The sequence below is a fragment of the Theropithecus gelada genome, chromosome 11 (assembly GCF_003255815.1).
Source record: "Theropithecus gelada isolate Dixy chromosome 11, Tgel_1.0, whole genome shotgun sequence".
Classification (NCBI taxonomy): Eukaryota; Metazoa; Chordata; class Mammalia; order Primates; family Cercopithecidae; genus Theropithecus; species Theropithecus gelada.
The window spans coordinates 68,108,095-68,395,181 of NC_037679.1; the positions used below are offsets into that span (position 1 = coordinate 68,108,095).

At 46.4% G+C, this 287,087-nt stretch overlaps 3 protein-coding genes across 5 annotated transcripts; 2 read left to right on the forward strand and 1 right to left on the reverse strand.

The window, feature by feature from the left end:
• The first annotated feature begins 3,757 nt into the window (after positions 1-3,757).
• On the forward strand, positions 3,758-26,498 carry UNG (uracil DNA glycosylase). Of its 3 annotated transcripts, none has more exons than XM_025402172.1 (7): positions 3,758-3,983; positions 4,596-4,802; positions 5,356-5,451; positions 7,776-7,873; positions 8,861-8,949; positions 11,306-11,488; positions 25,317-26,498. In XM_025402172.1, the coding sequence occupies exons 1-7, from the start codon at positions 3,852-3,854 to the stop codon at positions 25,364-25,366; spliced, it is 855 nt and encodes a 284-aa protein (XP_025257957.1). In that variant the 5' UTR covers positions 3,758-3,851; the 3' UTR covers positions 25,367-26,498. The 3 variants fall into 3 exon arrangements, with proteins under 3 accessions (XP_025257957.1, XP_025257956.1, XP_025257955.1); XM_025402171.1 differs by having other exon boundaries at positions 11,306-11,484; positions 25,314-26,498; XM_025402170.1 differs by lacking the exon at positions 3,758-3,983 and having other exon boundaries at positions 4,299-4,802; positions 11,306-11,484; positions 25,314-26,498.
• Positions 26,499-31,969: 5,471 nt separating this feature from the next.
• On the forward strand, positions 31,970-190,508 carry ACACB (acetyl-CoA carboxylase beta). The gene is made up of 53 exons (XM_025402909.1): positions 31,970-32,079; positions 51,085-51,746; positions 80,206-80,338; positions 84,167-84,305; positions 88,171-88,280; positions 88,636-88,717; positions 90,486-90,584; positions 92,261-92,370; positions 92,484-92,594; positions 95,751-95,960; positions 96,582-96,752; positions 108,391-108,552; positions 110,242-110,405; positions 114,258-114,408; positions 114,492-114,595; positions 116,285-116,366; positions 119,040-119,185; positions 121,417-121,567; positions 123,251-123,385; positions 127,625-127,771; positions 130,037-130,225; positions 132,964-133,064; positions 136,587-136,675; positions 136,765-136,889; positions 142,508-142,621; positions 142,799-142,912; positions 143,840-143,929; positions 145,588-145,706; positions 150,893-151,030; positions 151,897-151,996; positions 152,087-152,194; positions 153,460-153,516; positions 153,757-153,798; positions 155,640-155,855; positions 158,190-158,345; positions 159,425-159,628; positions 160,783-160,938; positions 166,492-166,614; positions 167,038-167,307; positions 168,466-168,563; positions 170,857-170,977; positions 173,477-173,587; positions 174,460-174,603; positions 175,673-175,793; positions 177,597-177,693; positions 180,546-180,642; positions 181,254-181,389; positions 182,751-182,928; positions 184,612-184,724; positions 186,492-186,646; positions 187,338-187,508; positions 187,617-187,753; positions 188,503-190,508. The coding sequence occupies exons 2-53, from the start codon at positions 51,169-51,171 to the stop codon at positions 188,627-188,629; spliced, it is 7,302 nt and encodes a 2,433-aa protein (XP_025258694.1). The 5' UTR covers positions 31,970-32,079; positions 51,085-51,168; the 3' UTR covers positions 188,630-190,508.
• Positions 190,509-200,215: 9,707 nt separating this feature from the next.
• On the reverse strand, positions 200,216-231,454 carry FOXN4 (forkhead box N4). The gene is made up of 10 exons (XM_025402931.1): positions 231,359-231,454; positions 230,466-230,554; positions 212,491-212,636; positions 210,384-210,508; positions 210,172-210,282; positions 209,722-209,849; positions 208,985-209,081; positions 207,663-207,870; positions 203,619-204,011; positions 200,216-202,155 (listed from the first exon to the last, which is right to left on the reverse strand). Exons 2-10 carry the CDS (start codon positions 230,549-230,551, stop codon positions 201,896-201,898), a joined length of 1,554 nt encoding a protein of 517 aa, XP_025258716.1. The 5' UTR covers positions 230,552-230,554; positions 231,359-231,454; the 3' UTR covers positions 200,216-201,895.
• Between the last annotated feature and the right edge of the window lie 55,633 nt (positions 231,455-287,087).

The following is a 287,087-nucleotide window of genomic DNA, read 5'->3' on the forward strand; positions in this document are numbered from 1 at the left end:
TGCCTCATCTGTGAAGTGGGGACTACAGCACCTATGTCATGAGGGCGCCTGGGGAGATGACGGGATGCATGAGAAATGCCCTGTCCTCTAAATAAATGTTGGTTCCATTATTGCTCGTTTTTCTTGCTTTTTGATATTGTTCTTGTTTGTTTTGTTTTTTTGAGACAGGATCTCACTCTGTTGCCCAAGCTGGAATGCAATGGCATGATCATAGCTCACTGCAGCCTTGAACTCCTGGGTTCGAGCGATCCTCCTGTCTCAGCCTCTGGAGTAGCTGGGACTACAGGCACATCCCACCCCACACAGCTAATTTTTTTTTAAATGATTTTTAGTAGAGATGGGGTCTTGCTATGTTGCCCAGGCTGGTCTCAAACTCCTGGGCTCAAGTGATCCTCCCACCTGGGCCTGCCAGATTGTTGGGATTATAGGCGTGAGCCACCACAACTGGCTCCTAATTTTTATTTACTCTCTGTCTCCCCTCAGTGGAACGAAAGCTCCATGAGATCAGAGGCTTTGTTTTGACAGATTTCAACAAATGTACAATATTGTATGATCACCACCACAGTCAAGATCTAGGACAGTTCCATCCCTCCATAAAACTGCTCCAGCCTCTTATTGATCAACTTGCCGCATCACCCAGCCTCAGCAACCACTGATCCGTCTTCTCTCCCTATAGTTTTGCCTTTTCCAGAATTTCATATACATGGACTTGCCATGGTTTGAATATCTGTCCCTCCAAAAGCCGTGTTGAGATTTAATCCCCAATGTGGCAGTATTGAGAGGTGGGGCCTTGAAGACGCCATTGGGACATGAGAGTGCTGTCCTCATAAATGAATGACTAGATTAATGGACTCACAGGTTAATGGACTAATGGGTTACCATGGGAGTGGGATTAGTGGCTTTATAAAAGGAGAAAGAGAGACCTGAGCTAGCACACTCAGGCCCCTCGCGATGTGATGTCCTGCACAGCTTCGGGACTCAGCAGAGTCCCCACCAGCAAGAGGGTTTTCACCAGATGCAGCCCCTCAACACCTCGGACCTCTCAGCCTCTATGAGAAATACATTCCTTTTGTCAATAAATTACCTGGTTTCAGGTAATCTAAGAGACAGAAAACAGACTGAGACAGGAATCCTACAATATATAGCCTTTGTGGGACTTCTTTCACTTGAGCATATTGCTTTTGAGATTGATTTATGCCACCCTCCCTCACCTTTTTTTTGAGACAAGGTCTGGCTCTGTCGCCCAAGCTGGAGTGCAGTTGCACGACCTTGGCTCACTGCAACCTCCACTTCCCAGGCTCCACTCCCACCTCAGCCTCCCAAGTAGCTGGGACTACAGGCGTGCACCACTACAGCCAGCTAATTTTTGTATTTTTTGTAGAGATGGGTTTTTGCCATGTTGCCCAGGCTAGTCTCCATGGTCTTCAGCTGGTGAGCTGAAGCAATCCGCCTGCCTTGGCCTCCCAAACTGCTGGGATTGCAGTCATGAGCCACTGTGCCCAGTCATATACCCACACTTGTATCACTTATTTGTTCCTTTTTATTACTGGATGGAAGGGATGCCCCACGGGAGTAGGCCCCACATAGGGTTGTTTCTCTGGTTTTAGGCTACTATGAGTAAAATCACCATAAACATTCACATACAAGCTTTTGTGTGAATACAGATTTCCATCTCCCTTGGGTAAATGCTTAGGCGTGGGAGTGCTGGGTCACATGGTAAGTGTATGTTTACCTGTATACAAAACTGTGGAACTGTTTTTCAAAGTGGCTCTAAAGGCAAATGATTTTCAGCTTTGAGCCTCTCTCTCTCTTAGACTTCAGCTTCTCGTCCTAGGCACTGGGACACACCAGCAACAAGGAGCGAGTTCCTTTCTTCACTCAGGTTACATTTTGGGGATGGAGACAGAAACACACAAGGAAAGAATAAATAAAATGCTGTCTCTAAAGAAATTGTATAAAAAGAATAAATAAATAAGATGCTTTTGTATAGTACAGCAGTTATAGAGCGATGGGCTAGGAAGTGGGGCAGGAGGAGAAGACCTTTTCAGGGAAAGATCTTGAGCGGAGACCTGAGGCTTTCCAGGCAAGGGGATGGTGAGTGCAAGAGTGTACAGGCCACAGAGGGACAAGTTGGGTGTGTCCAGCAAATGTGCCGGGAGCTGGACTCAGTAGTGGGGGCTTCCGCCGGAGAGGAAGCAGCATTGAGACCTGGGTAGGAAGCTGGGGTTTATTCTAAGCCTATTTGAAAACCGTAGAAGGGTTTTAACCTGAGGATTGCCTTTTTTTCTTTTTCCTTTTTTTTGATTTTAGACAGGGTCTTGCTCTGTCGCCCAGGCTGGAGTGCAGTGACACGATCTCAGCTCACTGCAACTTCCGCCTCCTGGGTTCAAGTGATTCTCCTGCCTCAGCCTCCCGAGTAGCTGGGATTGCAAGTGCGTGCCACCATGCCTGGCTAATTTTTGTATTTTTAGTAGAGACGGGGTTTCACTATGTTTGCCAGGCTGGTCTCAAACTCCTGTGCTCAAGCGATAAGCCCCTGTAGGCTTCCCAAAGTGCTGGGATTACAGGCGTGAGCCACCGAGCTGGGCCGGGCCCGGAGTATTGTCATGATGTAAAAATCTCTCTCTAGAAAAGAGAACACCAGCTTCCCAGCTGGTCTTCTGTAGCCAGGAAATGCAAGAGCAGCAGTTGAATTTGAGATTTTCTTTGGAGAAAGAACCAAAAGGAGATATGGATGGTTTGGATGTGAGGGAAGGAAAGAGAATCCTAAGCATATTAGTAGTGGTGGGGAGGAGGTGCTGTACAGTGGTGTCATTTGGAGGACAAATCATTGGGGTTTAACCTCTGTGACTCGAAAGTCTCCCACAAGCCTGATACATTAGGCAAAATGTTTGTGCTAAGCCTTAGTTTATTGTCATAAAATAGGCCATGAAAATTGCGTGAGATAATGTATGTAACAGTTCAACAAATACTATTGGCAGGGCATGGTGGCTCACGCCTGTAATCCCAGCACTTCGGGAGGCCGAGGTGGGCAGATCATCTGAGGTCAGGAGTTCGAGACCAGACTGGCCAACATGGTGAAACCCTGTCTCTACTAAAAAATACAGAACTCAGCCGGCGTGCGCCTGTAATCTCAGCTACTGGGGAGGCTGAGGCATGAGAATCGCTTGAATCGGGGAAGCAGAGGTCACTCCAGCCTGGGTGACAGAGCGAGACTCTGTCTCAAAAACAAAACAAACACACACAAAAAATATAATAGTATTTGTTTGTTTCTGTTTTTGAGACGCCTCGGATTACAGTGCTGGGATTACAGACGTGAGCCGTCAAGCCCGGACAATACTATTATATTGTTCATTGCACTCCAACAACACCCTTAAGGGCCAGGTACTTTTTTTCCCTCCTATCCCCAGAGACAGGGTCTCGCTCTGTCGCCCAGGCTGGAGTGCAATGGCGCGATCAAAGCTCACTACAGCTCCGACCTTCTGGCCTCAAGCGATCCTCCCGCCTGAGCCTCCCAAAGCGCTAGGATTACAGGCGTGGGCCACCGCGCCCGGCCAGTCTTTTCTTCTTGCAGCTGAGCCTGGAGAGCCTTTCCAAAGGGCAGAGGTGGGTCGAGGGCATGAATGAATAGGCCCGCGGGCACCGTTGCACGCCCCACCTCCTCCCAGAGGCGTTGCACGCCAGGCCCTCCCGCACATGCGCACTGGGCCTTCCACTGCCCCCCCGCCCCCAGCAAAGCCCCCCGCTCGGAGCATGCGCGGGCCGCTTGGCGCCAATTGCTGACCGCCACAGCCAGGGCCAGCCTCGCAGGTTCCCGGGTGGTGCGCGTTCGCTGCCTCCTCGGCTCCGGGATGATCGGCCAGAAGACGCTCTACTCCTTCTTCTCCCCTAGCCCCGCCAGGAAGCGACGCGCCCCCAGCCCCGAGCCGGCCGTCCTGGGGACTGGCGTGGCGGCCGTGCCTGAGGAGAACAGAGATGCGGCGGTGAGGCGCGGCGTGGGGCCGGGACTGGGGGGGTGAAGAGGGAGGAAGGCGGTGGGTCCCGCCTGACTGAGGGCGTGCAGCAGCGCGCCTCTAACTCGGTAAACCCGGGCCCCGCTTTCCAAATAGCCTCCACGTGTTCAAAACAGCCGCCACTGTCCCCCATGGGCCGCCATGCTGAGGGATCAGCCAATGGGGACGCGCCTCGGCGCCCATGGCGCCAATCCGCGCGCCGCAGGCCTGCCTGGCTCGGTGCGCTGTCCAATCAGAGGGGAGAGGGGGCGGGACCCCAGAGGGAGTTTTTTTGCCGCGAAAAGGCCACGTGGGGGTGTGGGGGGCGGGTCTGGCGGGGCGGGGCACCTCGGTACTGCGTCCGCAGTCCTCCTGATGCTCCACGGGGCCGCTTCCCAGCCCCACTCCCCGCTCCGGTTTAGAATCGAATTCCCAATTCCCGGACTGGGCCCAGTCCTGGGCTCCTATTGTCCGATTTTGCTGCGACCTGCTCCACTAATGGGCGTCTTCTGCCTTGGGCCATGGGTGTTGGGCCAGAAGCTGCGGACTCCTGGGAAGCGGCCTCTGCAGCTCTTGAGCAGCCTCTGCGGGGACCCCTTGCAGGCCAACCCCCCCAAGAAGGCCCCGGCCGCGCAGGAGGAGCCCGGGACGCCGCCCTCCTCGCCGCTGAGTGCTGAGCAGTTGGACCGGATCCAGAGGAACAAGGCCGCGGCCCTGCTCAGACTTGCGGCCCGCAACGTGCCCGTGGGCTTTGGTGAGAGCTGGAAGAAGCACCTCAGCGGGGAGTTCGGAAAACCGTATTTTATCAAGGTAAATATGGAAATGCATCTTCCATAAGGGTAAATGTGGAGGCTTCCGGCCCTTTGTCTTGTTACTGCGCCGGTGAAGTTCATGTTTCCATAGGCTTAGGTTGTACCCCCTTCAACGTCCTTTACCCACAAAGGGGGTAAAAGAAAGCCATGATGTTTTAGTCTGCACCTTTATATTGGTTAAAGTTGTTAACGACCCATGAGATGGTATCATGGATTCATTTAAGTCACATAGTCTATTGTCCAGGAAAGGCTGGCATAGTAAAACCACCAACCATCCTGAATGAAACCTGGCTTGTGCTTTAAAAAGCCGGGAGGAGTGGCACTGTTAGGACCCAGCCCAGAAAAAAAGGCAGGGAATTGGCCCGATTGAACCACTTGGGGGAGCGGGGGGGAGGCACTGTTTTTGTTGGTTGTTTTTTAAAAGAATTTGGACATAAAACGTGACAAAGAACTAGTGATGTTCCAAATAACTTGCACTAGAAGCTTTCTTATTTAATTCTTATGGCTTCCAGCGAGAATCTGATTTTAAGTCTAGTTTATCTTTAAATCAGCTAATGGGATTTGTTGCAGAAGAAAGAAAGCATTACACTGTTTATCCACCCCCACACCAAGTCTTCACCTGGACCCAGATGTGTGACATAAGAGATGTAAGTACAACTTGATGATTTTTATTGGGAAGAAGGAGTCAACTAGTATTTTTAAATTAGGGACACTGGAGTTAAGCCACAGTCCATCATTCAGTAGTAAATAAAACACTGAAATTGTAAGGTTTGGCTGACTGTGTTTCAGCCTGTATTTACTCTTTTTAATGTTTACCACATGCTATTTTATGCGGCAAAAAGGAGAACTATGTACATCCCGTGCTCTTATTTCTTGTATTTTTTTAAAATCCTGAAACTAACCTCCCGCAGTGTTAGATACTATGGTGGTGATAAAGTTCAGACTGACACACAAAGCAGTTAAATCTTTTGCAGCTTGTTATAGTCAACCCCACCTTGACCTGACCACACTGCCTTATAGTTAGCACTTTCAAGCTCTTGATTTTCTGGCCTGAATAGTTTTGTGGTTCTGTTAACAGATCCCTTTGCTTTAGTTTGTCTTATATAACAGTTGCTGGTTGGCAGCTCTTATCCATCTCATGTTCAAAAGTCCGTGGGGCTGGGCACGGTGGCTCATGCCTGTAATCCCAGCACTTTGGGAGGCCAAAGTGGGAGGATCATTTGAGGTCAGGAGTTCAAGACCAGCCTGGCCAATGAAACCTGGTGTCTCCTAAAATACCAAAATTAGCCAGGCATGGTGGCGCATGCCTGTAATCCCAGCTACTTGGGAGGCTGAGGTGGGAGAATCGCGTGAGCCCAGGAGGCGGAGGTTGCAGTGAGCCGAGATCACACCACTGCACTCCAGCCTAGGGGACAGAGGCAGACCCTGTCTCAAAAAACAAAAACAAAAAACCGTGGCTCCTCACTGTTGAACTATGAAAACAGAGCAGCCCTCTTTAAATAGGGCCACGTCCTACCACTCAGCCTTACCTCCACCTCCCACTCTCCCACTCCAGAGTTGGACAGTGTGGCAAACCCCTTCCCACTTCTGTCTCTTCTTAAAAATCAAGTGGATACCTCTGTGGCACCTCCTTGAAGTCTGTTGCCTTCTACCTCTGTGATCCGGTTTTCCTCTGAGCTGCTACGATGCATTTAGCACCTGCTGACACTGGACTTTTAGGTTTCTTACCCGTTTTCCTCCCCCATTTTGTAAACTGGGGCAAGAATGTTGTGATTTAGTGAATATCTGTGAAATGACATAGAAGTGAAATAGGTGAATAAACCATCTCGATAAGGCAGCCACAGCTAATAGTTACAACATCTCATAAGTTTAAGAATTTAGAATCTAGCTCTTTGGTTTTGAAGCTAAATTAAATCCTGTTAAGATCAATACTAGTTTGCTTCTTGTTCGAATGCCCTATTCTGAATACCAGTGATCAGTATATACCGGGAATAAGGGAATATTTTGAGGGGATGCTCAGAAACCAGTTTCAAACCTACGAGGATCAGATGGGCCTGCAGGGCTTCTTGACAGCCCAGCACTGGGAGAGCTGTTTCACACGAGAGTAAGTTGGCATGGTGTGAACACCAAGGGGAGGGACAAGAGGTCCCCAAAAACCTCCTGGTCATGGGAACATCTGGAGCTGGATTCTGAAGGATAGAGTACGTCAGCTGTGGAGGCGCAGTGGCGCGATGGCTCACTGCACCCTCCGCCTCCTGGGTTCAAGCGATTCTCCTGCCTCAGCCTCCCGAGTAGCTGGGACTACAGGTGCGTGCCACCACACCCAGCTAATTTTTGTATTTTTAATAGAGATGGGGTTTCACCTTGTTGGCCAGATGGTTTCGATATCTTGACCTTGTGATCTGCCTGCCTCGGCCTTCCAAAGTGCTGGGATTACAGGTGTAAGCCACCGTTCCCGGCCCTGAATTGCTTTAATTCGTCAAAAAGTAACTGGGGGCTAGGCACAGTGGCTCATGCCTGTAATCCCAGCATTTTGGGAGGCCGAGGAGGGAGGATCCCTTGATCTCAGGAGTTTGAGACCAGCCTCAGCAACATAAGGGAGGCCCTCTCTCTACAAAAAAATTTTTTTAAAAATTAGGTGGGCATAGTGGTGCAGTCCTGTGGTCCCAGCTACTCTGGAGGCTCAGGTGGGAGGACCACTTGAGCCCAGGAGGGCGAGGCTGCCATGAGCTGTGATCGCACCACTGCACTTCAGTCTCAGCAACAGAGCAAAACCCTGTCTCAAAACATTTAAAAAGCAGCTAGGTACATATCTTTGCAAGTTTAAAATACGCTCTTCCTTTGACCAGCAACTCTTCTATTAGCAATGTATGCCATAGAAGTGTTTTGTTTTGTTTATGTTTGTTTGAGGCAAGGTCTGTGCTGCTTACATTACAGTATTGTTTAATTCCTGACCCCTGGTGGTTCACAGGTGAAGGTTGTCATCCTGGGACAGGATCCGTATCATGGACCTAATCAAGCTCACGGGCTCTGCTTTAGTGTTCAAAGGCCTGTTCCGCCTCCACCCAGGTACAGTTGCTTTACAGGTGACTGCAGTCCAGACGTGATTCCTTTCAGATGTGTACTTAGCATATTACAAGTGGGACTATCCGGGGCACTGTTCACTAGCCTTTAAGGAGGATTTCTCAACCTCAGCACCATTGACACTTGGGGCTGAGTCATTCTTTGTTGTGGAGGAGGAGGAGGAGTCCTGTGCTATTGCAGGATCTTGTGCCACATCCCTGGCCTTTACCACTGGATGCCAGGAGCAACCCCCAGCTTGTGACAATGAAAAATACGCAGACATTGCCAAAAGTCCCTTGGGGGGGGTGGCAAAATCACCCCTGGTTAAGAACCACTGCTTTGGGCCGGGCGTGGTGGCTCATGCCTATAATCCCAGCACTTTGGGAGACCGAGGTGGGTGGATCACGAGGTCAGGGGTTCGAGACCAGCCTGGCCAAGATGGTAAAACTCTGTTTCTACTAAAAATAAAAAAATTAGCTAGATGCGGTGGCGGGTGCCTGTAATCCCAGCTACTCAGGAGGCTGAGGCAGGAGAATCACTGGATTCCGGGAGGCAGAGGTTGCAGTGAGCCGAGATCCTGCTACTGCACTCTAGCCTGGGTGACAGAGCAAGACTCTGTCTCAAAAAAAAAAAAAAAAAAAAAAGAACCACTGCTTTGGAGGATTTGGTGTATAATATAATAAATACGCTAAGGACAGAAAACTGTCCCTGAGCAACAGTGGGGGTCTGGGCTATAACTGCTGGGTTGATTTACTTAGGTTTTCCAGAGTGCTGTTAAATCCAAGCACAGACTAAAGTAAAGGTCTTTGGCAGATTCACCTGTTAGAAGGAGGACTAGCATTGTTGATCTCATTAATTGGTGCCATATGTGCCAGTGTCCCTTCCAAGAGCTGGCTATAACCTCTAACCTTTCACATATGTCTTAGACATTACTAAGCTTTCAAAATTATGCTTAAGATTCTGTTTTTTGTTTTTCTTATGACTTGCTTTCAGTTTGGAGAACATTTATAAAGAGCTGTCTACAGACATAGAGGATTTTGTTCATCCTGGCCATGGAGATTTATCTGGATGGGCCAAGCAAGGTAAGCCAGCCACTGCTAGATTTTTGTTGTTTTTTTTTTTTTTTTTTTTTTTTGATTGAGACTGAGTCTCACTGTTGCCCAGGCTAGAGTGCAGTGGTGCGATCTCAGCTTACTGCAACCTCTGCCTCCCAGGTTCAGGTGATTCTCATGCCTCAGCCTCCTGAGTAGCTGGGACCACAGGCATGAGCCACCATACCTGGCAAATTTTGTAATGTATTTTTAGTAGAGACAGGGTTTCACTATGTTGGCCAGGCTGGTCTCGAACTCCTGACCTCAGGTGATCCGCCCGCCTCGGCTTCCCAAGGTGCTGGGATTACAGGCGTGAGCCACCACGCCCGGCCTGCTATATGTTTTTTAGACTGATACTGACAGTCTTTTCTGTCTTGCTTGTTTATATTTTTAAAGAGTTGTAATAAAGAACTAGAGAATGCTAATTAAATGACTAATTTATAGATGTGAAAAAGTCTGTTTTGGCTGGGTGCAGTGGATCACATCTGTAATCCCAGCACTTTGGGAGGCCAAGGCGGGTGGATCACGAGGTTAGGAGTTTTAAGACCAGCCTGGCCAACATGGTACAACCTCATCTCTACTAAAAATACAAAAATTAGTCTGGCATGGTGGTGAGCACCTGTAATCCCACCTACTCAGGAGGCTGAGGCAGAGAATTGCTTGAACCCTGGAGGCGGAGGTTGCAGTGAGCCGAGATCGCACCACTGCATCCCAGCCTGGGCTACCAGAGCAAGACTCCATCTCAAAAAAAAAAAAAAACAATCTGTTTTATCCTGCAGCCAGTTTTCTTTCTTTCTTTCTTTCTTTTTTTTTTTTTTTTTCTGTTTTTGAGACAGGGTCTCACTCTGTCACCCAGGCTGAAGTATGGTGGTGTGATCATGGCTCAGTGTAGTCTCAATCTCCCAGGCTCAAGTGATCCTCCCATCTCGGCCTCCCAGGTAACTGGGACCACAGGAGCCAGGAGCACACCACTATGCCCAGCTGAAAATTTTTTTTTTTTTTTTTTTGAGACGGAGTTTTGCTCTTGTTGCCCAGGCTGGAGTGCAATGGCGCGATCTTGGCTCACCGTTACCTCCGCCGCCTGAGTTCAAGGAATTCTCCTGCCACAGCCTCCCAAGTAGCTGGGATTACAGGCATGCACCACCACGCCTGGCTAATTTTGTATTCTTAGCAGAGATGGTGTTTCTCCATGTTAGTCAGGCTGGTCTCAAACTCCTGACCTCAGGTGAACCACCCGCCTTGGCCTCCCAAAGTGCTGGGATTACAGGTGTGAGCCACCACGCCCGGCCATGCCCGGCTGATTTTTATTTTATTTCATAGAGATGGAATCTCACTATGTTGCCCAAGCTAATCTTGAACTCCTGGCCTTGAGGTCCTTCCAGGGGCTATTATTATAGGCATGAGCCACAGTGCCTGTCCACTCGTATGTTAATTACAGTTTGCAAGACAAAGGTTTGTTCCTTGTTAATATTTTAAATTTATCCACCTCACTTTTGACTGCTCTGAAGGTGGCTGCAGTCTGCTCATTTTGACATTTGGATTGTTAATACCTATTTAGGAGATTTTTGTTTTTCTTTTAATTTTTTTCATTTTTTTTTCTTTCTTATTATTTCTTTACAGATGCATTTTTTTTCTGCTTATGTACTTTTTTTTTTTTTTTTGAGACGGAGTTTTGCTCTGTAGCCCGGGCTGGAGTGCAGTGGCCGGATCTCAGCTCACTGCAAGCTCCGCCTCCCGGGTTCCCGCCATTCTCCTGCCTCAGCCTCCGGAGTAGCTGGGACTACAGGCGCCCGCCACCTCGCCCGGCTAGTTTTTTGTATTTTTAGTAGAGACGGGGTTTCACCGGGGTAGCCAGGATGGTCTCGATCTCCTGACCTCGTGATCCACCTGTCTCGGCCTCCCAAAGTGCTGGGATTACAGGCTTGAGCCACCGCGCCCGGCCACTTTTTTTTTTTTTTAAACAAATTGTCTACAACCAGGATAAGGAAAGAATGTTTACTCTTTGGTTTCTTGCAATTTGATTTTCATTTCTATGAAACATTTTGTCCTGCTTTTTGTGTTCTGAGATTATTTAACATCACTTAAGATATTTTTTAGGACAGTCCATCATGATGAGGGATATTAAGGCATGTTCACTATAGTAAACTTGGAAGAAGCCGAAAAGGCAGCTATGAGAATAAAAGTCTCTCTAATCCTGCCCAGAGGGTGCGCTGGCCTTATGGCCTATTTCATTCTGCTACACTGGATCCCATCAAGCCCTGGTTTCATCATTGATTTAGCACCTGTTGCTGGGTATTGGGCTGATTTGCCTGAGCCTACATTTAACCTATTTCTCTGATGTGTGTAGGTGTTCTCCTACTCAACGCTGTCCTCACGGTTCGGGCCCATCAAGCCAACTCTCATAAGGAGAGAGGCTGGGAGCAATTCACTGATGCAGTTGTGTCCTGGCTAAATCAGAACTCAAATGGCCTTGTTTTCTTGCTCTGGGGCTCTTATGCTCAGAAGAAGGGCAGTGCCATCGATAGGGTATGTTTTGTTTTCTTTTTCTTTCTTTCTTTCTTTTTTTTTTAACACTATAAAAACAATGTGAAGAATTCTAGGAGTCTCTGCTGTGTTTGGTCCTGGAAAATCCATGTTATAAAATAACTTTTATTTTCCCTTAGGCCTGTTATAAGGGTTTCCCATTGAAAACAAAAATTTGGACAAATTACAGGAGTGATGAGTTGTGTATGAGGAAAGCAACTGGCCAACTTGTGACTGAACGCAGTTGGTGCCGTAGGCATGAACTTGGTGTCTACAAGATACAAGTCCCTGGGTACCATTCACTTAACAAGTGATGAATGAGGCATGTTTCTGGCTTCCAAGAAATTTGGGAGCATATAGAAAACACAAAGAATTCCACTCAATCACGAATTTAATTTGCCCATGAGAATACTATCAGTGATCGTTATTGTTTTGTTTCTGGGTTATTTTGTTTGTTTGTTTTTTAGATGGAGTCTCGCTCTGTCACCCAGGCTGGAGTGCAGTGGTGCGATTTTGGCTCACCGCAACCTCTGCCTCCTGAGTTTAAGCGATTCTGCCTCAGTCTCCTGAGTAGCTGGGATTATAGGCGCCTGCCACCACACCCGGCTAATTTTTTGGTATTTTTTAGTAGAGACGGGGTTTCACCATGTTGGCCAGGCTGGTTTTGTACTCCTGATTGCAAGTGATTCAGCCTCCAAAGTGTTAGGATTACAGGCATGACCCGCCACACCTGGCCTATCAATGATCATTATTAACCCTGAGGCCTAATTGCAGATACCCAACACAACCAAACCTGTGGCTCCCCTCCCTGCATCTTCCCCCATCTGCTACCTCCCTTTTTCCCCTTCTTTTACTGAAGCACTTCAATACCTGGTTGTGGAAATAGAGACCTAAAAGTCAGCCTTGAATCCTCCATTCCATCAGTAAATCCCATCAACTCTGCCTCCCAAAACACCCCAGTCCTACTGCTTCTCATTCGCCACTGCTGCCCCTCAGGCATGAGCCACCATCATCCTTCTCCAGGATAACCGTGATAGACTAGAGATGAAGGCTTGATGGAGAGCTGCAGAGTGGAGGAGGGAGAGATGGGGTGGGGAAAGGAGAGGAGCCAGGGGTGAGTGTTCATCCCTGGCAAATGGGAGAGACATTGGGTGGGGGAGAAATTATAGAATAAATGCTTCAATAATCGAAGGCAAGGGCTTAGCGGAGGTAACTGACAATAGCTTCTGGTGTATCAGCAGGAGGTAACGGGGGTATCAGAAATGCGCACATATATTCAACCCCTACCTTGTATGGGTACTAGGTTGAGCACTTGTTTTTTGAGATGGAGTCTCACTCTGTCACCCAGGCTGGAGTGCAGTGGCACTATCTCAGCTCACTGTAACCTCCGCCTCCTAGGTTCAAGCAATTCTCCTGCCTCAGCCTCCCAAGTAGCTAGGATTACAGTTGCCTGCCACCACACCCAGCTAATATTTTTTATGAGTGACCTAAGATCTGACTGGTATGAATTGCTAAGATGTAATGATCTGGGTATGTAAGAAGTATGTGTGAGAGTAATTGCCGATCTCTATCCCTTAGGGAGGTTACTCCAGTGTTGCTCCTCCCCAGTATTTTGGTAATCTTTAATCATGGCTTGGTCTGAAAGTAAACCGTTGTTAAAGTAGCTGGGTCATTAAAGCCAAATTGCATATCTCCAGGCCAGTGTCTCTCCTGATCTATAGAGTGCCTTCCTACTACTGCCCCATAAACATGCCAAATTCAACATCTTCCCAACGAAGTTTCTCCTTTTCTCATCCACGCTTTACTAAACTTGCTCCTCTTTACTCCCTAGCAGCAAAAAGCACCACCATCTGCCCAATTGTCCAGCCAGATCTGATTCCATTACTGACACCTGCCTACTTCTCTCCCCTTTTCTGTCCTTTTTTCCCCTCTTCCCATGTGCAGTCAGTCATTCATATCTGTGTTCTTTCTTCCCCCTCCAAATCTGTCCCTGCCTGACCACCTTTGCCTTCATTCAGGCCCTCACCTGATCTTGCCTGGAGGGTTCTGATGCTTTCTCCCTGGAAGGCCTTGCCTTAGACTGAAGATCTGATGTCAGGGGGGTGGGGGTGTGGCCCCCAACCAGCCTCCCAGACGTAACTGTATCCCTCTTTGCACTCCGATCTCCAGGCTGACCCATTCCCCTTTACTTTTTCACGGTGCCCCAGTTCCCTGCCTTTGCATATCCTGCTCGCTCTGCCCACTGTGTGGAGGTCATTTTCCTCTGGGATTCTTTAGAGCTCTGCAGGGCTGACATTTACAAGGGCCTGTGCTGCTTGGCGTGTGTGTTCAGCACTTGATGTGCATGACTTCTATCACACTCAGCACCTGTGATCCTCATTTGATTGGTCACAGTAACTTCATAAGCTGGGCGCTATTGTTATTCCCAGTCTACAGATGAAAGCTGAAACAGCTTAGAGTTGCAGCAACTTCCCTGTGGTACAGCTACTGAGTGGTAGAGGTAGACCTCGACCCTGGGCAGTCTGGCTCCAGGCTCTGTGCTCTTTTTTTTTTTTTTTTTTTTGAGACGGAGTCTGGCTCTGTCGCCCAGGCTGGAGTGCAGTGGCCGGATCTCAGCTCACTGCAAGCTCCGCCTCCCGGGTTCCCGCTATTCTCCTGCCTCAGCCTCCCTAGTAGCTGGGACTACAGGCACCGCCACCTCGCCCGGCTAGTTTTTTGTATTTTTAGTAGAGACGGGGTTTCACCGGGGTAGCCAGGATGGTCTCGATCTCCTGACCTCGTGATCCGCCCGTCTCGGCCTCCCAAAGTGCTGGGATTACAGGCTTGAGCCACCGTGCCCGGCCCAAGCTCTTTGCTCTTAACCACACTGGATTGCCTGACTTTAATCATCACCCCTCATCACCCCTCCTGGACTGAGCCCCTTGAAGGCAGGAGTGTTTTGAGAAACAGTGATTTGTTAGTTTTTATATACAGAAAAGAAGAGGAAAACAAAAATGGTCTATATCTCCCTGTTAAAATAACTACAGTTGACATTTTTAAAAAATCAAAGTGGTCATGTGCCACATAATGATGTTTTAGTCATAAACTGCATATATGATGATGGTCCCATAAGATTATAATAATATTGTGGCCAGATGTGGTGACTCATGCCTGTTATCCCAGCACTTTGGGAGGTCAAGGGAGTTTGAGACCAGCCTGGGCAACATGGTGAAACCCCGTCTCTACTAAAATACAAAAAATTAGCCAGGCGTGGTGGGGTGTGCCTGTAGTCCCAGCTACTTGGGAGGCTGAGGCAGGAGAATTGCTTGAACCTGGGAGGCGGAGGTTGCGGTTAGCTGAGATCATGCCACTGCACTTCAGCCTGGTGACAGAGTGAGACTCCATCTCAAAAATATATATATACACAATATTTTTTGCTGAGACCAGCTCAGTCAAGAAGACCCTAACCCAGCGGTGCTAGAGGAATTAAAGATACACACACGGAAATATAGAGGTGTGAAGTGGGAAATCAGGGGTAGCATAGCCTTCAGTGCTGAGAGCCGGGAACAGAGATATACCCACATATTTATTAACAGCAATTAGCAGTTAATAACCAGTCATTAGCATTGTTTCTATATCTATTAAATTAACTAAAAGTATCCCTTATGGGAGATGAAGGGATGGACTGAATTAAATGAATAGGTTGGGTTAGTTAACTGCAGCAGGAACACTCCATGAAGACACAGATTGTTCATGCTATTGTTTGTGGCTTAAGAATGCCTTTAAGCGGTTTTCCGCCCTGGGCAGGCCAGGTGTTCCTTGCCCTCATTCCAGTAAACCCACAACCTTCCAGCTTGGGTGTTAGGGCCGTTATGAACATTTCACAGTGCTGCAGAGATTTTGTTTATGGCCAGATTTTTGGGGGGCTTGCTTCCAACATGTCTCCCTTCTTTGATTTGCAAAGAGCTAAAAGCAAGGGCAGCTTTGTCACGGTGAGCTACTTCTCGCAGGAGTCAGGATCCGCATCTACAGACTATACAAAGGCAAACAACATAGGTTAAAAGCACAGTCATCATAGAAATCACAGAGCTTCCAAGTGTTTTTATCCATTTAAATGGGTTACTAGCTGCTAATCTGTCTGCAGCTCCTTTAAGGAGTCCAGTTCCTGGCATTAAGGTCAAGTGTGGCTGGGATACTTTAAATATTTGTTCTTTTAATTTTGCTATATCCAAAAACAAGTTTGTAGAGTGTCCTTCTAGATGTTTTTTTATTCTTTCCCAAATTTTGGTCTTTTTAAGGCATTAATAGTTTCCACAAATTCTTATGTTTAGCTCCTAGAGTGAGCCATATCATTTGAGGTTGAGGTGCCACTATACCGCCATGGTTCCAGATAATAGGAACTTTTGCATACTTCATATCATTTCTACCATCTGACCATTTTGTTCAGATCATCTGAACATAGTGTGGCCGTGGCACGCAGACCGAGAGGTTGGATTCAAGCTAAACATCCCCTTAGGGGACCAATTAATGATTTCGTAGAAATTGTTTAGCACCTCTGCCTCTTCTGCAAAGCAATCTTCCTAAACAAGTACGTTCATTTTTTCTAACTGGGTCCAATCCTGTTTGTAAATCGGTTTTTGAGGGCAGTATGCCTCAATTATAGGAGGAGATTTATTATGGTAAATAGTGAGATCAGAAAGCATGTGTAACTGTGTCAGAGTGATTGCATCCAGGCATTATTGCCAGCCCTTATTGAAGGAATACTCACGGCAGTGGTGATAACCTCTATCATAGCTACCATTAAATTATTCATTGTGACTGGTTGTCCTGCTTTCCTCAGGTTTTCTTCTGCCATCTGTGACAGCTTCTTGATCTGTCCCCAGGTGGGTGGCTGTGTTCGACAGGTGTTGCTCGTGACAGTTGGGGTCCTCCTCAGGTCAGCCTCAACATGGCTGCAACCGGGGGTCCTCGGGATCCTCCCGGAGTCTCTTCCTCGGCATCTGGCTCATGATAAAGTTTCAGGTGTCTTGATGTTATCCAAATCGGCTGTTGATTTTGGCCTGGAGAAATACAAGCATAACTTCTACACCAAGTTATTACTTTACCTGTTTCCCAACTTTTTGTTATCGGATCTCTCCACCAAATCAGTTGTTCTGTTTCTGTCTTTGCAGTTGGTTTCTGTAGATGCTGTTCAGCTGCTGATAACATCTGGCCTTTGGGAAGGCTCAAAAAATTTAAAGTTAATCATGCTAGGTTCAGTTGCATCCGTGGGATTCCATCATTGTTTCTCCCTTTCTGCTTTTGCAACTGCTGTTCTAGGAAGAGATTCATTCTTTACACTATGGCTTGTCCTTGAGAATTGTATGGGATACCAGTAATGTGTTTAATATTCCACATAGAGAAAAATGTAGCTAGAGTTTGGCTAGTATAGCCTGGGGCATTATCTTAAAACAAGTAGAAGCTGGAATGCCCATCACTGCAGAACACTGCAAAAGATGACATTTAACACAGGCAGAAGGCCCTCCTGTTTGGTATGTAGCCCAGACAAAGTGAGAAAAGGTGTCCACGCATGCATGTACGTAAGCTAGACTCCCAAAGGAGGGAACATGTGTGACATCCATTTGCCAAATAGAGTTAGGTTCCAGTCCTCGAGGATTAACTCCTCTTGTAAAAGATGAGGAATGTACCATTTGGCAAGTTGGGCATTGCTGAATAATAGCTTTAGCTTCTTTCCAGGTGATGCTGTATCTGCATTTGAGACCAGAGGCATTAACATGGGTAAACAGTGAAAGTGTCTGGCATTAGATATTGCAGTAGCAACAAGGCCGTTTGATTTCCTTCAGTCAAAGGTCTTGGAAGAGGTGTATGAGCCCTGATGTGAGTGATGTAAAAAGGGTGCGTTCTACTTCTAACTGCTGTTTGCAGTTGGGTAAATAAAGTCATCAGTTGTTCATCTGTATAAAATCGTAACTGAGAATTTTCAGTTAAGTGTGTGGAATGAACCACATATGAAGAATCAGAAATCACATTAATAGGCATATCAAAAACAGTCAATACCTCAGTTACAGCTACAAGCTCCGCTTTTTGAGCTGAAGTATAGGGCGTCTGAAAAACTTCCCTTTTGAGCCAGAATAAGAAGTTTTACCATTACTAGACCCATCTGTAAAAACATTCTCAGCACCTTCAATTGGTTTAAATTTGTTATTTTAGGGAGAATCCAATTAGTTAATTAAAAAACTGAAGCAGCTTCATTTTAGGAAAATGATTATCGAGAATACCCACAAAGTCAGCTAAATGGGTTTGCCAAGTAAGACTATTTATAAAAGCTTGCTGTATTTGTGCCTTCGTGAGAGGAACAATAATTTTTCCAGGATCATATCCATGTAATTTAACAATCTGAGTTCTCCCAATCCCTATCATAGTAGCGATTTGATCTAAATAAGGAGTTAGAGTCCGTGAATTAGTATGTGGAAGAAAAAGCCACTCTACTAAGTCCTCCTGTTCTTGGACAATAACACCAGAAGGTGAATGCTGAGTTAAAAAAATTAGCAAATCCAGAGTCTTCTCTGGATCTACTCTGTCTGAGCTTTATGGACTTGCTTCTCAATCAGTTGTTAACTCTGCCTTCGCCTCCTTTGTTAATTGCTGAGGGCTAGTGAGACTAGGATTTCCTCTAAGGATAGGAAACAGATTACTCATGGCTTAGGTAGGAATGCCTAGAGCAGTCGTATCCAATTAATATCCCCTAGTAATTTTTGAAAATCATTTAATGTTTTTAATTTATCCCTACATATGGTTACTTTCTGTGGCACAATGGTAGTGTCATTTACTAAGGTCCCCAAGTAGGAGTAAGGAGGAATAGTCTGAATTTTGTCAGGAGGTATAATTAAACCAGCGCAAGAAAGCCAGTTTTGCAAGTGATCTTGACATTGGAGTAATATTTCTCCAGTGGGGGCAGCACAAAGTATATCATCCATACAGTGAATAATGTAACACTGAAAATATTTTACTAGTCGGTTCAATTGCTTGCCCCACATAAGTCTGGCAAATAGACTGTTTAACATGCCCTGTGGCAACACTTTCCAATGATAAGCTTAGCTGGCCGCAGGTTGTTTACTGCAGGAATTGTAAATGCAAACGGTTCACAGTCTTGCTCAGCTAAAGGGATAGTAAAGAAACAGTCTTTTAAATCTATGACTAATAAAGGCCAATTTTTTGGAATTATAGCAGGAGAAGGCAATCCTGGCTGTAATGCTCCCATAGGTTGTACAACTGAATTGATGGCTTTTAAGTCAGTTAACATTCTCCATTTGCCTGATTTTTTTCTTAATTACGAAAGCTAGAGAATTCCGCGGGGAAAATGTTGGAGCCATGAGCCCATTTTTCTAACTGTTCAGCAACTAATTTCTCTAAAGCCTCCAGTTTTTCTTTACTTAGCAGCCATTGTTCTATCCATATTGGCTTATCTGTTAACCATTTTAAAGGTATAGGTTCTGGAGGCTTAACAATGGCCACCATCAAAAATTATTTCCTAATCTTTGGCGGGAACTTTGTTTTTCCGCTTGAAGCAGCTCTTCCAAACCTTGCAGATTTTTTTCTAGTCCCATACCAGGGACATACCCCATGTGATGCATTGTATGCTGACTTTGAGGGCTATGTAATTGTTCTGGAATTAGAACTTGTGCTCCCCATTGTTGTAATAAATCTCTTCTCCATAAATTCATAGGTACAGAAGTTATAATTGGTTGAATAGCACCAGTTTGTCCGTCGGGCTCCTCACAATGCAAAATATAACTACTTTTTTTTTTTTTTTTTTTTTTTGAGACGGAGTCTCGCTCTGCCGCCCAGGCTGGAGTGCAGTGGCCGGATCTCAGCTCACTGCAAGCTCCGCCTCCCGGGTTCACGCCATTCTCCTGCCTCAGCCTCCTGAGTAGCTGGGACTACAGGCGCCCGCCACCGCGCCCGGCTAGTTTTTTGTATTTTTTAGTAGAGACGGGGTTTCACCGTGTTAGCCAGGATGGTCTCGATCTCCTGACCTCGTGATCCGCCCGTCTCGGCCTCCCAAAGTGCTGGGATTACAGGCTTGAGCCACCGCGCCCGGCCAGTATAACTACTTTGATACACTTCAGCAGCTTTACCAACTCCAACTATGTTAAATTGAGCGGGTTGAATTGGCCACGTGGACGGCCAGTGCTGTAGAGAAATTATTGAAATGTCTGCTCCTGTATCTACCAAACCTTTAAATTTCTTCCCTTGGATAGTTATTTCCCAGGTAGGATGTTTATCAGTAATTTGACCCAGTAAGCTGCTTTGCTTTATTTGTGCTTCCAAATCCTCCTGTTCGTTTAATTTCACTTTTTCCCATTCCCACATATGGCAAAATCAGGAGCTGTGCTGTGCGCTCTCCTGGCTGTGCTTTCCAGAGAACAGAAGTAGATATAACAATTTGAATTTCCCCGTTATAATCTGAATCAGTGACTCCTGTATGTATTTGTACGTCTTTTAAACTCAAACTAGACCTTCCTAAAAGTAATTCTGTTGTCCCTGCTGGCAAGGGTCCACAGACTCCTGTTGGGACCTTTTGCGGGGGTTCCCCAGGCAGAAGGCTCCCAGCTCTTGTGCAGTATAAATCTACTGCGGCACTACCGGCTGTGGCAGGGGACAGACATTGTACAGGGGTGAGGGAATAGCCTGAGCTGGAAATGCCTCGGTTTAGAGCGGGGCCCAGGACGGGCCCCTTGTGGCATTTCCCGAAATTGGGTTCCCTTCCTTATCAAACTTAAAATGACACTGACTAGCCCAGTGTTTCCCTTTTTTACATTTTGGACATATTTCAGGCTCAACAGTTTTCTTTTTTTCCCTATATGGCGGCCTGACTCCCTGATTTTTTTTTTTTTTTTTTTGAGACGGAGTCTCGCTCTGCCGCCCAGGCTGGAGTGCTGTGGCCGGATCTCAGCTCACGGCAAGCTCCGCCTCCCGGGTTTACGCCATTCTCCTGCCTCAGCCTCCCGAGTAGCTGGGACTACAGGCGCCGGCCACCGCGCCCGGCTAGTTTTTTGTATTTTTTAGTAGAGACGGGGTTTCACCGCGTTAGCCAGGATGGTCTCGATCTCCTGACCTCGTGATCCGCCCGTCTCGGCCTCCCAAAGTGCTGGGATTACAGGCTTGAGCCACCGCGCCCGGCCAACTCCCTGATTTTATCTACATTCTTTTTTAGTATGACCATGCTTCCCAAGTTAAAACGAGCTCCAGGAAATGGAGTATTTCCTTTATCCACTGTCAGTCCTGCCATTGCCTGTGCCAACAAAGTGGCTCGATGCAGATTACCTCCAATACCATCACAGGCCTTGATATAATCAACTAAATGTGCTTTCCAAAACTCTGATAGGTCGCAGAGCAGCCTGGCAGTTGGGATTCGCATTGTCGAAAGCTAATAACTGCAACACTATATCCTGAGCAGCCGAATCTGCAATCATCTTTTTAAGAGACTCCTGTAACCGAGCTATAAAATCAACATACGGTTCCCTTGGTCCCTGTTTTATAGCACTAAAGGAAGGGTATTGTTTCCCACCTGAAGTGATTTTTTTCCCCAAGCTCTAATGCACACTCCCCTAAGCTGTTCTATGGCATCATCCTGCATGACCACTTGTGCATCTAAACCAGCCCAGCCACCGACTCCCAAAAGTTGGTCTGCAGTTATATTAATTTAAGGTTGGGCCTGGGCATTGCAAGCAGTCTGAATGGAAGCTTCATCTGCCCGCCAAGTTTTAAATTGTAAGAATTGAGCAGGAGTTAGACAAGCTCGAGTAAGAGCGTCCCAGTCAGTAGGAATCATCTGACTGGAAACAGCAACATTCTTTTAACAGTCCCATTACAAAAGGAGAACCTGGTCCGTACTGATTTGTTGCTTGTTTTAATTCTTTGAGTAATTTAAAAGGAAAAGGCTCAAATGTAGCTATAATATTTCCCTGTTGATCTGGGGTGTGTATTCTAACAGGGAATTGCCAAGCCTCTAAATCACCCTCTCGTCTAGCTTGCTGAATTCCTGCCTGAATAGAACTATGAGTGGTCGCTCGAGGAGCTGCTCGAACAGTCACTGGGGTGACTACTTTTCGCCCAGTGTCCTCCAGAAAAGAAAGATCTGGAGGGTCATTTTCTTCAAAATAATAATGAGGGGGTGCAGAAGGGTAGGAATGAACCGTTCCTTCCTTTGCCGCTTTAGCTTTAGCTGGCAAATAAACATGTTCTGTAACCTTCTCTGTTACTTCGCTATACTCTCCTTCCTCCTCCTCATTAGTGTGAAAAAGTTCCAAGGTGGAACGAACCAGACCGAATAACTGTCCCATTGTTACCCTGATGCTTCCGAGCTCCCCTTCTTGCCACGGGGATTGCTTTAAGAGTACTCGGGTGTCCTCCAGCTAGTTTTCCATTCCAACCATCGCTCTGGCAACCCTTTGACCTGGATACGAGCCCGCACGAATGGATGCCATTTGCCGAGACCAGCTCGGTTGGGGAGACCCTAACCCAGCGGTGCTAGAGGAATTAAAAACACACTGAAATATAGAGGTGTGAAGTGGGAAATCGGGTCTCACAGCCTTCAGACCTGGGAGCCCCGAACATCGATTTACCCACATATTTATTAACAGCAAACCAGTCATTAGCATTGTTTCTATAGATATTAAATTAACTAAAAGTATCTCTTATGGGAGATGAAGGGATGGACTGAATTAAATGAATAGATTGGGTTAGTTAACTGCAGCAGGAACACTCCCTGAAGACACAGATCGCTCATGCTATTGTTTATGGCTTAAGAATGCCTTTAAGCGGTTTTCCGCCCTGGGCAGGCCAGGTGTTCCTTGCCCTCATTCCAGTAAACCCACAACCTTCCAGCTTGTGTGTTAGGGCCATTATGGACATATCACAGTGCTGCAGAGATTTTGTTTATGGCCAATTTTGGGACGAGTTTATGGCCAGATTTTGTGGGGCTTGCTCCCAACAATTTTTACTGCATCTTTTCTATGTTTATACAGACAAATGCCTACCATTGTGTCACAACTGCCTATAGTATTCAGTACAGTAATGTGCTGCACAGGTTTGTAGACTAGGAGCAATAAGCTATACCATATAGCCTAGGTGCATAGTAGTAGGTTATCCCATTTGGGTTTGTGTAAAGACGCCCTATGGTGGACGGATAGCAGTGAAATTGCCTAACACACTTCTCAGAATGCATCCCTGACATTAGGTGATGTATGATTATTGCTTTTTTTTCTTTTGAGACAGGGTCTAGCTCTGTCTCAAATCTGCCAGGCTGGAATGCACTGACTCAATCTCAGCTCACTGCGGCCTCAACCTCCCAGGCTCAAGCAATCCTCCCACATTAGCCTTCTGAGTAGCCGGGACCACAAGCGTGAGCCACCACACCTGGCTAATTTTTGTATTGTTTTGTAGAGACAGGGTTTCACCATGTTACCCAGGCTGGTCTTGAACTCCAGGGCTTAAACGATCCTCCTGCTTCAGCCTCCCAAAATGCTGGGATTACAGGCATGAGCTACCACACCTGGCCACTGACTATTCCTTTTTTTTTTTTTGAGACAGAGTTTCACTCTTGTTGCCCAGGCTGAAGTGCAATGGCACGATCTCAGCTCACTACAACCTCCGCCTCCCGGGTTCAAGCGATTCTCCTGCCTCAGCCTCCTGAGTAGCTGGAATTACAGGCATGTGCCACCACGCCCAGCTAATTTTGTATTTTTAGTAGAGACGGTGTTTCTTCGTGTTGGTCAGGCTGGTGTTGAACTCCTGACCTCAGGTGATCCACCCACCTCAGCCTCCCAAAGTGCTGAGATTACAGGTGTGAGCCACCACGCCCAGCTGACTATTCCATTTTTGTGGCAAGATTTCTTTTTTTTTTTTTTTAATTCTTAGGAGCTGTAAGACTGTTCAGAGAGTTCAGAAAGACAGAAAGTGGAAAGTAAATGGCTTCCACTATTTCTCTTAAAGGAACTACTTAATACAATGTCTTGGGTATTTTTCTAAAGTTTTTTAAAAATGAAATTATTTTGTATTTTGTTCACTTGATAAATTTTGGAGGTCATCTCATCAGTATATTTATCTTCTACATGTTTTTCTAGGAGTCACGTGGTGTTACATTGTAAGAACTTTAGAAAAATACATTTAGCCAGTTTTATAACATTGAATTGTATACTAGGTTTTAGCTGACATAAGCAGTGTGTTAGTGAGTCCCTATATATGTTTCTATTTGTGTAGGTACAACTGGTCCCTGGCTTATGAAGTTTGACTTGATTTTTTTCAACTTTACAATGGTGTATAACCATACTTTGAGCACTCACACTTTTTTTCTTTCTTTAAGAGACAAGGTCTCTTGGCTGGGAGCAGTGGGTCACGCCTGTAATCCCAACACTTTGAGAGGCCAAGGTGGCGGATCACTTGAGCTCAGTGGTTTGAGAACAGCCTGGGCAACGTAGTAAGACCCTGTCTCTAAAAAACAAAAAATTAGCCTGGTGTGGTGGCATGCGCCTGTGGTCCTAGCTACTCAGGAGGCTGAGGTGGGAGAGTCACTTGAGCCTGGGAGGTGGAGGCTATAGTGAGCTGCGATCATGCCACTATACTCTATCCTGGGTGACAGAGTGAGACCCCATCTCAAAAAAAAAAAAAAAACAGATCTTGCTCTTGCTCTGTCACCCAGGTTGGAGTGCAGTGGCACGATTATAGCTCCTTGCAGCCTCAAACTCCTGGGCTCAAGTGATCCTCCCACCTCAGTCTCCTGTGTAGCTAGAACTACAGGTGTGTGCCATCACACTTGGCTAACTTTTCAATTTTTTTGTAGAGATGGGGTCTCGCTATGTTGCCTCAGTTGGTTGTAAACTCCTGGCCCCATGCAGTCCTCCTACCTTGGCACAGGGATTATAGGTGTGAGCCACCATGACTGGCCCCATCTATTTTTCACTTTCAGCACAGTGTTCAATGAGTTACATGAGGTACTAAACACTTCATTGTTAAAGAAGCTTTGTTTTGCCCAACTGTAGGCTAATGTAGGTGTTCTGAGCATGTTTAAGGTAGGGTAGGTTAAGCTATGATGTTCAGCAGATTGTATGTCATAAACATATCTTCAACTTAGGATATTTTCTACTTAGGATGCGTTTTCCAAGGTGTTAACCCAATCCATTGTGTTAATAAGTTGAGTTTATCTGTGTGTGTGTATGCATCATGGTGTCCTTTAGCAAATACAGTCTTAGCAGTGGAAATTGCTGGCTGTGTGATAGGGGCACTTGAAAATTGCATAGATAATCGCGAATTTGAAGGCAGAGGGTGGTCCTCTTTGCATCTCAGAGCCTAGCAAAGGTAGGGAGTTGCTCAACAAATGGACTAATGTTCTAATGCAAATGCTGAATGCTCCACTTTGGAAGGGAGAGAATTTAGAGGGCAAAGGGGAATTGCACAGGGTCTTAAAGTGCAACAGCCACAGTCCTTCCTTCCTTTAAAAAAAAAAAAGTCCCACCAGGTGCGTTGGCTCACGCCTGTAATCCCAGCACTTTGGGAGGCCAAGGCGAGCGGATCACGAGGTCAAGAGATCGAGACCATCCTGGCCAACCTGGTGAAACCCCATCTCTACTAAAAATACAAAAATGAGCTGGGTGTGGTGGCACGTGCCTGTAGTCCCAGCTACTTGGGAGGCTGAGGCAGGAGAATCGCTTGAACCTGGGAGGCAGAGGTTGCAGTGAGCCCAGATCACGCCACTGCACTCCAGCCTGGGGACAGAGCAAGACTCTGTCTCAAAAAAAAGAATTTTTTTTGAAGTTCCAAATCTGCCACCTTTTATTCTTGATCTTTTTCAGAAGCGGCACCATGTACTACAGACGGCTCATCCCTCCCCTTTGTCAGTGTATAGAGGGTTCTTTGGATGTAGACACTTTTCAAAGACCAATGAGCTGCTGCAGAAGTCTGGCAAGAAGCCCATCGACTGGAAGGAGCTGTGATCATCGGCTGAGGGTGGCCTTTGAGAAGCTGCTGTTAACGTATTTGTCAGTTACGAAGTTCCACTGAAAATTTTCCTATTAATTCTTAAGTACTCTGCATAAGGGGGAAAAGCTTCCAGAAAGCAGCCACAAACCAGGCTGTCCGGGAATGGCAGCTGTATCCAGCCACAAACAGCAAAGGCTACCCTTTGACCAAATGTCTTTCTCTGCAACATGGCTTTGGCCTAAAATACGCAAACTTTTCAGAAGACAGATGAGGTCAAATACTCAGTTGGCTGTCTCTATCTCCCTTGCCTTTATGGCGAAAGCGGGGAGATGTCCACCTTTCAGGCACAGCCCTAGCTTGGCGGCTGCTGCTCCTTGGTTTTGCCTGGTTAGACTTTCAGTGACAGATGTTGGAGTGTTTTTGCTTAGAAAGGTCCCCTTGTCTCAGCCCTGCAGGGCAGGCATGCCAGTTTCTGCCAGTTCCACTGCCCCCTTGATCTTTGAAGGAGTCCCCTTGATCTTTGAAGGATCTTTGAAGCATAAGGATGTTTTGCAGCTTTCCAGAATCTGGCCCAGAAATTAGGGCTCAATTTGCTGATTGTAGTAGAGGTTAAGATTGCTGTGAGTCTTATCAGATAAGGGGCCAAGAGAAGTAAACTGGGTCTTGTTATTCCTTGAGCGTTGGTGGAATAAGCAGTGGAATTTGAACAAGGAAGAGGAGAAAAGGGAATTTTGTCTTTATGGGTTAGGGATGATTTTCTCCTAGGGCTATCTCCAGGTGGGGTTTTTAAGGCAGCACAAACTGCCAAGTGCTGTTGTTTTAAGCGACTGAAATCACTTTGGGATATTTTTTTCTGCAACACTGGAAAGTTTTAGTTTTTTAAAAAGTACTCATGCAGATATATATATATATATTTTTTCCCAATCCTTTTTTTAAGAGACAGTCTTTATTGAGTCTGCACCTCCGTCTTTGACCTTGTTAGCAATGCTGTTTATGCTGTTAGTCGGGTTAGAGTTGGCCCTACGCGAGGTTTGTTAATAAAAGTTTGTTAAAAGTTTGTTTTGTGCAAGTGTCCTTTGTGGTCCGGGCCGGGGCATCCATGGACGTCCTTGGGCGGCCTTTGTCCTTGGCGCCTCCCAGGCTCCCCATAGCAACTATTGTCTGCAGGAGGGGCTGCCCTTGCCCCTCCTCCCCGCCCTGCGGCTCAGTGGAGCCGCCCAACTTTCCGCTGGCTGCAGTGAGCGCTGGGCCCAACCCCCGCCCTGGAGCAGGGCTCCAACTCCGAGCACCGTGGAGCGCCGGCTGCGATCAGTGGAGACACCAGAGGGGTAACTTCCGTCCTGAAGAAAGCATTTCTTCGGGGAACATGGCGTGCCTGTCGTGGCTACGTTCTGCCAAGCCCTGTGACGATCGAGGGGAGCCTCCTGCATCCCCCCCTCAAGCCGTGTTTCTAGACTCCGAGACATCTGGAACTCGGAAGTGAGGCCAGGGCTCCAGGACGACTCCCTGATGACGCACTGGCCCGCAGCCCAGGCTCAGGTAGTGGGGGCTGCCAGGATGACCTACGGGGTCCCCCAGTGTCCGAAGAAAGAAGCCACAAGTGTGCTTTTTTTTTTTCTTTTTCTTTTTTTTTTTTTTAAAGGGACTCTCGCTCTGTTGCTCAGGCTGGAGTACAGTGGCGTGATCTCGGCTCACGGCAACCTCTGCCTGCTGGGGTGAAGCGATCCTCCCACCTCCACCTCCCAAGTAGCTGGGATTACAAGCATGCACCACCACGCCCGGCTAATTTTTGTACTTTTAGTAGAGATGCTTCTAACTAAACGGGCAAGAAAGAATGCAGCCAGCCAGAACCTCAAGACTAGCAAATGCATTTCTTAAAAGGGCAGGGAGGGGAGACCCGATTTGTGCTTGAAAATACTGCTTCCTTTTCTTATCTTTGTAGGGAAGGGTTTATCATTCTTCATTTTGTGGTCAACAAGCAGGCTTTCACGGGAGGAGCATGCATGGTGGGATCTTCCTCTAAACAACAGTGGACTCCCTTATTCAAGGGAGAAGGGATGATTGTTCTACACCAGTTAGCTGTTCACACTTCTCTCTCTCCCGGAGCACTGCCGGTAGAGGGGAGCAGTGAGCTCCAAGTTTGCAGAAATAATTCGAAACACAATTACTTGGGTTTTAAATATATATACATAAAGTTCTATATAATATATACAAAAATTCTTTATATATATTCAATATATATGTATGTATATTGAACTTTAGTCATGTGACACTAAACAAAACAGCAGCTTAAGTGGTCCATGACCCTCCAAAAATTTAATTACTGATTGTTTAGAAACCAGGCAGCTCGGCCAGGTGTGGTGACTCACGCCTGTAATCCCAGCAGTTTGGGTGGCCGAGATGAGCGGATCACCCGAGGTCAGGAGTTCAAGCCTGACCAACATGGAAAAACCCCGTCTCCACTAAAAATACAAAATTAGCCAGGCATGGTGGCACGTGCCTGTAATCCCAACTACTTGGGAGACTGAGGCAGGAGAATCTCTTGAACCCGGGAGATTGCGCCATTGCACTCCAGACTGGGCAACAAGAGCACAAGAGTGAAACTCCATCTCAAAAACAAAACAAAACAAAACAAAAACAAAAAAACAGGCTACTCATTTTGATGAACTCTTCGCTATGTGGTAGTTGCTTTTTTCACGTGTCAAGTCTGCTATGTTCCTGCACTCAGTATGCAAAGATGCATAAAAGGCAGTCTTAGCCTTTTAGGTGAGGGGTTGGCAAATTTTCTGTGAAGGGTCAGATGGTAAATATTTGAGGGTTGGCAGTTACCCGTTCTCCGTGGGAACTGCTCAACAACTCACTGCAGAGAAAGCGGCCATGGGCAAAATGTACAGGAACGGGTGAGGCTGTGTTCCAATAAAACTTTATTATTTATGGACACTGAAATTTGTGTTTAATATGATTTTCATGTGTCATGAAATCTTTTTTTTTTTTTCTCCTAAGCATTTAACAAATGTGAAAACCACTCCTAGCCTGAGAGCTATCGGAAAACAGGCATCTGGAGCCATAGTCTGCAGACCCTCGTGTGCACTCACTGTCAGTGCAGTGGGAACAAAAAGCAACGGCTGGGACAGCCCAGGAAAGAAGAAATTTCCCACTGGAGGGAATGTCTCAGTAGATATTGAACTTCCCAGGCCACAAAGAGGAACAAGAGCACTCAACAGTGAGGAGCTGGCCTCTACAAAGCCAGGAGCCGCATGCTGGATATGGAGCTAGAAGGTTCCACGTGGCAAGGTTTGGGAGGCTTCTGAGAACCCGGCCTAACGATTGCTGTTGCCTCCCTTTTCAGGTGAGTTAGGGAGATCTCTGAAAGCTTTCGGAATTGGTAACACAAGGAAGTCATTTATTAGCAAATGTACTGGAAACGTCCAGTTATAAAATAATTAATTGTGTGAAAATCACTGCCTGCTTTTGATCTGTGTCCAGCAGGGCAAGGTCAGGGACTGTAAATTGTTTGCATTTTTTACAGATAGACTTTAGCATGTTGCCAGTATGCTTGTATTATTAGATAATATATCTCTCTGTTAAAATTCACTTTCTGCTTCAGTTTGCTCCTTATATAAAAGTCTTAGCAAAGGTGTTTGGTGGAGAAGCAAAGTTTTTGGCGTATGCGTGTGGTGTTGGCTTTTCATCCTTGCCAAACCTTCAAGATTTATAAGGAAAAACAGGTTGCAGGGAGGTGCTCTGGTTTACTTTGAAAAGACCCCATGTGCTGACTTGTGCTGACTCAAGCTGAGGAAAGCTAGAACATTCCTCTGCTGGAAATGGCCTCCTTATTAACAGTCCTTCTGACACTGTAATTTGGGTCTGATAACAGAAAGTTCCTTTGTAGTTTAACTCCGTGGGAACTTTTTTTTTTTTTTTTTTGAGATGGAGTCTCTGTGGCTTAGGATGGAGTGCAGTGACTCAGTCATGGCTCACTGCAGCCTCAACTTCCTGGGCTCAGGTGATCCTCCTGCCTCAGCCTCCTGAGCAGCTGGGACCACGGGTGTGCACCACCGTTCCTGGCTAAGTTTTTAATAGAAATGGGGTCTTGCTATGTTGCCCAGGCTAGGGAACCAATTTTTAAGTTTTTGAAATATGCTTGGAAATATAAATATTGGTGAGCAGAGCAGACCAGGAGATCAATAATTTTTGTTCTCTGCTTCTTAGTTGTGTATATAATATGTTCTTTTGTCTCTCTTAATGATGTTTGGGGTGAGGGTGTGGGAGACGAAGGTAGGGAGGCTTCCAACAAGAAGCTAGTGCTCCTCCAGCCTAGAGAAACTAAAACATACAAAAGCCAGACTCCATCCCTGGAAATTCTGATTTAATTGGTAGGGGAAGGCATCTGAATTCTCATAGAGGGTCTGGTTTGCAGCAGAACTGGTGATTTCTTTCCAGGTGCCTTGTTTTGTTAGACCATGTGGTCACTTAATAATTTTTTTTGGGCCAGGCACAGTGGCTCACACCTGTAATCCCAGTGCTTTAGGAGGCGAGGCAGGAAGATCGCTTTAGGCCAGGAGTTCAAGACCAACCTGGGCAACATAATGAGACCTTGTCTCTTAAAAAAAATTTTTCTTTTTTTAATTAAACAGAGGTGGTGTGTGCCTGTAGTTCTGGCTACTTGGGAAGCTGAGGCAGGAGGATCATTTGAGCCTAGTTCGAGGCTACAGTGAGCTATGATCATGCCACTGTACTCCATCCAGCCTGGGCAACAGAGCAAGTTCCTATTTCTAAAACAAAACAAAAAATGTAACTTGATACCTGTGACTTTCTGAAACTAAGAGCTGCTTGAAGAAATATATTTCTATTCCTGTTCTTGTGTTTGATGGAAAGTGTTTATTAATAACTTTGGTTTCAAACCTTCCAATTATATTCTAGAAAATACCTGTATCTTAAAGAAAGAGATAGTATCTAGGGAGAACTGAATCACTGCAGAGTTCTTCATCTGTACGTATGGGTATGTCTAGTCTTTTTGAATGTAATGAATTTCATGAGAAGGATATTAAGTGCTTATCATGAGTAAGCCCCTGCGCCAGAAGCTCAATCTAAATCATTTCATTTTCTCACCCATATGGTGAAGTAGCTGATCAGGACACTGAAGCTCAGCCATTTGCTCAAAGTCACGGCTAATGGAGGGAGGATTCCAACTCACATCAGCTTGATTTCAAAGCCTAATAGTCCTGCCACTGTCAACACCCTGCCTAGATCATGATGATTTGGAATCATTGGGAAAGATTTTTTTTTTCATGTCATAAAGTTAGAAGCCTAAGAATTTTTTTCAATGGAATTTTATTAAAATGTCCTTGAATCACAGATGGCTGTCCCTGGAAACATAGGTTTGTTTGAGAGTCACCTCTTTCGTTGTCTTAATAAATAGTCTAAGAGCCATCACAAGGGCTACTGTGGCTAGAGAACATATGACACGGGCCGGGCACTGTGCAGGCATTTGAGCCGCATTCCTTCACCCCCGGTTCCTGTAACATGTACCTGGTGCTGTGAGGTTACAGCTGATAACGCTGGGGTTTCCAGAGCACGTGCTTCCAAGTCCAGAGGAGAAAATCCCAAGAAGTCCAATATTCAATGGCCGTTCCTTACTGGAAAGTAAGCCCAGAAACGAAGTAGCTGTGAACAGGCTGCACCAGCCCCAGTAGCAATTTCCATTTAAACCTTTTTGCACAGATCCCGTGCTCAGCGCTCTCGCCAGTTTCTCCACTTGCTGTTTAGTAAGGCCATCCTTGTTGGCAGGAAGTGGGGCCACTGAACTGCTGTTCCCCCTTCCCTGTTGCCTGAGCACAATGTGCTCCTATGTGGTCTCCGCTTTCCTGCTGCCTAGTTGGCCGGGCTGCTCCAGTTGGGCCTTAGAGGCGACCTTTGTCCCACATGCCAGCCCTCCCCACGTTGCAGAACACTGTGTAACTGCAGTGTGTGCTGAATTTCCTCTTCTCTGCTCAACCCTAGCAAGAGCCAGTCGACCCTGAATGAGAATGTGGGAATGGAGCTGTTTTTTTCTTTTATCCCCACGTCTCAAGAAATTGGAAACATTCCATTAAGTGGCGTGATTCGAGAGAGTTTCGCCAAATCTTTTCAGGGGAGAGAAGCCAGGTGACCTGATAGCCATCGTCACCTTCCCATTCACGGTTTTCACCGGGGGCTTCTCAAATAACCAACACCTGTAGGCAGTTAATTTTCAGCATGTCACAGGAGGGCCCAAACGACTTTGTGCCTAACGCTTACGACAACATGGACTTTAGATTCCTCGTGGCTTCAATAGCGAAGAATTATGAAATAAAGCGAGTTATGGGATTAAAAAGCAGATAGCAGAACTCTCCCAGGAGTAGCCAGGGCTGCGCAAGTGGTTTGGCGTGGGGTCTTTCTTGTCTTTGCCCTGGGTTGTTGCTGCTTTGAAGGTTAAGTGCTCCAGGGATATTTTTAAACAGCAGGAGCTGGTTAATCTAAAAGTGACATTTGCAGTTCCCACAGTAAGCAGCTAGCAGGCTTAGATTCAGGCCCTCAGCAAACACGGAACCTGGAAAATGTAACCCTGAATGCACGGTTGGGAGGACATGGCAAGAGAAAAGCGGCAGGAAGAAAGTGGTAAGTCAGCTCACCCCTCCCCGGGGTCCCGGACCATTCTGCCAGTGTCCAGGTAAATTCGAACCTGTTGTATAGTGAGAGCAGACCCTGTACGAAGGCGTGCACTTGGGATCCCTGGGGAAAAATGACTCCTGTCATGTTTGAAGGAAGCTGATCAGATGACCTCGAAATGTAATGCAGATGAAAGAAAAGGGCCTTTCTTTGCTTCTGTAAATGGTGGTGTGGATCCCTGGACATGCTTCCATATAAGTTCCACAACGTTTTATGAACAGTTCTATGTTGTTTGGTTTTTTTGCCTCCAAAGCTACTGTCTTAAGGAATAATATTCTGTTTCTGTTTCCTCAAATGGTTTATTTATTTATTTATTTATTTATTTATTTATTTTAAAGCAGACTAATGGGCCAGGCGTGGTGGCTCATGCCTGTAATTCCAGCACTTTGGGAGGCTGAGGCAGGCAGATCACCTGAGGTCAGGAGTTTAGGAGCAGCCTGACGAACATGGAGAAACCCCGTCTCTACTAAAAATACAAAAAATTAGCCGGGTGTGGTGGCACATGCCTATAACCCCAGCTACTCAGGAGGCTGAGGTTAGGAGAATCGCTTGAACCCCGTGGGCGGAGATTGTCGTGAGCCAAGATCACGCCATTGCACTCTAGCCTGGGCAACAAGAGTGAAACACCATCACACACACATACAAAAAATAATAAATAAAGTGGACTAAGGCCAGGCACGGTGGCTCACGCCACCCAGCACTTTGGGAGACCGAGGCGGGCAGATCTCTTGAGGTCAGGAGTTCGAGACCAGCCTGGCCAACATGGCGAAACCCCATCTCTACTAAAAATATAAAAATAAGCCAGATGTGGTGGCGGGCGCCTGTAATCCCAGCTACTTGGGAGGCTGAGGCAGGAGAATTGCTTGAACCCAGGAGGTAGGGGTTGCAGTGAGCTAAAATCGCACCACTGCATTCCAGCCTGAGTGACAGAGCAAGACTCTGTCTCAAAAAAAAAAAAAAAGAAGAAGAAGAAAACGAGACTAACAGTAAAGCATTTGTAGTGGTCCTATATCCTATATTCCTAGGAAGACATGACTTTCTTTAAATTTTTAAAAAACGCATTGCAAAATAATATGCAAGTTAAAAGGTCATGCAGCACCGTGCAAAAGTCTCCTCGCTCTGTTGTTCCTGTCTAACCCTCCTCCTCCAGGTAGCCACTGTGCACATTTTGGTATACACCCCCTAGACCTTTTATTCTGTGCACTCACACTGTACACAACTATCTCCCTCATGTCTATTGTGATTACTTTTACTTTTTAATGTCAATGGGCATCCATATAGGTTGGGTGACCAACCATCCCAGTTTTCTCAGGACTGGGGAATTCCCGGGACACGGGACTTGCAATTTAAAAACTGAAAGTTGAGGATATCATTTTATAAATTGCATGATTCTGCTAACAGTGACGTGGAGTTCTTTACAAGATTTCTTTTTTTTTTTTTTTTTTGAGACTGAGTCTCGCTCTGTCGCCCAGGCTGGAGTGCTGTGGCCGGATCTCAGCTCACTGCAAGCTCTGCCTCCCGGGTTCCCGCCATTCTCCTGCCTCAGCCTCCCGAGTAGCTGGGACTACAGGCGCCCGCCACCTCGCCCGGCTAGTTTTTTGTATTTTTTAGTAGAGACGGAGTTTCACCGTGTTAGCCAGGATGGTCTCGATCTCCTGACCTCGTGATCCGCCCGTCTCGGCCTCCCAAAGTGCTGGGATTACAGGCTTGAGCCACCGCGCCCGGCCTTACAAGATTTCTTTTTATGACTTCTCCAAGTTTTAAGTGGAAAGACCCAGCCAATCCTAATTCATGTGATTTAGAGATGAAAATATCTCCAATCTGTAACTTTCTTTCAGAAGCTCTTCAGAGTTTTATTTGCTCCTGCTCAGGTGTTGTGTAAACTTGCTCATACTTTCAATACCTTTAGGTCTGAGACAGAAATTCGAGTATTACATTACATGAGATACCCAATCTTCGTGGGGAAATAAAAATTTTAATCTTTTGAAATCGAGGTTTCCTCAAAGTCTTATCCCAGTAGAAACTTTGGAATACCTTATTCTTTTTTTTTTGAGACAGAGTCTCGTCCTGTCACCCAGGCTGGAGTGCGGTGGCACGATCTCGGCTCACTGCAACCTCTGCTTCCCAGGTTCAACCAATTCCTCAGTCTCAGTCTCCCGAGTAGCTGGGATTGCAGGCAAGCACTACCACACCCAGCTAATTTTTTGTATTTTTAGTAGAGATGGGGTTTTGCCATGTTGGCCAGACTGGTCTGGAACTCCTGATCTCAGGTAATCTGCTCACCTTGGCCTCCCAAAGTGCTGGGATTACGGGCATGAGCCACTGCACCCAGCCTGGAATACCTTGTTCTTATGCTTCTTCTGAATTTGTGATTCAGTGACTTCTTACTTTAAAGTAGAGTTCACCTGTACCCAGGGAAACCAGGAAACACAGTTAGAAATCTTGCATTTGATCCGAAAAATGCATGCACATTTCACATTCAATCCTAATAGATCTCTCTGTTTGCAATGATAATAGTAAATTTATTACCGTAGAGTAAGGTGATTTTCTAGGAAGATAGACCGTGTTCATTTATTCCAGGAATCCGGGGATCTTTGTATCAGAGAATCCAGGCTGGGCACAGCAGAGAAACCAAGAGATTGATTATTGGGTAGTTGGCATACCCCAGGTATTCATAATTATGGAATCTCACATAATTCTGATGACAATCCTAGGAAGGAGGTTTTATTTATTCCATTCCACAGGCCAGGAAACCAAGGTTCAGAGAATTTCCATGATGGGCTCAGGCCAATCAGATAACAAATGGCAAAGCCTCCACCCACGTCTGCTGTACTCCAGAAGTCCTGCTTTCCGGGCTCATACCTTAGCCACTCCGACCCATGCTGGTCCCCCAGAAAACAACTACACATAGAAAAGGTCCCTTCAGACCAGACACAGTGGCTCATGCCTATAATCCCAGCACTCTGGGAGGCTGAGGAGACAGATCACTTGAGGTGAGACAGGGTCTTCGGCCAGGCGTGGTGACTCACATCTGTAATTCCAGCACTTTGGGAGGCCGAAGCAGGCAGATCACTTGAGGCCAGGAGTTTGAGACCAGCCTGGCCAACATGAAAAAACCCCATCTCTACAAAAAATACAAAAATTAGCCGAGCCTGGTGGCATGCACCTGTAATCCCAGCTACTCAGGAGGCTGAGGCAGGAAAATCTTTTGAACCTGGGAGGCAGAGGTTGCAGTGAGCGGAGATCGTGCCACTACACTCCAGCTTGGGTGACAAAATGAGACTCTGTCTCAAAAAAAAAGAGACAGGGTCTTGCTCTGTTGCCCAGGCTGGAGTGCAGTGGCACGATCTCGGCTCACTGCAGCCTCTACTACCCTGGGCTCCCATCTCAGCCTCCAGAGTAACTGGAACTACAGGGACATGCCACCATGCCTGGCTAATTTTTTTTTTTTTTTTTTTTTTAGGTAACAGGGTTTGCCATGTTGCTCGGGCTGGTCTTGAACTCTTGGGCTCAAGTGATCCTCCTGCCTTGGCCTCCCAAAGTGCTGGGATTACAGATGTGAGTCACTGTATCTGGCCGCCAGAGTATTTTCAAGCAATTCTCAGAGCCAGATATCACACTGTTTTCCCCATGATACATTAGCACACATCTCTAAAAGACATGAGGTTGGTTTTTTTTTTTTTAACCATTGCCATAATTATATCTATCTAATACAATGAATGATAATTCCTTAATCTAGTACCTAGTTCATGCTGACTGTCCTCCAGGTGTCTCAAAGATGTCTTTGAACGGTTTTATTCAAATCAGGACCCACAGGGGTTCTCTTAAGTCTCTTCTCATCTGTAATAATCAGCAACTCCCTTTATTAAATGCCAGTTACTTATTGAAACTGGGTCATTTGTCTCATAGAATTTTCCATATTCTGGATTTGGCTGATTGCATCTTCCAAGTGTCATCTAACATGTTCTTCTGCACCTATAAATAAGTACTAGGTCAAGAGGCTTGAATAAATTCAGGTGCAGATCATTGGCAGGAGTATTTTGAAAGTGTTTTTCTGTGTTTTCTCTTGCATCATGTCAAGAACATAAAGTTCAGTTATCCTACTTTTAGTGATGTTGGTTCATTAGTGAGTTTAGGGTATCAGTCTGACCTCCATCGTAAAGTTCCCTGTCACCCTCTTGCCAAATGACTTTACAAGCTGCTGCTGAGCAAAGCCCAGATTATTGTTTCATTACTGTAGTCATTTTCTACTTCCATCAGTCTTTCTGTGCTTATTAGCTCCTGTTGTTTTTCTTTGATGTTATTTCTGGGGTTTTGTTTTGGTTTGGTTTGGTTTGGTTTTTGAGACAGGGTCTCTCTCTGTCACCCAGGCTAGAGTGCAGTGACATGATCTTGGCTCACTGCAACCTCAACTTTTCAGTTTCAAGCGATCCTCCTGCTTCAGCCTCTTGAGTAGCTGGGACCACAGGTGCTCGCCACTATGCCTGGCTAATTTTATGTATTTTCGATATAGATGAGGTTTCACTATGTTGCCCATGCTGGTCTCAAACCTGAGCTCAAGCGATCCTCCCACCTTGGCCTTCCAAAGAGCTGGGATTACAGGCATGAGCCACTGTGCCCAGCCCAACTCTCATTGTTCTATACTACACGACTTTCCTCAACCATTTGCTTACCCTGAAATACAGTCCCTGAAAGGCAGAGTACATGGTTGATTATGTCCTTTTTTGGGGGGCGGAGGGCGGGGGGTAAGTCTATTTTCAAAGTAATGAGTGGCCTAGCAGCCATGAAAAGTATCAACGAGTTGTTTTTGTTTTGAGTGGTGTTACGACCTCATGGTTTTAAAAGATATTTTGATGTGTTTCAATCCACTGCAGTCATCATCCGTTTGCAGCCTCTTTTTGGCATGCCATGCCTCTGGAGGGTCCTTGTTTTCAGGCAGGAAGATATCTCAGCTCATCATGTACATTTCTGCCCCAGCCCTAGAATCAGCCATTTCTCCAAGGAGTCCTGGTTCCTTTCAGTGGGAAATGACTTCAGCAATTTCTGGAGGGATAATTCAAGTGATAGGCCTTTAGACAGCGGAGCATGTTTTCCATTGGAGGTGGAAAAATGGCTCCTCTTACTTTCCTTCAAGGCAGGGGCTGATCTGGAACCATTCAGGCCAGTTTTGCCTGAGATGTTAGATTCACCACATCAAGAATTTGATTTGAGCCAGGCATGTGGCTTATGCCTGTAATCCTAGCACTTTGGGAGGCAGAGGTGGGAAGATTGCTTAAGGACAGGAGTTCAAGACCAGCCTGGGCAACATAGAAAGACCCTGTCTCTACAAAATATAAAAAAAAATTGGCTAGGTGTCGTGGTGTGCACCTGTAGTCTCAGCTATTTGGGAGGCTAAAACAGGAGGATTGCTTGGTCCCAGGAGTTCGAGGCTGCAGCGAGTTATGCCTGTGCCACTGGACTCCAGCCTGGGTAACAGAGAGAAACCTTGTCTCTACACACACACACACACACACACACACACACACACACAAAAGAAGAAGAAGAAAGGAAAAAGAGCACTTACAGTGTACCAGGCATTGCGGATGGGCATCTTTCTGGGTCTGTATTCTCAGAGGGCCCTGGGAGACTCAATCATTTGAGTAATTTCCTGGCTGAGGGAGAAGCTGAAATGTATAGACTTCTCTTAAATATGTTTTGTTCCCTGAAGTTGTTCCAAAATCAGAGGCCTTGAATGCTGTACACCCAAACTCAACTCTAGGATGGAGTGGTTTGGGATTCGGCACAAAACCAGAGATGTAGTAATCTTTTGCTTACTCTAGCGGTACTGGCTGGGATTCACTGAAGACCCAGACGCTCTGACATGTAAGTTTGAGAACTGCTGACCCTCTTTGGGTGTCTTTTTCAGACTCCGATTCCACCAATCCAATAGGGTAGCCCATTAAACAATTGAATCAATGACCCGGTCACCTCCACCTATGACAAATCGAGCTTTAGAGTCAGGTAGCCCAGCGTTGAATGCCATGTATACCTTCAAGCGGTGTGACTTCGAACAAGTCACTCCACCTCTCTGGACATTGGATTCTCATGTGTGAAATGGGGTACGTGTAAACAAGATGCTTACAATGGAAGGCATTATTGGTATTATTCATTTTCAGAATAAAGCTCTTACTCAGGAGTTCAAGACTAGCCTGGGCAACAAAGTGAGATCCCGTCTCACATGCCTGTAGTCCCAGCTACTCTGGAGGCTGAAGTGGGAGGATGGCTTGAGCCTGGGAGGCAGAGTTTGCAGTGAGCCGAGATCACGCCACTGCACTCCGGTCTGGGTGACAGATCCTGAACCTGCCTCAAAAAAAAAAAAAAAAAAAAAAAAAAAAGAATAAAGCTGTTAGTATTTGCAGTCAGGGAGTGTCAGGGAGCAGACTCACTCCCTATATTCCTAGAGATGACAGTTACAATTATTTTGCTGTGCCCGAACATTCGTTCCTCTGGGATAAGGGAGCATGGTGTGTCACCAGTGCCATCAAGCACAGTTGCAGGGGAAGGTGAGGTTCTTGGATCACACCAGGGGGTGTGCCTTTTCAAGTCTTCCAGTTCGCAGGGAGGGTAGACCTCCCACCACTGCCACCTAAAAGTTGTCACATATCTTCTTCAGATGCAAAAATCTTAAAGGATCATCCTTCGCAACACAACTGATATGCTAATCACAGCTCCTGCTTTAGGAACTTTGGCAGAGTCCCCAAGAGTAAATTCTGCTTGAGATGTCCTGGTCCCTTGGCAGCCTGGTGAGCTCCTATTCAACCTTCAAAGTCCCAGTGCAGATGTCCTTTACTTTTTGCTCTCCCTCACGTCTGTCTTCAACCTGGAAGGTGTCTTCTCTGAACTGCCTTCTAGATGTGGCTTTTCTGAGATTCTAGCAATTAGATCTTTTTTTTTTTTTTTCTTTTTGAGACGGAGTCTTGCTGTGTCACCCAGACTGCAGTGAAGTGGCACAATCTCGGCTCACTGCAAACTCTGCCTCCCGGGTTCAAGTGATTCTCCTGCCTCAGCACCCCTAGTAGCTGGGATTACAGCTGCCTGCCACCATACCTGGTGAATTTTTTTGGTCTTTTTTTCTCTTTTTTTTTTTAGATGGAGTTTCACTCTTGTTGCCCAGGCTGGAGTGCAATGGAGCAATCTCGGCTCACTGCAACCTCCACCTCCTGGGTTTAAACGGTTCTCCTGCCTCAGCCTCCCAAGTAGCTGGGATTACAGGCATCCACCAACATACCCAACTAATTTTTTGTATTTTTAGTAGAGACGGGGTTTCACTATGGTGGCCAGGCTGGTCTTGAACTCCCAAACTCAAGTGATCTGCCTGCCTCAGCCTCCTAAAGTGCTGGAATTACAGGCATGAGCCACTGCACCCAGTCAGCAATTAGATTTTAATTTTTAAAGTTTTTCTTTATTTGGACAGAACATACCTATCTCCCCCAAAGCCTTTCCAAGAAGAAGAACCCAAAATCTAGAGAAGTATTTTTGTTGCTTTTTTTTTTTTAAAGCAGTAATAGATGGACTTTTTCCCCCCAATTTAATTAATTAATTTGTTTTCCAAGACAGGGGTCTCGTTATGTTACCCAGGCTGGTCCTGAACTCCCGGGCTCAAACAGTCCTCCCACCTTGGCCTCCCAAAACGTTGAGATTACGGGCATGAGCCACTGTGCCTGGTCAACTTAATAAATTATCAATTGACAAATAAACATTGCTTATTTCTTTGTGGCATTTTAAGTTCCTTAAGAATGGACACAGGCTGGGCACAGTGGCTCAGGCATGTAATCCCAACACTTTGGGAGGCCAAAGTGGGAGGATCACTTGAGGGAAGCCTGGGTGACAAAGCAAGACCCTTTCTTAATAAAAAATAAAAAAGAATGGACACAGACAGATTTAAAAACAAGCCCACAACTCAAAAACAGAGCAGTGACCCTGACAGTCACTTAGGATGTTTCCTGGAGTTTGTGGACAGAAATTCTGCACGTAGAGCAGGAGAGTGTGAGAATTAGGAGCTCAGGCTCCAAAGTGAGGCCACGTGGGTCTTAAAAGTGTGGGCTTAGGGAATGACTGAGCCTCGGTTTCCTCGCCTATGAAAGGAGCAGGACCCTGCATGTAAAGCTGTTAGCACAGTGGCTGTCATAGGCCACATACGTGCCAGCAACACAGAAAAACACTCACTGTGACGTACTAGGAATCACTTCCTCTTTCCTGCAAAACTCCCCAACATTTCCTTTCTTCCCTTCTTCAACCCCTATGTGGGCATTAAAAAAATAATCCTCTCCTGAAATAACCTAAAAAATGGTCTCCCTGGGCCCCCAAACATACCCAAAGTCCTTGGGAGCATCTTCATTGGATCAGGGAACAGATAGGATGTTAATTCAGCTTGGTCCATGCTGCTGAAAGCCCAGAGACTTCTCCCCTTTGGAAAAATGCCTGCCCCTGCAGGGCACCACCCCCTCCACCCCACAAAGCAGTTCCAGGCTGCAGGCCTGGGAAGCTGTCTTTGATGGTGGGATCTGCCTGTCCTGCCTGGGCTGGCCGATCCTTGGAGAGTGGCTCTGATACCTGACCAGGACAGACAGGTGCTGTGAACCAAATGTGAATCCTTTCTGTCCATGAGTGGAGGAAGATGCTCACAGCAGAAGCCGCACTCACCATCACCTGCCTGGTTCTTTCTGTTCGGTGCACCAGGAAGGGGAGGCTGTATTTGATGTTGAGTGACTACATGAATCTTGGTTGGTTCTCCCAATAAGGTAGGTGAGGCTGGGTATTTTGCCTCCTTTTCTAGATGAGGACACTGAGGTTTGGAGAGGGGAGGTGATTTGTTCAAGACCACAATGTCTATTGGTGGCAGAGTCCTGCAGCGGTGGCTCACACTGCCTGAGGTGCTCTGAGTGCAGATGGTGAATGCTGATGACTCAGATGTGTACAGCCCAACTGCACCCAGCACTGTACTCAGTGCCCCAGGGGGATGAACTCATTGAACTCTTAACAACCCAGCTATGATGTAGGTACCATCCTTATCCCCATTTTGCAGATGAGGAGACTGATGATCAGAGAGGGCGTTTAACTTGCCCAAGGCTTCCCCAGCTTATAAGTGGCAGAACCGACATGTGAACCCAGGTCAGTTTCCAGGGGACCGAGCAAGGTGCCCGGTGACAGTCGACTTTGGCTGCCAATCATGCGTCAATATAGTGGACGCACTGGCCTAGAGCCGAGGGTCTTGGTTGGTCTAAGTCTTTGGCTGTGTGGCTGATTGCACATGTGAACTCCTGGCCACCGTTTGCTCATCTACAAAACAAGCACACTGATTTGATGATCCTTGTGCTTTCCTGCATTCAGCTATAGGTTACAGCAGGTGGTTTTTGAGAAACTCTGATCTGTGACACCCCGGACCTGCAGGCTGAGTGCGGGTGAAGGCATCCGCCAGTCAGCCTCTTACGCCCTGGCAGCCACACTTGGCCTGTCCCCACCAGTTTAATTAATCTCTGAATTTGCAAAAGGACATCGTGCCACTTGCTGGAGGGCCCTTGACCACCCCCTCTTCGTCCCGATACTGTTGCTTCTCTTTCCTGCCTGGGCTGGCCTGTGTGTCCAGCTGACCATTCGTGCCCAATATGGCCAAACACAAGTTGTCCTGAGTCTCACCCTCTCTTCTGGTCAGGCGTCTGACAGATGAACCCCTTGGAATATCTGTCAATGTTGTTTTCCCGTCTACCCAGGGCTGTTGTGATTACAGGAGTGTTTAAAGCCTATTCTGGAGACGGAGAGTTAGGCAAGAGGGCCATTGCATGAGCAGCAAAGTAGGGCTAAGTGCAGTAATGTGGCAAGTCGGAGGGAGGTGGCCCTCGAGCCCATGAAGCCCCTGGGAGTGCAGATAGCCTCTTAACTACCTAAGCTTGAGGTCAGGAGAAGGCTGAGGGAGGACCTTTGAAATGGCTTAAATTTACGGGTGACAGATAAAGGCATGCTGCACTGACAACTTGGGTGAATGCTCACCCATGTCGGAGTGCTGGCCAGTCCAAGCCCCGCCCCCATGGCCTGATGCACGCCACCAGCCGCCTGCTGAAAGGTGACACTCTGCCAGCTGGGTTCCTTTAGTCACCCTGTGGGCGCCTGTCAGCCTTACTCAAGAATGGAGCTGGTGGCTGCATCCCCAGTGACGGTAAGTGGCAACAAGTGCTGGGGAGTTCATCTTGGTAGGAGGAAAGATCCAAGCATGGATGGGGATTGCTGGGTGCTGACATTCTGTCCCCTCTGTCCTTCAAAGACCTCTCAAGGCATGGGGATGTGTGTGCTGTCAGGGGATCTGGAAAACAGACTCCTGACTCCCGTCCTTGCCCTGCCCTTACCTGGTGACTGGCCAGCACTTACCGGGACTGAGCAGTTTCTTGTGTTCATTGTGGTGAAGGCGACGATCGCTCTTTCACCAGGCAGCTGTTGCTTGGGTTAGGTTTGCAAGACATAAAAATAGCTTTGTCTGGCATCTGGTTTTCAGGTCAGCTGGGCTATTTCAGCGAAGGGCAGCAGCCTGTCACGACAGCGTCCACAGAGTTTCACTGGAAGGGCTCCTCTGGCCTTTCCTGCTCATGGAATCAAACTGCACCATCAGTGCTCATTCTTCACCACGGCCCCCCGATCTGGCACTGTTAGTTTACATGTCGATCTGCGGCTGTGTCTTAAAGGTACACAGCCAGGTGTCTGTCTGCTTTTAGGATCATATCTACACACTCCTTGTACCACCTGCTGCCTTATGGAATTTACTTACCTTCACTGTGGTGGTGGGACAGTGGAAAAGGTACAAACAAGGGAAAGTTACTGATCCACAGTTTACCAGACTGTAAAATGGAAGTCAAATAATGACAATGGCAATAATAATGTCCATTGGGTTTTTCCTTTGTTTTCTTGAGATGGAGTCTCACTCTGTCACCCAGGCTAGAGTGCAGTGGTGTGATCTAAGCTCACTGCAGTCTCTGCCTCCTGGGTTCAAGTGATTCTCCTGCCTCAGCCTCCCAAGTAGCTGGGATTACAGGCGTGCGCCACCATGCCCAGCTAATTTTTGTATTTTTAGTAGAACGAGGTTTCACCTTGTTGGCCAGGCTGGTCTCAAACTTCTGACCTCAGGTGATCCCCCTGCCTCAGCCTCCCAAAGTGCTGGGAATACAGGTGTGAGCCATCACGCCCGGCCCCATGGGGGTGTTTTGAAGATTGGAGGGAGGTGGTGGTAAGGGTCTTGGAAGCTTGAAGACACTCCACAAATTTGATGGCTTATGTATATGGTTGCTATATAGGTACAGATGTTATTCAGAGAGCAACAGTGAGGTGAATAGGGTGAGAATTCATATCCCCATTTTATTTTATTTTATTAATTTATTTTTGTTGTTGTTGAGACAGAGTCTCGCTTTGTCGCCCAGACTAGAGTGCAGTGGCCGGATCTCAGCTCACTGCAAGCTCCACCTCCTGGGTTCACGCCATTCTCCTGCCTCAGCCTCCCGAGTAGCTGGGACTACAGACGCCCGCCACCTCGCCCGGCTAGGTTTTTGTATTTTTTAGTAGAGACGGGGTTTCATCGTGTTAGCCAGGATGGTCTCGATCTCCTGACCTTGTGATCCGCCCGTCTCGGCCTCCCAAAGTGCTGGGATTACAGGCTTGAGCCACCGCGCCCGGCCTGGTATCCCCATTTTATAAATGAGGAAACCGAGGCTCAGAGAGTCTCTTCAGTAGCTTTCTCAAACAGTTCCCCAATTCATCTCTGTGTATTCACTTGGGAAAAGTTCTTATGTGGGGTGATCTTTGGGTCCCACGTCATTACTCTGCAAAGAAAAAGGAAAGGCTTTGAGGTTTTTCATGTAGGTAATCCTGGCAAGGAAGGTTTGGGCTATTAGATCCAATGGAATACCAGATTGTAAAGGATTTGCAGAGTGAGAGAAGGGCTGAACTGGGGAGGAGAGCTGGCCACTGCATTCATCAGAGCCTCTGCTGTACAGCTTGCAGTTTCACCTGCCATCCCTCTATCACGTGGCATGCGTGTGTCTAACCATCTTGCCCATCGACTCATCCACTCACCTTCTCTCCCCACGCACCACCTACTCATTCTTCTGTCTGTAGTTAATCAGCCATCCATTTGTCCAGCCAGCCAGGATTTTCTAAGCAAGTTCCCGAAGAACTTACATCATGCAAAACTTGCGTAATTTGATTGGCTTTTCAACAGGAATCAATGTAAATAATATATTCTCACGCCTCATAATTCACAACTGTTGTAGCACATTTTTGTCTTGATGCTGCACATCTCTCTCTTTCTCTCTCTCTCTCTCTCTCTCTCTCGTTGCCCAGGCTGGAGTGCAGTGGGGTGATCTTGGCTCATTGCAACCTCCCCCTCCTGAGCTCAAGCAATTCTCCTGCCTCAGCCTCCTGAGTACCTGGGACTACAGGCACACACCACTGCCCATGGCTAATTTTTATGTTTTTTGTAGAGACGGGGTTTCGCCATGTTGCCCAAGCTGGTTGCAAACTCCTGAGCTCAAGAGATCTGCCCGCCTTGGCCTCTGAAAATGCTGAGGTTACAGGCATGAGCCACCGTGCCTGGCCTTGATGCTGTACTTTTCTAAGCAATAATTTAAATATTTTTTAACTGGGGTAGAGGGATGCCCACCCTATCTATTTTATGTACCTGCTGTTTCTTATATCTTACAATTTCAAATGTGCACATTTAAAATTTGCCTAAGATTGGTCATATTTGTATGAGTTGTTCTCCTCAGCCCTCTTTCAAAACTGTCATGGAGATACTTGGCTCATTCTCTTGGTGCTCCTGAATGCAGTTTCAGAAATGAGAACTTTAAAAATCAAAATTCCAGCTTGGTTCAAGACATTGGTTGGTGCTCAATGTGTGTGCGTGTGTATATATATATATATATATATATATATTTTTTTTTCATTTTTTCAGCACACAGTTTTTTTCATTTGTTTTGTTTTGTTTTGTTTTGTTTGAGACAGGATCTCACTTGGTTGCCCAGGCTGGAGTGCAGTGGTGCAATCATGGCTCACTGTAGTCTTGATGTCCCAGGCTCGAGTGAGCCTCCGGCCTTGGCCTCCCAAAGTGCTGGGATTACAGACGTAGCCATCACCCCCAGCTTGCACACAGTTTTTGAGCTCTTACTCTGTGCCAAGCACCAAGCTGGGTACAAGGATCCAAAATGAATGACACTTGGTCCATGTCCCCAAGGACCACCCAGTCGGTCAGGGAGAACAGACAACCAAACAAGCCATTTCCATGCCATGTTGTCTGTGTCACCATGATGGAAGTCTGTACCCACAGGTGGACTGCTAGGCCAGGATGGGCTGGGCAGAGAGCCCCAAGGGAGTGGACTACTTTCTAAAGCATTTGGCCACTGTGGCCAGTAGAGGGCGTGAGAGGGAGTGGCCACTCAGCAGGGGTCAGGTTTAGAGGGGCCCCGTATGCCCTTCTTTCCTGGGGAGGATGTAGGATTTAATCTGTTGGGCCTCTGGGGAAGCCAGGACAGCTTTTGCAACATTTTTGGCAATGTTCTCTGCCAGCTGTTAATTTCAAAATTTTTCCTGAGGGCATGTGTGAGCCAGCTGTTTCAGGACTCGGACCTTTGTTACAATTTTAAAGATTTTCTTGAGAATTTACTATGTGTAAGAGAAATAGTAATAGCATGAAATAGACTTTGTCCCCAGAGATTCCCGGCTCACCATTCAGAGGCAAAAGGAGACGGGAAGGCAGGGACTAGGCAGAGGGGTTGAGACCAGAGATTCACAACCAAAGGACAGTTTTGCCTCCCATGGGACATTTGTCAATGTCTGGAGATGTTTTGGTTGTCCCAGCTGATGGAGGTAGAAGCTACTGATATCAAACAGGCAGAGGTCAAGGGTGTTGCTCTACATAGTATAATGCACAGGACAGCCCCCACCACAAAGAATTTTCCAGCCCTAAATGTCAGTAGTGCCATGGTTGAGAAATCCTGGGTTAAGAACAAGGCATGGGCATCAGAAAGATAGCCATAGTACTGCTATGTATTTGTTTGAGTCGTTTTTAATTCTTTTGGGATATACCTTGGAGTGAGATTGCTGGATCACATGATAATTCTATGTTCAACTTTTTAAGGTACCACCAAACTCTTTTCCACAACAGCTCCACCATTTTAAATTCCTACTGGCAGTGGTTAAGAGTTCCAACTTCTGTACCTCTTCACCAACACTTGTTATTCTCTCTGTCTCTCTCCTTTGGGTTATAGCCATCCTAGTGCATGTAAAGTAGTATCTCACTGTGATTACATGATTTGCATTTTCCTGAAACCTAAGCATCTCGAATATCTTTTCATCTATTTATTGACCATTTGTATATCTTCATTGGAGCAACGTCTATCCAAGTCCTCTGTCCACTTAAAAATTGGGTTGTTTGTCTTTTTGTTGTTGAGTTTTAGGAATTCTTTATATATTCTGGACACTAGACTCTTATTAGATGTATGGTTTGCAAATGCTCCTCCCATTTGGTAGGTTATCTTTTCACTTTCTTGATAGCATCATATGATTCACGAAAGTTTTTAATCTTGATGAAGTCCAATTTACCTATTTTTTCTTATGTTGCTCATACTTGTGGTGTCATATCTAAGAACTGATTGCCAAATCCAAAGTCATGAAGATTTACTCCTATGTTTTCTTCTAAGAGGTTTATGGTTTTAGCTTTTATATTTAGGTCTTTGATCCATTTTGAGTTAATGATTTTATGTGGTATGAAGTAGGGGTCCAACTTTATTCTTGTGTGTGTGGAAATCCAGTTGTCCCAGCACCATGCGTTGAAGAGATGATTCTTTCTCCATTGGATGGTCTTGATATCCATGTCAAAAATAGATTGACCATAGATGTATAGGTTTCTATTCCATTGGTCTGTGTGTCTATCTTATGCTAAATACCATGCTGTTTTGTTTACTGTAGCTTTGTAGTAAGTTTTCAAATTGGGAAATGTGAATCCCCAAACTTACTTTTTAAGATTGTTTTGGCTGATTGGGGCCTCTTGAAATTCCATATGAATCTGTATATTCCATTGGATAATATGGACATCTTAACAATAAGTCTTCCAATCCATGAGCAAGGTATGTCTTTCCATTTATTTAATTCTTCTTTAATTTCTTTTAGTAATGTTTTGTAGTTTTCAGTGTACAGGTCTTTCACTTCTTTGGTTAAATTTATTTCTAGGTAGGAAACAGTGTGATAGGCAATAATAGAAAAAGGAAAAATTGAAATTAAACATATTTATTTCTAGATGTTTTATTCTTTTGAATGCTATTATAAATGGAATTGTTTTCCTAATTTCCTTTTCAGATTATTTACCACTGGTATATAGAAATACAACTATTTTTGTGTATTTACCTTGTATCCTGCAACTTTGCTTAATTATTTTTATTACCTCTACAATACCAAGGTTTTCTGTGTGTGTATTATCTGGCATTTTCTACATATAGGACCATGTAATCTGTGAATAGAGGTGGCTTTACTTCTTCCTTCCTAATTTGGATGTCTTTTATTTCATTTTATTGTCTAATTGCTTTGTCTAGAACTTCCAGTACAGTGTTGAATAGCATTGGTGAAAGTGGGCATCCTTGTCTTATTCCTGGGTAAAGCTATCAGTCTTTCCCCATTGAATATGATGTTAGCTGTGGATTTTTCATAAATGTACTTTATTATATTGCAGTTCCTTTCTGTTCCTAATTTTCTGAATGTTGTTATCATGAAAGAGTGTTGCATTTTGTCAAATGCTTTTCCTGCATCATTTGGGATGATCATGTGGTTTTTTTCTTTGTTCTATTAATGTGGCATGTTACATTGACATTGAGCCACCCTTGACTGACTTTTCTTAAAAAAAAAAAAAAAAAAAAAAAAGAAGAAGATTTTGAAAGGAAAAAACCTTTCTGACCCTGTGTACTACCTAGAAAATAGCCTTGGCAACATATCAGTAAATTCTGCTGCTGAAAGTGTGCAAGAAGTACTTGGATTGTTTAGTTCTGGGAAATATTGAGAACTTTTCCACTTCCCTTAAAAACATTGTGTTGAAATTTAAAAAGACAAAGCTTTATGGCTGGGCGCAGTGTCTCACGCCTGTAATCCTAGCACTTTGGGAGGCAGAGGAGGGCGGATCATTTGAGGTCAGGAGTCCGACACCAGCCGAGCCAACATGGTGAAACCCCATCTCTACAAAAAATACAAAAATTAGCCTGGCATGGTCATGGGCACCTGTAATCCAAGCTACTAGGGAGGCTGAGGCTCAAGAATCTCTTGAACCCAGGAGGCAGAGGTTGCAGTGGGCCGAGATTACGCCACTGCACTCCCACCTGGGCGACAGAGTGAGATTCTGACTCAAAAAAAAAGTTTTTTAGATACCAAATTGACCTGCTGAGCTTTGTGGTCCTGCTTTTGTAATGCTTCTAGTATATAATTGTGGCAAAATTGGTTCAGATATTTCAACACATAGACAGAGGTCCCATTAAAAATTTTTTTTTGAAATAGGGTCACACTGTGTTGTCCAGGCTGGAGTGCAGTGGTGGCATCTTGGCTCACTTCAACCTCCGCCTCCCAGGCTTTTCTTTTCTTTTTGAGACAAAGTCTCACTCTGTTGCCTGGGCTGGAGTGCAGCTGCATGATCTCGGCTCACTGTAACCTCCGCCTCCCACGTTCAAGTGATTTTCATGCCTCAGACTCCCGAGTAGCTGGAATTACAGGCACCCACCACCATGCCCAGCTAATTTTTGTATTTTTAGTAGAGACAGGGTTTCGCCATGTTAGCCAGGCTGGTCTCAAACTGCCAACCTCAGGTGATCTGCCTGTCTCAGCCTCCCAAAGTGCTGGGATTACAGGTATGAGCCACTGCGCTGGGCTCATTTTTAAAACAAGATTTCCTTTGAATAACAATGATCTATTCGTTAGTAGGGCAGAGTTAGGGTGACAGAAAGCGGTGTGGGTTAGAGATTGGAATACCTGAGTTCATTCTTTCAACACACACTTGTAAGCCCTTACCGCATACCAGGCAATGGTCTAGACCCTGGAACCGAAAACACTCCTGAGGCTTGTTGGGCTTCTATGCTAGTTGTAAGCATACCACACGCTGGGGATGATGGTGCCCTTCCTCCCTCCAGGGCCATGATGATGACTGACTATATGATAATAATACTAGAATGATGATGATGATGACAGAAGCAACAATTCCCTTTCATTTATAAAGTGGAATATAATTAAGAGTCTTTTTTAAAAAAAATAACAGCTTTGGCTGGGTGCAGTGGGTCACATCTGTAATCCTAGCACTTTAGGAAGCCAAGGACCACTTGAGGTCAGGAGTTAGAGAGCAGCCTGGTCAACATGGTGAAATTCTGTCTCTACAAAAATACAAAAATTAGCCAGGCATGGTGGTGCATGCCTGTAGCCCAAGCTACTCAGGAGGCTGAGGCAGGAGAATTGCTTGAACCCAGGAGGCAGAGATTGCAGCGAGCAGAGATTGCAGCACTGCACTCCAGCCTAGGCAGCAAAGCGAGACTCCATCTCAAAACAAAAAAACAAAAAAGCCCAGCTGTTTTGAGAGATAAGTCACATGGCATACAATCCACTCATGTAAAGGACAAGTCAATGTTTTTTAACTCTATTCATAGAGTTGTACAACCATCACCTCAATCTGCTTTAGAACATTTTCCTCATCCCAAACAGACACCCTACACCCTGTAGCCATCACCCCCATCCCACTAGGTCCTGGCAACCACTAATCTGTTTTCTGTCTCTCAAGATTGGCCTGTTCTGCACACTTCATATACTTGGAATCATATAACATGTGACCTTTTGTGATTGGCTTCTTTAACTTAGCAGTTTTTAAGGTTCATCCACATTGTAGCATGTATTGGGCCTTCAATTCTCTTTCTTTCTTCTTCTTTTTTTTTTTGAGATGGACTCTCACTCTCCTGCCCAGGCTGGGGTGCAGTGGCATGATCTGGGTTCACTGCAACCTCCGCCTCCCAGGTTCAAGCGATTCTCCTGCCTCAGCCTCCTGAGTAGCTGGGACTACAGGCGCCCGCCACCATGCCTGGCTAATTTTTTGTATTTTTAGTAGACAGGGTTTCACTGTCTTAGCCAGGATGGTCTCGATCTCCTGACCTCATGATCCACCTGCCTCGGCCTCCCAAAGTGCTGGGATTACAGGCGTGAGCTAACGTGCCTGGTCTTTTTTTTTTTGACAGACTGGAGTGTAGTAGTATGATCTCGGCTCACTGCAACCTCTACTTCCCGAGTTCAAGTGATTCTCATGCCTCAGCCTCCCGAATAGCTGCGATTACGCCACCAAGCCTGGCTAATTTTTGTATTTTTAGTAGAGATGGGGTTTCGCTATGTTGCTCAGGCTGGTCTTGAACTCCTGGCCTCAAGCAATCCACCCACCCCAGCCTTCCAAAGTGCTGGGATTACAGGCCTGAGCCACTGTGCCCAGCCAGCCTTCTTTTTATGGCTGAAGAATGTCCCATTGTTTGGATCCACCTGTTTATCCATAGATCGATCGATTCTGTTTCTACAATCATCAGTTAATGAATATTTGGGCTGTTTTCACATTTCTACATTATGAATAATGCCGCCAGAATGAAGTCCCTTAACGTACACTATTACCTCATTTAGTTCTCACTCGCATAAACGTTTATGATATACATTGAGCAAGTGTTGCTATACCTAAATTAGAGGCAGGAAACTAAGATCCAGAGGGGTGAAGGAATATGTCCAAGCATGTTTCAGGCAGAGCAGGGAGGGGAACCCCATCTCTCCCCCGGTCCTGTGTTTCTGGAATACACAGCACCCCGACAGCCTCCCGCCCCACTAGCTTCTTTAGGAGAGAAATCATTTGATTATGTAATTCCTAAAATGTCTCTCCTTTTCTCCTTACAGATTTTCTGAGTGGTCTTGCTTCTTTGTCTATCTTGTCTGATTTTCTCCTGTCTGACCTTTTCCTGGTTAAAAATCTGGGGGAAAATGACGGACTCCAAGCCAATCACCAAGAGTACATCAGAAGCAAACTTCATCCTGAGCCAGGAGCCCTTTCCAGCCTCTGACAACTCAGGGGAGACACCGCAGAGAAATGGGGAGGACCACTCTCTGCCCAAGATTCCCAGCCAGGCCGAGCCAGCCTCCCACAAAGGCCCCAAAGATGCTGGTCGGCGGAGAAACTCCCTGCCACCCTCCCACCAGAAGCCCCCAAGAAACCCCCTTTCTTCCAGTGACGCAACACCCTCCCCAGAGCTCCAAGCCAACGGGACCGGGACACAAGGTCTGGAAGCCCCAGATACCAATGGCCTGTCTTCCTCAGTCAGGCCCCAGGGCCAGCAAGCTGGCTCCCCCTCCAAAGAAGACAGGAAGCAGGCAAACATCAAGAGGCAGCTGATGACCAACTTCATCCTGGGCTCTTTTGATGACTACTCCTCCGACGAGGACTCTGTTGCCGGCTCATCTCGTGAGTCTACCAGGAAGGGCAGCCGGGCCAGCTTGGGGGCCCTGTCCCTGGAGGCTGCTCTGACCGCAGGTGAAGCTGAGACCCGTGTCCCCACTATGAGGTAACGTGTCTTTTCTCCTTATAACCGAGGAGTGCAGAGTTCAGGTGGGGTCCACACCCTTCCCAATCTGTGCCCACCTTGGTCAAGCCATTTGCTGATGCCAACACTTCAAGAGTGGCTGTGCACAAAAGGAGAAGACACGAGCCTTCTCAGAAGCTTCCTTCCTTCCTTCCTTCCTATCTTCCTTCCTTCCTTCCTTCCTTCCTATCTTCCTTCCTTCCTTCCCATCTTCCTTCCTTCCTTCCTTCCTTCCTATCTTCCTTCCTTCCTTCCCATCTTCCTTCCTTCCTTCCCTCCCTCCCTCCTTTCAAAATCATTCCTTGAGGCTGGGCGCAGTGGCTCATGTCTGTAATCCCAGCACTTTGGGAGGCCAAGGCAGGTGGATCACTTGAGGTCAGGAGTTCAAGACCAGCCTGGCCAACATGGTGAAACCCTGTTTCTACTAAAAATACAAAAATTCACCAGGCGTGCTGGCGTGTGCCTGTAATCTCAGCTACTTTGGGGGCTGAGGCAGGAGAATCGCTTGAACCCAGGAGGCGGAGGTTGCAGTGAGCTGAGATGGCATCACTGCACTCCAGCCTGTCTGACAGGGCGAGACCTTGTCTCAAAAAAGAAAAAAAGGAAAGAAATCATTCCTCGTGCATCTACTGCATGCACAGGGCTCGATGCCATGAAACTGACTTTCTAGAAGACCTCAGCCTTGTTGGGGAAGATGACCTTGTGTGTAGTTATAATTTAAGATGAATGAGCCAAGGCTGGCAAGAGCCACAAGTAAGGATGGTAGTCTAGAGGGAGGGGCAGTTCTCTCTGCCTCCTAAAGAGACATTGATTCATTCATTTTTTTTTTTTTTTTGGAGACAGGGTCTTACTCTGTCACTCTGTTAGCTGAGTGTACTGGTAGGATCATAGCTCACTGCAACCTCAAACTCCTGGGCTCAAGCAATCCTCCCACCTCAGTGCACTCCTGGGCAGCTGGGACTACAGGTGTGCACCACCACACCTAGCTAATTTTTAAGTAGAAATGGGAATCTCACCATATTGCCCGGGCTGGTCTCCAACCCCTGGACTCAAGCGATCCTCCTGCCTCGGTCTCCCAAAGTGCTGGGATTACAGGCATGAGCCACCACACCCAGCCCATTCATTCATTCATTCATTCATTCAGCAGGTAACTGACAACTGAAAAACCATCCTTCCCCCCGTGAGGCCTGAAAAGCAGAAACTCAAACACTCTGAAGGTCTCCATCAATTTGATTGTTGGAAATGAATGCCTGTAGGTTCATGCCAGGTGGGACTATCCCAGTGGCTGCAGTCAGTGGCTTTGTTGTTGATGTTGTTGTTATCTACCTTCTCCTCCGCCACCCCCAAATTACAAATGGAATACAGCACTTCCACGTAGAAAATTTGGGAAATGCAGGAGAACAGAGAGAAGAAAAGAGCCACCAACCAAAACTTCACCAGCCAGAGGGAAACCTCTGTTCTCATTGTCTTATTTCTTCCTTCCAGTGTGTTTTGTTCCTCTGGAGTGAAGTTTTATTGGCTATTCTTTTAAGCATCTCCTGTGCTGTCTCCTCCCAAATTAGAAAAATCTAGAGGTGGTCTTCCGTGCGTGTCCATGTAGGCAGTGAGCTTGATTTTAACCCTGGTAGCTAGAAGTAGAAGACAGAGAAAAAGGAAGAGGAAAGTATTGCATATACTGACACTTTTCAGGGGACGTGTTTGAGTTTCTAGAAGGGTTAAGGGAAGAGAAAGTCTCAGAATCTAGTATGAAGAGCACAGCCTGTGGCGTCAGCTGGAGTGGGGTGCAACCTTTGGCTCTGCCACCCCCTACTGTGTGACCTTGGGCATGACCCTTCACCTCTCCAGGCCGCCGTACCTCTGTAAAATGTGGAAGGGATTAAATGGGATAATGTGGAAGGGATTAAATGGGATAATGTAGGCAGGCATGGTGGCTCACACCTGTAATTCCAGCACCTTGGGAGGATGAAGCAGGAGGATCGCTTGAGGCCAGGAGTTCAAGACCAGCCTGGGCAACATAGTGAGACCCCCATCTCTAAAAAAAAAAATAAAATTCAGAATTTGCCACACATCGTGGTGCATACTTATAGTTCCAGCTACTTGAGAGGCTGAAGCGGGAGAGTCACTTGAGCCCAGAAGTTTGCAGTTACAGTGAGCTATGATTGTACCACTGCACTCCAGCCTGGGCAACAGAGCAAGACCCTGTCTCAAAACAAAAAAACAAAGAAGAATGTATCAAACCAACAAACTTATAACATGATTATTATTATTACTATTTTCTGAGTCTTGGATGCCAAAATTGTTGTGAAGATTAAATGAACTAATATTTCTCAGGTACTTGGAAAGAGAATAAAGCATCCATATTTGGTAGTTTATAAATAGAAAGGGGGGCAAGTCTCCCACCTTTCCACCCACTGTCTTTCTGCCACCATTTTGAGGGGTCTTTACTGGTTTGAGCTGAAACCACGGCTTTTCTGAGCTGGTACATTTATAAAGAGGAAAGATCTCTCTTTCTCCCTTTCTTCTTCTTCTTCTTTTTTTTTTTTAGACAGAGTCTCACTGTGTCGCCCAGGCTGGAGCGCAGTGGCGCGGTCTTGGCTCACAGCAACCTCTGCCTCCCGGGTTCAAGCAATTCTCCTGCTTCAGCCTCCCAAGTAGCTGGGATTACAGGCACCTGCCACCACGCCTGGCTAATTTTTGTATTTTTAGTAGAGACAGGCTTTCACCATGTTGGCCAGTCTGGTCTTGAACTCCTGACCTCAAGTGATCCACCCACCTTGGCCTCCCAAAGTGCTGGGATTACAGGCATGAGCCACTGTGTCTAGCCTACTTAACTATCTTTCATAGGGAAAATGAAACCAAAATGTTGAGTGAATTTCCTGCCCTCGTGTCTTCATGGCATAGAAACCTAGCATTGGAGATAAATCTTTTATCCTTACTTTGTCCCAGCAAACAGCTGGCAGGAGGGACAGAGGGATCTTGGAGAGGCAGTGAATGTGGAGCTGAATGACATTGTAGGATTGTGGGCGATTCAGAGGGCTATGATACGGTGCAGGGAGGAGCGACGTGCTGCATGAACTTGAGTGAGTCCCTTCCCCTCTCTGAGCCTCCAATTTCTCATCTTTAGAATGAGGAGGCCTGGTGGCTCACACCTGTAATTCCAGCACTTTGGATGGCTGAGGCAGCTGGATCACTTGAGCTCAGGAGTTCAAGAACAGCTTGGGCAACATGGCAAAACCCCATCTCTACAAAAAAATATAAAAATTAGCCAGTTGTGATGGTGTGCACCTATAGTCTCAGCTACTAGGGAGGCTGAGGTGGGAGAATCACTTAAGCCGAGGAGGCAGAGGTTGCAGTGAGCCAAGACTGCGCCACTGCACTCCAGCCTTGGTGACAGAGATAGACCCTATCTCAAAAAAAAAAAAATTAAAAATTAAAGAAAATGAATGAGGAGGCTGCACCAGGCTCCTGAGGTGTGACCTGTGGCCCTAAAGCTCACTGACTGACAGTTAGTTCTTTTGTCCCCAGTCTGTGAGCATTTTCAGAGTTGAGAATTGAGAATTTTAGCACCCAGGGGCAATGTGGGTGGTTCTGCTGGCACCTCCTGAGACACTGGCATTTCCTCGAGGAACATTCCCAGCCCCAGAATCAGGGTCCTCTGACAGAGGAGACCCACGTGTGTTTGTTGTTTCTAATGAACTGTTGTGAGAATCCCACATCAAAGAATCTTCAGGGAGTTAAGCCTTAGACATGTGTGCTGCTGCCTGCTGCCTCTGCTGTTTGGCTGGATGAAAAAATTATGTCAAAACCTGGGTGTTCCAGCCTGTTGGAAACAACACATATCAAAATGAGGCTGAGGCCCGGCATGGTGACTCATGCATTTGGGAAGACTGAGGTGGGAGGATCCCTTGAGCCCAGAAGTTTGAGAGCAGCCTGGGCAACATAATGAGACCCTGTCTCTACAAAAATAAAAATTAAAATTAAAATTAAAATGAGGCCACGTGAGGTGGCTCATGCCTGTAATCCTAGCACTTTGGGAGGCTGAGGTGGGTGGATTACCTGAGCTCAGGAGTTTGAGACCAGCCTGGGCAACATGGTGAAACCCCATTTCTATTAAACTACAAAAAATTAGCCAGGCATGGTGGTGCACGCCTGTACTCCCAGCTACTCAGGAGGCTGAGGTGGGAGAATTGTCTGAACTCAGGAGGCGGAGGTTGCAGTGAGCTGAGATCACGCCACTGCACTCCAGCTTGGGCAACAGAGTGAGACTCTGTCTCAATAAATAAATAAATAAATAAAATAAAATGAGGCTGAACATTCTGTTACCTTGCAGAGCTTTTGGCTTTGGATGTTGGCATCTTTGGCACACCAGATTGTTGACCCTGGCGTCCACAGGTCAACACCCAAGCAGTTTTAGGTATGGGCCATGGAAGGTGGTGTCAAAAGACATAATCACAGCAAATTTAGTTGAAAACTCGAATTAGCGGCCGGGCGCGGTGGCTCAAGCCTGTAATCCCAGCACTTTGGGAGGCCGAGACGGGCGGATCACGAGGTCAGGAGATCGAGACCATCCTGGCTAACACGGTGAAACCCCGTCTCTACTAAAAAATACAAAAAACTAGCTGGGCGAGGTGGCGGGCGCCTGTAGTCCCAGCTACTCGGGAGGCTGAGGCAGAATGGCGTAAACCCGGGAGGCGGAGCTTGTAGTGAGCCGAGATCCGGCCACTGCACTCCAGCCTGGGCGACAGAGCGAGACTCCGTCTCAAAAAAAAAAAAAAAAAAAAAAAAAAGAAAACTCGAATTGGCTTTTATTTACAATTCTAGAATCATGCAGCACCCCGTTCTGTAAAATAGAATGGCTGTTCCGAAGAGCTGAGCAGAGAGGAGCTTGGCTTTATAGACAGCACAGGGCTGAAGAAAGCAGAAACAAGGCTTTCTCTTGTTTGTTTGTTTTGACAAAGAGGAGCTTCATAGTTTTTTCTTTTTCTTTGTTTCTTTCTTTCTTTTTTTTTTGAGACAGAGTCTTGCTCTGTCACCCAGGCTAGAGGCTGGAGTGCAATGGCGTAATCTCGGCTCACTGCAACCTCCGCCTCCCGGGTTCAAGCGATTCTTCGGCCTCAGCCTCTTGAGTATCTGGGACTACAGGAGCCCGCCACCATGCCCAGCTAATTTTTTGTATTTTTAGTAGAGATGGTGTTTCACCATCTTGATCAGGCTGGTCTCCATCTCCTGACCTCGTGATCCACCCGTCTAGGCCTCCCAAAGTGCTGGGATTACAGGTATGAGTCACTGCACCCAGCCCACTTCATAGTTTCAAAGTGACTTTCCTTATAGGGTTAAAACAAATGCAACTTTCTTATGTTGGCTCAGGTAAACTGGACCCCTTCTGATTGGTTGCTATGAATCTCCTGTTTTTTAGAAAACTGGTCAGTTTCAAAGTTCAGAATGATTACGAGGCAGCTGGCCAGGAGTGATTCATTTTGATTTGGTCTGTTGGGACTGAGCACAGGAGCTCAGTTCAAAACCATGGCCTCCCATACATTAAAATTTTGTTTTAATTTTTTAGATTTGGGAGTTACAAGTGCAGTCTTGTTACTTGGATGTGTTTCCCAGTGGTGAAGCCTGGGCTTTTACTGTAGCCATTGCTTGCATAGTGTACATTGTATCTATTAGGTAATTTCTCATTCTTCACCCCCTTCCACCATGCCACCTTTCCGAATCTCCAGTGTCTATTATTCCATTCTTTATGTCCGTGTGTACACTTTATTTAGCTCCACTTACAAGTGAGAACAAGCATAAATTCTGTTTAAGGGTGGTGTGTGCAGGCCAGCCAGCCAGCTGCATGTAACCAGCTGGAGCATTGAAGAAATGAAGCCTGACCCAAAAAGGCCAATATGGTGAGCAAGAATCCCTGTTAGTTGAATCCAGGAAGCTCCTCCTGAAAAAAAAAAGTTATTATTTTTCTTGAGGCCAGGCACAGCGGGTCACGCCTATAATCCCTGCCTCAGGAGGCCAAGGCAGGCAGATCACAAGGTCAGGAGTTTGAGACCAGCCTGGCCAACATGGTGAAACCCCATCGCTACTAAAAAAAAAAAAAATACAAAAATTAGCTGGGCGTGGTGGCAGGTGCCTGTAATCCCAACTGTTCAGGAGGCTGAGGTAGGAGAATCGCTTGAACCTGGGAGGCAGAGGTTGCAGTGAGCCGAGACTGCGCCATTGCACTCCAGTCTGGGCGACAGAGTGAGACTCTGATTTGAAAAAAAGAAAAATTATTATTTTTCTTGATAAGTTGCTAAATAATCTGTATCCTCTGGCAAATCTTCTTACCGTTTGAGGTCCTGTTTCTGCAAAATGGAAGCAGGGGCTAGAGGTTTAAGCTAGTCCAGACAGGATCCAATCCTTGCCCCATTTCCAAGACAAACAACTAAGGCCTGGGAGAAGAGGCCAGGGGTATCTATTTGAGGGTTCTGACTCACGTGGAAGCCACAGTGAAGAAATGACTTGTATTTGTGGATCTGCTTCTGCCCTCTGCAGTTTCCTTCGGCAGTCACTTCACTGCTGCTCTGCCCTGGAAGGCCACCTCCTATATTCGCCTCTTCCTGCCAGGCCAGTAGCTGAGAGACTGGCAGGGCACGGATGGAAAATGCTCATGTCAAGTCTGTGGTTTGGGAGGAAGCTCTTTCTGAAGCAGTCTTCAAGGGGCCTTCTCCTTCCTGTGGTGCCCATAGCATCCCAAAGTTCTCACACTTGTGTTCTCGTTCTGGGGCTTTGCACTGGCTGTTCCCTCTGAACTGAAACACTCTCTTTCTCCCAACCCCTGAACCCAGACCTCCCACCAGGGCTAACTTCACAGGCATGCCCTGTGCTTCAAGGGACCCCGCGCTTGTTTTGATGCTCTGTTGTCGTCGTCTTGAGATTCTTTTTGGTTTTGTTTTTTTAAACATGATCTTGCTCTGATACCCCGGCTGGAGTGCAGTAGCATGGTCATGGCTTACTGTAGCCTTGACTTCCTGGGCTCAAGTAATCCTTCCATCTCAGCCTCCCGAGTAGCGAGGACTACAGGCACGTGCTACCACAGCTGGCTAATTTTTTTATTTTTGGTAAAGATGAGGTTTTGCCATTTTGCTCAGGCTGGTCGGAAACTTGTGAGCTCAAGCAATCTGCCCACCTCGGTCTCCCAAAGTACTGGGATTACAGGCATAAGCCACTGCACCCAGCCCCAAATTCACAATAATTTTTCAACAAGGGGCTCTGTGTTTTCATTTTGCACTGGGTCCTGCAAATTCTGTAGCCAGTCCTGCCTCTACTGCTAGCTCTTTGCCTATCAGTCACTTCCTCAAAGGGCCTTTCCTGTCCCCTTCTCACATTTAAAATATCTACCCCCCAACCACCTTCTGTATCTTTATCAATCACTCTGATTAGTTGTCTTTGCAACATTTAATTATTTCTTGAGATTGTGTCCTTTTTGTTTGTTTGTTTGTTTTGACACAGTCTCACTCTGTCACCCAGACTGGAGTGCTGTGGTGCAATCTCAGCTCACTGCAACCTCCACCCCACAGGCTCAAGCAATCCTCCCACATTAGCCTCCTGAGAAGCTGGGACTACAGGCATGCGTCACCATGTCTGGCTATATATATATTATATATATATAGTTTGTTTGTTTGTTTGTTTTAACGTATTTTTAGTCGAGACTGGGTTTCACCATGTTGGCTAGGCTGGTCTTGAACTCCTGAGCTCAAGCAATCCACCCACCTCAGCCTCCCAAAGTGCTGGGATTACAGGTGTGAGCCTCCACAATCACCTCCTAAAAGATTACGTCTTTTATTTTTTTTATGATCTACTTGGTTATTACCTGTCTCCCTACCCTGGAAAGCAAGTTCCTTGAAGGCAGGGCCATATTTATAGTGGTCTCTGTTTTTCCCCACTGCCTAGGCTGGTGCTGGCTCATGGTAGGCTGTGAATATCTGCTAACTACATGAATGAAATGAGCTGCAACAAGCTTGCTAAAGACAGAATTCTGCATTACAGGGGAATGCGAAACACATGATGAATGAGTGTGGGCATGGATGAAGGAATGAATGAATGAACGGATGAATGAATGAATGATGAATTAATTAATTAACAGGTGAATAGACATTTTATAGTTGTTGCTCTTTAGCAGCAGTAAATTTTTGTTTTCATAAAATTCTTTCTGCATGTATCTTGTGACTTTGGAGACTAGTTCTGGGGTGAAACTCCAATTTTAAATTTTTCTTCTGTCTCTGATAGGATCATGCAAACTCAGCCTTTCTGTCCTTTCTCCCAGCTGGCAAGGGCTGGCTGAGAATATGGATCCAATGACCTCGTGCTGTGCGTTAAGATCTCTCCTCCCATCTCTTTCCCTTTGGGTTCATCTCAGGGCGGGGATTAGAACTTGGCCTTTCCTTCGACTTGGAAACAGTCCCCAAGGGTTGGAATTCCTATGCAACACTTAGAAACAGCGCTAATGAGAATATTACATGATGTGGCAAAATCGCTGCTTACATGCTCTGAAATGAGCACGGTTACAAGAACCCCCTGTTCCGTGTGATCCCATTTTGTTGGACAAACAGCATGCGGTTAGTGCATAGTGGGCCTATGATAAGACACTCAGGTTCAAAGCCACCTCTTCCTAGCTTGTACCCCTACTTAGTATGACCCTATGGGGTGCACATGTGGACTGAATGGAATGGGACAGGTTCAGGATTGCTGAGATTACAGCTGGAATCCTGAAACTTAAAGCTATGAAACTGAAGTTCATAAATTAGTGGTGAACTCATTTGGCAGCAAAACCTGTCCTGAATTGATGTGAAGTTATTTATAGTCAGTATTTATCTTATTCTGCTGCTGAAATATTAATATGATGATGTGAAACAGAAAGTTTTACTTTCCTAAAAACAAGAATTTCCAAGTTCCAAAGCACATCAGGCCTGGGAATTTCAGATAAGGGATTATGGACTATATATAACATGCTTAGAACAGTTCCTGGCATATAGTAAGCACGAAAAATGCTTCTGCTTAGTAAATGTGCCTAATAAATGTGTGTATGTGTGTGTATATGTATGTGTTTGTATGTGTGTGTCTTAGAGAGACTGTAAAGAGTGTCTCCAAATAGTAAATAATCATGTTTATGTGGTATGATTATGAGTGATTTAAATTTTCTTCTGCATTTTCTAACTTTCTGCTCTAAATATCATTTTATAATGCATTTTAACAATGTCTAATAATAAAACAGTATAAAAATTGGGAGAAAGAGTAAAACAATCATCTCACTTCCTAGAAAGGAAGCTGAAGCCCAGAGAGATTCCAGGCCTCCCAGCAAGATAATCAGAGGCCCAGAGCACCATTTGAACCCAGACCCTCGTTAGATGTGGATGTGAAATCAGTCAACCAACTGCCAGTATTAGTGTCACTGCCTAATATTCCCCCAGGGGGCAAGAGGCTTGGGTTCCAGGATGGGCACCTCTGGCCTCCTCCTAACTTGTTCTTTCTATTAGTGGGAAGGGTTGGGAGATTGGTAGTTTATGGACAACCTTTAAATTGTATGAGCTTGAGGACATCATCTACCTTCTCAGGGGCCAGACTGGACACTCTGAGGTTCTTTGTGGCTCTAACAGTTGGTGGCTTTGTTCCTTTATATGTGGAGGAATGGACAGCAGGGAGGGGGCTGGGAGATAGAGAAGGAGAGTACCTGGAAAATGGGGGAAAAGTTTGTTAATTTACAGGCAGGCTGAAGCGGGAGGATCGTTTGAGCCCAGGAGTTCGAGGCTTCAGTGGGCTATGATTGTGCCAATGTACCCCAGCCTGAGCAAAGGAGCGAGACCTTATCTCTCTTAAAAAAATTGTTAATTTAGAACCATTTTCTCCCTGGTAAATGACCGCAGGTGGTCTGGGTTCTAGGCAAGAGAGAGGACACACTAAGGGATGAAATGGTGGGTGGGGAAGCCAAGGTTTGTCCCATCCATTTGTTGGCCCAGGAGCAGTTATTGCGACCCTGCTGGGTGCCAGGCACTCAGTTGGCACTGCAGATGCAAAGATGGTGAGATACAGCCTCTGTCCTTAGGGAGGCCAGGGCAAGGGGTCTGAGAGCCCACAGGCCAGGGCATTCCCCACCATTTTTACAGAGTTGTGGAATAGTTAAGAGCACAACATGCTGGTGGCTGAGGCTGGAGGCTGGTATGCTGGCTTCTCCACCTAGCCATCATGTGACTTGGGGGAAGTTCTGTGACTTTCTATGCCTCCGTTTCCTCTAAAATGAAGTCATAGTGTTACCTCCCTCACAGGGTTGGGATCAGGCTTCATTGACTTGCCGTGAGCACAACACTCAAAGCAGCACCCATGGTGCAATCATAGTCATTAGATCCAGTGCACGGCATAAGGGCCCAGGACCCACAATTAGGTCTGGATTCAGAGCTCTCCTATTACCTCTCTGAGCTGCAATTTCCTGCTCTGTTGAGGCAGGATAATACTAATGCCTATTGTAGAAGATTGTTGAGATCGAGTGGGAGCAAGTGCTGGGGGTGGACGGCCCAGAGGTGGTTCAGTAGCCATTAGTTGGGTGGGCTTCCTCCAAAGTTCTTGCCTGTGCTCATGGTTATTCCCAAGCCCTGGCTGGGCTTACACCTTGAAGGTGTAGTAACCTGTGTCCACGGAGGAGGAAGAGGATTGAAAAGGCAGGTAAAGTGTCCCGATAAAAGGATAAAGTCCAAAACAGCAGATGAGTGCTGAAGCGTCCCTTCCTGCCACCGTTTACGACCATGTTGGGATCACTGAGGTAAGAGCAGTTTAGCAAGGCAGACCTCGGATCCCAGGAAGGCGAATGACGCTCTGTGGGGTCTGGACATGCAGAGCGGGGCCTGCAGGCGAAGGTAGGTGAAGGAATACCAGGAAAGGGAGCGGACACCAGGGACCTGGCATCTCCACTTTCCCAGATAGCAGACTGGGTGGGCTTGCAGTGCAGCCTCCTGGCTGCTTGTTCGTCATCCCAGCCCACACCTCTTATCAGCTCCAAGCTGGGAGCAAGTCAGGAAACTAAATTGTCTATAAATATTTTTATGTGCCCCTGAGTGAAATGCCAAGGATCTTTCCATAATGTTTAATTTATTCATTTATTGACTTAGGAAGGGGCTGGCAGAAACTCTCTTTTCAAGTCTCTTTAGCTCCTAAAATGTTTTCTTTTTCTTTTCTTTTCTTTTTTTTTTTGAGATGGAGTTTCGCTCTGTAGCTCAGGCTGGAGTACAGTGATGCAATCTCAGTTCACTGCAACCTCCGCCTTGCGGATCCCGGTTCAAGCAATTCTCCTGCCTCAGCCTCCTGAGTAGCTGGGATTATAGGGACGCACCACCATGCCCAGCTAATTTTTGTATTTTTAATACAGACAGGGTTTCACCATGTTGTCCAGGCTGGTCTTGAACTCCTGACCTCGTGATCTGCCCTCCTTGGCCTCCCAAAGGGCTGGGATTACAGGCGTGAGCCACTGCGCCCGGCCTCCTAAAATGTTTTCTAGGAGCTTGGGGGAAAGAGGATCCCTGTCTTTGAGTTGTTCTTGTATTAAGTTAATACAAGGTACAGAGCAACTAACCATTCATACATTCCCCTCCCCCTTAAGCATCACTGCCCTTTTTTAGAAAAATCATTCACTTCTGGTCTATACTTAATGTAACAGTCCCCCCACCCATATATTGAAAGGGATTATTTCATTTTGCTTTTCTGCAAAAATGAAGGCAAATTATATGTGAATAATTTTATAGATGAGGAAGTGGAGAGAAGGGATTTACTTAAGGCCATCTGTGAGGGGAAGGATAAATTCAAGCCCATGGATGGCACGGTCTTTCCACCATGCTGCTGGTCACGTGCATGCGGGTTTTCTTGTTGATTTTGTGTGTGTATTGTTCATTGACCTGGGTTTTCCCTCTGCAATACCAGCAAGTAAAATTGAGCCTCTAGGAAGTCTGAGAGGAAGGGCTTAATGCATGAGACAGCAACTACCGCCATGCTTGAACTGTTTCATCAAAAAGCACAACTACAGATGTTTGTATAAAGGTGGTGGTGTGCTTGGAGGTGGATATTAGGTTGGTGCAAAAGTAATCGTGGCTTTCGCAATCCCTTTTAATGGATGGCAGAAACTGCAATTAGTTTTGCACCAACTGAATATTATTCATTTCTTTCCATCTTCTATTCCCTAATAATGCAATTAGAGAAAAATGCAAGGTCATGATCACTATGATGAAATGACGAGCCCACCCATCTAAGTGAAATCCCTTATTTGAGACCCTGGGTCATAGTGAGATGCGTGAGGCTGTCTTTCAGGCTGTATTAGCAGAGAAGTAAGAATATCTATACAGTGTTTAAGTAGTGTCGGGGTTTTTGCAATAGAGAATAAAAATCTAGAGCAATACAAGTATGCTGGCAAGCCGTTCTCTTCTGCATGATCCTAACTGACTTTGGGTAGGGTTGGGGTATTTTGAAATAGCTTCATTTCTTGATTTTCATTGCTTTCCCTATTTTGAGGTGGTTACATTTACACTGGGGACATTAGGGGGGCAAACACTTGTTGGTTTTGGTTTGAAACTCTAAAAATCAGGATATAGTGGGTTACTTTTTTGGAGGTGAAAACAAGGCTGTGAACACCTTCCCAGAAACTTGAAGAACTGAGAATTTTGTTTATCTGTTTTTTTTTCTTAAACCTGTTGTTGAAATGTTATTTAATATATGGTTAGAGCATAGCTATCCACTGCTGTCAGGCATGGCTGCTTAAACAAGGGCCAAGGGTGTTTATGTTCTGGCCAAGTACTTGGTACCCCCTGGAAGTGTGGCCCTGCCTGTGCCTTTTCTTTTCTTTTCTTTTCTTTTTTTTTGAGAAAGGGTCTCACTCTATTGCCCAGGCTGGAGTGCAGCGAGATCATGGCTCACTGCAGCCTTGGCTACCTGGGCTCAGGTAATCCTCCCGCCTCAGCCTCCTGAGTAGCTGGAATTATAGGTATATATCACCTTGGAGGCTAATTTTTATATTTTTAGTAGAGATGGGGTTTCACTAGGTCGGCCAGGTTGGTCTTGAACTGCTGGCGTCAAGTGATCTGCCTGCCTTGGCCTCCCAAAGTGCTGGGATTACAGGCATGAGCCACTGCACATGGCCTGCCTGTGAAGTGAATTTAATTGTATTTTAAAATTTGTTCTTATGTTTTTGTTTGTGTGTTTGTTTTGAGACAGTCTTGCAATGTTGCCGAGGCTGGAATGCAGTGGCCTGATCTCAGCTCACTGAAACCTCTGCCTCTTGGGTTCAGGTGATTCTCCTGCCGCAGCCTCCGGAGTAGCTGGGAGTTCAGGCCACCTCGCCACTACACCCAGCTAATTTTTGTAGTTTTAATAGAGATGGAGTTTCACCATATTGGCCAAGCTGGTCTTGAACTCCTGACCTCAAGTGATCTGCCCACCTCGGCCTCCCAAAGTGCTTGGATTACAGGCATGAGCCACCGTGCCCGGCCTGTTTTCATAATTCTGATACATTATATTTTTACACATTTATAGGATACATGTAAAATTTTGTTACATGCATAGAATGCATAATGATTGTATGGACCAAGGGAAAAACTTCTGCTTTGCCCTCTGAAGTTTCACTGAAAAATTAACTTGTAAAAGGCAGATTAGTTGGAGAAAAGGCGCACAAATTTAATTAACGTGTACACTGGGAGAACCACAGAGTGATTACCCGGAAGAGAATTTACTGGCCGGCATTTACATTATTTTTGGTTTGTTTGCTACGAAAGTAGGCTACCTTTATTATTATTGCGATGACTTCTAGGTAGTGTTTTGGTTCTTTGTATTTATTATAATATTACTTGAAGAAGCATTCATTCGTTTATTTTTTATTTTTTGAGATGGAGTCTCACTCTGTCACGCAGGCTGGAATGCAGTACCGCCATCTGGGCTCACTTCAACCTCCGCCTCCTGGGTTTAAGTGATTCTCCTCAGCCTCTTGAGTAGCTGGGACTACAGGTGTGCACCACCATGCCCGGCTAATGTTTGTATTATTAGTAGAGACAGGGTGTCACCATGTTGGCCAGGCTGGTCTCAAACTCCTGACCTCAAGTAATCTGCCTGCCTCAGCCTCCCAAAGTTCTGTGATTATAGGCATAAGCTACCAGGCCCGGCCTCATTCATTTATTCTAACTGGAATCAGTTTGAGTTCAAGACCCTGGGCTCTGGCACTTCAGATAACATGCATCTCTGGGCCTCAATTTCCTTATCTGTATTATGGGGATGAAAACAATAAGATTGCCATGAGGATTAAGTGACACAGAGGAACAAAGGAGCACTTAGTAAATGTTAGTCTTACCAGTTTATTTCGCATCACCGGGCTGCTGGGGTCTTCCCTGTCCTGGAGGCACTCGCTTTAGTAGCGGACCCAGGTGGTGGAAACTGCGTGCTAGAAGCACACTGGGTGATCGCGCGGCCACCTGTCCCTGGGAGTGGAGGTGAAAAGATGAGAGAAACCAGGAATTTGGAAAATAAAAGTCGACTTGACAACAGGGACTTTAAACGGGCACAGTGGCGACCTCTGACTCACATTTTAAATTTCCCATATTTTCCACCGCTTCCCTATCGTGTGTGTATTCAAGCATATCAATTGCCGCCAATATGTAGGGGTGTGCCACCCTAGAACTCTTCTGCAGTCGAGGAGCTGGGGAGCAAAGCAGAAGAGAGACTTTAAAAAAAAATATCTCCGCAGCTCACTTAGGCTGCCCAAGGTCAGCGGCTGGTCGGAGATAGGCCGGCCCGGGGGCGGGGCTCTGTCCGGAAGGAGGGGCCTTCCTGGGGCGGGGTCGGTCTGGGGGCGGGGCCTGGGCGGGCGCGTAGGCCCGGGACTCTGGCGCGCACGGCGCATTTCGGGATGGAGCAAGCGCAGCGCGAAGTTGGGCGCCCGCCGGCTGCAGCAGAACTCCGCCCGCGGCGCCCTAGGACCGCATCTCGGCCTCCGGGTCGCGAACTGGCTGTCCTGCTGGGTCCCGGGCCTCGGGCCGGCTTCAGGCGGTTAAGGGGTGCATGCTCTGCACCCCTGCGGGAGCCCGGTGGGATTGGCTGGCGGGGTGGTCAACATGAGTCCTGCCAAGTGCAAGGTCTGTTTCCCTGATCGCGAAGTAAAGTAAGTAAGCCTGCAATTGGAATGACCATGGTCTTTTACAAACTTATGCAGTCTTCCCTCCCCTTGAAGTCAAGCTTTATGTCCTCTTAGCACCACCCCCTTTAGCCCCACCCCTATCCAAAGAAACATGGGCTTGAGTTGGCTGCTGGGGAGATGGTGCCTGCCTTGGAAACTCCAGCTGGCCTTGGCGGGAGGGGAGGAAGGAGGCTGGACTTGGGGATGACGTTGCTTGGAGGAGGGTGCTTCGGAGCACACAGGTACCTAAAGATCAGCCCATGGACAGGGTCACCCCTTACCCGCTTTCTTTCCTTGGCCTCCAGAAGGCTGATGGTTGTGGAAGGCGGTCTTTTTGAAGCTGAAGCCCGGGCGAATCGACATGAACTTGAGCAGGCATCTCATTTAGGGTCATTTTCTGAGCAGATTAGCGTAGGCATCTCAGTACCTGAGTGCTTTGTAGCTCTACCTACTTGGTTTTGTTTCTTTTCTTTTTTGTCTTCATTTTATTGCACTTAAAAAAAATTACCAAAGTGATTGTCTGTGGTTGACAATTCAGAAAATTATAGATAAGCAAAAAAGAGGAACAAAATCACCCGTAATTCCACCCCTGTGATGTTTGTTAACAGTTGTATGCTCTTCAGCTTTTTTTTCCTGTGCAGATATGTTTTAATTTATAAACTTGAATCATGCAGAACATTCTGTAACTCACTTTTTCATTCAACATTAAGTATTTTTCTAACACAGGGCTTGGCAAACTATGACCCGCTGCCTGTTTTGTTATGGCCTGCAAGCAGAGAATGGTTTTTTCATGTTTAAGTTATTGAAAAAAAAGTTAAAAGAAGAAGATTGTTTTGTGACACGTGAAAATTACATGAAATTCAAATTTCAGTGTCTACAAATAAAGTTTTATTGGAATGCAGCCAAGCTCATTGATTTATTATTTATGCCTAGTTTATGGCTGCTTTTGTGCCTCACTGGAGGATTTGAGTGGTGGGACAGAGACTGACCAGATCTAAAGTATTTACTCTCTGACCCTTGACAGACAATGTTTGCCAGTCCCTGCCTACAACACACTTTTACTGGATCCATAGTGTTCCTTTAAATGGGTGCGCCTTAAAATGTATGAATAGTCCTGGCCAGGCAGGGTGGTGCAAGCCTGTAGTCCCAAATACTCAGGAGGCTGAGGAGGGAGGATGCTTTTGCCTAGGACTTGGAGGCTGCAGTGTGCTATGATCGTTCCTGTAAATAGCCATTGCACTCTAGCCTGGGCAACATAGCAAGACCCCATCTCTGAAAAAAAATGTGGTCAAGTGTGGTGGCTCATGCCTGTAATCCCAGCACTTTGGGAGGCCAAGGCAGGAGGATTGCTTGAACTAGGGAGTTCAAGACCAGTTTGGGCAACATATGAGACTCCCATCTCTACTAAAAAAAAAAAAAGAAAATTAGCTGAGGATGGTGATGCATGTCTGTAGTTTCAGCTACTCGAAAGACTAAGGGAAGAGGATTGCTTGAGCCTGGGAGATCAAGGCTGTAGTGAGCAATGATTGTGCTACTGCACTCCAGCCTGGGCAACAGAGCAAGACCCTGTCTCTTAGAAAAAAGTATGAGTAATCCCCTATAAGTAGTGGATATTCAGGCTGTTTCTCCTTTTATTTATTTATTTTTTTGCTATTATCAACAGCACAGTGAGGAATACCTTCGTAGCTGAATCTCTGCCTCCATCCTTTATTTTCTTAGGATATGTTTACGTGGTCCATAAACATTCATGCATACCTCCCATGCATAAGGCCTGCATCTAGTAGCAGGAAGGGTCACAAAAATGTTTGGGAACCATGACCTCCGCCCTCCAGGAACTTGGGTTCCATTGGGGAAGGCAGATGTCTTCTCAGTAACTCCAATTCAAAGCTGATGGGTACAACAGTAATAGCCACTGCCATTCATGGGGTGCTTTAAGTGTGCCAGTACTTTGTAGGTATGGTCTCATGCCATCTTCAAAATGCCACTGTGGGGCACTCAGTGGAGGCTGTTGTACCCTTTCTCAAACCACTTTAATGAAAAAAACAAACAAACAAACAAAAAACCTCACAGGAATTTGGAATTGTCCCAGCAAGTCCAGGACATGGGGTCACCCTATTTATAATAATATGGACATACTTTGTTGGGGGACTGCGTCGTTCCTCTCTTAGCTTAGAGTGGCTAAAAAGATGGATTTGGATGATCCAACTTTGCCACCAAGCTGTGTGATCTTCTGGCGCAGGTACCATCAAGCCTTGGAACCTCAGTTTCCCCATCCGTCCAAGCGACTAGCCCTCATAGGCCTCTCTGGAGTTCATTATTATTATTATTATTATTATTGTTGTTGTTATTATTATTAGAGACAGTGTCTTGCTCTGTTGCCCAGACTGGAATACAGTGGCATGATCACGGCTCATTACAGCTTCAGCCTCTGGGCTCAAGCAGTCCTCCCACCTCAGCCTTCTAAGTAGCGGGACCACAGGCATGCGCCACCACACCCAGCTAACTTTTGTATTTTTTAGAGAGACAGGGTTTCACCATGTTTCCCAGGCTGGTCTTGAACTCTTGAGCTAAGCAATCCTCACAACTCAGCTTCCCAAAGTGCTGGGATTACAGGCATGAGCCACCATGCCCAGCTCTTTCTTGGTTCGTTGAGACTCTGTGGAAGTTGCTGGTCTTGAGTACTGCCCTGAGTCAGCGTAAACATTGATGCAAACTAATAAGTAACACAGAGTTCAGTTACGAAAGAGTCCTCTGGAGTTGGGAGGCATTTGGGATCTTGTCCTGAAGGCTTGGGCCATCTAAGAAGCCAGAACTCCTAAGTAGGTGAGGTCGCAAATGATGACTGATTTTCCATGGCATGAGAACGGGGTCACAGTTCAGAGAGTAGAGAAATGAGTGTGGATCAGAGTGCAGAAGGGCTTGAAATAAAGTTGGGGATGAGGAGGCAGAATTTGTTTTTTAATGAGTCCCATTTCACTGCCATGCAATTCTGCTCTGAAAGGCCAGCTGCCTGCATGCAAATATTGGCTGTAGACCTATAAGGGGTTTTCGTTCTTGGCTACATGTTAGAATTTCCTGGTGGGGGGATTTTGAAAAATCTAGATGCCGGGTACCCCACCTCTACCCACTAGAGATGCTGGTGGGACCCCAGCATCGGAATCTGATAAAGTTCATCGTGTCAGGGTCGAAAACTCGTGCCTAGCCCGGGGTCAGCAGACTGCTGTTGTAAACGGTCAGACAGTAAATAGTTTTGGCTTTGTGGCCATGTGGTCTCTGTTATAACTACTCAGCTCTGCTGCTTCCTGCACCAGAAGCCATAGTTATGTAATGGAACAGGCCTGGCTGTGTTTCAATCGGTTATTATTTATGGATGGGGAAATTCAAAGTTCATATAATTTTTATGTGTCACGAAACAGGATTCTTTTGATTTCTTTTCTTTTCTTTTTTTTTTTTTTTTTATGATTTAAAAATGTTGGCTAGGCACGGTGACTTATGTCTATAGTCCCAGCACTTTAGGAGGCCAAGACAGGAGGGTTGCTTGAGGAGTTTGAGACCAGTCTGGGAAACATGATGAAACCCCGTCTCTACAAAAATAAAACAATTAGGTGGGCATGGTGGTGCACACCTGCAGTCCCAGCTACTCAGGAGGCTGAGGTGGGAGGATCACTTGAGCCCAGGAGTTTGAGGCTGCAGTGAACTATTTTTGCGCCACTGTACTGTAGCCCTGGCAACAGAGGGACACCATGTCTCTATAAAAAACAATTTAAGGCTGGGTGTGGTGGCTCACCCCTGTGGTCCCAGCTCTTTGGGAGGCCAAGGTGGGCGGATCGCCCTGAGATCAGGAGTTCAAGAACAGCCTCGCCAACATGGTAATAAAATTACAACCTGTCTCTAATAAAAATACAAAAATTAGCAGAGCATGGTGGCACACACCTGTAGTCCCAGCTACTCGGGAGGCTGAGGCAGGAGAATCACTTGAACCTGGGAGGTGGAAGTAGCACTGAGCTGAGATCATGCTGCTGCACTCCAGCCTGGGCGACAGAGCGAGACTTCCTTTCAAAACAAACAAACAAACAAAACAAAACAAAAAACAATTTAAAAAGTTAAAACCACTCTTAGCTTGTGGGAGATACAAAAACAGGTGGCCGAGTGGATTTGGCCCATGGGTCCTAGTTTGCCCACCCACCCCTGTCCTAGCCGAGGTAGACATCCCAGGGGTACTGATGGGGTAGGTGGCTTGAGAAATTTCCAAGGGTCCATTTCTGGAGAGTGTGGTTTTGTGCTGTTTGAACGATATCAGCCTTTACTGGGCTACACAGTGTTCTTTCTTGCTTTCTTGTTTGGAAGTAGTCGTAATTACAGCATTGCCTGGCTCAGAATCGGCTCTCAGCAGTGCGGGTAGCCATTACCATCTCTATTTTATAGAAGAAGAGAGAGGGGAAGGAATTGAAGGTCTGGTTAATGCTGGGGCCCTAGCCTAATGGCCCAACCTGGGCTCCTGTAATGCTATGCTGCAGAGGCACATGGTAGCTAAAGTGTTACAAGCTATTTACTTTGGCTAGGCCCAGGGAGAGACTGTTAATTCCATCATGTGAGGAAACTGAGGCACGGAGTATTGAAGTAACTTTCTCAAAATTACACGTTATAAGCGGTAGATTCCAGCTTCAAAGCCTAGGAGGATGGCCGCAGTCTACCAGAGTTTCTAAACTGTGGCTCTTTTGACACTTGGGGCTGTCCAGTTCTTTGTAGGGGGCTATCCTGTGCATTTTAGGGTGTTGAGCAGCATCCCTGATCTCCACCCACTAGATGCCAGTAGCACATCCCCCAAGTTGTAACAACCAAAGGTGTCTCCAGGTATTGCTCCCCGGGGAGCAAAATTTCCCCCAGTTAAGAACTCAGGGCCAGGCGTGGTGGCTCACCCCGGTAATCCCAGAACTTTGGGAGGCCAAGGTGGGCAGATCACCTGAGGTCAGGAGTTCGAGACCAGCCTGGCCAACAGAGTGAAACCCCGTTTCTACTAAACATACAAAAATTAGCCGGGCATGGTGGCGGGCACCTGTAGTCCCAGCTACTCGGGAGGCTGAGGCAGGAGAATCGCTTGAATCTGGGAGGCAGAGGTTGCATTGAGGCGCAATGGTGCCACTTCACTCCAGCCTGGGTGACACAGCTAGACTCTGTCTCAAAAACAAATAAACAAACAAAAAACAACTCAGCATTATCCATGTTTGTCTCTTATTTGAGAGGCAATATAGGAGGCCATATGTATAATGCATGTTTTAAAAGTCCAGTTAATAGAGGGGCTTCCATTTATCTCAGACTGTCTTTCTGCCTAGAAGTTAGATTCTGAGGTCAGCTAGAGTTGGATTAGGAACGGGGCTCTGCCACTTGCCAGCTATGTAACTGGAGGTAAATGGTCCTCTCTGAACCTCGGTTTCCTCATCGTGAACCTGGAGATGACAGCCTCCTCCATACAGGGCTGTGGAGATTCACAGAGAAGCCCCCTGTGCCCAGTCCATAGTGGGCAACCGAGAATGTTTATTTCCTCCATTCCCGATACTATTCTGCCTGGTCTTGTGCTCCAGCAGCTGACTGTATTTGGTGTTTGGCTGACACCTCTGCTGTTGGTTGTACCTCAAGTCATTTCTAAAGTCACCTTGAAACATTTCAGCTCTCACCCTTGCCTAGCTGTGTAAGGACAGGACTTCTCACTGGACAATGGCACTTCGGATGATCCTCCTTCAGTGGGAGCAAATGCTGGCTGAAGGTCAGCCCTCTAGAGCCAATGTTGGTTGGCTTCCAGCTTTATCAAAAAGAATTAAAATAGCCACTTGCCTGGAGATTGGGCCTGAAGCAAGGCCAGTCCGGCAGCTTTGTGTGTTCACTTGCCTAGCCTGCGGTAATGGGCTCGTGACCTGCCTGATGGAGGGGCACTGTCACCAGTTTTGAAATCAACATGGTGGCCAAGAATGGTTTTTTTTCCCCTTAGGCCACAAAATGAAGTTGTTTTTTTGTTGTGCTTTAGGTCAAATTGCTGGAGTTTTAATGTTTGTGTGGGTAGACATGGGAGGTCTCAGACCTTCTGAAGCTGAAGGATCAAGCCAGCCAGTCAGGGAAGGTCGTGGACAGAATGAGGGGTGCGGCTGTGGGTGGGAATGTCAGTTAGTACAACCTCTGTGGAAAGCAGTTTGGAGAGTTCTCAAGGAACTAAAAATAGATCTGTCAATCTCTCCAGCAATCCCACTACTTGGTAGGTACACGAAGGAAAAGAAATTGCTCGGTCAGATTTTCTTTTCATTGGGAGGATCTTAACATGACTGGTTGAAAACAATAAGTAAAATTAGCATGGAGTTCAGTTGTGGTGGCTCACGCCTGTAATCCCAGCACTTTGGTAGGCTGAGGCAGGTGGATCACTTGAGGTCAGGAGTTCAAGACCACTCTGGCTGACATGTAAGATACAAACATTAGCCGGACATGGTGGTGGGCACCTGTAACCCTAGTTGCTCGGGAGGCTGAGGGAGGAAAATTGCTTGAACCTGGGAGGTGGAAGTTGCAGTGGGCTGAGATCGTGCCACTGCACTCCAGCCTGGGTGACACAGTGAGACTCAGTCTCAAAATAAAATAAAATAAAATAAAATAAAGAAATAATTATATCAAAAAGACACCTGTACTATTCACAGCACTATTCACAGTAGCAAAGATATGGAATCAGCCTAAGTGTTCATCAACAGATGACTAGATAAAGAAAATTTGGTGTGTGTATATATATATATAAATTTGTTTATGGCTCAGTAGTATTCTCTTGTGTGTGTGTATGGTGTGTGTGTATATATATACACATGTATATATTACATGTATCTATGTATTATATATAATGTGTATACACACATATATGGGTAAGTGTACATATATGTAGATATATACGTGTATCTATGTGTGAGTATATATAGATATGTATGTATATGTGTATACATGTACACATATATACACACACCAGGGAATACTAGTGTGCCCCAAAAAAGAATGACATGTCTTTTGCAGCAACATGGATGCAACTGGAAGCTATTTTTAAAAAATTATTTAATTAATTATTTAATTATTTAATTTATTTTTAATTAATTTCTTTTGAGACTGGATTATGAGACTGCCTAATTTTTGTATTTTTTGGTAGAGATGGAATTTTGCCACGTTACCCAAGCTGGTCTCAAACTCCTGGGCTCAAGCAATCCACCCACCTCGGCCTCCCATAGTGCTGGGATTATAGGTGTGAGCTCCCGCACCCAGCCGAGGCCATCATCTTAAATGAAATAAGTCAGAAAGTCAAATACCACATATTCTCACTGTGGGAGCGAAATAGTGTTTCCACATGGATGTAGAGTATGGAATAATAGACACTGGAGACTTGAAAGAGTGGGAGGAGAGTGGGATGAAATACTACCTGTTAGACACAAGGTGCACTATTTGAGTGATGGTTACACTACAAGTCCACACTTCATCACTACATAATATATCCATGTAACAAAACAATACTGTACCCGCTGAATTTATACAAAAAAGAATGGGGAGAGTGGATGAGTCGGGAGCAGGCCTTGGGCTCCATGGAGCCGAAGCAGACGAGTGGCCTGCTGCTCTTCCCGGTTAGGTTAGGAGATCAGCTGCATCTCTGCATCACTGCACTGAGTGTAATATAGCACTTACTATGCACCAACACTGCCTTTTACTTACTAGGTCTTGATGTATTTAATCCTCAGAACCTTATTTAACCTTTATTTCTATATATTGACTTATGAATGAAGTATGTGTTATTATCCCCATTTTACATATGGGAAAGTGAATGTTTTGCCAAAGGGGCACTGGAGTGGCTGTGGCTTTGGGTGTTCCTGTTACAAAATAAATAGCTTTATTCTTATTGAAAATAACACATCATTGCAGAACATTTTGTAAAACATAGCAAAGAGGTAGCGGCTGTTAATACTGCAGCGTTTTTTCCCCCAGATCAGGGGTCTGTCTGCAAATGATGTTCCTTGGGTTGCATCTCTTTTTTTGTAAATAAATAAAGTTCTTCTCTCTTTTTTTTTTAGGTAGAATTTCACTCCGTTGCCCAGTCTGGAGTGCAGTGATGTGATCTTGGCTCACTGCAACCTCCACCTCTTGGGTTCAAGTGATTTTTGTGCCTCAGCCTTCCCAGTAGCTGGGACTACAGGCATGTGCCACCATGCCCAGCTACTTGTATTTTTTAAATGTGAATGGGGTTTCACCATGTTGACCAGACTGCTCTCAAACTCTTGCCCTCAAGTGATCCACCCATCTTCGCCTCCCTAAGTGCTGGGATTACAGGCGTGAGTCACCATGCCCAGCGCAGCATTAACCTTTTAGAAGCTGGAAAGTAGATGAATGGGTGGTCACTGGCTTAAGGCTGAGTCCTAATGGAGCAGTGAGGAAAGTTGGGGACCCCTGGCCATATGTACCATAGAACCCCCAAAAGGCATGCTGTCTGGCAGCAAGGGATGCCCCGGAGCTGAGGGGTAAGGAGGGTACCAAAATGAGAAGGACTGGGTAGAAGACTCCCAGGTCGCCTCCCCTGTCTCCTGTGGCGGGGGCTGTCCACTTCGACCCCAACAGAAGGCAGCAGTTCAAAGGGACATATAGAGTGTCTTGGGAGAGGGGATCGACAGGCACAGTTGAGGGCATGGGGCCTATATCCCAAATAGGAAGATAAGGGTCCGAATAGGTGCTGAATGCTTAGAACTTCCCGCTTCCCCTCGGGGCTCCAGGCTGACCTTTACTGTCCAGGCAGAAGACTAGAAAACTTCTCCCTGGGGAATCTGGCAAGCGAGAGAGAGAGAGAGAGAGAGAGAGAGAGAAAGACACTGAAGATACTGACTCAGGGGATCCCCAGCACACAGCCCCTCCTACCTCACCATACATTGAGCACAGGGTCAACCAGGTCCACCACAGTCTTAGAAATTCTGTTCTCACTCATAGTCAGAAGGTTGGAACCAAAGCTTCTCTGACATTTGGGTCCAGTTTCTTTTTCTTTCTTTTTGAGACGGAGTTTTGCTCTTGTTGCCCAGGCTGGAGTGTATTGGCACCATTGCAGCCCACTGCAACCCCCGCCTCCCAGGTTCAAACAATTCTTCTGCCTCAGCCTCCCGAGTAGGGGGAATTACAGGTGCGCACCACCAAACCCGGCTAATTTTTTGTATTTTTAGTAGAGGTGGGGTTTCACCATGTTGACCAGGCTGGTCTTGAACTCCTGAACTCAGGTGATTCACCTGCCTTGGCCTCCCAAAGTGCTGAGATTACAGGCGTGAGCCACCGCGCCCGGCCCTGAGGTCCAGTTTCTCATATATGAGTCAAGGTCCAAACCAGCAGACGCAGGAAGCTTGGAAGAAACAGAAACTATGCTGGAGAAGAGAAGCTTAAAAAGCTCTCATTAATATCCTCGTTGAGGTCAGACAGGATGTTGCACTCATAGGAAGAGGATGCTATAACAAAGGGAACATTTGCAGGCCAAAAACAAGTTCGTAGACATCAAAAACATGATAGCAGAAATGAAGAACTCCACTGAATGTTTAGAAGATGAGGCTGAGAAAATCAACCAGTGAGTAGAAGAAGAGAGCGAATAGGAGAGGGGAAAAATACATAAACCAGTAGGCCAGTATAGGAATTTCAACATCTAAATATAGGACTTCGGGAAAAAATAGAGAAAAAAAGAGGTAAGGACATCAGCAAGGAAGTATTTGTTTCTTTTTGTTGTTGTTGTTGTTTGAGATGGAGTCTTGCTCTATTGCCCAGGCTGGAGTGCAGTGGCGCAATCTTGGCTCACTACGACATCCGCCTCCTGGGTTCAAGTGATTTTCCTGCTTCAGCCTCCCGAGTAGCTGGGATTACAGACACAGACCACCATGCCCGGCTAATGTTTGTATTTTCAGTAGAGATGGGGTTTCACCATGTTGGCCAAGCTGGTCTCTAACTCCTGACCTTAAGTGATCTTCCCACTTCAGCCTCCAAAAGTAGGGATCACAGGCGTGAGCCACCATGTTCATCCCATCAGAGAAGTATTTGAAGACAAATTCCCAGGATGGGAGTTTCCAGATTGAGAGGGCCTGAGAGATGTGCAGCCTCATTGGTGGAAGCAGACACACACCTGAGCCCATCACTGTGAAATCGTAGAGTTCTGGGGACGGAGGGACGTTCCTATAAGCATCTGGATATGAAAAAACAGGTCACCTACAAAGAATCAGGGATCAGAATTACTCTCGTTCTAGCAGCCTCTAGAAGCCACAACACAATGGCACAAGGCTTCTAAAAGTCTGAAGAAGGTTTTCCTTCCTGGAATTTCTTTTTCTTTGGGATAGAGTCTCGCTCTGTCGCCCAGGCTGGAGTCCAGTGGCGTGATCTCAGCCCACTGCAACCTCCATCCCACGGGTTCAAGCGATTCTTCTGCCTCAGTCTCCCAAGTAGCTAGAATTACAGGTGCATGCCACCATGCCTGGCTAACTTTTGTATTTTTAGTAGAGATGAGGTTCACCATTTTGGCCGGGCTGGTCTCAAACTCCTGACCTCAAGTGATCTACCCACCTCAGCCTCCCAAAGTGCTAGGATTACAGGCATGAGCCACCACGCCTGACCTTCCCTAGCATTTCGTACACAGCCAAGCAGTAAGGCTGAATGTGAGGGCAGGAGAAAGGCTGAAGTGCAATGGTGTAATCCTAGCTCAGTGCAGCCTTGACCTCCTGGGCTCAAGCAATCCTCCTACCTTAGCCTCCTGAGTAGCTAGGACTACAGGCAGGTGCCAGGCAATATGCCTGGCTAATTTAAATTTTTTTTTTTTTTTTTTTTTTTTGAGATGGAGTCTGACCCTGTTGCCCAGTCTGGAGTGCGGTGGCGCAGTCTCGGCTCACGGCAACCTCCGCCTCCCGGGTTCAAGCAATTCTCCCTCCTTGGCTTTCCAAAGTGCTGGGATTACAGGTGTGAGCCACCATGCCTGGCCCTGAATAGCCTTTCTTAGAAAGCTACTTGAGGATGTCTTCCACTGAAACCAGAGGGTAAACCAAGGAAGAGCAACACACAGGAGACAGGAAACAGGGGATTCAACATAGACTCAAGGGAATCTCCAGGGTGATGGTGATGAGGAAGCCCAGTCAGGAACAGGGCAGGGTAATTGAGGGCATCTTGTCATGCATCCTGCCATTTTACCATCTTGTTAAGTGGATGAAACTACTGGAGGATATGCCCCAGTGAAACAAGGGAGTCTACCAAGAAAGAGAGCCACCTAATCTCCCAACTTAGGAATCCAACCCCAAGGAAAGGCAAAGGGAATTCTAGGGATGTCAGCAAAGGGAAGCCCCAAAGCGATGATGGTGTAGGGGCCTAGAGGACAGCCAGTACATTTGGAAGGAGAACAGAGGCCTCCAGGAGAGATGTCACCAGTGGAAAAAAAAAACAGAACTGATCAATTATTTATTATTATTATTTTTAATGAGATGGGGTCTTGCTATGTTGCCCAGGCTGGTCTTGAATTCCTGGGCTCAAGCAGTCCTCCTGGCTTGGCCTCCCAAAGTGCTGGGATTACAGGTATGAGCCACCTCATGTGGCCTGATCAATTATCTTATGTGTACTGGGAATCTATTAGGAGGAGTAGGGTGATTTAGCAACAGGTGCAAGGAACACTAAGTAAAGGAAAAAAATCATTAACTCCAGGAAAAGGCAAAAAGGAACTAAAATCTGGTACACTGCAGCTCTCGTATGTGAATAATGATCACAAACTTCATATGTGAATAATGATCACAAACTAGTAAAACATTGAGTACCCGGATTGCCAAATTACAGTGGACTTCTATGGTATTGACCAGCTGGTGGAGGGGAGCTGATGGGGTGGCCTTGTGAGAGAACTAAATTCACATCTCTCAGGATGGGAAGGCCATAGATGCTGTCTGACATGGATGACTCACAAGATTGTATACACTTGTTGTTTAGGACTATGGAGATGTGTAATTGCTAGAAAAAATCAGCATCAATTTCCTCTGGTGTGGAGGGACAAGGCAGGAAACCTGTTTTGTTGTTAAACATTTAAAAAATTGTTTTCAGTTTTCTAAAGAAATTTTGTGGGCTGGACATTGTGCCTTATAATCCCAGTGTTTTGGAAGGCCGAGGTGGGAGGATTGCTTGAAGCCAGGATTTCAAGACCAGCCTGGGCAACAAAGTGAGACCCCTGTCTCTACAAAAAATAAAATTAAAAAACTTCTGAAATACAAATGTAGAAAAGTACATGAAATATATTAATACTGTGTAACAAGTCTGAACGATTAGAATGTGTGGACTTCTTCCCTGATCATAAAACTCTCACCCTTGTTAGAAGTTTCTTAGTATTATTTGGGTTCCTAAATGATGGGCATGTAAAGTCAAAATTAACTTAGGATTTAAAATCTAAACATCCACCTTGGGACAGGTAGAAGAAACTGCTGCTTCTAGTTCATGTGCTGGCCTTAGCTGGCCTCTTACGGTGCTTTCAGTTGGGTACAGTGGTTCATGCCTGTAATCCCAATGCTTTGAAAGGCTTTGATGTCACTTGACTTCAGGAGTTTGGACCAGCCTGGGCAACACAGTGAAACCCCATCTCTACAAAAATGTTTAAAAATTGGCTAGGTGGCCAGGCGCGGTGGCTCAAACCTGTAGTCCCAGCACTTAGGGAGGCCGAGACTGGCGGATCACAAGGTCAGGAGATCGAAACCACCCTGGCTAACACGGTGAAACCCCGTCTCTACTAAAAAATACAAAAAACTGGCCGGGTGAGGTAGAGGGCGCCTGTAGTCCCAGCTACTCGGGAGGCTGAGGCAGGAGAATGGCGTAAACCCAGGAGGTGGAGCTTGCAGTGAGCTGAGATCCGGCCACTGCACTCCAGCCTGGGCGACAGAGCGAGACTCCGTCTCAAAAAAAAAAAAAAAAAAAAATTGGCTGGGCTTGGTGGTGCACCTCTGTGATCCCTGCTACCCAAGGAGGTCAAGGCTGCAGTGAGCCACGATTACACCGCTGCATACCAGCCTGGGTGACAGAATGAGATCCTGGCTCAAAAAAAAAAAAAAAAAGAAGGTGCTTCCTGCCCTTGAGCCTCCTTGTAAATTGCTTCAGGGGCTCTGGAGAGCAAGTGCAAAGCAGAGGGGCTCTGGTGCACTTCGGCTTCTCTGCTCCACTGGCTTTATAGGTGCTGAGCTCTGAGTCCCGGGCTTCTTCCGTCATGCACGTCTGTCCCTCATTCTTACTCTGCAGGCCAAGCATGTCGGGACTCCACCTGGTGAAGAGGGGACGGGAACACAAGAAGCTGGACCTGCACAGAGACTTTACGGTGGCTTCTCCCGCTGAGTTTGTCACACGCTTTGGCGGGGATCGGGTCATCGAGAAGGTACAGACGGGTCTCGGCACTCTGGGTAGGGTCCGGTTGGGGTGCAGGGGCCCCTTCTCTCAGCTGGAGGTGGGAGATTCAGGTTCAGGCTCAATCTGAATCAATCTGAATCTCTGCCTGCTGCAGAGAGGGGGTGGGGGGGTGAGGGCCACAATCTTGTGACACCCAGTGCTGGGTGCTTGACTTCATGAGCTTTTCACCCTCGCAACAGCCCAATGCAACAGGTGCATCGCTCCCATTCACAGATGGGGAGACTGAGACCTCTGGGCGTGGTCAGGAAGCTCCTGCAAAGGACTCTGGGTGCTTTTGGGAATGGGGCCACTTTCTACTGAATGGGAAGCATAAGTCCAGCTGTGCATTCCTGAGGTTCGTAGCTGCTTCGAGGAGAGGAGACAGACTGACTAGAATGTCAGTAAGGAAAGGGAAGTAGCTGAGATTTGCCAGTTCTGAAGGCTTTTCACATTGTCTCCTATACCATCTGCACAAGGCCCTGCCTGGGTCATCCATACTGTTTGATGATCGCCATTGTATTCGTGGAGAAACTAGTATTCAGAGATTTGATGTTAGTTGTCCAAGATTAGGTAATTAGTAGGAGGTGGAGCTGGGATTTGAACCCAGGCCAGTTTGGCTCTAAGACCTTGTTCTTTTCCATTTTACTGGAGAGCAGGGTCATAATAATAATAACAATCTCAGTGACAGCTGCCATCGATTGAGGGCCTGTGCTGGGGTAGGCATCCTATCCCCTGCTTTACATCATTGCGTCTTATTTAGCCATTCCCTCAGCCTGGTCAGTGGGTATTGTTTTACAGATGAGGAAACCGAGGCTTAGAGAGGGGAGATTGCTTGCCCAGTGTCAGAGCTGGGCTCCAGAGCTCACACCCTCAACCCAGCACACTAAGTGCAGTATTGAGTGGTAGAGACTCATGCAGGATGCAGGTTCCAAAACCTGGCTGCCACTGGTCGTTTTTTGTTTTATTTTTTTAAGTTTTCATTTTTGTAGAGATAGGGTCGCACTCTGTTGCCCAGGCTGAAGTGCAGTGGCACAATCATAGTTTGCTACAGCCTCAACCTCCTGGGCTCAAGTGATCCTCCTGCCTCAACCTCCTGAGCAGCTGGGATTATAGGTGTGCACCACTATGCCTGGCTAGTTTTGTTTTTTATTTTTCTAGAGATAGGGGTCTCATTATGTTGCCCAGGCTGGTCTTGCACTCCTGAGCTCAAGTGATCTTCCTTCTTTGGCCTCCTAAAGTCTTGGGATTACAAGCATAGCCACTGTGCCATGCCTGGCCTTTGCCAACAGTCTTGATGGTTGAAAATACAGATTCTTCCACCCTGCTCCAGACCCTTGGATTTAAACTCTCCTGGGCGGAGATCCAGAAGCTGCATTTTTGTCACACTTGCCAGGAGACTGTTTTGCACTCAGCACAGTTGGTGGCTAGTGTGGAATTCTCAGGAGCCCAGAGAGGCTCGGGCGGCCACAGAAGGGCTCAGCCCAGAGCTGTTGTACTTTCTGGCTTAGGAGTTGACCTTGGCTTGCCTTCTGTTGTACACTCCTTGTGGGAAAGCTGCTGCTGTGGGGATTAGAGCCGCAAGCTGGCCCGCAGCAGCCTCTCCCCCATGGGGCTCCCACATTTGTTGCACTAGAACGTATAGGGCCAAGGGAAACTAATTCTGGGATCATCAAAGTCCTTCCCTCTTGACCAAGCCTTGCTTTGATAATCGACTGAGAAAGCCAGAGCCCAGCCATTTCATCATGTCTTCCCAAGAGGCATTTTTTGACAGGGTAGAAGAACATTTCACCTGAACCAGAAACCCTGAGGTCAAATTTTAGTGCCACCACTCATGGGCTGTGAGATCTGAGTTCAGTTTCCCCTTCTGTAAAACAGAGGTGATCACATCCCAATTCTCTAATGAGACTTACCCTTCAGGAATGTCTTGAAGATTAGGCAGCAATGAAGGAGGCCTTAAAATGATGAAATTGCTATGTAAGTCAAGCTTTGAAGGCATATGCCTAATTTTCTTTTTTTTAAACAAGAAAACTAGGGGCTGGACATGGTGGCTCACATCTGTAATTCCAGCACTTTGTGGGGGCAAGGCAGGAGGATTGATTGAGCCCAAGAGTTTGAGACAAGCCTGGGCAACATAGCAAGACCCCATCTCTACAAAAAATAAAAAAATTAGCTGAGTGTGCTGGTGCATGCCTTTAGTCCCAGCTACTCAGGAGGCTGAGGCAAGATGAACTTGAGGGGTTGAGGCTGCAGTGAACTATGATTGCACTACAGCCTGGATGACAGAGACTGTGTTAGTTTGCTCTCACACTGCTAATAAAGACATACCTGAGACTGGGTAATTTATAAAGGAAAGAGGTTTAATTGACTTACAGTTCTGCATGGGTGGGGTGGCCTCAGGAAACTTACAATCATGGTGGAAGGAGAAGCAAACACATCCTTCTTCACAAGGTGGCAGCAAGGAGCAGTACCATGCAAAACAGGGAAAGCCCCTTATAAAACCATCAGATCTCGTGAGAACTCACTCATTATCAGGAGAGCAGCAGCATGGGAGTAACCGCCCCCATGATTCAATTACCCCCCACCGGGTCCCTCCCATGACACGTGGGGATTATGGGAACTACAATTCAAGATGAGATTTGGGTGGGGACACAGCCAAGGCATATCAGAGACCCTGTCTCAAAAAAACAAAACAAAAGGAAACAACAAAAACCTAGAACTTTGGCTTTATTTTTTAGAGACATGGCCAGTTGTACCTCTTCATGTGGACATAAAGCTCAGAGAGGGAAGGGATGTTCTCAAGGCCACACAGCAAGTTCATGACGCAACTGGGAATTGAAACCAGGACTCTTTCTGTTGCTCTCTGCGGCTGGGGACAACCAGCATTGACCACTGTTCCTTCTTACCACATCTAAGACCTTTAGCCTTTAGAATGCACAGACAGCCATGAGGGCAGTTCAGAGAACAGGTCAGACTGTGGAAAGTTCAAGTCCTCACTCTGCTGTGTGACCTGGGGCGGATGCATTAGCTCCTCTGAGTTTTAATAGTTTAACCCCCAAATAGAAATAATAGTGAAAGCTCTTTCAAAGGGCTGATGTGAGGATGAAATGAAATAAGGCAGGTAAAACACATTGTACTGTAAAACATCAAAAAGTGTTAAGGGTGATCACGATTACACCAAAGGAATAAAAAAATCATTCACTGGGCCTGGCACAGTGGCTCATGCCTGTAATCCCAGAACTTTGGGTGGATGAGGTGGGCACATCATTTGAGCCCAGCCTGGGTTTGTGTTCAAGTTCAGGACCAGCCGGGGCAACATGACAAAATCCTGTCTTTGCAAAAACATAAAAAAAATGAGCAGGATGTGGTGGTGTAAACTTGTAGTCCCAGCTACTCAGGAGGCTGAGGTGGGAGGATCACTTGAACCTGGAAGGTTGAAGTTGCAGTAAGCTGTGATTGCACCACTACACTCCAGCCTGGGTGACAGAGCAAGACTCTGTCTCAAAAAAAATAAATATATAAAATAAAAAAATATATATCTATGTATTTCATCCAAACACCCATCCATTCATCTATCCATCCATCCATCCATCCATCCATTCATCCATCTATTTGATGATCCATTCATGTGGCTGGCAGAATTTGAGCTCCTGCTCTGTGCTGGGATGTGTGCCATGGAAATGCATAGAAATACCAAAAGGAATGCTGTGTCACAGGGGCTGCGGGAGGCTCTGCAGCTGTGAGGTGGACTCGGGGTAGCACGTGGCCCCCAGCACAGGTAGATGTGCATCTTCAGCTCCTTCCTTGTCTTCCCGTGCAGGTGCTTATTGCCAACAACGGGATCGCCGCCGTGAAGTGCATGCGCTCCATCCGCAGGTGGGCCTATGAGATGTTCCGCAACGAGCGGGCCATCCGGTTTGTTGTGATGGTGACCCCTGAGGACCTTAAGGCCAACGCAGGTACCTGGGCCTTGACCCTCTCCTCCCGCCGCGCCCCATCCTTGCCTGCCCTCGCCTCCTTCACCTGTGCCTAGGCAAGTCCATCCTGGACTCCAGATGGTCAGGACCTCTCATGAGTCTGTATTTATTTGTCCTTCCTTCTTTATTTAATTAAAATGTCTGCTGACATCAAGAATGCCTGTGCCTTACAAAAATGCAAATGGTTAACATGCAGAGGAAATGGGATCTTTGAGAAATGTTGTGTTCTAGCAGATTGGGGGCTGTTTCTCCTGGTGTTTTCCTGCAGGTGTTGTATTCTAGCAGACTGAGGGCTGTTGCTCCTGGTGTTTTCCTGAAGGAGGATGTAATTGTATTTCAATTACTTGTTCATTCTTCCGTTCATTTGCCTGAGTTTTTTTATGATGAATCATTCTATAAACAACTGTTGGATGATTTACTTTTTTCCTGAACAGTCTTATCCTTTTATAGGCCCTACTCCCCACAGCAGCCAAAGTGACCTTTTAGAAACATAACTTATTCTGCTGTGTTTTCTGAAGGTTGTTAAAAACAAAAACCTTGGCCAGAGTGGTGACTCGTGCCTGTAATCCCAGCACTTTGGGAGGCTGAGGCGGGAGGATTGCTTGAGCCCTTGAGTTTGAGAGCAGCCCGGGCAACATAAGACCCTGTCTCTACAAAAAATAAAAATAAAAAAATAACTGGGTACAGTGGCGTGCACCTGTAGTCTCAGCTACCCAGGAAGCTGAGGTGGGAGGATCGCTTCAGCCCAGGGGGTCTAGGCTAGAGTGAGCTGTGATTACACCACTGCATTCCAGCCTGGGAAACAGACTGAGACTCTGTCTCAAATGAAACAACATAAACCTAAAAGCATAACTCAGATCTGAGCACAGTGGCTCATGCCTATAATCCCAGCGCTTTGGGAGGCCAAGATGGGCGAATCACTTGAGGCCAGGAATTTTGAGACCAGCCTGCCCATTTCTACTAAAAATACCTCCCAAAAATTAGCCGGGCATGGTGGCAGGTGCCTGTAGTCCCAGCTATTCAGGAGGCTGAGGCAGGAGAATTGCTTGAACCCAGGAGGCGGAGGTTGCGGTGGGCTGAGATCACCCCACTGCACTTGAGCCTGGGTGACAGAGCAAGACTGTCTCAAAAAAAAAAAAAAAAAGCAAAACAAAAACCAACATAAGTCAGGTCTTCAGGTCTTTTCGTGCTTCTTCTTAAAATGTGTCAGAGGCTGTATGCTCTTCCCAGTAGTAGCAACCTCAGCACCATCCCCTAAGCCTTCCTGCCCCAAGCTCTGCACAGACATGGCCTCATTTGTTACTTACAGCTCTGTTTTACAGATGGCACAGTCGAGGCACAGGGACGTGAATTTATCACTTGTCCAGGGTCACACAACCGTCATGTGATGCAGGTGGGATGGGAACCCTGGTCTGAGCTCAGAGCATTATCCAGTGGGTCCTCCCGTCTTGGTTAGTCTAAAATTCAAGATTCTCACCGAGGCCCGTAAGTCCCCTCCTGACTCCATCTGGAACCTCTCACCCTCCATCAGCCGGGTACCAGTCATGCTGGCCTCTGGCGGCTCCTGGGCCTGTTGCAGAGTCTTGGTACTTGCTGGATCCTCTATTGAAGGTGCTTCTCCCAGAGCCCTTTGTGCAGTGGACTCCCTCCCCACCCAGTCTGTAGGTCTCAACATGATCCTTGCATCTCTCTCAGAGAACCTCATTTATTTTCTTCCCAGCACTGACCTGAGTCTGTAGTTATTGTGTTTATTTTCTTGTTTATCTTCTCCAACATAAAAGAAAAACTGGATGAGGACCAGGTAGCGTGTCTGGCCGCTCCCTTTGTCATCTCTGGAATCTCCCCATTGGCCAACATTTCTGTGTTTGATAAATGTAGGAGGCAGGCAGGCCGGAAGGAGCAGCTCTGGGGTTTCTTTCTGTGTTTGCATATAAAGTGCCGCAATCTTCAATTTCAGGATCGTAGCAAATTTCATAGTACAGATGTCCCAACCCCTGTGTTTGGATTGAGTCTAACTTTTCCTAGTCTGAAACACTGCTCAGTGGCTGTCGTCTGACTTTGGCCTCATTGATGTGTGGGTTTTTGTTTGTCTGTTGTTTTTTTTTGAGATAGAGTCTTGCTCTGTTGCCCAGGCTGGAGTACAGTGGTGTGATCTTGGCTCACTGCAGCCTCCACCTCCCGGGTTCAAGCAATTCTCATGCCTCAGCCTCCCAAGTAGCTGGGAGGCGTGCACCACCATGACCGGCTAATTTTTGTATTTTTAGTGGAGACAGAGTTTCACCATGTTGGCCAGGCTAGTCTTGAACTCCTGACTTCTGGTGATCTGCCCGCCTCAGCCTTCTAAAGTGCTGATATTACAGGTGTCAGCCATTGCGCCCAGCCAACATGTGGTTTTTTTAAGGACATATTCTTAGATGTGGAATTTCTGGCTTAAAGAGCGTGAGTATTTTAAAATCAAAATATTGCATTATGTTCAGCCTTAAAAAGGAAGGAAATCCCGTCATGTGTTACAACATGGATGAACCTTGAGGACATTGTGCTGGTCCCAAAAAGTGAAGTAAGCCAGTCACAAAAAGACAAATACTGCATGATTCCATGTATAAGGGGTAACTAGAGTAGTGCAATTCATAGAGAGAGCGAGAGAGAGTGTATATCGTTGGTTGCCAAGGACTTCAGGGAGGGAGAAAAAGGGAGTTGTTGATGAGTATAGAGTTTCAGATTCATAAAATGAAAAAGTTCTGGACATCTGTTTCATGATATAAATATATTTCACTATTGAACTGTACACTCAAAAATGGTTAAGATAGTAAATTTTACGGTGTTGTTTTTTTTTTACCATAATTTAAAACTCTGATTGTATTTTTGTTTGTTTGTTTGTTTGTTTGGGTTTTTTTTTGAGACAGGACCTTGCTCTGTCGCCCAGGCTGGAGTGCAGTGACATGATCACAGCTCACTGTAGCCTTGACCTTTGAGGCTCAAGTGATCCTCCTGCCTCAGCCCCCCAAGTAGCCGGGACTATAGGCATGCACCACCATTCCTGGCTACTTTTTTTTTTTTTTTTGTAGAGACAAGGTCTCCCTTTATTGCCCAAACTGACCTTGCATTCCTGGCCTCAAACAATCCTCCTACCTCGGCCTCCCAAAGTGCTGGGATGACAGGTGTGCACCACCGCACCCAGCCCTATTGTATTATTTAATGGTAAAACAATATTAAGATAAACTTTAAATAGGAAATATTTTTAAAAACTTACCTCTAATCCCACTCTGTTGACAGATTACTTCCTTTGTCCTTCGTTCCCTTCCAGGCCTTCCGGGCCTTGTCCAGAGACACATCTGTTTCACGTAATTAAAATCATATTTCATTTTCTTTAAATTTTCTTCCTTTTTTTTTTTTTTTTTTTTTTTTTTAAATGAGACAGAGTCTTGTTCCATCACCCAGACTGGAGTGCAGTGGCATGATCTCAGCTCACTGCAACCTCCACCTCCTGGGTTCAAGCAATTCGCCCACCTCAGCCTCCCGAGTACTTTGGATTACAGGTGCCTACCACCATGCCCAGCTAATTTTTGTATTTTTAGTAGAGACAGGATTTCACCATGTTGACCAGGCTGGTTTCGAACTTCTGGGCTCAGGCGATCTGCCTGCCTCAGCCTCCTAAAGTGCGAGATTATAGGCATGAGCCACTGCGCCCAGCCTTCTCTTTACATTTTCATACATGTTTGTCCGTTGTTGCCGTAGAAGTCTGCATGGTTCTGCTTTCCATGGCTGTACACAGTCACATCTTGTAATGTTCTGCCATTGACATCCGTCTGTCAGCAGTTCCTTTCTTCTTGCTCCCATTTAATTTCAGAGTACATCAAGATGGCGGATCAGTACGTCCCCGTCCCAGGAGGGCCTAATAACAACAACTATGCCAACGTGGAGCTGATTGTGGACATTGCCAAGAGAATCCCTGTGCAGGTAGACGGACCAGGGTGCCTGAGTGTGGTCTCTGAGTGTGGGATGATGCCCCTTGGTTCTAGTTCAATTCCACAGTTCACAAGGGGCAGAGGGTCCGGGTCCCACAAGGCTCCAAATTCCTGGGCTGACATAACAGAAAAGAGTGTTCAAGTGATGCGAAGCACATTCTTTTTTAAAAAAAATTTTACAGACAGGATCTCGCCATGTTGGCCAGGATGGTCTTGAACTCCTGGGCTCAAATGATCCTCCTGCCTCGGCCTCCCAAAGTGCTGGGGTTACAGGTGTGAGTTACTGTGCCCGGCTGGCAGGCATATTCTTGAAGGAAGATTGTTGCTCACCCCTTTCTGTGTTGCAGGCGGTGTGGGCTGGCTGGGGCCATGCTTCTGAAAACCCTAAACTTCCGGAGCTGCTGTGCAAGAATGGAGTTGCTTTCTTAGGTAGAGTGTATCCCCATCAGATACATGGGAATTGGGGTGTTGCTGGGACATTCTGCTGGGTCTGGCCCTCTTTCTACTCCTGTCCTGTAAAGCAGAGGTCCCTTTGATTTCCCACCTCACACTTTCATTGTGAGGAGTGAGTGAGTCCCAGGTCCCAGGGCGGAAGGGCACACAGCTAATCTGCCAAGTCATGGAATTAGGAACTGCCTGCTTTTCAAAGGAAGACACACAGGCAGCCAACAAGCATATGAAAAAAAGCTCAACATCACTGATCATTAGAGAAAGGCAAGTCAAAACCACAGTGAGATACCATTTCTTGGCAGATTCTGATGAGATTGTGGAGAAAAGGGAACGCTTATGCACTGTTGGTGGGAGTGTAAACTAGTTCAGCCATTGTGGAAAGCGTATGGCAATTCCTCAAAGAGCCAAAAATAGAACTACCATTTAACCCAGCAATCCTGTTACTGGGTATATACCCAGAGGAATATAAAATCATTCGACCATAAAGACACATGAACACGAATGTTTATTGCAGCACTATTCACAATAGCAAAGGCATGGAATCAACCTAAATGCCCATCAATGACAGATTGGATAAAGCAAATGTGGTACATATATACCATGGAATACTACACAGCCATCAAAATGATATACTGAGATTATGTCTTTTGAGGGAACATGGATGGAGCTGGAGGCTGTTATCCTTAGCAAACTAACAGAAGAACAGAAAACCAAATATTACGTGTTCTCATTTATAAGTGGGAGCTAAATGATGAGAATACATGGACACAAAGAGGGGAACAGCAGACACTACTTGAGGGTGAAAGGCTGGAGGAGGGAGAAAAGCAGAAAAATAACTGTTGGGTACTAGGCTTAGTACCTGGGTGATGAAATAATCTGTACCACAAACCCCTGTGACATGAGTGTACGTGTGTAACAAATTTGCACATGTAATTATATCCATGTCCTTGTGTAGTTTAGGGGAATCATTTACTATCATGTAATACATCCCTGCTTCTCCTTAACTGTGGGTCTGAAAACAGTCTTGCCCAAATGTGAAGCAGCTCAGTGCGGATCAATACCTGATATTCACCTGAGGCGCAGCCGGGAGTCCCATGCCCATTGACGTTTTCTTTGTCTGTGGGCTCTGAGTACATATGGGCATCTGTCTTGTCTGACAGTCACCCAGGACTCTTATTATCAGTCTTAATTCCTCTGGAGGTTGATGATCCAGCCCACTGGACAAATCCAGCCCGTGGCTTGCTTTTGTAAATAAAGTTTTATTAAAACATGGTCGTGCTCATTCATTTATGTATTGCCTATGGCTGCTTTCACCCTACACTGGCAAAGTTGAGTCATTGTGACAGAGACCTGCAGGCTCACAAAACTGAAAGTATTTCCCATCTGGCTCTTTATAGAAAGAGTTTGCTAACCTATGGTCCGGCTCTTTGAGCTCCTAGCTTACCTCTTTGATCTAACTTTCTGCCTCCCCGCCAAAGTGTATTTTGTGTATGCCACTGTAGCCTAGGTTGTAACTCACAACAGGTTTACAATCCACATGTGTTGAAAGTTGACTGATGCAACAGCAGACTAACAGATTTTTTCCTTCCCTAACGTGAGGTTAAGCTCCTTGAGAGCTGGAACCAGAGAATTTTCTCTGTCATCTTCTCCTCACCTGGCCCCACCACCATGCACTCGGTCGGCACTCAGCCTCGAGGGTCTTGTGACTGACCAGATTCTGCTTCCCTTCTTGTCCCCAACTCCTCAGGCCCTCCCAGTGAGGCCATGTGGGCCTTAGGAGATAAGATCGCCTCCACCATTGTCGCCCAGACGCTGCAGGTCCCAACCCTGCCCTGGAGTGGAAGCGGTAAGGGACCCCGAGCTTCCCTCTAGGGGAGCTTCTCAGCCCAGTCTTGGTAATGTGAACAATCAGGGTGACAGAAGTATGCTTGTAACAATTCTTTCTGTTACAAATGTTACTTTTAGTTTTTAGTCACTAGCAAAATATTTTAAAATTTTAAGTTAGTGAACAAGTGGTACAATTTATTGTAGGCAATTTAGAAAATACAAGAGGTACAAAAAAGAAATGGAAATCATTCATAATCCTATGACCCAGTGTTGAACATATATTACACTGTGGGTGTCTACCTTTCCAACATTTTTCTTGGCATATTATTTAAAAAAAAAAAAAAAGACAAATCTTGGCCAGTGGCTCACGTCTGTAATCCCAGTGCTTTAAGAGGCTGAGGGAGAAGGATCACTTGAAGCCAGGAGTTCAAGACCAGCCTGGGCAACATAGCAAGACCCCATCTCTAGACAAAGTAAAAAAAAAAAAAAAAAATTACCTGGTTGTGGTGGGGCATGCCTGTAGTCCCAACTACTCAGGAGGCTGAGGCAGGAGGATGGCTTGAGCCTAGGAGGTTGAGGTTACAATGAACTATGATGGTACCACTGCACTCCAGCCTGGGTGATGAGACCCTGTCTTTAAAAGGAAACAACAACCCATCTTACATTTCCTAGTTTGTGACTTTTTTTTCCCCACTAATGAATATCTTTCTATGTAAAAAATATACTTTATACCATTTAAGATGCCTGCATAGGATTATTATGTCTTATGGATGTATCATAATTGACTTAATAGTCCTCATAGTTAAGTAATTTAGATTGTTTCCAATTTATTTTTTCTAATTTAAAAAATAAAGGAATGGAGCTTTGATAATCTTACAGCTAAATTTATGTGTGCATTTTAATAATTTTCTTAGGATAAATTCCTAACAGTGGAATTTCTAGGACAAATTAAAAAGTAAGACAGTCTCAGAAGTTTCCTATTAAATTTGATTTTTTTTTTCCCCTAAAAGTTGAATTTTAAATTTGGGATGGGAAATTTACTTTCAATTGTTAAATCTTTGCATGGTTTTGGGAAATAATTATTCACATATAAATGATTCCATAAGGTAGAATTGGGATTTTTTTTTGGATTTAGATTAATATGGCTGTTGTTGGTAGGCTCAGTCTGAGTGTCTTTCCTTTTTTGTTGTTTTGTTTTTGAGACAGGGTCTCACTCTGTCACCCAGGCTAGACTGTAGTGGTATGATCATGGCTCACTGCAGTCTTGACCTCCTGGGCTCAACTGATCCTCCTGCACCAGCCTCTCCAGTAGCTGGGGCTACAGGCCCATGCCACCATGCCTGGCTAATTATAAACATTTTTTTGTAAAGACAAGGTCTCACTATGTTGCCAGGGTTGGTCTTAAACTCCTGGGTTCAAGCGATCCCCCCACCTCAGCCTCCCAAAGTGCTGGGATTATAGGCATGAGCCACCGCGCCTGGCAGTTAGTTTCTTAAGCTTGATTTCTCATTCAAGGTTGGGTTAGTTCTTGAGGAAATGAAAAGCCATTGTGAGAAGCTGAAGGGAGTGTCTGTATTCCACTGGTCCAGAAGCCCAGGTCTAGCACTACGTCAGGAGGGAGAGGCCCTGTGGTTTCTGGGTTGTGTGTGTTTCTCCTGGATTTGGGAGGAATCAGCTTTCTTTGTGACTCTCCAGGCCTGACAGTGGAGTGGACAGAAGATGATCTGCAGCAGGGAAAAATAATCAGTGTCCCAGAAGATGTTTATGACCAGGGTTGTGTGAAAGACGTAGATGAGGGCTTGGAGGTAAATGCAGAGCCTGCGGGGGCCAGGGGGGCCGGAACCGAACTGCCTCTGTCCTGGTAGCGGTTGGCAACTGGCTAACCTCTAAAGAGGTCCGTTTGTCCCTTTGCATCCAGGCAGCAGAAAAAATTGGTTTTCCATTGATGATCAAAGCTTCTGAAGGTGGCGGAGGGAAGGGAATCCGGAAGGCTGAGAGTGCGGAGGACTTCCCGATCCTTTTCAGACAAGTGAGCAGTTCTTGCTGTGTCTTTTCGCATCTGTCTTTGGGAATTGTTTGTGGGCTGCCAGATTATTTCTCTTAGCGTTATTCTGTGATTGTCAAGAAGACATTTGTAGGAGCTGGATGTATTGTTGTATCGTATTTTGCAACAAATGTGTACATTTTTACTCAGAAAAGCCCATGGTTTTATGTTGATCTTGACAGCATCTTTTAGGTAGTTCAGGTCTATAAATCAGGGTATCTAGAAATTATTTCAGAGATACAGGATCAAAATAGCTGTTTGTGACAATTTTGGCCTATAGTGGAATGGCATATTTTATAAATTTTAGTACTCTTAGTATTTCTAATGTTTGTAGATGATCTATTTTATTTTATTTTTGAGACAGAGTCTCACTCTGTCATCCAGGCTGGAGTGCAGTGGCACGATCTCAGCTCACTGCAACCTCGGCCTCCCAGGTTCAAGTGATTCTAGTGCCTCAGCCTCCCGAGTAGCTGGGATTACAGGCGTGTGCCACCTCACCCAGCTCATTTTTGTCTTTTTAGTAGAGACAGAGTTTTACTATGTTGGCTGGAGTGGTCTCAAACTCTTGGCCTTGAGTGATCCGCCCACCTTGGCCTCCCAAAGTGCTGGGATTACAGGTGTGATCCACTGCGCCCTGCCTGATCAATTTTAACTGTAGGAACAAATGGCATATATACTTACTCGTAGCTAGTTTTCTTCTTTTAAAACCTTATGTCTGTTATTAGCAATGTTTAGAAAACATTTATACTGACAATCTTCCCATTCTTAAAGCTAACTATTTTAATATTTCTAGGTTTTCTTCTAGACCTTCTTCATATGTATATTTTAAAGAACTGTATTCAGTCTACACAAAATTTTGTTCTGCATTTAAAATATTTCAAATTGTAGATCATGAATATTATGTTATTCCAGCCCTGGCAATTATTTTGATGATTACTCAATATTTTATGTGTGGCACTAGCCTTATTTATGAAACCTTTCCTTTTTTGTTAAATGTTTAGCTTATTTCCACTTTGTTATTATGAATAATAATACTATAGTATAATATGATATTTAGTACTATAAATAACACTTAGCTATTTTTTTTCCTCTTCTGAATTTTTTTCTTGGATAAAGACTTGGGGAGAAAGACTTAGTTAAATAGCATGCACTTTACATGCACTTCCATTTTTCTTTTTTTTTTTTTTTTTGAGACAGAGTCTTGCTGTGTCGCCCAGGCTAGAGTGTGGTGGCATGATCTCTGCTCACTGCAAACTCCGCCTCCCGGGTTCACGCCATTCTCCTGCCTTAGCCTCCCGAGTAGCTGGGACTACAGGCGCCCGCCACCACGCCCAGCTAATTTTTTGTATGTTTAGTAGAGACAGGGTTTCACCATGTTAGCCAGGATGGTCTCGATCTTCTGACCTTGTGGTCCGCCCGCCTTGGCCTCCCAAATGACTGGGATTACAGGCGTGAGCCACTGCACCCAGCCTTTACATGTGCTTTCAAACGCATATCAGTACATTGCTTTCTAGGAGTTTTACTGATTATGCCACTCTTGGTATAATATGTGAGTGTCGTATAAAGCAGCAGTTTCACTACCACTGTATCTCTGTTGGAGTATACAGGTGTTTTCAGGATTTGGGTGGGGGGAAGAATTGATATTAAAAGGCAAGTTGAAGCAGCAGTACAAAAAATTCGTGTCTATCCTTCACCCAGTTTCACTCGTTAATATTTTTCATATAACTTTGCAACTAAGAGATTAACGTGGGCACTTTTCTGTTCAGTAAACTCCAGACTAGATTGAATTTCATCAGTTTTTGCACTAATGTCCCTTTCCTGTTGCAGGATTCATTCCTGGATTCCATACTGCATTAGAGGTCATACAGATTTTAAAGCTTTTTTGCTTTTTAAAAATAGACTTTATTTATTAGAGCAGTTTTAGGGTCACAGCAAAATGGAGCAGAAAGAATAGAGAGTTCCCACATACCCCAGGCCCTCATGTGCACACAGACCCCCAAGCTTTTTTATTTTACTTACATGAGTGCACTATGAATATGTTCGTCATGTAGAGAGTCAATCAAGTCAGCAATGTGTTAAGAATAAAAAAGGAAAACCCCTTTTCCCCCATCACCTTCCGACTTTCCTTTCTCAGATGTAACCACTGTTAGCAGCTGCCAGGGGGGTCTCCTTTCAGCACTGTCACTGTATATACTTTTACATAGACATTCAAACAGTTGTTTTATTTTTATTTTTTGCATGAGTTCATCCCATACATTATTGCAAATTACTTTTTTTAAACTTGTCTTAGAAATCATTGTGCGTGAATACTTTTCACATTGTCTTTAAGAATCTCTAGAAGACATGCCTATAAAACAATGCCTTTCAGCTCTTAACAGGATGAAGTAAGTTTGTCCTTAGATTCCAGCCAGGAGAGCTAGCTGAGAAAGTGCAGTAAGTGGAAGAAAAAGACAACCACAGATTAGTGTGTTTTGGTCCCATTTTCATTCAAAGAAACTTTCTCTGTATGTGTCGCTATATGCATAGAAGAAAGCCAGTTTGGACACCAAACTCTTAACAATATATTATCTTTAGGGGATGTGATTGTGGGGAGATTTTACCATTTCACAAAGTTTGACTTAAAAAGAGAATATGTTGCAGGTAGTGACTCTCTGGGGCTGGTGGTGCAGATGATAAGGGAATTTGCCAAGACAATTGTAGGTAAAGAAAGGCAGATTTATTGGAGGAAGTATGAAAATATGTTGCAAGATTGCAACAGGCAGCACAGCCGAGAAGGGGCTGTCTGCAAAGAGGCAAGGGCTGGTGGGAGGTTTTATAGGGTGGTGCTGGAGGAGGGGCTATGAGGTTGTTATGTCCTGGGGTTGTTTGTGATTAGTCATCTCTTAAAGCAGTCGTTCATTGTTCTTTCCCACCTGGGGCCGTCCGCCTCCTGGGGCCCCTTTCTCATTATTACTTACTGTGGAGTCAGGACTCCACAGAATATTATATCTTTGAGACAACAAAAGTAAAAGATCAGCAGAGTCCTGGATGAGTACCCTAAACACATCACTGCCTTTGTTTTATGTTCTCTCCTGAGAACTTCCAGAAGCTTCCAGAGCTGGTTTCCCCATGAAGATCAGGCTGCTCTGCTTCCCCCGACAGGTACAGAGTGAGATCCCAGGCTCGCCCATCTTTCTCATGAAGCTGGCCCAGCACGCCCGTCACCTGGAAGTTCAGATCCTCGCCGACCAGTATGGGAATGCTGTGTCTCTGTTTGGTCGCGACTGCTCCATCCAGCGGCGGCATCAGAAGATTGTTGAGGAAGCACCGGCCACCATCGCCCCGCTGGCCATATTCGAGTTCATGGAGCAGGTACACTTCTTAGAGCCCAGGGGTCAGCTTCAGAGAGAGCCGTCTCAGCTCAGAGTCAGGAAGAACTTTCTACGGTCAGTGTGGCCGGATGGTGGCATGGGTGCCTAACAGGAGGGAGGAGGGCCCATTCCAGAGGTGATTTCAGCATCATACAGGTTTATTGGATTAGCCGGTCTGTGAACTCCCCAAATATTTCTTTTCTTTTTTGAGACAGAGTCTCACTGTGTTGCCCAGGCTGGAGTGCAGTGGTGCGATGATAGTTCACATCAGCCTGTAACTCCTGGGCTCAAGTGATCCTCCCACCTCAGCCTCCCGAGTAGCTGGGACTACAGGAATATGTCGCCATGTCTGGCTAATTTAAAAAAAATTGTTTTTTGTAGAGACAGAGTCTTGCTATGTTGCCCAGGCTGGCCTTGAACTCGTGGCCTCAAGTGATCCTCCCGTCTTGGCCTCCTTAAGTTCTAGGGTGACAGGCATGAGCCACCACACCTGGCCAGTCCCAAAATATTTCACACATAGCAGGTGCTGAGTCTGCATTTGGTGAAGGAACTGGTAGTCACCATTTACAGTTCCCTGAAAAGACCTCTGGAACGCCCTTGGCCTCTTTCTGTTTCTTCACAGTGTGCCGTCCGCCTGGCCAAGACCGTGGGCTATGTGAGTGCAGGGACAGTGGAATACCTCTACAGCCAGGACGGCAGCTTCCACTTCTTGGAGCTGAATCCTCGCTTGCAGGTGGAACATCCCTGCACGGAAATGATCGCTGATGTCAATCTGCCGGCTGCCCAGCTACAGGTGAGAAAACGGGTTTAGGGCCTTGGGACTTCTCCGCCCTGGGTCGGGGGTTCATGTGCTGCTCCCATTAGTCCATCGCGCCCATCTCTTGGCTGACTGTCCCAGGGGAATGACTGGCCAAAGAGCACTTTGAGAAATCTGTAAAAGCTACAGTTCTCCCTGGGAAAATATCTTTTATACAATTTCAGGCATCCATAGACCTAGAGAAATGTTTCTTAACCTTTTTATCATTATCACTCCCTGCAAAGATCCTTTGGACACATTTTATATCCTAATCCCTGTCTTGTGAAATTTTAATATCACAGATATACCACATATCTGTTTGGATATTGTAGATGTATCTGTGCTTTATTCATGAAAAGAGTGAGTTTTTTCACTCCCAAGAACAAATATTTGTCTCTTCAGAGGCAGTATCACCCCTGTTAAGAATATGTGACCCAGAGTTACAAACTCTTGGGTTAAAGGGAACTCTAAATTTTTTTTTATTTTTAATTTTCATGGGTATATAGTAAGTATATATATTTACAGGGTGCAAGAGATTTTTGTTTTTGTTTTTGTTTTTGTTTTTTTGAGATGGAGTCTTGCTCTGTCGCCCAGGCTAGAGTGCAATGGCACAATCTCAGCTCACTGCAGCCTCCGCCTCCCAGGCATGCAATGTGTAATAATCACATCAGAGTAAATGGGTATCCATCCCCCTCCAGCATTTATCCTTTCTTTGTGTTATGGTGTTATGAATATTCCAATTATACTCTTTTAATTTTAAAATGTACAATAAATTATTGTTGACTGTAGTCACCCTGTTGTGCTATATCAAATACTAGGCCGTATTCATTCTATTAATCACTACATTTTTGCGCCCATTAACCATCCTCGTCTTCCATGCCCCTCTCTCTTCCTTTCCAGCCTCTGGTAGCCATCATTCTACTCTCTGTGTCTGTGAGTTCCGTTGTTTTAATTTTTAGCTCCCACAAATGAGTGAGAACATGCAAAGTTTGTTTTTCTGTGCCTGGCTCATTTCATTTAACATAATGTTCTCCAGTTCCATCTGTGTTGTCGCAAATGATGGTCTCATTCTTTTTTCATGTCTGAATAGTATTCCATTGTGTGAAGGTACCACATTATCTTTTTTCTTTCTTTCTTGTTTTTGAGATGGAGTCTCGCTCTGTTGCCCAGGCTGGAGTGTAGTGGTGCGATCTCAGCTCACTGCAACCTCCACCTCCTGTGTTCAAGCAATTATCCTGCATCAGCCTCCCTAGTAGTTGGGACTACAGGTGCACACCACCATGCCCAGCTAATTTTTGCATTTTTGGTAGAGATGGGGTTTCACCATATTGGCCAGGCTGGTCTCAAATTCCTGACCTCAGATGATCAGCCTCCCAAAGTGCTGGGATTACAGGCATGAGCCACTGTGCCCAGCCTGTACCACATTTTCTTTATCCAATCATCTGTTGATGGACATTTAGGTTGATTCCAAATCTTGGCTATTGTGAATAGTGCTACAATAAACATGGAAGTACAGATATCTCTTCAATATACTGATTTCCTTTCTTTTCAGTATATATTTAGCAGTAGGATTGCTAGATTGTTTGATAGTTCTACCTCTAGTTTTTTTTATTATTATTATTATACTTTAAGTTCTAGGGTACATGTGCACAACACGCAGGTTTGTTACATATGTATACATGTGCCATGTTGGTGTCCTGTACCCATTAACTCATCATTTACATTAGGTATATCTCCTAATGCTATCCCTCCCCCCTGTCCCCTCCCCACAATAGGCCCTGGTGTGTGATGTTCCCCTTCCTGTGTCCAAGTGATCTCATTGTTCAGTTCTCACCTATGAGTGAGAACATGCGGTGTTTGGTTTTCTGTTCTTGTGATAGTTTGCTGAGAATGATGGTTTCCAGCTGCATCTATGTCCCTACAAAGGACACAAACTCATCCTTTTTTATGGCTGCTTAGTATTCCATGGTGTATATGTGCCACATTTTCTTAATCCAGTCTGTCATTGATGGACATTTGGGTTGATTCCAAGTCTTTGCTATTGTGAATAGTGCCGCATTAAACATACATGTGCATGTGTCTTTACAGCAGCATGATTTATAATCCTTTGGGTATATACCCAGTAATGAGATGGCTGGATCAAATGGTATTTCTAGTTCTAGATCCTTGAGGAATCACCACACTGTTTTCCACAATGGTTGAACTAGTTTACAGTCCCAACAGTGTAAAATTGTTCCTATTTCTCCACATCCTCTCCAGCACCTGTTGTTTCCTGATTTTTTAATGATCGCCATTCTAACTGGTGTGAGATGGTATCTCATTGTGGTTTTGATTTGCATTTCTCTGATGGCGAGTGATGATGAGCATTTTTTCATGTGTCTGTTGGCTGTATGAATGTCTTCTTTTGAGAAGTGTCTGTTCATATCCTTTGCCCACTTTTTGATGGGGTTGTTTGCTTTTTTCTTGTAAATTTGTTTGAGTTCTTTGTAGGTTCTAGATATTAGCCCTTTGTCAGATGAGTAGATTGCAAAAATTTTCTCCCATTCTGTAGGTTGTCTGTTCACTCTGATGGTAGTTTCTTTTGCTGTGCGGAAGCTCTTTAGTTTAATTAGATCCCATTTGTCAATTTTGGCTTTTGTTGCTGTTGCTTTCGGTGTTTTAGACATGAAGTCCTTGCCCATGCCTATGTCCTGAATGGTATTACCTAGGTTTTCTTCTAGGGTTTTTATGGTTTTAGGTCTAACATTTAAGTCTCTAACCCATCTTGAATTAATTTTTGTATAAGGAGTAAGGAAAGGATCCAGTTTCAGCTTTCTACTTATGGCTAGCCAATTTTCCCAGCACCATTTATTAAATAGGGAATCCTTTCCCCATTTCTTGTTTTTGTCAGGTTTGTCAAAGATCAGATAGCTGTAGATGTGTGGTATTATTTCTGAGGGCTCTGTTCTGTTCCATTGGTCTATGTCTCTGTTTTGGTACCAGTACCATGCTGTTTTGGTTACTGTAGCCTTGTAGTATAGTTTGAAGTCAGGTAGTATGATGCCTCCAGCTTTGTTCTTTTGGCTTAGGATTGTCTTGGCAATGTGGGTCTTTTTTGGTTTCATATGAACTTTAAAGCAGTTTTTTCCAATTCTGTGAAGAAAGTCATTGGTAGCTTAATGGGGATGGCATTGAATCTATAAATTACCTTGGGCAGTATGGCCATTTTCACAATATTGATTCTTCCTATCCATGAGCATGGTATGTTCTTCCATTTGTTTGTGTCCTCTTTTATTTCACTGAGCAGTGGTTTGTAGTTCTCCTAGAAGAGTCCTTTACATCCCTTGTAAGTTGGATTCCTAGGTGTTTTATTCCCTTTGAAGATATTGTGAATGGGAGTTCATTCATGATTTGGCCCTCTGTTTGTCTGTTACTGGTGTATAAGAATGCTTGTGATTTTTGCACATTGATTTTTTGTCCTGAGACTTTGCTGAAGTTGCTTATCAGCTTAAGGAGATTTTGGGCTGAGACAATGGGGTTTTCTAAATATACAATGATGTCATCTGCAAACAGGGACAATTTGACTTCTTCTTTTCCTAACTGAATACCTTTATTCCTTTCTGTTGCCTGATTGCCCTAGCCAGAACTTCCAACACTATGTTGAATAGGAGTGGTGAGAGAGGGCATCCCTGTCTTGTGCCAGTTTTCAAAGGGAATGCTTCCAGTTTTTGCCCATTCCGTATGATATTGGCAGTGGGTTTGTCATAAATAGCTCTTATTATTTTGAGATACATTCCATCAATACCAAATTTATTGAGAGTTTTTAGCATGAAGGGCTGTTGAATTTTGTCAAAGGCCTTTTCTGCATCTATTGAGATAATCATGTGGTTTTTGGCTTTGGTTCTGTTTATAAGCTGGATTACGTTTATTGATTTGCATATGTTGAACCAGCCTTGCATCCCAGGGATGAAGCCCACTTGATCATGGTGGATAAGCTTTTTGATGTGCTGCTGGATTCGGTTTGCCAGTATTTTATTGAAGATTTTTGCATTGATGTTCATCAGGGATATTGGTCTAAAATTCTCTTTTTTTGTTGTGTCTCTGCCAGGCTTTGGTATCAGAATGATGTTGGCCTCATAAAATGAGTTAGGGAGGATTCCCTCTTTTTCTATTGATTGGAATAGTTTCAGAAGGAATGGTACCAGCTCCTCCTTGTACCTCCGGTAGAATTCGGCTGTGAATCTGTCTGGTCCTCGACTTTTTTTGGTTGGTAGGCTATTAATTATTGCCTCAATTTCAGAGCCTGCTATTGGTCTATTCAGGGATTCAACTTCTTCCTGGTTTAGTCTTGGGAGAGTGTAAGTGTCCAGGAAATTATCATTTCTTCTAGGTTTTCTAGTTTATTTGCGTAGAAGTATTTATAGTATTCTCTGATGGTAGTTTGTATTTATGTGGGGTTGGTGGTGATATCCCCTTTATCATTTTTTATTGCGTCTATTTGATTCTTCTCTCTTTTCTTCTTTATTAGTCTTGCTAGCGGTCTATCACTTTTGTTGATCTTTTCAAAAAACCAACTCCTGGATTCATTGATTTTTTGGAGGGTTTTTTGTGTCTCTATCTCCTTCAGTTCTGCTCTGATCTTAGTTATTTCTTGCCTTCTGCTAGCTTTTGAATGTGTTTGCTCTTGCTTCTCTAGTTCTTTTAATTGTGATGTTAGGATGTCAATTTTAGATCTTTCCTGCTTTCTCTTGTGGGCATTTAGTGCTATAAATTTCCCTCTACACACTGCTTTAAATGTGTCCCAGAGATTCTGGTGTGTTGTATCTTTGTTCTCATTGGTTTCAATGAACATCTTTATTTCTGCCTTCATTTCGTTATGTACCCAGTAGTCATTCAGGAGCAAGTTGTTCAGTTTCCATGTAGTTGAGCCATTTTGATTGAGTTTCTTAGTCCTGAGTTCTAGTTTGATTGCACTGTGGTCTGAGAGACGGTTTGTTATAATTTTTGTTCTTTACATTTGCTGAAGAGTGCTTTACTTCCAACTATGTGGTCAGTTTTGGAATAAGTGCGATGTGGTGCTGAGAAGAATGTACATTCTGTTGATTTGGGGTGGAGAGTTCTGTAGATGTCTATTAGGTCTGCTTGGTACAGAGTTGAGTTCAATTCCTGGATATTGTTGTTAACTTTCTGTCTCGTTGATCTGTCTAATGTTGACAGTGGGGTGTTAAAGTCTCCCGTTATTATTGTATGGGAGTCTAAATCTCTTTGTAAGTCTCTAAGGACTTACTTTGTGAATCTGGGTGCTCCTGTATTGGGTGCATATATATTTAGGATAGTTACTTCTTCCTGATGAATGGATCCCTTTACCGTTATGTAATGGCCTTCTTTGTCTCTTTTGATCTTTGATGGTTTGAAGTCTGTTTTATCAGAGACTAGGACTGCAACCCCTGCTTTTTTTTGTTTTCCATTTGCTTGGTAGATCTTCCTCCATCCCTTTATTTTGAGCCTTTGTGTGTCTCTGCATGTGAGATGGGTCTCCTGAATACAGCAAACTGATGGGTCTTGACTCTTTATCCAATTTGCCAGTCTGTGTCTTTTAATTGGACCATTTAGTCCATTTACATTTAAGGTTAATATTGTTATGTGTGAACTTGATACTGTCATTATGATATTAGTCAGTTATTTTGCTTGTTAGTTGATGCAGTTTCTTCCTAGCATCGATGGACTTTACATTTTGGCATGTTTTTGCAATGGCTGGTACCGGTTGTTCCTTTCCATGTTTAGTGCTTCCTTCAGGATCTCTTGTAGGGCAGGCCTGGTGGTGACAAAATCTCTAAGCATTTGCTTGTCTGTAAAGGATTTTATTTCTCCTTCACTTATGAAACTTAGTTTGGCTGGATATGAAATTCTGGGTTGAAAATTTTTTCTTTAAGAATGTTGAATATTGGCCCCCACTCTTTTCTCGCTTGTAGAGTTTCTGCCAAGAGATCTGCTGTTAGTCTGATGAGCTTCCCTTTGTAGGTAACCCGACCTTACTCTCTGGCTGCCCTTAACATTTTTTCTTTCATTTCAACTTTGGTGAATCTGACAATTATGTGTCTTGGAGTTTCTCTTCTCGAGGAGTATCTTTGTGGCGTTCTCTGTATTTCCTGAATTTGAATGTTGGCCTGCCTTACTAGGTTGGGGAAGTTCTCCTGGATGATATCCTGCAGAGTATTTTCCAACTTGGTTCCATTTTCCCCGTCACTTTCAGGCACACCAATCAGATGTAGATTTGGTCTTTTCACATAATCCCATATTTCTTGGAGGCTTTGTTCATTTCTTTTTACTCTTTTTCCTCTACATTTCTCTTCTTGCTTCATTTCATTCATTTGATCTTCAATCACTGATAATCTTTCTACCAGTTGATCGAGTCAGTTACTGAAGCTTGTGCATTTGTCACATAGTTCTCATATCATGGTTTTCATCTCTATCAGTTCTTTTAAGGTCTTCTCTGCATTGATTATTCTAGTTATCCATTCATCCATTCTTTTTTCAAGGTTTTTAGTTTCTTTGCACTGGTTACGTAGTTCCTCCTTTAGCTCTGAGAAGTTCGATTGACTGAAGCCTTCTTCTCTGAACTCGTCAAAGTCATTCTCCGTCCAACTTTGTTCCGTTGCTGGCGATGAGCTGCATTTCTTTGGAGGGGGAGATGTGCTCTGATTTTTTGAATTTCCAGCTTTTCTGCACTGCTTTTTCCCCATCTTTGTGGTTTTGTCTGCCTTTGGTCTTTGATGATGGTGACATACTGATGGGGTTTTGGTGTGGGTGTCCTTTCTGTTTGTTAGTTTTCCTTCTAACAGTCAGGACCCTCAGCTGTAGGTCTGCTGGAGATTGCTTGAGGTCCACTCCAGACCCTGTTTGCCTGGGTATCAGCAGCGGAGGCTGCAGAATATTGCTGAACAGCGAGTGCTGCTATCTGATTCTTGCTCTGAAAGCGCCATCTCAGGTGTACCCCACCGTGTGAGCTGTGAGGTGTCAGTCTGCACCTAGTGGGGGATGTCTCCCAGTTAGGCTACTCAGGGGTTGGGGACCCACTTGAGCAGGCAGTCTGTCCGTTCTCAGATCTCAACCTCCGTGCTGGGAGAACCACTGCTCTCTTCAAAGCTGTCGGACGGGGACTTTTACATCTGCAGAGGTTTCTGCTGGTTTTTGTTTAGCTATGCCCTGTCCCCAGAGGTGGAGTCTACAGAGGCAGGCAGGCCTCCTTGAGCTGCGGTGGGCTGCACCCAATTCGAGCTTCCTGGCAGCTTTGTTTATCTACTTAAGCCTCAGCAATGGCGGGCACCCCTCCCCAGCCTCCCTGCCACCTTGCAGTTAGATCTCAGACTGCTGTGCTAGCAATGAGGGAGGCTCTGTGGGTGTGGGACCCTTTGGGCCAGGTGTGGGATATAATCTCCTGGTGTGCCGTTTGCTAAGACCCTTGGTAAAGCGCAGTATTAGGGTGGGAGTTACCCGATTTTCCAGGTGTTGTGTGTCTCAATTTCCCTTGGCTAGGAAAAGGAATTCCCTTCCCCCTTGCGCTTCCCAGGTGAGGCGGTGCCTCGCCCTGCTTCAGCTCTCGCTGGTCGGGCTGTAACCGTGGACCAGCATCAGCTGTCTGACACGCCCCAGTGAAATGAATCCGGTACCTCAGTTGAAAATGAAGAAATCACCCGTCTTCTGTGTCACTAATGCTGGGAGCTGGAGGCTGGAGCTGTTCCTATTCGGCCATCTTGGGCACCCGTCTACTTTTAGTTTTTTTGAGGAACCTCCATATTGTCTTCCATAGTGGTTGTACTAATTTTGAGTTCTACCAACAGTGTATGAGGGGCCCCTTTTCTCCACGTCCTTGCTAGCATTTCTTTTTTTTTCTTTTCTTTCTTTCTTTCTTTTCTTTTTTTTTCTTTTTTGAGACTGAGTCTTGCTCTGTCACCCAGGCTGGAGTGCAGTGGCGTGATCTCGGCTCACTGCAACTTCCACTTCACAGGTTCAGGCAATTCTCCTGCCTCAGCCTCCTGAGTATCTGGGACTATAGGCGCACGCCATGACGCTCAGCTAATTTTTGTATTTTTAGTAGAGACGGGATTTCACCATGTTAGCCAGGATAGTCTTGATCTCCTGACCTCGTGATCCACCCGCCTCGGCCTCCCAAGGTGCTGGGATTACAGGCTTGAGCCACCATGCCTGGCCGCTAGCATTTCTTATTGCCTGTCTTTTGGATAAAAGCCATTCTAACTGGAGTGAGACGATGTCTCATTGTAGTTTTGATTTGCATTTCTCTGATGTTCAATGATGTTGAGTGCCTTTTCATATGCCTGTTTGCCATTCGTATGTCTTCTTTTGGGAAATGTCTATTCAGATATTTTGTCTATTTTTAGTGGGATTCATTAGACTTTTTCCTACTGAGTTGTTTTAGCTTCTTTTTTGTTTTTGAGACAGAACCTTGCTCTGCTGCCCAGGCTGGAATGCAGTGGCATGATCATGGGTCACTGCAGTCTTGACCTCCTGGGCTCAAGTGATTCTCCCACATCAGCCTCCTGAGTAGCTGAGACTACAGGTGTACACCACCATGCCCAGCTGACTTTTAAAAATTTTTTGTAGAGATAAGGTCTCGCTATGTTGTCTAGGCTGGTCTCAAACTCTTGGGTTCAAGCAACTCTCCCACCTCAGCCTCCCAAAGTGCTGGTGTTACAGGTATGAGTCACCCTGCTCATCCTTGAGGTGCTTATGTATTCTGGTTATTAATCCCTTGTCAGGTGGATAGTTTGCAAATATTTTATCCCATGCTGTGGGTTGTCTCTTCCCTTTGTTGATTGTTTCCTTTGCTGTGCAAAAGTTTCTTAACTTGATTTGATCCCGTTTGTTCCTTTTTTGCTTTAGTTGTCTGTGCCTTTGGGGTATTACTCAATAAATTTTTGCCCAGACTGACATTCCCAAGAGTTCCCCGAATGTTTTCTTCTAGTAGTTTCATAATTTGAGGTCTTAGATTTAAGTCTTTAGTTCAGTTTGATTTGAAGAATTTGATTCTTCATTTATGATTCGGCATATGGATATCCAGTTTTCCCAGCGCCATTTATTGAAGAGACTTTTTTCCCACTGCATGTTCTTTGCAAGTTTGTCAAAAATGAGTTCACTGTAGATGTATGGATTTGTTTCTGGGTTCTCTATTCTGTCCTATTGGTCTATGTGTTTGTTTTTATGTCAGTGCCACCCTGTTTTGGTTACTGTAGCTCTGTAGTATAACTCCTAGTCAGGTAATTTGATTCCTCCAGTGTTTGTTCTTTTTATTCAGGATGGTATTGGCTATTCTGGGTCTTTTGTGTTTCCATATAAATTTTAGGATTTTTTGTTTTTCTATTTCTGTAAAGAATGTCATTGGTATTTTGATAGGGATTGCATTGAATCTATAGATTGCTTCGGGTAATACAACAATTTTAACAATACTGATTCTACCAAACCATGAACATGGAATGTCTTTCCATTTTTTTGTGTTCTCTTCAATGTCTTACATCAATGTTTTATGCTTTTTATTATCGAGACCTTTTACTTCTTTGGTTAAGTTTATTCCAGGGATTTTATTTTATTTGTAGCTATCCTAAATGGAATTACTTTCTTGATTTTTTTTTCCAGATCGTTCGCTCTTGGCATATAGAAATGCTACTGATTTTTATATGTTGATTTTGTATCCTGTAGATTTACTGAATTTTTTTTTTTTATCAATTTGAATAGTTTTTTGGTGGATTCTTTGGGTTTTTCCAATTTTAAGATCATATCATCTGTAAACAAGGATAATTGGACTTCTTCCTTTCCAATTTGGATGTCCTTTATTTCTTCTCTCAATTTTTTTATTGTTTTCTTCCTTCCTTCTTTCTTCCCATAATGGGATCTCATTATATTGCCCAGGCTGGTCTTCCTCCCTTCCTCTTTTTCTTCCTTCCACAGAATTGAAAAAAAATTTCTCTATTTTTTTTAGTTTGAAAGATTTCAAAAAAGTTGCAAGAATGATACAATTAACACCCATACACCCTGCATGTAGATCCATCAGTTGCCACATTTGCTTTGCCTCTCTTCTGTCTGTTTGTATAATTTTAGGGGGCTCAATCTTTTTTTTTTTTTTTTTTTTTTTTGAGATGGAGTCTCTCTCTGTCACCCAGGCTGGAGTGCAGTGGTGCGATCTTGGCTCACTACAACCTCCACCTCCCAGGTTCAAGTGATTCTTCTGCCTCAGTCTCCCGAGTAGCTGGGATTATAGGTGCATGCCACCACACCCAGCTAATTTTTGTATTTTTAGTAGAGGCAGGGCTTCACCATGTTGGCCAGGCTGGTCTCAAACTCCTGACCTCAATTGATCAGCCCACCTCGGCCTCCCAAAATGCTGGGATTACAGGTGTGTGTCATTGTGCCTGGCCATGGGCTAAATCTTTTGAGCAATGGTTTGAGTGAAACTTCGTAACATATGGCGTCTGAATACTTCATTCTAAGGGCCCCCTAGAACAAGAACATTCTGGTCCAATACCCTAGTGCAGTTATGACACTTGAGAAATATAGCATTGATACCACATCTATATCTAACATATACTATTCACATTAAATATTTTCCCTGTTGTTCCAATAATGTCTCTTTATGGCTGTTTTTTGTTTGTCTCTTAAATCCAGGATCCAGCCCAGGGTGACATATTCCATTTTATTTTCATGTGTCTTTAATCTCTTTAATCTGAAAGCATTCCATAGTCTTTTTTCATCCTTGACATTGGCATTAATTTTTTTTTTTTTTTTTTTTGTGATGGAGTCTTGCTCTGTCACTCAGGCTGGAGTGCAGTGGTACAATCATGACTCACTATGGCTTCAACCTCCCACACTTGAGTAATCCTCCCTCCTCAGCCTCCTGAGTAGCTGGGACCACAAGTGCAAGTCAGCATGCCCGGCTAATGTTTTATTAATTTTTTCTGTAGAGATGGGGTCTCATTATGTTGCCCAGACTGGTCTCCAACTCCTAGGCTCGAGCGATCTGCCTGCTTCGGCCTCCCAAAGTGCTGGGATTACAGGCATGAACACTGGCTTTTTTGAGGAGCTCAGGCAGAATGTCCCTCACTGTGGATTTCTCTGATGTTTCTTCCTTGTTCAATTCCTGCTACACATTTTGGCAGAATGCTACACAGGTGTTGTGTCCTTAATACATCCCATCATGAAGCATGTTAACTCTGATCATTTGGTTAAGCTGGTTCCATAATTGTCTATTTTTTACCAATTCTTCATGTCCAGTTTCATCTTTGGGTGCCCTTTACAAAAACCTCCTTTAACTCTACAGCCAACATGGTTACTTCTCACCTTCCCTAGCTGTAAAAGTCTAGTGCGTGTATTACTTAATGCATGTATTTTCTTGTGTGATGTCCTTTCATAAATATTTTTCCTTTTCCCAAATGTACTATTTGCTCCACCATGAAAGATTCATGCCTTACGGCTTTTTCTTTCTTTGGCTTTCTGGCCACAGTAGAGCACCATGTTGTCTATAGAGTAGTGTCTGTATATCCTAAATCATTGACTGAACCTCTATTGCATCTACCACTGTGCCTGGTGTTTTGGGGCCGTGTTCTGGTAGGGCTGACAGTCTGTGGGTTGGATCTCTTGATTTTAGATCGCCATGGGCGTGCCACTGCACCGGCTGAAGGATATCCGGCTTCTGTACGGAGAGTCGCCATGGGGAGTGACTCCCATTTCTTTCGAAACCCCGTCAAACCCTCCCCTCGCCCGAGGTCACGTCATTGCCGCCAGAATCACCAGTGAAAACCCAGATGAGGCAAGTTATGCGGGCCCCTGTGTTTCCACCATCTCAGATCTCCCAGCATGTGGGGACGCTGGATGTTGGCCTGAGAAGAGACACCCATAAGCTATCCAGGCATCTCAGTTTACAAATGGGGAAACTGAGGCATGGGAAGGGACATGCCGTGGTTTATTGGATTATTGGATTTATTGGATTTTTATTTATTTTTATTCTTGTTTTTGTGAGATGAAGTCTCACTCTGTCACCCAGGCTGGAGTGCAGTGATGTGATCTTGGCTCACTACGACCTCCGCCTCCCAGGTTCAAGCGATTCTCCTGCTTCAGCCTCCCAAGTAGCTGGGATTACAGGTGCCCGCCACAATGCCCGGCTAATTTTTCTATTTTTAGTAGAGACGGGGTTTCACCATATTGGCCAGGCTTGTCTCGAACTCCTGACTTCAAGTGATTCTCCCGCCTCGGCCTCCAAAGTGTTGGGATTACAGGCATGAGCCACTGCACCCGGCTGGATTTATTGGATTTTTGGATTACTGCCAGGCTCTGGGCCGAGCCTTCCCGTGTCTCAGTGCTCACTTATAGGAACTCCTGCTGCTGGACAGTGTCACTCCACATTACAGGCAAAGAGCCTGGGGTAACTTGCTTCCTGTCTCTCGTCTGGGACCTGCTGAGACCCGTCAGTAGATTCCAAAAGCCATGCCTATCTTTGGGACAAGCAGCCAGGTTTAGAACCCTAGTCCTTGGATTTCTGGCCCCGTGTGCTTTTTTTGCCACAGTATAAAGTCTGGCTCATTGTAGACAGTCCCTTTGTGACTTGGTCTTACTTGGGTCTTAAAAAACAAACCAACTGGCATCCCTTACAGTTTACGTGCATAGCAACCATTGATTATCACAGGACTCATCAATCTACTACAACTTAATGGCTTAATTATTACACTCAGGAACCTGGGGGTAAGAGAGGGTACACCTCCACCCCTTTTAATTAAATAATTTTAAGCTAGGGTAGCTGCATTTGTTTGGGGTTCTTGGCTATGAACCAAACACCGACTCTGGTGGACATGCAAAAGGGGAATTTTTTGGAGGGATGATGGCTAGTTCCCACATTCCTGGGAGGATGGAGGACCAGGTATGGTAACAGCCCAGGCACTTGGGTCTCTCCATCTCTCACCTCTACATACCTCTCCCAGAAACCTTCATCCCTTAGTTCAGGAGCCCTAATCCCAGTGACAGGTGCCATGTCCACCCACTCTTACCAAAATTGTACTCAGAGGGAGATAGGCCATTCCCCCAGAGGGGATCAGGTGTGTGTTGGCAGCAGCCTGGCCGATGGGGTGAGGTAGACCAGGATGGAGGGAGGGAGGGAGGAAGGGGTAGAAAAGGAAGGAGGGAAGGGGGAAGTGAGGAAGGAAGAAGGGAGAATGGGAAGGAGGAAGGGAGGAGAGAGGAAAGGAAGGAAATACTGATGAAATGGCCCCTTCCCAGCAGCAAGGGCCCTGCCAGGGACGCCCTAGATTTCTTCACCTGCAGAGGTGAATATAAAAAGTTTAAATAAAAGTGAAGACAGGTTAGATTTCCAATTCTGGATAATGAAAACCTATGCTAAGCTTTTGGTTAGGGTAGGGGTTCTTGGGTTTTCCCAGGACTGAATTCTGATGAAAATATATCTGGAGTAATGATTTCTTCCATTTTGCGTTTTCTGTCTGGACTCCAGGGGTTTAAGCCGAGCTCTGGGACTGTCCAGGAACTGAATTTCCGCAGCAGCAAGAACGTGTGGGGTTACTTCAGTGTGGCTGCTACTGGAGGCCTGCATGAGTTTGCGGATTCCCAGTTTGGGCACTGCTTCTCCTGGGGAGAGAACCGGGAAGAGGCCATTTCGTCAGTATCTCTCTCCCTCCCTCCCTCCCTCCCTCCCTCCCTTCCTTCCTTCCTTCCTTCCTTCCTTCCCTCCCTCCCTCCCTCCCTCCCTCCCAGCCTCTCTCCCTTCTTTCTTCCTTCCTTCCCTTCCATTGTCTTCCTTCCTTCCTCCCCTCTTCTCCCCCCCCCCCGTCTTCCTGTCTTCTTTCTTCCTCCCTTCCTCCCTCCTTCCTTCTTTTCCTCCCTTCTCTGCTTTCCTCCCCCTCCCTTTCTTCCTCGGTCTTTCCTTCCTTCCTTCTTTCCTTCCCTTCCCACTTCCTCCTTTTCCCAATTCCTTCCTTTAAGAAACTAAAAGGTCCCCTGGGGCTTCAGATACAGTTGCATTTGAGGAGACCCAGAAAAGTAAATCACAGGGTAGGCCCCATTTTAAATACCCTGTGCTTGAAGTTCAAGGTCAAAGCCTGCCCTTTTCCTTTATTGAAGATCCACAGAGTAAAATGAGTGCACCATGTCATTTGGTCTTGAGCTTATAAGAGGTCTAGCTTGAAGGAGATCTAAAGATCGTTCAAGGAGTACCCAAAGTTTAAAAGGTGCTAAGTACTATAGCTGAAGAAAGGGGGAGGGAAACTCCTTTACGTTTAAACCTTATCGGTAGTTCCCTAATTGGTTGTATTTCATGTGGAAGACTAAATTTTAAGGAGTGTGTCCTGCTGTGAACCACCCACCACCCTGAGGCCTGTGACAGCAGCCCCATGTCCCCAGCTCAGCCAAGTCCTCCCAGGCTTGTGATAGTTTCTGCAGAGCTGAGAAGCCCACATTGACAGAGGGACCCCCAAATTCTGACACACCACATCCGACACTTGCCCTGACTTGACATGGGTGTGGAAAGGTAGAAAACTAGTTTACTTTGTAATTAAAGGTTTTTGTGTGGGTAAATAACTGCCCTTCGGAGTGAAAAAATCCCAAAGGCCTTAGCATTAAAATCTGGCCTGGGGCACTTAGCCATGAATTGAATTGAGTTGGGCAGTTTTGATGATCAGGCTTTCTTTGCCAGCTTAGAATAATTAATTTTATTATCATGCTTAGTGAAAAATTGAGATCTTTGAAGTTTATGGAAAATTGCAGCAAAAAGGGCTTAATAGGATGCGGGAGACAGGTCAGCCAACCCAGACCCCTCCGAGTGAAGTGACCTGTGGCTTGTCACATGCTACGAGTGGATCAACTGCAACTTCAACAGAACTCATAGGCAGAAATTCCAGCTTTTCTTATTGCTCTTAGTGAGAGTCCAGCAGGGAGATCAGCTCTCCTGGTTTTCCTGGCACTGGTTTCTCAGGCTGAAGGACTTCTCAGTGCTAAAATGGGGACTGCCCCGAGGAAACTAGGACAAGCCACGCACCCGTGAGGCCAGCGGGTTAACTCAGACCCGGCTTCCAGACCCACAGCTAACTCATGGCCTGTGGATACCCTTGTTTGACCTCACTGGGTCTTCATTTTCTCACCCCCAAAATGGGGTCATCAGTGTCCTTCCCTGTTACCTGCTGACAGCACACAGGATGCTGCAAGACATGAAAACTTTCTCGGCTAGGCATAGTGGCTCATGCCTGTAATCCCAGCAGTTTCGGAGGCCACGGCGGATCACTTGAAGCCAGGAGTTTACGACCAGCCTGGCCAACAGGACGAAACCCTGTCTCTACTAAAAATACAAAAATTAGCGGGGCGTCCTGGTGGCTGCCTGTAATATCAGCTATTCAGGAGGCTGAGGCAGGAGAATTGCTTGAACCTGGGAGGTGGAGGTTGCAGTGAGCTGAGATCATGCCATTTCACACCAGCCTGGGCAACAAAAGTGAAACTCCGTCTCAAAAAAAAAAGGGGGGGGCTCGGTGGCTCACGCGTGTAATCCCAGCACTAAGTTCGAGACCATCCTGGGCAACAAGAGTGAAACCCCATCTCTACTAAAAATATAACAATTAGCCAGGCATGGTGGTGGGCGCCTGTAATCCCAGCTACTTGGGAGGCTGAGGCAGGAGAATCACTTGAACGTGGGAGGCAGGGGTTGTAGTGAGCTGAGATTGTGCCACTGCACTCCAACCTGGGTGACAGAGTGAGACTCCGTCTCAAAAGAGAAAGAAAGAAAGCTTTCTCTCCCAGAAGAAGAGGTATTCAGATACCTGCCCACACTCACCGTGAATCCATAGGGAGGAGAGGTTTAGCCATTTGTGGTTTTTTTTTCAGATGGAGTTTCGCTCTTGTTGTCCAGGCTGGAGTGCAATGCCACAATCTTGGCTCACCGCAACCTTGCCTCCCGGGTTCAAGCAATTCACCTGCCTCAGCTTCCCAAGTAGCTGAGATTACAGGCATGCACCACCACGCCCGGCTAATTTTGTATTTTTAGTAGAGATGGGGTTTCTCCATGTTGGTCAGGCTGGTCTTGAACACCCGACCTTAGGTGATCCGCCCACCTTGGCCTCCCAAAGTGCTGGGATTACAGGCGTGAGCCACCACGCCCAGCCTGAGGTTTAGCCATTTGAACTGGTGCGCTTGGAGATTGGAGGCTATGTGTTGGGGAGAGGCAGCCATGGGGCCCACCAGGCCCCTGAGCCGGGTGACAGTGCCATCCATCTGCAGGTGCACCCCACATACACAGGTGGAACAGCTGTGTGGATGGTGAGAGGGTGGCACCAGCTCTGGGGACAGGAGGAGATTGGAATAGGTCAAGGGAGAGACAGAGGCAGTGACCAATTTTCCCTCTGTCTTTTCTTCTTTTAAGAGATGGTGTCTCACTGTGTTGCCCAGGCTAGAATGCAGTGGTGTGATCATAGCTCACTGCAGCCCCAAACTCCTGGGCTCAAGTGATCTTCCCCCTTCAGCCTCCTGAGTAGCTGGGAATACAGTCACATACCACCAAGCTTGGCTGATTTAAAAAACTTCTTTTTTTTTTTTTTTTTTTTTGACGGAGTCTCGCTCTGATTTAAAAAACTTCTTTGTAGAGATAGGGTCTCACTATTTTTCCCAGGCTGGTCTTGAACTCCTCGCTTCAAGCAGTCCTCCCGCCTCAGACTCCCAAAAGTACTGGGATTATAGGCGTGAACCACCATGGCTGGCCGGTTCTCTGTCTACTAATCATTAACTATTATAGTCAATAATGATAACAATGGTAACTAATCACGTTCATTGTAGTTAACATTTATTGACCAGTGGCCATGTACATTACATGGGTTGTCTCCTTTCAATTCGGAAACACCCTTCTGAAGTCAGGGCTGTTTCCCCATTTTCCTTAGGAGGAAAGTGAGGCCCAGAGCTCCCAAGTCACTTGGCCAAGATTACCCAGGCAGTAAACCGTGGTGCTGAATCAATGTACTGGCTGTGTCAGTCAGAGCCTTCTCTTAACTCCTGTGCTTTTCTTTTCTCTTTCCTTTCCTTTCCTTTTTTTTCTCCTCTCCTCTCCTCTCTTTTCTTTTCTTTTCTTTTTTTTTCTTTTCTTTCTTTTCTTTCTTGAGACAGAGTCTCGCTCTGTCACCCAGGTGGGAGTGCAGTGGCGATCTCAGCTCACTGCAACATCTGCCTCCCAGGTTCAAGCGATTCTCCTGCCTCAGCCTCCTGAGTAGCTGGGATTACAGGTGTGCTCCACCATGCTGAGCTAATTTTTGTGTATTTGGTAGAAATGGGGTTTCACCATGTTGGCCAGGCTGGTCTCGAACTCCTGACCTCAAGTGATACACCTACCTCAACCTCCCAAAGTGCTGGGATTACAGGCGTGAGCCACCACACCTGGCCACTCCTGTGCTTTTCTAGTTCTCTGAACCACATGATTGCAGCAACTCTGTTGATGTATGCATGAATTTGGAGAATGATCCATGTGCCTTTCCCTTCAAGGAACATGGTGGTGGCTTTGAAGGAACTGTCCATCCGAGGTGACTTTAGGACCACCGTGGAATACCTCATTAACCTCCTGGAGACCGAGAGCTTCCAGAACAATGACATCGACACCGGGTGGTTGGACTACCTCATTGCTGAGAAAGTGCAGGTGGAGAGTGAGCTGCCTGTGTCTCCCCTCTGGATGGCCGAGACCTCAGCTTCCTGAGGATACTGAAGTACATTCTCTCCTAGGCGGAGAAACCGGATATCATGCTTGGGGTGGTATGCGGGGCCTTGAACGTGGCCGATGCGATGTTCAGAACGTGCATGACAGATTTCTTACACTGCCTGGAAAGGTAGGGCCTGTGGCAGTTCCCTTCTGCTTTTGTGATATGTGTTAGCAGCTTAGGAGGCAGAACCTGTCTCCTTTATTTGTGTGGCCAGTTAGTCACCAGGCAATTGGTGAGTCTCTCCTCCGGTCTTGCCTCGGGGAAATTCCTCTGCGGATCAACCTAGGCCACCCTCAAAGAGGCCGTGGGTCAGGGAATGGGATTCTCGAGGCCAGGGTGGCAGTCAGTGTACAGACTGTTGTGTACAGATCCATGCTGACTTGTGTAAGGTACATCATAATAGTCAGGAGTTCTGAGTTCAAGGAGGTGGATTTAGGAAGCAAAGTGGCTGAAAGGTCATCTCTACAAATGGGTGCATTCCCAGACCCTCACCTGAATCAGAGGGTCATCATAAAATGGACCAGAATGGAAAGCAACTAGGCGATCTCTGTTAGGATAGGCCGGGGTTTCTTAGCCTCAGCACTTTAACGTTTTGTGCTGGATCATTTTTTGTTTGGGAGCCTGTCCTTTGCATCATAGGATGTTAGCAGCATTCCTGGCCTCTCCCTACTAAATGCCAGGAGCAGCCCTTCCCTCTGAGCCATGACAATCAAATACATCTCCAGACATTGCCCAATGTCCCAGGGTTAGGAGCAGAATAATCATCCCCAGTGAATAACTACTGCAAGAGGCAAAGGAACTATCAAGAAGAAAGTAAAAGGACTTTTTTTTTTTTTTTTTTTTTAGAGGGGTTTCTTTTATTCCAGGCTGTCACCCAGGCTAGAGTGCAGTGGTGTGATCACGGCTCACTGCAGCCTCGACTTCCTGGGCTCCAGTGATCCTCCCACCTCAGCCTCCCAAGTAGTTGGGGCCACCAGTGCATGCCATCATGCCTGGCCAATTTTTTAAATTTTCTGTATGGATGGGATCTCGCTATATTTCCCCCCAGGCTGTTCTCAAACTCGTGGCCTCAAGCAATCCTCCTGCCTCAACTCTTCAACGTGCTGAGATTATAGGAGTGAGCCACCGTGCTGGCGAGAAACGTTTTAGTGCTTTGTTATGCTTTTGAACGGTAGTAGAATCGTAGTCCCTGCTCTGGTTTCTTTCATAAACAGGAGGCAGGATCCCATATGTGAAATTTTTCCGAGAGGCCATTATGGATTTTGCTCCCGAAAAGCGTTTTTAAGATTTCAGATCCTTCAGCAAGTGCTGATTCCTTAAGTTCTGAGCAATATCAGGCTCCTCGGGGTGATTCAGGTTCTGTGCGTGCCTTTTAATCAGACTTAGCTTTTTTTTTTTTTTGAGATACAGTCTCGCTCTGTCACCCAGCCTGGAGTGCAACGGTGCAATCTCAGCTCACTGCAACCTCCGCCCCCTCTGCTTTCAAGCAATTCTTGTGCCTCAGCCTCCCGAGTAGCTGGGTTGACAGGTGCATGTCACCATGTCTGGCTAATTTTTGTATTTTTAGTAGAGATGGGGCTTTGCCATGTTGGCCAGGCTGGTCTTGAACTCTTGGCCTCAAGTGATATGCCTGCCTCGGCCTCCCAAGGTGCAGGGATTACAGGCGTGAGCCACTGCGCCCGGCCCAGGCTTAGCATTTTTAGTGCAGTCAGGTTTGCTGATGCAGAGAGCTGCGTAATTTTTTTAAATGCAAGGGATGGCTGTGGAGTTCTCAGTCCCTCCCAAGGCTGACCATGGCCCTGTCTTTTCTTTCAGGGGCCAGGTCCTCCCAGCGGATTCACTACTGAACATCGTAGATGTGGAATTAATTTACGGAGGCATTAAGTACATTCTCAAGGTAAATGCCCCCGTGCCTCTCCGATGTCTCCAACACTGTGCAAGCTTCAGGGAGTTTCTTTCTTCCATGAACCATCCCTGGAGTGGATTTGCCCATGCTTGGGTTTGAGCACTTGTGTTCCTCAGGAATGCCCGTGTAGTCCGTGACCTTGACACCTAAACACTTTGGCTTTTAGAACATGTAGGGCTGTGCAGTCCACAGAGGGCACAGTGGAGCGTGGATAAGTTTCCTGTAGCTGCGGAGACAAGGTACCACAAACTGGTTTAAACCAACAAAAATTTATTCTGTCCCAGTTCTGGAGGCCAAGTGTAAAATCAAGGTGTTGGCGGGCCGTGGTCTCTCTGAAGAAGGCGCTGGGGCAGGATCTGTTCCGAGCCTTGCCAGCTTTTGGTGCTGCTGGCAGTCCCTGGTGATATTTGGCTTGTGGCTGCCTTGCCCGTCTCTGTCTCTGGTTTTTTTGTTTTCCCAAACAGAGCCTTGCTCTGTCGCCCGGGCTGGAGTGCAGTGGTGCAATCTTGGCTCACTGCAACCTCCATCTCCCAGGTTCAAGCGATTCTCCTGCCTCAGCCTCCTGAGTAGCTGAGATTATAGGCATATGCCACCATGCCTGGCTAATTTTTGTATTTTTAGTAGAAATGGGATTTCACCATGTTGCCTAGGCTGGTCTTGAACTCCTAAGCTCAAGTGATCTGCCTGCCTTGGCCTCCCAAAGTGCTGGGATTACAGGCATGAGCCACCCCCCGGCCTCTGCCTCTGTGTGTGTGTGTGTGTGTGTGTGTGTGTGTTCACATTGTCTTTCATGACTGTGTCTTTGTGTCTCTTTGTATGAACACCAGTCACCTTGGATTTAGCGCCTACCCTGATCCAGTATGATTTCATCTTAGTTCCATCTGCAGAGACCCCATTCCAAATAAGGTCACATTCCAGGTTCCAGGAATTGTCGGGAGGGAAAAGAGGACAGAGTTTGAGTCTGCTTCTGAGACAGAATTTTTGTTTTTTTTAACTAATGCTTTCTATTTAATATAGATGAGCACGAGTAGAACTCACAACTTGGGAGATTTGGGGGCTTTAGTTCAACTAAACCTGTGTGTCATTGATCAGGGTGTGCTTTCACAATCATCCTCCTTTGCCTCTAATGCCTCTTGGCTACCTTTGGGGACGTGGCTGCCCCTAACTTGATTTTATTTGTCACACATGCACAATGTAGAAAATTTCAAAATTTCAAGCGAGCCTAAAAAATCAGGAAAACAAATCCATCATGTGCTAATGCCTAGAGGTAATCCTGGTGAACATTTTAGCAAATCTTTGTTACATATTTTTTTCTTTTGCATTAATTTTACAAAGTTGAGATCATGGTGCAAATACAGTTTTGCAGCTTTGATATGATCGTGGCATAGTTTTCCATGCTATTAACAAGTTTTCTTTAACACGAGTCTAAACTCATGTCTATAGCACTGTCTCCCCGCACTTTCAGTAGTGATGGGAACGTTCCTTACCTGCTGTGTCCACGATGCTGCCCTTATGCGGTGACTGAGCACTTGAAAGTGGCAAGTGTGACTGAGGAACTGAAGTTTACATTTTGTTTAATTTTCATCAATTTAAATAGCTGTGTGTGGTTAGGGGTCACCCTATCGGACAGGGCAGATCTAGAGTGTTCCATTGCAAGGTTGTTGGCTTACTAATTTGGTTCTAATTTTTATTGTTATTACAAATAGTGCTGCAATACACATTCTTCTATTTCTTGCTACCTTGTGTCATAAAATGTGTATTTTATAGGTTGAAGGCCCTTTAGGGTGTGTGTTTTCTGAGAGAAAACTGAACTGAAGTACCAGATGGGGCAGGCACTCTTCCTAGAGGCAGATGTAGTGCTGGGACCAGGGCTTGGCTGTGTCTCTCTCGCATGTCCCAAAGCTCTTGTGTGCTCCTGGGCAGAGCTGGGTCTGGGGAGCAGAGCCCTAGTCTACGTTCAGGTGTCTTAGTCCATTTGGGCTACTGTCATAAAATACCAAAGACTGAGTGGCTTCTAAACCACACACTGTATGTCTCACAATTCTCTAGGCTGGGAAGGTCAAAATCAAGACACTGGCAGATTTGGTATCTACTGAGGACCCACCTTTCATTTCATAGATGCTGTCCTTTCACTATGTCCTTAGATGTCAGAAAGGGGCCATGGAGCTCTACAGGGCATCTTATATAAGGGCACTAATTTCTTTTACAAGGGCCCCACCTTCATGATCTAATCACCTCCCAAAGGCTCCACCTCCTAAAGCCATCACATTAGGGGTTGGGATTTCAACTTATGAATTTTGTGGGGACACAAACATTTAGTCCATTGCACCTGGCTGCTGGTGGAGTCTCTGAGGCTGCCTCACCCAGAGTGAGAGCTGGAGACAGGAATCAGAAGGGAGACTAGCCCCAGAGGGCATGCAGTCGGCAACATGGCTTGACAGCGACTATATTACCCACGGGCAGGTGTGGCTTGCTACTCCAGGCCTCCCCCAGCCCCCAGCTGCTCCCTTGGCAGGGATTGTGAGGGCTGGATCCAAGAGACAGGGGTGTTCATCTTGGCCCTCTGTGGTGGACAACCAGCTCTTGTTTGTTGTTAGTGGGGCCAAACAGTGCTCTGGGAGCACATCCTGAACCCAGGCGGTGACAAGGGGCCTGTCCCCACAGGTGGCCCGGCAGTCTCTGACCATGTTCGTTCTCATCATGAATGGCTGCCACATCGAGATTGACGCCCACCGGCTGAACGATGGGGGGCTCCTGCTCTCCTACAATGGGAACAGCTACACCACCTACATGAAGGAAGAGGTTGACAGGTTCGTGGGGGTGCGAGTCCCACTGTGGGCTGGGCGTGCACAGCTCTCTGTCCTAGGCATGGAAAACCCAGTGCTGGCCTATGTGCAGATCCAAGGGTGTTAGAGAAGGTGCCTCTCCAGTAAATTCTGGGGGCGTGCAGAGAAGCTAATCTCTTGGTTGGAATTCTGTGCAACTGGCAGATACTTAGGGGAGGATCCTGGGGGCCCTTTTCTAGTAACCTGGTTGGTGGGGATTCAGAGCTGAACGGGACATGACTCCCAGCTCCGTGGCCTGCGAGGTGTGTGACGAGGTGCTTGCTGCCTGTGCATCTGAGCCCCGGCATCCACCCAGTTAGCACGGCAGTGCCCTACCAAGCTCCTCCGTACCAGGCGCTGTGCTAGGTGTTGGGATAGCATGCTGGGTGCGACTTGCCGAGCTTCCAGCCCACTGGGGAAGATGACACACTGAACAAACAGATAGTGGCAGGAAAGAGTGTTGTGTACCTGACGGGTAACACACAAGATGTCCTGGAAGCTCTTAGCACAGGGGCTCGTGAGATAGTGAGATAGGCCCCAAAGATGCTCTGCCTCCAGTGTGTCTGATCACACCGAGGTCACGCAATGAAACAGACCCGGCCAAGGTGACAAAAGGAGAGGGGATGTCTGAAAAGTCTGAAAAGCTCCAGTTAGAGAGTGGAGACTTTTTAATCCTTAATATTTGGGAAGAAGGCAGACTAGGTTTATGCCAGAGTAATGTTTTGTTATCTCCTTTTTTTTTTTTTGAGAGAGGGTCTCACTCTGTCACCCAGGCTGGAGTACAGTGGTACCATCATGACTGCAGCCTTGACTTCCTGGGCTCCAAGATGATTCCCTCACCTCAGTCCCCCAAGTTGCTGGGACTACAAGGATATGCCACCACACCCAGCTAATTTTTGTACTTTTTGTAGAGACGGGGTTTTGCCATGTTGCCCAGGCTGGTCTTGAACTTCTGGACTGAAGCAGTCAGCCAGCTTCGGCCTCCCAAAGTGCTGGGATTGCAGGCATGAGCCACCGCACCCTGCCTGTTATCTCTTTTTCAACCCATGTTCTATCTGCCAAGAATATTCAGGATTATTATAGGTTCCACTCTCCCCAGTTCAAAGGTTAAGACTTTGAGTCAGTAAATATTTGTTGAATCATATCCACTGATTGATTTTTCTGTGTCAGGCCCTGTTGGAAGTATGTCAGTAAAAGGAACCAGCTTTCAGCCAAAAAAGGGTCACATCCTTTTTATTATTTTATTTTAAAGACTGGTTCTCGGCTGGGCGCAGTGGCTCACGCCTGTCATCCCAGCACTTTGGGAGGTCGAGGCGGGTGGATCACGAGGTCAGGTGATCGAGACCATCCTGGCTAACATGGTGAAAGCCTGTCTCTGCTAAAAAATACAAAAAAAATTAGCCTGGTGTGGTGGCAGGTACCTTAGTCCCACCTACTTGGGAGGCTGAGGCAGGAGAATGGTGTGAACCCAGGAGGCGGAGCTTGCAGTGAGCCGAGATCATGCCACTGCACTCCAGCCTGGGCGACAGAGCGAGACTCTGTCTCAAAAAATAAAAAATAAAAAATAAAATAAATAAAGACTGGTTCTCACTCTGTTGCCCAGCCTGGGCAAGAGTGAGACCCTGATCACTTGAGTCCAGAAGTTTGAGACTAGCCTGGGCAACATGGCAAAACCCCATCTCTATAAAATATAACAACTAGCCAAGTGTAGTAGCACGAATCAGGGGGTTGTGATGGGAGGATCACCTGACCCCAGGGAGGTCGAGACTTCAGTGAACCATGATTGTGTCACTGCACTCCAGCCTGGGTGACAGAGTAATTATAGCTCACAATAGCCTCGAACTCCTGGGCTTAAAGGATTCTCCTGCCTCAGCCTCCTGAGTAGCTGGGACTCCTGGCATGTGCTACCATGCCCAGCTAATTTTTTTTTTTTTAATTTTTTTGTAGAGACGGGGTCTCATTGTGTTGCCCAGGCTTGTCTTAAACTCCTGGCCTCAAGCGATCCTCCCACCTCGGCCTCACAAAGAAAGCATCACAGCCTTTTGTTCACCGACCTCACTCTCAGTGTCTCTGAGATAACTATCAAATGCCACCCTTTGGGCATGTAGAGGGTACACTCCCCCTTTAGGAAGGGGAAATGATATTGAAAGCCGGACTAGGGCTTGCTGGGTTGATGGTCCTCATCAGTCTCCCTACCCACTCCTCCTCTCTCCCAGTTACCGAATTACCATCGGCAATAAGACATGTGTGTTTGAGAAGGAGAATGATCCTACGGTCCTGAGATCCCCCTCGGCTGGGAAGCTGACACAGTACACAGTGGAGGACGGGGGCCACGTTGAGGCTGGGAGCAGCTACGCTGAGATGGAGGTGACTGCAGAGCCGGCCGTGGGGAATCCTGAACCCTCAAACCCTCACTCCTCTGGCTTTGTCCCATGTCTGAACAAACAGACCTACTTCTCCCCTTGGCCACTGTGTGCAAATTCCTAAGGGAGTCAGTCTGTGGGTTTCAGCCAAATCCCCTGAAGTATTCAAAGAAAAAAACTTCAAAAAATGCACACCTCCCCAGGAATGAGTAAGAAGGTTAATGACACAGAAACTGGATACAGAGAATATGGGAACTGTCTGTACTATTTACAAAACTGTTCTGTAAACTGTTCTGTAAATAAGTTTCCTTGATTTTTTTTTTTTTTTTTGAGACAGTCTCAGTCTGTCACCCAGGCTGGAGTGTGGTGGCGTGATCTCGGCTCACTGCAAACTCCACCTCCTAGGCTCAAGTGATCCCCCCACCTCAGCCTCCCAAGTAGTTGGGATTTCAGGCACGCACCACCCTGCCTGACTTAATTTTTTGTATTTTTGTTAGAGACAGGGTTTCGTCATGTTGCCCAAGCTGTTCTCAAACACCTGAGCTCAGATGATCCACCTGCTTTGGCCTCCGAAAGTGCTGGGATTGCAGGCATGAGCCACTGCACCCAGCCAAGAATTGATTGATAATAACAATTATTATCAATCATTGATTAAATATTAAATATTGACCCCAGCAGTGATCGAAAGGTGTTCAGCCAATACTTGCAAAGCTGTAACCATGTGGCAGGTGCTGTTCTAAGCATTTTACTGATCTTTATTTTTTAACCTTCCCAGCAACTGTATGAGATGGGCACAAATGTGGTCCCCATTTTATAAAAAAGCTGGGCCCAGGCAGGCTAAGAAACTCGCTGGAGGTCACACAAAGCCAGGATTCAAACCTGGAAAATAACAACAATAATAGCAATGAAAATACAGCAATAATAGTAGCTACTGCGTATTGACCTGCTGCATGGCAGGATCTGCATCTCATTTAATCCTCATAAGAGCCCTAAGAGGTGAAACTGTCATTATTCCTCATTTTACACTTGGGGAAACTGAGGCTCAAGGAGGGAAGCCACTTCTGAAGATCACAGAGGTATTGGGGAGAGGGGGCGGGTCCTGGGATTCTAGTCCAGGCCTGGCTGACTTGGGTGCCCAAGCTGTGAACTGCCAAGCAAGAGAGACAGCGTAGTCCTGGCTCTGCAGCTGACACCATGGTGACAAAGCTCGTGCCATCCACATATCCAGACACTCAGAGAGGCACATTGAAAGGGCTGATGAGCAGATTCTTCATTTCACAGAGTGTTCCCTGGTTGTCTAAGTGCCTTTAATAAAACAAACTGTTCACAAAATGTTTGACTTATGCAGTACATTTTAGGAACGTGTATATGAACCACTCTATGTAACATGATTTAACAGTATTTCTAAGAGAGAGAAGACCCCCCTTTGGAAATAAACATCAGTTTCCATATCTGTAAATGGGCATCACAAACACCTCCTCGGCTGGCTTTGCAGAGTGAATGGCACTTGCCTGGTGCATAGCAGGCTTCCAGTAAAGGTCACTTTTCCTTGTCCCTTCTGCCTGAACACTGCCCAGGGAGTCATTCCATTTAGATGACGAGTCCCTGCTCCGGCATCACTAGTTCTGGGTGGCTCTGGGTGTCAATCCTGACGGGCTCTGTACTATTTCTTCTTTTTACGAAATAGGTGATGAAGATGATCATGACCCTGAACGTGCAGGAAAGTGGCCGGGTGAAGTACATCAAGCGTCCAGGGGCCGTGCTGGAAGCAGGCTGCGTGGTGGCCAGGCTGGAGCTTGATGACCCTTCTAAGGTCCACCCGGTATGTGGTTCCACGGCCCAAGTGCTCTGGCTGGTGCAGGTGCACTTGCAGCCTCCGCTGGTCCAGTGAGACAGGTAGACTCAAGGCTGATAGCTCTTCTCCTGCTTCCACCTGCAGACGGAGCTCATCTCAGCAGCCACCGTGATGGTGCAGAAACACAAGGAAGCTGCACCCTGCTTTGCTCAGATCCCTCTCTGCGGCTCTCCATCCTGCTTAGAGTAAAACCCAGTTGCTGCCAGTGACCTACAAGACCCCAAATGAGCTGTTCCCTGCTTTCTTCTCTGCCTTCCTCCTCTGTCCCTCTCCCCGTCACTTACTTGAATACACTGGATCCCTCCCTCCAGGGGGCTGTCCTCTCTGCCATGAAGGACCTACCCCAGACTTTGCAGGGATCACTCCCAACTCCTAGGAGCTTTGATTCCAATGTCTTCCCCTCAGTGAGGGCATTCTTGATCCCTGACCACCTTTTCTTTTTAATAGACTTAATTTTTAGTATAGTTTTAGATGTACAGAACAGTTATGTAAATAGTACAGAGTTCCCATATTGTCTGTAGCCAGTTTCCCTGTCATTCATTTAATTGTTATTCAATTAATTGTCGGTCTTCTTCTTCTTCTTCTTCTTTTTTTTTTTTTTTTTTTTTTGAGACAGAGTCTTGCTCTGTTGCCCAGGCTGGAGTGCAGTGGCATGATCTTGGCTCACTGCAACCTCTGCCTCCCTGGTTCAAGTGATTCTCCTGCCTCAGCCTCCCGAGTAGCTGGGGATTATAGGCACGTACCACCACACTGGCTAATTTTTTTATTTTTAGTAGAGACAGGGTTTCGCCATGTTGGCCAGGCTGGTCTTAAACTCCTGACCTCAGGTGATCCACCCTTCTCAGCCTCCCAAAGTGCTGGGATTACAGGTGTGAACCACTGCACCTGGCCTCAATTAATTACTATTGTTATCAATTTACTATTATTAATTTAACTATTATTGCACGAGCATGGTCCATTTGGCATATTTAATGAACCAATATCGATATATTAGGTATTATTGTTTAAGAATAATAATTAACTGTTTTAAATTTAACTATTATTGCAATAGTATGGTCCATTTGTCACATTTAATGAACCAATATTGGTACATTATTGTTCACTCAGATTTCCGTAGTTCATTTTTTAAAAATTATGGTTAAATACACATAACATGAAATTTACTGTCTTAGCCATTTTTAAATGTTCTCTTCAGCAGTATTAAATACATTCACACGGTTGCACAACCATCACCATCATCCATCTCCAGCACTTGCAAAACTAAAACTTGACACTCATTAAATAGTAACTCCCTCCTCCCTCCTCCCTCCAGCCCCTGGCAACCACTATTCTGCTTTCTCTCTATCAATTCAACTCCTCTAGGTGCCTCATATAGGTGGAATCTATATAGTATCTGACCTTTTGTGACTACATTTAGTATAATGTTTCCAAGTTTCATCCATCTTATAGCATGTGGCAGAATGTCCCTGTTTTTTTAAGGCTGCATAATATTCCCTTGTAGGGGTATATCACATTTTGTTTATTGACTCGTCCACTGATAGACACTAGGATTGTTTCTACCTTTTGGCTACTGTGAATAAGGCAGCTATGGACGTGAGTGTACGATTTTCTTAGTTTTTACCTAATGTTCAGGATCCCATCCAGGTTAGTGCATTGCATATAGTTGTCATGTCTCTTTCAACCGCCCTTTAAAAAATTGTGCTCACCTCTACCCATGTGCAAACACACACCACACCTCACAGAGATGACCTCACTGATTGTCTTCTTGGTTTATTATTTGGCCTCCAGGAGACTGGAAACACCAGGAGAACAGGGCTTTTTGGCTTTCTTGCTCACTGCTGGGTCCCCAGTGCCAAAAACAGGAGCTGGTACGTCAGAGGTGCTCTGTAAATATTAGTTGTTGGATGAAAGTATAGCAGTGCAGGTGCCGGGGCCATCACCCTCTCCTCAGGACCACTAGGGGGTGCACCAGAGTGTCTGTCATGTGACCCTGAGCTCAGGCTCTTGGGGGGACCTCCAATTTAGATTCCTGTTAATTTTTCAGCGTTTGTCAAGCCCTGTCATTACCTATGAGTCCCTGAGGTCAAGGACTACTTTTGATGTTCCTGTTGTGATCCTGGGGCTTAGCACAGTGCTCGGGGCATAATGGGTGCTGAGAAATAATAAGTCTTGATGAATGAATGAATGTTTACACCCTCCTAAGCAAGACTCTAAAATAATTAGTACATCTGTCCAGCAAAAAAAGCATTTACAAATATCACATTGTCTCTTTTCTCCAGAGTATTCTATTGATTGTATTTGTTTTCTTTTTTAAAAAAATTATAATTATAGGTACATAATAGGTGTATATATTTATGGGGTACATGTGACCTTTTCATATAGGCATACAGTCTAATAATAGGTGTATATGTTTATGGGGTACATGTGACCTTTGATATAGGCATATACTGTCTAATAATCAAATCAGGGTGATTGGGGTATCTATCACCTCAAGCATTTATCATTTCTTTGCGCTAGGAACATTCCAATTCTACTCTTTTGGTTATTTTAAAATATACATTCAATTTTAATTGACTATAGAGTCACCCTGTTGTGCTATCAATACTAGATCTTTTTTTTTTTTTTTTTTTTGAGATGCAGTTTCGCTCTGTCACCCAGGTTGGAGTGCAGTGGCGTGATCTTGGCTCACTGTAACCTCCACCTCCAGGGTTCAAGCGATTCTCGTGCCTCAGCCTCCCGAGTAGCTGGGACTTCAGGCACCTGCCACCATGCCCGGCTAATTTTTGTATTTTTAGTAGAGATGGGGTTTTACCATGTTGGCCAGGCTGATCTGGAACTCCTGACCTCAGGTGATCCGCCCGCCTCGCCTCCTGAAGTGCTGGAATTACAAGTGTGAGCCACCATGCCCAGCCTCAATACTAGATCTTATTCATTCTATTGAACTGTATTTTTGTACCCATTAACTATCCCCACTCCCACCAGCCCCATTACCCTTCCCAGACCCTGGCAGCCATCATTCTACATTCTATTTCCGTGAGTCCATTTGTTTTAATTTTCTACTCCCACATATGAGTCAGAACATGCTAAATTTGTCTTTCTGTGCCCAGATTATTTCACATAATAATCTGATATCCTCCAGTTCCATCCATGTTGCTGCAAATTACTGTTGTTACAATTCTTTTCATTAGTCTCTCTCTCTCTCTTTTTTTTTTTTTTTTTTTTGAGACAGAGTCTCACTCTGTCACCCAGGCTGGAGTGCAGTGGCATGGTCTCGGCTCACTGCAACCTCCACTTCCTGGGTTCAAGCAATTCTCCTGCCTCAGACTCCCGGGTAGCAAGTAGCTGGGACTACAGGTTTGTGCCACCATGCCTGACTAATTTTTGTATTTTTAGTAGTAATGGAGTTTTACTAGGTTGGCCAGGCTGATCTTGAACTCCTGGCCTCAAGCAATCTGCCCACCTTGGCCTCCCAAAGTGCTGGGATTACAAGGGTGAGCCACTGTGCCTGGCATCATTAGTCTCTTTAGGGAGTTCCCAAAGCTAGGAATAGACTGGGCCTTTTTGGATCAGTGGGCAGGTCCAGGTACCTGCACTGTGATTCCTTTCAGCACACATTTCCTGTGCTGGGTTAATAAGGTAGGGCCTGGCCACCCATTCCCTGAGCCTCACGTAAATGCTTGTGAGACAGACTGGGAGATCAAGTAATTTTACTTAGTGAGTGTAGTTAGAACACTGCCCTTGGCCCTGGGCTGTGGGGGCCCAGATGGAGAAGCCATGATCAGACTGTGGAGGAAAACAGAATTTCACTCCATTTCCCAGGCTGGAGTGCAATGGCACAATCTTGGCCCACTGCAACCTCCGCCTCCCAGGTTCAATTGATTCTCCTGCCTCAGCCTCTGGAGTAGCTCTGATTACAGGCACGCGCCACTGTGACTGGCTAAATTTTTTGTGTATTTTTAGTAGAGATGGGGTTTTGCCGTGTTGGCCAGGCTGGTCTCGAACTCAAAAGGAATGGTTTGGAAAACCCACACTGGGGTGTGAGTTTGGCCATTTTAACTTTCCAGTACATTGTCTTCGATTTTTTCCTCAGGCCTCATCCTCACTTGATATGGCAGCCAGCGGATCTGCCCCACCTCCCGTTCTGCCCCGTCCCATTTGGGATTCCCAGAGTTTTCCTGACCTGTCATTCTTGTGGTGTCTCATCAGGCTGAACCGTTCACAGGAGAACTCCCTGCCCAGCAGACACTGCCCATCCTTGGAGAGAAACTGCACCAGGTCTTCCACAGCGTCCTGGAAAACCTCACCAACGTCATGAGTGGCTTTTGTCTGCCGGAGCCCATTTTTAGCATAAAGGTAAAGTCACCTATGAGCGCAGGCATATAGATCCATGTGGAGAGTCAGGTCTACCCCATGACAGCAGAGGTCATTAGTAAGAAATGAGAAAATGGTCGGTCTTCTGTTGTTTTTATTTTATTTATTTTGTTTTTTGAGACAAAGTCTCACTCTGTCGCCCAGGCTCACTGCAGCCTTAACCTCCTGGGCTCAAGAGATCCTCCCACCTCAGCCTCCCGAGTAGCTGGGACTATAGGTACACCCCACCACGCCCGGCTAATTTTTTGTATTTTTGTAGAGATGGAGTTTTACCGTGTTCCCCAAGCTGGTCTCAGACTCCCGGGCTCAAGTGATCCACCTGCCTGGGCCTCCCAAAGTGCTGGGATTACAGGCCTGAGCCACCGCACCCAGCCCCTCTGTTGTGTTTATGAAGGACCTGTCCTCAGGGAATTCTTCAATTCGATTGCAAACATTGGCCTGACGTTTTCTCCTTGATCGTAAACTGGGCTTGTAGCAGTTCAGCTGAAAACTGAGAATACTCCAGTAGGACGTTAAGGAAGGAGTCAGTGGGGGTCACCCCCCTTAAGGAGATGACGGACAAGGCCCTTTGTTTGAAACACACCTCTGTTCGCCGTTCACCCTTGCTGGGTCTCATCTATTCACTCAGTAAAGAAACAAGAAGTTCTCTGATTTGCAGACCTCCTTGAAAGACCCGTGATGCTCATAACAGTGACTAGTGATGATGAAAATCATGGCGATGATGATAATAATTGCCAATGCTTAGCAAGTATGTACCATGTGTCACCCTTTTTTTTTTTTTTTTGAGATGGAGCCTTGCTGTGTCACCCACACTGGAGTATGGTAGCACAATCTTGTCTCACTGCAACCTCTGCCTCCTAGGTTAAAGTGATTCTCCTGCCTCAGCCTCCTGAGTAGCTGGGATTACAGGCACGTGCCACCTATACCCAGCTAATTTTTGTATTTTTTTTTGGTAGAGATGGGTTTTTGCCATGTTGACCAGGCTGTTCTCGAACTCCTGACCTCAGGTGATTCACCCACCTCGGCCTCCCAAAGTGCTGGAATTACAGGCATGAACCACCATGCCCACTGTGTCACCTTCTAACTACTTAAAAGTTCAATTATTTCATCCTCCCAGCAACCGATAAGGTAGGAACTCTTATTTCCTTTTACAGTTGAGGCAACTGAAGCACACAGGGACTAAGAGACTTGCCGTGCTTCATACATGAGGAGACAAAGATGAGATCTGAACCATGGCCATCAGGATTCTGACTCTGTGCTCTTCACCCCATGTTATGCTGCCTGATGATTATTGACATCATTGCAACTTTTTTTTTTTTTTTTTGAGATAGGGTCTTGCTGTGTCTCCCAAGCTGGAGTGAAACAGTGCTCACTACAACCTCGACCCCCTGGGCTCAAGCAATCGTTCCACTTCAGCCTCCCAAGTAGCTGGGGTTACAGGCACCTGCCACCATGCCCAGCTAATTTTTTGTAGAGATGGGGTCTCACCGTGTTGCCCAGGCTGGTCTCGAACTCCTGGGCTCAAGTGATCCTCCTGCCTTGGCCTCCCAAAGTGTTGGGATTGCAGACATGAGCCACTGCACTCCACAATAATTGCAACCTTTATTAGTTGGGGTGCTTCGCAGTTTATGTATCAGTTCACTTTGAAACCTCACAACCACACTGGGGCGTTGGCCCCATTGTCATTGTCATCCAAAGACCATCAGCATTGGCTACTGAGACACCCTGGAAACAGCATAGGGCAGCAGTTCAGTCTCAGGAGCTGAATAGCCTGGGTTTGCCTCCTAGTTTTGCTTCTTACTAGCTAAGTGACTTTGGTTAACTTAACTAATCTCTCTGTGTTTCAGTTGCCTCAACTGCAAAATGGACAAAATCATTAGACCTCCTTTGTAGGGTTGCTTTTAGGGATCAAATGAGAACATGTAAAGAAAGGTCCTAGAACACTGTACTAAGCTAGTATACGAGAAACATCAACTCATCACATGACCTTATGTTTGATCCCCCCAATGCTGGCTTTCTGATGCACAGAGAGGGGGAGTCAGGGTCTTCCTATGTGGGAAAACTGAGTATTCCATGTGGTCAGGGGCCGTTCCACTCTGGACTGCCCCAGAGGCTGCTGGGTCTGGATCTTCAGCCACTTGAGTGCATGGGGTCAGGATGGGTTGAGCTGTGTTGGGTGCCCTGTTGTGGGGGGTGGTGCCCATGCCCATGCAGGGCTGGGGGCTGATGCTGTGGTCCCCGCTTCAGTTGAAGGAGTGGGTGCAGAAGCTCATGATGACCCTCCGGCACCCGTCACTGCCGCTGCTGGAGCTGCAGGAGATCATGACCAGCGTGGCAGGCCGCATCCCAGCCCCCGTGGAGAAGTCAGTCCGCAGGGTGATGGCCCAGTATGCCAGCAACATCACCTCGGTGCTGTGCCAGTTCCCCAGCCAGCAGGTACGTGCTCCCCCACCCAGCCCCACCCCACCAGAATGGTCACACTGGGCTGGCTCCCAGTCTGGCTCCATATCTGGCCTCTGATCAAGTTGAACTCCTTGAGACCCACTTATAGCCTAACATATCAGGCCGAGGGTTTCCTTTCAAGCCTCATCTGCAGAATCCCATCATTTACTCAAAGCAACAGTTGTTTGAATGAACATCAACATTCCTTAGGTCTTATTGCGTAAAACTCAAGATTCCGATGGAGTTGATGCAGATGGAGTGAGCATTTCCCAAAAAAATAAACTGGCTGACATCATTAGAGGAAACTGCAAGTTTTTTTATTTTTGTTTTTTCACTGGTTTGCAGCTTTGATTTTCCGTCCCTGGATTTCGTAGGTGATCATCTGGGAGCTCCGTGTGTGTGTGTGTGTGTGTGTGTGTGTGTGTGTATATATATATATACACACACACACACACACACCCCTATATATATATAGTATTTTAAGAACTGTACTGAGGTCGGGTGCAGTGGCTCACTCCTATAATCCCAGCACTTTGGGAGGCCAAGGTAGGTGGATCATTTGAGGTCAGGAGTTTGAGACCAGCCTGGCCAACATGGTGAAACCCCATCTCTACTAAAAATACAAAAATTAGCCAGGCATAGTAGCACACACCTGCAGTCCCAACTACTCAGGAGGCTGAGGCAGGAGAATTGCTTGAACCCAGGAGGCAGAGGTTGCAGTGAGCCGAGATTGCACCACTGCGCTCCAAAAAAAAGAATGTACTGAGATGTCTCATCATAATCGTAGTTGCATTTGTGAACACGTTAAAAAAAAGAATGGAAGCCATTCCAGGGTAGTATGAAATATCTCTGTTATTTACACACTGGCCTTGCGTTGCTCATTTTGTTGTGGTTGTTGGTTTCGTGGGGCATTTGAAAGGCATTTGCACTGGGAAGAGCCCCTCTGCCTATTGGCCTTCCTGCCCTCTGGTGAGAGGGTTCCTCACCATCGTCATCCACCCGCCCACACATTGGTGATTTGGGAAACCAGAGGACAGTGTCGTTCAGGCCATTCTCAGAGGTTAGCAGTTCTAAGGGCTGGAATATTGTCCAGCCAAAGAAAGAAAGAATACTGATTCATGCTTCCATGTGGATGAAGCATGAATTGTGCTAAGGGAAATAAGCCAGGCACAAAAGACCACGTATTATGTGATATTATGTGATTCCTTTTTTTTTTTTTTTTTTGAGACCTCCCAAGTAGTTGGGATTACAGGCGTACACCACCATTCCCAGCTAATTTTTTGTTTTTTTAGTGGAGATGTGGTTTCACCATGTTGCCCAGGCTGGTCTTGAACTCCTGACCTCAGGTGATCTTCCTGCCTCGGCCTCCCAAAGTGCTGGGATTACAGGCATGAGCCACGGTGCCCAGCCCTGTGTAATTCCATTTTTTATGAAATGTCCAGAATAGGCACATTCATGAAGAAGGAAGTAGATTAGTGACCGCCAGGGGCTGCAGTGCAGGGAAAATGGAGAGTGAGCACTAATGACTACGAGGTTTCTTTTTAGAGTGACGAACATGCTTTAACATTAGATGGTGGTGGTAGTTGCACGACTTTATGAATACACTACCAACCACTGAATGTACACTTTAAAGGGAGATGGTGGAATATGATGGTATGTAAGGTATATCTGAACTAAAAAATAACAAAAACCAAACTCTAGAGGATCCTAACTGAAAAAGTACACACTTGGAACTTTCAGGAATTTGTCATTGATCCAGGTTTTTTTTTTCTTTAAAAATATTTTTGATGCCAAAGGCAATATACCAATAACATTATGTCTAATGATAAAGACAGGACCCTTCCCCACCGGCACCCTGGTTTTTGCTAGAGTGGGACATTCCCATCTCCTCGTTCCCCATCCCGTTCATATGTGCGGACCGGTAGAAGTCGAATGTGTGCACTTCTCCATGTGATTGCTGGCATTTTGAGCCCTTGAATTCCTCACCGTTGAAGGGATGAACAGGGGTGTTGCAGGGTAGCTGGAAGGCTTTGGGCCTGGAATTTTCAATCTTCAAATGAGCCTTGGATGGGACCTCCCTGGGAGGCTGTGGTGGGTCCTGTAGGTCAGCAGTTCCCAACCTTTTTAGCACCAGGGACCGGTTTTGTGGAAGACAGTTTTTCCACAGATCGGGGACGGGGGTGGTTTCGGGATGATTCAAGCACGGACCGGGGAGGGGGATGGTTTCGAGATGATTCAAGTGCGTTACATTTATGGTGCACTTTATTTCTATTATGATTACATTGTAATATATAATGAAATAATTATACAACTCACCATAATGTAGAATCTGTGAGAGCCCCAGGCTTGTTTTCCTGCACCTAGACGGTCCTATCTGGGGGTAATGAGAGATAGCAACAGATCATCAGGCCTCAGATTCTCATAAGGAGCATGCAACCTAGATCCCTCGCAGGCGTGGTTCACAGCAGGGTTTGCGCGCCTGTGAGAATCTAATGTTCCCGCTGATCTGACAGGAGGTGGAGCTCAGATGGTATTATGAGCAATGGGGGGGCTGTAAATACAGACGAAGCTTCGCTCCTTCTTCCACTGCTTACCTCCCGCTGTTCAGCCAGTTCCTAACAGGCCACAGACCAGTGCTGGTTTGGGTACTGGTTTGGGGACCCCTGCGTTAGGGGACTGCTGTGTGGCATGTGAATCATCAGCAGTCAGATCTGTCTTGTCTTCCCATCCAGATAGCCACCATCCTGGACTGCCACGCAGCCACCCTGCAGCGGAAGGCTGACCGAGAGGTCTTCTTCATCAACACCCAGAGCATCGTGCAGTTGGTCCAGAGGTAAATCCTAGGTCTCCCCATGGAATGTGGTTGTCACCTGATCGTCGCATGCATTGCACCAGGGTGGTGCTCTGGGGCTGTCTTCCGGGCAGGCTTGCACTGCGAGAAAGTGCGTTATGGTCCTGCGGTGCCATTACTGACAGCAGAACCCTGGGTAAGGCACTTTACTTCTGTGAAGCTGTTTGCCGGCTGGCAAAATGGAAATAAAAACACTTTTCAAGACAAGTTGTTTGGATTATAAAGGAATGAATTTTTTTTTTTTTTTTTTTTTTGAGACAGAAGCTCCTTCCCACAGAGGAGAGCAGTGGTATGATCTCAGCTGGCTGCAACCTCTGCCTCCCAGGTTCAAGCGATTCTCCTGCTTCAGCCTCCCGAGTAGCTGGGATTACGGGCAATTTTTGTACTTTTTGTAGAGACGGGGTTTCACCATATTGGCCACGCTGGTCTCGAACCCCTGACCTCAAGTGATCCACTCGCCTCAACCTCCCAAAGTGCTGGGATTACAGGCGTGAGCCACCATGTCTGGCCTATAAATGTATTAAGTTTTGTGAAGTGCTGACAAATAGTAAATACTTGATAGTTACATTAGATTGAGACAATGTGGTGAAATAGCTTTATGTATGATAAAAGACTGCACAAATTGTTATCATTGTGGCTTTTGGGACAATTGCAAAGGAAAGTGGATGAATAATTTGAATTTGTCTCAAGTAGTTTTTTATTGTACAGGGGTTTTCTGCTGCAGGACTATTCTGATGACAAAAGGATTTTTTTTTTTCTTTTTTTTTTTTTGAGATGATGTCTCAGTCTGTCGCCCAGGCTGGAGTGTAGTGGCACGATCTTGGCTCACTGCAAGCTCCGCCTCCTGGGTTCATGCCATTCTTCTGCTGCCTCAGCCTCCTGAGTAGCTGGAACTACAGGCGCCTGCCATCATGCCCGGCTAATTTCTTTTTTGTATTTTTAGCAGAGACTGTGTTTCACCATGTTAGCTAGAATGGTCTCAATCTCCTGACCTCGTGATCCGTCTGCCTCGGCCTCCCAAAGTGCTGGGATTACGGCGTGAGCCACCACGCCTGGCCGACAAAAGGATTTTCTGCCACTTTTCACGAAAAATCCACCTAGCAAGAAAGCTTTCCTTATGAAGACAATCAGGGCCAGGTGCTGCGGCTCATGCCTGTAATCCCAGCATTTTGGGAGGCCAAGGCAAGAGGACCACTTGAGGCCAGGAGTTGCAGACCAGCCTTGGTGATGTAGCGAGACCCTGTCTGTACAAAAAAAAGAGAAAAAAAAAGAGTCAGGCATGGTGGTGTGTACCTATAGGCCTAGCTACTCAGGAGGCTGAGGTGAGAGGACTGCGTGATCCCAGGAGTTTGAGGTTGTAGTGAGCTGTGATCATGCCATTGCACTCCAGCCTGGGGGACAGAGCAAGACCTTGTCTTTTACGAAAAAGAAAAAAAGGAATCAAAGCATTATTGGATTTAAACCAATAAATTCCAGGCATGTTTCCCATGTGCCAGAAACTCCCAGGTACAAAGAATGTAAGATTGTAGAAAACCGGCCTTCTTTTCAAGGAGCTCCCCAGCTGTCAGGGAGAGATTTTAGTGTGGATTCCCCACAAACTGCAAGTTTCACAGCCAGGGGCTAGGAAGGGAGTCCTCTTAAAACACATCGACTGCTAACCTTAAGCCCATCCTTTAAGCTTCAGAGAAACATCTAGGAAAAATGAATCATTAATAAATTAACTGAATTTTCTGGCAAATTTTCTGTGCTGAACGTAAGTATTAAAACTCTATCCTGTGTTGTATAAGTATGTGTTTTAAAATCACAGTCGGATCAGAGAGTCTTTTAGCATCTTGATCTGTTTTGTTGTTATTTGGTGATGCTGCAGTTAAGCTAGTTTCTACTTCCCCACAACTCAGTGTCATATCTCCTGAGAAACTTAACCCCTGCGTTCAGATTTTTGGAGGAACATCCAGGTTAAAACTTTGTTTTAAAAGAGAAGCGGCTAGGTGCGATGGCTCACACCTATAATCCCAGCACTTTGGGAGGCCACGGCAGGTGGATTGCTTGAGCTCAGAAGTTCGAGACCAGCCTGGGCAATATGGTGAAATCCGTCTACAAAATATACAAAAATTAGCCAGGCATGGTGGTGGGCACCTGTGGTCCCAGCTACTGCAGAGGCTGAGGTGGGAAGATTGCTTGAGCCCGGGAGGCAGAGATGACAGTGAGCTGTGATTGCACCACTGCACTCCAGCCTGGGTGACAGAGCAAGAACCTGTCTCAAAACAAGAAAAAAAAAAGAGAGAAGCAAAATTTACATGGAGATCTTTTGGTAAATGTTTTTCCAGTTTGTCTTTTTAAAATGGTCTCTATACATTGGGTAAGTGATTGAAAAATTTTGTTTTAATGGTTAAAGCTTGCTAAACTTGGCTACCCCGTTCAGTATCCGAAATCTATTAAGGGGTGTGTGTGTTTGTTTGTTTGTTTTTGTTTTTGTTTTCTCTGTGGCCAGAAAGGCGCCCTCCCAAGTATTAGGCTTGGGATCTACTCCGGTTTTGCCTCCAGTTTGATGTGGGACCTTGGGCAGGGCAGTGTTCTTTCTGGCCTGCAGATGAACCAACTCCATATCCTTTGAAGGCCTCAGGATTAGAGGCTGCCTCTAGATACTTTAAAAAAAATTATTTTAAAATTAACTAGTTAATTAATTAATTTTTTAAAATTTATTTTGAGACAAGCTATCGCCCAGGCTGGAGTGCAGTGGTGCGATCGTAGCTCACAACAGCCTTGACCTCTTGGCCTCAAGTGATCCTCTCGCCTCAGCCTCCTATGTAGCCGGGACCACAGTCATGCGCTACCACTCCCGGCTGATTTTTTTGATTTTTTTGTAAAGACAAGGTCTCACCTTGTTGCCTAGGCTGCTCTTGAACTTCTGGGCTCAAATGATCCTCCTGCCTCAGCCTTCCAAAGTGCTGGGATTATGGGCGTGAGCCGCCATGACTGGCCTTAATTTTTTGTTTTGTTTTGTAGAAATTGGGTCTTGGCAATATTGCCCAGGCCTGAACTCCTGGGCTCCAGTGATCCTTCCATCTCCATGTCCTTTCTAAAATCCTTTCTCTCTCTCTTTTTTTTTTTTTTTTTTTTTTTTGAGACGGAGTCTTGCTCTGTCACCCAGGTTGGAGTGCAATGGTGCGATCTCAGCTCACCGCAACCTCCTCCTTCCAGATTCAAGTGATTCTCCTGCCTCAGCCTCCTGAGCAGCTGGAACTACAGGCGTCTGCCACCACGCCCAGCTAGTTTTTGTATTGTTAGTAGAGACAGGGTTTCACCATGTTGGCCAGGATGGTCTCGATCTCCTGACCTCGTGATCTGCCTGCCTCGGCCTCCCAAAGTGCTGGGATTACAGGTGTGAGCCACCCCGCCCAGCCAATCCTTTCTCTTTTTAAAAATCATAAAAAGAAAATATTAAATATTCAGGTACTCAAGGAAGGGGTGTGAGCATTAAGAGCAGCCTTCCCTTCTCCCCAGATACCGCAGCGGGATCCGTGGCTATATGAAAACAGTGGTGTTGGATCTCCTGAGAAGATACTTGCATGTCGAGCACCATTTTCAGCAAGGCAAGAGATGCCGATGCCAACACCAGTGGGATGGTGGGGGGCTGAGGAGCCTGAACTTTACCTCTGCGTGGTGTTTTGTCTCCCCCTAGCCCACTACGACAAGTGTGTGATAAACCTCAGGGAGCAGTTCAAGCCAGACATGTCCCAGGTGCTGGACTGCATCTTCTCCCACGCACAGGTGGCCAAGAAGAACCAGCTGGTGATCATGCTGATCGTAAGCAGGAAGAGGGCCTGTTACTCAACCGGGGGTGGGTCAGGAGTCCGCAAACGTTTTCTAACAAGGAGCAGAAAGTGGCCGGACGCGGTGGCTCATGCCTCTAATCTCAGCACTTTGGGAGGCTGAGGCGGGCAGATCACTTGAGATCAGGAGTTCGAGATCAGCCTGGCCAATGTGGTGAAACCTCGTCTCTACTAAAAATACAAAAATTAGCTGGGCATGGTGGCGCATACCTGTAATCCCAGCTACTTGGGGGGCTGAGGCAGAAGAATCGCTTGAACCCAGGAGGCAGAGGTTGCAGTGAGCCAAGATCGTGGCACCGCACTCCAGCCTGGGCAACAGGGCGAGATACTGTCTCAAAAAATAAAGAAAAGAAAAGGAAAGAAAAGAAAAAGTAAGCCAGAAAGTAAATATTTTAGACTTTGCAGGTTGCCGTGGTCTCTGTCTTGACCACTCAACACTGCCTTTGTACAATGTAAGCGAATGGGCATGGCTGGGTTCCCATAAAACTTTGTTGGGAGCCTGAGGTGGGAGGATCACTTGAACCTAGGAGTTCAAGTCCAGCCTAGGCAATATTCTAAGACTCCATTTCTTAGAAAAAAAAAAAAACTAAAGCTGGGCACTGTGGCTTACTTCTGTAATCCCAGCACTTTGGGAGGCTGAGACAGGAGGATCACTTGAGGCCAGGAGTTTGAGACCAGCCTGGGCAACACAGGGGGACCTCATCTATACAAAAAGTACAAAAATTAGCCAGGTGTGGTGGTATGCACCTGTCGTCCCAGCTACTCAGGGTGCTGAGGCAGGAGGATCACTTGAGCCTGGGATGTTAAGCCTGCAGTAAGCTGTGATCACAGCACTGCACTCCAGCCTGGGTGGCAGAATGAGATCCTGTCTCAAAAAAACAACAACCAAAAAAACCCAACTTTGTATACAAAAACAGGCAACGGGTGGGATTTGTTGGCCCCTGGGGAGATCATGACTAATGCAAAGCACCTACTTTGTGCCAGGTACACTTGAAGTGCTTTCCAAATACACAGTTGCTCATTTAATTCTCACAGCAGTCCTAGAAAGTGGGTACTGCTGTCACAGCTCTTTGGCAGAGCACAGAGAAATTAAGCCACTTACCCAAGGGCATCCAGCTCCTAAATGTAGAGCCAGGATTTGAACCAATAGTCTGACTCCAGAGTCATGAACTATTAGCCGTGGGATATTGGATTTTGAGTCCTGTGTGTGAAGAAGAAGAGGTATGGAGTCTCTGTTCTTGTTTCTCTTTTCACTTGATAATAGCAGTCTTTTGTTTTTTGTCTATTTTTTCTTTTGAAACAGGGTCTTGCTCTGTTGCCCAGGCTGGAGTGCAGTGGCACCATCATGGCTCACTGTAGCCTCTATCCCCTGGCCTTAAGCCATCCTCCCACGTCAGCCTCCCAGGTAGCTGGGATTGCAGACACACTACCACACCCAGCTAGTTTGTTTGTTTGTGTATTGGTTTGTTTTGTAGAGATGAGGTCTCACCATGTTGCCCAGGCTGATCTTGAACTCCTGGGCTCAAGCAATCTTCCTGCTTTGGCCTCCCAAAGTGCTGGGATAACAGGCATGAGCCACTGCGCCTGGCCAATAATAGCAGTCTTTTATGACTAAAAATATTATTCTTTGATATGTCCCTGGCAACTGACTTGGAAAATGTAGGATCAGCAAAGTAAAAGAGACTTGGACTTGGCTTATGGTAGAAAGGGGTTTGGCAATTTTTTTTTTTTTTTTTTGAGACGGAGTCTTGCTCTGTCGCCCAGGCGGGAGTACAATGGCACAATCTTGGCTCACTGCAACCTCCGCCTCCCGGGTTCTATCTATCTGTCTTCTATCTATCTTTTTTGTTTGTTTGTTTGTTTGTTTTTTGAGACAGAGTCTCACTCTGTCACCCAGGCTGGAGTGCAGTGGTGCGATCTCTGTTCACTGCACCCTCCGCCTCCAGGGTTCAAGTGATTCTCCTGTCTCAGCCTCTGGAGTAGCTGGGATTACAGGCATGCGCCACCATGCCCAGCTGATTTTTGTATTTTTAGTAGAGACATGGTTTTGCCATGTTACCCAGGCTGGTCTCGAATTCCTGACCTCAGGGGATCCACAAGCCTCGGCCTCCCAAAGTGCTGGGATTACAGGCATGAGCCACCACAATGGGCCTGGCAAATTTGTGTGTGTGTGTGTGTGTGTGTGTGTGTGTGAAGGGCCCCGGATAGTAAAGATTTTAGGCTTGAGGACGTCCATCCCCTGTAGCCACTACTCAGCTCTGTGAGCTCTGCCACTGTAGCCTGAAAACAACTACAGACAATAGATACATGAATGAGGATGGCTATGTTCCAATAAAACTTTATTTACAAAAACAGTCAGTGGGCAGAGTTTGGCCATGATCTTAAAGGACAGTTAGTACCCTATCCCCTATCCAAATTGCATTAATAAATATTGGGGTTTTTGGTAAAGAACCATTTAAAAATCTCACACAGCAGCTTTCAATCCTGGTTGTACATTAGAATCACCTAGGGGGTGGGGAGACTTTTAAAAAATACAATTGCCCATGCCCCACCCTTGGTCAATTTAATCAGAGTTTCTAGGGGTGGGGCCCAGGCATTAGTGCTTTTTGAAAGTTTCCCTGTGGAAAACTTAAATGTGCACTGTATATTAGACAATATTATTGGTTTAATGTTCAGTTTCTGTGGTGGTTTAATGGTTCTGTAGGTAGGTGGGAGGGAGATATGTGCTAAAATAGTATAAAGGATTGTGGTGTCTGCAACTGACTTTCAGAAAAAGAGAGTGTGTGTGTATGCACACGCACATTCTTATTAGAGAAAAATCAAATATGATAATATGGTAAAAGTTTAACAATTAGTGAATCTAGGTGATTACTATGGGGTTTTCAACATAGTCATCTTCAATTCTTCTGTAGTTTTCAAGTTTGTAAAAATTGATTGGGAGGGAGGACTCCCCAAGTGATTGCAATGTGCAGCCAGGACTGGGAACTTACACCCAAGGAGATATCCACTCTTTGTGGGGAGTTCTATTGCTAAAATAATATAATGCTTTTCAAAATACATTGTTTGGATGGAGTTTCCTGGAGTTCGAGTGTTTGTCAAGCACAATATGCCTGTAATCTATTACAGCCAGCTTGTCATTCAAAGGCTGGGGCTTGGGTCTGTGGGTTATTATGCTGGTTGTTCCTCTGTGCCCATATTGATTCTCTTCTGGGCATGAAGTCCTGAAAGGTCACGTACACCAGAGGACAGCCAAGGCAAGATGGGTGGAGCAGCCCCCAGCTCTTGGGAATTGGGACATTTGCCTGGACCTCCTTGATGATAGAGGCTACAAATGTTGAACCAATTACAGTCTGGAGATAAATGTGAGATTCATTATTCTTCTGACTTTCTTGGTCCCATTTGTTAGAAAATAGTGAGTTCTCTGCTCCTGATGGCATTTGGTACCTGAGAGGTTTTGAACAAAGACTTGCGAATTGAATGGTTACTTTGAAATGAATTTTTTTGAGGCTTTTAAGGGGACCTAGTTTCTGACACCAATTCACTGGTCATGGGACTTCGTTAGTGACACAAAGCAACAAAACATGATTCTGTGGACTAAAATTTACAAGATGAGACTGCTTCGCTAAGTTAACAAGAAAGAAAAATGTTTTTTCTTTGTTTTTTGTTTTGTTTATTTTTTTTCGAGATGGAGTCTTGCTCTGTCACCCAGGTTGGAGTGCAGTGGCACAATCTCGGCTCACTGCAACCTCTGCTTCCTGGGTTCAAATGATTCTCCTGCCACAGCCTCCGGAGTAGCTGGGACTACAGGCATGCACCACCACACCTGACTAATTTTTTTGTAGTATTAGTAGGAAACAGGGTTTCGCCATGTTGATCAGGCTGGTCTTGAACTCCTGGCCTTAGGTGATTTGCCTGCCTTGGCCTCCTAAAGTGCAGGGATTATAGGTATGAGCCACCGTGCCCTGCCTAGAAAAATATTTTTGTTATTATTATTATTAGTAGTAGTAGTATGTAGAAGGCAATGGTCAGATTTTTTAACGTTCACGCTTAGATGTGTATGTGGGAATTTAAAAAATGTTCACACAAACAACTCTTGAGTTTTTCACCTCTTAGAAAACCACCAGTCTAGCTGCTGGCCAGCACCTGTGCTGTCCTGCCCTGGGAGCCACAAGCCTAGGGGATTGGTGGAGAGTTATGCCACCACCGTTTGGTAATGGAAAGTAAATCAGAGAAGGGAGAGATTTAGAATACTTTCCTACCACATTTCTTCAGCATTGACATTCCTGTGTGTTTGTGTATGAAATATCAATATGTTAAAATTGTTTCTGATGATAAAATCAGTATCGGTTCATTAGAATAGGAAAATGCAGAAACACATGTAGAAAAAAATGCCCCATAGCTGTACCATCTGGTGACCTCTGGAAGACCAGGCTTAGTGGATGCCTGGGGTAGGGAATGGGGGCATATTGCTCAGGAGCTCTGATATTTAGCATTCATTGCTCTGTCTTCAGTGGGTGGTTAGGGAGCACCTGCGCTGAGCCGTTCCCAGGCCCCGCATGCATTTAGGGCACAAGAGGAGATGCGAACACCGGCTGCACCCAGCCCTGGTCTCCAGCAGAAAGGCTCTTCTTTCAGAAGCAGAGCGGAGGGATGCAACACAGACACACTGTTCCTCCCTCCTGTAAGATTCAACCCCACGTCCCTCTCCTCTGAAACTGTGAACCCATTAAGTCAGGCAGCAATGTGTAGGGGAAAGAGCGGGAAGCTTTGGGGGCAGAACAGTCCTGTGTTAGAATCTCGCTCTGTCTTGCACGCGTTTGGTGGCTTTGGGGTGAGGCATATTGCCTCTTTGAGCCTCAGTGTTCTTATCTGTAAAATGGGAATCAAAATAAGTAACTCCTCATGGGGGTGGGAGAATTTGGGGAGTTTTATATAAAGGGTCTAGCTGTTTACTAGCCACCTGGCACACAGTATGCACCTGATAATCACTGACTTTTTTTTTTTTTTTTTTGGAGACAGAGTCTAGCTGAAGTGCAGTGGTGCAATCTCAGCTCACTGCAACCTCCACCTCTCAAGGAATCCCGAGTAGCTGGGACTACAGGCACGTGCCACCATGCCTGGCTAATTTTTATATATTTTTTTTATATAGAGATGAGGTTTTGCCCTGTTGCCCAGGCTGGTCTCAAACTCCTGAGCTCAAGTGATCCTCCTGCCTCAGCCACCTAAAGTGCTGGGATTACAGGTGTGAGTCATCACACCTGGCCTTATCACTGGCTATTAATAGTAATGTAGGCAGGGGTTTAGTTGTATTTGTTTATTCTTACCAGGCATGTAAGAATAAACATATTCTTTAGGGCATGTTTTGGGGTGGATGAATGGGTGGCCAAGTGAGTGAGTGAGTGAATGAATGAATGAATGAATGAATGACAGGAGAAAGTGGTGAGGATTTGCATATCAGGCTGTGCCGGGCCTGTTTGGAGAGCGGAGCAGCTGTCTGGCTTTTGGGGCGGGCGCTCCCCCAGCCGAGATGAGTGCTGCATGTTTCCCTGGGCTGGAGAAAAGCCATTTGGCTTCTTTTTTTTGTCCCTTAAGGATGAGCTGTGTGGCCCAGACCCTTCCCTATCGGACGAGCTGACCTCCATCCTTAATGAGCTCACTCAGCTGAGCAAAAGCGAGCACTGCAAAGTGGCCCTCAGAGCCCGGCAGGTAGGGTTTCGGGGTGCGGTCCCCATGATGTGCGCTTCCCCCCACCCTCCTGTGTGGCCCCTACTGTGCTCAGCCCTCACCATGCAGGGTCCCACCATGCTGCCGGCCCGTGTCCGAGCCTTTGCCTTCTCCCCTGGGAGGTTGGCTCACACCAGCCCCCCGTCCCTCCCCCTGCAGATCCTGATTGCCTCCCACCTCCCCTCCTATGAGCTGCGGCACAACCAGGTGGAGTCCATTTTCCTGTCTGCCATCGACATGTACGGCCATCAGTTCTGCCCCGAGAACCTCAAGGTGAGCCCGTCTCCTTCCTTTCACCTTCTGCAGAGCACACACTGTGGCCCAGGTGGGGGCCTCTGGGGAAGCGGCTCCTCTTGCCCCTCCAGGTGCTCAGTGGGGTGCAGGGCACAGTCACAGATGCAGGCAGTTTAGCCCAATGTGGCCGGGGCTGCCCAAGGGGGCACCTGGGGAGACTCTAGGAGAGGTGGGCACGGAGCCCAGTCCTGCAGGAAGGACAGTGTGACAGCAGCGGGGGCTCACCTGGTGCAGTTTACAAACCTTAGCCGTAATGGAGCATATCTGGAAGCTGTGAGCCCTCCCATGGCTGAGTGATGGCCTCATCTTCCCTGTTTCTGGACTCTGGCTCATTTACATGCTCTCAGGTACCCCCTCAGTGCCTGTTGGGAGACCTGTCCCAGGTGCCATCATCCCAGAGTTCTTCGCTATCAGCTCTCCCTTGATTAAACAGGGGAGGAACCCAGTGCACTGCAGGGCACTGATTGCTTTTAGTGGTCGAAGCATGACTTCTCCCTGTTTCTACCGCCCCAACTCATCAGACTGGTGACTAAAAAACTTACTCACTGACTGGGCGCGGATGGCTCATGCCTGTAATCCCAGCACTCGGGAGGCCAAGACTGGAGGATCACTTGAGCCCAGGAATTTGAGGCCAGCCTGGGCAACATAGTGAGACCCTGTCTCTACAAAACATACAAACAAACAAACAAACAACCAAAAAAAGAGCCAGGCATGTTGGCGCACGCTGTAGTCCCATCTACTCAAGAGGCTGAGGTGGGAGGATCGCTTCAGGCTGGGAGTTTGAGGCTGCAGTGAGCTATGATCACACCACTGCACTCCAGCTTATCTCAAATAAACAAAAACAAAGAAAAACCTGAAACTTGTTTACATTTACTTTTCCTTGTTTCCCCTTTTCATTTCCCATAGAAGTTAATAATTTCAGAAACAACCATCTTCGACGTCCTGCCTGCTTTCTTCTATCACGCTAACAAAGTCGTGTGCATGGCGTCCTTGGAGGTAAGTAGGAGAGGCCCAGAGAACAGCACTGACCGTGCCAGTTCTGCTGTTCACTTCCGCCACCATGCACCTGACCCTAGGCCACATGCCTTGTGAATGTGATCCTATCCTTTTCTATACAAGGTAGGTATGTTAATAGTCCCATCCTACAGAGGAAGGAACTGAGGCTCAGAGAGGTGAAGCGACTTACGCAACGTCACACAGCTAGAAAGTGGCAGAACCAGGTTTTGCATTATTGGGTCTGTCTCATTCCAGATTCCATGCTAGTCACCACTGCTGTCTCATGTGTCATTCCAGCCTCTTCCAGGCAGGGCACATTAAATACTAATCCCTGAGAGCCAAGTCTGAGGCACCTCATCTAAACTTTCTGACTCACGTGCATTAAATACCTTTGAAAGACTTTTCTGCTTGGAACCGCCAGAGCTAGAGGAACCCAGGTGACAACTTAAGGTGAACCCCCTGCCCCCCAAGTGATGAGGTAGAAGGGCGTGGATGGTAGCAAAACCCAGATTAGAGCCAGGTGATCCAGGCGGTCTTACTCCTGGGAGCAACAATTCAGGTCTTCTTGAATTCAGGAACCAAGAGGTGGTGTGTTGGTTCCAGGAAATCGGAGTTTTAAATCAGCTCTTTTATTATGATTATTATTTTGAGACTCGCTCTGGTGCCTAGGGTGGAGTACAGTGGCACTATCTCAGCTCACTGCAGCCTCTGCCTCCCGGTTTCAAGTGATTCTCCTTCCTCAGCCTCCCCAGTAGCTGGGCCTACAGGGGTACACCACCGCACCTGGCTAATTTTTGTATTGTTAGTACAGACAGGGTTTTACCATGTTGGCCAGGCAGGTCTGGAACTCCTGACCTCAAGTGATCTGCCTGCCTCAGCCTCCCAGTAAATCTGCCCTTTTAGAATCCCTTTAAGAAAACATGAGATGATATCTTGTGTTTTAAACATGGGCCTCTTACCTGGGACTGCTTTGCTGGCAGTAGTTTTTCCAATATTCTTTACCTTCTGAGCTCAGTCTCAGTCCTCTGTTGCCCCCACTTTCTCTTCTGCATCCTTGGGAGCCTGTGAGTCACACAGTGAGAAGGTTTACTGGGTCTTCATGGAGACCATCTTGGGCTTGTTAGCGTGTTACAGCCACAGGGTCTCCTGGGCCTGCAGCTTTTATCCTTCTATGGGTTTCACCTCTGGAAGAATCTTTCTCAGGCCTCGCTCTTTGTTTCTAACAGTGAGACCTAATACACCTCTTCTGTAGTTACTTTAAAAACAGTTTTTGTTTTGTTAGAGACAGGTCTTGCCATGTTGCCCAGGCTGGAGTTGAACTTCTAGGCTCAAGCAATCCTCCTGCCTCAGCCTCCCCAGTAGCTGGGACTACGGGTGCATGCCACCATGCTTGGCTTATAGTGACTTTTTAAAGTGCTCAATACTATTTGTGTCAATTAGAGATTTTTCTAGGATGCTTTTGGGGTTTTTTGTTGATTTGTTTTGTTTTTCCAACACGCCCAGCTAATTTTTGCAGGCGTGAGCCACTGTACCCGGCCTGCTAGAGATAGACCTTTTAGAGGTCATTTCTGGTACCCCTTCCCTGTAAGTGCCCTCAGCTTTTGAGGACACTCTGCAGTGCCCCCTAAGAGAACATCCGTGTGCTTCTGCCTTGTCAGGTTTACGTGCGGAGGGGCTACATCGCCTATGAGTTAAACAGCCTGCAGCACCGGCAGCTCCCAGACGGCACCTGCGTGGTAGAATTCCAGTTCATGCTGCCCTCCTCCCACCCAAACAGGTATGGAATGAGACACACCCAGGGATGGCCTGTGTTTCTGTTCTCCCTGACCTCTGTCGTCCTGTCTCTGAAACGACCTGGCAAGTGTGTTTGGGCACACTGCTGGGGAGACATCAGCGATAAGCGCTTCCCCTCTGGGAGCTCCCTGCAGCGCCATTTTTCTCCCCTCCAACATGGTGATAATGCAGAGCCCACCTCCTACACCTGCACTGTTCAGTACAGTAGCCATGTGTGCCTATTTACATTAACATGAATGCACATGCGCTGCTCACGGTGGCTCACGCCTGTCATCCCAGCACTTTGGGAGGCTGAGGTGGGCAGATCACTTGAGGTCAGGAGTTCCAGACCAACCTGGCCAACATAGTGAAACCCCGTCTCTACTAAAAATACAAAAATTAGCCGGGTGTGGTGGCACATGCCTGTAATCCCAGCTACTGGGGAGGCTGAGGCAGGAGGATCACTTGAACCGGGAGGTGGAGTAAGTGAGCCGACATTTCCCCACTGCACTCCAGTCCGGGTGAAGAAGCGAGACTCTGTCTCAAAAAAAAAAAAAAAAAAAAAAAGAGAGAAGCCAGGCGCAGTGACTCACACCTGTAATCCCAGCACTTTGGGAGGCCGAGATGGGTGGATCACAAGGTCGGTAGTTCGAGACCAGCCTGGCCAACATGGTGAAACCCCATCTGTGCTGAAAAAAAATACAAAAATTAGCCTGGTATGGTGACATGCACCCGTAATCCCAGCTACTCGGGAGGCTGAGGGAGAACTGCTTGAACCCGGGAGGCGGAGGTTGCAGTGAGCTGAGATTGTGCTACTGCACTCCAGCCTGGGTGACAGAACAAGAGTCCATCTCAAAAAAAAAAGAGAGAAAAAACAAAGAATGCAAATGAGCCAGTCATAGTAGCCCACACCTGTAATCCTAGCACTTCGGAGGGCTGAAGGGGGCAGATCAGGAACTTGAGGCCAGGAGTTCGACACCGGCCTGGCCACCTTGGTGAAACCCCATTTCTACTAAAAATATAAAAATTAGCCAGGCGTGGTGGCACACCCCTGTAATCCCAGGTTACTCAGGAGGCTGAGGGACGAGAATCGCTTAAACCCGGGAAGCAGAGGTTGCAGTGAGCTGAGATTGTGCCACTGCACTGCAGCCTGGGTGACAGAGCAAGACTCTATCTCAAAAAAAAAAAAAAAAAAAAGAATTCAGCTTCTCATCATACCCTGTGGCTCATGACTGCCATATTATGTGATAGTGGAGTTCTAGAACATTCTGTCATAGAAGAAAGTTCTAGTGGACAGTGCCACCCAAGCCATTGGGAAGAGTCATGAGATAGGCACAGGTAGCATTTTAGACAGTGCCTGGCACAAAGCAAGTTGTTGACTGTGAGTGATCCCGGGGATGACCATGACTAACTCTGTTATTGCCATCTAGTGGCATGCCATTGGCCTGGGCGCTCTGCTCAGCGCTCCCACACTCTTTTTTTTCTTTTTTTTTTTTTTTTTGAGATGGACTCTCGCACTGTTGCCCAAGCTGGAGTGCAGTGGCACAATCTCAGCTCCCAGATTCAAGCGATTCTCCTGCCTCAGCCTCCCGAGTAGCTGGGACTACAGGCATGCACCACCATGCTTGGCTAATTTTTATATTTTTAGTAGGGATGGGGTTTCATCATGTTAGCCAGGCTGGTCTTGAACGCCTGACCTCAGGTGATCCATCTGCCTCTGCCTCCCAAAATGCTAGGATTATAGGCGTGAGCCATGGTGCCTAGTCCACACTCTTATTTTATTCAGTTCTTATCCTCTGTCGGCCAAAAATGTGTTCTCATCCTCGTTTTACAGATGGGGGCCCAGGGCCGTCACCTGACCTAGGCTGAGCTGCTCGTACATGTGGAGTGGGAATTTGAGCCCAGGCCACACTCTCACCTCCAATTCCTTTCCACAGCCTTCAGCAGCCCTCTGAGCCAGGTGCGGAGGCACCCACACTGTCCTGTCTGTGCCCACTGTAGTCTGCTGTCCAAGAGCTGTAGTTCAGTAGATCCCCTCAGTGTTCTCACCTGAGAATATCTTTTTTTAAATTTTTTTGAGATGGAGTCTCACTCTGTCACCCAGGCTGGAGTGCAATGGCGCGATCTCAGCTCACTGCAGCCTCCGCCTGCTGGGTTCAAGCGATTCTCCTGTCTCAGCCTCCCAAGTAGCTGGGACCACAGACATGCACCACCAAGCCCCAATAGTTTTTTTTGTATTTTTAGTAGAGATGGGGTTTCACCGTGTTGACCAGGTTGGTCTGGAACTCCTGACCTCAAATGATCTGTGCACCTCGGCCTCCCAAAGTGATGGGATTACAGGCGCCACCATGCCTGGCTCACCTAAGAATAGCAGATGTGTCTGAGTTCCTCACTCACAGTCTTTTTTTCAATCCATCTTGTTTCAGGACCCAAAGTATTAATACCATTTAGGTCAGGTAGAGTGCGATACCTTCTCTTAAAGTAATTATGTCTCCCTGGGATTCAAAGCGTTCTCTCTCACACTCCCTCGCCCCTCTGGTTTTGGTTCTTATGGGGGTGCCTAAGGCCTTGCCTATGGCTGCAGTGATGTCACTGTGATTTGGGAGTTCGGTTGATCAGATCTGTACAGGCAATAGGGTTCATGCTTTGGTGAAGCAGGGATTTTTCTGGCCTCTTGGGATTTTTAAACTAACTTTCTTTTCCTGTTGGTTTTAAGAAGAAAGATGCTGCCATGTTTTGGATGAAGACAAGGGGGCTTCCCCAGGAAGCACTGCCTTTCCTAGTTATTTGTTTTTACCCTTCTTATTTCCAAAAATAGGATTGTGACATTTTACTCCATTGAGAGAAAGGGGACTGACTGCTTGCAGCCTGGGGTCATTCTGGGGATTTGGGGAGCAGTGGTGGTATAAGATATTTTGTAGCTGTCTACTCCTGAGAAGGAATTCTTTTCTCTTTTGATTTTTTTGTTTGGTTGTTTAGAGATAGAGTCTAAACAGGCTGGAGAGCAGTGGCATGATCATAGCTCACTGCAGCCTTGAACTCCTGGGCTCAAGTGATCCTCCCACCTCAGCTCCCTGTGTAGCTGGGACTACAGGCTTGCGCCACCCCACCTGGCTAATTCTTTAAAAATATTTTTTTTGCATAGATGGGGGTCTCACTATGTGGCCCGGGTTGGTCTTGAACTCCTGGATTCAAGTGATCCTCCTGCCTCAGCCTCCCAAAGTGCTGGGATTATAGGCGCGAGTCCCTGTGCCTGGCCTTCTCTTTTGATCTTATTGTCTCAGCAATTCAGCCCTGTTAGGAAGGGAAGGGCGGCTCTTCTGAGGGCTGTGGGTCATGCCTTGTGATCTACATGTATACCCAGGTTATTGGTTGTGATTTTCAGTATGGGCACAGGGTCCTTTTTTGACCCAGAGAGACATTGAGGACCCTGGGGATTCCTCGCCATCTAAGATTCTCACAATTGCTGTCAGTGCCAGAAATGTATTTTGGGCCTGTGAAGAGACCTGGCCTGTGGGTGCCCCCACCACCCAGCCCTTTGATGCCTCCGTAAAGAGCCATGGGGAATAAAGTCTACCCCCAAGACGGCCCAGCTTGGCCCTCAACACCTGTGTGTGTAGGGCCAGGCACGTGGTGCTTTAGGTCACCAAGACCCAAGGGAAGGTCAGGTGAGAGGTTGGCAGGGCTTTGTGCCAGCTGCAGCCTGGACCTCTGCGCTGGGTGGGAACTGGCTACATCTCCCTGCTATGGGGCTGCTGTCCTAGCTCTCCCCACTGTTGCCCTGCAGGAAACTGACCCATCATAACCAGACTTCTCATTGTTTTTTTCCAGCAGAAGCAGGAAATCTATTTTTTTTTTTTTTTGACCTGAAGTCCTTCCATTTTTCAATGGGGACAGGTGGTTCATGTTAAATGAATACATGAATGCATGTTAATTCATGTATGTTATTAAAATGCTGCATGGCCCAAAGTCATTCTGTGAGCGGCATTCAGCCACACTGCCACTGCAAGTTTGTGACCCCTGGATTGAGCTGTCGGGGAGCAGAGGGGCCATGATCATGATTTCAGAGCACCCAACAGGAAGGCACACACCTGTGTCAGGATCCCCAAAAGCACCCCCAGGTTCGATCATTGCCTGGAAGAACTCACAGGTCTTAGGACGTGGTCATGCTCATAGCTCTGACTCATTAGGGGGCAAGGATACCAAGTGGTTAGCCAAGGCAGAAGGCATCAGGGTGAAGTCCAGAGGAAAGCAAGTGCGCTGCCAGGGTCCTCTCCCAGTGGACTCATGCAGGGCGCACTTCATTCCCCCAGCAAGGAGTTGTGACAACACAAGTGAAGGGTTGTCTTCCAGCTCTGCACCAGGGATTGGTGGCTGGTCACACCACCCTCTGTCCTGCATCAAAATCTCAGGCTTGCAGAAGAAAGCAGGTGTTCAGCATAAACCACACTGTTTGTGCAAACGGGTGAGGCGCAGTGAGCCACCCTTGTCACCTTCAGGGAATGATAGGAACCTTCCCCAACTCCAAGTTCCCAGATGCCAGCCAAGGGCAAGCAGGTCTCCTTTCTCAGAAGAGCAGTGTGGCGCCTGCTGTGTTGACTTCCTGCACACCATATGATTACCTCTCCGGTAGCTGATTCCAAGGCCCAATTCTGACAACCTCAGGTAGCCCATTGAGATTTGCTGCTGGTGAGCAGCCAGTTCTGGGAGCATCATCGTCTAAACTCCAGAAGGCTGCTGACTTTGTCTCAAGGACAAGTTTGATGGAGGGGGAGGGATTAGAGGGAGCAGAGGACTGGAGTGTCTGTCAGGAACAACCTGACTCCCTCACCGGCTGCCTGGGGCTGGTGGATTTCTCCAGGAGAAATCGATGCTGGGAGTATTTCTTCTCTGTGGTCAAGTTCAGCACTTCGGGCTCCCCTTGGGACTGTGTTGGGACTGGACTCTCATGCATGAATCATTGATTCCTACATTTGTTGAGCTCTTACTCTTCACTAGGTCCTGAGGGATCAGATGAGACCCTCCTCAGGCCCCGGCCCCAGCCATTGTCTTATCCCCTGCCCATTTTAAGCCCCGCTTTGGAAGAGCTCTAAATCTGGTCCAGCTCACTGAAGCTTCAGGAGCAGGAACAGCTCGTAGCGTTGGGTCTGCAAGCAGCTGCCTCATCCCCCACTTGCCATCACCCTACAGGATGACCGTGCCCATCAGCATCACCAACCCTGACCTGCTGAGGCACAGCACAGAGCTCTTCATGGACAGCGGCTTCTCCCCACTGTGCCAGCGCATGGGGGCCATGGTAGCCTTCAGGAGATTCGAGGACTTCACCAGGTACCCAGCGTGGCCCGGTCTCCCAAACACCCTGAGCATGGGGGCTGGGCAGGCTTCCCTTGAATCCCCCCAGCCATTCACTGGACAGATGGGGTGGGAGAGACCCAGACACATGGCACAGCGCGTCAATAACAACAGAATAATAATAGCATCGTAGCCAAGAGTGTGAGCCTGCATGTCAGCTTGCTGGTTTGAATTCTGGCTCTGTGCTTTCTAACTGAGAGACTGAGCAAAATACTTAACCTCTCCATACCTTCACTTTCTCGTCTGTAAAATGGGAACGATAAAGGACCCACTTCACAGGGACGCCATGAGGATTAAATGAGAGAGTATGTGTGAAATAACATATTTAAAGTATAATTGGTATGCAGATAGAATAGTGACTAAATGTTAGCTCTCGATAGTTACTGTACTGGTCTGTTTTCAGCCCTTCACCATGTGTTTTGCTTTGTGCTTGGAGTATCTTGTGGAATTTTCACAACAGCCTCATGAGTCATAGGGATTACTCTTATTACCTTTCTTTGACTCAGGGGTGAGGTGAGGTTTCTAGGATCTCCCAGCCAGTAAAAATGGGAGCCAAGAGTTAATCCAAGCCCAGCTGATGCCCGAAAGCATTGGAATCCTTCCCTGTATTCCTGATCACAGATCACTTAGGTTCATTCTTCCGTTTTGGGAAGGACGCTCTCACGGGTGCTTTGGACAAAGTAGACGGGAACCTCCTGAGCTCTGGAGAGTTGGATAAGATCAAAGGGTGTTGGCTGGGAAACTGGGAGGGGCTGGCGCTCCCTGCTGCCTGGCTTGGAAGCTTGACCTCTTCCCCATGGGTCAGCAGCCCCTCAGCCCTCCCTCTCTACCCGCACCCCCAGAAATTTTGATGAAGTCATCTCTTGCTTCGCCAACGTGCCCAAAGACACCCCCCTCTTCAGCGAGGCCCGCACCTCCCTGTACTCCGAGGATGACTGCAAGGTAAGCGTCTAAGCCTGGGGAGCAACCTAGGGAGCGGGTGGGCCATGGCCCCCAGGCTTTCCAGCCCTACCCCTTGCTTCTCCCTCTCAGAGCCTCAGAGAAGACCCCATCCACATTCTGAATGTGTCCATCCAGTGTGCAGACCACCTGGAGGATGAGGCACTGGTGCCGATTTTACGGACGTTCGTACAGTCCAAGGTACTCTGGGCAAGGCTCTGGTTTTGGTGGGGGTTCTTGGAGAAGGAGGAGGGGCTAGGCTCGTTGAGGCGGCCCCTGGGGAGGCAGACCTGCTGAGCACTTCAGAGCCACAGACCTGGCTTCCTACTCTAGCTCTGCTCGCCTCGTAGCTGGCGACCTTGGGCAGATGTGGCTGAACGTGGGGGGAGCATTTCTCTCACTCATGGTGTTGCAGTGATTCGATGACAAGGTATATTCACGACTTAGCCAGTCCCAGGTACAGAGGGCATACCCAATAAATAGTTGGGAGATTTTCTGGGAATGTTTTTGTTGGAATAATCCAGAAAATGGCAGTTTTAAAATGGCTACTTAGATCGATGACCAAGTGTGCCAATAACAGCAGGTTGCTCTGTAAGCCTGTGGTATTCCAGCCTGGGGGACAGAGCAAGACCCTGTCTCAAAAAAAATTATATATATTTACAATATACAATGTGATATTTTTAAATTATCTTTTAAATAACAGCTTTATTGAGACATCATTGACATACTACACAATTCACCCATTTAAAGTGTGCAATGTTCAGCCATAAAAAGGAATGAGATCATGTCCTTTGCAGGGACATGGATGAAGCTGGAAGCCATCATCCTCAGCAAACTAGCACAGGAACAGAAAACCAAATACTAAATGTTCTCACCTATAAGTGGGAGCTGAACACTGAGAACACATGGGCACAGGGAGGGGAACATCACACACCGGAGCCTGTCAGGGGGTGGGGGGCGAGGGGAGGGAACTCAGAGGACAGGTCAGTAGGTGCGGTAAACCACCATGGCACATAGATACCTGTGTAACAAGCCTGCACGTTCTGCACATGTGTCCCGTTTTTGTTTTTTTTTTTTAAGAAGAAATAAGAAAAAAAGTGTACAATTTAGTATATTTTTAGTATATTCACCAGGTTGCACAACCATCACCAGAATCAATTTTAGGACATTCTTATCACTCCATAGAAAAACCCTGTACCTGTTAGCAGTCACTCCCCTCTGTCCCCGACCCAAAACCCTCTCCCCACCACAGCCCCAGGCAACCACTCATCTACTTTCTGTCTCTGTAGATTTGCCTCTTCTGGACGTTTCATATAAATGGAATCAGACCACAGGAGGTCTCTTATGATTGACATCTTCCACTTAGCATAATGTTTACCAGTTCATCTGTGTGGTAACATGCAGCAATACTTCAGTTCTTTTTATGGCCAAATAATATTCCATTGTGTCTTTGGTTTTTAATGCAGAAAAATATCCTTGTGGATTACGGACTCCGACGAATCACATTCCTGATTGCCCAAGAGGTTAGTTCACAGTTCATCCCTGTGAGTCTTTTCCATTCTCCAAGCCTTGGTGTGTGCCATTTATTTGATACTTATTTTGTAGATTTGGGTGAAAGAGATCAATCATTAGAAAACAGAAGGATTTCCAAATGATTCATTCTAGAAGTGAATGTAATCATTTACAATCACTAAATAAATATGTAAATATTTCAATGCATCCTGCTTGATTTAATTGTCTTGTGTGTGGATTTCTTTTTGCAGAAAGAATTTCCCAAGTTTTTCACATTCAGAGCAAGAGATGAGGTATGGCCAAAAGTAATGATGTTTTCTCTTCTCTGGCATCTTTTTTAATTTTTTAAGCGATGGGATGGGGCCCGGGTGTGGTGGCTTATGCCCATAATCCTAGCACTTTGGGAGGCTGAGGCAGGAGGTTTGCTTGAGCTCAGGAGTTCTAGACCAGCCTGGGTTACATAGTGAGACCCTGTCTCTACAAAAACATTAAAAAATCAGGCCGGGCGCGGTGGCTCAAGCCTGTAATCCCAGCACTTTGGGAGGCCGAGACGGGCGGATCACGAGGTCAGGAGATCGAGACCATCCTGGCTAACACAGTGAAACCCCGTCTCTACTAAAAAATACAAAAAAAAAAAAAACTAGCCGGGCGAAGTGGCGGGCGCCTGTAGTCCCAGCTACTCGGGAGGCTGAGGCAGGAGAATGGCGTAAACCCGGGAGGCGGAGCTTGCAGTGAGCTGAGATCCGGCCACTGCACTCCAGTCTGGGCGACAGAGCGAGACTCCCTCTCAAAAAAAAAAAAAAAAAAAAAAAACAGCCTGGCATTGTGGTGCAAGCCTGTGGTCCCAGCTACTTGGGAGGCTGAGGTGGGAGGATTGCTTAAACCTGGGAAGTAGAGGTTTCAGTGAGCCAAGATGATGCCATTGCACTCCAGCCTGGGTGACAGAGTGAGACTCTGTCTCAAAAAAAAAAGAAAAGAAAAAAAAAGAGATAGGGTCTCACTATGTTGCCCAGGCTGGACTCAAACTTATAGGCTCAAGTGATCCTCTTGCTTCAGCCTCCCAAGTAGCTGGGACTATAGGCACATGCCACTGTGCCTCCCAGCTCCCTGGCATCTTTGATATTCATGAAGAATAAAGTCTGCAGTCCTTCAGGCATCCCCATATTCAAGAATGTAGCAACTTTTGTGTAGACTGCAGTCTTCCTCTGGGATTGTATTTCCACTGAGAGCCCTCTGTTCCCTGCATGGCCCTCAGACCTGAGAATCTTGCCCTTTTAGCCTCACTACAGGTTTCTGTCTTGCTTGAATAATTTCAGTACTTGCTGATGTACTCAGTAAGACATTTTTTTCCAAACTCTTTTTCTTATGCTCTTCTGGAACAGTGGCTGGCAAACTCTCTTGCAGACCAGCTGCCTGTTTTTACAAACAAAGTTTTATTGGAACATGGCCACACCCATTTGATTCCACATTGTCTGCTCTGGCTTTCACTCTAACAGTAGCAGAATTGAGTAGTTATGACAGAGCCCGTATGATCCATCAGCTTAAAACATTTACTCTCTGGCCATTTAAGAAAATATTCACCAATCCCTGTTGCAGAACAGGTAGGTTTATTCCCAGCACTGATTCAAGACCCCACCAAATTCAGCATTTTGCATTTTAATTTATCCAAAGCTTTATTTTTCTAGCTAAGACCCATCCTTTTCTTAAAGTCTTCCTTTTTTTTTTTCAGTTTAGTTTCCAGTACTGTCAGTTGTTTTCTTTTTGGAAACCAATTTCCACCAAGAAACCAGGGGTTAGTGGCTTCACAAGAATTGCCACAGGCTGTGACAGATGGAGAACAGCCTGGTCACGCTGGCAGGTGATATGGACTAGCTAGGCTCCCCCAGGAGCCAGCGCTGCACCCAGCACACCAGGCTTGCAGTGCCTGTAGCTCTCCTCAGATCTTAGCAAAACCCCAAATATCTGGAGCCCTGGGCGCAGCTTACAATTAAGGGACATCATGAATGCTGCATTCCTGAGTGCCAAACCCACGAACACCAGGGGTCTGCAGAGTAGGGCGTGGACCAAGCAGGCACGCAGCTCCAATGTCAAACTGTGTATGTGTGTCTGTCTTCTCTCTCTGGTCCGCCTACAGTTTGCAGAAGATCGCATTTACCGTCACTTGGAGCCTGCCCTGGCCTTCCAACTGGAGCTCAGCCGGATGCGTAACTTCGATCTGACCGCTGTGCCCTGTGCCAACCACAAGATGCACCTTTACCTGGGTGCTGCCAAGGTGAAGGAAGGGGCGGAAGTGACGGACCATAGGTTCTTCATCCGCGCCATCATCAGGCACTCAGACCTGATTACAAAGGTAAGACGTCGCAGACCATTTCTTCCTCTCTCAGAACCTGGCCCTCCCTTCCTTACACTCCTGCTCTGTGCTGGGGCCTGGGCTGCACACTGGGGATGCCGAGTACACCAGACACCCAGGGTCCTGCCCTTGTGATGTTCCAGTCCAGGGCAGGAGGCGGACAGCAAAGTGGCCTGTGATCACGTCCAGGCTGGTGGCACTTGGATCTGTTTCTTGTATTATGTGGATCTCTGTGCATGAGAAGAAAATTTCAGGATAGAAAAACACTGGTTTGTGCAGGGAATTTCTTATATTTGCCAACTGAGTGATCATTTTCCATTGTTTCTTGCATTTAGAAAACTAATTTATGGCTGGGCACAGTGGCCCATGCCTGTAATCCCAGTACTTTGGGAGGCTGAGGTGGGTGGATCACCTGAGGTCAGGAGTTCAAAACCAGCCTGGCCAACATGGTGAAACCTCGTGTCTACTAAAAATACAAAAATTACCTGGGCATGGTGGCATACACCTGTAATTCCAGCTACTCGGGAGGCTGAGGCATGAGAATTGCTTGAACCCGGGAGGTAGAGGTGGCAGTGAGCTGAGATGGAGCCACTGTACTTCAGCCTGGGGGATACAGCGAGATCCTCTCACAAAAAAAAAAAAAAAAAGAAAGAAAGAAAGAAAGAAAAAAAAGTAATCCATGATTATATTGTGAAAATTTTAAATAAGACTGAAAACTGTTTTTAAGAACCTCTAGTACATGGACCCAAAATCCTGTCACTGAGGGGCCAGCTCAATTGTTGACTGTTTCTAGACATAATCCCATCCCTAAAACCTAGAGTTGTAGGCATAAGTTGCAGATCAGAGCTCAGAGTGGACAGATCATTTGAATATGTTATTCTTTAATTGGTCAGTTACTTGTGGACCTCTTTCTTGTTAATAAAGAATGGTCCACCCCATGTTATTTCCTTGCACGAATGTACCGTGTGTAATTGTTGTTTTTTGTTTTTGTTTTTCTTTTACTAATCCCCTGTTGATGGATATATATACACACACACACACACACACACACACACACACACACATATATATATATATTTTTTGAGACGGAGTTTTGCTCTCGTTGCCCAGGCTGGAGTGCAATGGCGCGATCTCGGCTCACTGCAACCTCCGCGCCCCCAGGTTTAAGCAATTCTCCTGCCTCAGCCTTCCAAGTAGCTGGGACTACAGGTGCGTGCCACAGTGCCCAGCTGATTTTTTATTTTTAGAAGAGACAGGGTTTCTCCATGTTGGTCAGGCTGGTCTGAAACTCCTGACCTCAGGTGATCCGCCCACCTCAGCCTCCCAAAGTGCTGGGATTACAGGCGTGAGCCACTGCGCCCAGCCCTGTTGATGGATATTAAGCTACCTGCAGTTTTTTGCTACCTCAGTCAACTAGATGTTTTATTTATTTATTTATTTATTTATTTTTTTTGAGACAGAGTTTTGCTCTTGTCACCCAGGCTGGATGCAGTGGTGCAATCTCAGCTCATTACAACCTCTGCCTCCCAGGTTCAAGCGATTCTCCTGTGTCAGCCTCCCGAGTAGCTGGGTTTACAGGTGCCTACCACCATGCCCAGCTAATTTTTGTATTTTTAGTAGAGACGGGGTTTCACCATGTTGACCAGGCTGGCTTGAGCTCCTGACCTCAACTGATCCACCCGTCTCGGCCTCCCAAAGTGCTGGGATTATAGGTGTGAGCCATTGCACCTGGTCAAGCTGTTTTGATAGGTTTTATTATTGTTGAGGTATGGTGAGGCCAACAGCTCAGGAGAAAACTGCCATCAAAAAGACAGTTTCTTACTCACAGTTCCCAAGAAGAAGGGGCTGTCCCTGCCACGAGGCCACATGGGGAGGCTCTGGGGTTGGTCAGGCAGCAGAGGGACGGAAGGGAAGACACGGAAGACGTGGGTGAGAGCCTTGATCGTGGTTTCCTGGAGAAGAAAAGGGTGAGGCTGAGTAAACAGGTTTAGGACTGGCTGTGCATCATCTCAGCAGACCCTGGGGTGTAGAAGCTGTCTCTAGTTCTCAGGCATCTGGCCCTGGGTAATTAGGGCAGGTGGTGATCCAGGGTCAGCAAGGCCCTAGGTGTCAAAGTGTCAGAATGCAAAAAATAGGACACATGTCAATACACTCAACAGCTTTGCAGTCCCTTCGCCTCTAAGAGGCAGGGCTCTGCTGTTCTTGCCTGGCACACTTTTTGGAGGAGGGGAATGTTTTCCTCCTGCCTCTGCCTCTTTGGGGCTGAGTTTCCTGCCAGTTGGGAGTGGACCTGCACCCCTGGCCTGAGCTGCTGCCCCTCCCGCCCTTTGGCAGGAAGCCTCCTTCGAGTACCTGCAGAACGAGGGTGAGCGGCTGCTCCTGGAGGCCATGGACGAGCTGGAGGTGGCGTTCAACAACACCAGCGTGCGCACCGACTGCAACCACATCTTCCTCAACTTCGTGCCCACTGTCATCATGGACCCCTTGAAGGTCTCGCCTTTGCGGGGGGACTCTCACCGGGCTCTGGGTTTACCCTCTGAGCCATGTTGATTCAGGGTATTGTGTCCTGCCACTCGAGACCTGGATTCCAGGATGAATCCATGCTTTTTTGAGCTTCGGTTGCTGCAGGAGGAGAACAAACCTTCTGCCATTCAATTCTAGAGCTATGTTTTAGCCATGCCCTGCACGTGAGTGCTTTACTTTAAGGACGACAAGGATGCTCAAAATGTCTTGCAAAACAAACGTTTGTCTTTTCCCTAGTTCCAGGCTGCACTGGGGACTGCATGTGGGTGGGGAGAGGCGTGAGACCGTGAGGTCTGTGGCTGAGTGTTCCCTGTCAGGTGGCTCTTCACGAGCAGACAGACTTTTATGGTGGTGATTCTGGAATGAAACAAGTCCCGCCTGTAATCCTAGTACTTTGGGAGGCTGAGGTGGGTAGATTGCTTGAGCCCAGGAATTTAAGAGAAGCCTGGGCAACATAGAGAGACCCCATCTCTACTAAAAATTTTAAAAATTAAAAAATAAAATAATAAAATAATTAATAAAATTAATATTGATAATAAAATATCAACATATATAAATTACATGATATATTTTATTTTATTATTTAATATTATTAAAATAATTAATACAATAATATTATTAAAAAGAGAAGTTCTGATACATCCGTTTGGTGTCTGGGGGATTCAGGGAACCCATGCGGCTGCTCTGGCCTCACTAGTTCACGTAGTTCCAGAAGGAAGCAGTTCAATGGCTTGAGTCAAAGACATGTAAAGATAATATAACGTAGCAGTACTAGCTTAGTCACTTATCAGCCTCAGTTTCCTTATCTGTCAATTAGGGATAAAAAAGCTCGCCTCTCTTGAGTACTTACAAGGGCACAGTGAGGTAAAGAGTTTTAAACGCTCAGCAAGAGCCGTTGCTTGTTATTAAACTTTTTGTTGGATACATACTATGTCCCAGGCGTTTTTGCAGTCAGTATATCTCATCCTCTTATTAGTATCAGTGCTATTGCAAATGTCCTTGGGATGTCTGGGCCCTGAAACTGGAATTGCTGTGTTTTCGGGCAGATCGAGGAGTCCGTGCGCTCCATGGTTATGCGCTACGGCAGCCGGTTGTGGAAACTCCGCGTGCTGCAGGCTGAAGTCAAGATCAACATACGCCAGACCACCACCGGCAGCGCTGTTCCCATCCGCCTGTTCATCACCAATGAGTCGGGCTACTACCTGGACATCAGCCTCTACAAAGAAGTGACTGACTCCAGATCCGGAAATGTAAGGCTGGCTCGTGCCATGGGGGTCTAAGTCAAAGCAGAAGCAGGCTGCTTGGGCCATCCATTTGTAGATGAAGAAGGCGTTTGGAGGCGGTCTTGCCTTTCTCTGCCTTGTCATTCTGGGTTGGGGTAGCCCCCCTCTGAGTGTTATGTTAAATATGTTAGCCTTTGAATCTTGGTTTTTCATTCACCTAAGAAGGAGAGTGAATCTCCAAGTTTAATCCATTCTGTGGCCATATTTGGATTTTTGATAGAGATGAGGTGTCACCATATTGGCCACGCTGGTCTCTAACTCCTGACTTCAAGTGATCTGCCCACCTTGACCTCCCAAAGTGCTGGGATTATAGGCATGAGTCACCGCGCCTGGCCATGTGGCCGTATTTGGGATAAGTTGTACACTGCTATAGTTGACTATAATGCAGTCCTTAGATTGGTTCACTTAGGGAAATACTTTTCCCAACCATGTTCTTGGACTTTTGTAAAGTGAATTAAATATTCTTTTGACTGCCAGTTAAATTCATATGTGTGTACATAAATATATATGTATATATACATGCCATTTTTTAAAGAGATATTGCCAAGACTGGGCTTGAACTCCTGAGTTCAAGCAATCTTCTGGCCTCAGCCTCCCAAGTAGCTGGGACTATAGGCACATGCCACTGTGCCTGGCTATGCACTTTTTATTTTGGAATAATTGAAGACTGAAGACTCGCAAGCAGTTGCAAAATTAGTACAGAGGGAAAAAAAAATAGTGCAGAGGATTTTCACCCAGTTTCCCCCAATGTTAATGTTGAACTTCACCATTGTACGTGATCAAAACAGGAAATTGACACTGGCACAGGACTGTTCACACCAACATGGACCACATTCGGATATCACCAGTGTTTCCATGAACGCCTGTTTGTTGGGAGTGTGTGATGCCCTGATCGCTGTATTTTTGGAACTGTGTATCCGCAGCCCCTATTGTCCCTTCTTGTTCTGGTTCTCCACAGTGGTGAAGAAGAGAGTTTTACCTAGCGCAGGCACTCACTTTGTTATGCCATGCGACCTGCTTTGCTTCCCCCATCTGCATTTTCATTGAGGACTGGGCAGAAATAAATTGGGGGAGTAGTGTGATTTTCTCTCACTCTCTGTTTTCCTTCCTTTCTGATCCAGATCATGTTTCACTCCTTTGGCAACAAGCAAGGGCCCCAGCACGGGATGCTGATCAATACTCCCTACGTCACCAAGGATCTGCTCCAGGCCAAGCGATTCCAGGCCCAGTCCCTGGGAACTACCTACATCTATGACTTCCCAGAAATATTCAGACAGGCAAGTCCGGCAGCTCAGACGCAGTACCACCCGGGTCCTCCCAGCAGATTCCACCAGAACCAAAGCCCATCCTTAATTCTCCTTCTAAAGACCTAGTCTAGGCTGGGTGCGGTGGCTCACGCCTGTAATCTCAGTACTTTGGGAGGCCAAGGCGGGAGGATTACGAGGTCAGGAGATCGGGACCATCCTGGCTAACATGGTGAAACCTCGTCTCTACTAAAAAAAAAAGAAAAATTAGCCGTGCATGGTGGCGGGCGCCTGTAGTCCCAGCTGCTCTGGAAGCTGAGGCAGGAGAATGGTGTGAACCCAGGAGGCGGAGCTTGCAGTGAGCCGAGATCGCACCACTGCACTCTAGCCTGGGCGACAGAGCGAGACTCTGTCTCAAAGACAAAAAAAACAAAAAAACAAAAAACCTAGTCTAAGGAACAAGGTTTTGCCAGGTGCGGAGGCTCATGCACTTTAGGAGGCCAAGGAGGGAGGATTGCTTGAGCCCAGAAGTTGAAGAACCCCATCTCTACAAAATATACAAAAATTAGCCGGGCATGGTGGCACGTGCCTGTAGTCCCAGCTACCTGAAGGCTGAGGCAGGAAGGATCACCTGAGTCTGGGAGGTCGAGGCTGCAGTGGGCTGTGATGGCACCACTGCACTTCAGCCTGGGTGACCAAGTGAAACTCCATCTTCAAAAAAAAAAGAACAAGGTCTTCACTGAAGAAAAAGAAATTAATGTATTGGGAACTACTTCATAGTATTTTTCTTCAAATAAGACTAATTTATCCCAATGATAAGAGTAATAGGATATAGAAACTTCAGAAAATAAAGGAGCATGGAATAAAGAAAAAATAATTCCTATTCCCATACTCTGAAGACAAATTGCTTAACATTTTGATGTGTTTCCTTCTGGTCTTTTTAATGGTCATTTAGTAAGTACCTACTACTTGCCAGGCACCATTCGAAGTCTGGGTAGCTCTAGGAAAGAGGAGGGGTCACTGCCTTTGAGTAATTTTTAGTCTACTCTTAAAAAATAATGTTTTGGGTTGGGTACAGTGGCTCACACCTGTAATCCCAGTACTTTGGGAGGCTGAGGCAGGTGGATCATTTGAGGTCAGGTGTTTTAAGACCAGCCCAGCCAACATGGTGAAACCGCATCTCTACTAAAAATACAAAAATTAACCAGGCATGGTGGGGGGCACCTGTAGTCCCAGCTACTCAGGAGGCTCAGGCAAGAGAATCGCTTGAACCTGGGAGGTGGAGGCTGCAGTGAGCCAAGATGGCGCCACTGCACTCCAGCCCTGATGACAGAGCGAGACTCTGTCTCAAAAACAAAAAAATAATATTTTGTTATGTTTTTCTGATGATTAAAGTATACATAGGAAACTATGGAAAGGTAAGAATAAGGAAATGAAATTTTACTCATATGTAATTTTCCCACCATCAATGCGTGAAAGAACATTTGGGTGCATTTTCTTTAAGTATTTTTTATGCCTTTATATATTTATGCCATAGGGACTTGAAAGGAGCCTGAACCACTGACATTGGTGATGTGAATGTCTCTTCACTTCCCACCATTGCTTTGTGAATGACATTCATGAAACTGAGGTCAGGGACCTTCCAGTGTAGGCAGGAAGCATCTGTTCCTACCTGTGCCCATGCCTCATGCATAGAGGATACGGAAGAGTAGGAAAAGCTGCTCTCTAGAGTCACTCAGGCCTCGGCTCGAATGCTGGATCTGTCCCCTTGCTTCCTGTTGTCCCTAGCCAAGTTCCTTCACCTCTCTGGGCCTCAGTTTTCTCTTCTGTAAAATAAGGATAATAACAGTACCTACCACATAAGGTTGTTGGAAAAGTGTGTGTATTCAGTGGGTGCTTAATAAGTGGAAACTCTTATGATTAAGAATGTCATTGTCTGTATCCTTAGCCTTTGACCTCAAGAGCCATAAGAGAAGAAACATGACTAAACCAGGAGCAAATCCATTGTCTCTTTTTTAGATAAAGAAGCAGAATGCTATGGATGACTGATACATTTGAAAACTTAGATGTAGTGGAAATTTTCCAAGGAAAATAGATCTCATCAAAAATGGCTATAGAATAAATTAAAATCTGATCTGAATACTTATAAGCATTAAAGAAATTAGTCGTTTTTTAAAATTGGGCCCAGATAGTTTTATAACAATTTTACGAAACCTTTAGGAAACAGATAGTTCTCCCTGTATTTAGATTGTTTAGAGAGTTTTTAAAAGGTGAGTGCTTCTTAACTCATTTTTTCAGGTTATTACCTTAAGATTAACCCCAGGTAGGAACTTCAGGAAAAGGGAAATTGGTTATTTTATTATGAACACAGGCATAAAAATAATAAAATATGAACATATGAAATCCAGTAATGATTTTTTTTTTCAAGTTTAGACAAAGTAGAGTTTATCCTGTGTCTTCTTATATGATTTGACATTAGGAAGTCTATTCATGTATTTACCATATTAATAGATTAAGAAAAAACTCAACTATCTTAATAGATGTAAAAAATATTTGACAAGACAGCATCTATTTATAATAAAATCTTTTAACAAACTAAGAATAGAAGGGAATTTATTTATCTTGACAGAGGATATTAACCCAAAATTAATAGAATCTAATGGTGAAATGTTAGAAGTATTCTCTTTAAAGACAAGTACAGGACAGAAATGTCCATTATCGCAGCTTCTGTTATACATTTTTTACTGGAGTTCCTGGACAACGCAATAACCAAGAAAAAGAAATGAAGTGTAAAGACAGGAAAGAAAAAAAGCAAAATGATGATTTTTTTTTGCAGATGATCTAAATGTCTCTATAAGAAATCCAAGAGAATCTATAGAAGCAGTTACAGAATACAGCAAGATTGCTAGACATAAGATTTCAGTGTACAAAAAATAATTGCATTATTATCAATTGCAATCGATAATTGCGATTGCAATAGATCACTTGTAATTGCAATAGACTAGCAGTAATTGCACAATGTAATTGGAGGAAAAAATGCCATTTACAAGACTATAAATTTATCTAGGAAAAAATAAAAAATTAAGATCTTTATGGAGGAAATTTTAAAACTTCATTGAGTGACATTAAGCCTAAATTAATGGAGAGATATACCATGCTCATGAATGATGGGAAGATTCAGTGTTGTGTTTTTATCAAATTAATAAATTCTATGTAATTCCAGAGTTTTTCTGGTGAAACTTGGAGACTGATCCTAAAATTCATATGGAAAAGTAAAAGCTCATAAATAGCAAAAACAATTTTGAATAAGAACAGAGTCAGGAGGAGTCATCTTAGCAGATGTCATCACTTTATTTTAAGACAACAGTAATTAAGACAGTGTGGTAGTGTGACAGAACTAGACAGAACAGGGAGCCTAGACTCAGACCCACTCATAAATAGAATGTTGATAGAATGCGGAGGTGGGATTGTGAATGAGGGGATGATCTTCGGGAAATTGCTTATCTGATTGGAAAAAATAAACTTTGATCTCTGCCACATCCAATAACAAAAATAAACTTTGAGAGGATTAAAGCCACCTGGAGTCAGTGAAAAGCATAAGCTATACAGGAAAAGACCCATAAATTTACATTAAAACTTAAAAGTTGTTCCTGCAAAAGAGGAAAGACAAGTCCCAGATTGGGAGAATACATTTTGGTGCCTTATGATCAGCAGGGGATTAGAAGTAGCTCATCTACAGAACGCTTATAAATCAATGAGGAAAGAAAGCAAAACCATACAAAATATGGGTGGGGGTTATAAACAGAAAGCTTGCCAAAAAGAAACCCACATGGTTAATAAACATATTAAAAGGCACTCACCTCACTAATAATCAGTGAAGTACAGGTTAATACCACAATATGGTTTCACACACAGCAGTTGAGTAAACATTAAAAAATTGTACATGCCAGTGTGGTGGCTCACACCTGTAATCCCAGCACTTTGGGAGGTTGAGGTGGGCAGATTACTTGAGCTCAGGAGTTCGAGACCAGCCTGGGCAACATGGCAAAGCCCCGTCTCTACAAAAAATTTAAAAAATAGTCAGGTGTGGTGGCACATGCCTGTAGTCCCAGCTACTGAGGCTGAGATGGGAGGATCACTTGAACCTGGGAGTTTGAGGCTGCAGTGAGGTGTAGCCATGACTACACCACTGCACTCCAGCTTAGGTGACACAACAAGACCCTCAAAAAAACTTGACAAGACCAAATGCTGTACAATATATGGAGCAGAAGAGTCCGTAGACGTTCTTACTGTGCTTGTGAAGGGATTCAAAAACATTGGGAGCAATAATATCAGTGAAGTTGAAGCTTCACATTCCCTGTGCCCCAGAAATGCTACAGTTCCACTCCTAGGTGTATGAACGTGTGTGTGTGTGTGTGTGTGTGTGTGTATACACATCTATCTTTTTTTTTTTTTTTTTTGAGACAGAGTCTCTGTCACCCAGGCTGGAGTGCAGTGACGAGATCTTGGCTCACTGTAACCTCCACCTCCAGGGTTCAAGCGATTCTCCTGTCTCAGCTTCTGGAGTAGCTGGGATTACAGGCGTGCACCACCGTGCCTGGCTAATTTTTAAATTTATAGTGGAGACAGGGTTTCACTATGTTGGCCAGGCTGGTCTCAAACTCCTGGCCTCAGGTGATCTGCTCGCCTCGGCCTCCCGAAGTGTTTGGATTACAGGCGTGAACCACCGCGCCCGGCTGTCTGTCTGTCTCTATATCTATATCTCCATATATACAGAGAGAGAGAGAAAGAGAGAGAATGGAAATCTGAACAGCAGACCAGAGTTAAATTTATCAATATGGATAAATCTCTCAAACAAAGAGAAATAGAAAAAGTAATTTTGCAGCTGGGTGTGATAGCTCACACCTGTAATCCCAGCACTTTGGGAGGGCATGGTGGGTGGATCACCTGAGGCTGTGAGTTCGAGACCAGCCTAACCAACATGGAGAAACCCCATCTCTACTAAAAATACAAAATTAGCTGGGCGCAGTGGTGCATCCCTGTAATCCCAGCTACTCAGGAGGTTGAGGCAGGAGAATCACTTGAATCTGGGAGGTGGAGGTTGCGGTGAGCCAAGATTGCGCCACTGCACTCCAGCCTGGGCAACAAGAGTGGAAAAAAAAAAAAAGAGTAATTCGCAGAAGGATGTGTCCAGTGTGGTACTATTTATTTAAAGTTTGCAGTGCAAAATAATACTGTGTGTTTCCAATGTATGCATACAGGATGAAGGAAAATAGAAAAAAAGCATGCATAGGACTGGTAGGCACTGAATTCAAGGGAATTGTCACCTGTGGGTTGGAGGTGGGAGGAAGAATGAGCTGGGGCTTCAGTCGCGTCTCTCGTCTTTCTTTCAAATACCTTAAACAACTATGGAAAAATCAAGACCTGACAGAGCCACTGGATGGGTGCTTTAAATATTTCATGATTTGAAAAGAGAGTGAACTACAAAATTCGCCCTGGAATCATGAGACATCATCTCCATCTGGGAAAGATAGTTCCTCCCTACTGATGACTTCAAGCTTTTTCTCTTTCCTCTTCTCTCCCCAGGCTCTCTTTAAACTGTGGGGCTCCCCAGACAAGTATCCCAAAGACATCCTGACATACACTGAATTAGTGTTGGACTCTCAGGGCCAGCTGGTGGAGATGAACCGACTTCCTGGTGGAAATGAGGTAACAGCAGAGCCTAGCCCCTGGCTGGAGTCGCCCCCTTAAAAATATTTTTGGACCGGGTGCAGTAACTCACACCTGTAATCCCAGGACTTTGGGAGGCCAAGGTGGGTGCATCACTTGAGGTCAGAAGTTCAAGACCAGCCTGGGCTACATGGTGAGAACCTGTCTCTACATAAAATTTAAAAATTAGCTAGGTGTGGTGGTGCATACCTATAGTCCCAGCTACTCGAGAGACTGAGGCAGGGGTGATTGCTTAAGCCCAGAAGGTTGAGGCTGTAATGAGCTATGATTGCACCACTGTGCTCTGGCCTGGGCAACAGAGCAAGACCCTGTATCAAAAATAATAATAATAACTAAAATTAAAAAAAAGTTTTCCCCCAGAGAAACAAACTCGTTTTCCTTGTGCATTCATCCCCTTGCCAGGTGGGCATGGTGGCCTTCAAAATGAGGTTTAAGACCCAGGAGTACCCAGAAGGACGGGACATGATCGTCATCGGCAACGATATCACCTTTCGCATCGGATCCTTTGGCCCTGGGGAGGACCTTCTGTACCTGCGGGCATCTGAGATGGCCCGGGCAGAGGGCATTCCCAAAATCTACGTGGCAGCCAACAGTGGCGCCCGTATTGGCATGGCAGAGGAGATCAAACACATGTTCCACGTGGCTTGGGTGGACCCAGAAGACCCCCACAAAGTACGTCGTGAAGCTGGCGGGGCAGGGTGATTCTGCTCAGCTACTACTGTATTTTCAATAGGAGTGCTAGCACCTGCAAGAGGTGAAAAAAAATCTCACTTATGTATAAAGCACAGGTATACATGTGGTGTATAAACAGGCGTACAGTATATCAGTGATACTAACATTTCACTGTGGGGGGGATGGGAATGGTGATTAGAAAAAAAGATATAAAAAGGCTCCTTACGGGAATAATGAAAGAAGTCTATAAACCCTGAGCTGATATATGCTGTGTGCTCCTGAATGCAGTGCGCACTGAGGATGCAGAGGTGACTGTGTCAACTCCCTGGCCTCATAGTGTTCTTAGAATTATGGCTCACACCTGTCATCCCAGCAACCCAGGAGGCTTGGGTGGGAGGATAGCTTGAAGCCAGGAATTCATGACCAACCTAGGTAACCTAGGCAGCATAGCCAGATGTCATCTCTACTAATTAAAAAACTAGGTGAGCATGATAGTGCATGCCCGTAGTCAGCCCCAGCTACTTGGGAAGTTGAGGTGGGAGGATCACTTGGAGCCCAGGAGTTCAAGGCTGCACCGAGCCGTGATCATCATACCACTGCACTCCAGACTGGGCAACTGAGTGAGACCCCCACCTCAATTAAAAAAAAAATCTTCGGGGAGTTGTATAGATACCAGCTGCCGTAAAAGGCAAGATGAATGGGGAAACACACGCCTTCTGAGATGTGAAACGACAGGGGACAGTCATCCTTTCCATTCAGAGCATGCTTTCTCTGGGGGTGGTATTGCCCACTACCCCCAAGAAGACAGAAAAATAATTTTTGGGGTGGCAGTAAAATATTTGTTAACATATATACACATACAGAGTATGTAAACAGTGGATAAACAGTGTATCTTGAAAATTAAAATTTCATGTTGGGGTGCTGATAATAAGAAATAAAAATGAGATGGTCCTTAGAGGAGAGCTTAGCTCAAAACAGAACTTCAGTTTATGGATGTTATTAATATGGTATTTACATGAGATGTATTAATGTGTCATTGATATGTTACTAACATGTTATTAACATCCATCCCTACAATGTTCACATTAAAAAAAAAAAAAAACAGTGGCTTTCAGTGCAGGGAACTGGATTCATAGCCTCACTAAAATATTTTTTAAGGGATTTAAATACCTGTACCTGACTCCCCAAGACTACACCAGAATCAGCTCCCTGAACTCTGTCCACTGTAAACACATCGAGGAAGGAGGAGAATCCAGGTAAATAACTTATCAGGTAGCTCCTTAATTTACTTGTGGTTAATTTAAGCTGTCTTCTTTCCTTGGGGCTTGTGGCGGTATTTTCCAGTGGGTGGTGTTTGTATGATGGGAACCAATGCCTGTTGGGGGCACTGATGCCTTAAACATTTGTTATACTCTCCAAGGTGAATCCATCCTTGTCATTCTAAGATGAGTGACTCCTTTCACAAAAATAGCACTTCATGCAGGGAGAATGAGAATGGATTCTTGTGAATCTACTGGGAGCTGCAGGCTCACTTTTTATGACCAAACTGATGTAGCGGTGACTTGGCAAACTGGGAAGGTATGGGTGGGACAGAGAGAGGTCTGTTCTTTGAGAGCATTCAAAGGCTGCTGACTATCTTTTCCAGCACAAGTTATGTTTTTCTTAGTGGCATTAACTGATTGAGGATTTCCCAGACTGGGTTTTTTTGCAATGTTAGTGATAACTTGGGGGGAAATTCCATAGTCAGATGAGTTTGGGAAACACTGGGTTAAATGAGATCTCATAAATATCTTTATTGCAGGCCTTCTCAGTACCTGTAGCATGCTGTGTTAGCGTTATCCAGAGGGACAGAACTAGTAGGATATATGTATATATGAAAGGGACTTTATTAAGGAGAATTGACTCACACGATCATAAGGTGAAGTCCCATGATAGGCCGTCTGCAAGCTGAGGAGCAAGGAAGCCAGTAGTGGCTAGGTCTGAGTCTAAAAGCCTCAAAAGTGGGGAAGCCAACAGTGCAGCCTTCAGTGGCCAAAGGCCCGAGGGCCCCTGGCAAACCACTGGCATAAGTCCAAGAGTCCAAAGGCTGAAGAACCTGGAGTCTGATGTTTGAGGGTAGGAAGCATCCAGAGTGTGAGAAAGATGAAAGCCAGAAAACTCAGCAAGCCAGCTTACTCCACCTTCTTTCGCCTGCTTTTTCTAGCCGCGCTGGCAGCTGGATGATTGGATGGTGCCCACCCACATTGAGGGTGGGTCTTCCTCTGCCAGTCCACTGACTCAAATGTTAATCTCCTCTAGCAACACCCTCACAGACACACCCAGAAACAATACTTTGCATCCTAAAGTTGACAATATTAACCATCACACATGCTAAAGTGCATTGTGAATCTCTAACACAGGCTGGCGGGACAGTGTTTCTCATGCTTATTATGTGGCCCTGAAATCTTTGATTGATTGATTGTGAACAGGCTTCCTCTGTGTACCCCCATCTCTCTGAGACCATTGGAGGAATATGGGCTGAGGGTGACATTTCACTGAGACAGCCTTTGCACAAGCAGACATCTTTTTTTGTGTAAACCAAAAAGTATCTGAGACAGGTCTCAATCCATTGAGTTTATTTTGCCAAGGTTAAGGACACATCCAGAGGCAAAGGACACGGAATCATAGGAACCATCTGTGGCCTGTGCCTTTCTTCAAAGATGATTTGGGGGCCTTCAGTATTTAAAGGAGAAAAGCAGGCTGGAGGGGAAAGAGGGAAGTTCTGGTAATCACATGTTGCAAGAGAAAAGGCGCAGGCAGGGGGAGTCAGTTATGTATTCTTCTTGCGCTCAGTAAGTCAGCACTTTCTATAAGATAAGGCGGACATAAAGGAACGACCTGTGGAGATATTTCACCTTTTATCTGTATCTATCTGCTTACAAAAGGAACGAAAGGAAAGGCAGCTTGCACGACTCAGCTTCAGCTTAAATTGTTCCTTTTGGCATTGTGAATCGTGGTCCTAGTTTTTATTTTCCTTTCACAGATGGGAACAGGGTGATGAATGATTTATTTATTTATTTATTTATTTATTTATTTGAGACAGAATCTTGCTCTGTCACCCAGGCTGGAGTGCGGTGGTGCAATTTTGGCTCACTGCAACCACCACTTCCCAGGTTCAAGTTATTCTTCTCCCTCAGCCTCCCGAGTAGCTGGGATTACAGGCATGTGCCACCACGTCCAGCTAACTTTTGTATTTTTAGTAGAGATGGGGTTTCGCCATATTGGTCAGGCTGGTCTCGAACTCCTGACCTCAAGTGATCTGCCCACCTCGATCTCCCAAAGTGCTGGGATTACAGAGCAGGGTGATGATTGTTGATTCTGTACTTGCCCTTTTAGAAATCTCAGCACCCATTGTGAGGGTCCTAGATGCCAATTTCATTTTGCCTCTGGATGCTTTGTCTGCTTCCAATCTCTCACCTCGCTGCCCAGTCAGTCCCTCCTTGGAAAATGCATCCACCTTGGATTTTTCTGGGCTAGAGCCCAGCCTTTAACCTGTGTTTGCTTTTGAAGATACATGATCACGGATATCATCGGGAAGGATGATGGCTTGGGCGTGGAGAATCTGAGGGGCTCAGGCATGATTGCTGGGGAGTCCTCTCTGGCTTACGAAGAGATCGTCACCATTAGCTTGGTGAGTCCTCTTCTATTTTCTCTTACTTTTCAACTTTCCATTATAGAGACTTTAAAATAGTCACAAAATTAGAGAGAATCAATAATAAACTCCATGTGCCCATCACATACCTCCTACAGTTACCACATGCCGCGCCACTGCTATTTCCTCAATCTCACCCCCATCCCCTGCACCCTGTTTTAGAGTATTTTAAAGCCAGCTCCCATTATGTCTTTTCATCCACAAATACTTAAGTGTAGATCTTTTTTTTTTTTTTTTTTTGAGATGGAGTCTTGCTCAGTCGCCCAGGCTGGAGTGCAGTGGCCGGATCTCAGCTCACTGCAAGCTCCGCCTCCCGGGTTTCCACCATTCTCCTGCCTCAGCCTCCTGAGTAGCTGGGACTAGTTTTTTGTATTTTTTAGTAGAGACGGGGTTTCACCATGTTAGCCAGGATGGTCTCGATCTCCCGACCTCGTGATCTGCCCGTCTCAGCCTCCCAAAGTGTAAGGGTAGATCTTTAACAGATAAGGACTCCCACCCTCTTCCCCTGCTTTTTAAAAACATAACTGAAATACAAATATTACACCCAACAGAATCAGCAATATCACTGGAACCCAGTGTGGTTTAACAGTTGTCTCAAAATACCCTTTTCTAGTGATTTGTTTGAATCAGGGTCTGATCTCATCTTATTTTAAAGGTATTGAATGTTTAGAAGAACTTTTATATGACTTTAACTGGCATATAAGGAGTAGTCCCCATCCCATCCCCATGGTCTTTCCAAAGATGTTTTCTGTTTCTAGTAGTAGTACTACTGTAGTACTATAGTAGTACTGTAGTAGTAGTAGTAGTAGTAGTAGTAGTAGTAGTAGTAATTCTAGTACTAGCAATAGTAGCAGTAGTGGTGGAGGTGGTGGTGGTGAATCTGTATGGGTCTAAGGCAGAGTAAGAGACCCAGGCAAGTTTCTCAGCAGGAGTGAAAGTTTATTAAAAGTTTTAGAGCAAGAACGAAATGAAGTACACTCGGAAGAGAGCCAAGCAAGGCAACTTGAGAGATTCAAGTGCCTCATCTGACCCTTTTGGGTTTTTATGCATTGGCTTGATTCTAGGGTTTGTGTTTCTTCCCTTGGGGTGGGCTGTCTGCATGCAAGTGGCCTGCCAGCACTTAGCAGGGCCACATGCAGTGTGTTTACTGAAGTTGTGTGCATGCTCACTGGAGGCCTTCTTCCCTTACCAGTCAAGTGTTCCTAGAAGCAGGTCACGTAGCAGATAAACTCTGCCAGCTTGCCTCTTGGTGTGCATGCTTGAGCCCACCTGCCCAGCAACCGAGATCTGATTGGGAAGCTACTGATACTAGCTTCAAGTGTTTTCCATCTATCAGGAGCCGGCCTGTCCCTGGAGCCAGCTGTGACCAATTATTATTTTAGTGAGACACTTTAACAACTAACTGCCTAACTATCACCTGATGGTTGCCTTCCTCTCCTGCCCTGCTCATGTCTGCCGACCTACCTACTCTAACAGCAGCAGCAGCAGCAGGAGTAATCGCGCTCTTTAATGATAAACTGCCTTGGAAGGCCTTATTTTTACATGCAATGTTGAATCTTCAGTTTCCAAGGTGGTAAATGTTGGTCATAGGCATCTTCCTTGGGCTTGTTTTCTAGCTTATATGTACAGTCTTTTTACTTTGAAGTCATTTAGGACCCACCACAAGTTACAAGATAGTACAGAGAATTTCCAAGTACCCTTCACCCCCCTTCCCCCATGGCATTCACATAACCCTAGTACATTATCAAAACCAGCAAATCGACAGTGGCACAATATTGTTAACTCAGTACAGACCTTACTTGGATTTCACTGGTTTTTACATGCACTCCTAGGTGTACTTTTGGTTGTTATAGGCTGCAATGGCCCATGAATGCCCAAGCTCAGAAGAGCTACACACAAGCCTCTTAAGATCTGAAGTGTTGGCCGGGCGCGGTGGCTCAAGCCTGTAATCCCAGCACTTTGGGAGGCCGAGGCGGGTGGATCACAAGGTCAGGAGATCGAGACTATCCTGGCTAACATGGTGAAACCCCGTCTCTACTAAAAATACAAAAAACTAGCCGGGCGCGGTAGCGGGCGCCTGTAGTCCCAGCTTCTTGGGAGGCTGAGGCGGGAGAATGGCGTGAACCCGGGGGGCGGAGCTTGCAGTGAGCCGAGATCGCGCCACTGCACTCCAGCCTGGGAGACACAGTGAGACTCCGTCTCAAAAAAAAAAAAAAAAAAGATCTGAAGTGTTCAGTGTCTGCTGCTTGTCTTTACGGCAGTCTTTGTTAACCATGTTACTTCCATATAGGAATCCAAGCTCAATAAAGTGGCCCGAAGTAGTGGCTTTTGCCTCTACTGAGGTTTGGCTTCAAATTGGGTTGCCGTTGGTGAAAACATAACTTCCATTTGGGCCCAGCAGGTTCCTGGACTCTTCGCTGCTGTGGGGGTGGGTCCCTCACCCCTCTCCAGAATTCAGAAGGGCTCCTCTCTCCACAGGTGACCTGCCGAGCCCTTGGGATCGGGGCCTACTTGGTGAGGCTGGGCCAGCGAGTGATCCAGGTGGAGAACTCTCACATCATCCTCACAGGAGCAAGTGCTCTCAACAAGGTGACGAAAAAGGGGCCTGTGTGGAGTGGATCCTTGGGGGCAGGAGTCATTTTAACATTCTCGTTGGTCTCTGGTCAGGTATTTTTCTCAATATGAAACCAGTTTCATTCCTACTGATGCAAGATCTCTTTTTTTCCTATTTGCAGTTATCTGGGCTCCTTATGAGGAAAAAAAAATAGTTTTAGGCTATTCCGGTGGATCTAACTCCCTGTATTACTGATATTTTAAAAGAAATTATTAAAGTGCCATAACGCATTGCAGAAAATTAGAAAAGGACCCCTCAGAAAAGTAATTTTGCAGCTTCTATCATTCTGGTATAGCTCCCTGTCATCTTCTGTCTTTATGTGGCTAATTTATAGTGGATACACAGTTTTGTATTCTACTATTCTCACTGTAGTAAAACATTTTCCATGTTGAAAAGTCTCTATCCTTAATGTCTGCTCAAATCCCAGCCCAAGTCTCCAAGTGTGGTTCTTGAACCAACAGCATCAGCATCAGCATCAGCATCAGCTGGGAACTTTTTAGAAATGCAAATCCTCAAGCCCTGCCGCAGACGTGCTGAATCAGAAACTCTAGGGTTTTGCTTTTGAGATGGTCAAGGTAGCAGTCAGCAGCATCACCGGTTCTCAAATTAGGCTCCATGTTGGAATTACCTAGCAACTAAAAAACAAAACACAAAAACTAATGCCTGGGTCCCAGCCTCATAGATTCTGATATAATTGGTCGGAATGTAGCCTGAGCTTCAGGATTTTTGAAATCCACTGGGTGATTCTAATGTGTAGCCAGGATTGAGAAGTGCTGAGATGATTTCCAAACAGGTGGTAGAGCCCTGCACCATGCAGGACATTGCTAACCATGTTGTGTCAAAGCAGGTCCTGGGAAGAGAGGTCTACACATCCAACAACCAGCTGGGTGGCGTTCAGATCATGCATTACAATGGCGTTTCCCACATCACGGTGCCAGATGACTTTGAGGGGGTTTATACCATTCTGGAGTGGCTGTCCTATATGCCAAAGGTGCAGTACTCCCCCTGCAGCTTAGAGCCTGGAAGACTCTATCATCAAGCTCACGGGCTAATTGTGTCCCTGTGACCTCCTGGGTGGTGTGGGAGGCTGGGGAGGAGGAAGCACTGCACATGTGGCTGGGGTTGATTTTTCTTACTCCTTCTTTCTTCTCTCTCTGACGCCTAGCCCTATACTAGCTGTCCTTTGCTCTTTTGGTGGCACTAATGCCATTGTAAGGATGCTATCTGTTGATCCTTTAGAAAGACGTAGTATTGCCTCTTGACAAGAGGCAGCGCTGAACAATACTGAGTCTTCGAGCTTTACAATCAGGCTGGATTTGGTTCCTGGATTCCTCCTCAGTAGCTATAAGACACTGGGAGAGTCCCTAAGTTTTTCCGAGCCTGTTTCCTCATCTGTGAAACGGGAATAATAATAGCACCTAACGCATGGTGTTATCATGACGATTAAGTGAAGTGATATTTAGAGCACAGCATTTGATAGGTCCTCACCAAAGTAAGAAGGGGACAATAGTGGGCACAGTTCTTGGTTAACTGTAACATTCCTTACAAATGAGTGAGGTTGTCTTTCTTTATTATAATCATTTCTGAGAGGTTGGGTTTCCAGAGTTCAGGTCATTCCAGATCTTCTGCCAAGAACCCCAAGTCACAAATGTCAGTTTGTATTCCCATGTGCCCCTTTTCCCCATCTGCATGCCATCTGTTACCACTCTCTGCAACCAATCTCTTTTTCTCTTTTTCTTTCTTTTAAGATGTTTTTCCTCCTCTCTGACCATATATAACAGTAGCAACCCTTTCCTGTGTTTCTTCAACTTCCCGGCATCAGTGATGCCATGTGAACCGGGAAGCACACTCAGGAGTTCATAAACTAGATTTCAGAAGAATCCAGGGGACGGCCAGTCCTTATCTGGCATTTTCCAATCAGAGCAGTGGCTTCAGGAGCCCTAGGGAGGGGATATTGGTGCATAACCAGGCATAATCATAGTCAGAGGAGCAAAGTGCTGATCAGAGGCATTATTGACAAGCACCACAGACTGAGTCAGAGACTTGGCTTTCTTTTTTAGGATAATCACAGCCCTGTCCCTATCATCACACCCACTGACCCCATTGACAGAGAAATTGAATTCCTCCCATCCAGAGCTCCCTACGACCCCCGGTGGATGCTTGCAGGAAGGCCTCACCCAAGTAAGTTCTAAAGCATTTTGCCTAGGACCTCGTCTTGGGTTTCTTTCTAGGGCTTGAGACAAAGGAGCACTTAGGTAGAAGGCTTGATATTTGTTCTCATATCCCAGAGAGGTACACCTGAAATCAAATGCAGGGAGAACAGAGAAATGGAGATTGTATTCCAGGCTTTTCCTCAGCCATTGACCCAGAAGGGGTGGAAACAGCCTCCAATTTCTGGAACTAATAGATGGAGGTGGGGTGCAATGGTGATCGTGGTCTCCCTCCCCTGATGCTCCATGCTCCGTGGTCTCTAACTGCTCCACTGTCTCATCAGTAGAAAATTCAGTGCTGAAACATCAGAGTTTCAAAGAGAAGACTCCATCTTTCTGTCTTTCGGTCTCTCTTACAAAGGAACTCTGTGAGTTTACACAGGATAGGTAATTTGGTCTCTTCTTTTTTTTTTTTTTTTTTTTGAGACAGTGTTGCTCTGCCGCCTGGGCTGGGGTGCAGTGGCATGATCTTGGCTCACTGCAATCTCTGCCTCCTGGGTTCAAGTGATTCTCCTGCCTCAGTCTACTGAGTAGCTGGGATTACAGGTGCCTGCCACCACACCCAGCTAATTTTTGTATTTTTAGTAGAGACGGAATTTCACCATGTTGGCCAGGCTGGTCTTGAACTCCTGACCTCAAGTGATCTGCCTACCTCAGCCTCCCAAAGTGCTGGAATTACAGACATGAGCCACTATGCCTGGCCAATTTGGCCTCTTCTATACCTACACACACAGACACACACACACGTGGACACGTGAACACACATGCACATGCACACATATTTTTGCATATACACATTCTCTCCTTTTCTCTGAAAGGGATGAGTTTCTCTCTTGGAGGTATATTATTTCATTCTGAGCAACCAGAACACAACAGGAAAGCTGAGCTGCTCCTGTCACTATATCCCAAATCTAGAATTTCACATGCTGCTACCTTTAGACTTGGCTGCTCCTCGGCAGCGCGACGCAGGAGAGGTGACCCTCGGGAGCGTGCCAGACTCCGGCCAGTGCAAGGAACCCTGTGGCTTCCTTCTCTCTCTTTTCATTTCTCTTGGGCTTTCTGGCCTGTAAACACAGAGGGGACTGCTTATCTCCATTAAAAAATGTTCAGCTTCTCACTGTCAGGCCAGTCCTCGGCAGATGCTGAAGTTGGGCTGTTGCATGCCTGGGTGCCGGGCCTCCCACGCCTGAGACGCCTCCCACTCTGGCTGTGCCTCCTGGTCAGAGCCACAGCCATTTATGCTGTTGCATGGATTTAAGTCATCGTTTCCTTCCCACCGATGGCTGTTGTTGACATCATCATATTCTCTCTCTGTCTCTCTCTGGGAAATTGAAACTTTTTTCCCAATTAAGTGGTTATTAAGCTGCAGCCAGCAGCTAGCAGGTGAGGGATGAGTTTTTCGGGGCAGGTGGTCCCTTCCTGAAATCCCACCTTCCGGAGGTGTCTGTCCACTCTCTGCATCCTTGGAAGAGAGGGCAGAGACTGTGATTAGAATCTCAGCGCGTTTGGAAGTGGCTGGCTGTGGATGGTAGTCAGATACTCCGTGTGGACTGAATTCTTGACTTGGTATATTTATTGCAGCTTGTTTGTCTTTTGAGGTGTTTTGGGAAGGGGGAAAGGGGTTGGGACCTGTGTGGTTGCAGGTAGAAAGGGGTATCTGGGCTATGAGGTTAAAGCCAGGCTGTCCTTAGGGAGATTTTACGCAGCCAGGCGTGTCCTGGGGGCCCCCGGCCACCTGGCCCTCCAGCCTGGGCTTCTGCCCTTCTGCCCACAGCGCTGAAGGGAACGTGGCAGAGCGGATTCTTTGACCATGGCAGTTTCAAGGAAATCATGGCACCCTGGGCGCAGACCGTGGTGACAGGACGAGCAAGGTAATCATGAAGACGGGAGCAGGCTGCCCATGTCTGGCTCCCCAGGCATTGGGACCCCCAGGTGTGAGACCACGGACCTCCAGGGGCAGTTTTCTTCTGGGCCTCAGGATTTTCTAAAAGAAAAAACCAATCTGGGGGATGGTTTCTGGAGTGTCTGTGTGTGCCCTTAGAAGGTATCTCAGCCAACCTCCTCCTGAGGCCGGGGACTCCTGCCTGTAATCAGTCCCCAGGCCACGAGGGCTGACAACTCCACTGGGCATCAGAAGGTGGCCTTGCGTGCTCTCCTCAGAAAACTTCACAGACACTGGCACTCTGAATTCCACTGTAGGGGAGCCATGGACAGGAGCCCTGTTGTATGCCAGTGTTGGTGGGAGACTGAAATACTTGCATGCTTTCCGAGCTGGGCAGCTCACCCTTCAGCCTTGTAGCCTCCACCATCTCTTTGGACAGCTCCACCTGCCTGAAAGTTCCTCCTTATAATGAGACCAGAGCTGCATCCTCCTCATTTATCACTCAGGTTCCTGGTACGATGTCGCAGCTGTAAGTCCAGGCTCTGTGCTGGACCTGAGGCCAAGCCCCATCTCCATCACTCACCCTCTCTGGTCCTCCACATCTGTAAAATAGGGATAATAATTCTACCCCAAAAGATTATTGTGATGATTAGATGCAATAACATAGGTGAAACACTTAAAATGTCCTACATACTCCATAAGTGGGACTGGCTGCTGTCATTTCCGTCTTGGGCAATAAATACTAAAGTACATCCAGGGCTGGGCGTTGTGGCTCACGCCTGTAATCCCAACACTTTGAGGCCGAGGCAGGCAGATCACCTGAGGTCAGGAGTTCAAGACCAGCCTGGCCAACATAGCGAAACCCCATCTCTACTTAAAATACAAAAATTAGCTGGGCATGGTGGCAGGTGCCTTTAATCTCAGCTACTCAGGAGGCTGAGGCAGGAGAATCACTTGAACCCAGGAGGCGGAAGTTGCAGCACACCTAGATCACACCACTGCACTCCAGCCTAGGTGACAGAGGGAGACTCTGTCTCAATAAATGAATGAATGAATGAATGAATGAATGAATGAATGAATGAATAAATAAAGTACAGCTGGGCACAGTGGCTCACATGCCTGTAATCCCAGCACTTCAGGAGACCAATGCGGGAGAATCACTTGAGCTCAAGGGTTTGACACCAGCCTGAGCAACATAGCAAGACCCCATCTCTACGAAAAATATTTTAAAATCAGGTGATTGTGGTGGCACACGCCTCTAGTGCCAGCTACTCAGGAAGCCAAGGCGGGAGGATTGCTTGAGCTCCTCGTAATATTTAATGTTAAGGGAAGAAATTGCTCATTCTATGATGCCAAGTGAAAAAGACATCAGTATCCAAAAGTCTCCGAAATATGTTGAACTTCTAACTGTTCAGAAAAAAAAGACTAGAAGGAAATAGATGAAAATGCTAACAGTATGGTAATGTGGGGTGACTCAAGTTTTTTTTTTTTTTTTTTTGAACGTTTGTTTTCCTGTCTTTCTAGCATGAATATATGTTACTTATTAACAAAATGAATTCTGGCCAGGTGCAGTGGCTCACCCCTGTAATCCGAGCACTTTGGGAGGCCGAGGCAGGTGGATCACTTGAGGTCAGGAGTTTAGACCAGCCTGGACAACATGGTGAAATCCTGTCTCTACTAAAAATACAAAAATTAGCCGGGTGTGGTGGTGCGCGCCTGTAATTCCAGCTACCTGGGAGGCTGAAGCAGGAGAATTGTTTGAACCCGGGAGGCGGAGGTTGCATTGAGCTGAGATTGCGCCATTGCACTCCAGCCTGGGTGACAGAGCGAGACTCCATCTTCAAAATAAATAAAGTAAAATAAAATAAATTATATTTTTAAAAGCAAAGCAAAAAAAAAAATCCATTCCACCTTCCATGTGAAAACACTTTGAAGACTGCTCTGCCCAACCCCTGCCTTGTGGGGTAAATGAGAACCATGTAGTGATGCACAGTTCAGTAGCAAGTAACTGATGTAATGGCATCCCCTGAGCTGAGTCTCTGTCCAGTTCAACATCGCTCCGCCCTTCCCAAGTGCAACTTGATGTCTAGACCTATGCTGTCCAGTGTAGTAGCTGCTGGCCACATGTGATTCTTTAGTTTCATTATAATTAGTATTATTTCGAGACTGGGTCTTGCTCTGTCACCCAGGCTGGAGTGCAGAGGCATGATCACTGCTCACTGCAGCCTTGACCTCCTGGGCTCAAGCAATCCTCCCACCTCAGCCTCCCAAGTAGCTGGGACCACAGGTGTGTACCGCCACACCTAGCCAATTTTTTTATTTTTTGCAGATACAGGGTCTCACTATGTTGTCCAGGCTGGTCTCAAACTCCTGGACTCAAGCAATCCTCCTGCCTCAGACTCCCAAAGTGCTAGGATTACAGGCGTGAGCCACCATGCCCGCCTCCTTCAGTTTAAATTGAACTAAGTCAAAGTGACAGAGGATGACCTGTTCAATTCCTCACACTTGCCACGTTCCACGTGCAGCCCACAGTTCCTGTATTGGACAGTGCAGATGGAGAACGTGGCCCTCGTCACGGAAAGTTCTAGTGGCTCATGCTGCTCCAGGCCCCACACCATCCCAGCCCTCCTCTGATGGTTCTTGCCCCAAAAAGGGCACCAATAGGTCTGCTACCTTTCAAGGCTCTCACCATTTTGGGGCTTTTTCTTTGCCTTCCAATAAAATAATCTGCCAGATTAAAAAGAACATTCTCCTCCACACACCCTCACCCCCACACCCAGAGGTCCCCAAATGCGTCTGGGGTGCTGCCCAGGGTCTGGCTCACCAGTGCTCGTTTTCCAGGCTTGGGGGGATTCCCGTGGGAGTGATTGCTGTGGAGACGCGGACTGTGGAGGTGGTGGTCCCTGCAGACCCTGCCAACCTGGATTCTGAGGCCAAGGTGAGGGGGCCAGGAGCTGTGGCTGCTGGTTCAGCCAGCAGTACTGTCTTGAGAGTGGGTCCTGGGCATGGGGGTCCCATCCCTGCCCTGCCAGCTCAGGTGGAGAAGCAGGGGACCCAGTGCAGTCCCTGGCCCTGGGGGGGCTTAGTGGCTATTTCTCTGACACTTTCTCTATGGGTTGCATAAAGGGCTGCACCTTCTTGCTTCTTCCTCAGCAGATGATAAAGGTCCCTAGAAACCCTTCCCGCCTCCTGCCCTGCCCCTGTTGCTGTTTCTGCACTAGGCCAGGGCACAGACTGAGAAGAGCTCAGGAGTCAGAGGGCCGGGTCCCAGGGCCAGCTTTCCCCCAGCTCAGTGTGACCTGGACGAGCTCGGCACCCCTCAGAGCCTGGAAATGAGGGCCACGGGAACCTTGCTGGGCTGCAATGGGAGGGTCAAGCCTGGTCCTGAGCCGAGGAGATGGGGCTTCTATCCTTCTGAGCCCTGGCTCTGGTGCTGGGGCCAGCACAGATCAGATCGCCTGCTATCCAGGGCGAGGCTGCGGCAGCCGTCCCTGTGTCCTGGGCTGCTGTTGCGCAGAGGCATCTGATCCCCACAGCTCTGTGTTCCAGATAATTCAGCAGGCAGGGCAGGTGTGGTTCCCAGACTCAGCCTACAAAACCGCCCAGGCCATCAAGGACTTCAACCGGGAGAAGTTGCCCCTGATGATCTTTGCCAACTGGAGGGGGTTCTCCGGTGGCATGAAAGGTAAGCCCCTCCCTGCCTGTGGTTACCCCAAAGCCTTGGGGTCAGCACCCAGGACAGCACCCTCTGGGTGGTGACGCTCATGTCCTAGTCTGTGCCCATCATCATCTTAGCTGTGTCTCCCAACAACCCTGAGGACAAAAGACTGTTCAGGTGCCCCACCACCCTGCTTTAAAGATGAGGAACTGCTGGGCACAGTGGCAGGCACCTGTAATCCCGGTGCTTTGGGAGGCCAAAGCAGAAGGATCATTTGAGGCCAGGAGTTTGAGACCAGCCTGGGCAGTATAGCAAGACCCTGTCTCTACAAAAAATAAAATAAATGTTTAAAAAATTAGCTGGGCACAGTGGCGCATGCCTATTGTCCCAGCTATTTGGGAGGCTGAGGTGGGAGGATTGCTTGAGCCCAGGAGGTTGAGGCTGCACTCCAGCCTGGATAACAGAGTGAGACCCCCATCTCAAAAAAAAAAAAATGTGGAACTGAGGGTTGGAGGCAAAGTGTGACTTTCTAGAGGTCACACCATGAGGTCCAGCCTCATGACTGGGGCAGCCCCAGGAGCTGTCCGGTGACCTAGGCAGGCACCTCTCCATTTGGCAAGGTGAGGAGGATGTTTGTCCGCCCTTCCCTCTGCAGAAAGCAGCTCTGAGCCTCATGTGACCTTACAATTGCGTGAGGACTTTTTAAGCCACCAAGCATGTTTTGGGAGAGAGTGGCTGTTAGACCACTGGGGTGTTCAGGACAGAGCTGGATGGGAGGCAGGCAGACCTGCTGTGAGTCCTTGTTAGCTGGGAGACATCACTGAGCCTCAGTTTCCCTCCTTAGTAAAAGGGGGTTAAGAACAGGACCAACCTCAGAGGGCTGAGGTAAAGGTCTGATGAGCTAGTTGCTGGCATGCAGTGTGATTGTCAGTGCTGTTATTACTGCATTCTTGTTTTCATGCAGGGTGCCTGGGGACCTGGAGAAATGTGTCTTGGTGGGAAATAAGGGCCATGTTGCCTGTGCACATTGGGGAAGGATCAGTGTGACTGTTAGCGAGGGTTTTCTTTGCTGGAAATGGTGGAGCAGGGCGGGGACAGTCACGGGTGAGGGCATCTCAATTCCAGTTGGAAAGAATCCTAGAGATTGGTTTCTCCCTGTGCCTTCACAGATAAGGTCACTGAGGCCCATACTGGGTGAATGACCTGTTCAAGGTCACACGGCCACTTAGAGAGCGATCAGTGCTCCCGACTCCCAGCCCAGTGCTCTCCAAGCCTCCTAGCTGAGCTCGCTCTCTCAGGACCCCCAGGACAACTAGGGCAGTGGGTTTCGTGTGTGGATGAGTGAGGGCCCTGAAATTGCCACACTGGGAGGCTGCTTTGCTTTTCAGACATGTATGATCAGGTGCTGAAGTTCGGAGCCTACATCGTGGATGGCCTCAGACAATACAAACAGCCCATCCTGATCTATATCCCACCCTATGCGGAGCTCCGGGGAGGCTCCTGGGTGGTCATAGATGCCACCATCAACCCGCTGTGCATAGAAATGTATGCGGACAAAGAGAGCAGGTGGGTGTGTTGCCTTTAGCCTGGCTTAGCCTTTTCTTGTTCTCCCAGCCTTGAGAACCCATGACCTTGGGGGATCATGGAGGGGTGCAGTGGCTGGAACCCGTGGGTGGTGGAGGAATGTTGTCTCTTCTTTCATGGTTTATACTCCTCCTTCCCAAGGAAGTTTGCAATCAAAAAATAAAAAGGAAAGACCGAAAGCACTTGAGCTTCCTGGCAGCCAGGATGAAAAGGGAAATATGATGAGCCATGTATCTCTCATTAGACTGAGCTTCTCCCAAAGCTATGAGTTCCTATAGGAAATGTTTTATTCAGTTTTAAATCCCAGGGTCTAGCACAGTGCCTAACTCCTGGTAGGTGGTCAGAAAATACTGGCTAAACAAATGACTGAATGAATATCTGCATGAGAGGATACTGGTTCTTTGCAGGAGAGTTAACCTCCTTGGCACTTTCCTTAGGAGGAATTTATTAGAGATTCTTACAGAAAGGATCATGACAATAATGTTCACAGCACAGTGACTGATGACTTTGAAGTGAAAACTACATGCTATACAGGATGTAAAGGCCTCAATAGTCATTCTGCTCCAAATATAGGCACAGCATTCCTGTGTTCACTCCCTCATTCATTTGTTAATTCTGCTAGGCATTATGATATGGTGGCAGATGGGCCAAGCTTGTCCTGCATTCAGGGCACTTAGACCCTTGTCAGGGACTGCTGAGGTCAGTCCTCCAGGAAGATTCAGGATACTGAGCAGCACTTGAATGGAGTCATTGCTAACTTTTCATGCTGGCCACCAGGAAGCTCAAAGCTACTGATAGTATTCTTCAGGGCTTCTAAGCTGTCAAAAGCAAAAAGCGGGAGGGGGAGAATGAGGGGTAAATAAAAATGTTGGAAATGAGGCCAGGTGTGGTGTCTCACGCCTGTAATCCCAGCACTTTGGGAGACTGAGGTGGGTAGATCATTTGAGGCCAGGAGTTCAAGACCAGCCTGGCCAACACAATGAAACCCTGTCTCTACTAAAAATACAAGAATTAGCTGGGCATGGTGGTATGCACCTGTAATCCCAGCTACTCGGGGGGCTGCGGCAGGAGAATCACTTGAACCTGGGAGGCAGAGATTACAGTGAACCGAGATAGTGCCACTGCACTCCAGCCTGGGTGACAGAGTGAGACCCTGTCTAAAACAAAACAAAACAACAACAACAAAAAAAAAAAAAGAAAAGAAAAGAAAAGAAAATGTATGTTGGAAATGGAAGGACAGCTCACACAAGACCATGCTGGGCTCTCAAGGTGCTTTTGTGAGATTTAAAGTGATCAGAAACAGTGCCCCACCTCTAGGAGAACAGAAATTAGCAAAGTTAGAGAGGACTGTGGCTGGAGAGCAGGAGGGTTATGCTGCCATGGAAAAAGTCATACACTCTTAGACCCGAAAGGGGCCTTCCAGAGTTCAGAAAGCATTATTTTAAACAGTTGGCTCAGTCTTTACATCTGTGGGTAAAGATGCGGAGGCCCAGAGAGGGAAAGTGACTCGCCCAAGGGCACACAGCATGTGTAGGGGTAAAAGAGCTGAGAACTGACCCCCAGATCTTCTGGCTCTCTTCCCTCCGGCTCCCCCAACATCCATTAGCCGTTGCTTGCTGGGCAATGCCTCATACACCCCCATCCCTCTGCCTCTTCTCTTTTAAGGGGGGGTGTTCTGGAGCCAGAGGGGACAGTGGAGATTAAGTTCCGAAAGAAAGATCTGATAAAGTCCATGAGAAGGATCGATCCAGCTTACAAGAAGCTCATCGAACAGCTAGGTAAGGGGGCCCCAAAGGCTTCACCTCTCAGAGGTCAAGGGAAGCCCCAGCCAGTCCCATTGCTGGGGGTTTCTAGGATGTTAAAAATAAAATGAAGAAATATCAAAATACAGCTATAATAACTGTGAGGTTTTTAAAGATATTCACATTTATCTTTGTTTTGTTTTGTTTTGTTTTGTTTTTTTTGAGATGAGGTCTGGCTCTATTGCCTAGGCTGGAGTGCAGGGTGCAATCTCAACTCACTGCAACCTCTGTCTTCTGGGCTTAAGCCACCCTCCCATCTCAGCCTGAGTAGCTGAGACTACAGGTACGCACCACCATGCCCAGCTAATTTTTGTATTTTTGTAGATAAGGGGTTTCGCCATGTTGCCCAGGCTGCTCTCAAACTTCTGGGCTCAAGCGATCCACCTGCCTCAGCATCCCAAAATGCTGGGATTACAGGCATGAGCCACCATGACTGGAGGACATTCACATTTCTAAATCAACCTTTTTAACATTAAATATCTATCTATATAGATAGATATATAATGCCATCGTGAATTTATGTCTCAGAATACACAAAACATAGCAATTGAAGTATTTGAGGCTGATGGGGAATATCAGAATTTTGGTGGCAAAATGTTCCTTTAGAATTCCCAATCGGACATAAGATATTTTACTAACTTTGTCTGAATGACAGCTTTGTTTCACTTGTCATCTTTAGACATAATTCTCTTTATGTATTTATTTGTTTATTTTTGAGACAGAGTCTTGCTCTGTCGCCCAGGTGCAGTGGTGCAATCTCAGCTCACTGCAACCTTTGCCTCCCGGGTTCAAGCAATTCTCATGCCTCAGGCTCTCAAGTAGCTGGAATTACAGATGTGTGCCACCACACCTGGCTAATTTTTGTGTTTTTAGTAGAGATGGGGTTTCACCATGTTGGCGAGGCTGGTCTCGAACTCCTGGCCTCAAGTGATTTGCCTGCCTCAGCCTTCCAAAGTGCTGGGATTTCAGGCATGAGCCACCACGTCTGGCCACAAGACGTAATTCTCTTTAAATATCCATTTTAAGTGTCAGTGTCTTGTGCTATTCACAAGATTAATTACAGTGTGTGCATGTAATTTCTTTGGTTGGTATCAGGGTAATGCTGCTCTCATAGAATGAGTTGAAGTGTTCGCTCCTATTTTCTGAGTTTGTGCAGAATTGGCATTATTTCTTTGTTTTTGATAGAGGTTTTTACCTATAAATTCAACTTTGTTATATATAGGACTATTTGTGTTATCTGTTTCCTCCTAGGTGAGCTTTGGTGGTTCGTGTGTTTCAAGGAATTTGTGTATTTCATCTTAAGTTGTCAATTTGGCATAGAGTTGCTTATAATATTCCCTTATAATATTTTACAATATGTACTAAAAATAGTAATTGATATAGTATTCTGCAAGCACAGTAGGTCTGATGGAAGGGGAAAATGTAGAGTTGCATGTTGAATGCTGTCTTGCAATTGTGAGTGCATTTCTGAGACTGGACTAGCTATTTGATCTGAGACAAAGGGGGCCGTCAAGATGGGCCTTGGGTGGGGGCGAGGCCAGTGGACTCTGGGGGACCTAGGGGGTTGAGAGCAGCCTGTGTAGCAGCAGGGGTAATATCAGAGTTAAAGCTCAGACCTCTCATGAGGCAAGGCCTGTCCTGCAAATCCTGATTTGTGCCTTCTTCAAAAAAAAAAAAAAAATCTCCACCCCACCACATATGGCCACCTTCCGTGACTTGACTGGCCTTTCTGCTGACCTGCAGGGGAACCTGATCTCTCAGACAAGGACCGCAAGGACCTGGAGGGCCGGCTGAAGGCTCGCGAGGACCTGCTGCTCCCCATCTACCACCAGGTGGCGGTGCAGTTCGCCGACTTCCACGACACGCCCGGCCGGATGCTGGAGAAGGGCGTCATATCTGTGAGAGCCACGGCTGCCGTGTGGGGTGCAAAGAGCCTACCCTGTTTTCCAAAACGTGGAGGACATTTGGGCTCGGGGGGGCTTGGGATGGGTCAAATGCTGCAGGTGGGAGTCACCTGGGAGCTTTAAAATAATCCCGATCCCCAGATGGCACTGCAGACCAATGAAATCCAAACACCTGGACAGGAGCCTGGCAGTCATGATTTTTAAAATCCCCAAGAGATTCTAATAAGCAACAAAGTCTGATGGCTCGGTCAGTTTGGACCTGGACCAGGGGTAGAAATCATTGTTCCTGTCCAGCATTCACCCCGCCCCTCACTATTGCAAGGACATCCCACAGTCACCTCCTACCCATGTCCATTACTCACTGGTTCTCTTGCTGCATTGTTCTCCCTCCCAACTGGCTCATGCCTCACACAAGCCTGTGTTTGTGTCAGTTGAGGTAGAGGTGGGTGCTGGGTTTTTATGGGGGACACTTTTTCACCTATGGCCCGTCTGGAGTCCTGGTGATGTCCTGGCTCTGAGCAGGTGCCTTCCCCTCCCTGAGCCTCAGCTTGCTTGCCTGGGTTGTTTTGGGAGTGATCTCAGAGCCTGGGCCCAGTCCCGGGCAGCCACTGTCATGGGTGTGGTCAGAGCCAGCAGCCCATCTCCTCCTTCCCTTTCTGGGGATTCAAGCCTGGCTCCTCCGCAGGACATCCTGGAGTGGAAGACCGCGCGCACCTTCCTGTATTGGCGTCTGCGCCGCCTCCTCCTGGAGGACCAGGTCAAGCAGGAGATCCTGCGGGCCAGCGGGGAGCTGAGTCACGTGCACATCCAGTCCATGCTGCGCCGGTGGTTCGTGGAGACGGAGGGGGCTGTCAAGGTGGGCCTGGCGTGAGAACGAGGCCGGTGGGCACAGAGGGTGCTGGGGGCTGAGGCAACCAGCCCACAGCTGGGTACCTCTCTGAGGCATCCTCTGCCCCCTCCCCAGGCCTACCTGTGGGACAACAACCAGGTGGTTGTGCAGTGGCTAGAACAGCACTGGCAGGTGGAGGACGGCCCGCGCTCCACCATCCGTGAGAACATCACGTACCTGAAGCACGACTCTGTCCTCAAGACCATCCGAGGGTGAGTGGCCGCCACACCTGCTTCCCAGGCTCCTGGCAAGGACCCGAGCCAGCATTGACCCCCAGCTGCCCACTCCTAGGCAGCCACTTGAACCCACCACACTGTGCAGTCCCAGGGCCTCAGGGCCAGAGTCGTGTGCTGAAAGCCACAGTCTGGGGTTGGGCCCCCACCCGGCCCCCAGTAAAGAGACCATACTCCCCAATGCCCGGTCTCCCAGCCCGGTGGCCGGCGTGGGGCAGAGAGCCCAGGGGTGCTATGAAGACAGTGTGAGACCCTTCCAACTCATGACCCTTGCTGGAATATGGACTTATCCAAAGTCACAGCTTGAGCAGGGTTAGTCACAGAACCCACATTTGGAACCGCTAGCCTTCAGGCTGCTGGCTTCCACGCCAATGTTGGCCTTTCCACAGCGTCCCCTCCCCCAATTGCCATGCAGTCCCCCTGTGAAGGAGGGAGTCCAGCACAGGGGACCCCATTTTGGGGATGAAGCTGAGACTCAGGGCAGTGTCTTGTCTCAGGTCATGTGACACAGCAGTGACCAGTAGGGACAGTGGTGCCTCAAGACATTCTGATCTTTAGGTCACAGCCCTCCTGCTGCACAGGACCATCGCCCCCTTGGGGACCACAGCAGGAAGGGACTTGGGAGCTCTGGGTTCTGGGGTGTGGCCCCACACAAGGAGTCTGCCATCCTAGGGGCCACTGAAAAAGTGGCTGGAGTGACCCCAGCCCTCCTCTCACCTCCCTCACAGCCTGGTTCAAGAAAACCCCGAGGTGGCCGTGGACTGTGTGATATACCTGAGCCAGCACATCAGCCCAGCTGAGCGGGCACAGGTCATTCACCTGCTGTCTACCATGGACAGCCCAGCCTCCACCTGACCCCGGCCTGCCCAGCCATTCCCGGGACCACAGCAAGAGGAACCACCCACACCCACCATCGGTACACCCTCAGCAGACCTTGAAGACTTGCTTTTAAAAAAAGAAAATCCTGGGCACTTCTGCAGGGCTGCTGGTTCCGAGCTGACACCTGTCTCAATAAAAGGCCCAGGAGTGCCTCTCCCAAACAGAAACAACCTCCTCTGCATAGCTGGGAAGTTTCTTTTGTTTTGTCTCTGAAGACAGCATTTTTATTGCATCACTAAATCTAATCAAGCTAAAACTTCCCTGTTTCCTTTTGCAAAACAGTACCTGGCCTGTGGGATCCAGGCGTTCTTCAGGCTTCTTGGATATCATATCATGAAATCTTATTTTTTTACTCTGAGACCAGCACTAGATGTAAGCATCTCATATATTTCAGCCAAATAAATGGGCCAAGGAAAAAAATATATATATAGACAGGACTAGAGAAAAACCTATTTTTGTAATGATGTTTCTTTGGATACTGTCTAGTCACCCAGGAAAATGTATGGATGAAATTTTTTTTTTTTTTTTTTTTTTGAGACAGAGTCTCACTCTGTCACCTAGGCTGGAATGGGGTAGCATGATCTCACTGCAACCTCCATCTCCCAGGTTCAAGCTGTTCTCCTGTCTCAGCCTCCTAGATAGCTGGGATTACAGGTGCCCGTCACCATATCCAGCTAATTCTTGTATTTTTAGTAGAGACACAGTTTCACCATGTTGGTCAGGCTGGTCTTGAACTCTTGACTTCAGGTAATCCACCCACCTTGGCCCCCCAAAGTGCTGGGATTACAGGCGTGAGCCACCATCTTTGGCCAGATGATTTTTTATTGCAAGAATGAAATGGCATTTTGTTCCCCAAATGGCCCTAGTGAATCACTAGGAGGGCTCCACTGGTAGGCCATGTTTAGCACTGGTTGCCAGGGATTCTCTTTTTGAGAGAGGGAAAGCAAAATGAATGGAAGTGCCCGGCCAGAGGTTTCAGGGCTTCTGGAGGATCCTCTCACATAGCTCGAGGTCCTCTGCCTGCCTCTTCCCTCCAAGGAAAATGAAGACTGCCCCTTTCCCCTGCAGGATTGGCCCCCAGCCTGTGCAGGCACCCTTCTCTTGCCCAAGTGGGGAGCACAGAGGCGGAGAGGAATCCCTTGCCACACCCATGGCCCAGCTTGCTCACAAGTGTCACGTCTGTGACGGTCACCACTGCTCCCTTGGAGGGCCACTTGAGTCACTGTTGCTCCCTTGCCTGCTGGCTTGATGAGCACAGATGGTGGGATCTGACCGAGGGGCAGAGCTGTCGGTGACTAAGGACTGGACTGTGGTGACCATACCGATTTGCTCAGGGAGGATGTTGCAATGCATCCAGCAGCTCCTGGCTCTGCAGGCGGCACAGCCCGGGGCCCTGCAATCCTCTGGTTTCTCCCATTGGGGTGGAGTGGGGGGGTGGAGGGAGTTGGCCACAACCCCCTGCTGTGATGGGCGGTTTGTCTGAGGATGCTGAATATGATGCCTGGTCAATGTGGAAGCCCATGAAGTCACCCAGGGAAGCCTCCAAAAGCTGGGATGCTTGAGGGTATCCAAGTTGAAAAAGACAAAATCTGACCATTAGCCAGTGACGGCCCTGGCAAATGAAGGTGTGGTGGGGCAGTGAGGGATGGGAGAAGGTGAATTATTCCTTATTCCACCCCGAGGTTTGCTGGGGTGAGGGGAAGAATCGATGCTGCTTTGGGAACTGAAGGTTTTTCTGTTGGGAAGGCCCTCTTGGTTTTGGAGAGAAAGGCACGTTATGAGTAGCTGCTACCCTGGAACGGTGGGCAGAGAGCCTACCAGGAAATGTGCAGAATAAACTATTTTTTGAAGGAAACACTTTGGCCTTGACTTTATTGTCTGGACTGGAGAAGGCAGGTGGCCTCCTCCAAAGGTAGGTGTTCACCTTTGTACCCTCCATTCCTGACACCACAGCTGAGACTTTGAGTGAGTTCCCATCACAGGGGCAGACAGGGATGCAGTGAAGGGAGCTGAAGGCTGGACTGAATTGGACAAAGTCATCCCTTTTTGAAAGCATTAGGGAAAAAATGTTTTAGAAAAATACATGCAAGCCTAGTCAATACCACAGGCAAAAAGGGAGCTTCTCTGGAAGAAGGGGGCGGGGGGTTGGCCCAGGCACTTCACATGTGAGTTCCATTCCTTTCCACCACCGTGATCCACCCCTGCTGTGCAGATGAGGAAGCTGAGGCACAGAGAGGTGAAAGCATTTGTCCATGGTTCCGCAGGGACGGAATAAGTCGGCTTGGCTCCAGAACCCAGCCCTTTCCTTTTATGACCTAGGTCCTTGGTGGGCAGGTTTAAGCCACACTTAGGAGTTGGTTATACATGGACCAAAACTGCGGAAGAAGCCCCCACCGCAGCTTCTCAGCACACAGAGACTATTCCGTTTTTCTCCAAAATACAGAACTACAACTGTTACTTTGATTCTGCCTGACACCTTTTCCAGGCATTTCCCCGTCACCAGGGATGGGCCAATGAGAGTTCTCCATTCCCCCTGACAGTGACTGACGCAGGTATGGGCGTGTGTCCTCAGTAGGGCTGATCAGAATTCTTTAGGGATGACTGACAATGCTGATGTGGAGAGGACCTACCAATGCAGGGGAAAGCCAAGCCCAGAGATAGAGGGGGAGACCCAGTCCTGTTGGTGGTACTTGGATGCCTGGATCAAGCCATGCCTGAAGTCAGTAGCCCAGTCCCAGGAACCTATCCATGGTTTTTGTTTGTTTATTTGTTTTAATGCTTGCAGTAGTTTGAGTTGGAGCTCTATCCTTAGCCCCAGAGATGGCCCAGTTAGCCCAGAAGACAGCAGTTTATTTCCACCCACAGCAGCACCTAATGGTGGTCTGCATCAGCAGACCCTCCAGGCAGGGAGGTGAGGAGCTGAGAACAAGCTGAAATGCAACCCTCTGGGATGTGGAGAAAGAAGCTCTGATTTGATTTTGCATCCTGAAGACTACGGGTCAATTGTTCGTTTTCATCTGGATTTGAAACCCGGACACAAGCTGCCATCTGCTGCTAAGGATGCTGGAGTTTACTCTGTGGACATCAGCTGAAAGTGCTTTTCCTGACAAGGCTTTTCTCCCTTGGAGGACTTAGTGCGGCTAGTCACAAGGGCAAGGGAGCAAGGATCAGACCACTGAGTATGGACAGAGGTCTTGCTGGGCAGGTTGGGTGCTAACTGAACACTCCCCACGATGGCCACTGGTCACGTGCCAGTTTCTGGCCTCCTTCCACACAATCCTCATGTGACCCTTGGAGGTGGTTGCTACATACACTCAATCCTCATTTTTTTTTTTTTTTTATGATACAGGGTCTCGCTCTGTTGCCCAGGCTGGAGTCCATTGATGTGATTTCAGCTCACTGCAGCCTCAACCTCCTGGGCACAAATGATCCTCCCACCTCAGCCTCCCGAGTATCTGGGACTACAGGCATGCACCACCATGCCCAGCTAACTCTTTCAGTTTTTGTAGAGACGGGGTCTAGCTATGTTGTCCAGGCTGGTCTCAAACTCTTGGCCTCAAGTGATCCTCCCACCTCAGCATCCTTGAGTGCTAGAATTACAGGTGTGAGCCACTATACCCAGCCTCTATCCTCATTTTTATAGACGAGAAAATCCAGGCTCAGAGATGAGCCAACTTCTCCAAGTGCACATAGCTGGTAAAAGGAGGGGCCAGGCCAGGAACCCAGGCTGGCCCAGACCCAGTCCCCCTGGGCTTAATGCCTTTCTGTAAGTCCTGAACCTTTGCAAGGGTTAGATCCCAAAACATGAGAGCATCCTGTAGACCAAGCTCCACTCCTGCCTCCCTGGCTTCCTGGCTAATGCAGCCAACGCCATCATTCAGATCCTCATCAAAAACCTCATGCTCTTCATGCCAAGAGCCCACACGAGGGTGGGCTGCCCTCTTTCCTGATTGGCAGATTTTGCGGCCCTTGATTGGCAGATTCTGTAGCCCCTAAACCACTCAGAGGAACCTCACATTTCTGCATGCACAGTGGGCTCCTCCACATCACAAATGTAAATGTGGGCTGGGTTATCCCCATTTCTACTCCTTTCTTTGGCCTCCTCAATCTCTTATTTTATTTATTATCTTATTATTTTGCCTTCATCTGCTCCAAAAGTCAGTTGGCCTTTTTTTCTCAGGGTCATTCTTTTCCCCTAACATTTTATTATGAAAATTTCTAAATGCCAAAAAGTCAAAACATTTCATAGCACTCACTAACCCACCATCTCGATGCCACCGTTGACATCTGACTGTGCTTGTACCTTCTTTAACACCGCTCTCTCCATCTGTCCATCTCTCCTTTATCTGTGAATGCATGCTATTATTTTGTCACATTTCAGAGTAAATTGCAGACATTAATACATTTCTCCAGAGTTATTTTTGCATTTCAAAACCAGTTGTTTGTTTTGTAAATCACTTCCTGAGCTTTTCTGCAGCTGAGAGCACATCCAGATCAACAGAGCTAGGTTGAAATGAAGCAGCCAGTTGTGTGGCCAAAGAGGGAACCCCAGTTCTCACAATGCACACAGCCCCAGAAAAATGCTTTTGTCCACTATTTTATGAGCATGTGCCACAGGCCGAGCACTGTGACAGGGCACCGCCATGAGCAAGGCAACCCACTCCTGCCCTTGGGGACTGGTATCCTGGGGTTCCCAACAGGTAGAAATTGCAAGTGGCTAACCATAAGGAGATGTTTAGGGTCACAACTAGTCAAAACAGTGACTGTTAAATCCAGAAATATCCAGGGTCCACCTTCAGAGTCCCTGTGACAGGAACATGAGAAGGGAACAAGGACCATCCGCACAGGCCACAGAAAGGTTCTGAATGACCACCATGCACAGCAAAGCCTCCCTATGGCTTCTGCTAACTCAACCAGTGTGGACCAACCCACCCTCTTCTGGGCACTGGCTATGCAGCTGATGCACCGAGCCACGCTGCTTGACGTCTGGAGAGATCTGCCCAAAATGCCACTTCCCTGTACTAAGTGCCCTTGGGACAGAAGTATCACTCAGTCCTATAAGGCATGGCATGAGTCTTGGGGCCCAACTTCAGCTATGCGAGAGCATCCTGTTACTACCACGAACCAGCCTGTCTAAACTGTCAGTTCACCTCCAGGTGAGCACTGGCTGTTTCTCCTGGGGAACCTCTTCCCCCTTGGCCTTTGTCTGGCTGACTCCTACTCATCCCTCAACACCCAACTCAAACGGCACTTCCCCCAGGCAGCCGCCTTTGACCAACTCTCCCATGGGTTGGGAGCCCTCCTCTGTGCTCTGACAGCCCCTGTTCTCTCTCTTTTGTGCAACATATGTGAAACAGATTTCTAACTAAAACACACAGCTAGGGATCCCTAGGTGTTTCTGGTTGCTGAACCAGGGCTGGATTTTGGAGAATAGTCTGCTGATAGAGAGGTGGTCCTCTCCTGGAAGGTGAGGTGAGAGGATGCTCCTGATGATGTTCTGTATTTTGTAATACCCTGACCCATGGGGTATATCTTTGGATGGAGTACTGTGTAGGAAACACAGGCAAAGAGCCTACACGTTTTCTTGTTTTTTTTTTTTTTTTTTTTGGAGACAGAGTCTTGCTCTGTCGCCCAGGCTGGAGTGCAGTGGTACAATCTCGGCTCACTGCAACCTCTGCCTCCCGGGTTCAAGTGATTCTCCTCCCTCAGCCTCCCAAGTAGCTGGGATTACAGGTACATGCCACCACGCCCGGCTAACTTTTATATTTTTAGTAGAGATGGGGTTTTGCCCTGTTGGCCAGGCCGGTCTTGAACCGCTGACCTCAAGTGATCCACCTACCTCCACCTCCCAAAGTGCTGGGATTACAGGTGTGAGCCACCACACCTGGTCTAGTATTTTGTATTTTGTAAGTTTTTATTGCGGTAAAATATACATAACAAAATCTTAACCTTTTTTAAGCATACAGTTCAGCAGTGTTAAGTGCATCCACACTGTTGTGGAATCAATCTCCAGAATGCTTTTCATCTTGCAAGAGTGAAGCTCTGTACCCATTAAACACTAACTCCCCACTCCCCTCCCCCTCCAGCCCCTGGCAACCACCATTCTACTTTCTGTATCTATGAATTTGACTACTGTAGGTACCTCATATAAGTGGAATCGTACGGTATTCGTCCTCTTTGTGATTGGCTTATCCCACTTAGCATAATGTCCTCAGGGTTCATCCATGTTGTAGCATGGGTCAGAGTTTCCTTCCTTTTTAAGAGCACAGTTTATGTATCCATGCATCCATCAATGAATTACTTGGTGGCTTGCACCTTTTGGTGGTTGTGAATACTGCTGCTATGAAAATGGGTATACAGAGTCAGGTGCGGTGGCTCACACCTGTAATCCCAGCACTTTGGGAGGGTGAGGTGGGTGGATTACCTGAGGTCAGGAGTTTGAGACCAGTCTGGCTAACACGGTGAAACCCCATTTCTACTAAAAATACAAAAATTAGCCAGGTGTGGTGGGGGGCAGGAGAATGGCTTGAACCGAGGAGGCAGAGGTTGCAGTGAGCTGAGATAGCACCACTCATTCCAGCCAGGGCAACAGAGCGAGACTACATGTCAGGGAAAAAAAAAAAAAAAAAGCAAACGGGATTGCTAGACCTGGTGGTAATTCTTTTTAATTCTTTGCACAATCAGCATACTGTTTTTCCAACGCTGCTGTGCCATTTTACATTCCCACCAACAATGCACAAACTTCCCTAATTTCTCCACATCCTTGCCAATACTATTTGTTTTCCTCTTTTTGTTTTTGGTTTTTATGTGTTTGTTTGATAATAGCCATCTAAGGGGTGGAGCCTAGAAGCAATTGAACTCAAAAGTCATTGCACCTTTCTCTTTGCATGCCTCAATCATCACGGACGGGATATATAGACCCCACCTGTGACCCCGACATCTGATTCCTCTGCCTCCTGCTTCCCTCGCCCACCCAGCTGGCCCCGCCCCACTGCGGCCACGCCTCCCTCCCTTCTCTCCCACCTGCTCCCCATTCTGCAATGACGCTGAAATCCAGACGCCCACAGACCCAGGCGGTGGCAGAACTCCTGGAGGTCAGTGGAGAAGGAAGCAGCCGGCCAGCCAGGCTCATTCTCGGTGAGGCGGCACCCAAGGTACATTGTTCATCTTTCCCCATCTCACTCCCACTGTCTGAACCTTTCTGGGAGCCTCCTCTTCCCTTTAGTTGTTGCCAGGGTCACCTGCAGGCTGCACAAGTGCAAGACCTTTCTCAGTCCAAGTCAGAGGAATGTTCTGTGTCCCTAGCCCTCGGGTCTGCCTTATCTCAGTTCACAGGCCCACCCTATGATCCCCTCCTCACTCTGTCTTAGACTCTTCTCACCTTTCCCTTGGCCAGCTCCCAAGCGTAGCAGGGGTGCCTGTTTAAAAAGCTCAGATTGACTCTGGCTCTACCTCAGTCTCTCTCTCTTTTTTTTTTTTTTTTTGAGATGGTGTTTCACTCCGTCGCCCAGGCTGGAGCACAGTGGCATAATCTCAGCTCACTGCAACCTACACCTAGTGGGTTCAAGCGATTCTCCTGCCTCAGCTTCCTGAGTAGCTGGGATTACAGGGGCCCGCCACCACACACAGCTAATTTTTATATTTTTAGTAGAGACGGGGTTTCCTCATGTTGGCCATGCTGGTCTCAAACTCCTGACTTTAAGTGATCCAGCCAACTTGGTCTCCCAAAGTGCTGGGATTACAGGTGTGAGCCACAGCGCCTGGCCATGCCTCAGAATCCCAGATGGATCTGGAGAGCTAGATCTTTTTTTTTTTTTTAGACAGGGGTCTCATTATGTTGCCCAGGCTGGAGTGCAGTGGCACTATCACAGCCCACTGTAGCTTCAACCTCCCAGGCTCAAGCTATTCTCCCACCTCAGCCTCCCCAGTAGCTGGAACTACAGGTACACGCCACCATGACCACCTGATTTTCTAATTTATTATTTGTAGAGATGGGGTCTCGCTATGTCTCCCGTGGTGGTCTCCAACTCCTGGGCTCAAGTTATCCTCCTGCCTTGGCCTCCCAAAGTGCTGGGATTACAGGTACGAGCCACTGCACCTGGCCAAGATGGGGTCTTGCTATGTTGCCCGGGCTGAGATCTAGATCTTGAAAGGCCCCAGGAGATGTTGGTAGTCTACAAGTTTGACCACATTTCTGTGGTTACCAGAGACGCTAGTCAATGATGGAAGGTGGGAAGCACCCCCTGGAGAAGATCAGAGATGGTTCCACCTGTCGGGGTCACTTATGCCACAGGAGGAAGCCTGGGCAGCCTTGGGGTCAGAGAATGTGGGTCCTAGAGATGAGCCTGCTTGTCCCTCTCCTGAGAGTGTTTGCTTCTGTCCTGTGGCAAACTGTGGGTGGCTGTGGAAGATGCTGGACAGGTTCTCGTGGACTGGACACCCCTTGGGGATGACCCAGCCTGGCTCTTTGGCTGCTGTTGGATTTGCCCACATTTCAGCCACCAGTGAGATCTCTGTCCTGCTTCCCCTGGACTCTTGAGGGTTTTGATTCCAGAGACCAGAGGTCCAGCGTCTACACCCATAGGATCAACAGTAACACAACCAGCATCCTCCAAAGGAGGCGATGCTCAGCTCCACCACCTCATCCCCTACTTCTGATCCATCTTATTCCTTTCCCTGAACTTCCACTGACCACCCATTATGAGCCTACACTAAGCCATTACAGTGCCATGGAGGGGCAGGGAGACCTACAGATCTGGGGTTAAACCCCTGTCACGTAACCTTGGAGAGTTTTTGTTCCTATATAAACCAGCAAACAGATGGTGTCAGCTGAGCCCTCTGAGATGTGATAAGAGACCGTGGGGAAGCACAGTGTCATTTGAATCCCATCTCTACTCTTTCCTAATCATGCCTAGGCTACCTAGCCTCTCTGAGCCTGTTTTCTCTTCTGTAAAATGGGGATGTATTTATTGTCTATGGCTGCTGTGAGAATCCCCACAAACTTAGTGGCTTAAAACAATACAAATTTATCATCCTACAGTTCTGGAGGTCAGAAGCCCAACATGCGTCTCCCCGGGCTAAAATCAAGGTGTCAGTGGGTGGGGCTGTGGTCCTTCTGGAGGCTCTAGGGGAAAGAATCCATTCTCTTGCCTTTTCCAGCATCTAGAGGCCCTGTTCCATCCTCACAGCATCTTTAAATCTGACACTGACTCTCCTGCCTCCCTCCTTTACCCATAGGACCCTTATGATTACACTGGCCTACCTTGATAACCTGGGGTAATCCTCCACCTTTTTTTTTTTTTTTTTTTTTTGAGACAGTGTCTTGCTCTGTCACCCGGCCTAGAGTGTGGTGGTGCAATCACAGCTCACTGTAGGCTCGATCTCCTGGACTCAAGTGATTCTCCTGCCTCAGCCTCCTGAGTAGCTGAGATTACAGGCATGCACCACCCTGCTTGGCTACTCCTTTATTTTTTTTCGTAAAGATGGAGTCTTTGTATATTGCCCAGGCTGGTCTCAAACTCCTGGGCTCAGGCAATCCATCTGCCTCAGCCTCCCAAAGTGCTGGGATTACAGGTGTGAGCCACCACACCCGGCAATTCCCCCTATTTTAAGGCAGCTGATTAGCAACCATAATTGCATCTGCATCTTTTATTCCCACTTGCCTGATAACATATTCGCAGGTTCCAGGGATTAGGACTGGGGAGGAAAATAAAGATAGATTGTGTCCCGGTATACACTGCAGGGAGTAAGCCCCCTATACATGCTAGCGAATGCTGTTACTATTTTTGTTGTTAGAATGTGGGTGATTTCTCATAGAAGGGGAGGAAAAGCTTTAGAAACATGAGCTCGGAGCCTCAGTTTCCTCATCTGGGAAATGGGAACATCCCACTGGTTGTGCAGGCTGTGGTGCGGTTCCAGGGAGATGCTGCCTGACTGTGTTGAACTCCGTGCAGCACACAGCAGGTGCTTACATGACGGCAGTTTGTGTTTTTCTCCTATTAGTTGCTCGGCCCCGGAAGGGGCCTCATTTCCCTCATGTCTCCTGCATGCTTTCTTCTGGTGTCATCATGGCCGGGTGGCACTCTGGCTGTGCACACTGTGCATCGGTGGCACTCTGGCTGTGACCAGAGCTCTGCCTAGAGCTTGTGACCTGGGCATTTTTGCCTGGACTCTGCACACCTGACTCCCACTTGCCCATGGTCAGGAACAGAAGTCAGACTCAGCTGTGGCTCCCAGCCCTTTCCTGGTGGTGACGCAGTGGCTGGGGCTCCATTCTCCCAGCTGAGCACCCCAGGAGATGGAGGGTTCCCCTGTCCCCTAGCTCCTGCAAAGTCCCTGGGGGATGCTCATCAGCTGTGAACACCATGGCCCAGGTCACTTGTTCCTCACTTCAGCCAATTTCAGAGGGTGGCTGGGGGCTGTGATGCTTTTGGCCAGCCTGGGTTCACAGGGTCATTTGGGAGCCAAGCCAAGGAAAGGGTGGTACAGGTGCTGGGCAGAGGAAGCCAGGGCTGCTGCAGGCACCCTCACCCTGCCCCGAGCTGGCCTCCACCAAGCACTTCCTGACACCACCCACAGCCCATCCTCCCACACATACTTCGTCACTCATAAAACGTTGCATGTGCACGAATCTGGTCTCCTGAGGCTGCAGGCCACTTCCTGGGTGGGCTTAAGAGTTAGACTCCTGCCTGTAATCCCAGCACTTTGGGAGGCTGAGGCGGGCGGATCACAAGGTCAAGAGATTGAGACCATCCTGGCCAACATGGTGAAACCCTGTCTCTACTAAAAATACAAAAATTAGCTGGGTGTGGTGGCGTTGCCTGTAGTCCCAGCTACTCGGGAGGCTGAGGCAGGAGAATCGCTTGAATCCGGGAGGCCGAGGTTGCAGTGAACCAAAATTGCACCACTGCACTCCAGTCTGGTGACAGAGTGAGACTCTGTTTGAAAAAATAAAAAGAGTTAGACTCTCAATTAATATATAGTTTGCCTGTTATATCTCGGACAGCAAGTCACCTGCTTTATTCCCCTGAGCCTCAGTTTCTTCATCTGTGACATGGGTGTAGTAACAAATCAGACATGCTTACTACGGCTGTTGTGAGGACCAAATGAGCTAATTGACAGCAGTGACTAGTACGGGGCCTGGCATATAGCAGGTGCTGGAAGGGGTGTGTCCGTTTCCATCTTGTCTTTTCTGACATGGGAACACACCTGAGCTGTGCTGCTGAGCTCCAGGACACACTCAGCCAGCCCTACTTCTCCAAGCCTCTGCTTTCTGAGTAGTAAATGGCATTCGTGATCCCTGCCTGAAATGATGCCTGTCAAGCACCAGTTCTCAGGGACAGTAAATGGAGGCCGTGCTCCTTGTAACCTTCATGACAAACTCCCCCCAGTTTCTGGTGCGATGGGAGCTTGGTATCAGAATGCCTGGGTCTGGTGTGCAGTGGTGTCACCTCTCTGGGCCTCAATTTCCCCATCTGTAAATGGGACCTCACCTGTAAGGGATGAGTGAGTAGTGTCATTATCCTTTATCTCCCTTTGACCTTCTCACAAGCCACAGAGCTGCCGTTCAGCCTTTATTGATAGAAGACAGTTACTCAATTCTACACTGACAGTCTTGATGTTACTCAAACACGGAGTCTTCGTGAATAACAATTTCAACACCTTATCGGGGGCCATGTCACACAAAGCAGATGACAGTGCAGGTCGGACGGGTAGCACTGGGATTGTGTCTAAGGGTGGTGGTTGCTCGGTGGAAAGTTCCAGAACTAGGAAAAACTTAAAGCTCTCCCTTCAAGGCGGGGCTTAATGCCAAAGCTCCCAGGCAGCTGGCTGAGCTGTTGATGGAACAACATCCTGGCTCTAGGGTTCGGGAACTCCCAGACACAGTCAACATCCATCTGGTGGAAAGAGGGGGTGGTGCGTGAGGCTGCAGCTTCTCCAGTTTTGTCTCACCTTTGCTGGGAGAGCATTTTTCACAATTGACTAGCTCACTCACCTGTCTCTCCTTTAACCCAGCTCTCTGAGGAACTTGCCACTTGGGGAGTCAGTAATTAGCAAGGAGAGAAAAAGAAACAAAAACAGCTGTAGGACAAACGGAGGTGAGGAAGCGCCAATAAATATGCATCGAAGTTTTGTCCACCACTCGCCACGTGGTTCGAGCTTGACATGGTTCAGCTGGCTTTCATTCCCTCAGGAGAGTCTTAAATCCCAGTAAAAAGCACCCTCCTCCAGTTCCTCCCTCTCCCATTGCATTTTCTCCTTTGAAAGCCCCCCAAACCCCCAAACAATGGCACTGCCCCTCTTAGGTACACGCAAGAAGAGATGTGAATCATGAACAGGTAGAAAAATATCTGGTCTCTAATATGGAAAAAATAGGATGGTTCACAGTATCAACAGGACTTGCTGGTTCTAAAAAGTAGCCCCAGGCTGCCAAGGGAATAGAGCCAGTTAGAGATGTCATTCTCTGGCCTGTAGGAGTTAGGATGGCTGGGAGGTAGGGAGGGAGGAGGAGTCTCATTCCAGAGGCCTCGGGCTGGGTTTAAAGAAGTGGGGTGGATGGGCCACAATAAATATAAATAAATTTACACCTGGTCACGGTGCCCGGCATGGCCCAGGAATCTGCTCTAATAAAATTCTAATAGACTATCGGAAAAGTGGGGCTGAAGGCCACCTGGACTGGCTCCCATTTCAGAGTTCAGCTTGTCCTATCCGAGAGAGAGAGGCTCAAGGTTCTCTGGCTCCATTTCCTGCTCTGGGCCTGGCCCCTGGAGGCTGCGGCTGAGGTTTGATCCACTCAGCCATTTCCCATGAGGATGAATTCAAGGGCTTTCACCCCAGGGTGTCTCCTCAATGCACAAAGGTGTCCCAAAATGGGGTGCAGGTCATTGAGGTCACCCAGCCAGGATGCAGGATGGAGAAGTGTCACTCAACATGGCCAGGCGTTGCAGCTCAGGCCTTGGAGGAGTGTCAAGGAGTCGGGGGACGCTGGGTTGCTTGTCCGCCCTCCTCCATCCTTCTGACTTGGAAGAGCCCCCAGAAACTGTCCCGGAAACTCCAGTAGGGGGCACGAGGAAGAGAGGGGCTGCTGAGGGGAACCGCTTCCCTGTCCAGCCAGCAATTTCGCCACAGGTTCAGGAGAGGCTTCGGGGACCATGAGGGACCTGCCTTCTGGGAACACCCTGATCCAGTCAGTTCTCTGCCCAAGCCGGGTGCCGGCGTTCCGGGGCAGGTGAGGCTGACAGCTCAAAGCAGGGCTATGGGCTTGTTCCCCTGTGCACCCAGGTACTGGGAGGAGGAGCTGGTGCCTGAGGCGGCCACACTGTCCGGAGTGGAGTACGCTGTGTAGAGACCCGTCACCTGCAAGTCTGGGAAGGACTGGTCGCTGCCACCCGAGGCAGGGGTCAGGCCTGAGGCCCCCAGGTCACAGCCAAGTGGGGAGTCTCCGAAGGCGCCCAGCGTGTCCAGGCTGAATCCCTCATCCTTCATCTCCTCCCACAGGTTCCCTTTCAAAGACAAAAGCATTAGGGTGAGCTGGCTTCACATCAAACGACCCGAGTTCGAATCCCCCATCTTAGGGAAGAGGCAGAGACCATGTGTGGCGTCTAAGGTCATGTGTTGTAGAAAAAGGGCATGGGGCCGGGCATGGTGGCTCACGCCTGTAATCCCAGCACTTTGGGAAGCCGAGGTGGGTGGATCACTTGAGGCCAGGAGTTCAACACCAGCTGGCCAACATGGCGAAATCCCATCTCTACTGAAAATATAAAAATTAGCCTGGCCTGGTAGCACACACCTGTAATCCCAGCTACTTGGGAGGCTGAGGCACAAGCATCACTTGAACCCAGGAGGTGGAGGTTGCAGTGAGCCGAGATCGTGCCACTGCACTACAGTCTGGGTGACAGCGAGACTCCATCTCAAAAAAAACAAAAACCAAAAAAACCATGGAAGGGCCAGAGTTGTAGCCCCGGGCCCTCACCTTCCCACTGAATGTCTTTGGGACACTTCCATCTCAGAACCTCAGAATAAGATGGAGATGATCAGTGAATCCAGCTCCTAAGGCTGTGGCAAGGGTTAAACAAGAGGACTTGTGGAAACATTTAGTTCTCATGATATCATTATGGTCAAAGCCAGGGGGACAAGACAATGCTTCCCTTTCTTCAGCACATTGAACTACACAACAATCCAGGAAAAGAAAGGCAGGGAGGTGCAAATATACCGCTTCACAGCTGCAGCTGACTTGCCACCTGTCCATGTCCCTTGCTAGAGGCAGAACTCGGGACAGAGGCTGTCTCCACCCTTGGCTGAAACATAAGAGCTGCACCGGTGCTAGTGAGTGGATGAAGTGTGAGCCTTCACTGAAACCGGAAATTCCCCTGTTCGTTCATTCATCACATCCCATTTATCGGAGATGATCATGAGGCAGGCAGCAGGTCAGAGTGTGACCTGGCATGGGGGTGGCACATGGGAGTTGAAGCAGTTACTAATGAAAACTTTGGGGCCAGACAGACTGAGGTTTAACTCCAGGCTCTGCCACTTAGCCAGGTGACCTTGGGTGAGTGACTTCACTTCTCTCTGCCTCAGTTTCCTCATCGGCAGAACAGAAATGTGGATGGTGGTGACCTCAGGTGATGCCTGTGGAATGCTCTGGCCTGGTATACAGCAAATGCTCATTTCCTGTTGGCTGCCATTGGCTATAACAGGTTGAACATCCCTAATCCAATCAAACATCTGAAATCTGAACTGCTCCAATGAGCATGACCTTTGAGTGTCTTGTCAGGGCTCAAAAATTTTCGAATTTTGGAGCATTTTGGATTTCCGGATCAGGGATGTTCAACTTGTAAAGGTTGTTGCTATGGGAACGAGACTGTGGGGCAAATGCAGGCAGCACAGTCCTCTCCCTCACTCCCTTTGGCCCCCGGGCCTCTCCCCTCCCCATTCCATTCCCATCACTCCATTCCTCCGGCCTCACCCTGCAGCGCGAAGTCCATGATGCTCGGGTCAAGGGCATCCACCTCAGTGTTCATGTCGGTGCTGATGTTGATGAAGTCTACAGGAGCCCTTCCCATGGCGGGGTGGGGGAGCGGACTGGGGCTGAGGTCCGGCAGGGCATGCAGCGGCGGGGTCTGGGCTGGTGCTGGAGAGTCTGGAGCAAGATGTGCCTGGGGCTGGACCTGGTGGTGCAGGGGGACTGACTGCAGGGACAGGGTCATCAGTGGCTGGGGTGGGAGCTGGGAGACAGCCAGGCAGCCATGTGCCACGGCCACTGTGGTGGCGTGAGTCAGCACAGGGGCCTCTGGTTCCCCCGGTTTGCCGGGGCGCCGGCAGCTTTCAGGCCGGTCGGAGATCAGCTTGTCCAACTCCTCTGCAGGCAAGTGGGAGAGGTCACTCAGAACCCACCCAGCAGTTACCGGGCCCCAGCCCAGGCCTGGGTTCAAATTCCAGTGTCACCTAGCAAGCCTCTTGGACACTCTGAACCTCTGTCTCCTCACCTATGAAATGACATAGGCATCATCTCATCTCACAACTTACATTGCCACCCACTGTAAATGAAGGTGTCTATTAAATACTTCTCCACATCCTAGCCCATGCTGGGTGTTAATATTTTATTATTTTAAACATCTCTGCCCATCTAGCAAGACATGATACACTCTGCACAGGGTTGTTGTGGAGATGTAACAAAATCACAAATTGTGCAGAATCTTTGAGGAATAAGAGATGAATCAAAGGCTGGGCTCATGCCTGTAATCCCAGCGCTTTGGGAAGCTGAAGCAGGAGGACAGCTTGAGGTCAGGAGTTCAAGATTCACCTGAACAACGTAGTAAGATACCATCTCTACAAAAAATAAAAAACCTTAGCTGGGCGTGGTGGTGTGTGTCTGTAGTACCAGTTACTTGGGAGGCTGAGGTGGGGGGATCACTTGAGCCCAGGAGGTTGAGGCTGCAGTTAAGACATGATTGCACTACTGTACTCCAGCCTGGGTGACAGAGCAAGACCCTGTCTTTAAAAAAAATGTCATCAGATAATAACATTAGCCCCTTTCATCAGGACAGTGCCTTACAGGACAGCCCTGTAACCCTAGGGCTTCATTTAAATCTCCTAACAGCCCTGCAAGGAGGTAAGGCCGTGATTACAAATCCCGTAAGACAGGGACAAAATGTATTTACATGCAAGGGGCCCTGGCCACTCCCTGCTACCAAAGAGACATTAAGAAGTGTTGCCGTGGGTTAAAAATCCTTAATACTCTTGGGTATAAACAAGTAAAGACAAATGACTCTCAAATTATTTTTGGTTATTGGTTATGTCTTGTTGAGTGCAACACAGGGTTGAGAGTAGACAGGGTCCCAAGATCTATCTGGGTTGCACCCATTTTAGGAATGAGAACACTTAGAATCTAGAAGGCAGAATAACTTGCCCAAGACTTCACTCCAAATATGTGTCAGTACTGGCCCTGGGTCTCAAGCCAGACCCCAGAGCTTTCGGTGGGCTGGGTGCGATGTGATACCCCCTCAACTGAGGGACCATTGGCTCCTGCTATAGCCCTTCTTCCTGCCTTGAGTTGTTCACCCCCAAGCCACACTCTCAGCCCCATTCCTACCCAACACGGTGATACCCAACAGACTCTGGCCATACTCCGAAGGCTGGGGCAGAGTTAGCCTCCACGTCACAGTCCCCATGCACATGTCCCTTGGATGGCCCCACCTCATATGCATTAATTTTTTTTTTTTTAAGCAGATGCAATCCTTTTTCTAATTAGGAACAGGATAGAAGTTTTGGAAAATACAGAAATATATGAAAAATACAAAAGTTATCAATGGTCTCTCCATTCACAGTAAAGATTTTGGTGTACTTCTTCTCAAACACACAAGCATAGTTATTCTCTCATACATACATACATTTTTGGGAGGCAAATCAATATGGATATATATGTATTTTAAAATGTGATCTTGCTGTGGATATTGATTTATAACCTGCCCCTTTTCACTTATTGAGAACATTTTTTTCTTTTTGGACGGATTTTTGTTCTGTCACCCAGGCTGGAGTGCAGTGGCTTGATCTCGGGTCACTGCAACCTCCGCCTCCTGGGTTCAAGTGATTCTCCTGCCTCAGCCTCCCGAGTAGCTGGGATTACAGGCACCTGCCACCATGCCCGGCTAATTTTTATATTTTTAGTAGAGATGGGGTTTCACCATGTTGGCCAGGATGGTCTTGAACTCCTGACCTTAGGTGATCCACCCGCCTCGGCCTCCCAAAGTGCTAGAGTTATGGGCATGAGCCACCACGCCCGGCCTAACATTTCTTTATATTCCAAAAATATTTAAAAATATTTCTCATCTCTAATACTTGCAAGGTATGTCATTCTATTTATTTAACCAACCCCCTCTTGTGAGATGTCTGGACTGCTTTCTATGTTTCACTCTTAGAAATCATTTTTGTGATGGGTAACTTTGTTCATAAACCTTTTGCTCAAATCTTTGCTCTTCACAATACACATTGTCAGAAGTAGAATAATTGGACCAATCCATGGGTACCATTTGCAGGTGTTTGATATATTAGCTTTCCCTCAAAAAGTGTAACAGCTTAAATTCCTATCCATTGTATACGAAGCTGTCTATGTTTCCACATCCTAGTCCACACTGAGTGTTATTATTTTAAACATCTCTGCCAATGTGGTAGGAAAGCAATGTTTATCCCATGGTTGTGTAGTTTGGCATTTCTGGGCAAGACACTATGGATGACAAGTGAGATCCAACAGCTTTTTTCTGTTCCTGATCAGGCCCCTCAATTACTTCCGCCACTGGATAGGGCTGGGGAGGGAGAGGCCAATTTCATAGGAGGGAGGTTTGCCAGACTCCTGTCTTCCCATCATCGTATCTGAGAAGTGTTACAGACTGGGCAGGGCATAGGCAGAGCTGGGGCTGGGCTGGGAGGAGGGGCGTGTGGTGTGTATGTGTACATGTGTGTGTGCATGCGTGCATGCATGTGTGCACACACTGGGGGCTGTCCGGGCCTCTTGGCCATGCTCTGGTGGATGGTGGCCAGGTGCTTCCTCTTCCACTTGTGTGTGTGCATGCATGTGTGTGCATTTGTGTGTGCACTGTGTATGTGCACGCTTTGGGCTGTCCGGGCCTCACCAGGGTTGGCCATGCTCCGGTGGCCAGGTCCTTCCTCTTCCACATGTGTGTACGTGTGTGCATGTGCTGTGGGCTGTCCGGGCCTCACTGGGGTTGGCCATGCTCCGGTGGACGGTGGCCAGGTCCTTCCTCTTCCGCATGTGTGTATGCGTGTGTGCGTGCGTGTGTGTGTGTGCGCATGTGCTGTGGGCTGTCCGGGCCTCACTGGGGTTGGCCATGCTCCAGTGGACGGTGACCAGGTCCTTCCTCTTCCGCATGTGTGTATGTGTGTGCGCGCGCATGCTGTGGGCTGTCCGGGCCTCACCGGGGTTGGCCGTGCTCTGGTGGATGGCGGCCAGGTCCTTCCTCTTCCGTGTGTGTGCACATGTGTGTGTGTGTGTGTGCATCTGGGCCTCACCAGGGTTGGCCACGCTCCAGTGGATGGCGGCCAGGTCTTTCCTCTTCGGTGTGTGTGCATGTTTGTGCATGTGTGTGTGTGCATTTGTATGTGTGTGCACATGCTGTGGGCTGTCCGGGCCTCACCAGGGTTGGCCATGCTCCAGTGGATGCCAGCCAGGTCCTTCCTCTTCTGCGTGTGTGTGTGCACGCACGTGTGCATTTGTGTGCATGCGCGCTGCAGGCTGTCTGGGCCTCACCGGGATTGGCCATGCTCCAGTGGATGGTGGCCAGGTCCTTCCTCTTCTGTGTATGTGTGCATGTGTGTGTGAGTGCATTTGTGTGCGTGCGCATGTGTGCATCCAGGCTTCACCGGGGTTGGCCATGCGCTGGTGAATGTCAGCCAGGTCCTTCCTCTTCCATGTATGTGTGCGTGTGCATGTGTGTGTGTGTGTGCATGTGTGTGTGTGTGCGCACGCGCGCGCTGCGGGCTGTCCGGGCCTCACCAGGGTTGGCCATGCTCCGGTGGATGGCAGCCAGGTCCTTCCTCTTCCACTTGTGCATCTCCTCCTCCATCTTGTCAATGCGGGCCAGGTTCAGAGCCCACAGGCAGCCCTTGCGGGAGGAGCCGCTCATCTTGTTCTCCACCTTCTCGAAGCACTTGTTCAGAGACAGGTTGTGCCGCACCGAGTTCTTCCACCCGTCGGGAGCCGTCTATGAAGAGACATCGGCATTCAGAGGCCTCCCTGTAAGCCCTTCCTCCTACCCCGGGGATCTCCTACTCAGGCCCATAGCGGCAGGACATCGCGGTGGCAGGAGTAATTTGACAGTGATTGACACTCAGCCTCAAGTTGGAGAGACAAGAGAGAGTGCTGGGGACGGAGGCCAGCTGGTGTGGCCATGCCCTGATGAGAGGGGAAGTACAATTCAGCTCTGGCCAACTGTTACTATAGGAGGATGCAGCCTGGCCTGCTGGATATTCCATACTCTCTCTCCCACTGAGGAAGCAAGCAAAGAAGAATGATGCCAATAAATGGATAACTGGTCAAGTGTATTCAATGCAAATTTACTTTTTGAGATAGGGTCTTGCTCTGTCACCCAGGCTAGAGTACAGTGGTGTGATCACAACTCACTGCAACCTCGACCTCCTGGGATCAAACAGTCCTCCCACCTCAGCCCCCCAAGTAGCTGGGACTACAGGCGTGCACCACCAGCAAATTATTTTTAAATGCTAGATAACCAGATATCACAATGCATCTCACACCACGCGTGTACATGTACTCACACACACTGTACTGCAGTATTTTTGCTAAGGACACTGTCCAGGCCAGGGACCCTACAGCTTGGTGTACCCTCTAACTTCCTGCTCCACTTTTTGCTTTGATGCTAACAAGGATAACATTACTAGTGGCCAACCCTATGCCAGAAGCTGCCAGGCCCTTATCTGCAGGATCCTCACTGACCTTGCCAGCTTGGGATGATTCTCCACACCTGATATATGAGCATACTGAGGCTCAGAGGTGAAGGCTCTTGCCAGTTCCGTTGTTTTGCATCATTATGTTGTACTGAATCCGTGCTGAGTAACTAGTCTGGTGCCTCTACCCTTTTCTCCTTGGGATGCCTAATAAACTCCTCTTCATCTGTCAGAGCCCAGTTCAAATGCCCCCTCTCTTTCTGACTTTCTTCTATGTGAGTGTATGTGCACATGTCCTAATCACCAGATATACAGACATAACTGGGAACCAAAGAGGGTTGGCCCAGGGCCAGCCCTGGATTCTGGCAGCACCAGGCAGCTCCAGCACCCTTACCCTGGCTTGGGACCCCTCACCTTGAAGTAGGGGAAGTGCTCCTTCATGAAGCTGTAGATCTCACTCACAGGCAGGCTGCCCGTCTGGCTGTTCTTCAGGGCCATGGCGATCAGACAGCTGGGGGCAGGAGGTGGGGCAGGGCAGGGCAGGCCAGGCGTGAAGCGGTCTCAGGCTGACAGCCCAGTGCCTCTTCTGCCAGGAAGCCTGCCCTGCTTGACCCTACACACTCACACACAGTGAGCTCTCAATACCATTTCATGGCCTGATGTCTTCCCCCCTCTTTGCCCTTTCTCCTTGACCCTGGGCTCAACCATTGGTACTGACTTGAGAAATCTTACTCTTTCCCCTCTTCATGGCATCCCCATAATTTTAATGACTATGAGCCTTTAGACTTTCCCTAGGTTGTTTCCCCCTCCCCAAACTCCCGTGAGGTATACAATACTATTATTTTGATGACTTTTTACATTTGGGGAAATCAAGGCTCAGAGAGGCCACGCCACTTCCTCAAGGCCACACAGCTTGTGAATGAAGTGAACTGTGGCACTGGATTCAGGTCTGCAGTGGGCTCTTGACCTGGGGGACCCTATGATGCTCCTTCATGAGAACAAGTCCCACCTGGGGGTTCCCCACTCCCCAAAACCTCCCTCTTGGAAGTCTGGGCTGCCACACGTAGCTGTCTGAGATGCCCTGAGCGCAGCCTCATCCCTCTCCTCCCGGAGCCGCCCTCGGCCCTGACCCGGCCCACCCTGGACCTCACCTGTACGAGTAGATGGGCTTGGGGTAGTGTTTGGGGTGCAGTTCCTGAGACGAATGCACAGCCATGTGGGGCTGGGGGTAGGGGGGCCGTACCCCAAATGGGGGGCCATAGAGGCCCACAGGAGGGCACTTCCCACAGGCAGGGGCAGGGAGAAAGTGGCAGAGAGAGAGAAAGAAGGTGAGAAAGAACATACGTCACTCACAGTAACCCTGTCCCAACCCTAGTTTCAAAACGCCTCGTGTGGGGATTCACAGCCATCCAGGAAACAATCTTGTCTCCGCTCAGGGCAGGAGTTTTGGGGGAACGGAATGAATGACCCCATGACCTGAGCATGGGGGGGAATGTTATTCCCATGTTCTGGGTGAGTAAACTGAGGCTCAGAGAGGTCCCTGGCCAGCCCAAGGCAGGGTGTCTGCTGCTGAGTCCAGGGCTCCCCTGAGCCCTTGGTACCTGCTGGGCACCCGGGGGGAGCGGGAACTGTGGTTGGGTGGCAGGTGAGTACAGATGCGGCGGGTCTTGCAGGCCAGATGAGGACTGGCCCCCCACGGGGAACTGGCTCATCTGCTGGGCGGGAAGAGGAGGAGACAGAGGGTCAGAGTGGGGGTGGGCACCCAGTCTGGAGGGCACTGCCCACTCTTCGCAGTCCATGCAGTGGTACTTACGCTGTCTCCATGACCAGTTATGGGGCCCAGACCTGGCATGCCTCCGGGGGCCATGCCTGCTGGGCCATGGAGAAGGGGACTTGGAGTGGCTCCCACATGCAGGTCGGCCGCCCCAGCCAAGGCACCTGCAGAAGAGAAGCACAGAGACGCTGCTGGGCCAGAGGAATGGTGGCTGCCACCAGGAACGGCCCAGTGCCCAGGTGTCTCCAGAGAATGGAGCCAGGTCCTTTCTTCAGACCAGGCACAGAGTAGGTGCTTGGCAAATCACTTCCCTGGTATGTAGTGAAAAGTAGGTTCTTACGTGCTATACAACCTTAGGTCAGCCTCAGTTTTCCCATTCGTACTTGAACTACTGATACCCCTAACTATAAATTTGCTGTGAGGGTTAAATGAGATAATGTCTATCAAGTGCTTAGCACATTGCTGGGCACATAATACCTCAATAAACATGAGTCAATAATAAATGATAATCATGATGATGTAATAGCTTAGTTCCTGTCCTTCATGAAGCTAAAACACTAATTCACTGTTCATTTCTTTTTCTCAAAAACATGCCATGGCTCCTGAGTGCCTCTAGGTTTAGGTCCAAAATGGCTTTGTGCCTTCTCTCCCTTTTGCCAAGCCCTGCTCCTCCACACAGGATGAGAATAGCAGACATACTTCCCCCATCTTGTGCTGGGCTTGTGACAGACATTGCTAATCTATCACAGATTCTTACTGCACTAGGCTGATTTCAGGCAGCCACCTCCAATCAAGCAAAGTTGACCTGCAGGATGGTCTTGCCCTAGGGGCACCTCTTCCAGGAAGCCCTATGGGTCCTTCTCTGAGTTCTGGCTGCCACCGTCCCTAGATCTGTTTGTCTTGTCCTTCTCTCTCTGACCAGATCGTCAGCTCCCTAAGAATTGGGACCACATCTTCTATCACTCATTGCTCCAAATGCCTGGCACAGTAACAGGCCCATAGAAAGTACCCAGCAGCCACAGTGAAGAAAGAGGCATCCTTATTTCACCATTTATTAAACACCTCCTGCGTTCAAGGCACTCTCTGCATCGAATCCTCACAATGTCCCATGCAGGCAGTTCTGTTACACTTTTGCTGCAGATGTGGAAACTGGTCAGGGCAGAAAGCACTTGGCTGAGATCACACAGCTGTCCCCTGGGGCTTCTAGATCAGGGATTGGCAAACTGGCAGCCAAACTCTGGCTCAGAGGCTGTTTTTGTAAATAAAGTTTTACTGGCACAGAGTTGCACTGATTCATTTACATATTGTCTGCGGCTGGTTTTGTGTTACAGTGGCACAGTTGAATCGTTTTGACAGATCAGATGACCTACAAAATCTAAAATATTGACTACCTGGCCCTTGACAGAAAGTTTGCTGACCCCTGCTATACATGCTTTGCCCAAGAACAATTTGCCCAATGAAACAAATAATCCTAGACAAGTATTTTTCAACCACTGGTACTTTTAATATACTGTTGTTTATTGTTTTGTCACTGTTTTGCTTTTCTTCAATACTTTCTGTGTCTCTAAGCATTTTATCCATTGCCTATGATTGCAGCTAACTGCCATTAGCTGCAACTAGCTGCCATTTATTGAGTATCTACTGTGTGCCAGACCCTACACTCAGCACTTCCACATATTATCTCTTGGAATCCTCTTGATCAGGGGGCAGCAAACTTCTTTTGTGAAGGGCCAGATGGCAAATATTTTAGGCTTTGCCAGCCAGATGGTCTCTGTGTTTTTACAACCCTTGGAAAATGTAAAATCCATTCCTAACACAAAGGCTGTACAGAAACAGGCCGTAGGCTGCATTTGGCCCACGGGCTGTAGTTTGCCAACTGCCCTAGAGGTTCAGGATGCACCATTGTGGCAGCAGGACTGTATTCACAGAAACCTTAGCTCACTCAGGGCCTGGCACACGGTTAAGCAAATGATGAACCACATCCCTCTAAGGAAGGAGCGTTTGTCCCATTTTACAGATGCAGAAAGAGAGGCCCAGAGAGACTGGGAGACGGGGTCATGGCCACACGGTGGGTGGGTGGCAGGGCTGGGAATCACCCCCTTTCCTATATCACACTCCTCCCTGCCCACCCTGTCCCTGAGCCTACCTGGGTGTGGATGTGGCACGCAGGGGCCACCCAGGTCCACGCGGCCACTTGCCATCTGCTGCAGCCGAGGCACATCCACCGCCGTGAGCCACGACAGCGACTGCAGGTCCCCGGGGAGGTCGTCATCGCTGGTGGTGGCTAGAAGCCTGAAGAGAGGAGCAGAGAGCTCTGGCGGGAGGGGGAGCTTAGGCCAGCTCCTGGGGGTGCGTCCTGACCTCTGGAAGCATCCGCTTAATGTGCCTCATCTCCCCAGGCTACGCCAGCCCTCCAACCTGCCCATCCCCAGGTCTGGGCATGGGAACCTGGTCCCAGATCCCTTTTGGTGGCCAGATCTTTCATCCTCATCCTTCCTTCCTTCGCCCACTTAACACATCCTACTTAGCACCTACCACAAAAACAATACACGCAAATGTTTGTTGAGGACTTACTATGTGCCAGGCAGCGGTCAAGACTTTTTACACTCCCAGTCACCCTGTGAGGCAGGTATTATTATTCCTATTTTGCAGATGGGGAAACTGAGGCACAGTTGGAGCTTACCTACTATGGGACACTACAGAACAGAGCAGTCAGGGCCTGTGGCCAGGGTCCCACCTGCCAGGACAGGATCAGGCTCCCGACTCCATGTTCAGGGCAGTTTCCTGCTGTGCTGTAGCTGTGAGGAACATGGAACTTGGGAACAGTCTGCATGGATGATCCTGCCATGTGCTGAGGCAGCTGAGCGCCTGCTACCTGCCGGGCCCTGGACTCAGCACTCAACAAGCGCTATCCTGCACAATTCCCACAGCTGCTGTGAGATGTAGGGTGGGCCCATACTCCCAATGTACAGATGAGAAAACTGAGGCTCGAAGCACTGAGTCACCGCCCAAGACGACACAGAACAGGAGGTGGTGGGGCTGAGACCCAGTCAGTGCCTCCTGAAGCCTGAGCTCTTCATGTTGACCCCTGGTGGCCCTGGGAGGTTCCAGTTGGGACCCACGCCCACCAGCCGCAACAGATTCATGGGTAAAACATTGCTTGTTGTGGATGTAGGATAGCTGCCCACGGAGGTGCCAGACAGGTTGGTGATCTGGGATAGCCATGTCATTCCCCAGTGCCCTGAAGTCACACTTGCCACGCGACTCCAAGAGCACCGGGTCTTACACCACCATCTGGGCCCTGTCGTGACAGTGCAGAGACCAGCCCAGGAGCACACGCCAGACCCCACATCTGCCACCCCTGCGGCCAGCGGCTTTCTGTGTCACCACCAAGTGGCCCACAGTCTAAATTCTAAGCTCCATGTTTCAAAAATAGCCTCATAGATTGAGTAGAGAGAGGCGGGACACCGACCCATCCTGCCCTGGTTTTCTGCGCCTCTCAGAGGCTCCAGCGAGGCCCGGCCCCTTCCTCCCTCCATCTGCTTGGCCAGCTCGGCCTCACATTCTCCCTCTCCCTCCTCCTCCCTCTCTGTCTCTCTCTGCTCCTCCCCATCTCTCCCCTCTTGTGTTTTAGGGCCACAATTAGCGTTGCCATGGCCACACTGCTCAGTTGTCACAGGGCCCGGGCCCTGGGCCCACGAAGCTGGCATCAGGTGACTGCCTGGCTGCCCCCGCGATTGGCTGCCTCATAGGGAAACAGGGCCTGGAAACGATTTGAAAACGCGGCCGGCCGTGTCAGTGGCAGCAGTTGGCCCGGCTGCTGTCCGCCGGCATCCCATTGTGTGACAAACGACTGTTGCCCCTGTGGCACGTGGCCCCCATTGTCCCAGGGTCTCAGTGCAATTGTTTCTGCGGCCCCCCGGCTGCCACCCCTCCAGCCTGCTCGTAACTCATCTGGCTAAGTGACAGCCACGGCCTGGGCCTGGGTGATACCATCTGTACCCTCAGGCCCTGGGAGACCATGGGGTGAAGTGCAGGGGCAGGGCCTGGTGTGCCACCCGCTGTTGGGGGTGCTGGCTAGTCCCCACCCTCCCTTCCTCACCCACTGGCCAGCAAACCTCCTGGTGCCTGGTGGTACAAGCCATGCTCCTATTCAGTAACCTGCTGTGACTCCCCACTGCCCTGGCTGCTCTGCTTGGCACTGCGGTAACAAGGAGAAGTGGAGCTGGGCCCCTGCTGGCAGGTTTAGCAAGGTGGCTGCCCTCCAAAGCTCCCTGAGTGAGGGGCTGTAAATGAACTAGGTTCCTAGGTGCCACTGTGGGGCAGAATCTCTGGCAGCAGGTAAACCTAACAGGCAGTACCCGTGGTGGTTAAATGCTTGGGCTCTGGATTCTAATCCTGGTTTCCACTTGCCTGTGTGCCCTTGGGCCACTGGCTTAACCTCTCTGAGCCTCAGTTTCTTATCCGTATAATGGGGATAACAATAGCTCTTTTCTCATAGGATGTCATAAGAAATATGTAATTGCATGTAAAGCACTTGGAACAGTGGCTCATAGTAAATGTAATAAGAATATTTAGCTGCTATTAATATTAACACCAACATTAATGTTCATATTAATATTCACCAGGTCGCCAGGGGGCTGGAAGTACATTGAAGCTTTGGGATCTGGGGGTCACATCGACATGCCCTGGCCACGGCTACCACTAAACACTTCCCTGTAAGGAGCACTGCCTGTGTGCCAGACCCTGGTTTTACACTGGCCCCATTGTACAGATGAAGAAACACAGGACTGAGTGGTCACTTCAGTGCTGTCAGCCTGCCTCCCCACAGAGTGAGGATTACACGAAGTCAGGTATAAAGGGTGTAGCACATGGCTGAGCGTCTAGTTGGGCTGAGTCAATGGCGCTATCCTGATGCTTCTCTTTCCTGCTACTTGTGAGCCCCTCTGGCTCCCCCTTCCTGCAGCCCCACTCCTCCTGCAGCCCCCAGTAGACCCAGGCAGGGCTCGTGCCTTTGCGTTTGCTGTTCCTCTTGCAGGAATGATGCCCTTTCCGCCTCCTCCCCGGCACCCATGCCCACCCCTGGAGGCTCACTGCAAAGTCTGACTTCTGGCCTCTTCACCCCAGACATCCCACAGACATCACTGGACCCCACCTCTTATTTTACCTCTGGGAAGCAGAGATTGGTTTGCTCCCAATGTCACAGTATGGAAAAAGACCAGGGCTGGGGTCCTGACTCCCCATGCAGGCTCCTGCTACCCCGAGAGCAGCACTTCCGCTGGGAAGCCTTTGCCACCCAGACCCCAAGCACAAGACCCACTCTGCACCCTGACTGCTCTCTACACTTCACCAGGACCAGCGAGTCCTGCACTGTCTAGGTCTCTGCCCCATTACCCCGCCTTGTGGCTCACTGAGTGTTGGCCCCAAGCCTCATATTGCCCCATGTCCTTGCACACAGTGGGTGCCTTTTTTTTGTTTGTTTGAGATGGAGTCTTGCTCTGTCACCCAGGCTGGAGTGCAGTGGCACAATCTTGGCTCACTGCAACCTCCGCCTCCTGGGTTTAAGCGATTCTCCTGCCTCAGCCTCTTGACTAGCTGGGATTACAGGTGCATGCCACCATGCTGGGCTAATTTTTGTATTTTTAGTAGAGCTAGGGTTTCACCATGTTGGTCAGGCTGGTGTTGAACTCCTGACCTCGTGATCCGCCTGCCTTGGCCTCCCAAAGTGGGTGCCCTTTAAATGCCTGCTTGGCTGGTTGAAAAAAGACTGACCGCAGGCCACCAGCGCTGAGAGTTGGTATGACAGTGATGGTCACGTCCAGCCCTTTTGAACTGACAGAGTTGTCTTCTGCCTCCTCAGGTCCTTGTCACAGCCCCAGGACAGGGACAGAGAGTAGGCAGCCCCACTTCACAGAGGGGGAAGCTGAAGCCAGCCCAGTAAAAGAAAAATCCCTTTGTTAATAAGCGAGGCAGTCAGAACTCGAACCCGGGTCTGTCTGCATGCCTCAGATTGTTCCTGTGGTACTACAGGTGGAGATCAGACATCTTCTGGGGGAGATGCCCCACCCTGGGTCCCAGGCTCTCACTTGGGGCTGTGCAAACCGGCATCTCCCAGAGAGCCAGTTAAAATGCAGAGTTGGGGCCCCAGCTCAGACCCTGAAGCCGCACCCTTGGGACTTCCAGCTATGCTCTGGGGGAAGGACAGCCCACAGGGGGCATGGCCAAAGCTCAGGCCTTGACTGGACAGATCTGGGTTCAAGTCCTTGTGACCCCTGAGCTGCATGACCTTGCACAAGTCACTGCAGGTCCCCGGGGCTCCGCTCCCTGGCTGTCATAGGATCAGATGAGCCACTGTGTGATTGACTTTTGGCACAGGTGCAGTCCCCATCTCCCTTCTCAGGGGTTTGCTGTACATGCTTGGGGTTGATGGCCAGGCCCCTGCTTCCCCGCTGCCCCAGGCATCCCAAAGGTGGTCTGGTCCTCTCTTGTGCCCACTGCCCATGCCGGAATGTTCGCCTCAGTACACCTGACAGGTGGCCCCAGCCAGCACCCTGGACACCTGCAGTGGCTGTGGGCACCAGGAGCACTGTGGTGGGAGTCCACTGGCTCCGAAGCCTGGCTAGCTTCCCACTGTTTCTTAGAGTCTCTCTGGCATTCAGGCATGTCTTCTGCGTGCGTGGCAAGGGCCAGGGGCTGACGCACCAGGGCCTACCTGAGAATGTCTCATCCCCCAATCACCTGACCACTCGGACCTCTGTCCCCTGCAGAAAGGTCAGCACGTCCCCCTCTCCACAGTGGCATGCGAAGCCCCCTCCATACCTCTCCTTCATCAGTGCCTGAAGTTCCCTCATTAAAGGCGTCCCCATGTGCCCTCGCCTCACTCTCTCCCGGTGCCTCATTTGAGACGGTGTAAACTACAGGGCCCACAGCAGCTGTAACTCAGGAAAGGGTCCTTGGTTCTGAAACCACCCATTCTGGCTTCTCAGCCATAGGCCCTGGGGAGGGCACTTAATCGCCAGCCTCAGTTTCCCACCTGTAAAATGGGCGTGAGTGATAACAGTAATAGCCGCAATGCCTCATACCCCCAGGCTGGCACACTGGTGTGGAGGCACAGTGGCTTTGTGATCCACCCTGCCATCTTAGAGGGCTGGGAATATTCCCTGGTGTGTGTGTGTGACAGAGACAGCCACACAGAGAGAGACCCTGTATCAACCTCCTAAGTTTCCTGTCTACTGGAAAATGACAGGACATTTTAATTTCAAAGAGAAAGGCGCATTCCAGCCCCACTGCCCTGGGCTCTCCTCCCAAGGCCTGTTCTGCTCCCGCTCTGGGAGTGTCACTTCAGTTCCTGGGTGAGAGGAAAATTCAGCCCTGCTAACCCTGAGTCACCCATGTCACTGATGCCTGCCTGCCTAGGGTCACCTCCAAAGGAGGCTTTGAGAAGAATCAACTTCAAAAGACCCAACTCTGGCCGGGCATGGTGGCTCATGCCTGTAATCCCGGCACTTTGGGAGGCCAAGGCAGGCGGATCACCTGAGGCCAGGAGTTTGAGACCAGCCTGGCCAACATGGCGAAACCCTGTCTCTACTAAAAATACAGAAAGTAGCTGGGCATGGCGGCATGCACCTGTAATCCCAGCTACTCGGGAGGTTGAGGCAGGAGAATTGTTTGAACCCAGGACACGGAGGTTGCAGTGAGCCAAGATCTCGCCACTGCACTCCAGCCTGGGTGACAGAGCAAGACTCTGTCTCAAAAAGAAAAAAAAGACCCAACTCCTTCCACCTGCTTCCTCCACTCTCCCTCCATCTCCGACTCCCCTTCCCTCTTCTGTGTCTGTCACTGTAACTGAGGGACCCTGGGAGGAAGTCCCAGCCCTGCCTGTCAGGTTTGGTGGCATCTGGTGTGCTTCCTAACCTTCCTGAGCCTCAGTTTCCCCATCTGTAGAATGGGGGCAACAACGATGGAGGCAGAGCACCCACAAGAGCTGTGCTAAGTGCCCATCCTCTCCTCTTCCCCCTCCTCTGACATGGCGTCCAGGGTCCCCGATCTCCTATGGACCTGTCTCCACCCCACTCACCCACAGTCCCCTGCGTGGTACCAGCCCTGCTGCTGGGTCGCCCAGAGCCACTGAGGCAGGCTTTCTGGGGAAGAGGCTGGGTACCTGCATTTAATGCATCTCCCAGCCTCAGGTGGTTCCTGCACACCCAGTGCTGGGGAGCTGTGGCCCCTGCCCTCACTCAGGTGTGGTGTGTGACAAGCCTCCGTTGCACTAACGGTCCCAGTTGGGGCCAAATGTCCTTCCCCGCTTCTCCGTGTGTCTTCCTCTGGGTCTACGCGCCTTCTGTTCCCTCACAAAGGACACCTTTCCTTCTCCCTCTGTGCGCATTTCAGTGTCTCCCCATTGGACTCCCCATTTCTCTGAGCCCCAGGGAGCACTCTAGTTGACCACAACTTTCTTCTGAGCCCAACTGGTGGCCCCAGGGAGGGCAGGGGCTACACCTTCAGGTCTTGAGGGTCCCTAAGGGTCTGGCAGGGAGGAGACCAGGACAGGACAAGGGTTGAGTCCCCTGCTGGGTGCAGGCAGCCCCTAGACGCCCTGGTGCTGAAGCAAGGACCCTCACACCCCCACGGGAGGAGCCAAACTCCCAGTGCCCAGCACAGGGCCAGGCACACGAAGGCTGCTCCACAAGTACCCACAGATGAACACAGATGAGCAAACAGACCCAGCATTCTGGTTGCTCCACCCACACTCCCCTGGGGTCAGCTGTCCCCCCATGGATGTGGCATGGGGTGGACAAGCCCCTCGTGTGCGCCCAGCCCTGAGCTAAAGCCACTTTCACACTGGATCTCACATCATCCTTGCAAGAGCCTGATCAGGCAGGGATTGTTATCATCACCACCTTCCCATTTGCTAGATGAGAACACTGAGGCCAGAGAGGAATGGGCCTGTCTAGGGTCACCCAGCCAGGGAGTGGTGGAACCAGGACATCCACCTCCAGAGACTGGGTTGGCTACAACAACCGTGTCCTTTTCTCCCTGGCTGAAGAAGTGTGCTCTATTACAGAGGTCAACAACCTCCAGGCTGAGGACTGGTACTGGTCCATGGCCTGTTAGGAACCAGGCTGCACAGAAGGAGGTGAGTAGCAGGTGCCTGAGCTCCACCTCCTGTCAGATCAGCAGCGGCATTAGATTCTCATAGGAGCGTAAACCCTATTGTGAACTGTGCATGCAAGAGATTTAGGTTGCCCACTCCTAATGAGAATCTTTTGTTTTGTTTTGTTTTTTTTTGTGTTTTTGAGACAGAGCCTTGCTCTTGTCACCCAGGCTGGAGTGCAGTGGCACGATCTTAGCTCACTGCAACCTCCGCTTCCTGGGTTCAGGCGATTCTCCTGTCTCAGACTCCCAAGTAACTGGGGATTACAGGCGCTACCACGCCCAGCTCAGTTTTTGTATTTTTAGTAGAGATGGGGTTTCACGATGTTGGCCTCGCTGGCCTCAAACTCCTGACCTCAAGTGATTCACCCGCCTTGGCCTCCCAAAGTGCTGGGATTATAAGCGTGAGCCACGGTGCCCGGCCTCCTTAGGAGAATCTAATGCCTGATGATATAAGGTAAAACAGTTTCATCCCGAAACCATCCCCCTTCCTTCACCCGATCCATGGAAAAATTCTCTTTCACAAAACCAATCCCTGGTGCCAAAAAGGCTGGGACTGCTGCTCTGTGATATCTAGAAAATTCGCCCAGTGTCTCCCCAATAGGCAGCCACGAGCAGCTTTTACATTTAAGTTCATTAAAATCAAATCAATGTACAGAGTTCCTTGGCCCACCAGCCACATTTGAAGTGCTGAATGGCCACACATGGCCAGTGCAGATATGAAATGTTTCCATCAGTGGAGAAAGTTCTAGGTGGCAGTGATCTGTGATCTGAAACAATCCTTTCTATCTTGATGGAAAAAAATCTGTGGTGTTCTTACATTGCCTTAAAACAACTAGAAATTTGATTTAGATCTGGAAATTTAAGGAGATGATTTCATGGAATTTTGAGTTTTAGTATGTTTCATTATAAAACGAGTACCCCATCCGCCATCCCCACCACCAGCAAGGAGGTTGCAGGGAAGAGCTCTGTAAAAACAGGAGCTGTGTATTAGGGCAACTCACAAAGTTGTGAGCCCCCCGTCCCAGACCTATCCAAGCGGTAGCCGAGGGGATGAACTGCCAGGCCCATCCCTGTTGGATGAAGGGTCAGCCCAAGCAACCTCTAAGGTTCCTTTTTTTTTTTTTTTTTTTTTCAGACAAGAGTTTCGCTCTTCTTGCCCAGGCTGGAGTGCAGTGGCACAATCTCAGCTCACTGCAACCTCCACCTCCCTGCAACCTCTGCCTCCTGGGTTCAAGCAATTCTCCTGTCTCAGCCTCCTGAGTAGCTGGGATTACAGGCACCTACCACTATGCCCGGCTAATTTTTGGTATTTTTTGTAGAGATGGGGTTTCACCATGTTGGCCAGGCTGGTCTCAAACTCCTGACCTTGGGTAATCCATCCACCTCGGCCTCCCAAAGTACTGGGATTACAGGTGTAAGCCACCATGCCTGGCCCTTCTAAGGTTCCTTTTGATGCAAAGACCCCCGACATTTGGGGGAGAAACCTGCAGGTCAACCCCCTGGGTGCATTTCCAAAGTTCCATCATCTTGGGCAAGCACCTTTCCCTCTCCAGACCTCGATATCCCCACCTGTAAAGCAGCAGCAACAGAGTAGAGGGTTCCCTCAGGGCCACAGGTGTGAGCTCCTCTTGGCTGTGTGACCTGGGGCTGGTGACTTATCTGTCCTGGGCCTCAGTTTCACTGTGTAGACAGTGGGAATAATAATAGCAGCTACCCTAAGGGAGCCACCTAAGAGAAAATGACAACAGTCCAGCAATAATTTATTTAAGCAGCAGATCAGATGAGGCATCTGTTCTGCTGAAAAGGCAGGCAGATCTATTAGTTCAGGGGTCCCCAGGGTGACTCCTGACAATGTGTCTTTCTCAGACTACGTGGGTGATCTGTCACCCACAGGGAGTCCTCATTAGTGAGCAGAGAGCTTTTTGGGCAGAAAGAACATAAAAGACCTATCTGGTGCTCCAGAGTCTCCTTGAATTCAGTAGTTCACCAGCAACTTCCCCTGCCCCTAAAGACACTTCTTGCTTTTCAAAGCTCAACCTCTTACATTGCCTTAAAATATTAAGGCCTCTTACATTGCCTTAAAAATATTGCAGGTGCATATTTTCCTTATCAAAACACATATGCACACAGACACACACACATGCACACACTACACATATGACGCACACATACATGTGCACACACACGTGCACACATACATATGCACACACAACACACACGTGTATGTAAACACACACATGCACATGCCCACAGACCCTAGAGACTGTCAAGCCAGGTGACCTCGCCAAATCCCCAAGCTTCAGCAGCCCCAGGTAGCCGCTTCAGCTCCTCCCTCCTTGGGCCTCAATTTCCCCATCTGGGATGCCACCAGAGCCCCTTTAGGCAGCCCCCCCTTTGCCAGGAAGTAGGGGGATGCTGAAGGGTTGGGTCCCTTTTGAAAGAACGGAGCATGGAGCATTCAAGGTCTGAGACAGATCCGGGCTAGGATTGAGGGTGGCACCCTGGGAACATCAATGTCAGAATAACACTCTATCATTGGTGTAATCCATTTCCCAAGTACCTCCTATGTGCTTATGACTTCCTGGGTGTTACCTGTGTGCCCTTCTGAGTTTTGCTCAGAAGGCTCTGAGTTCTGCAATGCCACATCCTAAGCCCATCCCAGCTGGGCAGCCCAGCCCCAGGTCCCCCATTGCTCTCTCTGTGGCACTGCAGTGGAGTGCTACCCAGGTAGGCTTTGGGGGTCAGTCAGGCCTAGGTCTGGCCACTTAGCAGCTGTGAGAATTGTCTGCAGCTGTGTGCCTCTCTGAGCCTCAGTTTGCACATCTGTAAAATGGGAGGGCTAATGCTCATCCATCTCACAAGGTATGGTGAGGATTGGACGAAGGCACACAGGAGGGCCGCTCACCCCAGTGGTGGTGGTCCCCTTCTAGTAAACCTCTCCTGACAGTATGGAGGAGTGAGCCCCGTGAAGACAGCCAACAGCAAGGTGTCCGGCACTCGGGAAGTGTCTGCTTTATTCCGCAGCATTTCTTGAACTCTTACTTGCCAGGCACTGTTCTGAATGCACAGGAGAGACCCCTGCATGGGATGCCACCTTCCTGCCAACCCCCTAGGTCCAAAACTCCCCAGTCTCCTGACAGCCTGTGGGGGCAGCTACCTGTCATCCTCATTTCACAGATGGGATGGCTGAGGCCCAGAGAGATGAGTGACACGTCTCAGCCACATAGCATATCAGCAAAGGAGCTGGGATTTGAACCAGGGATGCACTGAGAGCCTGGAGCCTCTTCACGCAGCTGCTCTACCGGTTTGGTTGAAATGCAGGAAGGGCAAGCCCTCATCATATCATTTATTTAAAAACTCAGAGTGTGCCCAGGTGTGATGGCTCATGCTTGTAATCCCAGTACTTCGGGAGGCTGACGCAGGAGGATCACTTGAGGCTAGGAGTTCATGACCAGCCTGGACAACATACTGAGACCTTGCCTCTACAAAAATGTTTTTAAATTAGCCAGGCATGGTGACGTATGCCTGTAGTCCCAGCTACTTAGGAGACTGATGTGGGAGGACTGTTTGAGCCACAAGTTTGAGGCTGCAGTGAGTTATGATTGCACTGCTGCACTCCAGCCTGGGTGACAGAGCAAGACCCTGTCTCTTAAAAAGTAAAAATGAAAAATAGAAAATAAAAAAATCCAGCGCCAGGTATCCCCATGGTGTCACAGCCACTTGTCAGGGGACCCTGTGGTGGCTCTGGGCAAGGCAAAATGCCACTGGAGTCCATGGCTTCCACCCTATGCTGACTAGGAGACCAACCCAACCCACTTTAATGGACAATGTCCTTAATTAATCAGTCGTGTTGCTGGAGGGAGGAAAGAAACTGGCAGGGAACAGGAGGACAGGGACCAGGGGGACCTGCATTCCAGTCCAGCTCCACTCCTAATGGGGAAATCTTGGGCAGATAACTCAATGCCCTTTGAACCCCAGCATTCTCATGTACCGAACAGAGGTGAGAACAGAGCCTGCCTCTTAGTTTGGGGTAGGCAAACCACAGGTGCCGTGTTTGGCTCCAGGTAGGCACTGGAGAACTGTTTGTGGAATGGATTTAACACCCAGCAGCCAAAGTGACCTTTTACAAGGGACATTGGAACCTGTCATTGTCCTTAAAACCCACCAAGAGAGTACGAGTTAAGCTCCTCACCTTGACCTGACACTCGGCCATCTCCTTCCCCACCTCTCTCCTTCCATTTTCTCTGCTCTAGCAACCTGTCCATCTCTCAGTTCCTCAAACATTCTAATTCTCACTCATCTTAAGATCCCTGCACACACTGTTCCCTCTGCCTGGAATGCTGTTCCATGCACTCATTTATAGCTGGTTTTTTCTCAGCCTAAATGATCTCTCCCGCGAGAGGCCCTCCCAGACCCTCCCTATCTCTTCCTGTGTGTGTCCAGAGAATACTTATTTTGCAATGAGATATTTACTTACAAGTTTCCAGTCTTTCTGCCATAGGATGGCAAGGACCAGGAGGCCCTCTATTTTGTTTAGCACCTGGCATAGGACCCAACACCCTGTGGGCATCTATAACATACTCTCAAGTATGAAAGCTAGAGTCAGAAAGGGAGGAAGAGTCCTCAGCCCAGCCCCAACATATCTTGCATTCTTCAATCTCCATCCATTTTCTGCCCAGCTTAAATATCACCTCTTCCAGGAAGCCCTCCCAGACCAGTCCAGCATCTCCCAGTCTTCCCTTGTCCTGAAATGGTTAGCACCGTCAGTATCTACACATAGCACAGACCACTCATGGTCACCCACTAATATAACCCAGGCATCTGTTCTTACCCACTCCACCCTTCTAGATACTAAATGGCAGGAGGACAGAGATGGATGTGTCTTACACCTCATTACAAGACCCATAGCAGCCAGCTCTGAGCCTTTCATCTGACAAATATTTGTCCCCCTAATGTGAACTGAACCCCCACGGCCACTGTCCCGTGATTGTTGCCGTAGAGGTGAAATGCAATGAACTCGCCAAAGAGCCTGGCAGGTGCCCACACAGGGTCACACATATTTATGGATGGATTATGGTTTCTGGGGAATCCTTGCCTACATAGCTGAAGTCCACAGACCACAATTAACTCTTTATTTCCTACCTTGGGATTCCTTAGGTTGATACAGCAATTGTGTAGAGGAAAGAATATCCATCTTGATTTAGTTGAAATCCCATCTCAACCCCTTTGTAGCTGTGTGATTTAGGGCAAGTTACTTCACCTCTCTGTGCCTCAGTTTCCTCACAAGTAAAATGGAATAATAATTCTCACCACATGGGGCAGATGCGAGGATAAGATCAGGTAACCTCTAACACAAAGCCAGACACATGGTAGGTACTCAGACCACATTTCTCTCTTCCCACTTCATTCTCTCCTCTGCGTTGTCATTTAGGAGGGGTGTGCCTGACAAATATTGCCTCAGAGTGGGGGTCAGATCACTATTCCAGGGATTCAGAGACACGCCCTGCCCTACCTGGGCGGCAACTCCACCCTGATTACAAGGTTTTGCCTGCCTTCTTGAGATGTGGTTGGTAAGAAACTGTTACATCACTGAAAGCTGCTCTTGTTCCCGATCCAACCATTACACAAAAAGGGATGAAGCATTTCATGGAGGTGTTTATTTAGCTAACACATCTTTTGTAACCATGTACAGGAAAAAGAAAATCAAATACAATTTAGCAAGCTCAGAAATTCGCAACTTGGCCAAGGGTCAGTGTAGTGTGAAATGATTTGATTAGGAATTTGGCTAAAAGAATCTTTCCTTTCTAGTACAAGGGTTGACTTGGGACTTAGAATGTGCATGTGTATGAGAGTGCATGCACACATGTGTTTTTTAGGGATGAAACTGCAAGACCTGGAAAGAGTCGGACCGCAGAGAGGCTACCTCTCTTCCTTACCCATAAGGTCACCTGAGGAGCTGTTCTCTGCACCCTGAGGGTGAAGGGATGAGAAGACATCGGGATGGTTACTGCCCCTCAGAAACAGAGTCCCTTCCAAGGAGATCACAACTGATGGGTGAAGTCACCTGATATGGGTTAAACTATCCCCACACGTAGTGTGAGTTCAAGAGAAATGTATCATCCCTTGAGCATGAAGCCTCCCTGTGTTTCCATGGATGTGTTATTTTCATGTGCTATTTGTCCATTCATCCATCTATCCAGTACCTATGTGTTAACTTTTATCTACCATGTGCGCAGCATTGCAGTCCACAGATAAGAGAACCACCATCCAGAGAGGAAGGGCTTTTCCCCAAGGTCACCTCATTTCTGAGAGAAGGGACTGAGATTTTGGGAAGTGAACATCCAGGACGAGGATCCGGAAGGAGGACCACTGAGCCTCGTGGCCCTGGGAGAAGGTGAGGGTCCAAGAAGTCAGAAGCCTGCCTTCCATCATCTCACTGGGCCTCAGTTTCCCAATCTGTAAAAGGAGCTTGTTGGACCTGAGCTCCAAAATAAATTCTAAAAGGTGGGGGCAGGTGATTAATAATTTAAGTTCTGCCCCTTCATAAATATGTGCCTTTGAACAAGTCATGTCTCTTGACCTCAGAATCCTTATGTGTAGATTGGGATAATGTCAGTACCTGTCTCATAGTTGTTACTATAAAGAAACGGCACGCCTGTAATCCCAGCACTTTGGGAGGCTGAGGCAGGTGGATCACTTAAGGTCAGGAGTTCAAGATCAGCCTGGACAACATGGTGAGACCCCATCTCTACTAAAAATACAAAAATTAGCTGGGCGTGATGGTGGGCGTCTGTAATCCCAGCTACTCGGGAGGCTGAGGAAGTAGAATTGCTGGAACCCAGGAGGTGGAAGTTGTAGTGAGCTGAGATTGTGCCACTGCACTCCAGCCTGGACAGTAGAGCCAGACTCCATCAAAAAAAAAAAAAGAAAGGAAGGAAGGAAGGAGGGAGGGAGGGAGGGAGGGAAGGAAGGAAGGAAGGAAGGAAGGAAGGAAGGAAGGAAGGAAGGAAGGAAGGAGGAAGGGGAAGGGGAGGGGGAAGGGGAAGGAAAGGAAGAAATGGGACGCTACCCTTGCTAAGATGTTTTGCAGGTGCCTGGCACACAGTAGGTACTTAATAACTCTGTTTTAGCACCTCTAAGGGTGGACTTTCCTCCCACCCCCTGAGCTAGAGAGAAATCCAGCTAACCCAGGTTCAGCATGAGCCCTGTTTACCGTTGCCCAAGAGGTCAGGACCACCCCCGGTCCCCTGCCCCTTCGTCAGCAGCGGGGCTGAGAGGCTGCTGCCAATTTGCTGTCTAGGCTCCGCCACTGACTCCTGACAGCTCCCCAGGGACAGGGCAGCCGCCTCTAGCTGCTGCCCCCGCCCTCCTGCACACAGCCATTGAAAATTAACGGCCAAACTCGGCCCCAGGGGGATGGAGAGCCAGGCGGCTGCACAAGAGGCTGGACCCACAGCCTGCGTGGTCCTTGGAGCCCTTCTCTGGAGATGTGGGAGGGTGAATGAGAAGCCCATACACTTCTCCTGGGCTATTATTTGGGGAGAAAAATGGGAGTGGTTGGAAGCGGGAAGTCACTGTGTAATCATAAAACTCCCTCTGTAAGAAAGCACTCTCTCCCAGGCCCCTCTGAGTGCCTTGACCCACTTGAGATACAGAATCCTTCCAGCAAACCTGCAAATTGGGTGGCTCCATTTCACTGATGAAGAACCTGAGGCTCAGAGAGAGGCAGTGACTCGTCCAGGGTCACACAGCGGTGAGGTGAGGGAGCAGCTTATTCTGTTCCAGCACCCATGCTCATGGCCAGTGGGACTTCAGGCCAGTGGTCACAGATGGTGGAAACAAATACTCTCAGGGTGCAACTGCTTTGGGGCCAAGTCTCCACTGTATCCATGACAAGCTGTGCCAACTTGTTAAGCCATATAAACAGGCTCAGCCTTGGTTTCCTCATTCACCAAATGGGCCCAAGAGTGGTACCCTCACGGGGTGGTTTTGGGGATTTGATGGGATTTGATGGGGATTTATGCCAAGAGCCTGGCATAGGCAAGGCAGGCAGTAAAAGGTTAAGAAACCACCAGCTGCTACTATTATTGTTATTATTATTATGTTATTTTGCCTTTCTGGATACTCTGGCCGTTAGATATAAGAAAACACAGATGGGCATGGTGGCTCACGCCTATAATCCCAGCACTTTGGGAGGAGGTCGAGGCAGGTGGATCACTTGAGGTCAGGAGTTTGAGACCAGCCTGACCAACATGGCAAAACCCTGTCTCTACTAAAAATACAAAAATTAGCCAGGTACAGTTGCTCTCGCCTGTAATTCCAGCTACTAGGGAGGCTGAGGCAGAATTGCTTGAGGCCGGGAGGTGGAGGTTGCAGTGAACTGAGTTCACATCACTGCACTCCAGCCTGGATGACAGAGTGACTCTCACACACACACACACAAAAACAAAAACAAAACAAACGAACAAAAAAACAGCCCTGAATCCACGTGAATAGGAAAGGCTTGCACCAGACCAGGAGCCTGGGCACCTCTGGGTCCAGTGCTGATGGGAACAGGCCTGCTTCTCCTCCCCACTCCCCTACCCCTGACCCCTGCTAGCTGGGCAGTGGACTGGCTAGGCATTGCCAGGCCCCCAAGACGCTCTCTGCTTGCCCTGCCCTGTTTTTGGAGAAGGCCAGCTGCTTAGCGCCCCAGACAGTTTGTCAGCTGGGTGGCCCAGATGAATGGGGCCAAGACTCTGGGGCGAGTCTGGTGGGAGCCCCTCCTGGGCAGCACCTGGGCGTCTGGATTCAGGGTTTCTCCCACCCTCCAAGTTCCTCCTCACTTCCCATCGTGAAAGCCCTCCATAGACGTGTCTCTTGCAGGAAGCCAGACTCTCTAATGTAACTAAGTGGTAACAGCAACAGCAACTACTGATTATGTGTTTCTTGCTCTACAAGCTTTATTTACTTAATCCTCCCAGCAACTGCATGAGGGAAGAGCCATGATCATGCCCATTTTAAAGATGAGAAATGAAACCAAGTCACTGGCCCTGCCTAAAGCTGGCCTTTGAACCTGCATGTGTCTGAATCCTAGCAATTGTTCTCACTCTCTGACTCCCCTATCTCCAGTGCTTTTAAGGGGTGCTTTTAGGTAACAGTAAGATTCAATGTCTTTGAGCTCTTAAAGCCACCCTGGAGGAAGGATGAGCTCGCCCAGGCTTGCAGCTAGGAGGGCAGAGGTAGATTCACCCTGGATACGTTCTGTGCCTGCTGGGTGTCAGGTACCTTCATAGATAATATGATACATATCTCACTTAACCCTCCAGAGCTAGCCTTTATTATCCCCGTTGCACAAAACTATGAAAGTTCACAGGTGAATGTGCTCATAATTGGTGAACGGCAGAGCGAAAAATGATTACAAAATTGTCATAACAACTCCATGCAGTGGGTACTATTTCTATCTCCATTCTACAGATGAAGAAGCTGAGGCTCAGAGCTCCACACAGCCAGAGAAGTTGGGATTATAATGGACTTGAGAGCCCAAGCTGCTAACCCTTACACTGCCACTAACTCACTCGGCATTATTTAAACCCTGTGAGTGCTGGAAGGAAGCCTAGAGGCCCTTGGCTGTGTGATCTTGGGAGAAGCCATTTCATTTTTCTGAGCCTCAGTTTCCTCACCTATACAACAGAGCTCATCAGAGCCACCTCCTGAGATGAGGTGAGTGATGGGGGATGGCACACAGTAGGTGCTTGCAAACTGCCACGTACCTGGCCCCAGCTCTGCACACAGCAGGCTCTCTGCAAATAGCTGTTTGAATCTGTGTCCTCATTTGGATCTCAGAAGGCAGCCTCCAGGCCCACAGCCCTCAGGAAGCAGCCTCCCTCTAATTGGGGACTGTGGTCTGCCCCAGCAGGCACTGCTGGTGAGTTGCAGTGACCCCGGGGGGCCAGACAACCCCTGGGTAAACAGGGCTGATAGGAGGTGACAGCCTGCTCTTCCCAGGCCGGCCCTGGTCCTGTCCCCATTCTGTAATCTGGACTGTGCCCCCTCAGCCTACAGACACGTTGCTTGCTTTGTCGGGGGAGCCCTGGAAACCAGGTCAGGGCTCCCTGGCCTCAAGGGAAGAAAGGCCAGGAGGGGACTCCAGGTCCTTCCTTTTCTTCCTTTTCCCTCCTGGAGACCTTGGACAAGCCCTTTCTCCTTTCTTGGCCTCAGTTTCCCCAACTGTAAAAAACAGGGGGTGCACAGACTGGTTGACCCCCTAAAGGCCTTTTCGGCTATGAGGTTTGAAGACAAAAAAAAAAAAAAGAGAAGGGCTCTGAAGCCTTCCATGCATCCTCTCACTTGTACCTTGCTTCACCCTGTTTCAAGAAATAACTTCTTTTGGCCTCAGTTTCCATCTAATTTACTCTTCAAACACATGAGGCCTAGAAGAGACCTTAAGATCATCTAATTCAACAAGATCAATTAAATGATGAGGAAGTGAGGCCCAGGGCAAAGAACTTGCTGAATGTCACACAGACTGGCTGAGAACCTAGCAGATCTGACTACTTTCTTAACATCCATGGAGAGGATAGAACCCAATTCCTCCCAGAAGGGTGTTTTTTTTGTTTTGTTTTGTTTTGTTTGGCCGGGGGGGTGGGGTGGGGAGCATTTCCCATTAAGGCCACTGTAGGGGAAGCAGTAGCTGCTATTGTCATCTTAACATTCACCAGGAAGCCCAAACAGTATCAAATGCAGAAAGGGACCTCTTTTGGAGGGGACAGGAGACAGAAGGCATTTCGTGGTCCCACTGGGCCAGGTTGTGGCCCAGACACCCTTAGCAAGATCAACATTGAAATCAACACCTTCCAGCTCTCCTGCAAAAATCACAGAATTGGACATAACAATAGTTCTTGGGCAGTTTCAGAAACCATAAACAGCATATAAACACTCTGAGCAATTAAAAAATATACAGTTTGTTATTGTTGGAGCCCTCACCTGTATTCCTGTGGAGAGGGGTGGTGATTTTGCCCTGAGTTTCGAATAATTCCTGACATTATGGATGAGATGTCACTTTCTATCATCTCCTTGGGAAAAGACAAGCAGAAAACAAAGCTCCCATCAGCGACGATATGGACAAGGCAGAAACCCACACTTTTCCCGCAATTCAGAAAGATGGAGTGCAATCAACTCACAGAACACTCTTTTTTTTTTCTTTAAAGAAAAAAGTTCTAGAGGATTCCTGGGCATCTCAGGTCACTTTCCCAGGGCAATTCTACAGGGTTTTACAAGCAAATGAAGAGAATGAAGTGAAATTCCCGCTTCTTTCGAATTAATGGGGGAAGAGCAGGGGAAGCCTCTAGAATCCAAACGTCAAACCCCGGAAATTGTGGACTCATAAAATAGGAATCAGAAAAACCGATCTCCTTCCAAGCCTTATATTTTCAACCTCAGTTTGGTTATGATCACTTTGAAAATAAGGGGCAGCTGGATGTGACATGTGTATTTCTCTGGGGGAACAAATTCCCACTTGCAAAGGGAATAATCCCCGCAAGCTCCTGCCCGGGAAATGCCTTCAGAAATGCCACAAGTCCTTACTGGAAAACCAGTCCAACCACCCCCACCCCCGCAACACACAAACACTGCCTTAAATTAAAAAATAAAAATATTTGAGTTCCCTAAGTTTCTCAAACTCCAAGCCTGAACCAACATAAAAGCCCACCAAAGGCTCCCAGTTCTGCCCCCAAAGCCATCGAAGGATTCCCAGGAAGGAGGAAAAGGGAGCAGAGGGAGGTGGCCCCGCAGCCCCTGCGCCCGGGTCTCTACCCTGGAAATGCAATGCCCGGCATTGCCCGGGAGGAGGGAGCAAAGCCGACCCTGCAAGGCGGTACCTGGAGCCGATCCTCGCGGGGCCGCCGCTGCCGGCACTCCGGGGGCGGGCAGGGGTTCCGGAGGGGGGCTCCCTCGCGCTCGCCCCTCGCGTTCCGCAATTTGGCCGCCGTCGCAGCTCGAACCGTTTTTAAATTTCCCTCTCTGGAGCTGTCCAGCTCAGAGCATGCGCAGTAGCCGTGCGGGGGGCTTTTCCCCAAGGGTCAGTTACAGGGCAGGGTCAAGGGGATTGCAGCGGGCGTTTCCCAGCAGCCGCGAGCCTTGCACGCCCCGGGGTTCTGGGGGGTGTGTGTGAGGGGGGCGGGGCGGAGGGGTGCAGGGGTAGGGACCCCTCTTCAAACTTTGCCAACAGGGACAACAACTGCATGCCCGCGAGCATGCGTTGAGGAGCAGTGGGAGGGTGATTTCGGCCAAGGGAATTAAGTTGCAAAAGGAGGCTGGGTGCATTAAAACTCGCAATCCCGTCCCTGGCCTGGGGCAAAGGACGTGGGCGGGCGGAAAAATCTGTTGCAACCCCCTCTCTCCCGCAAAGTGGGTGACGGGCCAGGAGGCAGAGACGGGGCCCCAGGTGGACGCGGATTCGGGCCACCTGTCCCTTTAAGAAAGTTGCGCCCGCGCGGGCTGGCGTGCGGCGGGAGGGGGCTGCGGAGCGGATAGGGGGGCGCGGGGCGCCTCCACCTCCTAGGGCCGCGAGGGGGGGCCCGGGCCGAGCGCGGCGGCTAGGCGAGGAGGGCGCCCCGGGACTGCGCGCTGCGCCCCCCTGTCCCGCGGGGAGGGTGAGCCCGCCCGGAGCGAGCGCGGCGGGGCTCGGCCGCCCAGGGAGCCGCGACGACGGCTGTAGCAGTGGTGGCGGAGGCTGCGGCGCTCGGGGTACGGCGCCGCGAGCCCAGCGCAGCCGTTGGGGGCAGTGGCCCGCGGGTGCAACCGCGCTCCCGCCCTTCCCCGCCGCCCGGCCCGCGCCGCTGCTGCCCCGCCCCGCCTGGAGCCCGCCGCGGGAAAGGTGGCGCGGACCGCGGACGGCGGCGGGGCCCAGCGCGGGCAGAGGTCTCCACAGCCCCCTTAGGAGGCTTGGATGAGTTTCGTCCCCTGGAAAGTTTGCGTTTCTGACGCCCTAACTCTCGAGCCTCCGTTGCAGTAATTGCCACGGCAGCGACGATATTAGGAACGGCCACCCCTTTTCTTTCGTTACTTATTGATGCCTCCTTCTGGGTTTTTCTTCGCATCAGCCCTTGATGACATAGCATGGTCCCCCTTTTGCATGGGGGGAACCCGAAGCCCCGAGCGGCAGTGAGTGGGTCGGGGGCGCACCGGCAGATCGCGAGCTCCCGCACCGCCCCAGCTCGCGTACTGCACGTGGACGTCTGCGCCGCCCCCACCGAGTGAGGCTCAGGCACCCGAAGCGTCTGGAGTTGTTTTGAGGCTGTCCTCGCGTTATCTACTTCGCAGCGGGTAGGGGACCAGTGTCCCCGCACCTGTGACTGTGAAACTTTTTTTTTTTTTTAAACCCGGTGTTTAAGTTCAGGAAGAACTCAGGGCTCCCCTGGACTGGGTGTGCCTGGATTTCAAGTTCTATTCAGGTGGGCTGTGACCTTGGCACTGGTCCATGTCCTCACAAATGGTTTTCTGGTAGCACCTGGACGTCTTTCCTCCTTTCTTCTCTGCCAGGAGTAAATAGATCAGCTTTCATTCTCTAGGGAGGAAAAAGATGTAGTTTACAGATGTTAGTTGAGGTCACAGTCATGAAACTTTCTCAGTGTTCATCTCCCCCGACCAGCATGTATTTAAAATGTGTGTTTTGACCGGCTAGGAAAGTGGTTTACATCGTTTATGTTGCTTTGAATGACCCTGAATGACACATAATTAATTCACCAGTCAAGTTGTAAGCATTCAAAGCATTTGGGTTTATTTCTGTTAATCCTTCTTGGAGTTGTAAGGAAACGTGGGTGACTTGACAACCTCCTTTTGAGGTCACAGTCCTTTTCATTAGGTATAATTTTGTATCTTCAGAATGATTTGGAAAGAAATTGTCTCTTCTGAAAGCTGATGGATTCAGTCAAGTTTTTAAAATAAAAGGCATCCAGTCTGAGTTCTGTAGACTCATGAAATATGGAAAAGGAAAGCAAGAATCCTTCACTAAAAGACAGTCCCTCCCACCAGCAAAGGAGTGGGGCGGGAGGTTGAGGGTGTTTGGGGAGGTCATTTAATTAAAAAATTGAGATTTTTTAGTTCACTGCTTCAGGACTGGTTGGTAAAAATATTGCCACTAAAACACCTACTGCTACAAAATCCAGGAAACTTAACAGAAACCCTGCTTTCACTTTGTTACATCAATCTGTTTTTCCCTTTTATAAATACATGGCATTTTTCAATTGTAGGTCACCTGGGGTGACGTCGGAACCATAAAATGCAAGGCTTAGGAATCTTTATTTTTTAACAAGTGCCTCAGGTGATTTTATGGTCAAGCAAATGAGGACACCTGTACTAGGTGATGCTTTCACCGAGCTAAAGGCGGCCAATAACCACCTTTTTTTTTTTTCTTGTTTAAATGAAAGAATGTGAAATTCACCTGCATCCATAGCTTCATTACACGTTATCCTTTGCTCCGGTGTAGGGAGAGGATCCCGGGCCTTATATTGGTCCTGATTTCTTCAGATTCCCTCATAGCACGTTTTCTACGAGGCCCAACATAAACCGAATTTACCAGACCTCTGATTGTACAGGAAATCTTGCAGAACAAAGAAAAAGCAATAGGTATGTGGCTTTGGCTTTCCTTTCCAGTTCTATGCAGTGGAAAATGCTCTAATCTGCGTCTTGGTTGCTTAGGTTTGATAGTTAAGCAGTGTAGTTATCTGCCTGATCTGTTATCTGCATAGTCTGTTCAACGCTAAGGTGCCCATGGCTATGTAAGAAATATTTGTTCATGATGCTGATAAGCTTATAAACCAACTCAATCATAACTGGGAACACCAGTTCCTTACATGTAATGTGTAGAAACAGTGTTTATACTGAAGGATTAAGATTATTAAGTCACTTGGCAAGCTGAAAGCAGGTTTTATTTGATCAAGAAATTCAGTTTTTTGTTTTTTTGTTTTTTGGGTTATTATTATTTTTTTAATCGGAGTCTGGCTCTGTGGCCCAGGCTGGAGTGCAGTGGCATGATCTCGGCTCACTGCAAGCTCCACCTCCCAGGTTCATGCCATACTCCTGCCTCAGCCTCCTGAGTAGCTGGGACTACAGGCACCCACCACCATGCCCGGCTAAATTTTTTGGTTTTTTTTTGTTTTTTTTTTTTTTAGTAGAGACGGGGTTTCACCATGTTAGCTAAAATGGTCTCAATCTCCTGACCTCATGATCCAAAAGTGCTGGGATTACAGGCATGAGCCACCGCGCCCAGCCTAGTTCAGTTTTATTAACAGATCATGACCATTTCTTCTGCTTTTTCCCCAAGTCCTTGACTTTTGCGTTGCTTATTGGTCTAGTTTTCCAATGGTGAGGAGGAAAAGGGAGTGAGGTCTGGAATATGTGATTTGTAGTAATGATCAGGTCTCTTTCTTTGACCCTGACCATTGGCTTGGTCTGGTGAACTGCAGGGCATGTCTATGAAGCAGAAATACCAAGGTCTTTTTTTGTTGTTGTTGTTTTTTCATGAACCATTAAACTAGAACCCTCCAGGGCCACAGCACCCTGGGCTGTGTCTGGCACATAGTAAGTACCCTGGAGATTTATAGGCACTTTTTCCCCTTGCTTTGTCAATTCCTAAAAGCTCAGTGGTATTTTCTTATAAGAAAGTTCTCAATGGAGGCTGGGTGTGGTGGCTCAGGGCTGTAATCCCTGCACTTTGGGAGGCCAAGGCAGGTGGATGCTTGAGCTCAGGAGTTCGAGACCAGCCTGGCAACATGGTGAGACTTTGTCTCTACAAAAAAAAAATTAGCCAGGCATGGTATGGTGTGGTGCATGCTTATAGTCCCAGCTACTTGGGAGGCTGAGATGGGAGGATTGCTTTGAGCCCCTGGAGGTTGAGGCTGCAGTGAGCTAAGATTGCACGACTGCACTCCAGCCTGGGCAACAGAGTGAGAACCTGTAAAAACAGACACAAGAAAACTCACAAGTTCTCACAGAGTTTATCCAGTGCCCCCTCTCCAAGGTGCATGCCAGTAATTTCAGATTCTGGTTTCCTAGATGTACAGTTCTGTAGCACTGTGGAGCCACCATTTAATGTCCAACAAACAACTTTGGAAGATAGGAGCACAGATTATTTTTTCCCCTTTAGGAGACCATGAAAATACACTGGTCATTGATCTCCGCTGCTGTTAGCATAACTGGTATGTGTATGATCGTTCTCTTTGGAAATGCGATTGCAGAAGAGCTGCTTATCATTGTTGTCATATGTATTATTTAATAAGAGGATGCTAAACCCTTGGATGTTTCCAGGAAGGGAATACTCTAATGTCTTTGCACCTTTGTGATATCCTGCCACCTCAGAACTAGGTCCATCACTGTTCTTTTCTACTTCCCAGAAAAGTGGACAGCAGCTAACAAAATCAAGCCCGTTATGAACTGTGATCCACAAATGTGCACTGGGCAAGTTGCAAGAGTATTTTTAAAAATTCTTTTCCATCCTTTTATAATAACCTCATTTAATTTTGTGGTTGTTTTAGTCACTATGTCCAGGCATTCCTTTATGAAAAGTGTTTTCTTTGGAGTGTTTTTTCTTTTCTTTTTTTAGACAGAGTTTCGCTTTCTCCAGGCAGGAGTGCAGTGGTAGGATCTTGGCTCAATGCAATCTCTGCCTCCCCGGTTCAAGTGATTCTTCTGCCTCAGGCTCCTGAGTAGCTGGGATTACAGGCGTGCACCACCATGCCTGGCTAATTTTTGTATTTTTAGTAGATACGGGGTTTCACCATATTGCCCAGATTGGTCTAGAACTCCTGACCTCAAGTGATCTGCTCGCCTTGACCTCCCAAAGTGCTGGGATTATAGGCGTGAGCCACCGTGACCAGCCTTTTTTTACTTTTTTCTTTTTCTTTTTTTTTTTTTTTAAGCTTTTTAAAAAAATCTGGGCTGTCTCTTGGCTGATATTACTGAATATCTCTCTACATTGTTATACTGCTAATGGATACTCACCAGGCCCTGAAAAATTCTGAGGTATCTTCTGAATCATCAAAGACATGACAAATTGGCATCATCTTAACCTTAAGCACGTTTTATTGTTGGCAAGTGAATAATCCATGTCATGTTAACAGTGATTCCATATGAATTAGAATATTTGCTCAAAACCACCCATTCCCCGCTGCTGGCAGACTCTCAATGGGGTGACAGCCCTCTAGGAAAAGGGCTTCATGATGGCTCCGCTGTGAGGCAGACCAGGTTCCAGTCTCAAAACTGTCCCTCCCTTAGTCCCCCCTGGCTGAGTGTTTCTGTACAAGTTATTCCCTGCACTCTCACTTCCCCATCTCTCAAAAAGGAATACCAGCACTCATCTTTCAGGACTCTGAGAGGCTTAAAGACAGCACCTGATGCTAGAAGGTGCTCAACAAGCAAGGGCTGTGTTTCCAGGTGACTGTGTTTCTAATGGCGCTTCTCCTTGTTCTGTAGCTAGATTGGCCCCCAAAAAAGTAAAAAATAATCAAGTTGGCTGGGTTCACACCTGTAATCCCAGCACTTTGGGAGAGCGAGGTCAGCAGATCACTTGAGCCCAGGAATTCGAGACCAGCTTGGGCCACATGGTAAAACCTCACCTCTACAAAAAAATACAAAAATTGGCCAGGTGTGGTGGCATGCGCCTGTAGTTCCAGCTACTCAGGAAGCTGAGGTAGGAGGATTGCTTGAGCCCAGGAGGCGGAGGCTGCAGTGAGCCATGATCACGCCACTGCGCTCCAGCCTGGGCTACGACCAAGACCCTGTCTCAAAAATAAAATAAAAAATACTCAGGACCCTTGTCTTCTGTCCTGAATCCATCACCTCACCCAATCTAAGACCTTGCCTTCATTTTCCATCAGGAAATTCCATTCACCAATCACCAATCAGGGAAAAGCTGTCTTGCCTCTGAATTCTATAGCTGATTGAATTTGGCCACTTTGTATATCTCTTTTAGTGTTATTTTCTTATATCATGCAGGATTATTGCTCTAGTCCTTGAACCTATGTTATAGGTGCAGTTATGTATAATTCCATATCTAATCTGGGTCTACATTATTAGACTGGGACTATTACTCTATTCTATATTCTATTATCTTTGTATTTGTTTTTCTGTTTTTTCAAATCAGGGATCCTGAGCCAGGGAACTACACGCCACATTCAGCCACAGACAGGCTTTGTCTGGCTCACAGGTTTTCTTTTAAAAATTTGAATTAGATGCCAGCATTTTAAAATTCTACACGTTGGGTTTTTTCTTTAAAAATCGGAAAGTTGGCCACACTAGGCCCACGATCCCTCAAGATAGCTATCAGCTGGGACCAAGTGCAGCTTGTCTCCTGTTACAGGGCTGGTCCCAGGGTTTTCAGTATGCCCCAGACCCCACCAGTCCTTATCACCCAATCCCAAGACTTGGGCCTTTGCCATTTGTCTTGGAACATGTCTTTCTTTGGTCTTATAATACAGTGGAGACAAAAATAAAATATTTTCTGTGTCCATGTTGCTGTCACAATTTCAGAAAAATTGTCAGTAGCTAATAAGAATAAGCTATCCTTTCAACAGTGTGCTAAGTTCTGTACATCTTATTCTGACTTCCTGATGATGCTGTGAGGTGGGTGTTTGGCGCTCTTGCTTTGTTTAGACTTGAATTTCAAATAAGTATATTCTTCTGTGTAATGCATTCTGAAATTCATGGTAACTTTTGATTGGAATAATATCTTCGTGGAATAAACTAAGACAAAAGTAAGAGTGTTACATGAAAATGCATAACTTGTCTGCATGCTTCAAGCCACCTCTTTTTATGTCACAGATTGATTTACATGGGGGGGAGCTCTTCCTTTGTCCACAAAAGGGCCTTTTTAAATAGTTCGTTGCTCAACAGAGAATCCAAACTTGTACTTTTCACTGCAAACAGCTTTATCCTGCAAACACCCAGCAACCCTGAGTGGTTTTAAAGAACTGCTTAGAGAACCTTCTTTCAGTCTTATCACTATTGTGTGTTCAGATCATGCTTACCAGTAACAAAAAAGCGGCATGTTCACTTACCAACAGCCCATTCCCAAGGTTCTAGATGGGGCTTTTCCCATCTCTGCCCATTTGTGTCTGAAGTGAGGTGAACGTGAAACCGTGGCATATAAACTTGTTCCAGTGTAGCACTCCCCAGATACTTGCCTCCTAACAATCCTGGCTGTTTGTTTTAGAAATGGTAATGTATCATTGTAACAAATTATACTTAAAAATCATTTAGTGTGAAATTGCAGATTAATCCCATAGGGACGGGGTATTAACAATCCCCCAGCCTTTTGGAGCATACAGATGGTGAATCTGGGATTTACAATAGGAACAATCGCTGATTACATGCATGGGTGTAACGGACAAAAAGACCTCCACAACTTGGGCCTGGAGAATACGGTGGAGGTCCTAGCGCCTGACTTGTTTGGGACCCTCAGGTCCCTAAGAATGTGTGTTTCATCACCTTGCATTTGTGAAATTCTGTGGTCTGTTCTGTGAGCTTTGAAACCTACCAAGTGCATATATAGAAATGTTCTTTCAGTGTGCTTAGCTTTAGTGCTTAGATTCCATTCGAATTTCTTTAAAGAGCAACTGCACAGTGGAGGAGGCAGTGAGGGTTTGGTAGATGTGCTCTGCTGATAGTTCATTATCAAAACCAATACCTGCAGATTCACTAATCATCAGGAAGGAAGTTGCCATGCATTGCATGAGCTGGGATGTGTTGATTGCCTCAAAAATTAATCTGCCCTTGAGATGAAAAGGACTGACTCTGAAGTACAATTCTCCTGATTTTGAAACTGTCACTTGCCTGAGTCACTGTAAACTCCATGAATGCTTGATGTTGAGAATGAAAATGGCACGCTTATACACACAATCTTGAATGCCGATCACTTTACAGTAGTGGCCAGCCAGTATGTGCTGGAGACTGAAATAACCAAGTAATAAGTCTGTTTCCATTTAAATAATTTTTTAAAGAAACGGTGTCTCATTACCCAATTGTTCACTGAAAATTTAAATCAGAGAATAACCATTTCGATAGTAATTTAAGTTCAAATAAGTTCTCCTAATCTCTGTTTGATTTCAGATGCAAAGATAAGAAATAGCTTTGCAATCAGGAGAATACATTCTCAGAGAAAAACACACTTCCCCTGGCCTTTTTCAGGGTTTCTCAAGAAACAAACCCTTTATTCCAATGAACTGTTGTTTATCCTAAATATTCTTTTTCCACCCACCTTTTTGATGTAGGGCTCACAGCAAAATAAAAGTACAGGCGATGTTGCACCTGAATGTCTGTGTCTGGCTGAAGACAGAGCTTTATTTCCTTTTCGGGATACAGCCTCCACCCTGGTTTTATGGCTTATCCCTGAACCCAGCCAGGGATTTGGGACAGCGTTGGACCAGCTGAGTGTTAATGACAATGTCCTCTCTATTGGACCAATTAATTATCCTCCCAGAAGGGTTTTACAGCTCTGTCTTGAGAGGATGCTTGTAAGCTTCTCAGGGTAATTCTAGAGGTGATGTGCAACTGGTCCTCATTTCAACTGTGTCTCTCAGGCACTGGGTCTTTCAGGCACCAGGTTTGGATAACATCTTGTTCAGAATGACCAGGGTAGCCTTTATTGTCATGGTTATCAATGACATTTATGACATTGTGCAGCAAGATTTATTCCCTGGAAAAAGTCTGTTTCTATCAGGTTTAGAACATACATTAAAGTATCGAACAAAACATATAGTTGTTAGTACATAGCTTAAACAAGCAAGGAGTGGTCAAAGCTGAACAAATTTAGGTTAGAACCCAAAGTCTAAAACAAGTATCTGTGAGTAAATGCTGCTTAAAGAAATATTTACATGGAATAGAAGAAACAAATATTTCTTAGAATCCCAATGTAGCCATATTTCTTATGCTACATTGGAACAAGTTTATATTTATTATGAAACAAACATTTCTTATAAAAGAGTTTATAAATATTCCTTATAAATGTAGATGCTCCTTCCCCTAGGAAGTGGAGGCTAATTTTCCCTTCACTCCTTCCCTTCACTGTTTGGCTGGTCTTGGTGACCGGCCTCCAAAGAACAGAGTATGGAGAGGAATAAAAAGTAGCTTTGCAGTGGAGCAGGTTGGCACACATGACCTTGACCAGGTGATAAAGGTTAAGGTCAGCAGTGGTGTCAGTGGCTCTCATGCTTCCCCGGTAAATGATGAAGGCAGAGAGGTGCTTCACCTCCATGCTATTCTTCCCCAAAATCTATAACCCCAGTCAACTCATGAGGAAAAACATCAGACAGGCACATTCTACAATAGATCAGACCAGCACACTCCAAAATTGTCAAGGTCATGAAAAACAAGGAAAGCAGGAGACACTGTCCCAGACCAGAAGCGACTGGGCGGGCGTGACAGTGAAATGCAATGCGGTGCCCTGGGTTGGATCCTGCAGCAGGAAGAGAACATTTCTGGGGAAGGTGGTAAAGTCCAAATCAGGTCTGGAGTTTAGATAGCAATGTACCAAAGTGGATGTCTTACTTGTGAGAAATGTACCATAGTCATGTGAAATGATGGACGGGAGTGAGGGGAGGGGAAGTCAGGTGCGAGGCATTTGGGAACTCTCTGTATTTTCTCTGTATTTTCTTTGTAACTTTTCTGTCATTCTAAAATCATTCAAAACCAAAAAGTATATTTCATCAAGAAACATACATCCATGTTCTAAGCGTATACCTAAAACAATGGAAAGCAGGATCTCAAAGAGATATTTGCATATTCATGTTCATAGCAGCATTATTCACAATAACCAAAAGTGGAAGCAGCCCAACAACCCAACTGCCCATCAACAGATGAATGGATAAACACAACGTGGCATCTCCATGCAATGGAATATTATTCAGTCTTAACAAGGAAATTCAGGCACACGCAAGAGCATGGATGAACTTTGAAGATGTTACACGAAGGGAAATAAACTAGTCACAAAAAAGACAGACTGCATTATTCTACTTAGGTATGCAGAGTAGTCAGACTCAGAAACAGAATGGTAGTTGTCGGGGGGTTGGGGGAAAGGAAAAAAGGGGAGTGCTTGTTTAACAGTTATAGAGTTTCCAATTTCCAAGATGAAAAACTTCTGGAGATCTGGTGACAAGGTGAATGTAACACTAATGAACTGTACACTTAGAATGGGTAAATTGGTAAATTTTGTTAGGTGGTGGTTTTTTTTTTTTTTTTACCACAATTAAATCAAGGAAATGAATATAACAATTATACAAGTTAGGAAAACCTTTGCTTACCATGAGAAAGACCTATGGCAAGAGTTCTCAGTCTTGGTGTTAAAGACATTTGGGGCTGGATCATTCTTTGTTTGGGGGCACTTTCTGAGCATTGTGGGATATTTAGTGACTCCCTGGGTTCTAGCCACTAGATGTTAGATGTTGCCCACATCATGACGAGCAAAACTATCTCCAGATAATGATAAACGTTCCTTGGGGCTCAGGAGCAAAATTGCCCCCAGCTTAGAACCACTGGCCTTAGAACACTGGAGAGGAAACAAAATAGATTTTTAAAATTACTAAATTGGCTAGACTTTCATAGTCTAATATAGTAGCGTTAACCCACAGGGGGCTGTGTAAATTTAAAATAAAATTTATTGGCCAGGCATAGTGGTTTATGCCTGCAATCTCAATGCTTTAAGAGACTGAGGTGGGAAGATCGCTTGAGCCCAGGAGTTTGAGGTTGTAGGGAGCTGTTATTGTACCACTGCACTCCAGACTGGGTGACAGAGCAAGACTCTGTCTCAAAAGGAAAAGCTGGCCAGACATGAGGGCTTATGCCTGTAATCCCAGCACTCTGGGAGGCTAAGGTGAGGGGATCACTTGAGGACAGGAGTTCTAGACTACCCTGGCCAACATGATGAAACCCCATCTCTATTAAAAATACCAAAAAAAAAAAAAAAAAAAATAGCCAGGTGTGGTAGCATATGCCTGTAATCTCAGCTATTTGGGAGGCTCAGCCAGGAGAATCACTTGAACCTGGGAGGCAGAGGTTGCAGTGAGCAGAGATTGCACCACTGCACTCCAGCCTGGGCAACAGAGCATGACTCTGTTTCAAAAAAAAAAGAAAAAATGCTTTTGTATGTGAAGAAAAATAAGTTATTGCCTCATTTCATATACAAAGGTAAATGCTAGAAGGGTTTAGAAGACAAAGATTAATATCAGTCCGAAACAATATATAATATAGAAGAATATTGGGTAGGACTTGTTAAAGAAGATCCTTGGATGAGCGCGGTGGCTCAAGCCTGTAATCCCAGCACTTTGAGAGGCTGAAGCGGGCGCATCATGAGGTCAAGAGATCCAGACCATCCTGGCCAACATGGTGAAAACCCGTCTCTACTAAAAATATAAAAATTAGCCGGGCATGGTGGTGGGTGCCTGTAATCCCAGCTACTTGAGAGGCTGAGGTAGGAGAATCGCTTGAACCCAGGAGGCGGAGGTTGCAGTGAGCCAAGATCGTGCCAATGCACTCCAGCCTAGGCGACAAAGCAAGATTCCATCTCCAAAAAAAAAAAAAAAAAAATCACCCCTGCAATCGCAGCCCTTTGGGAGGCCGAGGCGGGCAGATCACGATGTCAGTAGATCTAGACCATCCTGAGATGGATGAAACCCCATCTCTACTAAACATGCAAAAATTAACTGGGCATGGTGGTGTGTGCTTGTGGTCCTGGCTACCTGGGAGGCTGAGGCAGGAGAATCGCTTGAATCCAGGAGGCGGAGGTTGCGGTAAACTGAGATTGTGCCACTGCACAGCAGCCTGGGTGACAGAGCGAGACTCTGTCTCAAAAAACAAAAAAAGACAACAAAAAACTATACCCATAATGAATTGTCTGTAATTCCTAGGGTCAGTTTCTTTATTGTGGAATCGGGACTTAACATGTGCAAAGCAATCTGAGTACAGGATACCTTCTAGGTTTTTATCCTAGATCTTTTACAGTTTTCTCCCCTTACCAAATTTAATGGAAATTAACTCACAGACTGTCTTTGTAATACACACTGAAAGATGTCTATGCACTTGGGTTCCATTGGTTTGTCTGATGTTGAAATGAATTACTTAATTAAAACAGCAAGTGTCATGGGCACAAAAACAGAGCATCCATGCATTTCTGTTCCCACCAGCTGAGTTGAATTCTTATGAGCTGCCTGTATTTGTTGGTGGGAACAGAAATGCACAGATGTTCTAGGGAGCCTGTTTCTCAAACTTGCCAGTGTCCTTAGGTCCCCTGGGGATCTTATTAAAAAGTAGATTCTGATTCAGTTAAGTCTGGGAGAGGATCTGGGGTTTTTCATTTCTAAGCGCTCCCAGAAGGTACTGATGCTGCTGGCCCCAGACCTAAGGTAAGAAAGTTCTAGAAGATCTACTGTTTTTGACAGTTCAGCATGCCTGGTAGCATCAGTGTGTCCAACAGGGTATGGAAAGCAGTAACGCGTCGGGGTTTGATTCATAGAGGTCAGTTAAGAAAGTCTATTCCTTATTGCTTCAGTTACTCCTGGGGAGTAATAAACCACCCCAAACTTAGTGGCATAAAAATCACCCTTTTATTCTCACCAACTTGGTGAGCAAGGAATTCAGAAAGTATATAATGGTTGGTCAGGTGTGGTGGCTAATGTTTGTAATCTCAACACTTTAGGAAGCTGAGGCGGGAGGATCCCTTGAGCCTAAGAGTTTGAAATTAGTCTGGGAAACATAGTGAGACCGTGACTCAAGAAAAAGAAAAAAAGAAAGTGTTCAACAGAGTTGGCTTGTCTTCAGTCCTCAATGTCTGGGGCCTCCGCGGGGAAGAGCCCAAGGCTGGGGTGGGAGTGACTTGATAGTTGATCTCAAGTCATCCTAAGACAGACTCACGGTCATGCCTGGCTCCTGGACTCGGGGGACTGGAGGATGAGGCCACCTGACCAGAATGCCTACAGGTGTCCTTTCCATGCGCTGGGCTTTCTTACAGCTTGGTGGCCTCAGGGGCCAGATCCTGCAATGGAAGCTCTGTCTTTGATCTAGCTCCGGAAGCCACACAGTGTCCCTTCTGCCACATTCTGTTGGTTACAAGCGAGTTACAAGCCACCTAGATTCAAGGGAGAGACTTGCACTCTACCTTTTGATAGGGGAGTGGCAAGGTATAGAACAAGTAGGATGGGAGATACTGTTGTGAATATCTCTGGAAAATCTAATCTGCCAAACTTATTTTATAAGCTGCCCCTGCCATGATTAAGATACTTTTGACAAAACACCACACCTCTTCAACACGTCTCTTAGATATTAAAATTGTCTAATTGATATTAGGGTCTAAAATTCTGCTCAGGGAGCCAAGAGTGAAGATAATGGGTGAACACTGATTTCTTTCTAGATTTGTCACCTTATCTGAGAAAGTCTCCGATCCCATTTCTTTTTTTTTCTTTTTTCTTTTTTTAATTTATTTTTAAGTTCCAGGATAAGTTTGCAGAAAGTGCAGGTTTGTTACATAGGTACACATGTGCCATGGTGGTTTGCTGCACTATCAACCCGTCACCTAGGTTTTAAGCCCTACAGGCATGCAGTATTTGGCCTAATGCTCTCCCTCTCTTTTCCCCACTCTCCGACAGGCCCTGGTGTATGATGGTCCCCTGCCTGTGCCCATGTGTTTTCAGTGTTCAGCTCCCACTTATGAGTGAGAAAAGGGGTGGTTGGTTTTCTGTTCCTGTGTTAGTTTGCTGAGGATAAGGCTTCCAGCTTCATCTGTGTCCCTGCAAAGGACATGATCTCAGTCTTTTTATGGCTGCATGGTATTCCATGGTGTATATGTGCCATATTTTCTTTAGTCTATCATTGATGGGCATTTGGGTTGGTTCCAAGTCTTTGCTATTGTGAATAGTGCTGCAATAAACATATGTGTGCATGTGTCTTTATAGTAGAATGATTTATAAACCTTTGGGTATATACCCAGTAATGGGATTGCTGGGTCAAATGGTATTTCTGGTTCTAGATCCTTGAGGAATTGCCACACTGTCTTCTACAATGGTTGAACTAGAACAAGCAATGGGGAAAGGATTCCCTATTTAATAAATGGTGCTGGGAAAACTGACGCCATATGCAGAAAACTGAAACTGGACCCCTTCCTAAAAACATCTTATATAAAAATTAACTCAAGATGATTAAAGGCTTAAGTGTAAAACCCAAAACCATAAAAACCCTAAAAGAAAACCTAGGCAATACCATTCAGGACATAGGCAGGGGCAAAGACTTCATGACTAAAACACCAAAAACAATTTCAACAAAAGCCAAAATGGACAAATGGGATCTAATTAAAGAGCTTTTGCACAGCAAAAAAACAAACAAACAAACAAAAAAACTAGCATCAGAGTGAACAGGCAACCTACACAATGGGAGTCTCGCTCTGTCACCCAGGCTGACGTGCAATGGCGCGATCTTGGCTCACTGCAAGCTCCGCCTCCTAGGTTCACGCCATTCTCCTGCCTCAGCTTCCTGAGTAGCTGGGACTACAGGTGCCCACCACCACACCTGGCTAATTTTTGTGTTTTTAGTAGAGACAGGGTTTCACCTTGTTAGCCAGGATGGTCTCGATCTCCTGACCTTATGATCCACCCGCCTCGGCCTCCCAAAGTGTTGGATTACAGGCGTGAGCCACTGCACCCAGTCAGTTCTCATTTCTTTAAGGCTTACACAAGACCATCCCTGATAGCAGTCCTTCGGTATTGAGTAAAAGCCCTGTCTAGAAAGTATTTTCTGTGGTCCAAAGAGGCTGGTATCTGAGGCCCTGTCAGCATGCAGCAGTGCTTACCTGAAGAGGCGAATCGGACTTCTCGGGCACAACCTGGTGGCCTGTCTGTGCCTGTCCAGGCATCCTCCTCATCCACCAGGTGAACGATTCCATCACTGTCCAGTGGCTAGATCATTTCCTGCTGCATCCCCTCTCCCTACTTCCATGCTGTCTGTCACCCCTTTTTGGTCTCTCTTCTCCCATTCCCAGGCTAGTGGGTCTTGGAACACATCATTCCTCCACATGGGGGATAAGGAAGGAACTCTTCGTCCATGCTACCCCACCTTCTATTGGTTACAAGTGAGTAACAAGCCACCTAGATTCAAGGGAGGGAATTAGACTCTACTTTTTTTTTTTTTTTTTTGAGACAGCATCTCACTGTGTCATTCAGTCTGAAGTGCAGTGGTGCATTCTTGGCTCACTGCAACCTCCGCCTCCAGGGTTCAAGTGATTCTCCTGCCTCAGCCTCCTGAGTAGCTGGGATTACAGGCGTGCCACCATGCCCGGCTAATTTTTGTATTTTTAGTAGACATGGGGTTTCTCCATTTTGCCCAGGCTGGTCTCAAACCCCTGGAATCAAGCAATCCACCCACCCTGGCCTCCCAAAGTGCTGGGATTACAGGCATGTGCCACCATACCCAGCCTAGACTCTATCTTTTGATGGGGGAATGGACAAGGTTTAGAAGAGCAAGTGGGATGGGAGGCACTATTGTGACCATCTTTGGAAAATCTATTCTGCCAAACTTATAAACTTTCCCCCCACTCTATGATTAAGATACCTTTGACAAAATACACCTCTTCAATACATCTCTTAGATATTAACACAGTTATTACATTACAGTTTAAAATCTTGCTCAGGGAGCAAGGATGAGGAGGGAACTCTTTCTTTATGCTACAGTAGAATGTGCCCCAGGTTCTGTAGTTATTTAATTTTTTTTTTTTTTGAGACAGAGTCTCCTTCTGTCACCCAGGCTGGGATACAGTGGCTCGATCTCAGCTCACTGCAACCTCTGCCTCCCGGTTCAAGCAATTCTCTGCCTCAGCCTCCTAAGTAACTGAGATTATGGTCACCTGCCACCATAATCTCTGGCTAATTATGCCAAAAAAATGCCTGGCTAATTTTTTTGTATTTTTAGTAGAAACAGGTTTCACCATCTTGGCCAGGCTGGTCTTGAACTCCTGACCTTGTGATCCACCCACCTTGGCCTCCCAAAGTGCTGGGATTACAGGTGTGAGCCACTGTGCCTGGCTTTCTGTAGTTATTTTTAAAAGGAAGAAAAAGTGCCGGCTGGGCGCGGCGGCTCACGCCTGTAATAACTGCACTTTGGGAGGCTGAGAGTAGATCACCTGAGGTCAGGAGTTTGAGATCAACCTGGCTAACATGGCAAAACCCTGTCTCTACTAAAAATACAAAAATTAGCCAGGCGTGGTGGCAGGTGCCTGTAATCCCAGCTACTCAGAAGACTGGAAGCAGGAGAATCACCTGAACCCAGGAGGCAGAGGTTGCAGTGAGCAGAGATCGTGCCACTGCACTCCAGCCTGAAAGAGAAAACTGTCTCAAAGAAAAAAAGAAAAGAAAAAGTGCCTCTTCTGCCTGATATGGTGTCTCTAAAGTGCTTTCTTCTAGAATTCAATTCAACTTAAAAATATTCTGGTCACTCGTAACTTAACAATAGCCATAATAATAATTAGCAATTATTGACTGTTTGCTCAGTGCTGGGTCCTGTCCTAAATGCTTTCTATATATCAACTCTTTTTAGACTCCCAAAAGTATTTTAGGTTGATTGCATTGTTTGATATACCACTTAGAATTATTTAAAGCTCAGAAGAAGGATGGTGATAGCTAAAAAGTCCCATCGCAGGTGCTTCACTATTGTCAAGATGTTTTGGTCTCTGAGTAAAATTCTGAGAATAATCATTGGGGATCATAACATAGATATCAAAATCAACTAATAATAATTAACCACATATACATGATATGTGTGTGTGTGTGTGTGTTATGCATATGTGATTTACCTTAGCTTTTTAAAATTGGGGTGAAATTCTCATTACTGTAAAATTAGGTATTACAAAGTGAACAATTCAGTGGCATTTGGTGCATTCACAATTTTGTGCAAGCAACATGCATTAATTATTAATCCTTACAACAAGCCTATGAGGGAGATGCTGTCAGTTTATTTTATCTTATTTTTTAAGAGATGGGGTCTTGCTTATGTTACCCAAGCTGGTCTTGAACTCCTGGGCTCAAGCAGTCCTCCCACCTCAGCCTCCCAAAGTGCTGGCATTACTGGTGTGAGCTGCTATACCTGGCTTTAGTGTCCCTTTTAAACTGATGAGACAGCTGACACCCTGTGAAGTTACAGAATAGATGACAGAGCTAGGCTGTGATAATGCTGGCTCTGAACTTTTTGTTCCTTTCCCTTCTGCATTTCATGCTTTTTAATAAACCCAAAACAACAGTGAAATTATAAAAATAACATCTCTAAAAAGGGATTTTCTTCTAATGTGTTTCCTCTGTTTTGCGGAGACATATCTTTTTACCTGCATTTTCGCTAAATATTGTATCACAAGTATTTTCTTTTTTCCAGCTGTATTTGAGGTGTTATTGACACATAAAATTGTATGTATTTAAGGTGTACAATGTGATGTTTTGATATACAAATATTGTGTGGAATGATTAGCATGATCAAGCTAATTAACACATTCTTGAAATTCGCAGAGAGAGTAGATCTTCAATGTTCTCACCACACATGAAAAGTGGTAACTGTGTAAAGTGATGAGACTTTTGTTCCTAACAGTTATAGTACATCAGCTCTCAGTAAAATAAAATCACTTTTCTTTTCTTTTCTTTTTTTTTTTTTTTTTTTGCAAATCTGTCTATGTTTTTAGGAACCTCCTTTCTTTATATGCAAAAACTCTCTTAATTGGATGGTATTTTCAGTTTTGTACCTGATCTTCTGTTCCATGTGTTTATTGTATATATCTGTGTAGTTTATATGCGTGAGTATGCCCTAGATTGAAAAACAGCCTGTGGCCCACTGCTTGTTTTTATAAATAAAGTTTTATTGTACAGCCATGTTCATTAGTGTACAATATTGTCCATGGCTGCTTTTCAACCACAAGAGCAGAGTTGAGTAGTTGTAACAGAGCCCTTTATGACCTAGAAAGCCTAAAATATTTCCCATCTAACTCTTCCCAGAAAAATTCTGCTGAACCTTGCCTTAGGTAGGATTGCTTTCTCTCTCTTGGGCTTAGGAAGGCGAACAGAGAGGGAGAGAATCTTTCCGAGGGAGGCTCTGGAAAGAACAGATTAACCAGTCATCTCAATAGCTGCTGAGATGAATTTTTGACTACTCAGGGATTGTGAGCTAGCCTTTTGTTACTTCGTATGCTAGAAAATGATTCAAAGAAGGCTTAAATGCAGGTGGTTGAAATAGCTCAAAACCAGGAGCTGCCTATAGATCTTTTGGTTCCTGCCTTCCCTGAATAATTGCTTTTCCTTTCACTCATTCAACTAATAATAATTAACCACTTGCCAGTGCATGTTCTTATCATGATGCTGTGCTCCTTAAAAACAATTCAACCTCATACATCATGTGCCAATTATTATGCCAGTGATTATGCCGAGGCCTTGACAATAGAGCCTCCTACACACTTGGACAATAGTACGCATTGGTTCCTAGAATTCCACGTAGTGATCAAGGCTAAGCCCTGGGGGTGCAGCTGTGGACAGGACAGCCATAGTCTCTGCTTTCGAGGAATTTATGGGGGAGGAGGCAGATGAGGAGTAAGTAAACAAGTGAATGGCAAGATAGTTTCGGACAGCACAGTGGTGCCCCGGATTGGGGGCCTGGGACAGAAAACAAACATTTGTGGCAAAACTGGTGAAATCTGAATCAAATCGGGAGTCTAGTTAACGGTAATGTTAATTTCATTTCTTAGTTGTTCCCAGTGTACTGGGTTAAGTGAGATGCTAACATTAGGGGAAACAGAGAGGGTATGTGGAACCGCCTGCACTGTGTTTGTAAACTCTCTGTAAGTCTAAAACTATTCCAAATGAAATGTGTGTGTGTAGATACGTGCATGAAAACATGCACACACACATACGTGTATACATACACACATGAAGCTGGCTATACTTTTCAGTATTTTTTAAGCAATTACTTAAATGGTACTGTTGTTATTATAAAATTTTTAATAGCAACAGACATACCATTTGGCTAACGATGTATATCCGAATGTGCCTGATGGGCACATGTCTCGCAAGGTTACTCCTGTGCTTTAGAAGCTAAGGAACTTCCCACTTCCTCATTTAATAACTGGATTCGTAAGGGCTTCGTAAGCTTGAGTGACCCATGCTTTGTTACCAGGTCTATTCCAGTGACCCCTACCAAGACCCCTGTCCCAATTCGTATATCAGAGAAAAATGAAATCTATTTCAGGAACCATCAGTCCTCATTATCTCTAATTGGGTCTGGCGGCTGGAGACAGGCCTCATTATTTTTAATTGGGACCCATAGTTCTAGAACGAAACACCACCCAGTTTCATGCAGATCATGCCTGGATATTTGCTTGCAAGTTCAAAGTGAAATTGCATTGTGGGATTTCCAGGAAATCACACTATTTTTCTGCCCCCTTTTTCCCCCAGCTAACTTTACAGTCATAGTCTTGGGCTATCAGACTAAAAATAATATTTGAATGGGGACCGTCCGTGTTTATGTCGGAGGGGTTTTTAGCATCTGGGTGGTGGTCGTGTAGATTTTTCTTTCAAAATTAATGAATATGATAATATGCAGCAATTTGACAGATTGCTCACTTAAGTATCATTTACATACTGCTTTGGGCATGGCGTTACGCCACGGATAAATTTCCCTTGCTTAAAGACACTCATTTTTGCTAATTTTTCTAATTTACTATAAAACGGGCAATCCTTCACAAATATATATGTTTTCCTGATTTTTCATTGTTATCCTGATGTTGCTAAAATCGGTCAGCACCAGAAGTAGGAAACTCATCTTAGAAAATCCATAGCGGAGTCTGTCTTCACTCTTGATTAGAGTTTTTAGTTGTCCCAGCTCTCCTAATATTTTAACAATCCAAGGTAGCAACACATTCTCTTTTTAATTTTTAACATGCTCTTCATCCCACCACATAGACACTGACCTTTCTTTAACAAGCTTGAATGCTTTCCAAGGCCTTTTGAGGACTTGCTTCCACTAGAGGTAGAAGTTCTGAGATTTGGCATGGGCCATATCCCTTGAGAGAGTAGGAGCAGACTGGGGTGCAGTGGGGCGGGGGTGGGGTGCTGAGAGCCTGAGACATTTTGCCAAACATTCAGACACAAAGTCTGGGCCCTCCTCGGAGCCAAGAGCTTCTTGTAAGAAAAGAAGACCACCCTGGAAGGAGGACTTCGGGAGCGGCAGCTTTCACTCTCTTTGCTTCCTTGGCGACACTTTTTAGACCTTTCAGGAAAGAGAAAAAGGCTGGGGCAGTCATTCCAGGGAATGTGAAAAGATGGATGGGGCAGTGGTCCATCCCTGCGGTTCTCCTGTGCAATTACTCTCCCTCCTGCAAACAGCTTGAAAATGTAGCTCCTGCATAACAGCTGGAGATAAGTTGCTTTTCTCTAATTTGTTCCTAATGCTTTTGCATTTAGTGCAATTCTGCAGTGTATATACAGCCTAACCCTCTCGTGTTTGAGATCCTCTTGAAATCTCTTTTTGTCTCCAGTCAAAGATCAGATTTTGGTGATGTGTGCCTTTGGGTGAGTTATTTAACTCCTCTGTGCTTTCATTTCCTTAATTTGAGCACAAGAATAACATTATAACCGGATCTATCTTATGGGGTGTTGTAAGGAGCAAATGATTTAAAATGTATAAAATACTCTGGACAGTGTCTGGCAGAGAGCAAGTGCTGTATTGGGATTTGCTGTTTACCAGAGAGCGGTAGGATTTTCATGAACCTCAGTCCAACTCCCAAGTTTAAGTTAGAATTGGTCGGCTTACTTGGAAAACAGTCTAGTATTTGGAAATCAAAAAGTTCTACGGTGATATGTCTACCAGACAGCTAGAATCCTCCAATAGTGGTCAGAGCCCAGAAACAGGAGATGGGAAGAAGAGCCCTTCTCTCCTGCCCTTTTGCCCAGGACCAGTTTTGTTTCATCCCAGGCTTGAGGCATTTTGGATGAAGGGGTCCTGCCTTCAGACACAAGCTCTTCTGGCCCTTCCTCGGAGCAGACGTCCTCATGTAGGGCTTAGGCCTAAGGCTGGAGACCAAGAGCTCCTTGTGGCCTCAGATGAAGTGCCCTTGTGGCCGTTCCTGTCAAGGTCATCCATCTGCAACTGCACTGTGCCCTGGTGCAGATTTTCATTTTTATTTTTATTTTCTTACAGACCAGAGTCTCGCTCTGTTGCCCACGCTGGAGGGCAATCCTAGCACACTGCAGCCTCAAACTCCTGGGCTCAAGTGATCCTCTTGCCTCAGCTTCCTGAGTAGCTGAGACTACAGGCACATGCCACCACATCTGGCTAATAATTTAAAATTTTTATTGTAGAGATGGGGGTCTCACTATGTTGTCCAAACTGGTCTAAAAGTCTGGGGCTTAAGCAATCCTCCTGCCTTTCTTCCCAAAGTGCTAGGATTACAGGCGTGAGCTACTGTGCCCAGACTGGTGCAGATCTTAATGCACATTTTTCTACACAAATGTTCCCCAAAGCCCAAATTTGGTGCCAGGTTTTATATGCGGGTTGCCATAATTTGTATTATGACCACAATTCTATGAAGGTTTTCTTTGGACTTGTTAATTTAAAAAACAATTTAAAAAGGCCGGGTGCTGTGGCTCACGCCTGTAATCCCAGCACTTTGGGAGGCAGAGGTGGGTGGATCACCTGAGGTCAGGAGTTGAGACCAGCCTGGCCAACATGGTGAAACCCCATTTCTACTAAAAATACAAAAATTAGCCGGGTGTGGTGGCAGGTGCCTGTAATCCCAGCTACTTGGGAAGCTGAGGCAGGAGAATCGCTTGAACCTGGGAGATGGAGGTTGCAGTGAGCTGAGATCGCACCATTGCACTCTAGCCTTGGAGACAAGAGTGAAACTCGGTCTCAAAAAAAAAAAAAAAAAAAGTTCAGATGTTACCTAGAGGCCTTAGGGACCTTATGTTGCATCGTGTCCTCTCTGAGAACTCATGGATGCATGGATCATCCATTGCCTTCTCTTGCTTGCTTGTTCATTTCTGGTTTTCTCTCCTCCTCTGTAGGCACCAGTCTCCTCTAAGGTTCTTTCTCTCTCCACCTTTGCCTTTTCAGTCTAGTCCCTGCTGCCTTATTTGTCTCTAAGAGGTGCACTGAGACTGCAACCAGAAGCATACAGGAACACGTGACTGTGGGCAGCATGAGGAGAGGTCCTAAGTGTGTGCCAGGGCCTGGAGACAGATGGTTCCTGACTTGCAATGCTTCAACTTAGGATCTTCTGACTTTACAATGATGCGAAAGCAATACACACCCAAGCATGCTCCTCTACTTATGATGTGGCTACATCTGGATAAATCCATCATAATTTGAAAATATCAAGTGGAAAATGCACTTTGGACTTAGAATGTTTTCAGGTTACGATGGGTTTATCGGGATGTAACCCCATTGTTAAGGGGCACCTGTGGAAGTCACCCTCATGAACCCTCCTACCAACCTGGGGAAATTTCACTGATTCATTTTATTTGTTCTGAGTTTATTTATTTATTTTAAATTTTATTTATTACTTATATATTTACTTATTTGCTTATTTACTTGTTTATGTACTCATTATTTACTTATTTGTTTACTTTTCTTTTGAGACAGAATCTTACTCTGTCACCTAGGCCGGAGTGCAATGATGTGATCTCGGCTCACTGCAACCTCCACCTCCTGGGTTCAAGCGATTCTTCTGTCTCAGCCTCCTGAGTAGCTGGGATTACAGGCACGCACTACCATGCCCAGCTAATTTTTGTATTTTTTTAGTAGAGATGGGGTTTCACCATGTTGGCCAGGCTGGTCTCAAACTCCTAACCTCAGGTGATCTCCCTGCCCCAGTCTCCCAAACTGGCTGGGATTACAGGCATGAGCCCTACTTATTTGTTTACTTATTTACATGTTTATTTATTGTTGGTTGGTTGATTGACAGGGGTCTTGCTATGTTGCTCAGGCTGGTCTTGAACTCCTGGCCTCAAGCAGTCCTCCTGCCTCAGCCTCTCAAATAGCTGGGATTACAGGTGTGAGGCACCATGCCCGGCAAGGAAATAGATATTATTGTCCACATTGTTGTAGATGAGAAAATAAGGCTCAAAGAGGTTAAGCATCTAGGAAAGCCAGGACCAGATCCATTGAAATTGCCTGCTGAAGCTATTACACTTCTCACCAGCTCAAGCTTCCTTCTCCTTTTTAGCAGGGTATTTTTCTTGGCTGTGTATCTCGAAGCCTTTGTTTTACTTAGATATTTTCCCTCTTCTTATGTTTAGCATTCTTATTAGTTCTGTGATCAATTTTTTCTTCCTGGCTTGTTATTTTTGCTGCTTTTAAAATAAAAGCTTTGACAGAGAATTCACATACCATAAAATTTGGCCTTTTAAAATGTACAATAGGTTGTAAAAGGGTAGTAGGTTTTAGTATATTCACAAAGTTATGAACTGTCACACTATTCGAGAACATTTCTGCTCCCCGCAAAGGAAACCCTGTACCCATTAGCAGTCTCTCCCTTTTCACCACAGTCCCTGGCAACCAGTAATCTATTCTGTCTCTACAGATTTTTGTTTCTATGGATTTGCTTATTCTGGAAATTTCTTTTTTTTTTTTTTTTTTTTTTTTTGAGACGGAGTCTCGCTCTGCCGCCCAGGCTGGAGTGCAGTGGCCGGATCTCAGCTCACTGCAAGCTCCGCCTCCCGGGTTCACGCCATTCTCCTGCCTCAGCCTCCCGAGTAGCTGGGACTACAGGCGCCCGCCACTGCGCCCGGCTAGTTTTTTGTATTTTTTTAGTAGAGACGGGGTTTCACCGTGTTAGCCAGGATGGTCTCGATCTCCTGACCTCGTGATCCGCCCGTCTCGGCCTCCCAAAGTGCTGGGATTACAGGCTTGAGCCACCGCGCCCGGCCCTATATAAGTGGCTTCTTTAGTTTAGCGTAATATCTTTAAGGTTCATCCATGTTGTAGCATGTAGCAATACTTCACTCCTTTTTATGGCTGTATAATAGTCCATTATAATAATATATCACATTTTATTTATCTGTTTGTCAGTTGATGAAAATCTGAGTGGTTTCTGATTTGGGGCTATTATGAATAATGCTACTGTGAATATTGATGTTTCTGGGGAGGCCTCAGGGAACTTACAATCATGGCAGAAGGCAAAGGGGAACCTAGCATTTCACATGGCCAAAGCAGGAAGCAGGTTGGGGGAGTGCCATATACTTTGAAACAACCAGAGCTCATGAGAACTATCGTGATGACAGCACCAAGGGGGATGTTGTTAAACTATAAGAAATTGCTCCCATGATTCAACCATCTCCCACCAGGCCCCATCTCCAGCATTGGGGATTACATTTCAACATGAAATTTGGGTGGGGACACCAGTTCAAACCCTATCCCCACTCGAGCATACTCTTTATTTTCAGCTATTACAATCTGTTTATTCTTTTTTTAAAAACCTGATATTTTGCCAGTTTTCAAAAATGCATTGACCTGTGAATTGGAATTGCATTAAGTCTATGTAAAATTAGTTGGGGGATGATTGACATTTTTAATAATATTCAGTCTCTTCACCAGGAATGCTGAAGCCATCTTTTATTTCTCTTAGTAAAGTTTTATAATTTTCTTTATAAGGCTCCTATGCATTTCTTTCCAATGTTAGTGTTAGATATTTTATTGGCTATGTAGGTGACATTTTCTTCCCATTTTCTGTTAATAAATCAATAGACAATTTAAAAAATGTGTTTGTCTTATATTCAGCTACTTTGCTGAGCTTTCTCATTAATTCTAGGGACTTTTGCATGATTTCCATTAGATTTTCTAAGCACATCATTCTTTAATCTTCAATCCTCCATTTTTTCTTTCTTTCTTTCTTTTTTTTTTTTTTTTCTTTTTGAGACAGAGTCTTGCTCTGTTGCCCATGCTGGAGTGCAGTGGCACAATCATGGCTCACTACATCCTCAAACCCCTGGGCTCAAGCAATCCCAATCCTCTTAATTTTTAAAAGCTTCAAGTGACACAGCAGTCAATGTTCCCTCTTATATGAATCCACTTTGCTGTCCCTTGATGTTGTCTGTCATGTCTCTTACTTCTACTTCTCCTTGTTCTTCCCAAGCCCTAAGACTCTCCTCCAGTCATAGACCTTTCCCTATTTAGCCCATTCCTTCTTCCTTACTTTTCAGTCCACCTTGACAACTTCATTGCCTTCTAACCCCTGTTACCACCACATCTTCTGGAATCATATTTGTATTCATTTAGAACGTTAGGGGAGAGAGAGAAGAAAACGAAAAAAGTTTAACTCAAACTGGCTTAAGTATTAGAGTATTAGACTGCACTTCTGAAAACTTGGCTAGATCACGGGGTTCAATACTGACATCAACACTTGGTCCTGAGCTCTCTCTCACCTCTGTTCTTCCTCTGGTGGTTATTCTCAGGCAGATTCTCTCCTTAAGATGGTCTCCATATACTATAGGCTAACTACCAACAGTTTAGCAATTTCAGTAGAAAAAATAAAGACTTTTGTCTCCCAGAAATTAAAATAAAAAATCCAGAATGAACTGTCGTCAGAGTGCCTTGGGGCACTAGTTAATTAGTTAATTCCTGAACAATCTACTCTGGTTAAGAGGTGATGCAGAACTCTGATTGGCCAGGCCTGGGTCACATGCCCATTCCCCCATCAATTACTATGGTCAGATATGTCGCAGAACTCTGATTGGCCAAATCTGGGTCACATGCCCATTCCTGAACCAATTGTCACCATTGTCATAGGTGATAGAGGGCTCTGAGTAATGGTGCCTTTTTTTTTTTTTTTTTTTTTTTGAGAGGAGTCTCGCTCTGTTGCCCAGGCTGGAGTGCAGTGGCATGATCTCGGCTCACTGCAAGCTCTGCCTCCCAGGTTCACGCCATTCTCCTGCCTCAGCCTCTCAAGTAGCTGGGACGACAGGCGCCTGCCACCACGCCCGGCTAATTTTTTTGTATTTTTAGTAGAGACGGGGTTTCACCGTGTTAGCCAGGATGGTCTTGATCTCCTGACCTCATGATCTGCCCACCTCGGCCTCCCAAAGTGCTGGGAATACAGGCGTGAGCCACAGCGCCCGGCTGGGTCATGGTACTTCTTTGAAGCATGAAGTTGTCTAACATGGAGTTGGAGGCCTGGAGTCAAGGCAAAGGAAAATACACTTACTAGAAGGAGGGAGGCTGATGGGCAGACCAAAACAAGAAGCTACTACCCCACCCCAAAACTAAACCCATCCCAAAAAGAGGTTCAAGACACTTCTAGAACCTCTTTTCTACCTTTCAGCCAGAACACAGTCATTTGAGAGAAGGAAGAAAGCACAGAGATAAATGACAATGACTATGATACGTTGTAATTTTTCATGTCCAGTTTTGCTTCTAGGGGTTAAGAAACCTGAAAGCATTTTCTCCTGTGATTTCCAGACAGGTTTTTTTCCCCTTTTTACTCTCAAAGAATTGAGACAATTGAAAGATACTAGCTTTATATATTCTTATAATTCAAATATGAGGAAGACCATAACTGTAGTAACAGCATGCCCACTTCTGGGGAACCATGCAGAGAAGTATCAGTGATAAATGTGAATCCCACCTCGATAGGGTGTGTTAGTCTGTTCTCATGCTGCTACTAAAGACATAATGCAAGGCTGGGTAATTTATAAAGAAAAGAGGTTTAATTGACTCACAGTTCCACATGGCTGGGGAGGCCTCACAATAGTGGTAGAAACCAAAGGGGAAGAAAACACGTCTTACATGGCAGCAGGCAAGAGAGCATGTGCAGGGGAACTCCCCTTTATAAAACCATCAGGTCTCGTGAGACTTACTCACTATCACGAGAACACGTGGGAAAGACCTACCCCATGATTCAGTTACCTCCCACAGGGTCCCTCCCATGACACGGGGGAATTATGGGAGCTACAATTCAAGATGAGATTTGGGTAGGGACACAGCCGAACCATATCATAGGGGTTTGACTTCTTCTGGAACCCTGCTTTTGGGAGGAGTGAAACCTGTTACGTACTCATTTGTGATCACAGAAGCCTTAATCTGAGAGCAGTACAATATGCACAGACCTAGCTGATCAAACCATGAATTTTCCAACTCAGTAGACAGTTAGGATGTTTGGCAATGATTTTCGGAGATCTTTGCGAATGTATATGTGGAACTCTACATAGGTACAAAAAGCTCCCCAGACTTCAGCAAGGGTTTAATTTAGGGGTTGCCTGTATCAGAAACTGGAAAGCTAAGAAAAAAAGGGAAATGCCTCCCAAATGCTTAAACTCATTTATTTGATGGATTTTTTTGTTTGTTTTTGAGACAGGGTCTTGTTCTGCTGCCCAGGCTGGAGTACAGTGGTGCCATTATGGCTCACTGCAGCCTTTAACTCCTGAGCTCAAGCAATCCTCCTGCTTTGGCCTCCCAAACTGTTGGAATATAAGTATGAGCCGCTGCACTCAGCCCTTAAAACCATTTAAAATACCAACCCCTCATCAAACGAGATACTTTCAAGCATTGTACTTTAACAACCTAGAAAAAAGAAGCTATAGGCTCAGTGTTTCTCTTTCAACTAAAGCTGTATAGCTTTAACAGATGGCAATTCATAGCGCAAAAACAGACGTCTGAGGGCTGGCTTCTGACCACCCCTGTCTCTCCAAGGCCACATTTCCAGTCTGACCTCTCTTGGGTGTCTTGATCACATCTAAAGTTAATTTTCTGGCTGGGCATGGTGGCTCACACCTGTAATCCCAGCACTTTGGAAGGCCGAGACGGGCAGATCACTTGAGGTCAGGAGTTTGAGAGCAGCCTGCCCAACATGGTGAAACCCCGTCTCTACTAAAAGTACAAAAATTAGCTGGTGTGATGGCACGCGCCTGTAATCCCAGCTACTCAGGAGGCTAAGGCAGGGGAATCACCTGAATTGGAGGTGGAGGTTGCAGTGAGCTGAGATTGTGCCACTGCACTCCAGTCTGGGTGACAGAACAAGACTTCATCTCAAAAAGATTTCTTTTTCCTTGCTTTCGGCTTCACTTTCTGCTTCAAGTCCATCCCTTCCTTCCCTCTCTCCTTTCTTCGTCTCCCCTCCCTTCAATCTTCCTCTTCCTTTCTTCCTTCCCTTTTTCTTACTTCAAAGATTTGGATTATAAGTGGCTGATGGGGCTTAGTGCCCTGGAGGCAGGGCGCTTTATGGCATATAGAGGGGCTTGGAGGGCGGTTCTGTCTGAGCTTCACGGTTGCCAAGAGCCACATGATTAGATTTTGGATACCATCTCCAAGTAAGGATGTGTGTGTGTGTGTGTATATATATATAAAATAATTATATATTTTATATTATATATAATAATTATAATATATATATTTTTTATATATATATATATAATCACAAAGAAACACCAACGAGACTGAAAGAAGGTAACCATGGTTCAACTTACATTTCAACGTGTAGTGCAGTGGTCCCCAAGCTTTTTGCCACCAAGGACTGGTTTTGTGGAAGACCGTTTTTCAACAGGCCAGGGCAGGGAGGGGCGGGGGTGGTTTTGGGATGAAACTGTTTCACCTCAGATCATCAGGCATTAGATTCTCATAAGGAGTGTGCAACCTAGATCCCTTGCATGCGCAGTTCACAATAGGGCTCACGCTCCTGTGAGAATCTGCTGCCGCTGATCTGACAGGAGGTGGAGCTCGAGGGTAATGCTTGCTTACTCACTACTCACCTCCTGCTGGGTGGCCCGATTCCTAACAGGCCACAGAACAATACTGGAGGTTGGGGACCCTTGCTGTAGTGTACCAAGAATTTATTATTAGATTATGAATCCTGGAATTATCTTGAAGAGCACAGTTACATTACTTTGTGTTTGGTTTTGTGTTTAAAGTTATAACTTACTAAACATAAACAATTATTCTAACAAAACCCTAATAATCAACTGAGATCTTTGTGACTGCATACGTGGCTATCTACGTAGATATAGAAAGCTCCCCAGTCCTCAGCAAGGGTTCAATCTAGGGCCTGTCTGTATCAGAAACCAGAAATGCTACGAAAAAAAGGGGAACTGTACCCCAAGTGATTGGGGAATGTTAATAAAACACTACTAATTAATAGGGGTTTGTTAGAATAATTGTTTACTTTTAGTAAGTTATAACTAAGTAGGGTGTCATTATTCCATTTGACAGATGGGGATACTGAGACACAGAGAGGCAAGGTGACTTGTCCAAGGTCCCAGAGCGTGTGGAGCTGGGATTTGAACCCCAGGGAGTCTGGCTTTAGAAGTCTCCAACCACCATGTTATGTGGACTGTGACAAAAGAGAAATGATTGTGCTTCTGTTTTTGGCATTGCCTTGTGGTTTGCACTACCTGAAATGTCAGAAAACTTGAGTGGCCCAGGCCCCCCTCGACCTCTGGAAGGTCTTGAGTAGAAGGTAAAAAAGCAAGTAACTATATTGCTGCTCAGAAGGAGCCTACAATTCAAGTGGAGACAGAATGAAATTCAAATTAAGTAAACTACAATAATTCATAGAATATAAAATGTTGCGGCACAGCATGTCTAATTTGGATACCTTTGGGGACTCTGACCCGCCAGATGAGTTTTGGTTGCAGACACAGCCAAACCATATCAGCTACTGAAACAGAAACTCCAAAAGGCAGAGCCTCAAAGAAGGTAAAACCTATTTCCCTCTCCCATTAGAGGCAGGTAAGTGGTCCAGTGTTGGTAGGTATCTGTTCCGCCACACTATCCAGGATCACAGATACCTTCCATCTTGTTGTTCTGCTATCTCCTAGGAGTTGTCCTTGTCTGCATAGTCAAAACCAGTTTACCACAAGATACATTAATATAATCCAACCAATAGGAAGGGGAACAGTGAGGGGTAGAAGCCAATTTCCTTTTAAAGAAAGAGATATGGGGCCGGGCATGGTGGCTCACGCTTGTAATCCCAGCACTTTGGGAGGCTGAGGTGGGCGGATCACTCGAGGTCAGGAGTTCAAGATCAACCTGGCCAACATGGTGAAACCCTGTCTCTACTAAAAACACAAAAATTAGCCAGGTGTGGTGGCGGCACCTGTAATTCCAGCTGCTCAGGAGGCTGAGGCACAAGAATAGCTTGAACCCGGGAGGCAGAGGTTGCAGTAAATCGAGATTGTGCCACTACACTCCAGCCTGGGCAACAGAGATACAGAATGTGCACTCTTCACTCTGCTCACATCCCATTGGTGAGAACTGGGTCACATGGCCATACCTGACTGCAAAGGAGCTTGGGAAATGTAGTTTGCAGCTGGACAGTCACGTGCCTGGCCAACAGTTGTGGAAGTGGGTATATTCCTAAAAAGAAAAGGCGGAACAGGCCACATGAAGTCCCAGCTGTTTGCAACATGAAGTTAAGTGAAAAGAGAGATGTATTTTCTACTGGTGAAAGACCTTAGAAAGGATCACAGCTGACTACAGCTTACCTGTCTAGCCACCGCTTTCTTCTAGGTACCCTGTACTCCACTGTAATCTAAACGTTGGCTGATTTTTCTGCCAATTTTCTAGTTCCCTTTGCCTCAAATCATTTCCTACCCCATCCTTCAGGGACCATCTCAAATATCCCCTCCTGCATGAAGGCTTCAGATGGTTCTTGACCCTGGCAGCCATTTTGCTCATCTCTTTCCCTTGCCCTGGTATGTTGGTGACGTGTATTTTTGCCTCACCCAATCATATTGCATTTTTATGCTCTTCAGTCATGTTTCTATATTTCCTGCCTCCTGTAGGGTAGTTGCTTAATAAATGGGAGTAGCTGACTTTGTCCCCACTTCCATTTAAATCAGTAGTCGTGTGTTTGTGATGGGCCAGGAATCATGCTACACTCATGGGTTAATTACCTCATTTAATCTAAAGACAACCCTGCAAGGTAGGAAATATCATTTGCTCCCATTTCACAGACATAGAAACTGAGGCTTAGCAGGATTCAAACATTTTCCAAAAACCACTCAATGAGGAAGTTGTGGAGAGAGACCTCACACCCAGCTTGTTGGATTCCAGAATTCTCAGGCCTCTGACCCTAGAGCCTGTCCTTATTTCTTGAAGTGAATTGATAAAGTCTTGTCCTTTTGCGGGGAGGCAATAGGCTTCCTGTTATGATGCTCAAGCTTACAGGAGGCTTTCAAAATCTTTTATATTTTTCCATAAGAGAAGAGTTTGTTCCTAACACCGTATTGCTTCATATGTAAATTTTCAGGAGGAAAGAAGTGCTTCTCATTAATAAATTAACATTTCCGGCCAGGTGCCGTGGCTCATGCCTGTAATCCCAGCACTTTGGGAGGCCAAAGTGGGTGGATCACTTGAGATCAGGAGTTGGAGACCAGCCTGGCCAACATGGTGAAACCCTGTCTCTACTAAAATTACAAAAATTAGCCAGAAGTAGTGGCAGGCACCTGTAATGCCAACTACGCAGGAGACTGAGGCAGGAGAATTGCTTGAATGTGGAAGGCGGAGGTTGCAGTGAACCAAGATAGCACCATTGCACTGCACTCCAGCCTGGGCAACAGAGTGAGCCTACTCCTCAAAAAAAAAAAAAAATAAGTTAACATTTCGACTTTTAAGCTATTGTTATGCTTAAAAGGCTACAGAGAATGTTTGGAGTGGCAAAGGCCTTGATGAACAAAATTCTAACCTAGAAACCATTAAGAAAAAACCTCTGACAAAAGTTATGTACAAATTGAAAACAAATTTTGAAAAATCCTAAATAATGTCAAAGGGCAAGAAACAAACTGGGATGATTATTTGTAGCACATGACAAACGACTAATTGCCTTAAGATGTAAAGAGCTCTTGGAAATAAATTAGAAAAGACCAACAATCCAAAAAAGTTGGGAAGAAGAGAGAAGACAAAAGCAGGGAGAGGAAGGCTTAAAGATAAATTCAGATGGCTTTGAAGCATAAGAAAAGAGGATCAGCCTTCCTTACAATTATGAAAATCCTGAAATAGGCAACAATCAAGACTTGATAATACAAAGTGATAGCCAGAGTATAGAAGAGAAATATCTCTGTGCACTGCTGGGAATGTCAATTCGTTCATCTTTGATGTAAGGCATTATGACAGTGTTTAGCAAAATATTTAATGTCATGTAAACCTTGACTCAGTAATTCAACTCATAGGAACTCCGTATCCTACAGTTTTCCATATATGCATGCCTTAGAGTCAGATTACAGCATTCTTTATAGTATTAATAGCGTAACTTGAAACAATTTAAACACTAACCTCTAGGACCTAGTTCAATCTTCTGTGGAGAATCCACACAATATCCATTTAAAAGTACATTAGGCAATACGGTGGCATACCTACAGTATCACACACCTGCAAGAGTTCATTTTTATTTATTTATTTATTTTAGATGAAATCTTGCTCTGTCACCCCGGCTGGAGTGCAGTGGCATGATTCTCGGCTCACTGCAACCTCCGCCTCCCAGGTTTAAGCAATTCTGCTGTGTCAGCCTCCCAAATAGCTGGGATTATGGGCACCCGCCACCATGCCCAGCTAATTTTTGTATTTTTAGTAGACATGGGGTTTCACCATGTTGTCCAGGCTGGTCTCAAACTCCTGACCTCAGGCGATCCAGCTGCCTCGGCCTCCCAAAGTGCTGAGATTATAGGTATGAGCCACCATGCCCGGCAGGAGGTCATTTTTAACACGCCCCTGTTCTCTACAACAAAATTATTTTCAGCAATGGTCATGAAATGACACAAGTAACGCTAATAGCCAGAGAAGAAGTAGAAACAGTGAGATGTTTCATTGAACTTCGGATATATAAAATCATGCAGTAAAAGAAACAAATTCAAAATTAAATATTGCAGTACAAAATGGGAGTAGTAGTAATGGATTAGTCTTTTTTAATTACATTCATGTATTTTTTTGACAAATGATAAAAAAAGTTTTATCTACATATCTGTCATTAGTTTCTGTTTTCAACTCTGGCAAGTCTGTCAATGATTTTATCAATATCGATCCTTTTTGCATATGCATGTTCAATATACAGAAAGCAACAGATATATAAATAGTTGGGGAAAGTCTTAAGGATAAGGTTGGTAGAGATTCATAAAAATTCCTTTTCATCACCAGGCTTGGTGGCTCATGCCTATAGTCCCCGCACTTTTGAGAGGCTGAGGCGGGCAGATCACTTGAGGTCAGGAGTTCGAGACCCTCCTGGTCAACATGGTGAAACCCCATCTCGACAAAAACATAAAAATTAGCCATGTGTGTTGGCGGGCACCTGTAATCCCAGCTACTCAGGAGGCTGAGGCAGGAGAACTGCGTGAATTCGGGAGGCGGAGGTTGCAGTGAGCTGAGATTGTGCCACTTGAACTCTAGCCTGGGTGACAAAGCGAGACTTCGTCTAAAAAAAAAAAAAATTCTTTTCACAGCACATTCCAGAAATGGTAATATTGTCTATATTTTTGTTTCTTCAGATTAATTCTTGCAGTTTTCACATGCCTCTATTGTTGAAAATTTTCCACTAAGATGTCTTCACTACAGAATTCATCTTACATTTCTATTATATTTGCTAAGAATTTCTGCAAAAAATCAGATAAAATGGCTGAATGATAGCAATTGTGGAAATAAATGAAGACCAACAAAATGAGAATAAGCAAATATTCAGAGATTGCTATAGCAAGGGAGTCAGCTACCATCGCATGCCTTTGTGGCAGAGACTCAACGGCAGGCAGAAGAGTAGGAAAGTTTCATACTGGGGAAAAGAAGGACAGCTTCAGGTGTGCCCCAGTTGGAGGCTGTTTGCAGGGAGGAAGCTGTAGGTGGGCTAGCCAGAAGCAGGGCATCCTCTGTGATTGGTTAGGGGTGCGTATTTGGGCTACTCTAATTGGTTCTAAATAGAAAGCAGGGATAAAAACTAGGGAAGTTGTCGGTGATGAATCAAGTACTGGCTACCTTGGGCTGATTGTTCTAAGGCTTATTGTTTGACTCCCTGGGTTGTTACTAGAGTTAGTGGTCTGATTTCTTACAAGTGTGATGTGTTGTCTGCTGGCTTCTTGGTCTGGTTACTAGCTTTCTGGGTAGGTCGCTGCAGGCTGTGGGTGAGATTTCTGGTTTTATATATGGCCTGGTCATTGATCATCTGTATATTCAGTCTTCCATGGAGTTGATATTATTATTATTTTTTTTTTTTTGAGACGGAGTCTCGCTCTGTCACCCAGGCTGGAGTGCAGTGGCCGGATCTCAGCTCACTGCAAGCTCCGCCTCCCGGGTTCACGCCATTCTCCTGCCTCAGCCTCCCGAGTAGCTGGGACTATAGGCGCCCGCCACCTCGCCCGGCTAGTTTTTTGTATTTTTTAGTAGAGACGGGGTTTCACCGTGTTAGCCAGGATGGTCTCGATCTCCTGACCTCGTGATCCGCCCGTCTCGGCCTCCCAAAGTGCTGGGATTACAGGCGTGAGCCACCGCGCCCGGCCGGAGTTGATATTATTTTGTCCTTTGTTTCAGAACATGTTTCAGAAACGATCAAAGCATTTAAATACTTATTTGATTTAGTTCAGTAAAATCAGTATATTTTGTTGTTTTTCTGTCACTGTTCTTTGAAATTTGAATCTTTTTTTTTTTTTTTTTTTTTTTTTTTTTGAGACAAAGTCCATCTGGGTGACTCTGTCACCCAGGCTGGAGTACAGTGGCACTATCTTGGCTCACTGCAACCTCAAACTCCTGGGTTCAAGCAGTTCTCCCGCCTCAGCCTCCCGAGTAGCTGGGACTACAGGCATGCGCCACTGCGCTCGGCTAATTTTTATATTTTAGTAGAGACAGGTTTCACCATGTTCAGGCTGGTCTCGAACTCCTGACCTCAAGTGATCTGCCCACCTTGGCCTCCCAAAATGTTGGGATTACAGGTGTGAGCTACTGCATCCAGCCTGATTTTTAAAAAAATGTATATATTCATTTCCTTTTATTTTTCTGTTGCATGGTTTATGGTTTTCTCTACAATTTCTCTGCAGCCTTGATCTGTGTTCAAGTGATCCTCCCACCTCAGCCTCCCAAGTAGCTGGAGCTACAGGTGCACACCAACCTGCCTGGCTAATTTTTAAATTTTTTGTAGAGACAGGGCCTCTCTATATTGCCCAGGCTGGTCTCGAACTCCTGGCTTCAAGTGATCCTCCCACCTTGGCCTCTGAAAATGCTGAGATTATAGGTGTGAGCCACTGCACCTGGCCCAGAGACCATTTCAAAGCTTGGTGGTCAGGCTGATTCTGCCTCTTCCCAAATATTTTTATGACTGATTAACCTCATTTAAAACATCATATAAGGGCCAGGCACGATGGCTCACACTTGTCATCCCAGCACTTTGGGAGGCCAAGGTGAGGAGGATCGCTTGAAGCTAGGAGTTCAAGACCAGTCTGAGCAAAAAGCAAGATCCCATCTCTCTCAAAAAAAAAAAAAAAAAAAAAAAAAAAAAAAAAAAAATCACATAAGCAAAAATTAACTCTGAAAAAGAAAAAATTGCATCTAGCTATCATGCTTTATTTCTAGTCTGGTGTCTGATGTATAAAGTCAAAAATATACAGCATCACAGGGACTAGAAACACAAATAATGCCTGAAGTAAGCTCAAACAATGTGAATTCGATAAGATCTTGCTCAGAAAATGAACACACATAGGTAAGTTTGTATGTGCCAGGGGATGTTAGCATAACTAGAAATTCTCCAGATAAACTTCTGTGTAGAATGCAATGCTTTTTAGGGGAAAATCAACAAAATGAAATCATGTGAAGTTTATATGTCCATTATTATAACTAACAGAAACCACAGCAATCACTTAAAACTTGAATCAACAAAAATATTCTTTTTAGGGAGGAATTTTTTTATTACTGACATTGCTTAGAATTGCTAGTGCCTGGTGATAATAAAAAGCAGGCTGACTTAATTGTTTTATTATTATTTGTAAATTTCCTACAGATACCTAGGTACTCCTGTTATCCCAAACCCCTAACCCATATGCCACTGGAGATATTTTAACAGAATCGAATGATCACAATGAGAGAGTAAGGAAAAAAAAAATCAAAAGCAAGGACTAGAGTGTGTGTATATTATATACTCCCACTTGCATGTGTTTTAAACAATAAATGTACTTATATATGTATATACATATTGATGAATGGAATGACTGAAAGAACATAGAAGACATTATTGAAGTGGTCACTTTTCAAGGGGAAGTCTGGGAAACTGAGGAGTGGGATGGGAGCTAGTCTCTAGCTAGCTGACTCTCTTGGGACTTCTGTTCATTGAGCAATGTACAAGGCATTGCACTAGGTGTATTATATAAGCTATTTCTTTAGTTTTTACCTAATGCCCTTTTTCTTTTCCATGATCCCATACAAGGTACATTCCATTTAGTCATAGTGTCTCCTTTGGCTTCTCTTGGCCGTGATAGTTTCTCAGACTTTCGTTGTTATGGATGACCTTGACAATTTTGAGGAGTGCAAGGCAGGCATTTTGTAGGTTGCCCCAAAATTTAAATTTGTCTGATGTTCTTCTCATCATTATATTGGTGTTATGGATTATTTGGAAGACCACAGAGGCAGGGTGTTATTTTCATCACATCACATTAAGGGCACATACTATCAACATGATATATGACAGTTGATGTTGGCCTGACCTCTTTTTAAACTCAAAAATATTTTATGACACCAAGAAAACTGTTACAGCTAATAAATGAGTTCAGCAAAGTTGCAGGATACAAGATCAATACACAAAAGTCAATTACACAAAAGTCAATTATATTTTTGTGTGCTGGCAATGAACAATCTGAAAATGAAATTGAAATTAAAAAAATAACTCTACTTACAAAAGCATCAGGAAGAATAAAATACTTAGGAATAAAGTTAGCAAAAGAAGTGTAGGACTTGAACACTGAAAACTATAAAGTGTCATTGAAAGAAATTGAAGACCTAAACAAATGGAAAGATATCCTATGCTCACAGATTGGAGGACTTAATATCTTTAAGATGTCAATACTCCCCAAATTGACCTACACATTCAATACCATCCCTATCAAAATTCTATCTGATTTATTTGCAGAAATTGATAGGCTGACCCTAAAATTCATGGAAATGCAAGGAACCCAGAATAGCAAAAATCACCTTAAAAAATGAAAATGAAATTTGATGTTTTACATTTCCTGATTTTAAAACTGACTACAAAGCTACAGTGATCAAAACTGTGTGGTACAGGCCTAAGGACAGACATATAGATCAATGGAATAGAATTAAAAGTTCAGGTGTAAACTACTATGTTTATGGTCAACTGATTTTCAACAAGGGAGCCAAGATGATTCAATGGGGGAAAGGATAATTTTTCAACAAATGATGCTGAAACAACATGCCACATGCAACATAATAAAGTTAGACCTCACCTTCACATAATATACAAAAATTTACTCAAAATGGATTAACTATAAAACTATTAGAAGAAAACACAGGTATACATCTTTGTGACTTTGGATTATGCAGTGGTTTCTTAGATATTATACTTAAAACACAAGAAACCAAAGGGGAAAAAATAGATAAATTAGGCTTCATCAAAATGTGAATCTTTTGTGTTTCAAAGAATACTATCAAGAAAGTGAAAAGACAACCTACAGAATGAGAGAAAATATTTGCAAATCATATACAGTGTCAGATAAAGGTCTAGTATCCAGAATATATAAGAAGTGTCTACAACTCAACAACAAAAAGACAAAGAACCCATCTTGAAAATGGGCAAAGGATTTGCATAGACAGTTATCCAAAGAAGGTATAGAAATGGCAAATACACATGAAAGGATGCTTAGCATCGTTAGTCATCAATGAAATGTAAATCAAAACCACAATGAGATACCACTGCACATCAATTAGCGTGGCTAGAATAAAAAAGGTGAACAACAATAACACGTGTTGGCAAGAATTCAGAGAAACTGGAAACCTCATACCTTGTTCGCGGGAATGTAAAAGGACATGGCCAGTTTGGAAAACAGTTTGGCAGGTCCTTAAAAAGTTAAACATAGAGTTAACATGTAACCCAGCGATTCCACTCCTAGGTATATACCCAAGAGAAATGAAAACAAGTCCACACAAAAATTTGCACGTGAATGTTCATAGCAGCATTATTTGCAATAACCAAAAAGTGGAAAAATCCCAAATGTCCATCAACTGATGAATAAGCAAAATGTGGTATATCCATACCAGAGACATTATGTGGCAATAAAAATGAAGTGTACTGGTTCACGCTGCAACATGGATGAACCTTGAAGACAAAATGCTAAGTGAAAGAAGCCAGTCATGAAAGGTCACATATTGTTTGACTGTGTTCATATGAAACATCCATGATAGGCAAATCTATAGAGACAGCAGATTAGTGGTTTCCAGGTGCTAGGGTGGGGAAAAGGGAGATCATAGATAATGGATATAGTGTTTCTTTTGAGGGTCATGAAAATGTTCTCGAATTAGATAGTGATGATGATTGTACAACATCGTGAATCTACAATAGTCCCTCTGTATTTATAGGTTCCACTTTTCCACTTCCGTGAATTCAACCAACCTTGGATCAAAAGTATTCGAGGAAAAATTTTCATCTGTATGAAGATATACAGATTGTCATTGTTGCCTAGACGATATGGTATAACAACTATTTACATAGCATTTACATTCTATTAGGTATTATAAGTTACCTAACAATGATTTAAAGTATACAGGAGGATGTGTATAGGTTATATGCAAATACTATGCCATTTTATATCAGGTACTTGAGTATCCATGGATTTTCGAAGCTCCTGGAACCAATCACCTATGGATACTGAGGTACAACTGTACTTAAAAAATGAATTGTATACTTTAAATAGGTGAATGTTATGTTATATGTGATTTATATTTTAATTAAAAATATATTTCAGACATGCAAAAATGTATAAAGAATCATATAGGCCAGGCACGATGGCCCACACCTGTAATTCCAGCACTTTGGGAGGCTGAGGCAGGTGGATCACTTGAAGTCAGGAGTTCGAGACCAGCCTAGTCAACATGGTGAAACCTTATCTCTACTAAAAATACAAAAATTAGCTGCATGTGGTGACAGGTGCCTTGTAATCCCAGCTACTCAGGAGGCTGAGGGAGGAGAATTACTTGACCCTGGGAGGTGGAGGTTGCAGTGAGCTGAGATCCTGCCACTGTGCTCCAGCCTGGGTGACAGAGCAAGACTCCATCTCAAGAAAAAAAAAAATTAAATTTAAAAATTGAAATACATGTATATTATATATTTTTTAAAATATTTTAATATACTATTTCTGGTTGTCCCTTGTAACCAAATCAAGGATATGTTACATTACCTATTCAATTACAAAAATGGAATTGTTTCTTTAAAAAAGATCAATTGATCAAAAATTAGAGTGTCCAAAGAATTATGAGCATGTTTCTGCTCTTGTCAAGGCTTGTGTTAGGGGTTCTCCAATAGGATATACATATATATAGAGAGATGCATGAAATGGGATTAATAAATCAAATCCTGTCAGTCGCCACCCCCACAGTCCTCCATCCAACAGGGGTTGCTGTCTGGCTTCGAATGAACCCAGCACTGAATCCACTGTCCATACTCTTAGCCACGATCACCTTGCAGTAGCAGGCTCAAGTTTGGGGCCCGAGGCATACAATGTGGTTGGGTAATGGGTGGGATTCTCTGAAAGAACAAGAATACAACTTTATAAATATACGATGAGGTCCAGACCAGGAAGGGGTGAACTCTGAGCTTCACGGGAAACCCATCTGTAACTTAACCACCTCCAGTATCAGCAACCTTGTGATTTTTAACGAGATGATAGTACCCCTGCCTTACTTTATCATCTGAAAATAATAATGAAAGGAAAGTAAAGTCCAGAGTCTCCATATTATGAAACCTTGAAGTTACCCAATCAACTTGATTCCCTGAAGATTAAGGATATAAAGTTTTCCAAACAGAGCCAACAAGTGCTTCCAGCAGGAGTTCCCTATAGCTGGATCCTAAGTTAAGGGATTGGGAGAATTTTCTTCTCCCTCCCTGCTTTCTTTCTTTCTTTATTTTATTTATTTATTTATTTATTTATTTATTTATTTATTTAGCATAGCTCACTGAGGGTCCTTCCATTATTTCAATACTCAGCGACTGGTCAGGAACATAAGCAACTAATCAAAGATCAGCAGTGTCTGTAACATAATCTCAAGGGAGGTCGGGTTTCCAGTTCTTATCTCCCTGGAGCAGCCCTGTATGCCTACAGGTAGATGGCCATAAGATGCAGTCTCTGCCTCCCACTGTAAATTATTAACTCAGCTCCGCCCCACAAGCTAGAATCACCTCATACCTTGTTGCTGGGTGTCATGCATCACAGAATCATAAGTCAGTGGGAAGCAAGTTTTGAATGGCTCAAGAAGAATAGTTGTTAACAACCTGCTCTCCCTCTGTGCATGATGGAATCCAAGGTAATGTGACTTGAACACTTGAAGGTGGTCACACCTGGTGACCTCTTTTCTACCCAGAACTTTCCAAATGATTATAATGCTGGGCCTCCGCTAGGCCTGGAGAGAGAACTGGGTTTGTGAATAAGATTTTGAATTTATTTAATGAAAGATTGTATTTAAGATGATCATTTAGTTGTCTCCCTTCTGTTAGTGGGGGCTAGTATGATGATTTAGAACCAAAGAGTGGGAGTGTTACCAATTCATTTCAAATTGGTCTAGAACAGGGTGCTGTTCAATAAAGACAGAAATGGTCTCTGTTAGTGCTGCCTACTGCAAGAGCCATTGGCCACGTGTGACTACTGAGTGGTTGAACTGAGGCTGGTGCCTGGGGAACTGAATTGTAAAGTTGACTGAATTTTTACTAATTTAAATAGCCACATGTGGCTAGTGGCTACTGTGCTAGTGCGGTTGGATCTTAAATAATAGATGGTGACCTCATGTAGACGGAAATAGTAGGTCATGTAAGACTATTGGTACATTTTCTTCATTACCCTAGATACCTTGTGTTTCCTTTTAAATGTGATAAGCCCAACTTTGTCCCAGGTAACGATCATTTTAAGAAGCTAAAACTGAGCTGTTTTTATTGTGGTATTTTATTACCATTATAGACAATGGTAAAGCTCTCCTGGGAAGATGGAAGACAGAACTTGAGTGTCAAACCTATTGCTTCTTTCCAGGAGTTAATTATAGGCATAAAGACTTCCAAGGACACGTTTTCTGGGTTTCAATAGCATAATCATCTCATGTGTTCTCTATTTAGAAAACATTATCTGCTGAAGGATTGTTTCTTCTCCTGCCTAGACAGCCAAAAAGCTTACAGAAACATTTGTGGATGTAGTTAGAATAATTTAGTAGCTGTTCACAGAAGCCTCAGGCACCATGAAGAAACCCTAGCTACAGCTTGTCATTGATCCATTCAGTCAATTACCCATTTCTATAGCACTGAATACTGTCACCTTGGCAACTGGTAACTCAAAATGGTACTGTCCTTGACCGAAAATGTATCTGAATGCCCAGAACAAAGTCCTGGTTTTAGTTGCCATTCTTGCATATCTCAAAGTGGTAACTCTAGGAAGCATGATTCATTGGGAGAAAATAATTTAGTTGATGGACAGAGAGGAGTATTCACTATAGGTCCCGCAATGAAAGAACAGATGGGCCTGTCCTCAAGGTCACATGTGCCTTTTGTTTTATTGTCATGGCTTTACAAAATGCATGTAGAAGTAACTGTGCAGATTGACTTATACATAGTTACACTTTTTTGAAAAATGTATGAAGCTCTTCCTTCTTATGAATTAATTCCCAGATTCCTTTGGTAAAACATTATTTGGATGGAGTTTACTCCAGATTAAAAAAAAACAAACTGGGCTGGGCATCGTGGCTTGTGCCTATTAATCCCAGCACTTTGGAAGGCCGAAGTGGGACGATCTCTTGAGACTAGAGTTCAAGAGCAGACTGAGCAATATAGTATGACCCTCCTCTCTACAAAAAAATCAAAAAGTAGCTGGATGTGGTGGTACATGCCTGTGGTCTCAGCTACTCCAGAGGCTAAGGTGGGAGGATCACTTGAGCTAGGGAGGTCAAGGCTGCAGTGAGCTGTGATCATGCCATGCACTCAGCCTGGGTGACAGTGTGAAAACCTGTCTCAAAAAACAAAACAAAACAACAAAAAAAAAACGGGTGCAGTGGCTCATGCCTGTAATCCCAGCACTTTGGGAGGCCAAGGTGGGCAGATCACGAGGTCAGGAGATCGAGAACATCCTGGCTAACACAGTGAAACCCCGTCTCTACTAAAAATACAAAAAAACTAGCCGGGCGTGGTGGGGGGGCGCCTGTATTCCCAGCTACTCGGGAGGCTGAGGCAGGAGAACGGTGTGACCCCAGGAGGCAGAGCTTGCAGTGAGCAGGGATTGCGCCACTGCACTCCAGCCTGGGTGACGGAGGGAGGCTCTGTCTCAAAAAACAACAACAACAACAAAAAATGTTAATTGGAAATATTAGAGATGGAGCCATTCAGAAATGACCTCAGAAGGAGCTGAGTTTGATGAACAAAGCAAAATGAAGAGCTGAAGCACTATGAATAACAATGCTGATTTTAGCGAGCATTTGCTTCGTGCCATTGATAGCCGTTGTCCACATGGTGGCATATTTAGTTTGTAGGTGATTCATTCAAAAGCTCACTTTATGCAAATCATCTGGGCAGTTGCCTCTTCTCTCCAAGTTAGTTGGGTTGTAGGGAATCCATAAACTCCTGATATGGTTTGGCTGTGTCCCCACCCAAATCTCATCTTGAATTGTAGCTCCCATAATTCCCTTGGGTTGTGGGAGGGACCCAGTGGGAGAGAATTGAATCGTGGGGGCAGTTTCCCCCATACTGTTCTCATGGTAGTGAATAAGTCTCATGAGATCTGATGGTTTTCTCGGGAAAACCCTTTCACTTGGCTCTCATTCTCTTCTCTGCCACCATGTGAGACGTAGCTTTCACCTTCCACCGTGGTTGTAAGGCCTCCCCAGCCATGTGGAACTGTGAGTCCATGGAACCTCTTTCCTTTGTAAATTGCCCAGTCTCAAGTATGTCTTTATTAGCAGCGTGAAAACGAACTAATACAGCTCCCTGTCAGATAATGAGGAAGAGACTCATGGCTTATATCCATGTTCATTCAATGTTTATAGAAGGTGACTTCTACTGTTTCAGGTGAGCATTTTTCCATGGTTCCGATATATTTTCCTGACTTTATAACACATCAAAGAATCAAAGTGATATAGGTAATTTTAAAAAGATTTTTATTTTAAAATAATGATAGACTCACAAGAAGTAACAAAAATAGTACAGAGAGATCTCAAATATCCCTCAATGGTTACATCTTATATAATTAGAGCACAATATCTAAACCAGGACAAATAATGTTGGTACAATGTGCGTATACAGTTACATGCCATTTTGTTACATCTGTAGATTTGTGGAACAACCGCAATCAGTAGTAATTATTTTTACCCTGAGTGTCTTAAGTGCTAATTAATTAAGCTCATTAAGCCTTGAATAGACTCATTCTCATGTTCCATTTGTAGGCAGGTTCACTAGAAGATGGGTGAAGTGGTGTACAAGTAATATGTTGGGTTCAGCGCATAACTGGGTTAGACAAATTACTTCTTGGATCTTATTTCAGAGACCTTTAGTTTTAATTTTGCAACTGATCTTACTATTGCTGATTTTCGCATCAAAGCTTGAATTTAAACCTGGCTAGGATGTTTTTATATTATTACTGTAAAGACTCTTATGCCAGGTAAAAATATGAAAACTTTCCTCCCATCAACCTCCACTATCTTACCTTATCTTTTGACTAACAAAATTAACATTTTTATATCAAAACCGTGTGCAAGGGGAAGCCAAATTACACATTTTCAACACAGACACTTACGACAATATTTTAAGTAACTTCCTAATTAACCACCTTCTTATTGGTATCTGCTTAAAAGCCATCTAAAAGATTAGACATTGTGTCCAGAACTGGTGCCTTGTTCACTGCTCCTGTAATTGCATTATATTTCTAAAGAGACTGTAAATTCCTGGGGACCAGGTACCTCCTATAATGCCTGGCACACAGTAGATGCTCAGAAAATATTTGCTGAGTGGTTGTTCAGCATCTGGGTTCACTTGAAAAATAAGAAGAAAGCCCCCATGGCTAGGATGATTGCAATCACATTCATGTCCCTATTAGAGTCACTCAAATTTCCAGTGTGATCATTTCCTTCTTAAGCTGAAAACACAGATTCCGGGGTAAACGTTTCTAATAGTAGTTTTTGCAGATGCCACAAAATTATTTCATTTAGTCTCTGCTTGGTAAAAGCACCATCTAGTGTGGAAGATTCCATGGTGGTTGGAGATGCTGCTTCAAATTACTGCATGCTTTTACTCATCACTGTCATATGTAGAAAAGGAAACTCTATTTTCCCTTCCATGTTATTTTCTAGACATTCAGGATTCCATAAGATATGCTTTGCTCTCTTTGCTTCAGAATGTAACTTTTACTAGAGAGTGGGACAAAAGTTTCTCTCAATAAAGTCCAGAAGATGAAGCCTTTTTTCTCTTTTGGGGAATAGATTCCTTGTCATCACATAAGCCTGGCTCTGTTCATAATACCACTTTTGGCCGGGCGCGGTGGCTCAAGCCTGTAATCCCAGCACTTTGGGAGGCCGAGACGGGTGGATCACAAGATCAGGAGATCGAGACCATCCTGGCTAACACGGTGAAACCCCGTCTCTACTAAAAAAAAATACAAAAACCTAGCTGGGCGAGGTGGCGGGTGTCTGTAGTCCCAGCTACTCGGGAGGCTGAGGCAAGAGAATGGCATGAACCTGGGAGGCGGAGCTTGCAGTGAGCTGAGATCCGGCCACTGCACTCCAGTCTGGGCGACAAAGCGAGACTCTGTCTCAACAACAACAACAAAAAAATACCACTTTTATTTTTACCATAAAAATAGCTTTTTAATTACATAAATGATAAATGATCATTGTAGAAAGGTATAGGAAATTGTAAGAAAATGACAAGGATCTGAAATTCTGCCAACCCTGGTTAACCGCAGCACATTGAGGCCCATGCATCTTGCATTTCTTCATGTGCATAAGCATATTCAGCCCTCACCTCTCACCTCCCACTCTCCACCTCCTTCCCCCAGGGTCTTTATGTAATTGTCTTCATGGTCATAGAAACATATGGGGCTATTTGGGTAGCTACCCACATACATATATGAATGTATTTTCATCATTGTTTATTCTACAAAACTAGAATCCTTATTACACACACTTTTGCTACGTCTTGCATGTCTCATTATAGACATCCCTTGGGCCTTTTAGCATAGATCTGACAGATTATTTTTCTCCCTGACACTGTATGATGAAGCATGTTAAAAATACAGAAAAGAAGAAAATGTACAGAAAACACCCACTACCTAGATTCTACCATTAACCTATTACTTATGCTTATTTTTCATCTATCTATCCCTGTAACCACTAATCTATCTTATTTTGGGGGGATAGATTTCAAAGAAAGCTGCAGACATCAGCATACTTCCCCCTGAATGCTTTGCACACCTGCCATTAGTCAGTGTTCAGTGTTTTTTCTTTCAAGGTAAATAGTATATACAATCTAAAGCACTAGCCTTGGATATATCATTTGGTAAGTTTTGATGAAGGTATATACCTGTGTGACCCAAATCCCTATTGAGACACAGAGCACCACTATTACCCCAAAAGGTATTCTCATGCCCCCACCCAATTTAATACCACTTTTAGTAGAGTCTTTAAGTGGTGACATTTGTTGATGAAAATAATTGTAGTCCTTAATATTAATCCTATAATCAAGGGTACTTGCCCCAAATGCTCATAAACAATATTACTGTGAGGCCGGGCACAGTGGCTCATGCCTGAAATCCCAGCACTTTGGGAGGCCGAGATGGGTGGATCACCTGAGGTCAGGAGTTTGAGACCAACCTGGCCAACATGGTGAAACTCCATCTCTACTAAATACAAAAATTAGCCAGGTATGGTGGTACACACCTGTAATCCCAGCTACTCAGGAGACTGAGGCAGGAGAATTGCCTGAACCTGGGAGGCGGAGGTTGTAGTGAGCCGATATTGCACCATTGCACTCCAGCCTGGGTGACAGAGCGAGATTCCATCTCAATAAATAAATAAATAAATAAATTTAAAAAATATTGTGGTTTCAGGCCTGTAATCCCAGCACTTTGGGAGGCTGAGACGGGTGGATCACGAGGTCAGGAGATCGAGACCATCCTGGCTAACACAGTGAAACCCCGTTTCTACTAAAAAATACAAAAAACTAGCCAGGCGAGGTGGTGGGCGCCTGTAGTCCCAGCTACTCGGGAGGCTGAGGCAGGAGAATGGCGTAAACCCGGGAGGCGGAGCTTACAGTGAGCCGAGATCACGCCACTGCACTCCAGCCTGGGCGACAGAGCAAGACTCTGTCTCAAAAAAAAAAAAAAAAAAAAAAAAAGTGGTTATAGAACTTATCGGGAAATAAACTGTTGCTTGAATTTTGATTCCTAAACTTGTAATTCTAGATGTTTCAAATCTAAATGATGTGATATTTGAAATACATTTAGGTGTATCATTCTTAATTTATGAAGATGAATCAAGTTATTTTAAAAATGATCTAAAGCCATATATAAAATGTTTTCCCAGTATTATTTATACACACACACACATGCATGGAGTGGGGAGAACCAGAAGGAAAATTCCACAATAAGCAGCCTTGCTTTGTCACCCAGGCTGGAGTGCAGTGGCGTGATCTCAACTCACTGCAACCTCTGCCTCCCAGGTTCAAGTGATTCTCCTGCCTCAGCCTCCTGAGTAGCTGGGATTACAGGTACCCACCACCACACTTGGCTAATTTTTTTATTTTTAGTAGAGACGGGGTTTCGCCATGTTGGCCAGGCTGGTCTCTCAAACTCCTGACCTCAGGTGATCTGCCCACCTCAGCCCCCAAAGTACTAGGATTCAGGCGTTAGCCACCGCACCTGACCACCAGTGGTAATTTCTGAGCAGTGGGATTATGGATGATTTTTATTCTCTTTGTTGCATTTTTTTCAGAATGTCTAAAATAAAGGTGTAATTCTTTTGTAATAAAAAAATCCCATTTTAAAGAACTTTAGGGGCTTTTAATAGCTGTTTATTTAATACGTATATTTTTCATCCCCATCTGTCTTATCACAAATCATTCAGTGCAATAGCAAAATTCAGAAAAGTAAAATTGTAAGAATTGTACACATTTATCTTTATTTCTTACATATTTGTTACACAAGGGGTGACTGTGTATGCTCTTTCTTCGTCTTTTATTCTCTGTCTCCTCCCTTGCCATAATAAGCTATAAAAATCCCAGCCTGAAGCCGGGCACGGTGGCTCAAGCCTGTAATCCCAGCAGTTTGGGAGGCTGAGGCAGGTGGATCATGAAGTCAGGAGATCGAGACCATCCTGGCTAACACAGTGAAATCTCTTGTCTCTACAAAAAAAAAAAGAAAAAAAACCCAAAAAATTAGCCAGGCGTGGTGGCGGGCGCCTGTAGTCCCAGCTATTCAGGAGTCTGAGGCAGGAGAATCACTTTAACCCGGGAGGTGAAGGTTGCAGTGAGCTGAGATCGCGCCACTGCCCTCCAGCCTGGGTGACAGAGTAAGACTCTGTCTCAAAAGAAAAGAAAAGAAAAGAAAGAAATCCCAGCCCGCGCGGTGGCTCAAGCCTGTAATCCCAGCACTTTGGGAGGCCGAGACGGGTGGATCATGAGGTCAGGAGATCGAGACCATCCTGGCTAACACGGTGAAACCCCGTCTCTACTAAAAAATACAAAAAAAAAAAACTAGCCGGGCGAGGTGGCGGGCGCCTGTAGTCCCAGCTACTCGGGAGGCTGAGGCAGGAGAATGGCGTGGACCCGGGAGGCGGAGCTTGCAGTGAGCTGAGATCCGGCCACTGCACTCCAGCCTGGGAGACAGAGCGAGACTCCGTCTCAAAAAAAAAAAAAAAAGAAATCCCAGCCCGCAATTCCCAGGTTACCACATGCCCAGGATAAGTGCCCAAGATGTCTGCCCTTTAGGGAATGAATGCTTCCAGTAAGCATAGCCAGTTTCTGGCTAAAGAGCTTGTATATTTTGCTTTTTATTTAAAAATTGGGACAGAAAAAGATGTGTTTCTTCAAGAAGAGGGATCTTAGGAATTAGCAGTATCTTTTTGGTTTTGGTGTCTGTCTAGCCTTTACTTTTACAGATTTGAGATTAGACCTTTTTGGTGCAACTCTCCAGAAGGAAGGGAAGAGAATAGGGGACCTGTCCTCCTTGGCAAGTTTAGTATTACAAAAGAGAAATAGCCTGACTTGCATTTGATGTGGAGGAAAAGGGGTTGGAAAAATTCTAATAAGGTCCAGTTGTGGGAAAAGAAGGAAAAGCTGGCCTTGCCATCTGCACAGTCAATAGGCCCTGAGTCCCTGGTAGCCAGAGCTGGCAGAAGTCTATCCTGGTGGTTTTCGTTCTTCCCTCCCTCCTCTGTGAGCCCCCTTTTCCACCGCACAGTGTTTGGTGGAGTTTTCTGTCTCTGGTGGTCTTCAACTTCAATACGAATGTTTCTGTATTCACACGAGTTCAGGGGAATAGCAATTCCCCTTACATTCAATCTTCCTTAACTTAATCTTTAAATTTTCCCTAGATCACTGGGGAAATGTATGACTGGGTCATATTCACACCCATGTAATTTAAACAGCAAAGTGCCCCTGAATCACCTCGGGGGACTTGTTAAAATGCAGATTCTGACTCAAGCAGGACCTATGGATGCTTGAACTGCATCCATGGACCACAATTTAAGGGCTTATAGGTATGGGCCTGGGATACCCTTACAGAAATGATCTACGATGCCTGTCAAGCGTGCAGCTTCCTGGGCCCTCTCATGGGTTTTCTAGATCCACCAGGACGCTAAAGTTTGCATCCTGCATGTAAAATTCCTGCATGCTGAGGTTTGAGAACCACAGCCTTAGGTTTTTGTTTTTTTGTTTTGTTTTTGTTTTTTGGGGATTTTTTGTTTTTTTGGTTTTTCTTTTGAGACGAAGTCTCACTCTGTCACCCAGGCTGGAGTGCAGTGGCCTGATCTCGGCTCACTGCAACCTCTGCCTCCCCAGTTCAAGTGATTCTCCTGACTCAGCCTCCCAAGTAGCTGGGATTACAGGCATGTGCTGCCACACCCAGCTATTTTTTTTTTTTATTTTTATTTTTTGTATTTTTAGTAGAGATAGGGTTTCATCATGTTGGCCAGGCTGATCTTAAACTCCTGACCTCAAGTGATCTGCCCACCTCAGCCTCCCAAAGTGCTGGGATTACAGGCTTGAGCCACCACACCTGGCCACAGCCTTAGCTTTAAGTGGTTTCTAAATGTGCGTCAAGTCACAACCACTTTTAACCAAGTATTATTTAAACACCCCTTTTTGGGTGATGAATAATTTAAAAGCCATGTTGAAAGCTGTCTACTGTGTGAAGTCTACTAATTTTCTTATTAACCCAAGGGACTCAGACTGAGATGAAAAAAAAAACAAAACCCTGAAAAAAATTTGCCTTTGATGGTCCAAACAGGTTTTAACATAATCCATTGTCAATATCCAATATCTACTGAGTGTTTGCAAGGCTCCCAGACCATGAAATATCTATCTTTTGTTCCAGGGAAAGATAGCTGCAGACACCAGGAGGATTCTCCTTAAGGCAAGAAAAGCCCCCTTTTTAAAATTTTTGTTTGTTTGTTTTACAAGATCAGTTACAAACTCTTTTAGGTAAACAACTTCAAAGAACTTCATGGGCTCTGGGAAGGCTTAAATGTGATCAGAATATATATCCTGTGTTTAAAACTGCTATAAACTTCCAACAATCTTTTTTTCTAACATTTATCAGTAGGAAGTAGTACAAGAAGACTAGGCTTTGCATTTAATGTTTTTTAACCCTCTATTTATGCTGAAAAAGATGGTCATGTAATGGCATGTGTTTTTTTTTTCCCCCTCCACTTATAACTCCCATGGGCCAATTAAGACTATGAACTGCTCTCATTTTTACTAGGAGACTATTTAATCCCTAAGGTAATTTAGAAGCACTATTCTGTTTGCTGATATTCATAATTATACGCATTCAGTGGTGATTAAGAGGCTGCAGCTGGATAATAAAACACCAACAGTCTCCTTGTTGTTACATAAAAAGATAATCCTTCATTTCAACTGTACAGCTGTCAGTGTTGGGTAAATCAAACACATAAAAACTTGCAATATTATCTTTCTCAGATTTGATCCTTGTAAATTCCATAGCTAAGACCCCTTTGAATCAAAGCATCAGACCATGCTTCTTTCTTGATGTGTGTTTGGTTTACATTTTTAGCTGCCACTGAGTATTATTCCAAACTGGGGACAGCACCTTCTGAGGGGCTTCCTAGAGAGCAGTCCTCTCCCTCTGGTCATTGAACAAAAATGCATTCAGTTATATGAGGAAACTACTGCCTGCTCTTTGCAGCATTAATTTCTGGTTTGTGTTTGGTGAGCCAGGAAGCAATCATGGGTCTGGAAAGGTGACGTCTCAACTCGGGTTCTAAATAACATTCTTTTTCAACACTGTTAGGTGCTGTGAACACAGAGCTGCTGGGAATAAAAAAGGTCCTAATTTAGAAGTATCCCAACTCCACGCTTGAGGGATATATTATAAACCATTAAACATTGATTGGAAAAGGGTTATATTTGAAATTCCACTTTGCTTCTCTTGGTGTGTGCAATTTTAAAATACCATTGATTCAGGAAATGGTAAGGAAAGAATGATGTGTGCTAAACAAGACATTGAACAGGGCTGGCATACTTTTTCTGTAAAGGGCCAGATAGTAAGTATCTTAGGCTCACCTCTTTGTAGCATAAAAGCAGCCACAGGCAAACATAAATGTGTCTGTGTTCCAATAAAACTTTATTTATGGATACTGAAATTTGAATTTCATATAATTTTCTCATGCCATGAAATACTATTCTCTTGATTTTTTTTCCTCCCAACCATTTAAAAATGTAAAAGCCATTTTTAGCTCAAGGGTCATTCTAAAACGGGCAGTGGGCTGGACTGGGTCCATAGGCCATCATTTGCTGATTTTTCATGCAGAGCATCAAAACTGTTTTTGCTTTTTGAATTTCCTTGACCAATCACTGAGTTTCTACAATTGGCATCATTATGAATATTGCTTTCTACTTAAGCATCCACTGATATCTAGTATGTTCTTAGGTTTGGCTCAATGACCAGAGGCAGTTTTCAATAACGCATCATGACAATTACCAGAAGCAAATGTAATGTGCAAATATCAGGATTGCTGTCATAAGAAAAATAATAATACAGTGACACAAGTCATTTTTTTAGAAATGTAAAAAGATTTACAAGACTGTAAACCTGAAGTCCTGGTTGCTTTTTAAGCTTTAGACATGAGGCAACCACAGGATTCTGTGTTGGGGAGAAGTAGAAACAATAATCTCCCCTTTTTGATGGTATAATCAAGTTGATCTCTTTTGGTTTTGCTATTTCCCTGCTGTCTCCACAAGGCTAACTCATTTTCAAGGCTAACTAAAACAGGCTTCTCACCTACTTGGCTTCCCCAGCTGTCATTTTATAAAGAGTAAGTTGAAAACGAAAGTGTGGGCTTCGTCTCCAGGACTGTTGTCCTAATTATTTTGTTTGAGGGAAAATACAACAGAATTTTGTCATGCAATGTTTTTGAAAGGCTTTTTATGAAAGCCAGTTCCTATTCTGACTCACTGGTTTCCTCTCAGTGCGTTCTGCGAGCCTCACGAGATAGTGTGTTCTCTGCAGTATGCAGAGTAAAAGCGATACCATGGGCGTTTTAGGTCTGTACATATTCCTGTAGAGTTAGTTCCATCAGATAATCTGGCGAGGCTTTACGATTTCTTTTTCCTCCACCACTTCTGGGGGAAGGATCCTGTGGTGTTTTTAAAAAAAAAAAAAAAAAAGGCTCTAAAATAAATATTTCCCAACCTTTCCAATAGGGTTTTGGGCCTTCGGGTATGAGTTTTTAGTAAAATTTTTAAACACAGGCATTCAAGGAATATACACCCAGCCGCCCATTGGGAGTTGACATGTGGTCCCTCGCTAATGTATAGCAAGTGTTTCAAACTGTTGTTAGCAAAGATGGTTTTCGGTGTCTGTGCCCGGGAGATGGCCTTCCGCTACGGGAGGGCAGGAGTGGCCGGGGATCTGTCCCCGCTCACTAACCTAACCGTGGTTCGGATTTCTGGCCTAAACCCAGACATTTGAGCGCCTCATAGCTCATGGGGAACCTGACAGGCAATTGTATTATGAAAGCTGACATGCTGAATGGACCCTTCTTAACGATATTCTTTACCTGTCTCTTTGTGTTAAAGTGGGAACAAGCAAAGTAGCAGAGGAGAGAGTCGACCGAGGCGGGAGGGAGGTGGCAGGTGGAATGAAATATCGGGCAGTTTCATGTGCGGAGCTGATGTCGCCGGCATAACAAGAAAGGGTTGCACAGAACAAATCTCTATTGTTCCCTGTCATCTTTAAATGAGTGTCAAAGTAGGCAGGGGGGCTTTGACCGTTAACCGCACAATTTAGCCTGCCTGTTGTGTCCCGCGGGCCCCACCTCCTTGGAGTTTCTCAGATTAGAAAAGAAGGCCCCAGCCCCTTATAAATGGGCCATCTCTTGTTCTTTGTGTCCGGACTGCCTAGTGTGAAATCCACAGTGACGTTAAATGTTTTCTAATGAATAATTACTGAAAGGAAATGGAGGGCTATATGTGTAATGGATTGTAGCGCATTAAAATGTTTTATTTTGCGCACAAAAATGTTGTCCTTCACAAGCACCATGATTGTTGCGAAAAGGCCTTTGTGCGGACCTGTTTCAATGGATTATCTGCAAGCGTTTCCATCCCAAATGGGAATCAAAGGGCGTCTTTGGCAAACTAATGTTTTTCAAGATGGCAGCCATGAAACGCAGTTAGTATTTAAAGTTGCAGGGTTTAAAGGAATGTTTGAACTCGGGAGATTTTCTCACTTACTTTCCCCCCTTTTGATTTGGGAAAGTGAAGCGACTCCCCCCGACCTCTGTCCTGTTCCGGCGGCCGGACGGTCAGCCCTTTACAAGATTCTTGGAGCCTATTTCTTAGGAACAAGCTAGAGGTCCCAGGAATGGGGAGCTGGCACTTTCACTTGGCTACACTTTTTTTTTTTCTTTCTTTCTTTCTTTTTTTTCTTCTTTCTTTCTTTTTTTTTTTTAAATTTCTTGGATGTATGTGGATAAATATGAGTACTGCAGGGAATTTCAAATGTCACCTCGTTGTGAACTTATTCAGATTTTCCCAGTGGGTTTTACTGGGGAAAGTATTGGGATTTGGGTGGCTATTCATTGTCTCTCTAAATACTGAGACCCTTGAGTTCGTGTACCAGCTCTAATCGGTTTATGACAAAATTAATGGGAGTTTCTGGTGCCTCATGAATCAATGTGAACTTCAGAGTTTCAATGACGTTTTGTTGCCAATTAGGCGACCACCATAGCCAGGGTCTAGCCTGCCCCCATCTCTCTTCTCTGTCTCTCTCTCTCTCTCTTTCTTCACTAATAATAATGAGGACTGAAAACAAGAATAGCTGTGGTTTTCTGATAACTGTAGGCTAAACATTTTGTGAAGCACATAGTTTTCTAACTTCTCACCATCTGCCTTCATGAGGGGAGAGAGTACGTGTGTTTATTCCATGGAAAATATTTCCTTGGTCCTCATGGAAGATGTGTGAACTGGAGTCAAAAGAATCTATAGTCTTGCTCTTTCTCCATGAGAACAATCATACTGAACTCCATAAAGAAAAAAACAAATAAGCATTTCTCAACTGTGAATTAGAGAGGTTAACAGAAATAGATCTTGTTTGCAAGACTGTGCCTGAAATCTTGGTTGGTTTTTACATTTTAGGCATGAGACAACCACAGGATTCTATGTTAGGGGAGAAATAGAAACAATTATCTACACCATTGGAAAGTATAATGGAGTACTGATAGAGTCTCCTTCCCAACCTAGGAACAAAACTCATGTCTATCAAGTTGTTCTCTTTTCCTTTTGCTATTTCCCTGCTGTCTCCACAAGTCTAATTTTCTAGATAAAATAAGACTTCTCACCTACTTGGTTTCCCCGGCTGTAATTTTATAAAGAAAAAGTTAAAAATCAAAGTGTGGCCTTTCTCTGACTATTGGAACTGTTGTCCCAATTCTTTTCTTCAAAGGAAAATACAACAGAATTTTGCCATGCAATGTTTTTAAAGGCTTATTATTGTAGGACATAACCCATACACTGAAAAGTGCATAAAATAAATGTGCAACTTAATAAATTATTATAAAGCATACACCCATGTGGTAACCATCCAGGTAAAGACTAGCACCCCAGAAGCCCGTTGTGGTACCTCCTTCATTTAACTCCCTTCATACCCACTAAAGATAACCACTATTTGGACTTTCATGACTCATTTTTGAGTCATTTGCTGAGGATTTACCCTAAAAAAAGGCCTGAAAAAATCAAACTAGTTTCACAAAGTGAAAGCATCTAGATGATTCTAACTGGCATAGAGATGAGCATAGTTATGTCTTAATACGTATCACAAAAACTAGCAGGCCAGGTGCAGTAGCTCATGCCCATAATCCCAGCACTTTGGGAGGCCGAGGCAGGCAGATCACTTGAGCTTAGGAGTCCATGCCCAGCTTGGGCAACGTGGCGAAACCCTGTCTCTATGAAAATTTTTAAAAAATTAGCCAGGTGAGGTGGGACGTGCCTGCATGGTCCCAGCTACTCGGAGGCTGAGGCAGGAGGATTACTTGAGCCCAGGAGGTCGAGGTTGCAGTGAGCTGTGATTGTGCCACTGCACTCCAGCAGCCTGGGTGACAGAGCAAGACCTTGTCTCACAAAAAAAAAAAAAAAAAAAAAGAGAGGAGAACTAACCAGCAAATCCAATGCTTTGCTCTATAGACACTATTACATACAACAAGATGAAGGGAGACGCTGTTGTTAATCTTGCGTCAGTGCAAAGAAAACAATTGAGTCAATAACAGAAAAGGTGAGATTCGGACAGAGCAAAAATCACAAGTGAATCTCACAGCCATGGGGGTCATTAATAATTGTCTTTGGATTGGGGCAGCTTGCCTTCTGTTTAAGTTTGGAAAAAGGAAAGCAGATAGCCAATATCATTTATTGCTCAGCCACCCAGAGGTTTAGTAATTCTGTCAGCAAAAATGAGAGCTCTTCCTTATAAACCACAAGTCACCAAACAATTGTTGAGTGACATCAACATGTGCTGTGTGTCCTTGATTATTTTGTTGGGAGAAGGCAGGACTCCGTTGACTGTGAGATGTATTGAAAGGACATCTTCCTGTATTCAGCCTTCTAATTTTGATTTGAATTCTGGTTTGAGCCAAAAGATAATCTTTTTTCTTCTGCATTTAAATTTTATTATTGAAAATTATGTCATTCACTATGTTTTGTTGTATAGGGGAGAAAAGGCACTATCTTTTTGAACTTTACAGGTT

What these genes read in the sequence shown, in the direction of transcription:
- FOXN4 (XM_025402931.1), bottom strand. Translation starts at nt 230,551, where the DNA reads ATGATAGAAAGTGACATCTCATCCATAATGTCAGGAATTATTCGAAAC. An exon ending in TAACTGGTCATGGAGACAGC is followed by an intron (nt 210,283 to 210,383) that starts GTAAGTACCACT and finishes CCCGCCCAGCAG; the next exon opens with ATGAGCCAGTTCCCCGTGGG. An exon ending in TCCCCCCGGGTGCCCAGCAG is followed by an intron (nt 209,850 to 210,171) that starts GTACCAAGGGCT and finishes GCCTGTGGGAAG; the next exon opens with TGCCCTCCTGTGGGCCTCTA.
- UNG (XM_025402170.1), top strand. Translation starts at nt 4,368, where the DNA reads ATGCTCCACGGGGCCGCTTCCCAGCCCCACTCCCCGCTCCGGTTTAGA. An exon ending in AGATGTGTGACATAAGAGAT is followed by an intron (nt 5,452 to 7,775) that starts GTAAGTACAACT and finishes GGTGGTTCACAG; the next exon opens with GTGAAGGTTGTCATCCTGGG. An exon ending in ATCTGGATGGGCCAAGCAAG is followed by an intron (nt 8,950 to 11,305) that starts GTAAGCCAGCCA and finishes TGATGTGTGTAG; the next exon opens with GTGTTCTCCTACTCAACGCT.
- ACACB (XM_025402909.1), top strand. Translation starts at nt 51,169, where the DNA reads ATGACGGACTCCAAGCCAATCACCAAGAGTACATCAGAAGCAAACTTC. An exon ending in ATCGTGCAGTTGGTCCAGAG is followed by an intron (nt 133,065 to 136,586) that starts GTAAATCCTAGG and finishes CCTTCTCCCCAG; the next exon opens with ATACCGCAGCGGGATCCGTG. An exon ending in GTGGTGACAGGACGAGCAAG is followed by an intron (nt 177,694 to 180,545) that starts GTAATCATGAAG and finishes CTCGTTTTCCAG; the next exon opens with GCTTGGGGGGATTCCCGTGG.